The following is a 286,824-nucleotide window of genomic DNA, read 5'->3' on the forward strand; positions in this document are numbered from 1 at the left end:
GGGAAATCTCCTCACAGCTCTGCTGATGTTACCCACACCATGGACATGCATGTACCTGTGTATGGAGCCCTGCAGAAGGACTGTCTTTGCTCTGCTCACCCTCCTACCTTATGCAGAAGCCTCATCAGGTTCCTCCTTTTGGCAAGCGTGCCCCCCAGCATCGTCCTCACCACCTTATAACAACACCTGCTCTGACACAGCCACCTAACCCTGCGCCAGGGACACCTCTGCAGACGAAGTGCCCCTAACAGTGCTGTGCTCCTACTGAGATCTGCCACCACAAGACACAGACACAAGTCTTCATCAAAGGCCAAGGGCAGCCAGGACCAGGAGGAGAAGGGACCTGCACCTTTTGGGACCAGTTTTCTATCCCACCACCCTGCTGACAGCCAGGATGTGCCAACCACCCCTTCACTCCAGAGAGCTGGAAAGGAGAACAGCTCCCGAGGTTGATGTCCCAGAGCCAAACGTGCTGGGGAGGCTGCTGGGGACCAGTGCACCTCGCTGGGGCAGTGGGAGGGACTGGGGGCTGCGGGGTGATGCCTGATTCATCACGGGGTCTCTCGCCTGCAAACGGAGCAAACGGCTCCATCAGGGGACCTCCATGAACCACACATCATGTACACCTTGGCTGCCCCCTGGGAAAGGTAAGTACTGCCCAAAACACGCTGTCCTCCCTGGGAGAGGGGGCTGGGATGGGGGGACCACCCCGTGTGCTCCACCACAGCCAAAGGAATTGTGGCTGGGGCACCACCACGGCTCCCCCAGGCTCACCTCGAGCCGGGCGGTGGAGGTGCAGCTCACCCTGACCACGCTCAGCACTGGTCCAGCTGCAGGTGATGTGATGGATGGCACCGTCCCCCTCCTCCCCAAATCCCGACTGGCAGCCTGAGACCCCAGCGTACCTCTTACAAGAAGACAGCAGCACCACAACCCGTGTGACGTGAAACCAGCGCACAGCACCAGCGCAGACGGTGTCCAAGCCCCACGCAGAACTCAGCGGCCCCAAGCCCACGTTACCCAGGGATAACGTGGTGCTCACATCACCTTCAGCAAGGCGAGAACCATAAGCTAACACCTGGGAAAGCCTCTCTGCTTTGGGATTCTCCTTGGAAAAAAAATAATCTGGGAGCCAGGATGGGTCCGGTACATCTGGTTTGTATCTCCCAGCCCTGGATTAGGGAGAAGCACTGCTCCCATCTCTTCTGGACCCCGCTGGCCACACCAGACTGCTCAGATCAGCCTGGCCTCTGCTGTCCGGAGCTGGATGAGCCCTGCCCAGCCTGGCCCTGGAGGGGGGATCCTGCAGCACAGCTGATGGTTTGGCTTTGCAGAGGGCTGCGGTATAAGCAATAAACCCCCATCCTGACCAGCAGAAGCACAAGCTGGCTCCCAGTGTGGCGTAAGGAAAGCCTTGCTAATCCTACACATTTACTGTGCCAGTTCTGCCGGGCTGCTGGCAGCGGAGCAACAAATCTACAGACGTGTAATGCAGCAGGGCAGACAAAGCACAGCACAACCCCTCCGCTGCATCACCAAACGCCAGGGGAGGTGGCACAGCCCCTTCCTGGCACAGGGACCTACGGAGATGGCCCCGACACCGAGCCCAGCTGTAAGGCACCCGTGAGCTCCCTTCAAAGGACACGGGGGATTTACCCCACGGCCCTCGGTGACACCTGACCAGTGCCTAAGGACCAGGACCACAGCTACATCCAGAGGGACCAAGGGCATATTTCAGGCCATGACATTCATCCACCATCATCAAGAGACACAAATAAATGTGTAAATAAATAAACACATAAATGCATCCATAAACCAGCATCTCTTTCTCTCTCTCTCTCTCTCCCCGACTTTTCATCACGCAAAGCCTGGCACCACATATTGTTTGATCTCTCACCTGGAGCACCAAAAAATTCAAGGTTTCAAAAATAAAGGGAGGAAGGGGTCCCATTAACCCCATAACCAGGGTCAGGTCCGTCCCACTCCTCCCAGGCTTTCTCTACCATAGCCAGCTCTCCCTGCCCAAGAGCCAACAGACACAGCTCCCTCCAGCCTCTCCTCCCCTCGGACAGGCACAAACACACATCTGCTGGCAATGACAAACCTGCCCACGAGATTTTCTGCAAGGCAAGGCCACCACCAGGGCTCCAGCATGCTCCCGTGGGGCTGGGCTGGCTGGCACTGCCCTTACCCTTCCGTGCCATCATGCCCTGGGATGCAGAAAGCTGCCTGCACCCATCCGTCCTGTCCCGACACAAAAATCAAATGCCCCTCACGGGGTAACACATGCTAACAGGACGCCTCTGCACACCCTGCCAAAATCACATCCTTCGGGGATAAATCCCACGTAAGGTGGGGACCCCTCAGTTCCCACCAGAGCGGGGAGCAAATAGGGCAGAGGCGCAGCCCACACCCTCTACTCACCAAACTCTTACCTGTGGTGGCATCACGCCTGGGTTTGCCAGCGAGGTCAGGGTGCTGTCCCTCTGATGCTCTCCACGCCGGGGCCACCCGTCATGGCAATGTCTTGGTGCTCCCTCCCTCCCTCCATCCCTCCCCGTGCCCGACGGCCGCGGGGGCAAAGAGCACCACAAGCAGACGGAGCGGCCACATGGAACAATCGTTTTAATGGATAGAGGCAGAGAGAGCCCCCTCGCCGCCCGCCCGCCCGCGCCCGGGCCCCGCCGCGCGCCCCCGGAGAAGGAAAGGAAACCAAAGGAGGAAAAGAAAGCGCAGGAGAGACCCCCGCGAAAAATAAAGCGAGTCGAGTTGTCCCGCGTCTCGGAGCTTGGCCGATGGCTCGGCGGCGGGTGCCAATCGCTTCGCCTTCTTTTTTTTATATATATATATATATATATATATACACACACACACGCACGCACACACACACATATACATATATATATATAAATATAAAACTGAGCTATATAGATCTATATCTATGTCCATCCCTCGGTTCGCTTTATTCCGCCGCCAAGGTCCGGGGCCGCGTGGCGAAAGGCGCCGGAGAGGGGCCCGGACCCTGCGTGGGCGCCCGCGTCCCCTCGTCCCCGGCACCCGAGGGCAGAAAGGCGACGGGACCTGGGCACGCGTGGCCCGAGAACCTCTTCTCGTCTTGTGGAGGACCAATACACACCTAACTCCATATACAGCATGCAGTAATGGCAGCGGAAGGACCCTGCTGGGAACCGTGGCTAGAACGCTAATCAAAAAAAAAAAAAAATTATATATATATATATGTATATTTATATATACTGTATATATATATCCCATAAAAAGGTTCGGCGTCTCCCTCCGCCGTGATGTGCGGTGAGCATCGCCCATTCCCTTGGCGTTTTTGGCAACGCTGCCAGAGGAACTGTTCGGTCGGCCGCGGTTCTCAGGCGTTTCGAGCTCCTCGCCTGCGGACGAGCCGGCACAAACCTCCTCGGTGAACAAACTTCTCCCCTCCGCTTGCTCCCCAGCTCCTGGTTTTCTTTCTTTCTTTTTTCTTTTTTTTTTTGCATTTTTGTTTTTTAGGAACTAAGAGTTCTAGGCTCATATCAGAAAATATAATTAATAAAATTAACCGTGACTCAGAATCCCTTATCATTCACGATGTCCGCGTGGGGTACGATGAACGCGTGGCTCGGCACCGGTCTCCTTCCTCCTTTTCCTTTCGTGGCGGCGTGGTAGCTGTTGAAGATCTATATATCTATACATATATATATATGTATATGTGGATATATATATATATATTTCTGAACACAAATGGCGGCACGGTCCATGAGAAGACGGGGAAATCGCGGCAAAGAAGAAAACCTGCGCATCCGCACGGAGGGGCCCCGGGCGAGCGGGGACGGCGAAGGGGACCGGGGGGGACAGCGCTGCACCCGACCCATCCTCCGCGCTGGCCCGTGGCAGAGAACGACGAAACAGGGGAGAAAAAGTGGTGGGCGAAAAAATAAACAAAGAGGAAAGAAAAAGACTCAGTCGCGTTGCATCTTCAGCAGGAAGCCTTGGATAATTTTTTTTTTTTTTTCCTCCTTTTCAAATTCACTTTGCATTTTTTGCGTGTTTTTCCTCTCTCCCCCTCCCCCAGAAGGCCTGGCCGGACACTCTCTCAATTCTTATGATTATTTTCGGAAACAGTGAATACATCTTCTTCCTCTCCTCTCTGCTGTCGCTCGCTGGCCGTGGTCGTCGCCGCTCTGTGGGGCCGGCTCGGGGATCAAAACAGGCGGGCGAGCTGGGCGAGCGGCAAGGCGAGCAGCCAGGCGCAGCCACCTCGCCGCCACGCGCCGTTGTTGCCGTCGTGCACTGCACCGGGGCCTGCAGGAGGGCGAAAAACACCCGTGGTGTTAGCCACCGAGCAGGGAAGGCAAAGGAAGACAAAAAAATGCTGGCTGGGACCCTGGTGTTGTTGCAAATAGCGGGGTGGCCGCTAAAAGGTCCCCGCCTGCAGCCAGCCCTTGGGTTTGGGACGTGGAGCCCATCATGGTCCTGGTTCCCCAGCCCATAGTGGATGTGGCACTGCGAAGAGACCTCTGCAAAGGGCCTCCTCCGAATTTTCTCTGAGTTTATCACCTCCAAGTTTGGCTGAAGCGTTCCCCCCGCACCCCCAAACCACCCAGCAGCAGTAGTGCACCCAGTGCCCAGTGGCACACACCCTAACCAGAGCCACCCTGTGTCCCACCAGTGCCACCTCTGTGCCCCCTGCCCCGCACCATCAGGGCAGGATGAGATGGGTGAGGAGGACGGTGGGAGAAGCAAAGAGAAGAGCTGCGTGAGGAGCTCAGTGCGCCATGGAGAAGGGTACCTGACCCGGTGGCTCTTTGCAGAAACACCCCAAATTGTCCTGCCCGAGTGGGACCGCCCAGGAGGTCAAGTCAACCCTTACTTTCAAGACCCTGGGACGTGTCCTCTCTCTCTGCAACCCTACTGAACCCCTAACCATTAGGAATCCCCTTTGCAGCACACTTCCCACACCCACAGACACCTCACACATCTGCCCCAGAGCCCCAAACCCTCCCGGCACCAAGCTGCCAGGCTCAGGGGCAGATCTGGGGACAAGAGCAGCCTCCGCGCCGCGCTATCTCCAATCCCTCCCGACATCTAGAGGTCACCCCGATGGCTGCCCGCTAAGTGTGTTACGAACAAAGCCACGTGGCTACCGAGCCCCAGATGGAGATGACAGCGGTCCTGAGGACCCGGCTGAGCGATCGATCGATCGATAAGATGGGGCGGGAGGCGGCGGGAGCACCCACTGCCCCGGGCTGCTGATGTAGGGAAGAGCAGCACGTTGCCCACCCTGCCACATCCCAGAAAGAAAGGCACTAAAGCAGCACTAAAAGCATCCCAGAGGAAGAAGGACCGGCTGCAACACGGTGACACAGGGCAACAGGACCACGAAGCCATCCCTGCCTGCGCCCTGGGCAAGAGGGAGGAGAGAGGAGGGGACGCGGCATGCGGAGGTGGCCTGAGGTGGCCACGTTAGTCTAGCAGGAGGGACAGAGACAGGAGGGCTGCTAAACCCAGAGTGGCTACTCTAAAGCAGCAACAGGGAAGCTGTGAGGAGCCTCAAAATCATCGCCATAGGAGCTGCAGCAGTGGGGTTTCGGGGGGAGGCACTCGCTGGATGGGGGGCGGGAGCCGCAGGGACCCGCGGGGAAATGGAGAAGGGGGAGAGCTGGCGTTGCGGGGGCACGGGTTACTGACCTTTCCAGGGTGTCAGAGCGGTTGTTGTCTCTTCTAAAAATCAAAGAACAAGTCAAGGTTAAGGCACAGGGGCAGTGGCAGGCTCGAGATGCTTCGCCCAGTCTGCCCTCGACCTGGGGAAGACGAGCGGGCGGGGGCAGCACGTGCGATGCTGCCACCCAAATCCAGCCCTGCTCATTTGGGGACACCGAGGGGGCTTCCCGGGGAGGTTTTAGCCCAAAAGCAGCCTCTGGGAATCTACACGGATTGCACGAAAGGGGAGCAGGAGTGGGCTTTTTTTTTTTTTCCCCGACTCAAGAAAATTATTTGATTTCAGAGCACTTCATCACATTAAAGACAGCATCAAATGAGCCACTGAATTAGGTGGAAGGCCTATAATAAGAATTGCTACATGTTAGATAAAGCACCGGTTGACCTCCCTGAAAAAAAAATAGATTAAAAAAAGGATTACAAGATGTATTCCATGCCAGCCTCAGCCACAAGGCACTGGAAAGCCTCACGTCACTGCACCGACATGGATTAAAGCTGTATTTGGGGGAGGAAACTCCCAAAGGTTTGTTCAGCCTCAGGGAAGAGGGGATGTGCACAAAATTGTCCCCAAAACCACGTGGATGAGACATTTCTCCTGCAACCGGTAGGGCACCCATTGCCCCTGACTTGCATTTCTGCTTGTGCTGTGAAAAATAAGGACACACAATAGGAAATGCAGCTATGAGCAGGAATTATAGGGGGATTTTGCCCCCAGCACGAGGTGATGGGGACGTCCTGCCCATCAGGGTCCCTCTGGGTCCCCTGCTCCAGGCCACAGCAGATTAGGGCAGCCTGGGGAGCCATCAGCCCCAGGGGGGACTCGGTTAACGGGAGGGAAAGGATCATTGAGCCAACTTCATGGAAATTACACATGGTCAGAGGGCTCCAAATTCCCTCCCTGGTGGGATGACCGCTCAGACCGAGGCAGCTCAGGGGGGGCTTGTGCCATGCTGAGGGTCCTGTGCGACACCTCCCCACATCCCACGTCCCTTACGGCACACACCAAACACCTTTAGCAGATGGGAACCCAAATAACAGGCAGCTCTCACGAAGCCATCAGCAGAGAAAAGTCCCCAAATTAAAGAATTTGGGGAGGTGGGAGTATGAGCCCTTGTACGAGGTCCTGGGATACCTGAGATTTTAATCCTGTACCCCAATAAGGAGACCACAGCCTCGAAGCTAACAGAGGTGCCCCTGGCTACATGGGGAATTTGGGGAGGGATGGTGGCAGCAGAAGCATGTGGCCCCGGAGGTGTCCTGTCCCTCTCCTGAAAAATGGGGTCATTGGACAACAATTACCAGAAAGCCCGGTGGGGAAGAAGCTGAGATAGTTTCTAAGCAACCCTAATGATGGCTTTAACAGCCAGGTAACAATGCTAATGTCTGTCACTTACAGCACCGATTTTTTTTTTTTTTTCCTGCAAAAAAACGATCGCTGTGCTCATTAACACCCAAGGTCAGAGCTACACGGGGGCTGCGGGTGCAGACCTGAGCATCAGCAACGGGAACTCGCTCTCATTTTGGGGAGCACAACCCAACAGCCGGCACCGACACGAGATGAGGATGATCCCCTACAAATTTTGGGACCCTGGGCACCTTGTGCCATTGTGTGCAGCCTGCCAGCCCTGAGCAGCCAGTGCAGCAGCCACCTTTGGGGTTAACACTGCTTTGGGGGGAGAACACAGCTTTTGGGGGTTACACCACACATGCTGCCATTGCAAAAAGATGACGAATGGCACCAAAATGCTCAGTGAACCCACAGGGCCGGGCACTGCACAAACTCGCACTGCCCCAGAACAGCTTCCCACGCGCATACACGAAGCCAGAAGAAGACACATGATGGGCAGAGAAATGCAGGGGGGCAGCAGCAAAACGACCACGTTTCCAGACACCCTTCCTGCTGCCCCACCGACACAAGGTGTTAATTGTTATTCTGTTTTCCTTTTATTTATTTATTTTAATCGCAGCACGCCTACAAGTCAGCTGTGTCTGCCCCTTTGGGCACAGCGGGGTCCTGCTGCAGCCCTCTGTGTCCTACAGAAGAGGGGTTTCTGTTAGCCTCTGGGCTTCATTCAATAATTCACACATGCTAGGAAAGGGCTTGCAGTGCCAGGAGGGCTCAAGGCCATAGCAGGTTGGTGCCTCCTATCAAACCCTCTTAGACTAATTCCAACCTCCGCACCACTCTGGGATTTGTTTAACGTGGGCTGGGATTAATGTCACCTGTGGTCACTGCTACCACGGGACAGGACTGCCACGTGGGTGCTCTCCTGGGGTTTCTCCTTGGTGTCCCCAGCAGGACATGATGTGGAAGGGGTGACAGTGACACACTATGCACACACCGGGCAGCTCGTGGCAAACCTAAAGTGAGCCCGGGACAGGTTGGGGAAGGAGATGGGTGGTAAGGACGAGGACAACAGCGGGGCTGAAGCTGGGAGAGGACAGAGGTCCCCAAGCCCTGCTTCTCAATGGGATTCAGCAGTGAGGATCGCCTGTCTCGTATATCTTGCAGGGAATTAGCCCTGTGGCCATGGCACAGCACGGCGGGATGGCTGGCAGAGGAAGGATGATGCCTGGGCACCTTGCTGCGTGCCGTCTCTCCTCCCAAAGCGAAAACCAGGGGATGCTTTCAAGAAAAGCCTCTTCTGGGCATTCATCAGAGCAAGACAATGGAAAACCATCAGCCAAGTCTTATCTTCGCCTTGACGGCGGATGCCAAAAAGGTGCCCACCGCCTCTAGGCAGCGGCACACACAAAACCCAAGTCAGGAGCTTCCAACACTGGGCTAGAAAGGACGAGCAGGAAGCACACATCTCCCCAAATCCCTGCCTTCCCACTGCAGGTCTCACACGTTGGCGGTGGCTCCGTGAAGCCGTGCCCTTCCCTGCCCCTTTCCCTCGGCCCCGCTCACCGTAGAGGATCATGCTGGCGTTGGTGTTCCCTAGCTGGTTGGAGGCTACGCAGGTGTAGTTGCCGTAGTCCTGCTCGGAGACGTTGAAGAAGGTCAGCCGGGAGAAGAAGGCTTTGTTTTCCACTTTCAGCCCTTTCTGGCCTTCAGCCAGCCTGGGAGGAGAGCAGAAGGGAAGAAGGTGATGGGGATGGTGTCAGGAAAGAAGCACGTGCTGTTTTCCACGTTGCCCTGTCCTCCAGCCTGGCCTGAGAGCAGGGACATGAGGTTTGGGGGCAAGACAAGCAGAGCAGGCAGGAGGAGAGAATAGGGAAGGTACAGGGGAAGTATGGAGATGGGCACTGCTCTGCTGGGCACCATCCCCTTGGTGCCAGCCCTGTGATGTGTGGAGGTGTCCCCAGAGATGCTGAGCCACAGTGGGCTCAAACCTCCCAGTGGGACACAAGCCCTGTGCCACCACCTTTCTCCTGCCCTTCCAAGAGCCGGGGGCTGACGCTGCCCCTCTGCCCGACACCACGCATTGTAAAGATGTTCCCATCCTCTCCTCACTGCTCGGCTTCGTGCCGCTGGCATCGCTTTCTGCTGTCACGCTTCCCCAGGCAGGGATTTACCGTGAGACCCAAATCCGGAGGCGTGGGCAGCAGCGATGCACGCCCTGCCCGCACAGATGGAGACCAAAACCTGCCTGAGGATGCTCCTGCTCCCCGCTGCACGCCGCCACCAGCCCCTTCAGCCCCCAGCATTTTCCAAAAGCTGAAGCGGACGCTGCTGGGGGTCCGTGTGCCCCCTCCCCAGCCCCCTTGGTCCCCCAGGCTCTTACCTCTTGTCGTCTTTGTACCACTGGAAGTCGGCAGAGGGGACGGCGGAGGCCTCGCACAGCAGGATGCCCTTCTGCCCCACCGGCACCCCGGTGCTCTTCGCGTCCGAGATGTACGGCGGGTCTGCGGGGAAAACGGGAGCCGGGGGTTGGTGCCTCCCACCCCTCTCCTCTCACTCCTTTTTTTTCCCCATGTTCCAAGAGGAAAAATCATCTCCGAGCCCATGCCCAGCTCCTCTTACTTTCACACTTCTTTTCCCAGGGGTTTTGGCAGGGGGACCCAAAGCACATCCTAGCTCCACTGGAGCTCCCTGGCTCTCTGGCACCAGATGCATCCCTGTGCCAATGCCCAGCAGCTCAAGGGGTGGCCAGAGAGGAGTTTGGGAGGGTGTTCAGCTCTGCCTCTGAGCATCAGCAGTGCTGCTTTCTTCCTTGCTCTTTTTTTTTTTTTTTTAGAAACAAAAAAAATGCCTATTTACTGCTCACTTCTCTCCTCTCCCCGGAGGTTATCAGCACAGCATCTCACCATGGGCGGAAAACCCAGGTTGAAGGAGACAGCTGAGGAGGAGGTGGAAAAAAAAAAAAGCTTGAAAAAAGGGGAAGAAAAGGCCAAAACGCCACCTGCTCAGAAACCTGCCACTGCCAGCCTCGGCAGCGGGGCCAAAGGCAGGGTTTGCCCAGCGTGAATGTCCCCAGCCTCTCAGGGTGGGACAAGGTGGCCCCATCCCATGGTCGGTCCCCAGTAAGCCCTAAGGGTACTCACAGTTGACGGTGACTTTGACTCGCTGGACAACAGGCGCTGCCACGTCGTTGGAGGCGCTGCACTCATACTCGCCCGACTGCTCCCGCGTGATGCCCGTGATCTCCAGGTACTCGTCCTCGCTGATGAAGCCCACAGCTGCGGGGCAGAGGGGTCGGGATGTGAGTGAGGGGACGCACGGAGACCCTGTGCCCAGCCGTGACCGTGTCACACAGCCCCAGGACCCGCTGGGAGAGTCCTACCCCAAATCTCCCTGCCAGAAAGGTGCCTGTGAGCTCTGGAGCCCTGCACTGGCCCCAGCCCTGCTGAGAGCATCACTTGGTGGAGACGTTGTCCCCAGTGTGTGTAGGATGGGCAGGGTGGTCCTTGCCAAACCTGCACCGGCTCATCCCATCCCACCTTCCTGCCTGGAGGCGCTGTCAGGCTCTCCATGCTCTCCATACAAACCTCTCCTTAATTTTTCAGCTTCAATTAACTCATGGCCATCTATCTCCATCAGTTGTGGTACCAACACCACCCTCCACCTGAAAAGTTTTGTCCCTCTCCCCGTGCCACTCCAGGCTCAAAACCATCCGGCTTTCTCCAGCACCCACCATGCGCCCACCCTGTCTTTTCCCCCGTGCCGCACCCCAGCTCCTGCTTTACTCCAACCCGGCCAGATGCAAGGAGCAGCTTTTCCTTTCCCTTTTGTCCTGCACATCACATCCCCTGCGCCGTGCCGGAGCCTGCTTCTCTTTGAAGCAGCAGCCCAGCCAGCCAGGCACAGGTGCTGGGCTGCGATAGTCGCTGGGCTGATGGAGATCGCAGCCTTACAGCAGGCACCGAGTTAAAAAAAGGAAGCGCAGCAATTAGGACGTGGCTGCTAAACATCCTGCAGAAGCACAGCTCACCCGCGAGCCGACAGCACGAGCGGGTTTTAAACAGCCCCAAATGGGGAGGCGGCATCTTCTTCCTTTCCTCGACACCTCCCCATCGCCTTTATCAGATCTCCTGCAGCTGAGACGCGATAATTACGGCGTGAAGCATCTCCGAGACCGGTGTCACACTTAATATTCCTATAAATTTTAAACGGTAGTCCTTGGTACATATGTGTGGCAATTGGTGTCATATTTTAATTAGGCTTGCCCTACACCATCTGAAATTAATAATAGCTTGAATTACCAGTGTAATTTATAAATTAACATTGCTGCAGCATTAGGAAATAAATTAGCTCTGGACAGCTGTTTCTGGGAGTGAGTGCCAATGGCAGCGAGGCCGGGCGCAGGTCCCTGCTCCCAGGGGACACATCGAGCTTGGCCAGCGGGGCTGGGCAATCCCATCCTGGCCCTCATTTCCACCCGAGGATCACGGTGTGTGCTGCGGTGGCTCCATGTGCTTGGCTGGTCAACCGGGTGCATCTTTCTCCCAAGACGTGCATGCAAAATGCACGCACGGGAGGATCCCAGCGGGGCTCATGCTGCCCGTGTCCCACCAGCTCGTACGTTTATAGCTCCTCTTCCCATGGTACTGAAATAGTGAGCGCAGTCACACACCACCACCGGTGGAGGCAGCTGCCTTAAACACACACCTAAATGGGGGTTGCATGTAGGGCCTGAGCCAGCATCGGTGCGTTTTAATGCCACTGTATGGCTACACCGGGCCAGCTCCTGCAGCGAGCACCTTGCTGGCATCCTGATGCCCAAATCCCACCTGTCACTCCTGCCAGCTCACACCGGGGTCGTTCACAGCCTGCACCAGCAGCAGCTGCCTTGGCATCGGGTGGCCCCGGGGTGCTGCACATCCTCTGCTCCCTCCCCAGCCCACCCTGCCTTCTCCATGCAGCCTGACCGAAGCCCCCTCGTGCTCAGGCAGCACACTGTCTCGTACTGACCCAGCCTGGAAGGCATCCCCACGTCCCATCCCCATCCCATGAACTTCAGAGAGGGGTGACACGAGTTTTTCCATGCAGCCCGCCGTGATGAATTGCTGCCGTCCACCTGCATCCTCAGCCCCGCGCTGAAATCCCACCGGAGCGGCGGGCTGTTAAACCCGCTGAGCTCATCACTACTTAGCACCACTGAAGGGCAAGATATGAAGGCGTTACCCCAAAATCAATATCCTTTGGAGACACAAAAATTACAGTTTTATATCCACTGGGCCTGCAGCAATGTGGGCTGCAAAAAAAAAAAAAAGAAGAAAAGGAGAGAGAGGGAAGGAAAAAAAAAAAAGATCCCTTTTATGGCTGACCTAGAATCGGCTTCTCAGTAGCACAGCGCTGCCTGCTGATAAAATAACGGCACAGCCGGTGGCCTTCAGATGCTCTGCGTGCAAATCTGACTCGGGTTTATGCAAAGGCCCAGATAATTCTCTGCTTCAGAGCCCTTCCCCGAGCGCGTGGGAGCTGGCTCGCACACGGCAAGAATTATCGCTCGCCGTAGCCGAACCGCGGTGCTCGTCTGCGGTTTGATCCGGGAGCAAGGCAGCCCGAGCGCGTTTCATTACCCAGCAGAAGACTTTGTTAAAGTAACGGTGAGGGTCAGCCTGGCACCTGCAAAAGCTCGGGAAATTGAGAGATGAAGGCTCTCGGCTTTCCCTCTGTGTCTGCGGAGTGCAGGAGTCTGAAATAAGTGCCCGGTAATTGGCCTGCGGAGACGCAGAGCGTTCGGGGTTTTAGGGTCTGAGACACTTTGCATTGGCATCCGTGGGGTTTCGGCTTTATGGAATCGACCCTGACACAGAGAGCCCTCAAAGTTACCAAAACACAGTGCTTTGCATGGGATCTCAATGATGATATCATTATGAAGACCATCCCTGTGCCGGACACAGCCTCATTAGTGCCAGGTACCCCGGGGCAAGGTAAAGAGGAAAGGAGGAATTCCTGCCCCAGGGCACTGGCAAAACGGGCAGTGCTGGGTGGGTGCTGGCCGGTGTTCTCCTTTACCTGCCTGATTTTAAGCGTATGTACACACAGGCCAGCCGAGATGGTTATGTACACAGGCACAGAAGCCGTGCAGCCGCGAGATGCCCATATATTTATTGCTCCTGCAGTCGTGCAGCGCGCGGTGCCGGAGCTGATTTGTGCCTGGTTCGGAGCTGGCCGGGCAGACGCTAAGCGTGGAAGTCTCATCTCATCTCCTTTCAGCGCCTGCCTGCCAGAGGGCTTAATGAACAGGATACCCAACACTTCTTGGGTTTTATATCGAGAGCTTCTTCTGATGGGGAAGTGGCAGTAAATAAAGAGAGAAGCCATGCAGCTTGTTATGCGCTGCTCCAGCTGAGAGCACTGGAAATGAATGGGCTCAAAAATCAACGCGGTATGCGAGGAAACAGCAGCTCTGGCTCACGTCCTCCCAGCCCCTCCTGCAAAACGGGCTTTGCTGGGAAAAAAAACAGCTCCATAAAGTTGCTTTGCTGCAGCCGGCACTGCTGGATCGTGCCAGTGCCCACGTCGGTCGAGGGGTGAAGGCACAGACCGGGAGCAATTGCTGCTCCACTCCGCTCTGTGGCCTCTCTGTTTTTTTTTTCTTGCTTCCAATGGGGAGGTCGTGTTGATATCCGGACAAACCTCATTCATTAGTGATGGCTAGAGAAGGAAAAACAAATAGACGGGACCTGGGGAGCAGGGTCAGGGTGAAGCAAACACAGTCTGTAAGCGCAGACCTCGCTTTATTGAAAGCAATAGGGTGCACTTGTCACTGTGCCCTCCGGGGTCCCCTGGGGCCGGTGGGGTATGGCAGGGACATTTATCCACACGCTGAGTTGCACAGGAACACAGACACTGCTTTGGGGTAAGCTCAGCTCCCAAAGCTTCGGGGCAAGGCACAACCCTGCCATCCCAGTGCGGATTTTGGGTGGGGATAGTTTCTCCGACCGGTCTCGCATTTATGACACCCTTTGGGATTGTGATGCAGGGCACACACGGCTGGAGCTAGGGCAATGCACAGGCACTGGGGTTCTGGATCAGTGCCCAGGCCACTGCTCCCCCTGCCTCTGTCACCGCCCGGAGCTCGGGCAACTCCACCTGAACCAATTTCGGGAACTTCTCAAGGCTGTCTCTGCCTGAGCACAATTAGCGGCTGAAATATTGCAGGAGTTAATGGCAGAGCTCTCTCATCTCCTCAGGAGCTACAAAACCAGCACAGCTAGCACCCATTATTGTTATTATTAATAATAATAATACAACACAGGGCAGAAATGGAACAGCCACTGACGGCTCCAAAGAACAAAGCTCACTCATCCGCTGAGGATGAGGGACTAACCCGCTGCAAAGTGGGGACACAGGGAGCGGACAGGGACAAGGGGCCAAAAACATGGCGTGGGGAGAAACACAGGGAAAGGGGAGGTGGAAAACCAGAGCCTGCATCCCCCTGCATGGCATGCACACAGACCATCACATCACCTACTAGTTAGGGCTTCCTCTGGCAGCCCTACGACTCTGCAGCTGTCCATAAAAGCCAGGGCTCAGGGTAGGGGAAGCAAAACCACAAAGGCTGGAGGGGAAAAACTCAGCCCAGAGCTGCAAAACAGCCTGGACAGACTCGTAACGAGTGGCCCGCATCATTAGCAGAGCTGGGAAGCTCGGCAGCATTTGGCGTGGCATTCAGGAGCCTCCAGCACGGCCTCGCCAGAGACGGCCACGAGCAGCCCAAAGCACAGCGGCATAAATAACCGAGTGACGGCTCTCGCGTGGTGCGGAGGAGATCAGCTGCTGCTGGTACGTTTGAGTGATTGCCTTCCACAAGGCAGCAGTTGGGGCCACGTTTTGCAAAGCCCTCCGAGGAGAGGAGCGTGGTCACTGCAGTGCTGGGGGAGCTGGGACGGGGAGGATCCAGCCAGACCAAGGTGAGATCTTGCTCTGGCACAGAGAAACAAGCCAGCCTCAAAAATGGCTGAGCAGTGCTTGGGGTCCTGCACGGAGCAGATGTGATGTGGTGTGGGGAGATCGGGAGCCTCGGGCATCCATATTCCTCCTTCCTTGCCTTTCTCCTTCCCTTGCTGCTCCTCTTTTTCCCGGCCCGACTCGTCTCCCCTCTGCCTCCTCCCACCCGTTTGTTTCCATTGAGCCTCTGACAAGATAATAACTCACCAGAAAGCGAACACATGTTCCCAAATTAATTACGTGCCACCGTCCCCCGGCTCGCTGTTGTGCCCGTGTTCAAGTCCCTGGGACATGTTGCTTCCAGCATCCCTGGCTGGATGTTGCCGCGATGCCGTTAGCAAAACCTCCCCGGCACGGCAGCGAGGCAGCTTGCTGCAGCATCCCGAGGAGCTTGCTAACACCTCCCCACAACACAAGGCTCCCAGAAGAGCTGCTGCTGTTATTGCTGGGCCTCACATTAGCTCCTTGCCCCTTCTCCAAGCCCCGTGGCACTAAGCAGGGCTGCGCTAGGGCTTTGGTCTCCCCATGGGCTCTGGATGCCCAAATTCCCAGTGCCGGTCCCAAGGCACCGCCACGCCGCTGCGCTTGCCATGCACCAACCGGGCTGGCCGGAGAATGAGAATATTTTATGGAGATAATTTTATTAAAATGTTTACAACAATGCAGATATTGACATCTAGCTTCAAATCAATAGCACAATTTATTGTCCTTCAAGGTGAACATTAAGCCAAGCTGCCTATTAGTCAATATTTACCTCCAAGGTCTATAAATCTTTATACTGGCTTCAGCAGATGTTGACAGGGGTTGATTCCAGATAAGTAAAAGTAAGAGTGTGAAACATTGCTCCTTTTGGAGGTGAAATAGTAACTAGTTAATTACAGCCCCTACAGCAATTCTGAACTATCAATTTATGGCTACTTCTGGCAATAAAAATTAACATCGCGCAGACTCCCGGCTCAAAGTGACGCTCTTAAAACCAAAAGCCATTTATTTCCCACGTCATGCCAGTGCAGTGGTGATGGCCTTCTTACAACAGTTTATAGTAAATAAATACAATATACAAAGGTAATAAGAGAGAATTGTCAGTGTCCGAGACCTGATTCCCCCTTTTCCCTCTGCAGCAGAGGGTGGGAAAGTGCAGCGCGGGTGATTTAGTAGCAAAGCAGGGGCAGCTCAGCTCCTGATGAGCAGCAGGGAAGGAGGAGGAGGAAGGAAACCACCCTGAAACACCAAAATGCCCCAAACCCGAGTGCTCGATGCAGGAGTGACACAGCCCTGTGAACGTGGGGAAAGAGCAAAAGCTGCCTCCATCACTTGCCCTGGCCATGGGTGGGGGAAGCACCCCCTTCACCTCTTACTGACCAGCATTACCTGCTCCTGATTGCTCATTTAACACAAAAGGAGCTGAGTTCGGGCATTTCAAAACTTCTCTTGTTCTGCTGATTAGGGCACTGACCCCGCTCCAGCAGCCTCACCTCCACGTCCCCCCTCTTTCCAACTCCCTGGTGCTGGCTTAACGCCGCCACGCTCCGATGGAGAAAGATTTGGGGTAATTAACCTGCTGGAAATCATCCAAAGCAATCAGTAAAAAAATGATTTCTTGAAGATTACCCTATCGACCCAGGCAAGCATGGTGCGCGCCTTCCTTCCTCTCAAGAATACTGCAGCCCCGTGCCACGGGCTCCATCCACGAGCCTGCAGCAGGGTGACCCCTTTGGGAAGCACATTTCCAGCACCAGCTCCTGGGGGGACACCGAGCACCCGCTCTTCACTTCTCACCAGCCTTTAGAAGAAGGATGGTGAGCCCAGAATTCAGCCCACAGCCACCAGAGATCATAGGCATGCTTACATAGGGCCAAGTCTCTTTTTTTTGAGGTTTCCTGATAGCAAGGAAAGAAATCTCTCACCTTATATATATATATATATATTTTTTTTTTTTTTTTTAAATTAATTCACATGTTTCTAGGGTTTATGTTATGTGAAGTCACAGGGCATGGTGCTCCCACTGCCTGGCTTTGGCACGGTGCTCATGAGTGCAGGAGCTTTGCAGAAGCCACCTCCACCACTGCAGGGCAGGTGACTGTCACCGACTGCGCCCGGTGTCACCAAGACGAGGGGAAACACTTGTGTTTTCCTTGCTTGCACCCTTCATTGAATTGGCTTCGGCAGAACTTTCACATCCAATTTTGCTTCGTGTCCTCGTGCACGGCTCTGTGGGCTGCAAAAGAGCGAGGCAGCCGGTGACACCGCTGTGCTGGGGGCTCCGGGTGCCCCCAGGCAGGTGCACACTGAGCGATAGATCCACACTCGCCGTGAAGTCCTTCTGCGATGGGATCGATGTCCCCTCCTCCTCGGGGCCACAGCAGCCTGTCCTCATGCACAGCCATGCGGCACGGCAGAGGCACTGGGTTTTTCTGCTCCTTTCAGCTATTTTGGGTGTAACTGGGAGCCGATGATGCCTTCTGTTTCTTCTTGAGATGCGATGGAGGAGCCTCCTGCAGACTCCTGGGCGTGATTTTGGGCTGATGCACACAGAGGTGAGCGTTTCAGAACAACATGAGCATGCGGACAGGATGTGGGGATTTCCACAGGTGTCCTCCAAACACAACCAGGAACAAATCCCACAGGCTGCAGCTCTGCAGCCCCCTGCCAAAACCCCTCTCTTTGCATTGGGGATGACATCTATCCGGGCTCTCTGACTTTCTGTGCTCTCAGAGCTGGATCTACCACAGGCCCCACCTTTGTGCTTGTGCCTGCTCTGCGATCTACCACCAGCCCCAAGACCATGCCTGGCTCTCTGATGCCCCATGACAACCCATATAACCATTAAGGGGTGTGTGCAACACATCTCACTGCCCACTGGGCCATGCAGCTTGCAGACACCCTCCTGATGCCATCACATCGCCTACCCCCAGCTGGTCAGCCGATACGCACAGCCTGCAGCCCAACCTATATCCACCATGGATGGCCAACACAAGGCACAAGGAGCTAAAAATGAGGAGGTGGCCCATTGCTGACAGCAGTGAGCAGGTTCCCTGGTACAACCACCTCACCCCTGTGCCATGCAGCAGCCAGACCTCCTGCACGAAGCCACACCACGCCGGGAATGCCTGCCTGGTCCGCTTGCCTTGCCGGTGCCGTGAGCCGCAGCCGAGCTGCCCATTATAGCACCATTGTGCAGAGTTTTTAGCTTAAAAGTCCTTGAAAGTTTCCCACTGTGACTAGTCAAACAAGATCTTTTTCACTTTCCCTCTCTTCTCCGCTAACAATATTTATACTCATTTCTTTTATTGAAATCTATCTGCCGCCTGTTCTATTAAAGCCGCCTGAGTGGCAGCTCCTATTCTCCGTGAGCCCGCAGCCCATCTATTCTCCACACAATGAGGTACAAGCAGTCTATCTTCTATTGTGCTGCCCGGCCTTCGGCTCTCAAATCTTCCATCTCAAAAAGGCACGTCAGAGGTGCCAAGATGGAAAAAAATCAGGATCCCGGGCTGCACGGGGGCTTCCCAGTGCAGCTGAGCCCCTGCCCTCCCTCTTGGGGAGAGATATGGCCCTTCCCTCTTGGGATGATGTGACCGTGAGACCTGTGATCCCCTGGGGATTTTCCTCTCGTCCTTCCCATCCCACACACTGTGACTTCAGCGCTGTTTGCTGCTGCTCGTGCACGCGGCTGGCAGCTGCCGGGATGTTTGCGAGCTTCATGCGACTTATTTGTTACCGGGAATAAAAAAGGAGCATTAAACCCTTTGTTTGCGAGAAGTAGTTCCTTGGGAAATAAAAGGATTATGGAAATTAATATTTAAAGAAACAAGACACAACAACTTGGGGACCAGCCACCCTTGAATGAGGCTGTAACTCAGGCGCAAACGAGCTGCGTAAAGAACGAGCCCTTTCATTTCCATGCGTGGCAGAGCTGGGCTGGCTCCGAAGCCTCTTGGGGCTCAGCCATGTGGCAGTGAGCACCCTGGATGGGCAGATGGGTGCTCCCCAGCCCCTGCCTCCTCCCCAGGTGCTGCTCACAAAGCCCAGAGGCAGCAGAGGGGCCGGGCTGGCCACCACGTGCCACCCTCTGCAAGGAAATTAGCTGCGGCTGCAGGTCACCAAGCAGTAGTAAAGATGGGTTTAGGGCTTGTTTGGGGGCTCTTTTCTTCAAGATACCAGCATATTATCACAAGCATGGAGCCAGCCAGCTTCCTCCTCAGTGTCTACCTGCTTGGAGGGTGAGGTGGTGGCATCTGTGGTGGCACCGAGGGTCCTAGAGGAGAGGTTTGGCAGTGCAGACATTGCCACCAGCACCGAGTCTCTTCCCAGACAGTTTTTCTGCTTCAGTGGAGGCGCACATGCAAAAGGCCCAATGCAAACCACAAATGCTCACATGGAGCCCCATGGGAATGGAGGGAAGCTTTCTTCTGATGGTTACTGATGAGCCAGCATCTCACGGCCGCCCTGCGCTCCCGCTCGAGCCGCGATGCCGCTCTCAAGGCATCCAAGCCTCTCCATCCCTGCCTGCAGCCCAAGCAGTCCCCTCGCCTTTCCTCCTTTCTCTTCCTCCCCACCATTTTTCCCCGTTGCTGCTCGCAAGGTGAGAGAGGACAGTGTCGCCAGAATGAAGGATTCTCCTGCATGCCCTCTCCCAGCAGCGGCCCTAATTCATTTTTCATGGCCCCTCGCAGTGACAAAAGCCGCTGCTTCTCTCTTGTAAGCGTGCGCCGTGCAATAAGTCAAAGCTGATGTGCATTTTCCCCCTGGGTGCCGAAGCTGTGCTTTTGATTTAATTTGTCCTGTTGTTTGGCTCCCAGCCTTTGCCGGCGAGTTCCTTTGGAGAGGAGGCAAGGTAGGGCCCCATACGCGCGGAGGGGCTGGCTGACAGATGGGGTACAGTGGGTAGTGTTTAAATAATTTGCCGCAGTGATGCCGGGATGTTTGAGAGTGACAGATGCTCCTGGAGAAAATCACTCAGACAAACACACACATCCTGTTTGCGGGAGCTCTGCTCCTCAATTAAATCCTGTTGCAACTTGGCTTTCCTGGAGCCCGTCCCGTTGCTGGCAGCTTTCTCCAGGAGAAGCCGCGGTGCGCAAGGCTTAGCCCCGGCTAACACCAAGAACTGAGCTGCTCCTGCCTGCTGTTCGCAGAAGTCGTGCAAAGCACCCCAAAAAAATGCCATGGAGGGTCACTATCGCAGGTATCATGATGGGGATAACGGTGGCAAGATCCACCCCTCGCCCTCCAGTCTGTAAGAGCATCCCCGGTGCCAACGCAACTCGTGGTGCCCCACTTTCCTTCGGATTTGTCTGCAAAACATCTGCTGGTGGCCAGGACCGTGGGGTCCCTCTGGCTGCAAATTTAAACCCAAAGGCTTTCTCCGCAGGACAAGCTCTTAAGACGCAATTTCAATCCAAAGCGTTAAATGGCTGTAACCTCAGCTAAGCTGCATTTCAGCCGCATTAAGAAAATATCCCTAGGAAGGGAAGCAAGTGGCATAATGGCATTAGAGTGAAAAAATAAGCGTCAAGTGCTGACTAAATCCATCCAGGGTGCTGGCATGAAGTCCCAGCAATCTGGGAAACTTTCCCTGCACACAGTTCATGGCAAGCCTGGCCGACAGCTTTCGGGGAATGGGGGATATTTTCCTTTCCCCTTCTTCCCCTTGGACGGCGACCACCCAGCCCAGCACGGAGCCAGCTCGTCACGCGGGGAATTTGGTACACGGCGCCTGTCAGACCGAAACGGGGGCAGCGAGCCTGGGGAGCCGACAGGCGAGGCGAGGGCTGATCGGAGATAAATTTCCAATTTTTCATAAGACAGGGAACAACCGTTACACTGAAGCGAGGCGGGGAAGCCCTGATAACAAGGCTGATGTGGTGACCCGAGGGTGCCCGGGGGACCAGCGCATGGCTCACACCGCTCCGCAGCAGCCCTTGGTGGCTCTCAGCCAGACCCCAAAGCCCATCTTTTACCCACCAGAGCCGTCCAAACTGGGACTGGCTGTCGCCTCTCCATCATCTTTAGCCCGTCTTTATTTTTTCAGACACGCTATTTTCCAGCCCAGTGGCCTTGCTCTGTCCCTCATGTTTTATGGCACTGATGTCTCCATTTCTGGAGGACCATTCGCAATATTGCGGCTTATCAGGAGAAGCTGGGGGAAAGTGCAGGCAGTGAGATGGGTGGGGGATGACTGGGGAATGGGATCTGAGGGCAGGGAGCTGGGGATGCCAGAACCAGTGGGGATGTGTGATACTGGCCCCAGGGAACTGGGAGGGACTGGAGAGCGGTTTGAGCCCCACAGCATCCTGGCAGGTGGGGTGGTGAGGGGAGCAGAGACACCCCTCTGCGAGGGAAAAACCATTTTAAATAACAGCAGTGTATCACAGGAAGGGGAAAAACCCCTGGGCTATGGCATTGCTGCAGCTTTAAATTATACTGTAGGAGGATAAAAATAAAAGAGAGGAAGACAGAGAGAGAGGCCGGGAGGAAAAAGAATTGCCATTGTTTTACCAAGCAGATGGGAAAGTTCAGGGGATCAGAAAAAGACTATTATTATCTTGACTCGACCGAGAGGAGATGGGAAAGGAAGAGGCATTTTTTTTCTCCACGGTAAGGAATGCCATGGCAGAAGTCATTTCAGCAGGAAACGGTGGTGTCAGCTGCGGGCAGCACCCGAGCTATCTCCACGGCCAGGGCACACCACTGGGATTTGTTTTTTTGTCCCCTTCCTGATGGCAGTGACAGTGCTGGATGTGGCATCGTGCAGTGCTACTTCAGGGATGGGTGGTGGGCATCTGCCACCACCTCCAGCTGCAGGAACCTGCCCACCATGGGGCCAGATGTGCCACCAGCTGTGCCCACTGCCATGCAGGCATGTGCACACACGTACCCAGACACACACAGCTCCTTCTTCTTGTACAAGCAAGCCTGAAGACACACAGGCACCCATATTTAAGTGCTGGCACCCTACAAGTACCCACGCTCCTGCTGCCCTGCCCCATGGAGGACGCTCTGCTTTGCTAAAGCCATGCAAGGGCACACAAAATATGCAACAAGTCTCCCCGCTTTCTTCTGCTGGCCATGTAACCACCAGCAGAACACTTTTCTTCCCCAATTCATGTGACAAGCTCTATTTTCTGCCTCTGCACGCTTCCACGCACATGCTCTGCCACTCCAGGGCTATTTGTTGCTGCTCAGCAGGCACAGGACGGGGCAGCAGTCAGCTCCTTGCCCAGCCACGCACACTGGAGACAAGAAAACCCTTTCCACACGTGCTCAGGCTAGGGAAAGGGCCCAGCCCCAAAGCCTGTGGTGCTGGCCCAAGCAGGGAGAGCAGACAGATTTACAAACGGGCACACACTGGTGTGACTTTTTCCCTGCAAAATGTCACGGCTGTGGGATAGGGAGGTGAGGCGGAGGAGCTCAGCTCAGCTCCGTCAGGTCCTGGACATCTTTTGCCCATCACATCCCTCCTTGTAGCCCATCTCTTTACTATTCCCCAACTTTCTTTTCTTTCTAGTATGTTGTGTGTTTTCTTTCCTCTCTCCACCACATGTTCTTCCCCTCAGTCCCTAGACCTTTCTGTGCCACCTTTCCCTCTCTGCTCCTCCACGATGCCCTGACACCTTCCTGCAGCCGCCTCCTCTGCATCTTCCATGCCACGAGCATCGCTTGCACCCGCACCCCTGGGATGCAGAGAGGGGGCTGGCAATCTGCCCTGCCTAATCCCGCAGCTACTGACTCCTCGTGCACTTAATATTCACGACAGAGAGAAACATTTCACGGCGAATTGGACGCACATTCAACTGGAAATGGAAATTTTATGACTCTTCTCACTCTGAGCTGCAGATTACACCAGCTGAGAAAACATGGAAGCAAATGAACAACCTGTGAACTGTAAAGTATATTAATAATGAAATCACAGCCCGGGAAATGAAGGCTTTATTCTGTTTATATTCTGCTCCATTAATAGAGAGCACTCTCGCTAGCTCCACCCCATTAGCCAGCAATCTGCACAGAGGAAGAGCACAAGGCAGGCAGGGGAACGGTGGGCATGGGGAGAGGAGTTAGGGGCTGTCCTTCCCACCAGGACAAACATCAGAGGTGCAGGACTTTGGATCTGAGCGTTTCCCTGTGCTGCTTCCACCTACAGCCACTGAGGGCAGGTGAGGTATGGGATGCCCTGAAACTCCGTGCCCCGTGCACCAAGGAGGTGTTACAAGGGAAGGAAAGGAGCAGAGGAAGAAGAAGAAGGGAGCAAAGGAAGAAGAAGAAGGGAGGATGCACCAAACTCATCACAACCTCCTGTCCCTCCAGGGATGGAGGCATCCCAGATGCATGTCTGCACCCCCAAAGCCATGTCAATGGAAAAAATTCCCTGGGGCTCGACAGACCTGGACCACATGTTACGCAGTCTGGCCAGGCTCCATCCTCCCCAAAACAACTGCCACGGCTTATGCAAAGCACATCACGGGAGCTAAAATGAGCCGGAGCTGAGTTTTCTATAGCTGAAGCGACCCGGTGTTGACAGAATGGGGACGCGTTTCCACAGCTCAGATTTTTATAATAATACCTCGGGGGAGTCTCTGGCAAAGTTTGGCCCAAATATAATTAGTTTGCACAGCTATTAGGGCCTGATAAAAGGTTTTAATTTGTGTGGAGATCTTTCACATCTCAGACACTCCCGTCCCTTGCTCTTCCTCCGCTTCCTAATGCCAGCTGAATGAAAGGCGAGTCCCAGGCAGGGAGCGAGCCGGCGACACAAAGCCTCCCATTTACCCGGGAAGGAGGGAGCCGCTCTGATCACTAAAGAAGAGACAGAAAATCCGGCAAGCCGACGCTGTCGGCGTGTTGTTTTTTTGTCCGCTTCGTCCTACCCTGCACAATAAGTAAATAAATGAAACCCTTCCTTCTGCAGCGGCTGGGTGAAAAGATACAGGGATGGGTTGAAAGTCGCTGTCTCCACACAAAGCCGAAACGAGGGATGCTCAGAGAGGGCGTCACGCCGGGCACCGGAGTGAATGGAAACTTCCCCGCTCCTCTCGCCCAGTCCTGCTGCTGCTGTGCATATGCAGGGCTTACGAGATTGTCATGCAAATAGGTCGGCTTGGGAGCAAGAAAAATAAATCTCCAATATTCTTATTAATATGGCTTTGCACAGGGCCCCGGCTCCCTTCTGCAGGGCACGCTGCGAATGCAGATCGGGGCCTTTTGCAATAGCGTGGTGCCTCGGAAAGGCAGCGAGCCAGCGATGGGATGAGTCTGTGGATAAAACCTTGGTGCAGGCAGAGCTGCCTGCTTTCTGCCTGGGAAAAATTTCCTGACACGGGCGGCTGTACCTCCACACGAGCAGCCGGCCCGCACGCATCCCCGGATGACAGCGAGGAACTGCGCACGCCTTGCCTCTGGCAAGGAGGGAAAGCGTGACATTGCAAAGCTGTGTTTAGGGAGCACGCTGAAGCAGAGAGTTATTTTTTTCTTTTTTCCCCTTTCCATAACAGAAAGGCATTGCCTCATTTGTAGCTGGTAGGGGTCTAGTTATTTTTGTACTAAAATGCATATTTTAAAGGCGGCTGTGCCAAATATGCAAACAAATCAGCTGAGAGGGCTCATTTCCACCATGCAGGGAATCAAAAATATTACTTTTATATATACACGCATATAAGTACATAATCTCCTATTGCTTCGAAATAGCAGGTAGAAACAGGGCACATCAGTGGAGGGGAAATGCTACAAAGAGCTAACCACAGCCAACCACTCCGTGCACGAGGTGTGTGACGCATTAACCAGGTTTAAGTCACTCCTGCTTGATCCTCCTCACACAGAAAGCTGCTGGCACTCCAGGGGCGAAATATTCACCCTACTCCTGGCAGGATCCCCTTGTAGGATGCAGCACAAGTGCAAGAACTTTGCAAGCAAGCCCTGGCAATGCCAGCCACCAGCACTGCCTTCACCTTCACCATGAGCATGCACAAAGCGTGCCCTTGGTGCTGGCACCCCACGTGGTGCCAACAGAGTTGGGTCACCCACGACCCTTTTCCCAGTGGATCCATCCAGAGGGCTCTGATTAAGTGTGCATCAAAATGGGTGGCAGATTTACAGGTTAACAATGATTTAGTGGAGTGCACTGCAGCCAAATTAATGCCGGCTATAATGTAGTTTACCTCATTAAACAATGCACACCAAGATCCTGTCTGTTGTAAAACAATTGGTCTCTGAAGCCTAGTGTTCATCTTCCAGGGTTGCTGGGAGATAATAAATGGGTAATATTCCGGCGATAATGGTAATGGAGTCACGGCTCAGAGCTAATATTATGGCAAAGCAGTAATTATTTCAACAGTAAACAAGGGGACGGTTGAGCTGCCGACAGGATTGGAGCCTGTTGAAATGCTTCAGTTAATTTAGCCGGAGCCCAGGCCTGCAATGCCTCCTGGAAGGAGGATGACGATCTCGGCTGAGTCTCTGCAAGATGCTTATTCCTGGTGGTGCCTTAGCATTGGCTTCTGTAGGTGGTTAAGAGCCACAGTGCTGGAGAAAGGCCACTGTGAGACCAGGGGGATGCATGCAACGAGGTGAATTGGGATGCTACATACAGCTCAAAGCACAGCCCAATACAGCTCAACCCAACCCAACCCAGCCCAACACAACAATCCAACTCAACCCAACCCAACCAAACCCAACACAACACAACCTAGCCCAACACAACACAACACAACACAACACAACACAACACAACCCAACCCAACCCAACCCAACCCAACCCAACACAACACAACACAACCCAACCCAACACAACACAACCCAACACAACACAACCCAACACAATACAACCCAACCAGACCCAACCCAACCCAACCCAACTCAGCTCAACCCAACCCAGCTCAGTGCCAGCTCTCTGCTCCAGCCACATGAGAAGGACTCAACTGCCTTCCTTTAGACACTGCATGTCTACAGGCCCATACAACATCTCCACAAGTCCTTCTTCCCAAAGAGGGGTTCATACTTCTGCTTTCCCCAACACCACCATCTCTGGACGGCTCTGGTGTTTGTTCAGATTAAATACTGAGAAGAGAAGCAAGGCAGATGTATTGCCTCCTCCAAAACCTCCTGAACCCACAACAAAAGACAGTGCAGAAACATGAGACTCTGAAGGAACACAGAAGCAGCCTTGCACAAACCCTCTGCTCTCTTTGAGAGCTGCTGCCCTGTTAAAATGACCAGCAGAGAGTACAGCTCGCTGTTACTAAGTTAATTAGGTGACTTGATTCAGGGTTACAGGGAGCTTTCCCTAGGGGATGCTGAGCTGATCACTGCCAGGGCGATGACAGCGCAGAGGCAGGCAGAGATTTGCCACCCAAGCGGATTCCCCTGGCTTCTCCCAGTGCCTCCTGGCCAGGCTCCAGACCTTTCGTCCCACCTACAAACATCCCACGCTGCGCTCGCCAGGCAAAGCCGCCCCTGCCTGCAGTTCAGAAAGGATCTGGAAGGATTTGGGACAGAAACTGATGTGCTTAATGGACAAGCCTCTGAAGGGAGGAGATGTGTCCCCTTCCCAGGGAAATGCAGCTCCTCAAGCTGCATTTTTTTTGCAGCAGCTTGTCTTCTTGTTTTAAGCCCCGCCAAGAGCCAGAGAGAATCAATATATCCAAATATACCAGACTTCTCCCAGAGTCCCTCCGCTGCTTTGCTGCTGATGTATAGACAGATGATCTCAAGAGACCTCTGCCACATTAGGCCACCAAGTCTCATCTATCTTAAGTGCATATACGAGCTGTGATTACTCCTGCGCCCAAGCACCTCACGTCCTGAATGCATTTATCCTCCCATCAGTCCTGCCGGATGAGGGACTGCTATTATGCCTCTTCCAGGGAGGAAGCGGAGGGCTGCCGAGGTTAACTCAGCTGATCACAGAGGACACCTGGGTCGGGGCACGACGGGGGCCTTCTGAGCAGCTCGCCCCCCTCGTGATGCTGCCTGGCCAAGCAGCGAGGCAGCACCGGCCCCGTGCGTCCCAGCTCAGACGTGGCGCGGGGCTCTGGCTCCGCACGGGCTCCAGCTTTCACAGCCGAGCCTAATCCTAAGATTAATGAGGGATTCCTGCTATAAAGACCTCTTGATCAGCCCTCTTACGAGTAAATACACCATCAAGCCAAACCATAATGTTTTCCTACTCTGGCAGCCACTGTCTTAAGCCTTACACCAGAATCCATCATACTACAGCGATAATCAAACAGCAATTAGACAAAACCATGGCAGCAAAGTCCATCAAGGGTCGTTAAGGATGACAAGTTGGATGCAGCCCCTGGCTGTAGGATAGCCGTGTGTGGCAGATGGGTGCTGGCCAGGCAGATATGCCAGTGGTGTATCTGCACACCCGGCCAGTTTGTGCACCCTTTCCCCGTGCCCCTGGCCCTGTACGATGCACCAAGCGTCACCCGGTGCCCAGCAGCTCGGGACACTGCACTTTTCCCTAAGCCGAGAAATTCCAGCTTTTGTCCACCGAGAGACTGACAACATGGCAATCACCATGACAACGTCAGAGTTACCCAAAAAATAAATAAAGAGCCCAGTAACTATGGAAACACCTGAGTGACCATAACCACACTATTAACTGGAAGATCTCGCCAGTTTGCGGCTGGCATCAACACCGTGATGCTAGGGGCCAGAAAAAATCTTAATCCTTCGAAACAGAGATGCTGGGTGCAAGTACAGTGCACACACAGTAACACAAACACAGTAATGCACGCACAATAACGCACACACAATACTGCTTTTCGGACCCCCTGCACAACCCACACACCTTCTGAATAGGCACTGCTGCCTTCGCTCTGGGTTTATAGCTTGGCCACGGCTATCTAGGTCCTTCTCCCTTTGCCCTGCTGGGGATGCCCCTCTTGACTGCCATCCTGTTGGGCTTGGCACCTCGTGGATGCCAAGAGCAGACAGCCCGGAGGGGATGGAGACAGCCCATCAGATGCTGGTGCCTAGCTTACTGGTATAGTTTGCTGCCAGTCCCACTGCCAGCTGGAGCACCTGAGTCCATGGCCACGGTTGTGGTTTCTCAGCACAGCCCCGAGATGAAGGAAGACGTGCCTGCATCTCTCCCCCCAGCCCCTTCTTCCACTTCAACCCGTTGGGCTGCACTGCCAGGAGCTGGTGGCTGGAAAAGGGTCTGGAGAGGGATGAGCCACGGGGGAGCTGAGCTGCTTCGGGTGTAAATCCTCTGCGGGATCAGGCTGCACGCTCCTCCAGTGAGCAAACACTCTTCTCTGCTCCATTTCTCACCAAGAACCACAAAACAGACTTACAGCTGCCAAGAAAATAATAGAGCCTGTGAAGTGCCTTTGCGCAGAGGAGCGCTTGCCGGGGTAGGCGCGGGGAGCAGCTCCTTCAGCTCCCAGCCCACACGCGCCTGGCACAGACGGAGCTATCAAAGCCTCTCCCCAGTGGCAGCGGTGAGAGCCGCTTACCCATCCGCTATGTAAACCCTTCAATTATGCACCAGCTTTCCCTTAACCAATTCTCCCCCCTCCCTCTTCTCCACCACTCCAAGCGAGATGGAGAAAGACAGTGCGAAGGAACAGGAGGAGGCTTGCTCAGGATTTCCCCAGGGATGCGCTTCGAGGCAGAGCCAGGTCTGGCCAAGAGAGAGGCCAGCAGCCAGCTTTGGGTCCCCAGTCACTGGTGAGGCTCCCGGATCTCCAAATCATACCCTGTCCTGCTAGGGAAATGGCTACAGCCTTGGCCTCTTCTATAGCACCTCTGGGCACCTGCCCTGGCTCTTCTTTCCATCCCCATGCAGCACATCCTCGCCTCTCCTATGTGTGCTGAATTAAAAATGGAGAAGCAGAGGCCCCGCATGGTGGCTGCAGCAGACCCAGAGAAAGAAAGAGAGGAGCTGAGCTGGGAACAGAGATGGGCAGGCACCAGAGATGTCCTGGGCCACCTCCGGGCTCAGCACCCTCCACCGGCAGGAGGCCAGATTCAGGTAAATCTTTGTGATCGTTTGTTCTCTTTGAGTTTTGAAAGCAGAATGCCTAATCATGGCCAAAATCGGGTAAGAGCTGCTGTTGCAAATTACACAGCACCACAGGTAATTTCTGATTAGCTCACTCTTCCTCTTGTGGTGCATCCTCAGTTTCCATAGCAGCTAAGTCCTAAGTAAAATGGAAACATCTGGTTCAAGCGCAGGTAAAGATTCCCTGGGGAAAGAAACCTGCTGGATGGCAGCAAACACCGAAAATAGCCCTTGTGAAAGAAGACAGAGGCGTCGTAAGCTGGGAGCCTGGTTAGGAGAGGATGGATGGCTGCAGGAGAAGGTGGTGAGGGGTGCGGGATGGGGAGAGGAAGGTCCTGGGGAGCAGGAGGGGATGCGGGAAGGAGAGCAGGGCCTGCAGAAAAAAACAAGTATGTGCAAAAAACAGGCAGTGAGGAGCCTGAGCGAGACAAAAAGATGCAGTCAGGGCGGAGAAGGGGAAGAGGACAAAGGAAAAAAAAAGTCTTAAAGGTCACAGCACGTGGACTGGCTCAGCCATCAGTGCTGCCCGATGGTGACAGATAGAGTGACAGCCACTTGATGCCGTGGGTAGGTGCCGCAGTCAGGGCTGAGAGCAGCTCACATCTGCTCCCTGCATTCCAGCATGGTCCATGCCCACACGCCGACCGAAGGCCACCCTCTGACACGGCCACCTACAGCGACTAAGCCAACTCTTGCACCAGGGAATGGCTTTTTTCAGAGGCTCCTGTCAACAAAGCAGGCTGAGTTGCCACTGACTCAGCTCGCTTTCTGCCTGGGCCACGGAGAGTGATGGATCTGGCCCAGCAGCTTGCTACAGTACAGACAAATAGCAAAAATCAATGGAGCTGCACTGAGACACCGCAGCCATCGCCAGGCAGCTGAATGGAGGGAGCAGACACGGCGCCATCCATCACTGCTGCTGCTGCGTCGTCTCCTTTGGCTGCCGGACAGCCTGGCTGGGATATCCCCGAGGAGAGCTTGAGGAGTGGTTTGGGATAACAGCCCACATTGGTAAGACCCGGGGTTAAAAATGACCGAGGTTGAATGCAAGCACTTAGATGGGCGATTTGGGAGGCAGAGGATCCCTTGGCCAGATGGCTCATCCCACCCAAAACGACCTCCTCCCAGCTCATCAGTGAGATCCTCACAAAGCTGGGAGAGCCGGGGCAGCAAAATGCAAAAGGAGTGCCGAAAACAGCTGGGAAAGGACTCTGAACCCGTGCCGTCCCAAACGGGCGTGCATGGGAATTCGCTCCCCGGCAGTCACACCCCCGCAGTTCTGCTCAGGTTTTTGCTTGCCAATTAACAAGGTTACCAATTAATGCTTTGTGTGTTTTCTTGTTGATTCGTACTATTTCCAGTCCCTCTTTGATGCCATGTGTGCTGTTCCCCGAAAAGGTCTCAGCAGGTGCCGAAAGCAGCTGCCAGCAGCGTGCTGCACGCAACCACCCACGGCGGCAGCTCCAGCGACCTGGGGCAGCCCCGGGCTCCCGAGGGACAAGCACAACAGCCCCAGGCTGGTAACTGCCTAAAAAAACCCTACAATTTCGTCTCCCAGACCACCAGGATGGATGTTTCTCTTCCAAAACCATCTGCTCCTGCAGCACATCACAGCTTTTTAGCGCTCACCACTTTTTCTTTGCAGCTGCAGGGCTGGTTCACCTGAACCAGCCCCTGACACCTCCCCAGCCGCTCCCAGCCCTCCCCGTGCCCTTCCTGGAATATTTTGGGCAACGTTTGGCTCTTACCTTTGGGTGAGATGTGTCTCCAGGTGATTGTTGGATCTGGCCTGCCCGTGGCTATGCAGGTGAGGCTGACGTTGCCACCTTCATTGATGGAGATGTCAGAAGAGATCTCGGTAATTTTCGGCGACACTGCAGAGACACAAAGAGGGAAATGAAAATGCAACCAGTTCTGTCTGTCTTAAATCTGAAAATGAGGGTGAAGGAGGCAGAATTCCCATCCTTCTACCGTGACAAACAGAGCAGGAGCCCATCAGTCTCGTTTGCCTCGACAGGAAAACGGAGGGGAAACAGGGGGGGTGGAGGAGACAGAGTTGACGTGGGAAGGACTTGTAGTCATCGGGGATTCAGTTATTTTTGGGAGGCTGCAGACAGATCCTACCAGCACCAGTGCGATGTGCCAGACGGTGCTTCTCCCCCCACACACTGCTGGTACCGACCCTGTCCTCCCAGCCACGAGCAGCCCTTCCCAGCAGAGCTGCATCCTCCCAGGACAACACCAGCCCTGCAAAAGGCACTCCTGGTGCAACGAGAGCACCCAAAATGCTCACGTGGCTTGCAGCTCATGGGCTCCGTGATGTCCTCGCAAGCAGCAGAGCACTGAGGAGCTCTCGTGAAGACACCGAGCCTACCAAGGAGCCTCTAAGATTGTGCAAAGGAAGGGAAATTCAACAGGGATGAAAGCCCTCCTGCTGCTTTGACACTGCCAACATGAATTCAAGAGAATTGGGCAGACAAAAGGGGCCCAGAGCCCAGGAGTGGGGCTGATGAGAGGGAAGGGACAAGGAGCACACGGGGAGCGCTCAGCCCCCGCAGTGGTGTGACCTGGGGCTTCCACGAGCTCAGGCACGCCATGCGAGAAAAACGATCAGCTGCTGTTATCAGCCTGCACCTGCAGAACATAATAAAGACCATCACCTTCCTCGATTTATTATTATTTTTTTTTTTTTCCCAGGCCATTCTCCAGAGCCTAGCAGAGGATTGGCACCCTGCTGCGCTGCTTTGCAGGAGAGTCACAAATCACCCGCAGAGCATCCTGCTCCTTCCACCCTCCCCAGCCGAGCCCCGTCCATCCAGCAGCCCACGCGCAGCCCCAGACAGTGCCGTGCTGCCATCCCAAACCCATAACCCACCCCCGGGCACCCCATCCCTGCTCGTCCCCAGCAGGGCAGGCACAGGGACTGGCTGGTGCACGCACAGCGAGCCAGAATGACTGCAATGGCCTTGCACGCATTGCCTCTGCCGCGCAGGTAAGTAATTTATTGATCCGTAAAGCACTCCAAGACGCTCTGGAAGGGATTATGTCATGCCAGTGCCGTGCAATAAAATAAAAAATGATGGATTTTTTGTGAACATGAGGGTGATTTAGGGTTTGTAGTTGGAAGTGTAGTTAAAGTACATTTTAAGTGGAAATCAAGGTGGGTAATGAATTATTCCCTGTTTTGAAGGGCTTCTGGGAGTTCATTTTTTTTTTTTTTGCTGCTCTGGGCACAACGGCTAATCTGCTAATCATGCACTGGAGGACAACTATGGATCAGATGGTCCTGGAACAGTGGGGTCTGGAGTACACCTGGGGACACAGGACAGAGGCTGTGAAGATGACATCGAAGGAAATATTAATATTCATCAGTGTCATTAAGCCTGGCATAAGGGCGTGTGGCTCTTGGGACGAACAGCCGGGAGATGCTCTGCCAAAAGCCAATGTAGTCCACCGAGGAGCTGCTATTAATGACAAAGGTGCTACAATTGCCCCACCGTGCACCTGGAGAGGCTGGGATCGCTATCCAGGAAACCAATGTGCTTCAGAAAGTTTTATTTCCAGAGCAGAGCTTTCAGTATCAGCAGCTAAAATAGGCCACGGAGGTATTACTGGTGGTGTTTCGAGGTGGAAAGCGATGAGCAGCAGTGGAGCGAATTGCCCACGATTGCCCAGGAAGAAGCCCTGGCTGGCTCCAGCTGTCGGTCCCAGCAAAGCTAGAACATTATCTGTCGTCTTCCATGCAGTGCCTGCTAAATCAAAAGGAGCCTTTGCGATGTTTTTAATTAACAAATCCGCATCACTCAAATTTAGCTTGTTTTGCCGAGCTCACCGAGACTCGCAGGCAGTAAATTCAGCCTTTGCATTGTGACTCTGTTACAGCACACAAGGATTTGCACCCACACGGGCGACAGACAAAAATTTGTAATCAAATTAACTGACCAGATTCTAAAACATAATTAAAACAAATTAAACTTTGATTTCCGCTTCTCCTGAAATGCATCCTGAAGAGCATTACAACCTCCTCCTCAGCAGTATAGCAGCACCAGCATTCCTGCAGAGATTTTAATTTTGCTAAGACCGGGCAGGGGAGGAGAAATTACTGGGATGCTTCCTTGCCTGGGCAATGGGAGACTTTGCAATTGCAAATTTGCAAGTGAAAATGCAACTTTTGGGAAAAGTCCCCGTGCCCTGGTGGGTTCAGGATGCCCTCCAGCAATTTCTGCAGCCCACCCATGGTGAGGTGAGGCAGGCATGGCCGGGAAGCAGACAGGAGCGACAACGTCAGTGAAGTCTTTAGCCTACCCTTAAATTAAATGCACAGTGGTAGGATTTAACACGACAGTTATTGTATGCTAATTAAACGTTTGAATAATTAACCACACGAACTATTTAAAATGGCTTTCTTGAGACTTAACAGGTACGTCGTAAGGCTTTTACTATACTAGGGAGGGAAACTTTAATAAATAAGTGATCGCAAGTATATCTTTAATATTATTTAATGGTCACCAGTGCTGCCATTCCCCTTGCATTAAAAGGCTTTATCCATCAGTTGGCATTTCCGTGGAGATGGGGCAGAGGAGAAATTTCTTATGCTGAACGTGGGATGCAGATGGAGCTGCGCCCCAATGGGAATGAATAAATAAATAAAGCTAAATAAATGCTGGCTTCCCAGGTGGGAACCCTCTCCTTGCGGGCAGTCCTTTTGTGTTCAGCATCTCTCCTGCTCAGAAGTGATTAAACATGGCAGTGTTGGCCAAGCTGCTCCGGTGACACAGTGCAGATTTCCCCAGAGACAGGCTGGTGTTTTATCGATCTGACTTCTGCTTTTTCCCCCTCCCTTGCCTCGCCATGCTGATGGGAAAGGTCCCTGTGCTGCTCTGAACTGCCACAGCCTCTGCGAGCGCTCAGGGCTCACCCGGAGTTTGTCCGGACTTGGCGCTCGCTCACACACACCGAGTCCCTGGGACAGAAAACAGTGTGCTTAAATATTTAACCAAGCCATATGGTGCCTTACACGTCTGAGGGTGTTCAGTCAGGTGATAGATGTCTTTGCAGATCCAAGCATATGCACTTGCCTACACAGATGTATTCCCTGCCTTGCACCGTGTGCGCACGCATCCTCCTGCCGCCGGCGCCGACTAAATCCCTGCTACACCTCCAAACACCCGTCCCAGAGCCAGCGTGGGTGCAAACACCCCTACACGTACCCTGCAGCACCTGAATGCATCGTTACCTACCCATCCACCTTCCCTGCATGCAAGGGCTGTGCTGCCCGTGCCAGTCTTGTCCCCGACGATGTGTCCCCAACAATATGTCCCCAAAAATGTGTCCCCAACAATGTGTCCCCACTGCCATCTCCAGACGCAGCTCTTGGTGCAGCCAGGAGCAAGCTCAGCTGGGACCCCCCGCACCCTAAATTTCAGCTGTGCGTCAGTGACACACAAGGAGACCTCTTGGTATTAGGGGAGTGAGGATCTGGAGCAACCTCAACACCAGATAGAGGGGAAGGAGAGCATGGGTGAGCCTCACCAGGTTGAGTGCTTGCAAGGAGAAACTGCATTTTTTGGCTTAACCCCCTAAATTCTGCCCAGTTTGGGAGATGGGGCCACAGCATCTCTTTGTCTCCTGCCTGTGCATGGGGATATTGCTGGGACTGTGGTGCCGTGAGGGAAAGCACACCCCAGGTGTGCTCAGGGACTCACCCAAGAGCCAAGCAAGCACTGCAGAAACACACACACACATTTCTAACCCCACAAATCACTTCTGGTGCTGGAACCAGGCAGAACGGGTCTCGTGCCAGCCTTCCCCAGCTGCATGGTGGCCAGGTGAAGGATCCAGCATCACCCACGCCCCACCAGGGCTGGAAAGCCCCCAGATGTGCCCTGCACACAGCCCACGCCAGCAGCCTGCCAGCAGCCAGGCTCTCCCGGTAAGACTCGCTTCCCCCTCATAAAACATGCAAACCTCCATCTTCCCGCACGAGCAACATCTGCTCCAGATCAAAGGGAACAACAAAGAACAACTATAAAAGCAACTTGAAGCAAGGAAAAGAGGGAGACTCAGCCTTGCGTTCTGCGGGCGATCTGTGATGTGCACTGGCAGCTTCCTGAGCATCAGGCTGCCGGAGCTCCTGCTTTTAATAACACTTTCTTACCGCTGTCACCCACGGACTTCGCCGTGTTTTGCAGAGCGCTGCTACCACGGGCACAGCTTCTGCGGAGCCCCAGCCCTGCTCCTGGTGATGCTACAAGTCCAGCTGAGCTCCTGCACCCCAAAAGAAGGCCCCCAAAAGCTGGCAGGGGTGGGATGGGGTGCAGGAACCCTGATACCAGGCTGTCCCCTCGGGATGTGGCCACCCCAGCAGGCACCCAGCACCAGGAGGGCTGGAGATGCGCAGAGCTCCCGCGCTCCCTGCTGCAGTACAGGCACCTCCACTGTGTCTTCTCCCTCTTTGATTTCTGATTTTTCTCCCTCCCTGTTTGAGTTCTGTCTGCTTTGCAGAGAGCAAGTTGGGAGACCTACGCCTTCAATTATAGGTGTATTGTAATGGGCTTTTAAATCAGTTAGCGCTCCTCTAACACGACCATAATTAAGAGAAAAGCAGCGAGGGCATCATCCTTCCATCATATCAACACGGCTCAGGAGCCACATGGAAGAAGTCCAGGGGGTACGAGGAAGGGGAAACACATCCTCGGAACCCGCTTCCAGCTTCTTTGCTGGCCTGTAAACAAAAACCTTCCAATTTTGGGTGGGGATCCTACCCTGGGTTCGCACAATCACGCCGAGCTTGGCTCAGCTTCACCGAGGGACCCAGCCCCCTCTGCGCAAACCTGGCAGCAGCCGAAGGCACTAAGGAAGGAGCCTGGAAATTAAGAGGACATACATAATGACCTTAATAAGCAATTAATAAATAACTAATGGCAATTGCTCGTTCTAAAGCAAGGCGTAATGAGATGTGTCATACAGCACTGAGATGTAGCTAAATGATTTCCCAAGTAGATAACGGCTCCTACTGCAGCAAAGCTCTCTGAGCTTGGAGGACACCAAATTTTTTACACCTGTCTCTGCAGCAGGTTATATGGCAAGGCATTGAAATAATTCAGAGGAGGAGGGGGAAAAAAAAGACGTTTCCAATCATTCATTAGTAAAGTATTTGTGAACGCAGATATAACTCACTGCATAAGCTGCAGGCTTTCTGCAGACAGACTTTATAGCTAAGTGCCAAAAGGGAGCCCAATCTGATTCCACTTACGACAGCATAAATCAGCAGCACTCCTACCACAGTCAACAAGGGCTGTGCCAGAATAAACACGGCACAAGAGGAGCGTCAGGTCTCAAGCACGAGGACTTTCTTCTGACTTTGGGATGGGTCCAGGTCACTTGCCACTGTGCCAAGCAGCCAGGGTGCTGCCTGCTCAGCTTTGGGTCGCCTGCTTTCAAGGCTCCAAAAGGATCCGCACCTTCACCCTACCATCTCCCCCATAAAACGGAGAAACACCTGAAACCACGCCCCACATCTCCAGGGAATAAAGTAAGAGTTTGCTTAGTATGACTGGTAATAAATAGCTACAAAGCACAGCCAGAATCCAGGTCTGGGAGACTTGATTTCTGCTTCCACATTATGACGCCCATAGGAAGCCACGGCACTGCTCTGGATATCGTTTCCTTCCCTACAATGAGTCTAATGATGCAGATCTCCTTTATAAACTACTTCATACTTCTCCTTCAAACAGAACTGAAAAAGGAACAAAGAAAGATGTAAGAGTGAGGTTTCTGTATTGTCAACCATGAAGAAATGCAGCTGAACAAGGACTGTTCGACAGATCAGCTCCCTGTCTAGACAGATCTCATTTTCAGCTCCACGCACGCGGCACAGAGCTAGGATCTAGTTTTCAGTTTTTGCCCCCAAGTCACCTGGGATTCCCCCTGCAAGACAAGCGTTGCCTCATAAAAAGCAGAAAATTGAAGGATCTTGAAGCCTTAAGACACTGGCATCATCTCCCCAGCATCACTGACACCTCTCATCAAAGCACGACAGCATTTCCCACAGCTACCTCCAAGGTGACCACGCTGGCCGTCAAATTGATGGAGACTCTGTCTCGCCCCGCTCGGGGGCACAACAGGTCCCTAGATCTGTCCCTGGTCTCACCAGGCGCTGGTGGAGGCTCTATAGGGCCCCTGGGAGATGTCCCCATGAGGGTAGGAGCCGCCGAGCGCCGAGTGTGCCCGACAAAGTTTGAACACGACTTCTTGCTAATACAAAGCTTGTCAAACCCATCACCTAGAAATGCTGAACGTCTTTATTAGATTCCTTTTTCTCCCCCCGAGATCGGAGGGACACGACGAGATGATTCTCAGCGGAGATGTCATCATCCAGAAACTAATTAAAGGCTGCGCGGGAAGTCGGGCCACGCGCACTCTGGAGAACAAAACGCATTAGCAACCGGAGTCGAGAAAAATATTACAAGTGAACTTCAGATCAGAAAGGGCGAGCTAGGGATTTGACAATAACTCTCCTCTTCCTGCCTTTCCTCCCGCTCGCCCTCGATATCTGTCCCCCAGCATCAGAGAGCCGCTTGGGATCTCGGGGCTTTTTGGGACCAGCCCTGGCACCGCCGCCTCGGGATGGATGCACAAGAACACCAGAGCTCTCCTCTGCTGGGTCATGCCCCGGGAGAAAACCATGATTTGCATTCATGGAATTCCCTTCTTTTGGTTGGAAAAGCCCACTTGCCGCGTGTCAGTAAGCTGCAGAGGATGCTTTGATGTCTGCACTGTTAGACTGCTCCCTGCTCAGCCACGGAGTAGTCCTGCGCAAGGCACTGCATCTTTTTTGGGTCTCATCTGCGCAATGGCAAGTATTTCCCATCCTTACAGGTAGGAAGACAATGAAGAGAAAGGTGTAACAGATGATAAGATACCCAGAGGAGAAGAAGATAATAAGGGATGACAAGATACCAGAGCCTGTGGTCATGGGAACCGTAGGTGGAGAGATTTCCACGTGGGGACGGCCCTGCTAGCCACATCCTACAACTGACTGTGGCTCACGTGAGCTGGGATGCACGGATCTAGGTTAGGGCATTCATCCTGAGTGGACGTGCCTGCAAACAGCAATTCCCAGCCAAACCACAGCCCCCTGTACCGACAAGCAGCGAGCTTACCTGCCATTCCTCTTCTGGTCCATTGGCACACATTGTCCTGCTAAAATCAGTGTGAAACCTCAGCTCCTCTCCCCCGGACCAGCCAGCAGGCGAGGGCATGTGTCTCTCACTGAGGGTGCTGGTCCTGCCCCCAGACTCTCAAGAAAGCCCCCCCAGGCTCTTCCCACGTGGGGACAGGCCACACGTGGAGACCTGAGCCCACCGAACCAGCCCACGCCACTTCCTTGTAAAGAGGGACGTGCAGGAACAAAGGAGCTCAAACATCCTTTCCAAAGATAAATCAGATGCTCTAATGCAGCCTGCATCTCCAATGAATATAGGGCAGGTGTCTCTGAAGTGAAGTATTAGTTAAAATGATGCTCTTTAAATTACATTTCGGCTATTTCAGGCAGACAGGTTGTGTGTGGGTTGTTTTTTTTTTTTCATTTTTTTTTTTTTTATGATCTATCTAGAGGCTTAAAAAGACACAGAGAGAAATAAATCTCCCTTCCATTAAAAACACACTATGCTCTTGCATTTTTGTTCTTATCTTTGCGCTCTCTTGCTCGTGCTCCCTCTCCCCTGACTCAAGCACGAAGTAAGTGTTTCTGATTGCTCTTTCCACACCGACACTGAGCTGATTCCAGGCTCTGCGCACAATGCTCCTAGGCACAGCCTCACAGGAGGGTGAGCAGAGCATCCCGAAATGCTGCCGCGGTCACCCGATGGTTCCACCTCCACACCCTCCGTGATTCACGGCTTTGATGGGGAACTGAGCCCAAGCCTGAAGTTCGGGCTGAATTGCCACTGCAGTCTATTTATATCTTCCTTGTCTATCTGTCTCCTATGTCTGTGTCCCTTTTGCCTCTTTTATCTACTTACCTCCCTCCTTCCCCCTCAATCTCCTTTACCACATCTTTCGTGTGCTCAGACCCTGCTGTGCCAGGGCTGTACCAACGCAACACAAAAATACAGCGTGCATCCATGGGGTCAGGTAAAAGCAATCCCAAACCACACACAGCCCATAAACCTCACGAGGTGCTGGAGATGCTCACGATGCCTCACACACCGCGTCTTCAAATCCCTCATTTGCCTACAGAGCCTTGAGTAACCCCAGCCCAAAGAGCCCCGTTCCTCCCCACCGCTCGCAGAGGCTCTGCTTGTGGGTGTTCCTCTTCCCTGTGCCTCGGCATCCCCAAAGATGTGCTCAGATGGAGCCTGCATGCGTCCTCCCTGAGCTCCATCCATTTCAGGAGCCTCCTCACCCCCAGCCAGAGCCTTTCCTTTTGCTCAGGTTTCTTCTCGTGACTGCTTTCGACTCTGGTGAGAAATAAATGGCTTGGGCAGGGAGCGCGGCCCTATTATCCTCTGATTAGGAGGTCTCGAGGCCAACGCTGCTACTGATGCCCAGACCCTTTGTTCGTGTGCTCATAAACCAGAAGGTCGGCAGTGCCCGGCAGTTCAGGATGAACTGTGGGTGAGGTGATTTATGCCTCCAGATGCTGTCCTCGAGGAACACATCTCAGCACGAGACTCGCCGAGCCATCCGTCACCTCTGCTGAGGCAGATCCACCTTCCCAAAGCCCCCCCGGCCGGCTCCTGTCCCCCTTTGCCATTTCCTTACATGAGCCAGACCCCGCACCAGGAGCCTTGCTCCTCTCATGGAGCATCTCTGGTCCCAGCCACTTCTGTTCAGCCAGTTTTTAAGGGTCACCTGGCCAGCCCATGACCGAAAACTCAGCCTGTCCCAAATCTGAGGAATCAACCCGGCGCTTGGCCAAAACCACCAGAAACAGGAGAGCAAATGCCCATGAGCCAGCAAAACAGCAGAGCTCTGGTGAGAGGACCCAACCCATCCTTCCCACACCTTATAGCATCCTTAAAAGAGGGTCCAGAAGGGTCAGATCTCCAAATTCAGTGATGGCAGAGGAAGGTTGGTCCCTGCTGCCTCAGTTTGCCTCCCCAGCTCACCTGCACCAAGCACAACATGGACCCACACGCTCCCAGCTTCTCCCGGTACCCGTGCACATCCTGATGCTCGTTTCTGGAGGCTCTATCAACAATTCTGGCATTAATAACCCTACTGCCAAGACACCCCTGCAAGGCAAGCGAGTGTTATTATCACTTCACAGCTGGGGAAACGAGGCCTGAAGAGCAAATGGCCCAAAAGCACCCGTTTGGAAGGATGCTCAGCCAGCACCTGCTTCTCACGCCCCGTGGTGTTGGTGAAGCCACCGGAAAGCCCAACCCGTGCTGACCCGGGCCAGGACCGCTGCCAGGACAGGTACTGCCACGGGGCTGTGCGAGACGAGCCTGCTGCCAGGACAAATGAGCCACCAGGCTGCAGCGAGCACAGCAGGATATCCGTGCGCACGGAGGGGCAATTAAAATTTCATCACGAAACCGCAGCCCAAATATGCAAAGTTTGGCGGAGTTAAAAGGAAAGGAAGAGGAGGCAGCGACGGTACCGAAAGGCAGGGATATCAGCGTGCTCCGAGCACGAGGGGGCTGTTCTCGTTTTGCATTAGGAATGCTCCTTCATTTCCCGTTCCTCCTAAATGAAACCCTCGAGCCTTCTTCTTGGCCACCCTCGCGCCTCTGAGAAAGCCAAAAAGCCACAGGGAGTTGTCTTCCCCCAGAGCATCCTTTAATTTTCCTATTTGTCTTTCTAATGCCCAGCCTCATCAACAGCGCTGTCTATTCCCCATGCGCTCGTGCTTTCCACGGAAGGAAGGAATATTTTTTCCCCTTCCTTCCTATTCCCCCTTCCCCTCCATTTCATCCTTTCGGAGGCTTTTTATCTGGAGTTTCCTTTCCTTTCTTTCCTCTTTCCCTTTCATTTCTAAAACCTACAGATCTCTGATTCAAAATCATTACTGTTTTTAACTTGGCTCGAGTCACTTTAATTAAGTTACTTTCCATTATTTTTTATCTAGTCCATTTGTCTACATCCCCCTCACCCTCCCTCATTCTTCCTTTCCTCCCCAAGGCAGGCTGGGTATGAAATCTTACATTTCCATTTGGCTAACAATCACTTTGAATTTTTAAATGCTATTAAATTGGATCACACCGGTCACTGGACTGGAGTTGTCGAGCTGTGATATTTACTTGCGCCAGTCAAAGGGAAATGAAATTGCAGCGGAGCGGCGGCGGCGTGGGGGGAGGCGAGGGGGGAGCGCAGATTTATTCTGCCTGTGGTACTTGCAAACAGGCACAATCCCTTTGGATTTTAGAGCGAGTTCAAAGGAAACTCTTACTCTCAACCATGAATGTATTGTAATGTCTTTAATAAATCAATTACTTGTTGGCAGGGAAGTGTCACTGCATCTCCAATCCTTGTAATCACCTCAGCCTTGCTGTGTTTTAAGTGCTGAAAAACCAGTGAGGTAGAAGGGGAGCCAGGAGAAGCACCGGGGTAGGGAAAAAAAAAAAAAAAAAAAAAAAGAGAGAAAAAACTTCTGCTTCATCTTGCCAAAAAAATAAAAAATAAATATTTTTTTAAAAAGACTGAAAGATGCAGAAAGACATTTGCATAATGCAAAAACACACCCAGTGACCTCGGGCACCGGCACGAGGAGCGCTGGGCCCCTGCCATGGGAAAGGCGACGTGGGGCACGTGTCTGCCCCAGGTATTAAGCACGTGGTGATGCCGAGCATCACTCTTGCAGGTAATCTGTAAAGTGGTGCTTTCCTGCCACCCCCAGGAGCGAGACTTCCTTTTGCTGCACGTTAATTAGTGGCAGCACGGTGCTCCCACCTTCGGGAGGGTGCCGGTATTCCAATTTTGCTAAAAGAGGTCTTTTACACCGGAAAATTTGCTAAAAGCAAAGGGAGCAGGATTTGATTACAAAGCAGTCCTGGCCAAATCCAGCCCCTCCTCCTCTCTCTCCGCTGACAATATCCTCCCCTCCACAACAACAATAATCTGAGCACAAACAGACATGAAGCTTTTCAGAAAGTAATGAACTCCGGCTGGAGCCAAGGCAGGAAGGGTTTAATGTTCAGCTCGGAAAGCTTGGCGAGGCCATCAATTATATAGCCCTGCTGCTGAAGGAGCAAAAAATAATATTTCAGACAGACATGGCCAAAAAGAAAAGATAGGGAAGGAAAACACTGCGAGAAAGAATTAATTCTGGGAGTGAAAAGAAGGGTTTGTAAAAGAGGAGGAGGAGGAGAGCTGGAGCTCTCGGGCTGGCTGCAAGGTGGAGGCATTACAGCGAGGGCAAGCCGTGAAGAAGACTTCCCTACTGACCCCGGACAGGAAAAGGGGGGCAAAATGGGGAGCCCCTTGGCTGTGAGGGCTCGGTGGTGAGCAGCAAGGGTTGGTGGGCTGGGAGCAAGGGGTGGGTTGGGACCCGGTCATCTCCTCTCACCTAGGGCAGCAGGAGAGGCTGGGGGCTGTCACCTTCACCACCTCGTCCCAGTTTTACACCAAAAGCTACTGAGGGGAGGAGAGGAGATCAGAGCTGAAGGCTTCTGGTTGATGCGACCACCACCCAGAACTGAAAACAGTGCACAGGGGTCCACCGAGGGCAACGAGACGTCCCCATTCTCTTGCCCATGCCAGGAGGGGCCATGACCAGGTCTCATCCAGGGACTAGTCCCTGTACCAAAATAATTTCCACGGGGATGGGGAGGAGGGAACACTGCTACCCACACCTCCAGCTTCCCAGACGAACCAGCAGCCACACCAGGAAACACCCACCAGAAATATTTCAAGCCCTACAGTTCCACGTCTACTTCTGAAGGACCTTATTTCCATGCTTTTTTTCAAGGTCTTTGCCTTTTTGTTCTCCACTTGCCTTTTTTTTTTTTTTTTCTTCCAGTCGCCTTTGCTAAGTCTTTCTCCCCTACTGCACCACCAGAACAGAAAGGAAAAAAAGAGGTAAACGACAGCACAAGCCTCTTTGCACATGTCCCCCCCATCCTTGCAACTCCCCTTTTCCATTTTTTAACCTCTCCAAAGCAAATAAAGTGCAGAAAATGCCCCATTTTCCCACCCCTTCATTCTCCCCTAGGCTCGGCGACCCCTCCAGCCCATCCTTCAGCTCGCGGATATTTATCAAGGTTTTCTAGCACCCGCCGCGGGAGGCGGCAGGGCCGGGCCAGCTCTTCGGCAGCTGTTCCCTTGGCCTCTCCTTTATCTCCAGCATTGTGTTCACATCTGCTTCCCACTCTGCCTCCTTTTTCCTACCGCCGGGAGCTGGGTTTTAAATCACTGCTCAGCGCACCGGCTGCCAGGCGCGGATTTCATGCTGCCCAGCATGTCCCGTTTGGATAGGTATCCAAAGGCCGTTTGCAAGCCTCCCCTGCCTTTTTTTATTATTATTTTTTTTTCCTCCTCCTCAACCTGCCAGCGCTGCCACACTACTTTCCCCTCCTCCCTTTTGGCCACGGAGCAATCTTGGCTCTGGAAGCATGTTCAGACACCTGGTTGCTGGCAGCGCGGGGCTTTGGCACGGGCGCGCTGCGTGCAGCTCTCCGATAGTGAAGGGGAGGCGAGCGCAGCCCGGCCGGCGCGGGTCACCGTGACCCTCCTGGGCTATCGGGGACACGCCAGTGGCCGTCCTCGCTTGAGGCTGGCAGCTCTCCCACCACCCGCATCTCCCCTGGCTTTGGCTGGGGTTTTGGCCGAGCCCGATTCGTGCTTTTGCTGGGGATTTGTGTGTTAGCAAAGCGCAGCTTTGTACAGCGCAGGAGCTGCATTTTAAGAGACGTGTTTAGGACGAGACATCGCCATCTGCAGCTCCCTTCCCCGGCGCAGAGCGCTGCTCCTGAGCGTGGCGATTTTGGCAGGGCAAGGCAGCAAAAGCCCCAGGGAGCGAACAGACGGGGGCAGGTGATGCAGAAGGATGCCCAGGCACCGGCTCCAGACAAAACTCCTCTGTCAGACCGCAACCTCTCCATGCTATCAAAGCAAGAGAGGGCACCGTGCTTCCCTCAGGCAGCACTCGGTGCTGTACAGACTGACTGCCCTGAAAAGCTTGGTTAGGGAATCCCCAGACTCGTTTCATCCCTGATCTGAGCAGGATTGCAAGCCACGATGCCCTGGACCTTCAAGGAGCATGGAAGGGGTGCCTGCGGGTGCTGCCCTGGGCAATGTGATGGCAAAGGCTGCCCCAAACAGACCAAACCTCTCAGGCTGAGCCCTCTGCTCCTGCTCTCGGACTCCCCAGGCCTCTGCAACAGGCTTTTGCTTCTGGACTCGGCTCTGGGGGGACTGGCCAGAAAATCAGTGCTAAAGGCCAAAAAGAAGAGCCAGATTAAAGTATCAACTCAGAATTTATGCTTGGGACTTAAGGTTTAATAATGCAACAGAAAATCAATATTTAATAAAGCAAATGATGGAGAAAAACACTGAATGGGAGATGAGCTGCTGCTCCTGTTTTCAAACATGTAACTCCCAGAGGAGCCAGTTTGGCAGGAGAGATGCGACACCAGATTGCCACGAAGAGCTGGCACGCAGGACACTCGAGGTCCCACTGATTCCAACTCCCGTGTCAAGGGGGCTCGCAGGTCTTTTATTAAAGGACAAACAAGGAATTACAGTGGTGGTCAGAGTCCAAATACCCATGAAGAGAGATCAAATGCTGATGCACACGGGGAGCCAAGCAGCTGCCTCGCTGAGCGGGCCCAGATTTGTGCTCAGGCTGGAGAAACGCGGGCAGACGGGCAGCGCCGTGCCCAAACCCAGGCTTCAAACACACCGAGCACGGCTGGCTGGGGACCGAGATCTGCTGACAAGCAAGGAGAGAGCAGCAGGGCTCAGAGCGGAGGATAAATGCTTGCCTGCCAAGTCAGGAGGCTCTCCTGATGTGCAGGAGAGGAGATGGTGTTGGTAATTCTGGGGTAGCAGGGAGCAAGCTGGGCATCAAACCCTGCTGCCAGGCACGGTGACAAAGCAAGTGCAGAGCGAGCATCATCGCTCGGCGTGCTGAGGAGGGATGCGACAGGGATGAGACCGGGATGCTGGGGACAGATCAGCAGCTCTGACTCCCTCCCCTGGAGCCTGGAGAAAACTGCACTCGGCGTGAATGGCACCAGGACGCTGTCCTGACCCAGCCTGTGGCAGCGTGCGGCACCGAGATGTCACCTGCGCCCTCTGCTCCATGCTGCCAGTCGACAGCTACCCCAGCACAATGCAGCCACGCTCTATAAATGCATCCAAGATGTGCTCGTGGCTCAAAGCACTCCATTAGATTTGGGGTTCACATTCAGGAAACTGGACTCTCCTTGCTTCAGCTGCACTCGATCCCATAGCTCTCATGCTTGGGGGTGCACAAAACACTGGTGCCCCCCAAATGAACAGCATCATGTTACCAAGTGCCCTGCAGTGCTTCCCCCTCCCTCCCTGTCCTCGTGCATCGAGCCCACCCATCCCCACCCCAGAAGCAGCCTGTGCAGCCAGCTGGGAAGGGGCTGAGCTTTCCCCATGCCCAGCCAGGTGATGGTGGGTGCTGTCTGGGGTGCACAGGACTCACCCACGGGTGCAGGAGGCAAGAAGGTGCAGCCTGGTGGCTGCAACACCGGTGTGGCACGGGATGCACAAAGACTCCCTGCCTGGAGCAGAGCATAACCGTGCCAGACTCAAGCCCCAAATCCCATCCATCGCACTCTGTCACCTTGGGCAAGCTCAGTCTCACAAAGCCTGGGGACTCTGGATAAGTCCTCCAAAGGCAGGGGATGCTCACTCGTGTCTCTCCAGGGGAGCAAAGCTCGCTCAGGTGCCCTTGGACGAAGCCCCCTCCTTCGCCCGCAGCATGCGCCGGGTTGCCTGCCTGGCCCTGCAGCACGGCAGTAATTTGTAGCTTGTGCTGGGATCCTTCACGATGAAAGATGACATATAAATATAAAACGTTATCGCTCCATAACAGCCACATGCTATAAAACGCCGGGCAGAAGGATCTGGAACTAGATGGAGGCAGCGCTTTAAATCCTTCCCTGCAGAGTTACTGCCGCTAAAACAACAGACCCGCTCCACAGAGCCCGGCCGTGGAGGGAGGAGAAGAAAAGCGCCGACAAAACCACCGCCACCGAGGAATTAGGCGAACGAGGAGCCTTTATACCGGCACGACCTTGGCGTGCTGCCTCCCCTGGGGTAGCGGTGGCACTGGTGCACCAGCGCCATCTCCTCCCATTCATCCCCTGCCGCGACTTCCCGCGGATGCCCCCGCGCTGCCATGGCAACACTAAAGCCGGTCCCGATGCTCTACTACAACGAGTTGACTCCGCTCCCGCGATCACGATAACAATGCTGTTACTGTAGTAACATTACATTGTTGAGGTCTCACTGTTCTCCCCTTAATTTTATTGGCGGAAGATTAAATTGCAATAATGTTATTGAGCCACCATTAGCGTTTCCCGGGTAACAATAACATTAAGGTAGTGCTATCGCCTTACAGTGGTCCTGCCGTTCCACCGCAAATATTTTAATGTAGTAAAACAAAAGAGATTACTGCAGTAACATTAAACTGCAGCGACCTCATTAACCCGCCGCCGGCTTTCGCCGCGCTGAACGGCACTTTGGGACCCGCGCGCGGCGGCGGGGAGGTGTCCGTCTCCTTTGGGAGACATCCCTGGGGAAGGATAGCACCCCCGTGAGATGTGCCGACAACCAAGGTCTTCCTCCAGCCCTGCTTGGAGAGCTAAGAGGTACAAGGGTGCAGCGTGCCACTGGCCTCCCAGTTCTTCCCATGCCACAGAAGTGGAATCTTTGCCAAATTGCTCCCGGTGGGGCAGGTGACCTCTCCGTGAAAGCCTTTGGAGAGGGTGGGAGAGCGGAGCTGCCAGGGCCCCCGTGTGCTCAGAAAAAGGCTCGAAGAGGAGCAGGCTCTTGCTTTGCAGAAGTGGAGCACTCAGAGGGTCACCTGCACGGCTCTGCGTGTCTCCAAGGGAGTAGCAAAGAGGCACACCGAGCTCGCCTCGCCGCCGCCGAGGCACGCACAGCTGCGGCTGGGAGGGATGGAAATAGCAGAGCCACAGGGGTGTGGGCAGGTGGAAATGGCCCCAGTGAGCATCGCTGCACCTCCCCGCACGGCTGCATCCCGTGGCAGGGATGTAACAGCAGCAGGGCATGGGGGCAGGGGACCATAAAGGGTTCGTGTTGGTTCCGCTTAGGGGAGCCTGCAACACTCTGGATTACAGCCTCAGCGGATCTCCAGGGGAGGAAAACAGAGAAACCATCCACAGGCTTGATGTACGCAAAAAAAGAAAAGCACGAAGGAAATGAAAACGGTCTGTGTCCTATGAATCACTGCTGCTTCCTTCCCCTCGCTCCAGTCTCCTGCCAATTATCGCTGTTTGGGAACAGGAGATGTCCTCCCCTGGGCACTCGCTTGCTTTCGGCCCTACCCCTCTCTCCTTCCCAGCACAGCCCTTCTGCAGGTCTGGCACCCGGCCCGCCAGCATCACCGCAGGGCAAGCAAGCACAGAGGCTTCCTTCTCTTCATCACTGCTCTCTTACCAACTCGCTCCCTTTGTAACAAGGACACCGGTTAACACACTTGAGCCCTGGTCACCTCCCCATCCCTTCCACTCTTTATTCCCCATGCCGGTGGGGTTTGTCCATGCTCCCCTGGAAGGAGGATGCGCTGTGGCACAAGTGGGACGTGTCCCTGCAGACGTGGTCCCTCCAGCAGCAGAGAGGGCACCTAATGGGGGCAGCCCAGAACCGCAGCGAGGGCAGGGACGAGAGCTTCGTTCCAGCTCTGGAGTCTGTTTTCCCCCCTCCTGCCCCACGATATAATTGCTAATTAATAATAACGTTTAGCTCTCAGATAGCGCATTCCATCTTCAAAGACCTCTGTCGACATTAGCGAATTAATCCTCATCAACCCCCCTGTGAAGTAGGTGACAATTATTATCTCTGCCTCGCAGATGTTAAATTGATTTGCAAAGAGGTCAAGTGACTTGGGGAAGGCTGGGGACTGCTCGGGTGGGGAGCACGGACGAGCATGTCTGCGGGTTAAACCCCACAAAATCCCATCTTTCACCCCAAGGGATGTGGCCAGACCCAGTGCCCAGCCCTCATCCTCCTCCCGTGCTCCTTGCCCCTCGGGAGCTGCCCCAAGCGATGTTCACTGTGAACCCATTAAACCAACACAACGTGCACACTGGGGACTTCCCCTGAAATTTGCTCTCTCCTCCCTGGACCGAACATGGTGCAAAGCCAGCAGGGGAGGCTTTGAGGGCTGGACAAATTAGCAATAAAAATGCACAGGAAGGAATGAATCAGACAAAGACACCAGGAGCTCAGGTGAAGCGAGGGATGAGGGCGATTTCATGTTGCCAGATCCCCACAAACTTTTTTGTGATGAACTCTAAGGCATTACCTAAACTTGCTTTTGCTTCTGGCAAGGACAGCTTGTCTGGCAAGGAAAGGTGCGTTCGCACCAGGGAAACCCATGCCAGAAACAGCTCCTGCCCACAAACAACATCTGTATGCCTTTACCATCACCAAGTTACCAAATGGGGGCGTATCCTTCATCCCTGTGGGACATCTTGAGCTCTTGGGATGTGCCTTTTTACCAACCCCACACACAGCACCTACCACACCACGTTCCTGCTTCCTGGCAGCTCAGGTGGGGCTGCACGACCTCGGGCAGTTTCCAGCCTCGCAGTACCGACGCTGCTCATGCATGGTCCCATTCTCAGCCACAAGCTGCCTGTGCAGGGACCAAGCAAGCACAAGCTGCTGCCAGGCACTGGTGTGCAGCTGGACACTATTGGGGTGAGTGGGGACAGCAGCACGGAAAGCTGTGCAGGCGAAGCCACCTGGAAGAGGGAGCATCGCCCAGGAACAGTCGCTTCTCCAGGCTCACAGTGATCAGAAACACAGAGGAAATGTGTAAGAATACGGGGAGTGGTAGTGCTCCCCGGCCCCTTCCCACCTGCAGCATCAGTAGCTTTAGGGGCACCAAGGAGAGGCTCAGCCCCAAATGAGGGACACCGTCTCTGGCAGCGGTGCCAAGACTGCCAGGCAGACGGTGCTCATAAAGGGTCTGAGATGCTCAGGCATAAGCCACGCATTCACATCCACCTCGTTTTCCCTACAAGCCACCTTGAGGCCTTTGGACAAGAGCAACAACAACCGCAGGGCCTGATCCTTCCCCCTACACCTACACCACCACCACGTGAAACCTGCCCCTTGGCTCCATCCCCATCCGCCTCGGCGCGAGGCGCAGGCAGAGCGGCGGCCTCCAAAAAACTTATTCCCATTCTCCCGCGAGCGCACAGGGGCTTACGGCATCAAAGGAAAATTAATCGGGCAGAGTTCAGGGCTTGAAACAAAGCCGGCTCGGGGAGGTGCCGCGAGCCTCCCCCCTGGCTGCTTTATCTCTCCGTGCACACCTTGGCAGTGGTGCCGCGGCACGGGGCGAGGTGCCACCCGCACGCCGCCTGCGCCCCGACGCCAGCTCCCACCCCAGGGCGGCCCCGTGCCACCTGCGCCCGCTGCCCCCCGACTCCGGCAAGCAGGTAATTAACTCCCAAACAAAGGCAGGGATTTGCAGATTAAGCCAGGCCCGGGAAAGAGTGGGAAAACTCATTTACACCAAACAAAAGGGGAGGGGTGATTAGTTGCTCCAGTGACAACAGAAAAAGCCAGATAGGGCCAGGGAAACTGATAAAGCAAGGAGAAAGTGCTAATATCCCCCAGTTGCCTCCCCTTTTCATTTTTTTTTCCCCTTTTCTTTCTAAGCACTAAAATTCCACCATTTTCTATCATGCAAATTTGTGTGTCTAAGTGAGATTAAACTCCGGCAGGCACCGTGCCTCCTTCCCCAAGTCCATTTCCAGCGCCGAGATAAGGCCAACTTTCCTTAATGCATCTTACAAGGCGGTGGGAGTGTTGTGCAGGCGCGCGGTGGAGACGGCTTATTATCAATACAAATAAGAGCTTTCCAGACACCGTCGTCCTCCTCCTCCTACCTCCCCTCTCGCTTTTAAACCCTGAGCCCCGGAGAAAGGCTGCGCTCGAGAGGCTTAAAGAGCTGAAGTGTCCTGGGGGAGGGAAGGGGGGAAGAGGATCAGAGCACCCAGAGCAACTTCTGCCTTCGGTGAACCTGAGGGGGGAAGGAGGAGAGGAGGGGAAGGGGAAGCATCGCTCCTCAGAGGTCAGCAGGGTCAGTCCCAAGTCCTCCTCTTTAGGATTTCAGCCTCCCTCCAAGTGCAGAGCTTGCCCGTTGGCAGTGGGGCTTTCCTGGGTGTTGTTTCTTTGGGGTAAAAGCCTTTTGTGCCACTTCCCTGTGCTCCGCCTGGTCCTGCGGCAGCCCCTCCGAGGAACAAATTGGTGATGAACAAACCAGAGGGGTGTGCAGGGGTCACCTCCCAGGCGCTGCGGATGACAAGGACGCTGCCTGAAGGGCTCCTTTCAGGTCCCACAATAAACAGGCAGGAGGTGCAAACCTCCTTGTGCCTTTTGCAGCTACGTTGCTGGCTAGCACCAACTTTGCATCCCCAACACCGAGCCTGGCCCCATTTGAAGCAGTCCCCGGCGTAGCAGGTCTGAACTTTGATGCATTCAGCACCACGGGGCTGTTGTCTCGTTCCCGGGCTCATTTGTCCCACATTAGTGCAGCAGCGGGGAGGAGAGATGCGCCAGCCTGCTATTCCTGGATCACCAGCGCTCACCTTTTGCCTTTCAGGGGAAGGATTTCAAGACTGACAAGTGTTTCTGAAAGCCTGACCGACAAGGAAAGGTGGGAGAAAGAGGGCTTGCATCCTTTCAGAAAGAAGGTGGCTAAGGGGCAACACGATAACAACCTTCCCAAAAGCAAAAGGTTGTTACAAAGAGGACATTGATCAATTGTTCCCCATGTCCGCTGGGGATAGGATGAGAAAAACTCCACTTCATTTGCAACAAAGAAGGTTTAAGTTAGATATTAGCCATACGTTTCCTAATTATAAAGGTAGCAAGGCAGTAGAATAGAGCGTCTAGGGAGATGGAAGAACCCGCTTTGTTAAAGATTTTCAAGAATAGCTTTCACAAATGTTTGCCAGTGATGTTTCTGCCTCATTGCAGGGGGACAGGCTAAATTAGCTGTTGAGGTGCCTTCTACCCACCTATTTTGGGATCGCAGCCATCAATGGAGCCAACCTAGAAATAAATGTGCAGCGTTTCCCTTGTTGCACTCTTGTTTTCAACGTGGTCTTCAGCTGATTCTTCCCTGCTGCCCTGGGGGACCATTCCCAACCCTTATATCATAAAGAAAACTCTCACCTCTCTGCCCCCCTCCTGTTTTTTATTCTTTCCCCCCACAACACTGCTTCCTCCAGCAGCCCTTGGCACATACTGGGGATGCACCAGCTCCTCCTTCCTTCCCTCCATCCCCTAAAGCTTCGGACAGATGCACAGGATGGGTTGGGGGCTCTCGGCTGGGCTGATGAGCACCCATTACACCTGCCTGGGGGAGCCGCAGGCTGCTGATGTCCTGGGTGGATGGGGAAGAGCTCCTTGTCCCCCAGGCTGGTCCCTCTGGGGCTTGCAGCCTGCCCTGGGGCACGATTTAATTGCATCCTGCCAGGCTGGTGTGCTCATGCCTCCAGAGCTGTGCCCCCAGGGCCCTTCTGTGTGTACCCGGAGGAAATCAGGAGCTGTTTGGAGAGCTGTTTTGTTTCTTTCTGCCCTGGACTGTGTGTTGTGGCAAGCCGCACGCCTCCCTCTTTCTCCTTGTCACCTGGACTCACCCAGCCAAACTTTAATTGGGGTCATTCCAGCAAGCCTCCCTTTATTGGGCACGATGTGCACTTTCACACCCCATCCCAGCGTGTTGCTGCAGATCACGCTATTGCCACCTTCCACCCCAGAAAAGGCTGCTTGAGCCAAGCAATAACTCTTGAAATTAGGGGCTGTGCTCCCGAGAGCCAGCATTTCCATCAGCAGCAGCAGGGATATTCAGCAGGTTATAGGGCTGAGCCCATCACCGAATCCTCCAGTACTTAACTGTACCACAGCAGGGAATTAAGATCTGACCTTTTACTCCTGTATCCAAACATCTCTGCCTAATGCTACAGCAAGACACAGGACGGATGAGCCTGGATGTCTGGTGATATGGGAAATTTAGGTCAGGAAACGGGAATCAGAAGGGAGGCAATATAAATTGCCCTGCATCGCCCCGGCGCCTGATAGCAACTTCAGAACTTGCGGGTGATCGACTTCGGCTTAAGGGACGCAGGCAGGTAATAACAGATGGCAAGATAAACAGCAAGGACCCGGGATGGCAACGCATCCTGCTCTTCGTGGTTAATGGAGATGGAGAAAGTCCGGCTCTGTTTAGTTTGCTTGATTGCTCAAAGAGGGAAGAGAAAACGGAAGGGGAAGGAGGGGGGAAAAGGCTTGGTTTGGGTTTTCCCCCCCCTTCTATTCATTAGGCTGTCAATAATGCTCAGGCCTGGCATATCGACGGCGGATTAGCTCAGCCCGGCTCTGTGTACAAGACCAATGCCTTTTTAACCCAGCTTGTTTCCAAATCAATACACCCATCAGCATTCGAAAATTAGCCCGAGATGAGATTCCAATAGTCAAGCTGGTGTGTCATGCTAAGAGGGCTTCTGGCCAAATCACAGAAGAAGGGGGAGGAAAAAAGGGATGCTAGCAAGGGATTAGAAATCCTCCATTAATCCTCCTTTGGGCTCCTCTGTACGGGCAGGACGGGTCCCATACATCCCACCACGTGGTGCCCAGCGAACATCCCCACCAAATCCCATGGCACAGACACCAGGAGGTGCCTCGTATGAACATCCATCTGCTCGGCCATCGTGCGTGGCCACGCTCGGATGTCCCCTCCTGAGAGCCCACCTGTGCTTGGCCACCACGTGCGCTCCAGCCCCCCGTGCCGTCCCTCCTCCTCCTCGCGGGAGAGCACAGTTTGAGCACACAAACACATATTGTTGCTAGGCATACACACACCCCCGCAAAGTACACAAATCTGCCAGCTCTCTCTTTTCCCCCAACACAAATTTTACTTCAAGCATTGCCTCCAGCATAGGAAAAAAAAAAATACAACAACAAAAAAAAAAAAAAAGCAACGTGGGTTTAGCAGTGATTATTTTGGGAGGCAGAGCTGCCTGTATCAGAGCCCCATGACTACTCCAGGAAAGTTGGCTAAATTTGACTGCAAACACTTGGGCATTGCCCAGCTTCAGTTGGACTCTCCAAGCATGAAGACACCCTTAATGTTTGCACCGAGTTGTCCTACACGTAGTAGGGTCAATGTAGGAGCAATGGCAGAAGACATCGGGGTCAAAGGGATGAGCAGAAGTCAAGGCACCGTGCCCAACCCCTCTTTGGTCATTGTAGGAGCAATGGCAGGAGACACCAGGCTCAAATTGAGGACCAGAAGTCAAAGCACCACACCCAACCCCTCTTCGACATCCCTTCCTCTTACCTTGCACGATGAGGTGGACGCGCGATGTCTTGGGGTGATTGTCTGTCTGCACGGAGCAGGTGTAGGGGCCCTCATCGTACACGTCCACGTCGTGGATCTGGATGCTGTACTGGGTTTTGGTGTTGGCCAGGAGCACCACCCGAGGGTCCAAGCACCACTTGTCATTGCCGGCATAGAGGATGCTGCTGCGGTTCAGCCAGGCCACGCGGGTGACGCGGTTGTCCACGGAGCACCTGGGCAGAGGCAGAGGTGACCTGTTAGCGTGCTGCCATCCCCGCCTTCCCCAGCTCCTGCTCCTCCTCTCGGCACTATTTTTAGTTTTGCTGCCAGCAGCAGTTTCGGAGACCGAGTGTGGCGGCTCTCCAAAGAGGACAATGTCAGCACTTCGCCTGCTGTGCTCAGGGCACCGATATCCATCTAAACCCGCGGCTCAAGAGATTTACCCAAGAATTTCGCAGTTATTGCAGATCAGAGCCATCCTCCACCACTCACCGAAGGACCTTTTGCCCCTCTGTTCCCATTTGCTCCTTTGCTAACACAGAGACAACCACAGCCAAGCCAAAAGCATCCATTCTGAGTCCCAACCACACCTTTTGGGGAGACCTAGGTCGCTCCCTCCTGCCCAAAGCCATCGCTTGGTCTCTTCACAGAGCATCAGATCCCTGCAGCCAGGCGAAGAAATGCAGAGCAGAGCAGGGAGAGCAGTTCACTCTGCTTCACAAAGGAGTGAGGAAAATTTATCTCAGGAGCAAGCCAGCTTTGACACACCTCTAAAGAGAAACCTTGAGCTTCCTGCCATTTGTCCCCCCTGTCACTTCTTCCTTCCCTTCCCATCATCCGCACCACTGCTTCTCCTCTGCTTAGTGCATCTCTCCCCAGCTAAACATCTCACCCATCCGGTGATGTTTCAGAGGCAGAAATCTCCTAATTCCAGCCCCGTTAACAACAGGCACCACCCAGAAGACAGCACGGCACAAACCCAGAAGGAGCTTAGCTCCCGAATGGGAACGTTGTTCTGTCCTGAGCAGCGGGGACCAGCCTGGCTCCCCGAAAAGGACAACACAAGCCCTGAAACCCTCCCTCTCCACACCCCAAATCAAGCTTTGCATCCTCCACTCTAACAAACCATCTCAGCCTGCTCCCCAACCCTTTTCCCATGCAGCAGGGCCATGCAGATCCCAGCCCAAACGCCACTTCTCTCCGAGCAAGTTGGAGACCGCAGAGCTGTTAAAACTTAGCCGAGCTTTGCTGGATGCCAGCGACGGCGGATAATGTTCCTACATAAAACCACTCAGCCTAAGCTCCGTTGTTTATATTCTCCCCACTCTACTTCATTACTTGTGCAGTGGCTGGGATGCAAATTAACTTTGGAGGCACTGAAAGAGAGCAGCCTCGGTGAGGTCGCTCAGGGTAGCCTCGCCAAGGGCAAGGGGAGGCAGCGCCCCGTCTAAAGGGACTGACCCTGCTTTGTGGCGAATATGGGTGAAGGAAACTTTGGGCAGGGAACCAACTGCAAGATGTGAACTCCCCTGGGTGCCAGCTACTTGGCAGTGAGTCTTATATAGCCTGAATTTTGTCTTGGTGGGGCAGAGTCCAGCCTCAAGGGACTCCTTCTCCTTCTCACGGTGCCGCCACCACCTCTCTGCCTACGCTTCTGCCTTCCTCCTCCTCCTCAAGGGCTAGCTTATCTCACGTGGACTCAGAAAGATTGTTTATACGAACAGCCACACAGCCCCCAGCTCGTTTTTACATCCCGATTCTCCCCAGGAGGTGGGCGATGCCATTATTCCCAGTCTATAGCCGTGGGAGGGAGATGCAGAGGAACGAGCGATCCTAAGTGCTCGCTCGGCTCTGCCAGCAGAGAACACACCTCAGAGGGACAAGCTGCCTCCTCTCCCCTTGCCTCTTTTTGGAGGTATCTTTTCGGCCTCTCTGATTGCAGAAGGAGCCTGGACAACTACCTCAAGACCCAGCATGGGGACGGTGGGTGCCCATCGAGGTGACAGCCCCAAGGCGAGCGGGGCAGCCTGGCTCAGGAGTCCCCTGAGGATTTGTTAGGCAAGGACCCAAGCTGTTGGCCCATCCTCCCTCTCTGGTGTGAAAACATCTGATAAATTAAACAATTTCATTGCCGTTCCATAATGATATTACGATAATAATAAATTAAATGCGAGCAGATTTTTATTATCTTCATAAAAAAAGCAATAGATTCAGCCTGGGCTGAACACCAAGAACTCAGTTCTTGCTTGCTCTCAGCGGCTTTACAACTTGAGTCAAACCTTGGAGTTAAGTTGCTCGAGTTGAATAAAACTTTGAGATTTCACCCCAAAGGACGGTTTTATTATATTGTGCTCTGGACCTCAACAGCACTGGCAGCTCAGACCTATGGGGCTTTAATAAAACGCAGGTGGATATTTGGTCCTTGGCTCTGGCTTGCCCATCACAATGCAATGAAATGGGCTCCTGCAAGCACCGTGAGCAGCGTTTCAGCCCAAAAAGGGGGTGCCCACCCTCTCTGCTAAAGCCATATTGCAAAGAAATGCTGGCTGATGAGAATCCAGACGTGGCTTGAATTTCTCGCACTGGGCCCTCCTGTGGAAATTATCGCTGAGGACCTGTAAGCAGGCAGAACTAAAAATATATATATTTTCTCTCTCCTCCTCCACACTACTTTTTTGTGAAATGCATCGGCTTGGAGATCCCTGGATAATAATGGAGGCAGACAGTGTGTAATCCAAGCATTCCCTCTATCATATGGGCATTTAAGTGCTTTTGAAAAGCAACGGGGCTCAGGTAACGCATGAGGCAACAGTGAAATAAGTGCTTTCGCCCTTCACAGCACCTGGTCGCAATCTCTTCTTATCACCTAGACACGCTTCTCTGTCCCTGGGATCGGCAAGCTTAAACTTGTTATTTTATTTTCTTTCCTCCCTCTTAAAGCTCCTGAGCCAATATATGCAATAAACAGCAGAAACGGCTCTGGGAAGAGGCTCTGTGACCTTCGGGTAGCGGCGTGCTATTTTCGGGACGGCAGCCTGCTGCCACGGGGAGGGCTTCGATCCCCTCCCCGGTGCAGGTAACGGCAGGACAAGCCCCCAGCAGGAGCTGGCGAGCCCCTTCCTCCTCGCACAGCCATCAGCCAGGGTCCCCGTGGCTCGTTCCCTCCTCGCAGCGCCCCGATGCTCTTCCAGCCCCTCCATCTGCTCCATTTCCCTCCCCAGCAGCTCCCTCATTGGAAAGCCTTTGGCAGGGGCGGGCGGCTGAGCAGAAAGCCTTTGGTGGGGCTGGAAGCCAGGCTCCAGGCACAGGTGGGCAGCGGAGGCACCGCCGAGCTTGGAGGCTTCTCCTCTTCCTCCCTGCTCGGGGCAGGAGCAGAGCCCAGAGATGCTCCCCCGCCACTCCGGAGCATCCCTGGCTTCCTCCCACCCCGTGGTGTGCCAGGGAACGAGGGGGGAGAAAGGTCCCCAGGGTGCTGGAAAACAGCACTCGCCTCCGAAAAAGAAGATGTAAAAATAATTAAGCACAGATGAGGTAATTTTCTCTCTTAAGATCCTTAATCCCGGCTACGTTCCTGCTCAGAAAGCAAGGCCTTCTCCTCCGAGAAGATGAAGAGCTGCTGTCTCTCAGCATGAAGTGATGATCCTTCTCCCTCCCTCTCTGCCTCTCCTCTGGGAGACGGAGACGCTGCTAACACACCACTGTCACACCGCCCTGGGGGAGGCAGCGAGGCTTTGCAGACACCTGGCTCCTCGCTGCCCCTGGCCCTCTGCTCCCCCTGCCACCTGGACACACCAAAATGACCACAAGCAGCAGATTTGGGGCTTTTTAAGGTAACTGTGTGCACCAACAGAAGGACAGAGCTACGAGCATCCCCCCCTGCCCATCCTCTTGTGCCCCAAAGGGGAGCGAGACCCATCTGGTCCTGCCCTTCCCCACCCCTTTAGCATCTCCCAAAGCTTTTTGCCTTTGCTAGCTGCCCTCTGCAAGCAAGCTGGCCCATGAAGACTCCAAACCAGCCAGCCCTCACGTCCTAAAAATAAATAAGCACCGGGGCACCCAAGCTGTGAGCCCTGTCTGTGTCTCAGCCTGCCCCCGGCACCTCCCCGCGGTTTCGGCACAGACCCAGGTTGCACAAGCCAGCAGCACCGTGCCCTCTTCAGTTTCTCTCTTTGCTTTCTCCAGTTTGCACACAGCAAATGTCAGGAGAGGAGGTGGCCCGACAGCGGGGGGAAGGAGGTTTTTAATTACTGACGTGCAGTAATTGGTGCACAACACTTTCTGTTGCCTCTTGTGCAGATCGCTGGTGTTTCAGAGGGCTGGGCTGGAGAGCACAGATTGTCTCAACCCAGCAGGACACACAAGAAATGAATAATGTTAATTAGAACTGAAAAGAGCTCAGCAAAATTAGCAACCTGACTGCTGCTTTCTTTGCAATTACCAGGGTACAAGCTCCATCCTGGGATGCAGGGACAGGGCTGGGCTTTCAGTGCCCACCCTGGAGAAATCCCCTTCCCACATCCAGGCCACTTGATGGAGTCTCACACGTGTTGCACCATGGCACCAAGCCATCATCAAGCATCCCTAGAGGCCTTTTTTTTTTTTTTTTTTTTTTTTCCACCCAGGCTAATTCAGCAATTTCTAGGCACCTCTGGATTTGGAAGCAATCCCTTCCAAACTCTCAGCATTTTGTCTCTGCTACGGGTTAGCCCAATCTGGAAATCAATTTAGAGGAACTAGCCTGGGATCTACTTTAAACCTGGCTGCAAAAGCATCCCGTGGAGACCTGGCAAGGAGAAGAGCTGCTCCAGCCCTGCCGGAGGGGGACTGCCCCCCAGCCCCGTGCAGCATTTCGTGTCCCAGACAGCATCTCCTGTTTGTGCATCCTCCATCGCGCTATAAATGATCAACTAAACTAGACCGCCGCCGCAGGCAGGAGCTTCACGTCTTGGATTTATTTCTGTGATTATCACATTTTATTGTTATTTATTAGGATTAATTAAAGGCCGGGCTGTGAACAACTCAATCCCATTCAAACACAGTCTCACTGCTCCTGTAGGCTTCCCTATGATGTTTTTGCTCGGGTGGCAACCAAGGTTTGGTATCAATTCCTGAGCAAATGAAAAGCCTGGGTCCAGGTGGGCACCCTGGGGACCCCAAACTCCTCGCTTACCCAAGGCATGGATGTGGTGAGAGCACGGGGAAGAAAGCATGTAGGTAACATGCTCAGTCCTTCTTGCCTACCCGCCATGGGAGGGCTGGCATTGATTTCTCTGGTCCTGCAGGGATGCAGGCTTGGTGGGAAGAAAACAGAGCTAAACGGACTAATAATGGAGTGGCATTCAACACACACTGGAGGTAATTAGACGTTCAGAGAAGTCAGCTAATGGGAAAAGACCATTTCTGGTACCCCAGCAGAGGGTTTGAGGCATGCCTGCCCTGACCAGCCCTGCTCTCAGCCCAGCCTGCAGCTTTCCTCCTGGCTCTTCCCTGGGTAAAAAGCCAAAGCTGGAAGCAAACAGCACCTGGTGTGCTGCCACCTCATGCCAAGGGGCCTGGGGATGTGATCTTTGGGACAGGTGCTGCTCATGACCCCGGAGGTTGGGATGCACCGTGGTGACCATGCTGCACTGGAGGAGAAGGTCTGGAGGCTTTTGCCTGATAAATATTAAACCAGCATCCTCACCACCAACAACCAACCCGCCTCCCCCCTCCTTATTCCTTGTTGTGGTGGGTGAAGCCATGCACGAGCACCTTTTAGCAGTCCGGCCCTTCTTCGGGAGCCTTTGGAGCATCTGCTTGCTTTTGGTGCACACACACAGACCGTGCACCCTCTCTGTGTGCTCACCCGCTCGCTGCAGCACCGTATGCTCAGGCACGCACCCACACTTGGTTACAGCCGGACCAGTTTTGGCTCATGGCATCATTCAAAACGCGATGCACACAGCTGTGTGCTTGTGAAAAGTGACTTAAAAGGCCAAGCCCTGCTGCGTGGCGTGAAGCCCTTTCCTCGAAACATCTTCAGACCCAAGACATCCCACCCTTTGACCCCTCCACGTGCTGCAAGAGGCGCAGTAACTCAGATGCCCAGCTCAGCCCCCCGAGCTTGGACGACGAAGCAGGACATGTGCAAACCCACGCTGCTTGCAGGACCCATGCGGGGACATTCACAGCAGAGGCACAGAGCAGCCCGTAGGCTTGCTCCTGCCTGCTGAAAGCCCCAGCTGCTCCCCAGGCTGCTCCAGGCTCCCCGCTGCTGGGGCTGCATGCCTGGGGGGTGTACACAGTGGGAAGATGCTCAGAGCATCCCCCAGGAGCACCACGGGCATCCTCATCCAGGACTGCACGATCAGCTGGAGGGAATCTCACGCGCTCACCGTGGTGTAAATCACCAAAAAGGCACATCCCCAGCACAGGGCAGCCCCCTCCCTGCAGGGGGGAGCCCACCCCACAGGACACGACCCGGTGATTAACCCAGAAGCAGGCTCCGGCAGAAAAGGGGGGTCCCTGCTGGGGCTGGTGCCTACCTCCAGCCCCCCCGCGGCAGCCGGAGCATCTCCAAAGCCTGCGGGGTGAGCAGGTGCCCTCAGATCAGCTTCCACCCCGGTGCCTCTTCAAAATCACACTGAGCTGGTCAAAAGCAGCACTCAGAAGTGGAAAAGAAAACCTTTTGTGCTTTCCCTTCTCTTCCTCGCCCAGGCAGAAGTTTCAGCTTGGTGAGGGCAGAGGGAGCCGGGGCTCGGGGGCGGGAGGTCCTGCCTTCCCCACCGGCTCGCACAGCAGAGCCTTGCAGCTCCCTGCCCTTCATTTCTGCCCTCTGCAAGGCTTTTAACGTAGCTGGCACCTCCTTTCCAGGGAGGGTGAGTTAATGCATGTTTGTAAAGTACCTGATCTCCTCAATTGAAAGTTTATACATGCAAATGATTCGCACTAATTACATTAATAATAATATACCGGGCTTCAAGATCTGCCTTGGTTCATTGCCCGGGATTCACGGAGCTGCAAACAACTCCCAGTATGCTGCCTTAGACGAGTTTGTTGGCAAATGCCAAAGAAGCAGGAGGAAACCAGAGCGGGGAGGGAGCGAGGAAGGCAGAACTGCAAAAAGAGCCGGAGCCCCCACTTTGCAGCACGCTGGCGGAGCACAAAGCGGGGTGCGGAGGAGCCCCGAGCCCCGTGGCACCCCCAGGCCCTGGGGGACCTCGAGGCCAGCACGGCACGGCCTGGTGCAGAGCAGGCAGGTCGCGATGCAGCAGGCAGGGACGGTTTGTCTGGAAAAGTCTTTCTGTCTCTGCAATGCAGCAGTGCACCAGCACCTTTCCAAGTCCCCTGCTCCCGTGCTCGGCTCATCCAGCCTTTCTATTTATCCTCCTATTGTCTCTGCTAACAACGGGGCTCTGCACATCTACAGCATCTTCCATCTCTGAGCGGGCGACAAAGCAGTGATGAGGGCAGGCACCACAGGCAAGGGACACAGGACATGTGTCCCCAACCCTGGCTCCTGTCCCCGGGGCTGCCCACGCGTGGGGCTCGCTCCGGACCCCGCTCCTGGCCCATCTGCTTGGGCGCCCTCCAAAAGTGCTGATGCTGCCAGGGGGGTGACGGCAGCACCAACCCGCATGGAGGCAGCTGTGCGGGGACACGGCCGGTTTACTAATGAAGTGCTGACACCACCAGGGAGCTCCAGGCCTTAGGGGAGCCGTGGGCATTTTGTTCCTGCAGATTTTATTTTTATTTTTTATCCATTCCTTTTCTTGGGGGCTCCTGGATGCCAGTGGGCAAACGCGCCCAGGTGAAAGCCACCCCTTCCCCAGAGGGCTTTCAGGGGTACCTATAAAAAACTTCTCCCTGCTACAGGGACAGCACCACCCCAGGTCCAGCTGCCTGAGTGCCATGTCTGCAAGCTGCCGCCTTGAGAGCCTTCAAAAGGAGCCAAGGGAAATGACACAAGAAGAAAACAACTCCCTCGTGATCTCATCGCCTCCCCGCAAGCATCACAGAGCTGTAAGATCAGGACTCCTCGCACAACGAGGTGTGGAGAAGCCTCCTCCCTCTGCCTCCAAAAGCCTGGTGAGACCTCCCCGTGCTGTGAATCCTTCTCTGGAGAAATGTTCAAGAGCCGTTCAGTGTCTTCCTTTAACCTCCAACAACCCCCTCAGGAGCGCACTGGGATGGACCACGGGGCCCAGGCAACCCAGACAGCTTCATACAGCTCCATCCCTGGGTGCTCGCACCTTCTGCATCACCCTGCAGAGCACACAGAGCCAAAGCTGGGGACAAGGGGGCTCAGCACAGCAGAAAGGGGCCCTCAGACCCCAAGAAGAGCCGGGAAGAGCACCCCAGCACCCCATCCCTCCCCGCTGACAGCTCTGCAGTGCTTCGGCCCCGCCGGCGGCTCGCTTTTCCCCTCCTGCAGCCCGGCGGGGAAGTTCCTCCACGCTGCACTCCCAGCAGTTAGCGCTGCTCCCCAGCGCTGAACTCGCTCAATTATGAGCTGTGCCCCCTGAATAAATCCTGCTTCTGCTTTGCGCAATTGACACTAATGGCCCAGGAATAAAGTGAAGCCATCTACCCCAACGGTCTGCAAAGGAGCGCATTTAACTAAGCACACAGGCAAGGGACTGCTGAGCTTAACTGCACTGAAAATGTATTCGAAAGGAAGCGATGCACTTAACTTATTACAAGTGGAAAATTATCGCTAAAGTGGCTTTTCCATATAAGTTGAGGCACAAAACAGGAACGGCGAGGGGTAAGCGCTCTCTGCGGAGCAGCGCGCAGGAGCCGGCCGCGAAAGGATGCTGAGGGTCAGGGGGCTGAGGGCTGGGAGGAGCAGGGGTGAGAGGGAGCGAGGAGAGCTGCAAACAGAGGGGACAACACGGGGAAACACAGCCAGAGAGGAGCATGAGATCTGGGATCGGGGTTTTGAGGCATTGGTGGAGACCAGGGCTCTGTAACACGAGGCTGTGATGGGGAGAGGAGGGGACCCTGCACATTCCCCCCATCCTGGCTGTGTCTGACCAGGAGGGTCCACCTGTAGCAAATATACGCAGCTGCATGCTCCTTAGGTATCTGTAGCTTTAGAATACGCTCACGTTGCTCTTCTGGCAGAAGGCAGAGATGGCCAGGAGGAGAACAAACCCATAAGGTTAAGAGAGAGAGAGATTGTCCAGACAACAGAAGACACCACGGGAGGCTTAGGGCACCCAAAACCTTTAGGGATGAATCCCCCAGCCTTGCAGCACTGCTCCGGGCCCAGCAGGAACCCAGGCAGCTCCTTAGGGACACTCACAACCCACCACATAGCCAGGTCTTCCCTGGGAATTTAGGGATGGGAGAGATGCCCAGGAAGGGAACACGTCGTGGTGAAAAGCCATGGGGCCTTCCCAGCCATGCTGCTCTGCCCATTCGTAAATTAGCACCAGTGAGGGCTAAAACAAGGGAGGGAGGGAGGGAACGGACCCTCCCCAGAACAGATCCCCCCTTCCTCCCCTCTCCCCTTGAGGACATCATCCTTAAAATATATTTCATTTCACAGCTGCATTATGGTACCACAAAATCCTGCGAATCCAATTTAAGAACAGATTACCTCCTCACTTACTTCATTTGAAGCAATTACATGTTAATTTTCATTGAGACCAGCCTAATGCATACCAATCTGATGCTGCAATCTCATTTGAATACTTGAGGGAACGCTAGTTGGGCTCTGGGCTCTGGAGGCTCGTTTTTAAAGGGCCACTTCACATTTCCTCTCCCTTTTCCCCCTGGTTATTTACGTTTTTGTCGCACTCGTGGCACTCCCTCCTTCCCTTTCCAGCACTCCCAGTGGCTGCTGCCACTCGTCAGACCCACCAGAGAGGCCAGTGAAGTTTTGCAGCAAATCTGGGAACTGCTGCCTGGGCAGGATGGGGACTAGAGCCAGGACCGGGGCTTGGGCTCATCCAGGGGACTGGAGATGTTGCTTTCTCCTATAAAATACATACAGGGCTTTGCTCACCCAAACAACAAGTGCTCCAGGAGATCATTTTTCCACAAGGGTGGGCTTGGCACCGTGTCCTTCCCAGAGGCTGCACAAGTTGGAGTTGCACAAGGGATGCAAGGGAGACGCTGCACCCATCGCCAGCCCTCGCTGTCCCCCTGGGAAGCACCATCCCAAGGCCAAGACTGGAGCTAGCCCGCTCATTTCTGCATAAAATAAAAAACCTTCCAGCGTCAAAGTGGCTGATAAACACACACTGCTCCTGCACGTGTCTCTGCGAGGCAGCTCCTCCTCCTCCCAGGCCGAGTGGCGGGTAAGGATGGCCTCAGCCACTTCTCGCTGATGGTTATCATCCATTCCCTCATGCTCACTTAAAGCTTCCCATCCAGCCAGGCCCACGGTATCGATTGGTGTCTCGGACACCAAGCTTTGAGTAATTAATAATGCCACGAGAGTGTGGATTCAGCTCCTGGTTGAGACGTGAAGGCACGCCGTGTCTGTCTCGCTGTACACATTTCGGTGATAAGCATTCATGTTGGAGGCTGCACCTTAATTAGATTTTTAAGATTGCAAAAGGCCCTGAGACACTGGTGCAGACACCACATAAACGTATACTGCATTGTACTGTAATTAATCCAAGGTGATGCAGAGGCAGATGGAGAGGGAGCAAGGCGCTGAGCACGGCGAGGAAACCAGCCCAGGACCTCCGTGCGTCCCTGAGCTTCAGCCCGTGCCATGACCCAAGCTGCTCCATCAGCTCCAGCAGGGAAACCAAGGCAGCTCCACGCCGTGGCACCCAGCAAAATAAAGATTTAGGCCCCAAAAGAAAGATTTAGGACAGCAGATGTTTGGATGAGTGTCTTGGAAGGAAGAGCGAGCCCACTAGGCAGCCTGCACAGCACCCTGCGCACCTCACCTCTTGCACAACCAGCTCAAGACGACAACAAAATGCAAACAAGACAAGCAGGGATTAATTGCACCCAAACCAAATCATCCATTGTACCCAGAAAGCATCAGGCAGCTGCTGGGAGCATTCCTGAAAGTGCCCGGACATCACGGCCACGGGATGGAGCACAGTCTCTATGCATTTGTGTCACTCCTGAGCATGCACGGACACGGTTTGGGGAGGCTGCTGAGCGGTCTCATTGGAGAAAATCCCACAAAAGGGCTTTGTGGGTTTTTGGGAATTGGTGTTTGGGAGTTCCCTTTGTTTCCATCACCGAAGCACAACTACTGCTGCTCCGATCCATGGGCACACCAAGCCCCGCGGCAGCTCACTCGATGGTCCCAGAGGTGAGATCTCCGTCACCCCCTGGGTCAGGTGTAGCAGCATCAACCACGTCCAGGCACCGACCCATAGGGTGAAAAAGCCTTTTGGGGAGCCAAGTGCCTTTTTGGGGGATCCAGACACCTTTTTTGGGAGCACACGCTGCCTGGTGCCTCATGCTGTGGGGAAGACAACGGGGGTGGCCAGGGCTTGGAGGTCCCACTGAGGACACTCCAGCAGCTCCGTGGCATCAGGAGGCTGAAGGCAGGGGGATTTCCCCAGCACACACCCAGACGGGGTAGCCAGAGTCGGGACACAGAGGGGCTGTCACCGCAGGGCTCTGCTGCTCCTTCATCTCTCCCTAAGGGACTCACCACAGATTTTTCCTGCCCTGTCTCCCATTGCGCTTTCCAAAAGCTCCTCTGCAGCAGGGCAGGAGACGTCTCCATGCCAGCAAGCACGGACGCAGAAGCCAAGGTGACACAAGGACACAGCGGGTGCTGGCGAGCAGAGGTGGCCCCCAGGACCCCCAGCACTGCCACCCCTTCCACTGCACCACCCTCCTGCCACCAGCCACCCACCCCGACCCCCTGCATCCCCCAAGGCAGCTCCACGTGTTTGTTTGGCGGGGGAGAAGCCCACACACTTCAGCTAAAACGACAGGATTTTGGTGGCTTGGGGACACGCTTTCAAAGAGCCAGGAGAGACTTTGGTTGCCCGTTTCCCACTGAACCAACTCAGTCCCCGTACGAGCCTTTGAAAATGTGTCCTTTATAGTTTCCCATTTTGATGTCACATCTGTAAGAATATATGGTGGTGGTTTTTTTTCTTCTTCTCACCCTCTTCTTCTCTTTAAGAGAAGTCACGCTTTGAACTCTAATTTTTATTTATTTTATTTTTCTAGAAAAGGGCTTTCTGACTCCCCATAGAGTGCAGAAGGAGAAAAAAAAAAAAGGTGGAGGGAAAAGCCTTCAAAAAGTTCCCAGATTTAATTTTTTATCAGAGGAACAGAAAGAGAAATTTGTTGATGATCAAACAGATTCAAGTACCTTAAAAGCAAGGGACCGTCAGTAAATGGAAACTAGTTAAGGAATTAGATGAAAGACACGGAGGCACTTGAGGAACAGAAAAGATGCTGTAACCAAGCGGAAAGCCAAACCCATCAGTACCAAACCAGTGGAGCAGTGACAATCAGCAGATGAAGTATTTGCTCTGAACCAGCAGGAGATGATGGGATAGCCAGTGGCTTACAAAGGTGCTGATCCCAGCACTCAGCACCTCCGAAGGAGCAGCCCCACAAGGTTTCCTGCCTGCTGCCTGCCCCACACGGCTGAAACAAGTGAAGGCAGCCAAATAAAAGGCTGCACCGCTTGGAGAAATGGCACCCTGGGGGGCTCTGTGTTTTCCCTTTCCTCCTTGGCACTTTCCAGTTTGACTGTGCTCAGTTTATAAATCTGAAGACGGAGTAGGTTTTGTTTTGTTTTTTTTTTTTTTATTGCTGTTTGGTTTGGTTTGCACCCACTAGAAGCACTTTGCAATTCTGGAAAGTGAGCAGTGACCTTGTCTGTCCATGGACCAGGACATGGGGCAGAGAGATTTAGGATGGGGACGGGCAAGAATGAGAGGGAGAGGAGGAGAAGGACAGCCCACGGCAGCGCTGAGATGGCACAGGCAGAGTCAGAGGTACAAAGGACTTGAGAGAGGGAGCCCAACCCATCCTCAACCCCAACCCACCTCCCCAAGCCCCTTCTCGCCAAAGCCTTTAAGAGGGCAGATCCTCTTGCTTCCTGAACTGTGACCCGCCTGGCTTATCTCTGAGATCTTTTAAATAGGAAAACAGAGCCGCCGTTTGTTTTCATGCAGAGTCAGTGGCGAGCAAAGCCCAAGGGTTGCATTAGATTAGCAGCCGGCTCCTCCGAAGGCCCGGCAACTTTGATCATTTAATATGTATGCGCCGTGTCGGAGCGAGGAGGTCTCCAAACCCCAGTAAATGTTTTATTAGGGCAGCTCTGGCGTTCGTGCCCGAGCCTTGCTCCTTTGGACTCCGGGGATCTTGTTGCGATCGCGCAGCCACCGCTCGTAGCGTGCCGCTCGTCCCAAGAAGGGGCGCGCTTTGAGCACGCGTAGCTTCCCTTCCCCATCGCCAATTCAGCACGAATATAACCCCGCTTGGAGCCGGGCTGCCAGCTCCCGGAGAGCTGCACTTCAGATTAAGGAACAGTGCGTGAAGAAAAAACGGGGCCAGATATCATCTCGGCACACAAGGACGCCTATTCAAAGGACACCGGGCCGGTATCAGAAATCCGAGTGCGCACAGCTACTTCCCCACTTACATCTGTGCCTCAAGAAGCCTTACAAGAGCTGTTCTGGGGGAGAAATTACATCGCACGTGTCCTATTAAAGCTGCTCCCATTTTTTTTTTTTAAGTATTCTAAAAAATATTTACAGCCAAAATAGACAAAAAAGCCTAGTGCCAGGAAAATAGGAGATTTTTATAGATCTTGTTTCTGCAAGAAATTACCAAGACAACAAGTCAGTAAGTTCCCAGAAAGGATTTGACATTTTCCTGAATAAAAATAGCACCTGAAGCAGCATTGCTTAGGATAACACCTTATGGGCAAGTGCTACCAAAGCAACTGGAGAACGAAAACCTTTCTATGGCACGGCGAAACTCGCCCGTGGGATTCCACCAGAGACGTCTCATTGTCTACCCTTTTCTATAGATTTCACACTAATTTCCAAAGAAGCCTACTGGTCTTGTCCCTATTAAGTCTGACTGGATTTTTTTCCATAAAGGAAATTACAAAGGCTAGCAATTGTCTTGCTTCAAGGCATACAGACACCACCAGCTCCGAGCAGAATGACAATTACCGGTGTGGGGCCGCACGGTGCGGCTCGGTGTGCTATGGCATTTTCTGTGTTAGCCACGTTACAGGCAGCAGGACAGACTTTTTTTCTGCCAGTTGTGGATCAAATCCCAGGTGTAGCCTCTTGAGGCACGACTTGCTCTCTGCCCGTTAAGAGATACCCCATTAATGATCCCAACCATGGCTGCCCGCAGCTTTTTGGGCTCCTGCAGCTGCATACGGGATGGAGAGGTGGGATAGGGAGGGCAGACACCTACTCCCACTAAAAGATGAATTTCCTGGTGCTATCCCAGCCCCGTTCTGCTGCTCCTTTGGCAAGGCCAAGCTGCCAATGGAGAGCTTGACCCTGTTTAGCCAGATGGCCTGAACCTCCCAAGCACCAAGGTCCCGCGGTTTGCCAGGAGAACGCCCAGCAGTCTCATCACATCCAACCCCTTCCTCCTTCCACCAGCCCTGCAAATCCCCTCCTTCCTCCCCAGCCCGAAAGGCAGAGGAACAGAGGGGAAGCAGAGACCGGCAGGGAGAGGTGGGGATTTCATCTATCAAGAGGTTTGCTTGCTTTCCTTGCGCCCCCACCTCCCCTTTTATTTTTTAAACTGGAATATAAATGTGTTTATTTATAATTCGAAATTCAAACTAATTATTAGCTGGAGGCTTTCAAGTAAAAATGTAGGTCATGCAATATTATGTGGGATAATAGCAATTGTTTCAGCTTCAGGAAGCGCATAAGTAATGGGGACTCGCTCGCTGTCCAGCCTGGTCAGGCAGCAGATGACAGAACTGGGAACCCTCTTTGTTTCTGTCCCCTGCTAGATGCAGCAGGCTGGAGCATACCTCAGAAAAGGCCTGAAATAACCCCAAAGGATGAGCTGCGCTTCCACTGACCTGACCTTTATAATAAATAGGAAATAATAATAACAATTCCAAACAACAACAATCCAAGCAAGCAAGAACCGTGGGGACGTCAGAGAGAGGAGCCTGCAATGCACAGTTCAAGCTACTCCTTAAAGCCTTGTGAGACTTCCCTCCTGCTGCCTCCCAGCCATCAGAACTGACCCAGCTCATCGCACACACAACCCCTCTTTGTGCCCGTTTCATTTTCAAGAGGAACCTTTTTAATCTCGGGACGCGAAGACCTGAGAATCATCAACAGCTTTGCACCAGTGCCAGTGCTGGTGGGCAGCAGATACCGAAGCCAAAGTCAGGGAAAATGAAACGTGGAGTTTACACATATAAGAAAATGCTTTGCAGCACAAAATCTTTGTGCCTGCACCCATTGAAAAGGAGCAGAATCGGCAGGTAGCTCCTCAGCCCAGCCCGAGTGCCTGAGACAGCACGCATAGCAAATGTAACCTACTTGCAGCCAACTGCGATCAAGGCTAAACAGAGAGGTTGCCAATTAAAAACACCGAATGATTTCAAAGAACAAAGAAATCTGTGGACATTGTTTGATTGTGCACATTCTGCAAAGCAAAAAATATGTTTAAAAAAAAAAAAAAAAAAAAGCAAGACTAAAAATAGGCAGGGTGCTGGGAGCCAGATTCTCAGCCCAGCAAAGGCACCGGCATCAGGGAGTTACACGGCTTTACCCAGGCAGCCGTCATTGTTGCTAAGTTCTGATCTCTATTTAAACTTGCAAAAGGTTTTCTTTCCCTGCGAAAATACAAGAATCTCTCCCCATCTTGGAGCTCATCTCTCCTAAAGCAGCTCACATGATGATCATCAAAAATAAGCCCTCCAAGCCTAAGCTCACTAACATTCATTTCTCTCCTGTTAATGCTGGACTTCTTACTGTTAATCCTTAAATATATCCCTAAATAAGAATGACAGTACCTGAAGCGCCTAACAACCCCGTATCATTAACAGAGGCAGCCTCTGCATTCCTAATTTACACTGCCAGGAGAGCTGACACTAATCCCACATCCTGAGTCCCAAATATCTCCAGCGTAAATGCCATCACCTTGCTCACCTTGACGGTACAGAGCATTCGCAACTTTCCTTGCTCTGACAACTTCCCTAAGGGCTTTTTTCCCCCAATTTGAGCAGATGCTGACCCCCAGCAGACCCGACCTCAGAGCCTGGGGTGCTTTGTGCAGCAGGGACACCAGCCTAGGGCGTTCCTGGTGCTAGAAGGGTGCTGGAGAAATCTCCCCGTATCAGACATCTCGCACACAGCCTCAGCCCAAATCTCCAACCAACCCCATTGCGCAGAGGAGCAGTGGGTAAACGGCACAGGAGAGGCCACCAAGAGAAAAAAAAAAACAAAAAAAAAACACACTGACTCACCTCGGGCACCACATCAGAAATTGCCAGTTTTTGCAATCTGCAATTTGCAGATAACTGCTTCCAGACCTAAGAGTCCAGCTTTCAAAGGGCTCCAGACCGGCACAGAGCAAACAGTGAGAAATGGGCATCCAACCCGATCGGCGTATCTCCGCCTAACTGCAAGTAAATGGATGTGATCCAAAATACCAGGAACCTGGGTAAGTATGTGCACTTAGGACACAGGAAAAGAGCATTTGACATTTCACAGGCACTCCAGAAAAAAAGGCAAGTGAGGCTTTACAAAGAAGAGCGCGCCCATCATGCCTCGGCGGATGTTAGCATTTATCTCCAAAAAGGCAATCTGAAAACAAAACAAAGCTGCGAGGACACGCAGCAGCCTTCTGCCAGCCAGGCACCAAACCCAGCGACTAAACGCAGCCTTTAACATGAGGGGCACAGGGGAGGGAAGGGTTTCAGCCTTGCTCCCACAGGCAGCTCTCAGTGCAGCTTTAACTCCAGGCCAATTTTGGGGGCCCGCAGGAGAGCTGGGCTGGAGGTTAGCACGCTGCAGCTGCAAAGCCAGCCACGAGCCAGAGAGAAGAAATACCCCGGAGCCGCGAGAAGCAGCAGCAAATGCCAACAATAAGCCATGCACAGGCCTGAAACTTTATTACGAGCCCCCCTGGACCCAGCCAGCATGCCAGGGGCCAGCTCCAAGCTGGTGACGGGTGGGTGCCAAGGCACATCATCGTGACAAACCATCAGCTGGCAGGGCTGCTGCGGCACGCCGGGGCGGGCGGCCCCGTGCTGTGCCACCAGGAGCATCCCCCTGTAAAGCATCTGCCACAGGGTGGGCGCAGAAGGGATAATGAGTGGGAAGCAAGAGCTGGCATCGGCGCTTTGCTACGGTCTTCTGCAAATTTGCATTGCACACGCTGCGGGCTCCCCGGAGCTGAGCGGGGCACGAGGTCTTTGCAGTCCAAGTTGGCTGTGCAGTGCTTTGCAGGCAGCTGCCTGCAGTACATCGTGAGCACCCCTAATTCCTGGAGGGGCTGCACGTCCACCAGGTGTGCAGAGTGCTCCAGGGAAATGCTTCAAAAGGGCACGGAGTGCAGGGGGGCATCACAAACCAGGGCAGCTCGCATAGACCAAGGAGGCTGCGCGCACATGGAGCATCCTGAGCATGCCACATGAAGCCACCACTCACTTCTCATCAGTCCCCATCAGTTTCCATGGGGCTGCTTGTGTAACACAGGTTTGTGAGAGAATGGCTTGGGTGGCAAAGCACAGCTTGGTGGTGCTTTGCCTGAAGGCCAGGGACTGGTTTTCTTTCCTTTGATTTTCATCCCATGGCAAAAAGGAAGGTGTAGGGGTCCCGGGAAGGATTTTGGTTACAGTGTTTGCTGAGAAGCTTTAAGCATTAGTCTTGCAATGCAGCAGCACTCGTGGATTGTGCACACAGACGAGTGCACCCGAGGCTTACATCCCTGCAGGACAGGGCAATGTCTCTGCAGAGGCCCTGTGCTGCTATAGAGGAGAGATTCAGGTTATCAGATTTGATTCTTATCATGGCTGAGACGAGCAGCACCTGCAGTCTGGGAGCAGGTTCAGGCCGCAGGCTTTTGTTCAAAGCTGGGATTTTGCCTAGGGCCCAGCCTTAGCCAACAGTGAAGTGGAACAAAATCTCTAGAAGAAAGCATTTGGCTGCTCCGTTTCCCCGGACAAGGTCTGGTTCCCCTCGCTCACGCTCCAGCGCCTTACGAAAACACAATCGCGCTCCTCCCGTGTATCAGATCGCACGCACAGCTGGCAAACATCTCCACCAGTCACTGACTAGTTCTGCTCGAGCAAGGAGACTCAGACCTACGCACACCGGCGGTATATACAATCTACATCCCACTTAAAGCCTCAGAGGAGGGAAAGCAAGGGCTGCGCTGTGTTTGCCTCCTGATGGACCCGCTTTCATCCTCGGATGGAGCTCACGAAGCTTTGTTCCATGCAAGAGCACGTAAGGATATTTCTCGGTGCTGCCAAACCTTACAATATGACCAAGTATTTCATAATATTATTTTCTTCTTAAGCCCCAGCTCAGCAGTTATATAAAAAACCTCAGCTTTCATTAAAGAGAAAGACAACCCCCCCTCCAAAAAAAAAAAAAAAAAAAAGCAGAACTCCAAATCAAACAAAAAAGAGCCAGCAGAGCAACAATGAAACGCTTCAGAAACCACCTCCACTTTTCAGACACACGGTTTTAAAAGCGAGACTTCAGGTTCTGAATCCACCAGCTCTGCTGTGCTTACTCCGTACCTTGCAGGAGCCCGTAAGAACAACGCTCAGACTCCTTCCTGTCTTTAATCTGTCTCAGTGGGCACGATAAACAACTACAAATGGAATAACAATATCAAAAAGGGGACCAGGAGGAGGGGAGAGAAGATGCTGTAATGCAGAGAAGGCCTGAGATACCGACAAAGGCTTTTAAGAGCCATACATGCTAATTACGGTGTTAAAAATCTGTCAGTCAAAGGGCTGGATATTAAATGGAATTGGCTTGAGATGACAGGGCTGAACTGGATTTTAAAAAATTATTTATTAAAATGCTCTGGATACAAATTAATGTTCTTAGTTCAAAATGTATTATTGTCTCTCCGGCTTTGATCTGCAGAGCACTTTGAGCGATGAATGGGAAAGGTTGTCAAATTTCCCTCTGCATGCGCTCTAAGTGGCTCCGCATCCCCTGCCGAAATGCCACTTGGCGATTGCCTTCAGCAACACGTCTCATTATGCCTTGCACCGAGCCCCGGGGAGCACTGGGGATGGGGATGGGACCATGCTGCTCCCCTGCCTGCTGCGGGGTGTATAGGGTCGGTGCTGGGGTGAATGGGGTGGGGGAAAAAGCAAGAGGAGCCATGGCCAGGTGCAGCCTGCTGGGATGGGTGTAAAGCTGCAGATGATGCTGTTTGACCCAGGTTTTTAAATAAGCTTTGGATCAAGCAGCCAGGACGTGGTGCTGAGATTCCAGAGGGGTGTTGCAAGCCCCCTTTGGTGGAAATGCTTTCTGGGCACCATGCTCTACGCCCCTCCTTGCACCCAGCCTGGGTCCCGGGCAGCCCGGCTCGTCCTTCCCACCCAAACCACCCTGCCCACGCCAGCCACGTGCCTCAGCTCTTTGCAGGGTTCCCTCCGCTTGGCTCTCAGGTCACCTCCTTCCTTCCACTTTATCTCCTCTTCTTTATTTTTTTTTTATGATTTTTTTTTTTCCCCAACAATGTCTGTACAATTTCACTTTCGATAACACGCGAGTTAATTAAGCCGTGATCTCCTGGAGACAGGTTGCTACAAGGAGATAAGCAGCAGCTTCTGTTCGCCATAAACAGCTGTGCTCCGGACCAGCTTCTGGGGATTTGCTGCTTTTGTACAAAAGACAAAACAATCACTGCCAATTAAACCTGGACATAATATTTCCCCCACAATCGGCGAGCCTCTTGGCGTCACCTTCCCCACCAGCCCTGCAGAGCAGTGCCGCGGCGCGCCGTGCACCTTGTGGGAAGGCACAACCCGAGGGTGCAGCACGCTGTGCCACATCACAGCATTAATTCCCTGGTGGTGCAGCATAAAAAACAAAAGCTAATTGGTGATGTCCCCTTGCTCCGAGTCACCAAGTGCCACCCAGACCCCGACGCACGATGGCAGGGCTGTTTCTCTGCTGCTGAATCGACCAGAAATTACATCGATGCTGGTGCCCAATCGTTCAGTTCCATCGCTCCTGACCACTGGGGCTACCACCATGTGCAAGCATCGTGCCTTTCCTTTTATCTGAGACATCATTTATTTAAAAAATACACATTGCATTTCCAGTAGAGTTGTGTCAATAAAGCGATTTTGGTGGCTCAACAAACGGAATGAAAAAAAAAAAAAAAGGGGGGGAAAAAAAATCACGCAGGGTCAAATAAAATGTTTCATTTGACCCAAACAAAACTTCTCGTTTTTGCATTTATATTCTGACACCATTTCAGCCTTGAGCTAAGGCAGCTCTCGGCAGCACGCTGTCAGAGCAGGACACATCAAGCTGGGCTCTGCCGGGGCCCCATCTTCACGAACTACCAGAGCAGATGCACGTTTTACATCCGCTGGGTGACACCAAGCTGGTGGGCTCGCAAGGGCTTTGGAGGACAGAAATGGAATTCAAAATATCTCAAAACACTGGAGAAACAGCCTGACGTGAAAAAGAGGAAATTCAACCATTAAAAGTGTGAAGCAGGGTGCTGAAGAAAGGGAAAATCAAAGCAAATTCAAGCAGGAGTTAACAATTTTGCTCTGCCCTGTGTGGGAGACCTTTTCTCAACTTCACACCTGCCACTACGAGTAGTGAACTGCCTGTAGAACCACTTATTTTCATCAATTCTCACCTTTTTCACCTATAGGACAACACCAAAGCACTGGAACCGTCCATGAAATGGGAATAATGGCTTTGACCTCACTCTGCACCCAAGGATAGCCAAAACCAAGGCTGGAAGATGCCCAGAGCCAGCCAAAATGAGGGACCTGGGGGCGTGCATAGTCAGGCTCACTGCAGCTCCCAGACATGCAGGGCTGGGTGCTGGACCAGCAAAATCACCAAAATGGCAGGACCTGAGACTTTCCACTTCTGGATGCTCAGTGACCTCCTCTCGGGCTGCTCTGCTGCCGACACAATTACCAGAATATCGTAAGTGATGTGCCAGGAGCTGCTCATTAAACACAGTTACTCTGTCCTGGGGGGCAGAAGAGAAGAGGAAAGGTGGGGGGGGGGGGTTCCTTTTTTTATTCCCCTGAATGCAGCTTTAATGATTTCAAATCCCTTCAACCCAATTACAGCTCTGTGTCCTGATTAGGGACTCTGAGCTATTGTGCACCGGAGCCATTATCTGGCGGCCCATAGAAAAATTAGTACCTGGAGAGGCTGCACTGGGAAATAAATCTTTCCCTGACATTTTGGGACCAATTCTTGGCCAATTAGAGCTCACTTTGCTGTGCAGGTAATGTGTATCCAAACTGCTCTCCCTGCTGAAAAGGCCAAGCAGAGAACAAGTGTAATCCATGCAAAAGAGAAGGAAAAATTACCCGCTGCAGACTGGTAACTCACCAGTGCTCCCTGACAAGTTATGCACCCCACTGCAAAGAGCTGGCGTGCCCAGCACTGTCTGACCCCAAAAACGATGTGGCACGGAGCTGGAAAAGCTCTGATCGCCCTGCCTGCTCCTCCTGCATGGATGATGCTATCTCAGAGCCCTGTGCTTGCCAAGGATGTCGTTTTTGCATCCCCCAAAGGGGAAAGAAAAGAGCCCAGGTAGACCTGAGGAAGTGCAGATCCGATGTGGGGAGGGAAGGACCAGGAATCTGCTCCACGAACCCCAGAAATGGAGAAGCAGGGACCCGAAATGAGCCTCCACAGCACGCAGAGAGCACACAGGCAAGCACACAGGACATGGTGGATGGACATAGAGGACATCAGAGGTGGCCAGAGGGACACAAGGAGCACCTCAGCCCTGTGTATGGCACAGATGGGACCAGTCCAGCTCTCCTTCCTCTCACCTCTTCCCCCTGCAGCGTTTCCAGGCCAGTGGGGAAAACAGGCTTAAACCACGCACCAAATGAGGAGCAGCAAGCAGGTGCCAGCACTAAAACCTCCCTCCCTCCCCGGGCGCAAAACCCGAGCTCGGCAAAGCCCCGCAAACCCTCCGAAACTCCCACCTGCTGCCAACTTCCAAACAGAAAGCCGAGCTAAAACCGGCAAGGGCACGTTTATCGCCTCTTTGTGCTTGGTTCAGCAGCGGGATGAGGGCGAGCAGCCCTGCCTGCCACGAGCGCAGCAGTCCAGCTGTGCAGGCACTAATGGCACAGCTGGTGCTGCAGTGACGGCAGAGCCGGTGGCTTGGCAAATTAAAGCGGTGCCCTGCTCTGCCTCTTAACACCTCCCTGGCTCAGCTGGGAGGCAGCAGGAGGAGGCACGGAGGCTCTTCGGGTTCAGCACGCAGTCAAAGCGACACGGGGGAGGGCTGGGGAGGGGAGGGGAGCGGCGCATCTCCGCCACGGGGTCGGGTTAATGTTGCATGGGCACCTCGGCGCAACTTTTTTGGCTGTAATAACACTAACAGCGAGCGCTTCGATTCATCCCCGGCGAGAAGATGATCATAGCTAATGGAATTAATGCAAGGTTTTAATTTGCCTCTCGCTGCTCGGTCCTGGTAACTCCCCAGCCTCCGGCAGAAGCACCAGAAATATGGTGTTTGATCTCCCCTCCCCTGATACCCGCGTGCTTTTCATAGTGTTCGCCATCTGGAGGTGAGAAAACCCATCGGGCTGCCCGGCTCTCCTGCAGCATCACGAAGCAGGCAATCTGCTGCTGCAGCCCCAGCCCGCCCTCGCCTCCGGGGGCGCAGCACAAGACCTCGGCGCGTGGTCCAGCAGCTGCTGGGAGAGGGATTTTGGGGGTGCCGTGCACGCCGTGGGCGGTTTGGATGGCAGAGGAAACGTGGAAAAGCAAGTGAAGAACTGGCTGGGGGTAATCTGATCCAAATAGACTGGGACAGCAGAGAGGGGGAGAGGTAAAATAGTATTAAAAAAAACAGCAATGTGTTGCTGAAATGAGATTAGAACAGTAACAGGTTCACTCCAGTGCCAGCTAAATCCCCATTAAATCAGATTAATGCAGATGGTCTTTATGTAACTGACCAAGAAGATCAATATTGTTGTTTCAGTTGGGGAAGGAAAAAAACTTGTCTTGTTTGACAGAAACGTATCATTGATTACACACAGCAACCTCCAGCAGGGCTACCTTGCTCGGGATTGCCTAAATTAGGGCTGGCTGGCTGGAAACCATCAGGGGTGGCCCAGTTTCACACCTCGATGTCTCTGCATGGGCTGAGGGGGCCTGGGATGTCAGAGCTTCCCCCTCACCAGGGGGCTCTGAGACCCCAAGACAAGGCTCCCCCAGAACCACACAGCAGCCAGAAAGTGTTTCCAGTCCAGCCCCAAGCTTTTTTGTGCCCGGGCCAGTGATACCCAAAGCGATACCATCCCATCCCCTCAGCCACATCCTCAATGTTTTCTATTATTTCCCACTCTTACAAAGCCCACTCCCACTTTCTGCAGCAGACACAATGTCCCATCCCTGCACACAGCACTGGGCTTCACCCCTCCTCAGCCCTCCCAGCCCTCCAGGACCAAGAGTCTGGAGAACAAAAAGAAGGAAAAGGCAGGAGAGGGAGGGCAGACAGAGCAGGAGGGGACGGGGATTATTTTCTCCACAAGCCATTATCCAATGGCCTATGGCAAAATAAGTACCTGGAGAGGCTGTGCTGCAACATAAATCTTCCCGTGGCATTTCACGGGAAGATTTACACGGGCAGAGCAGAGCCCAAGTGGCTCTGCATGACAAAAGCCAACCCCAGAGGATGCAAAAACCCATTGGGAGGTGAGAGGGCTGAGATGGGATTTCGGGTGGAGGCAGCAAGTCCTGCTCACGGGCTCGAGCCAGGCATCCTGGCTCACCAGGAGCTCCAGAAACCCAGATCTGTCCCACCAGCACGGGGACGTGGTGCTCTGCTGCATCCTCCTGCGCCCCAGCAGGGCACCGTGCAGCAGGGAAGTGCATCCTCCTGCCAGCTCACCCGACTGTCCAACAGCTCTGGCCCCGGCCCAAGCTTTTCCCACAGTTTGGAAAAGCACCCAGGAGCTCTGGCTCCCTCTCCCCTGATCTCATCATTAGGGATGGATGAGATGCTCTGCAGAGAGTGCTATTTTTGCTATTCAATTACAGGCTCGCAAATGGAGAAGCACCAACGTATTTCCACGAGCACACCAATTCGCCCGCATTTTTGTTCGGATTTTTAATTCCAAATTCTTGCATTTAAACCAATCTTTCTCAGCAACCTTTCCTTTACATTTGCTTTATATCAGCCATAAATCTGAAAGCTTAAAAGCAAACAGAAGACTACTTAGATTTTCTTGCGGCAAAAGAGTGAAATCCAGTCCGAATATTTTTCCGGATTTTAAATCCAGTGACATTTTGAAACATTTTGTTTGCAAGCTGAACCCGAATGATTTTTTGGATAGGGCCATCAACGCAAGCACCGCTGCCAGCCTCACCTTCTCATTTTTCTACACCATTTGCTCTGCCCTCTGGAAGAACCACATTGCCTCCATCCCCGTCCCACCCACGAGAGCACTCCGCTTGCATCAGCGCCTCTCAATGCTTCCTCTCCTGCGCACAGGTTGCACGGGGCAGCGCCGCTGTCTGCAATCACACCGCAATTCCTCACGGGTCACAGCTGCTTAGTAAGAGGTGGGCGAGCTGCAAGGATTCTTAACTCATGCTCCAAAACTCTTCTATTTTCCTAGTGCCATCACTTTCTTGCAGAACTGCCCGCAGGACAGGGTTGCTGCCTACCCCGAAGCTCCTCGGATTGGAAATCCCATACAGGTTGTGCCCGGTGGGGACAAGGTGGGCTGCGAGGGGTTAATGCAGTCAGGATGCGTCTCTTCCTGCGGAATCCCCCTCGGTGCTCACAAAGCTAAAAATAATCAGAAATTGCTTCCCCAGGTATCATTTGCCTGTCCCTCAGGGGAATCAATCAGAGCATCAAAAGGAAGGGATCTCCAAAGGGCTCCTTCGGATGCAGCAATACGCACGCTCGGATGGAGGCGCCGGGTGAATAACTGCAGCAAGTAATTTAGTCAGCAGAACCCCCCTTTCTTAAAAAGGAAAAAAAAAAAAAAAAGAAAAAAGGAAAAAAAAAAGAAGTTTCTCCAGCTTTGCTTAGAAATGAGTGGCAGAAATCTCAAATTTAATTTAATTAGCAACTCCTCACTGCCTGGAAATGGCTTTTCTTCAGCCCTGACAGTTTCATCCTTTGCTGGCTTCCTTTGGCTAACATTGACTACTTCCCTCTGTGTTTCTAATGGACCTGAAAGACTCTTGTTACATACTTTATTTGTGCTCCAACACCAGCAAAGATAGACTAAAGGCTGCTGGGGAAATAGACTCAGATGGCGAACGGATGCAGCATGCCCAGCAAGGGGGGAGACGCAGCACAGGCATTGCTTTTTCTTTCTCTCCATCCTAGGGAGATGCTGATTCACTTCATTTCTTAATTGTATTTATTCCCCAGCAATCGGCGGTGGATGGGGAAGCGACAGTGACAATAGATGGAAGGCAGCTAATAAGGAACAGCATCTCAGCAACTCGCGTGTGCAGAGCACTGCAAATCAGCATCTATGCAGGACAGGAGCCTCCTTTGCCATCGTCCCATCACAAAGCTCTCTGCGTACAGCGTTGATGGAGCAGGGAAGGCATTTAAAGTGCAAAGATTGCCTTCTCTCAAGCCTGTGTGTGTGTTCAGGGGAGAGGTAAAGCTCCCCAGCCATGCTTGGAGCTGTTGCATATCCACTTGAACATAAGAGGCAACGAGCACGCAACAAAAATCCTGCCTGCTCAGGTGCCCCTTGCCTCCAAAACGGCACCCATGCAAGCCTCCCCTTCACACAAACCTTAAAGCAGTCTTAAACCCATCCCAGCCACAAAGACAGGAATTCGTTATTCTAAATATACACTAATTACACGCTGTGCACCAGGAGAGCAGGGTGACACGGTGCCGCCGCGTGCACGGCCGAGTGAATGCGCCTTGATTGGCGCCGACGGCTCCGCTGTGCTGTACCACAACAAGGCACGGCGTGTGTGTGAGGGGAAGGTGGCTCGCTCAGGGGGGCTGCACGGGGCCACGCAGGCTCGGCATGAAAGTGCATTAAGGGCTCCCTCTGAAATCAGTGCGGACTGTCCCTGCAATCAGGGGCACCGAGGTTACCGGCATGATTTGCCTGGAAAAACGCGTACATAGCAGGTGCATGGGTAGGCTGCCCGCCTGGCTGCTCTTCGGTGAAGTTATGGAAAGAATTGTTGTCAAAGAAATATTTGATTTCTCGCTGAGGAATGGACCTCTCAGGTGCTTTTGCCTCAGTTTAGACGAGGTTTGGGGAACTCTGCATTGTGCTGGCCAGGAGGAATTGCAGGTGCCTGATGAAAACCCCGCATTTCTATGGGGAAAAACAATATGAATATTTACAATTGCTTGCTTTCAGAGACATTTTCTTAAGAGAAAGGGAAAAGAAAAGCAAATCCCACTTGACTGTGCCCTTGGCTCCCACAGGCTGACAATTAACCCATTTACCACCACCTTACAGTGGGATCAGTGGGATCACCCAGGCAGGAGACTAAACCCCCCCACGCACAGCACAGCACGAAGGGAACTCCATCCCCTTCCAGCATTCCCTGCATTACCAGCCATGTATGATAACCCTCACACTCCATCCAGCCCCGGTGCTGCTTTGCCCATATTTTGTCCTTCCCCTCTCTCCCCATACATTTATCACCTTCGGGGACTCTCCTTCTTGATGCCATCATCACACAGAAGGGGGACAGCTGATGGAAACCAACATCCAGAAAGCGTGGACTCCCAGACACGGCCAGCAGGAGCAGAGCAGACACAACCATGTCCTTTCCTCGAGCAGCTTGGAAAAGCAACACCCTCACGAGCTGCCTTCTTCCCCTGCTCTCCAACACATGCAGAGCCTCGCTGAGCCCTTGCCCTGCTCTCCTGGTGATGATGCTCCCATCACCTGGTGTTTAAACGCACGGACACACATTCAGCATCTCACTTTCTAAATATAATTCACTACCTAGCAATTACTGAGCACAGAGAGGAGGACTGGAGCTGTATTGACTTACAAAGCCCACACAGTCGGAATGCAGCCCAAACAAATCAATGGCATATTTAGTCAAATAAACTGCTTTGCAAGATGATGACTCCAAGGTCTCCTCACATTCATCGGCCTGCCTGCGTGTTTTGCTGGAATACCCCGTGGTTTGCTGGAACACCCTGTGGTTTGCAGGTAGAGCAGTTTTTAAAAGCAAGAAGCGAGCTGACTCTGCTGCTACGGATCTAACTTCCAAGTCAGCAGGGGGTTAAAGCAGATGATGTCTAAAAAGTCTATTCCAACTTCAATTATTCCATGACTCTGCCCACTTACGCTCAACAAGAATGTGGCCCCAGGTGCTGGCAACAACCTTCAGTTATTCCCTCTTCCCCATTAAAATCTGATAGCGAGAAAGGATTAGTGATGCTGTGCTGAGGCTCACGGCTCTTGCAGAAAAGCATACGGGAAACCAAGACCATCAGGGAAGAGGAGATACCACGGAAGAGCAGCGTTGGAGGGGCAGAGAGCAAACACAGGCAGGTGTTTGCAAGCTCTTGCAGAAAAGCCAGCTCCTTCCACAACAGCAAACCCACGGCCACCAGCCCCTAAAGTAACCCACAGCTCCCAATTTCCATTTTCAGCTTCAGAGCAGTCGTTGGACCGTTTGCCCCGGAGATTATCTCCCCACAACAGAGGGCAGCCCTTACACCCCTTCACCATCAAAGCCTCGGTGGCAGCGTGTTGTCCCTGCCGAGGACACAGCCAGGCTCTGACGGTCACCGTCCAAGCACCGAGCAGACCAGGGCTGTTTTTTGCATAAGTCCATGTCTGGGAACAAAAGTGATTCCCCCACACAAACAAGTCAAATAAACTAAGCACTTCAGGCCATCTTCCCCAAACCCTTTAAAATATATATATTGTTAAGCAGGCAAATGTCAGCAGGAAACATAATTCGGGAAAGAAAGACCTGAAATGTTTGTTTTGCAAAGTGGCTTTGAAGATGGACTTTTTCCAGGCTTTTTAATTTTTTCCTTTTCTTTCTTTGTTTCTTGGCTGAAACTCTTCACCAGATTTGGCAGGGCTTCGCAGATGGTGCTGGCTGACCCACAACTGAATTTTCAGAGAATAAGCTATTTGTCCAAAAGAAGAAAACATGCCCAGATTTGCTAGGCTCCAACCCTCTCCCACGCTGCTCTCCGTGCCGCTGCAGCCGTCAGCTCTCCCACCCCACGGCAGAAACTCCAGCAAGAGGCTGCACGGAGGAGAGCTCGCCCGGAGTGGGCGAGAAGCTGTTCCTTCAGCAGATGGGTGCAGGCGGGCAAAGAGCATCCCTTGCAAAGAGCATCTTCTTCCGCGAGGAAGATGCAACAGCTCCTAACGCCTTGCTGCACTTTGCCTCGCCATTTGGCTAATGAGGATGGAGAATTGCACCCAGCCAGGGCTGCGTGCTGGCTGAGAGGGTTCCCTTGGTCCCATAAATGTGATGCAAAGCTTGGCATTTGGGTGCACGGAGAGGAACCCTTGTGATGTGGGAGCAAGCAGCCATGCTGGTTCAGATTTCCCCTGTTGCTGGGCAAATCCTCTTTGATTTGGAGCCTCTGGAAGCAGAGCCAGGCAGGGAGAGTGATCCTGAGCACCTCCATCCGCAGTGGGGGCTGATGCTCGAGGAGTGCAGGGGCTCAGCACCCACCAGGATGCAGCCCATGAGCTTGCCTCGCCCTGTGAGCTCCCCCAGGAGGGGCAGGAGATGGGCTTTTGTGGTGGATGTCAGTGCCACTTGGGGACACAGCCCGTCCCAAATGTGACCCAGCTCCCTGCCGTGCTGCAGCCCCCCCAAACCATCCTGCCACGACCTCGCTGCTGCAGCTGCGCAAAGGACATTGGGGATGGCTGGAGCAGGGGGACTGTGACTCGTCCTCCACCCCTGCTCAGCACCCTGACAGACCTCACACTGACCTCCTGATGCTAATGATACCCAGCAAGGAAAATGAGGAGTGCTATCTGTGTCCGGATCCTACAGATGTCCGTGGAAATCCCTGCTTAGATTTCCCCCAAGCTCCCCTGTGGTTTGGGGGGAAAGACGGCAAAAGGAGAATCAGCACAGGTATTTAAGGAGATCTGAAGAAGCAGGCACCCAGTGGGTTTTCCAAAAGGAGACCCAATCACACAACAGTCTGGGGACATGGGAACTTCCAAATACTTTTACAGACGTATCCACGGCTCCGTCAGAGCCATGCAGACACAGCCCTGGCTCCACCTGTGACAGCACCATAAGGACCGCCACGTTAATAGCACGAAGACAAGAGACAATTTGATAGAGCTGGGTGGAAGTCACCACATGGCTGTGTCATTTGCAGCAGCTGAGAAGCTAGCTGTTAGTGTTTGCTCACAAACAATATGCTCGTCAGGATTTGGCCTCGTCTCTCAACTTGAAGATTTCCTTATGGGAGGTTCTCTGCGGGGAGCGATGCCACAGAACAGGCACGACGGGACCAGCCTGGCATCCGAACCTCCCGAAGAAAAGGCCTGGTCACGTCCTCTCCCTCAGCTTCACCTCTCTGTCAACTCAATATTGCTTCCAGCCATTTAATACCTTTCCCTCCTTGCCCATCATGCCCTGATGTTGCCATTGCCCTCCTGATACTGAGCTAGCAAAGGCCAAAACGGAGTTCTTTGATAATTTTTTTTACACTTGCACCGGAGAAAAAAAAAAAAATCAACTAAAAATCTATTTCTAGTTATTTCTGTTTTTGCTTCCTGGCGGGTTCGCACCTTTGTTGTCCCTTCAGAGGATGCATCAAACGCTTGCGATGTGCCAAGTGACCTGGAAGCGGCCCCAGTTTGTGCTGTAAAGCGATACCCAGCGCATGAGCGCAGCCGCAGCCCCCTCTCCTCTCCTATCCTCTTCTCTCCCTTCCCAGGAGCGCACACCGTTGCCTGCAGGTACCATGTGGAAGCTGAAAACAAAGTCTATTATTCTTATTAATATTATTATTTTTATTTAAAGAACCACCACGCAGTGTGAGCACCACCAGGGGTGCACGAAGGAAAGCACCCCTGCTTGGCACCGAGCCCCCCGGGGACCCTGCTTCTGCCACAGCCAGAGCTCCAAACCTGAAAAAAACAATTTACTGCTTGGGTTTACTTCAGAAACTCAAGGCTGGGGAGAAAATTCCCCGTCCACGTACACATGCAGGGAGGAGGAGGGCCGTAAATCTGCTGATGCTGCCCCACTGGCAGGAATGGAGCTACGCTGCCGAGGGAGTGCACTGGGATGCTCGTGGATGTGCACGGTTGCGTGAGTGTCTGCTCAACTGTGGAGAGAGTGCACAGTTTGGGAGAAAATTAGCTCTTCCAACTCATTCCGGCAATTGCCAGCTCTTGCTCTCAGCCCCCTGCCTGCACTCCTTGGAAGAAGCGGCTGTGCGCAGGAAAGCGGCGGAGCAGTTATTGTAATGCCCAACTGTCCCCAAACGCTGCTATTTCTGACTATAAATTTAAAACTAAGGCAAAAAACGGGTCCCATGGCACTGTAAAATTCACCCCTTGGGCTGCCCATAAAGGCACCCAGGCCTAAATTAATCTGAACTTCTGCAAGGGCTCCCAAATATCCCGCAGCCTTGGAGCCAGCCAGTGGCTCGTTTGGCTTCGTGGTCACAGGGGTGATCCCCTCAACCAGCATCACTCCTGCCTGGAGCAAAAATCTCCCGTGCAATTTGGGCTGACCTCCAGGCTGCAAAGGTTTGGGCTGGGAAGCCAAAGGGATCAGGGCAACCCAGCACACATCAGGCCCAAGGCTGTGTGCTGTTTTCCCCCTTCAGCTTCTGTTGCGTGGCATCCCATAATGTCATGTCCATTTGCAGATTGCACTTTATTGGTTTTTATTTGGCAGCCTCGCTTGACTCTGCCCTTTAATTTATCCATTATACATTCTGATTAATTGGCCGATAAAGCTCTGTCCAGTTTTTAAAACAAATTCCCAGTCCATTTGCTTTTAGTGGAACTGCGAACAAGCAGTTTAACTCATTACATTATAGCACTCGTGCTTAAGGTTCACTCTGGAAGAGGATATTTCAGGATCATACATATGGAAACCAGCTCGGATCCGCGTTAATCACCCCTCGGGGGGTTTGGGCACAGTGGTAGTTGGGAGAGATCCCAACTCTCTGTGGCTCTCCGTGAGCTGCAGGGGAAGCCCCTTGCTCCCGCTGACCCTTTCCTTTGTAGATTGGGAACTTTCCTATCCATGTGTTTCCACCAAGCTATGATTAGTCTCAGTAACACCATTTCTGCACCTCTCTCTTTCTGGGCTCCATTGCCCAGCCACCCTCTTTTGCAAAAAACCATCTCCAGGCCCCCTTTCCTCCCAGCTCTTGCTGGGAAAACCTCCGCCAAGCACCCCAAAGCCTCCGCCTGCGCCTCTCCCAAGCCAATTTCCCTTTTGACACCTCCAAAGCCCTCGGCAGAGGCTCAGCCACCGGGTTTCTGGCTGCAAGCACGGCGTGGCCGTGATGGTGATCCATCCTGTCCAGACATCCAAGGCACAGACACCTGGGTTGATCCTCAAGAGCCTGCTCCCATCATAGCCTCTGGGAGGCTGATGCCACCCGTGGCAGAGGTGTCCCCGTGCCACATCCCCTGCTCGAGCACCCACACTGTTGCTTGCTGTGTCGGCACAGCCCCTCTTTGCTCTGCCCCAGGTGTAGTTCACCTGACAAGCACAAATGAGGAGCAGCCGAGGAGATGGGAGCGAGGGGAGAAGGGAATTAATTCTGGGACTGGCTCTTAAAAGCATGGAAGAAAGAAAGAAAACTAACCAGAGAGCAAACGCCATTTCCCTTGAATATGAAACTAAAAGTGAATAAGTGATGGACTTCCACGGGGCACCTTAATTCCCGTCCATCAGCCTCGATGCCTTCTCTCCCCTCAAAATGTTATTATCTATCACTCTCCTGGCGTGAACAGGACTGGGTGCATCTCTCCGTCTCACTAGCTCAGCTGATAAGCTTGACAGACCTGGGCACTGGTGACAGCGTTCACATTTCCAGTGGATAAAGTGCCATTTACATGAGGCAAGCGCTGGTGATTTTCCATCAGCCGGGACAGAATGAGGATGGGAACAGCTTGTACGCTTCCCCTCTGGAGCAGTGCTTTTTCTTCCTTTTTTTTTTTTCTTTTTTTTTTTTTTTTTTCCTGGTTTACTTTTTTTTTTTTTTTAAGGGTAAAATCTGGACCTTCTCCTCCATTCGGATTTAGAAACAGCACCAAGAACAAGGCCCTGGCCCTGATTAAAATTCCCAGCATGCCAGAGTTTGCAAAAATCTCCGGACCAAAGCAAAACAAGCTCAGGGGAAAGTCTGGCAAGGCATTATATCTGCCTGTTGTCGAGGGGATTAGAGGGGAATTTGGCATGCTCCCTTTTCCCTTCCTTCGGACTGATGCCTTATATTTTTCAAGGATCCTTCTTTGGACCACATCGCTTTCTTCTGGAGGAGCTGGTTGGTTTTTAATGTTCCCTTTTGTTCTCCCGACACTGCCGCTTTCTTTGCCTTTTACTTCCCAAATTGTTGCCTTCTCTCGGCAGGAACAACCAGTGACCGGTTCCCACAGGGGACACCGGGGGGGCTGGGGGAAGCAACTTGTGCAGACAAATTCCTTCCCAGTCAGTCTCCTTCCACCTTTTGCCTTCACATTCTTCATCCTTCTGCCCCAGACCAGGACACATCAATGTTGCCAACTCGCTGCCCTGCTCCCTGAGCCGTGCTCGTCCCTGTCCCCCTGCTGGGTCACATCGCCTGGGGACGTGCCACCGACACGTGTAAAAGCCTCATCCCAGGCAAGCACGAGGGAAGCAATAAAGATCTCCGACAGCACTGATAACTGCCAAGGTCACCAGCTTAAGGGCACGCTCCTCTCTGACAACCAAGGCTTTATTGACTTTAAAAATATATAGAAATGTCAAGTTTGGGTGTTATTTTTGCACAAACTCCTTTGCAGACCTATTTAAAACCAGGGGAGGGCGAAGCCAGAAAGGTTCACCCCCATCCTGCAGCCTCTTTACCTACCCACTGCCGTGCCTGGAGGTCCCCATCAGCCCTACAAGGGACTTGGCCATGTGGGGGACACAAAAATGATGGAGCTCAACCTCTGCAGCCTCGGAGCTTTGTGCACGGCAGTGCTGGAGCCAAGGGCAACACAAGACCAACAAACCTTGTTTTGGATCAGAACAAAGAGGCCACTTGCTCTTTGTTTTGACAGCACAACTTGGATGGGAAAACATTTTCCTCCCCAGTCTTTCTTTAAGCTTTGCTTGCAGGAAGACCATACCCCTAAGGATAAACCTACCTGTGTCGTCTTTATCTTTCTTTTTAGTTGGGAAAGTACCTAGATGAGGGGAAAATCCCACACTTTTGCCTTCAGTACTGTTCTTCCTCACTCTCCATGAACAGAAATGAAACCTTTACACCAAGGACTACGGGACATGAACATGCCATAGGCACAGGGAACACAGAAACGCCAGGCAATGTCAGGAACAGGAAGGGGAATAATGGAAAAGAAGAGTGAGGAGAGATTTCACGTGGGTTGCTTCTGCCCTGCTCCATCGAGGTAGCAGCCCATTGCTGCTGTCAAGTCATCTGCTCGGCCACCTGCTTGGTGCACAGAGGCACGAGGCCATTTCCCACGGCGCTCACTGTGAGCTCCTTCGCCCAGAGGGCATCCACATCGCTGCTCTGATCTCACACCAAAGTCCTTGCTGGAAAGGGCAACATCTGAGAGTCTGCTCTCCGAAGGGGTGTCAGCCCCACGGCATGCAGCTGGACTGCGAGGCTGTTAGCCAGGGATGGGGATCCAAGGAAGGCTCCTCTCCCCGGGGTGGACACAGCACGGCTGGGAGGCTGCTGACCGCAGGAGCTCAGCAGCAGCTGTGGTGCTTCTTTGCCTCAGCCTCTCATCATCAGGAAAGAAAAAAGGTTCACAGGTACCCCAGTCATGGAGGAGGGAGATGCCCCCTTTGGTTCTTCTCCTACTTCTGTGTACAGCATCCTTGGAAGCACTTGAAGCCAGAAGTCCCACCTCCTCCCTCTGCCAGGGAGGTCGGGCACAGGGAGAGCTGGAGAGCCAGGATTCGGGAGCCACGACCATCAGGCTTCTGCTAAATTCACCCAAAATCTGCACAGAGCCCGTGCCTGTGCCTGGGAGAGGGAGAGCCCGGGGAAAGAACCGCTAATTTGCCACAATTTATATTACTTCACGCACTTTGCACCTCAAATCCTAACCGAGGGAAAGGAATTCACAGACCTTCAGGGATACAGAGCACGGCAGCCGTGAAAAGCGTGGCAGATAGGTAAGAAACCAGACTCTCAGCCTCCTCAAAGAAGGATCCAGAGCCCAAGCAAGCTCCAAAGCTCCAGCTCGGCTTGGTTCATCCTAAGAAAAATAAAACCCCGGAGTCTGGACTTGTGGCCATGCCCCCAACCATCTCTCCAGCCATCCCCCCTGCAAAGTCTTTCTTCTTGTCCTGGTGCTGGAATGGTTATTACTCCTTCCTCCCAGCATGCGACAGAAATGTTTGCGCAGAGCAAAAAAATCCCCCAAGTCAGTACATTAATGTCCTGCAATGAAAAATAGATCTGTCTAAATATGCTCAAGGTAATTCAGAATACATTTGAGGTGATTTCAAGCTCTAAAGTCTGCCTGTAACAGCATTTCAGGCTGTGTTTATCAGTGCTTTCGCCCTGCACTTGCATTTTTTTCCTCCCTAGTTATTTTTAAAACATTTGCACAACAACAGAACAAAATGATCACGGCAAAGGGTAGAAATCAGCCTCACAGCAGCCTCTCCCAGCGTCTTTGGAACTTTTACCTTCCCATTTTCTGAACCCAAAGTCTTGCCTCCTGCAGGCTGGGGTTCAGCCTAGGTCAAGGCGAGGAGGCTGGGCTCCCTCCTACAGCAGCAATTCTGCAGCGGATTCAATGAGTTCAGTGAAATCAAAGCCAAATTCCCACCTTAGCAGTTCAGAGCGATACCAAAGGGCAGCTGCTGCTGCAGACGCAGGGCCTCCATCTGCACGTGCACCTCCAGCTTCGAGCAGCCCAGCTCCTCGTCCTGTTTCTACCAAAGCAACCCCACCAGAGCCACGCAACCTCCCTCCTGCTGCTGGACCGACCTGTCCAAGCAGGGCTATTTTGACCTCTCCTTGCCACTGGGAGCACCCCGTGTGCTCCTTGGAGGCTCAGAGAAGCACCCTTGGGTGCCCTAGGGCAGCCACAGCTGCTGCAAGGGGATGGGAGCTGGGAGCAGCAAGCCCACCAGGGTTTTGGGTTTCCCCCACCAAGCTGCAGAATCGCAGTGCTGTTCATGGCGAGGAGGGCGAGGAACCCCAAGCAGACCCTGGCATCTGCAGGGCTGTTTTCCACAGGGCTCGGAGAGCCTCTGCAGCCCGCAGCCATCTCGGATGCGTTCTCAGTGGCAAAACAAACCCGTGCAGATGGAGGCAGCCCGTGCCCCGGCAGCACGCTGCGGCAGGGAAAGGCGCGCATGTCGCGCACAACTTGTGCTCCGTTCTGAAGTACGAGCTTGGAAAAGAAACAAAGAGATGCGGCGTAAGGCTCAAGGGGACCCATCTGTTTTTGAGGAGTATTTATTTATTTATCAATTAATGTATCTATTTTACCTTGTGCTTTTGCACCATCTTGAAAACAAGGAGTCATAATATCCCTCAAGCAATTCTGCCCCTTATCCATCTGGTAAACAGCCATTCCGCTTTATTTTCTTGGTAGCTTTTTTTAAGCTCTGTGGTTTCTAACACAGCTGAAATCCACCAATTTCATGACAAGGACATCACCATTAATGATGATAGCAGTAATAATGACATTGCACTCGCACAGCGTGCTTCCACTGGCAGATTTCAACCCATTTCACAGTCACCTGCAAGCACCCATCTCGGGGAGGCAAACATTACGCTAATTTTAGAAGAAGTGAAAACTTGCAGAGGGAAGGCGAGCTGAGCTCTTCCTCCGGTCCCAGCACAGGCTTTTAACAAGGTTATAAATAGGAGCCAGGATTGCCAGCACCTATTCTCCTGGTAAATACAGGATGTCACGTGTGTGTACACTCAGTGACATTTTCCCAAGCACTCATGCAATTAAACCCCTCTCTAGCTTTACTCCGGCTCAGTGTAATTACCAAAGCTTTTCAGGGGCCAGAGCCTGGCATTTGCCAGCAGAGGGAACCTTCCCATTGCCGTTTTGGAGGCAGACGAGCAGAGGGGCCGGGCAGAGCCTCTCTGCAGCAGGCAGCATTGCTTCTCCTGGGCTGTGGCATGTGCGGCGATGGCTTGGGACCCGCCTGGGCACCCCGATGGCTTTGGAGTTGGTGCAAGGAGCCTGCGTGCTGCAAAAACTCCACTTGCTGGGATGTGCACGAGCAAACACACCCCCAACCCCGCACGTGCCCCGCACACAAATTTCGCCGCCGCCAGCACTGCAAAAAGCCATTTGCATCGCCCCCGGACACATCCCCACTAAGAGCACGCTACGGGGCCATGGCTTGCCATGGCAGCTGATCCCCAGTGCTCCCGGAATAAAGAGCAGCCTCTGCCCAAAGTCCTGGGGCCAGGGCAAGCAGTGCCAGGGGGTCTGTGCCTCCGGCGGGTGAGAGGGAGCCGCCGCCAGCCCCGAGCGCAGCGTGCTCAGCCCAAATTTATGTGTCGCAGAAGCGCGCGCCTGCATCCATTATTCACGCGGCTCACCCCGGGCTATAAAATGTTCCTTCTTAAAAGTTTTTAAGTAAAACAGAGTCTCTAAACGAATGACACGGGGTTAAACTACATCTATTTCCCAGCAAAAACATTAAATTATAACATATATATTCCCCCTTGAATGACAGAGCTGGTGCTGCAGCTGGAGGCAGGGCTGGGGAAGGAGAGAGGCAGGATTTATAGCCTGAATCCCTCTAACAGTTGTTCACAGCATTAGCTCTCTGCACATTATAAACACTTACATTTCCATCTCCTGCGCTGATTGTACTTTGCCGTTATGAAGTTGTTTCCACTTTCTCCTCCCCACCCCCTCTTTCTCTACTATAATATTTAGTCTGCAGCTCTGCTTATTTACATACTTAATTTCAGTTCTGTTTGCAAACACAAATTAGTTTTGTGCAATTACTTTGTGCATGGACATGGAGTTTATCCGCTTCAGTGGTTTAACAGCGCTGAAAGTGACTGCACAGGACCATATGGCTCTCTATATATAATCACAATATTACCTGCACATATTAGTTACATAAGAGCTACGTTATAATTAGAGCAGTTCAAAGAGGTTCAAAGAGAAAATGGAAGGAAAAAGGGAAAGAAAAAAAAAATGAAAAAAAAAGAAAAAAGAAAAAAGAGGAAGGAAAATTAGAAAAGGAAAAAAAAAAAGAAAAAAGAAAAAAGGGGGAAAAGGCAAAAAAAAAAAAAAAAAAAAGAAAAGGAAGTAAATAGAAAAAGGAAAAAAAAAAAGGAATAAAAGAAAAGGAGAAAAGGATTCCCTAACCCATCACACAAGGCAGCGTGGGAGAACAGAGCTATGCAAGAAATTGATTTTATGACAGAACTGAAAAATCAGGTGAAAAATGGTGTGGGTCAAATTAAACATTTTGTTCAACCAGAAAATAAAGGTTTTGTTTCATTGTCAGGCTCCCTCTTTGTAGTTAGTTTGTTTGTTCAACCTTAATAACAAGCAGTTTGCTATATTTTTTAAACAAAAAGAAGGTAATTGAAACAAAAGAATCCCAACGTTTTTCTGGAAAATGAAACAAGTTTCTCCAGATTGCTTTTGCCTCTCCCCAACCCCAAATTGCTGGCCTGTGCTTAGTTCCCCGATACTTCCAGTGGACCCAGAGCTCCCTTTTCCAGGGAAATCATCCTGAAAGCTGCAGTGGGATGCACAGCCTGGAAGTTTTCAGCCCCACCGTGAGCAGCTCCTGCACGTGCTGTGACATTTTGTTGGGGTTGGACACAATTCACCCACTTGTTCAGGGTTTCCAGTGGGTTTCCTTTAAACCCAAACTCCGACTAGGTGCATTTTTCTGCTGGAACTTATTTTAACCACATGTGGACATAGGGGTACCTAACGTCTCCCAAAAGCCTCCTGGTGCTGCTGACCCTGAAGGGGGCGGCTGGGCTTTCCTACTGATGATGCCACCCGGCCAATTTGTCCCCAGAAGAGCGGAGATGTGGCCGGGACACTGCCCCTGACTTCCCAGAGAATCCCAAAGCGGCGAGGAGCACTGCTCGTTGATACCACCCCACCCTGGTCCTCTGTGGTGTCCCTGATGCCCCCTCCCATATGGCCGGGCAGGTCGGGGCTGCCAGTGCCACCCCCTACCAGCGGGGCAGCGGTGACAGCGGTGCCAGCACCTCCAGCACCGCTCCGTCTCCACGGCCCATTTACTCCCCCGGCTTTCCGTACAAGCAGCCAAAGCCCCCGCGAGTGCATCGTATTTTCTGGTCTGCTAGGAAGCGGTGTTAGAACACAAATTCATTTCACGTGCTGTGAGCAGCCTCCAGATTGAAAACCCCGGCGGCCGGCAGCCACGGGAGCCCCTGCCCTGCACACAGCAGCCCCCATTGGGACCCCCCCAGATTCCTAAAGGACCACAGCCCCTGCAGGTGTGGGGACTTGGGGTGACTCCGTGGCTTCTCCTATTCCCAGCAGCGCTGCAGAAGCCTTTTTTTTTTTTTTTTTTTTTCCCTCTCCCCCTGCTGCTCACAAGACGGTCTTTATTTATATAATACATTTCACATCCAAGACATTGCTGAGAGCTCTACACAAATATTAATTACCAAGCCCTAGGTGGTAAATTATAAATATCCGTTCTCTCAAGATTAAAAATCCTACGTTTAATAATAATAATAATAAAAAAAGACTGCAGTGTGGCATCTAAAGTGCTACATGAAGGAGTATTCCTTTGCTCCGGGGACGCAATAAAATGGGCTAGACCCCAGAAAACTTAAAACACAGACGCACCGAGGGTCAGTGTTTAATGGCCAGGCCACAAAGACGGCGAACGGCAGCTCTGTCATCTGCTTGCTGCCTCTGAATCCTACAGCTGAACAAATACTTGCGGGGCTGAGCCGGCAGTGAATGCATTTCGAGGGAGATCTAATTAGCTGACCGAGTCAGAGGATCAATTACAGAACCATTTGCTGACAAACACTGAACTCTGCCCGCTCGCGATGCGGTTTGCTCCCGGGCTTGGGCGCTTCTCCTGCTCCAGCCGGCCCCCGTGCCACCTCCTCCTCCAAAACCGGGCTGAGGGGAGGCGAGGAGGGAAGGACCGAGGGGTGTTACTGCAGGATCAATGGCTCTGCCTCCGAAAATAAGCAGCTCTGCTCTGCTCAGCCTTTATCTAGCAGCTGGAAATCGTTACCCGGCGATAGTGTCCTGGTCCCCGCTGATGGTATCTCTTAGGCAGAGCAGGGCAGCATCCCTCTGCTTGTCTAACACTGATTGTACCCGGCAGGATTGCTGCGCTCCGCGGCGTGTCAGAGTCACGACAGCATGATGATGGACTCGCCGGGTACAAGGCCAGGTGTAATAAGGAAGCAGCTGCTTTCCGATTCTGCTCTGGGATCTCTCGTCCTTGCAGAGCGCGTTGCTGGGCTCTGCCTGACACTCGTTCCCCGAGCAAAAACTGCCAGGGCTGACAGTGAGGAATGAGCAGAGCGCCCGGCGGAGATAAAGCCCTGTGGTGATAAGAGCCCGGGGCTGGTGCTGCACAGCACCATGCACCCAGCTCCCCGTCCTCCTCGGAGTCCTGGCGTGGGGCAACCGAGTCCGTCCCTTAGCTGCCTGGCCAGGGGATGCAGCTCCACATGGCCAGGAGGAGGAGGAGGCGAAGCTTCCTCCTCTCAGGCTTATCTGCCACCACCATGATGCACATCAGGCCACGCGGAGCTTCTGCTGCCAAACCCAGCCCCAGCTCTCACCAGTCCCAAAGCCTTTGCAAGACTAGCTGGTTTTCTGCTAGCCCCAAACCGAGCTCACAAAGCACAATTCACCCCCAACATCCCTCTCTCTTTCTCTCCTCGCACTCAGGGAGCCCAGAACAGGAGCATTTTGCTGCAATCCTCAGCCTCTTGCCACTGCCTGCTCAGCTTCAGCTCAAGCACCTGAGAGCATCGCTTCCAAGCTGTGGACGGTACAAACAGGGTGAATCTTTTAGGGCTGGGAATCTTTTTTTTTTTAAATATATTTATTATTATTATTATTTTTAATTTTCATTTTCTTCGTTGCTGCCTGCTGGGCTCCCCTTTCTGCAAAGATCAGAGCAATCAATGAAGAGGACAAAACCCCAGCTTCCCAAAGAGAGAGAGGCAGCAATCAGAGCTAGTGGAAAGGACACGCCGGGAAGTCAATGAAGATTGGAAATAACATTTACAAAACTGGGGCTCAGCAGGCCCAGGGTACTTTGCCTGGCTGTTTGAACAGTGTGCGCTCCTCTTTCCCTTTGAGTGCAGCAAACAGCTGCTCTATAAGTAAGGGTACCTGAGGATAATAACGCCGGGGATGATCACTGCGGTAGCCTCCCTGTGTCTTGGCCGTAATTTCTGTTTGCATGGCTAGCAAAGGCTTTGTCCAGTGGGGCACTTCCAGACTTGCCTCTGTTTCCGACCACCAGCTACCTCCACACCCCAGACATCAAAGCTGCTTTGTTCGAAGGACCTGGAGCAGCTCGGTCCCGAAACGTGGCTTGCAGCACGGATAACAGCTCTGCAAGGGCAGCGGGGATGCTGGATGCAGCACCCTCACCACTCTCTCCTCCCTCTGCCCTCATTTCGTACACAATCTTCACCACTCAGAGATGCGCAGCGGCTCAGTTTGCCACCTCATTTCAAGGCTGGTGCCCCCAGCTGCCCCAACAAGCCACCCTCGTGGAAGAAGGGGACTTAATTTGGCATTTCTTTAGCAAGAAAAGCATGGGGCCTAAAAAAAGAGGAAAAAAAACAAACAACCCACACAATCACAACCAGCATTTTGTAACTATTTTACTGCTCACCCGCAGCACAATGCCCACTGGATTGCGACTGCAGTGTTATTAAACATCTCTCCGGCACACGCATCCCATCCCCAAGGGATAACCACAGCAAAAATACAGCTTCAGAGGGAGGAAAGGGAGGGACAGAGGGAAGGACAGGGGGGAAATGTCTCCACCCGAAAGACTACTGGATTCAGAAAGAAATCTCTCCTGTGTTTACACAAAGAGCATTGCTTCTCAGACAGATTGGAGGTGAGGCATGGAGAAAAACCAAACCGTCTCGTCCCTCTTTTTCTGCCTTAGCACGATGCCTGGATGCCTGTGTGCCAGGAAAGCTCGCCCCAGCCCTGTATTTGTTTCGGAGGAGACAGAGCACCCTGGACTTCCACGGGGCCACCTCCCTAGATGATCCCCCGTAATCCAGGCCCCGGTTAGCTGCACGTCTCCCGGGGAGCAGAGACAAGTACAACCTCCCATGGACCTTGGCAAATCAAGACCCGGAGAGCAGCAATAATACCTGAGGCCATAGCAGCTTCCCCCCAGCCCTGACTGCCTCCTCCCGTGGCCGCACACCCCATTACTCCTTCTCCAGCCCCAGCTGTGGTCGATGGTCCAATTTCACAGCTGCTCAGTTCCAAATTGGACTTGTGCTTCCCAGCTGTACTTGGACTCCTGCGTTTGTTTGCCATCAGCTTTAATTAGGAGAGGTTTCATCGTCTCCTCCTGCTCCTCCAAGGCCACCTTCCTCACTCACTCCATGCTCGGCGGCTTGAAAGCTTGCAGCCTTGGACCCATCTCGTCCTTGGTGCCCTGCCAGCCCCGAGATGGTGGAGCACAAAGGCGTGCACAGCCCCTGCCCCGCAGCAGCACCTCCAGGCTCACCCTGCCCGCTCCTGCTGGGCTGCGATGCAGAACTGAGCTGGAGAAATCAAAGCTGATTCCAATCTTATTATCCAACACGGCCCTATCAGCTGAGACAGCGACATTTATCACATTAATAGGAATGATAGAAGAAAACTGGGATCCTGTCCAACAAGAGCACTTTATCACATGTTGCACTGTCTTACAAATCCAATTATCACCAGCCGAAGGTCTTAACGGCCCTCCAAGAGTGGCTTTGGAAATCTTAAAAGACTATAAAAGCACTTGTCCGGAGCCGGCTGCAGCACCTTTGCCAAGGCCTGGGAGCATCACTGTGTGCCTTTCAGGAGGCTGGAGCAGCCTTGTCCCTGCACAGAGAAGCCCAGAGAAAGGGGACAGCTGCCACTGGGATGCTTCCCACCATGAAAGGGGCAGGGATGCAAGCAGGGCTCTCCCTGCGAGGCCACATCCCATGCTGTACACACCTCCAATGCCTCAGGGTGCCACCCCAAAACTCGGTCATTTGTCCCTGCAAAGCACGAGATGCCACCTGAATGCAAAGCATCAGGAGTTTGCTCCTTGCCCTGGTTCTCCAGACCGAGAGCAATGCCACTGCAGGACTCTGCTGCTCCCTTGGCCTCCTGGCCTGTCCCACTACGAAAACATTCAAGCAAAGCTTTCCTCGGGTCTCACCGAACGAGTAACGTTCAACCCCGCGTGAATTCCCTTATTTTCCTTCAGCTGTCAGTTATTGCAGTTTCATTCCACCTTGATCCAAAATGATTTTTCCCATTTCCAATACTGCAAGTGAAGCAAAAAGCAAAAAAAAAAAAAAATAAAATAAAATTTGCTTTATCCCCCTGTTGTTCTAATGATTGTGCCTTAAATAATTTATCCGCTCCTCTTCTACACTTCTGCCCTTCACTCACCATTTCCTAAGCATGTTTTAGCATCTCTCCTTCTGCCCCAGTTCAGCTGGTGCTCGTGGTCTGAAGCAATGACCAGGGGAATTCATCACAGCGGGACAGGCTTTTCATTTCCTTCTGCTCCGCTGAGCATCTAGAAACAACAGCTCCTTATTTTCACCGTCTCCCACCCCGTGCAGTCATTGTGTTATTCTCCCAGCCACGCGTGGCATGGAGACACCACCAAAAGTCACGGCGAGTTAGGCACCTGGGCACTGTTTGGGTCTCGTTTTCTGAACTTGGCTGGGATGCTGAGGCTTTACAAGGGGTGCAGGGAAGAATCTTGTCCCACCCTGTGGAAATGGCAGCACCACCACCCCAGCTAAGAAGAAATGGGACGTGTGCCCCCCCAGCTGCTCTACCCTACACAGGGTCCTAAGGGTGCTGCTGACGGCTGCCCCTCACCTCCATCCCCTTCCCATCGATACGGGTGGATCTAAGGGATAAAGCTGGGAAGCAGGGCCCAATTCTGCCAGAGCAGAGGTAAAAGTGATGCAGGTTGAACTGCAAAGAGCTAAAGCATCACTTGATGGTCCTGCCATACAGAGATGGTCCTTCCAGGGCAGGGACTACAGCAAGGGACATATTCCAGCCTGACATAGCACAGCCCCTAACCAGATAAGTTCATGAGCACAGAGGCTTTCCTGCACCACAGTTCCCCGTCTTGCACAAGCACAGCAGGTCCCTATAATCTGGATTATTTTTGCCCACAGGAAACCCGCTCTCCAGGCATAAAGCTGCCATAAGGCAAGCTTTGCTCGGCTCAAGCCTGCAAAAGAAGAGCAGCTGCTGCCTCACCTAATCCCCGGCGGCACTGCGATGAACCCAGAGAGCCGACACGGGAATAACCTGTCCCGGTTCGTGCCCAGGTTTCCAGGCAAAGCAGCTAAATAAAGCAACGAGCAGACAAGGCTCACTGCTCCTCCGCAGGGTCTCCCCTTTGTGACCGTGGCACAGGACAGAACAACGTGCTCTGCCGCACCTGGATGGCATTACCATTGCCGGGAAGCAAGGGGTCTCCATCGTGCTGCTCTTCGATATTTAAAGTGATTTAATGGTTGTCATTCATTATTAATCACGGTTATTAGAAGGATGCCTGTGAACACATGGAGGACGGGATCTTGCGTGGCTAGACACTGCACAAACACCGAGCAGACAAAAAGGTCCCTGCTAGGAAAAGCCCTGCTCCTGCCCAGCTCTGAGCAAACAACAGCACTTGCGGGAAATATTTTGATTTTGGGGGCAGGGTAAGGAGAGAGACAGAAACACACTCTTCGTAAAAGCTTTTCCATCTTTTAATCCTGGCTTATTTCATGGCTGCACAGCCCCAGCAGGAACTGCTGCTTACTTACACCGAGGTGACCCGGGAGCCCCTACGAGGGACACGGGCTCCACTGCACAGAGCGAGATGAAAAAGATGCTCCCTGCCTCCGAGCATCACCCTTGGAAAGACTCTTGGCAGGTATAAATCTAGTGAATTCACAAGGCAGTCAAGGAAAACACAAGTTTGTGGAGTGCCATGGATGTTCAGGGCAATAAAGGGAGTTTTTAATAAGCGCCGTAACAGAAATTTATGTCAAGGCACACAAAATATTACAGATGGTAGCTTATGCAGCCCTTGTATTAAAAACAAAGTAAATTATATTATCCTAAAACAATAAACGGAATTGGAAAGCATAAAAAGAAATGCAATGTGCCCGTTTCCAGCCCCAGCTGCACAGGCACGAGTCCGGCCAGCAGCGGGGCGAGCACCAGCTCCTGCACACGGGGGTCAAACCCGGCTCTGCATGCTGGGGTCTGCACCCCATGAGCCTCCCAACCAGTTCAGGTGCATGGGTCAAGAGATGGGAAAACAGGTAAAACAGCAAGAAATGGGTCTGCTGGGCATGCTGCCTTGGCGGTGAGCAGGTCCTGGCACAAAGCCCTATCAGACACCCCTGCCCTGGTTTCCCACCGCTGGATTTGCCCTCTCCCGAAACACTTTGTCGTCTTCACTCACTCTTAATTTAAAAGGGAAGATGTTCCCGAGGCTCTGACAACAGACAGGATCCTCTCTGCGTGCTCACAGCAAAGATTAAAAGCAAGGAGCGCTGGAAGTGCAGGGGGATGAAGAGATGAGATGGGAAGAAAAAACAGAGAGAAGAAAAGAAATGAACAAAACCTGGGGAATTCAGAAAACACGGCTTCCATCTTGTCAGGAACAAGGGGGATTTGGCAAAGTGGAGCTGTGTGCCAGCTCATAACACACGAGCCTCAGCCCGTGCTCCCACCCGGCACAGCAGTGGTCCCCGTGGAGCAAGCACAAGGCTCTGCTGGCGATGTCGGTGCTGCTGCACTGGGATGGGAAGAACTTACAAGAAGAGCTGACGGCAAGTCGGTGAGCGAGCCGGTCCCATAGGTGAGGGTGGGGATGAGCAGAAGCAGCCCCGCTCCCTGGGGGATGGCTCTGCCCCAGGAAGGCTGCTGGACTGGGGCCACGGTGAGAAATGAGGCCGGGCGGGCGCTATCACGCTTCCCCACTTCTCACCGCTTCCCCAGGAGACTACCCAATTTTCTCACGGTAAAATATCTCCCCTGCCCTTCATTTGTCACAACTGGGGCGGGAGGGGGAAGAAAAGGAGGAAAAAGAGGAGAAAAATCCCAAAGCTCAGCCCCGGTACGTTTTTCAGCCTCTGGAGGTTTCGCTTGGTTCCAGGGGGTGGCAGAAGGTGCTCTGTCTGATTGTTCGATGCAGTTTGTTTTCTGCCCATAAAAGCACTTACAACGTGGATTTTCTTCCATTCCCACAGAGCCCCGCACAGTGATGCTGAAAGCTCTGGTAAGAGGAGCTGTCAGGGCACATTATCCAAAGGGGCTGATGCCTCTGGAGAAAGGCAAGTTGAAACTAGGAGCGAGAAAACGAGGAGAGGTGGGGAAAGACGGCCAAAAAACGAGATGTGCATTAAAGAGTGGATGACACGATCAAGAATTTCAAAGTCTATTTTGAGGGCTGCCATTGCTTGCTTTGTGATGGACGGACTGACAACACGACAACCTGGCTTTTTACTTATCCAGGAACCACTGGCTGGTTGCATTTCTTTCTAAAAGGGGGAATTTGTCTTGCCAAGCAAGATTTCTAGCAGCATGTTGTTTATGTCAGCAGGAGCAGTCTAAGGTCCTCCCTTAGCACTAGCCCTACGAATTCCCTTGAACGTCTGACGTGGGTTGGAGATGCTCTCTGCTGATGCCTGAAGGGCTCAGGGCACTTCTCTACACCCCAGCAACCCCCACTGAAAGCTCCACGTTGTGGTGAAATGCATCCCGCAGTCAGTCCGTTGGCAATGAAACACCTTCCTGAATTCACAGCACCTCGTTCCTTGTCTCCATCTCCAGGAAGAAGCTTCTGCCTTGTAAAAACCTTAACCTCTTAGACCAGAGACCAAAATCCAATGCATCAAAACAGAACTGGAAGATACGTAAGTGACCACCACCCAAAGCAGGGTGATCCTCCAAAGCCCCATCACTTGTGTGGCTTGAAGGAGGTTCCACAGCCCTTTTCCCTATACATTTGACGACCCTAATGAACTGTGGTATCCTCATCCTCATGCAAATGCCTTAACCCCCAGACTGAGTCACGGTGCAGGACAGCAGCAGCCAGGAAGGAGCACAGCAGCCTGTCAGGTGAAAACCAGCTGGCAGCAGCACATCACCGGGGAGGAGGAGGACAGCAGAGGTGTCGCCAGGATTCGACTCAATGCTGCAAGTCACCGCGGCTTCCCCCTGAGGCCCCTGTCATCCCTCAGCTCATTTTAGACCGGTGTGAGGATCAGCAGCAATTGCAAGTCTGTTGTTTTTTTTAATGCCCGCAGCCTTAGCTTTCTCCTGGCAGGATTCAGAGGAGCTCTGAAAACCCTCCTCGAAAGGTCTCTAATTGGCGCAGTGCAGCACCAGAAGAGAGGCCTGGAGTAGGTCTAAGAAGGCTTCTTTGGGTACCAGAAGTTAAGAGCATAGGGATGCTAAACCCTGCCCTAGCTAATTAGCCCTCTGCAATCAGTAGGGTGTGTTGTTTGGTGAGGACACCCGGATAAACCATCCATGCAGTTTCCCTGTGTCCCTGCTAATGGGGATGAGAGGTGTGGAGATGGCTACGGGATGCCCTAGCGTGCTGCCCCTTCCTCCCTGGGTGAGGTGAGGAACCCAAAAGCTCCCCACATGTCCACAGCTGCCTCATGACCCCACAGAGGTGATGCAGCTTGCTGCTGGGCACCGCTTTTCGTAATAAAACATCACTGAGATGAGCACCCCGGAGCGATGCTGTGCTCCTGAGGCAAAGGAAAGGCTTCAAAACTGCAAAGAGGGCACAAACTCCAAGGCTGTGCAGTGAGCACAGTGCTCCTGGCAAACCCTGCCCAGAGGAGCCATTTACCCACAGTTACCTAATCTGTGCCGCAGGACTCCACGAGAGGCAAAAGGAACTGGAAAAGCTCCTTGGCAAGAAGGAACATGGCATTACTGGCATTACCGAGTGGCAGGCAGGCTGATCGGGATGACTGGCCCATCAAAGCTGTTGTTATAATCCTTTTAGTTTCCCGTTTCTGGAGCCCTTGGTATCTCCGAGCCATCGGGTACATAGGATTGCTGCCCACCACCTCGGGCACAGGCACCACCGAAGGATGAATTCCTACACGAGCACCGCAACGAGGCGAAAATAAACAGCTCAGCCCTGAAGAGCCTGATTTGGGGAAGATCATAAATTAGAGCTCGCAGGCAGGCGGTATTGAAACATCAGGGTCTAAAGACTGTCAATGGTGATCGCCTAACAAAGGGGTATTCATCTCCTCAATGCAGCCTAACTGTAGTTGGCTGAGCATCCTTCATGGTAAAATACCGCAGACCTGAGGAGCGGGGACAGCCTGCGCTGGCAGTGTAAACACATTAAGAAAGCAAAGAGTTACAAGCTCGGATGCTGAGTGTCGCAATCACGTCCAACCTATTTAGCAAATAACGTGGAAAGAAGACATGATGGATAAAGACGAAATTAATGACTGAACTGGTGCTCAGTGATTATCAAGAAACTAGTGATGAGGACCTGATTACATTCACTACGGATAATAAAGGCTTGCCCCAATCAGTAATATATATACTCAGTGCTTCAAAAGGACTCATTTCCAACGCCGGGGAAAATTATGGGAGAAATTGGCTGGAAGGGAAAATGTCAACAGAGAAATGTGGGCTCGTAACAAAAAACTTATTAGACAGCCAGAGAGTCAGGACTCCACAATCCAAAAAAGACAATTTTGGCTAAAAGCCCTATTCTTATTGCTAAAGCAGCAATCAGGCATAACACAAAAATAAGAGGAGAAATAGACAGCAATCAATATACATTAGAAGTTATGAAGTGCATTGATAAGGAAAGCTAAAAACACCGTGGGGGAGGCAGCTGCTGGCTGGCAGGAGCGTGGAGGTGATTTTAACAGGGCTGCAGCCAGCCTAGCCCCGGCAAGCTGGGGCTCACCCCAGCCCAGCCCAAGGGCTGCCTCCAAATCCCCACCACGCCAAGGCCACACTCATCCCCAGGAGTTTGTATTTTGACCCAAAACTTGAGTCAGAACTCTTCCTCCACATGTTGCTTCGAGGCTTTTCCTTTGCAAGGAGTGAATTCATTCCCAACCAGCACCAAAGCGCAATTCGGTGCAAACTGGCACAAACACCACGGTGCTAACACCGGGAAAGAAGGGCTGCCCGGTGCATTTTATATCAGAAACCCCACATCCCAGCTAAGTTTCAGCTCAGGTAATTACAGTTGGTCTCCCAGATGCTCAGGCAGAAGCAGACACCTTCCTCCCAGCCGTCCCTGAGCGGGTGAGCTGGAAACGCTGCACATTGACAAACAGATGTGCCAGGCATTGATATCATTGTAACGTCTTCCAAACAATTTGTATCCCCGGAACAGTGGTAAAGAGATATTGTATGGCAAATAAATTAAAGCATTTGGCCATAAAGCCAATAACAGAGAGAGGGAGAAAGAAGAACAGACATTGGAGGAGAAAGAGGTTTTTAAATGAGATTAGAGAAAGATGGAAAGTCAATGGGAAAAAAAAAAAAAAAAGGAATAAAAAAAATTTAAAGCAGCAGCAGCAGCAAGGATGCTCTTTCTGGGATTCATGGCTATGGCTCAAACAAAAGGGCAGCTGACGTGGGCCAGCCTCATGAAAAGCACTCGGAGGGGAGAGGTTAAACCCGGATAAACACCTGGAGAAACAATAAGGGTGGAAAAGAGAAAACAGAGGTGGGCAGGAGGGAGGGGAGCTGCTCCCCGGGCTCCTCTGCTCGGCCACGCTGACCCGCCGGCTGCTCAGCACCTCTGCGGAGGGCAGCGGGCACAGGTAGGGGAATCACTCCTGTGGTGCTGTGATTTGCTCCCAAGTCCCTGGGATGGCTTAAAAAACATTTTTATTAAGCCAGATGGAGAGAGGGGGAAGGGAAGAGGGGGGGGGGGGGAGGAGGGAGGGGGAGAGATCCGTCTACGTGCCAGGTGCCAACAAGGGGGAAGGACGAGAAAAGAGAAATCAAGCGTGGAAAATAAAAGAAAATGTAGTCAGAGATATAAAGCCTGTCAAATTGGCTGCAAACAGTAACAAAAGCAAAGGAGAGATAGTTTTCTCTTTAACAAATGCTTTGATCAGCTGTAGTTGATATAATTACTATATAAAGCTACAGCAAGACAGAAATAAGATACATTCATCTTTGCAGAGCAAAGGGAACCTTTCTGATCACTTCCTTTCTCCCCCCTCTTCCCCTTTCCCAAGCCATGACAAACACTCTCCAGGCTGGAAGGTCACCCGGGTGATGTCCTGCTGGCTCCCTGCGACCCCAGCCTGGCTCCTGGGCTCTGCCCACGCAGCCCCTGCAGGTGCTGGGGCTCCTGGAGCCCACAGAGGGCAATGGGAGACTCCCAAAATTGCTGAGCATTTCCCTGCCCCAGACAGCAGAGGCAGACGGGATCCTCCCCATGCATCCTTGGTTTAAGTCGCGCCACAGCAAGAGGTCTGGTGCTGCAGCTTCCAAACGTTGCACAGGAATTTCAACCACACATTTATTTTAGTCTAGTTAGGTAACATTAAAAAAAAAAAAAAAAGCCACAACAAGCTTTTGCCATGAAATATTTCCCTTTTGACAAACTGACATTGCTCAATGGAAATATAATTGAGCCAGAGAAGGCAGCCAAAGCCCAGCAGCCCTCGTTACAAACACTGCCACGCTGCTGGCCCTGCCTTGGGGACAGCCAGTCCTGCGTGGGGACAGCCCTGCAACACCAGGGGGTTCAGCTGGGACCCTGAGGACACGAGTGACCCCCAGGGACTCGGGGATGCTGGAAGCCTCTGCATGCATTTGGTGGGAGCAGGGACGAGGTGAGTGTGCACGCACACGATGTGAGCAGAGTGATGCAGCAGAAACCAAGCCCGGGGAGAAGAAGGGAGCGTGCAGGCAGCTACGTGTGGTGCCCAGCAGGAAGATGTGCACAATGCACCACGGCCTGCAGCTGAGGTGTCTGCACGGATGGCAGCTCAGCGGGGACAGCAGGATGGGCACGAAGGACAAATGCACACAGGGAGCACACGCGTGTCCCTGCATGCACGCAGCCCGGCGTGCGGGGGGGAACTGGGCTCTTCTCTCATGCTACATGCAAAGCCCTGATTTATTTAGACTGGAACAATTTGTCGGTGGCTGTAATTTTAACTACCTCCGTGCTGAGGAGCCAATCAGGGGCTGTGCTCATCGAGGCTTTTATGAGTTCCCATAAAAGCAGCAAAATGAAAACTCAGGGGCCCTTAAAATATACTCCACGGGTTTGTGCAGTGCAATTGGAGGCTTTTATGACTCCTGTCAGGGCTTTTATGACCCCGTAAAACTGTGCAGCAGCCTAGCCTGCGATGAAAAGTGGCCTCAGATGTCTTAAAAGCCTAAATGGTCTTGCACGTTTACAAGACCTGTTGGTATGATGCGGGGAAGCCCCGGGGACCCAGGCTCAGCTCAGCCCCTGGGTGCTGGGTGCTGCTCCAGGATGCCACCTCCAGCTGTGTCACCTCTTTGTGGGGTAAGGAGCTGGCGAGGTGGGAGGATGCTGTAAGGTTTATATACTGCAGGCAGGGAGATGACCTTCTGCCTGGGGAAGGCCGGTTTTATCAGTCGCTAAATAAAAACAAAGCGAGCCCCTGGCAGCTGCTTTACAGATCCTCACCCACTGAAGAGGCACCTCCAAAACACTTGGGGAGGAATCTGAAGGAAGGAGAGGGAGCAGCAGGGCCACCAGAGGCACAGAGAGGACAAACGCTGGGTTTCCTACACCTCCGGCACGTGCCCGATGGGCGCTGAGCTCCCTGTCTCCACAAAATGAGATTTTCCAGCAGCCAGGCTGCAAAACCCAGACGAGCTCCAGAATAAGTGAGTTTGATGGCATCACTCTCATTTCCCAACACAAACAGCACTTGATTTAGCAGAAGCAGCAGGGTTATTTTTCTTCCCCCTTTAAATGAAGCCAAGACTGTGAGATCAAGGATGCTGCAGGAAAGCAGAAAGAAATCAGGTAGGCATTAATAAAGCCTACAAGGTACAAAACACAATGCAGAAATGGGGGAAAGGAATGACGAGCAGAAAGGATGAGACGAGATCCAGGGACACAGCCACAGGTTTGGGAACTGTTCGATCTTTAAGGCCCCTTCCAACCCAAACTATTCTATGATTCTACTCCAGAAGCACACTGGGTCACTAAACCACAGAATTACAGCAAACGGTGCAAATAAAACTGGTAGCACACCACAGAGGATGTTAACAAATGGGATCACATGCCTAATCCCATCAAGAAATAAGCCATCTCCCTATGCTCTCCTGAGCAAGAAAATACACCACAGCCTCCTAAAATAAGAAGAGTTGCTTCATGCATGGGAAAAATGCTAGTGTATGAGCAGAGGGAAAGTTGCCGTCTCTTATATGCTATGTCTAAATATGTGCTTCATAACTCTGAGAAGACAAGAGGGGAAACCGAGCTGCAGCTGGGTCAGACATTCAGCAAAGCACGGCCCGGGCTGGTACCCAGGTTGTGGCTTTGCAGCATTTCTCAGCGAACTGCAAAGCAAAAACCGACCAGCTAGCGAGGCCAGCTGAATACGCAATGTAGCTGGGAAAGGTAGGAGCAGCGTGCAAACAACCTGCTGAAAATCACCCAGCTGCAACTCGGGGGGCTTTGTAATCCCGGGGGAATTTCTCAGTGGGCTCCAGCGATGTTATTTGCATCGGCTTCCCCCCTCGGTGACGGTGCGCAAACTCACCGGCTCTCTCCCGAAACTTTCCTTTTCCAATCAATAGTTTTTAATCAAAGCTCGGATGGCAGAAATCATTTCCTGCCTAATATTACCAACAAAGAAGGAAAACAACTTTTGATGGATATTGCGGAGCACGCTGTTTCTGCCTTCCTCCGCCCTTTCAGCAGTCTTGCAGCTTCAGCACGGTGCAGAAAGATGCAGCGAGACATCAATGCCGCTTAAAAAGGGCTCTAAATGAAAATGCCAACAAATCAGCCACGTGTCAGACTTGTCAAAATGCTGCAGCCCTCCTGAAAAATATTCCTAAGCAACTTTGCACACCCAACAAAAACAAATCCCATGGCAAGGCCTGCACTTAGCATGCACGTTCTTGGCTAACATTCAGAGCAAGCACATTCATAATCAGGGTAAAGTGAAAAAAAAGAGAAACTGTCTTTATTTTCCCTTCCTTCTCCCCTCACCCCCTCCCCCCCCCCCTTTTTTTTTTTTTTGGAACAGAGCATGGATGTGGAAAATAGCCTATTGAGCCCACTTCCCCGCCTCAGAGGAGCTGCAAATGTGATCCTTTGCTAGCTCAGACAAAATCTGCCATGCTACATTAGGCTTGATAGCAAATTTGCTACTTGCAAGCTTTTATCAAAACTGTATATCTAAAATCTTAATAATACAGAGATTTTGTTTGGCCTTCCCTCCGCACCCTCCTCCCCTCCCTGCCGGCTCCCTGCTCGGAACCAATTCCCAATTTGGAGCTCAGCACTTTTAGCTGAGCAAGAAAGCAGAAGCGTGCCAGGGGAAGAAATCAGCCAGATCTCAACGGCTGCAATTTATTCTGGTGCAGAGACGACCGAACAAGACCCATACGCTTCTTCCATCCCACTCATGACCTATTTTGAGGACTTACAAGTTCATTTCTGAATGAACAAGCCATCCACAGTCAGTGGAACAAATGTAACACAGCCTTCAAGGGCTCTCCAACCAGGTTCCCTGGTGCTGTTAAGGTGCAAGGGCTGGTCAAAGATTTTTTCTGAAATTGCTCTTACAGAAAGTCTTTCTCCTCGGATACCGTTTGATGTTTAACAAAGGCTCTGCATATGCTGGAGCCCCAGTCTCATGGGGCTGCTGTAATAGCTGGTCCCTTCTACCCAGCCACCTATTTTAATGAAATTTATAGAAATTTAATATCTCTGAGACCTCTTTCCTTCTGTCAAATTGGGTAGAAATTGGCCAAAGGGCTCAAAAAGTACAGAGGGAAAGAAGTGGGGAAGGCAGACAGACAGAGACTGCATGATTGCATAGTCTCCTCTCTGTAAGGATCCAAACTAAAAATCAATATCTCTTCCTTTTGTCTCTACTGTTTTGTGTTTCCTTTTTTTTTTTTTTTTTGATTTTTTTTTTTCAGAGCAAAATTTGCCCTTAAAAAACTATCACGACGTTCTCATGGAAAGTTTTCCGTGCCAGAGACGTGATGGGAATCGCTCAGCGTCACAGGACAGGCACTGGAAGGTGGATGCTGTCCCCTCCCTGGCTCAGCACTTAACACTCAACTTCCCCAAGCCCCACGATGCCCACAGCATCCAAAGCTCCCACGTACCAACAGGGGATGGAAAAGCAGAGGAGGTCTCACACTTAAAGCCCAGAGAGCCCTGTCATGTTGGGCCAGTTGGAGGACCGACTCCATGAGCTGGAAAAGACATTTCGTCTCCCCCGGATCCTCATTCTCCTCCTCCACGGGTGTTTGCAAAACACCAGCATCCTCAGTGAAAAAGCTCATTCAACCTCAGCCAGCCTTGAAATCGAGAGAAAATGAGAAAAGCTTTGGTGGAGCGGTTTAAATTGTCGTTCCAGACTCATCTCCAACAGTGGGTGCTGCGCATCGAGCCAGATTGACCAGGTTCGTGTTTCTGGAGCGAATTCTATCACCCAGCAACTGCCGGAGCCATCTGGGAGCTGAGGGGTTTCCTTGAATTATATTAGAGGGATAATCTCCGTGCCCTGGCTCAGGAAGCAGGGGGGGTCTTAACTCCATTACAGAAGTCGATAGAGCAGATGGAAGCAAATCTTTCTAGGAAAATGGATGCTCTGCAGATGTCCACGAGCTAGGCACGGCAAACAAGAAGGAAGCCATCAGAGACTGCTGCAAGGGACTGCTGAAATGCAGAGGACTCCACTTAAGTCCTAATGGAAGTTTGTTCAAGCTTCGGCAAAGGACAAAGCCTTCCCCCCTCTGCAAGGAGCGCCGTGCTCCTGCCAAGTACAACAATATCTGGATTCTGTAGCTTGCCCAGTTCCAGCAGGCCAAATCCCCAAATAATACTTAAAGATATTCTCCAAGCCTGTTAAGGCTCCGAGCACGGAAATCCGCCGTCGGCGCTTGCTAACACTTCCCTTCCGAGGGGCAAGCGGCGCTTTGGCAGGCTTGGATGAAATGAAGCTTTCAAACAGCAGCTAATGAGATTCCTTCCTCTCCTCTCAGCCCCTTCAGAAACATCTGATTTAGGGTGAGACCTTGTGGACCGCAGCATTTTCTTGGTTCTTCTTACAACTATAAAGAGCGAGAGGTCCTGAGGATCTCTGTTCTGACACAGGGCTTTTGGGGGATCCAAATCCCCAAATCTGCTTGCCCTGATGCTCTCCTCACTGCAGAAGAGGCAAAGCTGCCAGTAGCTCCTTCTCCTGTCTATAACGAGGTGTGACACCGCCTCACCTCTCACAGACGGGTCACCGAGGTGTGCATTTTTGTACATTAAAATGAGGGATCCTCTGTGTTTCCATTAGGAAGAGAAAGCGATGACAGAAGCGTGTTATTTCTTCAGCTTCATCTTGCTTTTTGCCACCTCTGTTTTAAAGCAGACAAAGAACCAACCTGCAAGCCCCCTGCACCTGGCTCAGGAAGGGGAAATTACGCATCTGCAGGGGGCATTTCCCAATCCCTATGGGGAAAGTGGCTCATCCCCAAGCCCTTCTCCTCGCCACATCTCTCAGCCACTTCAGCAACGCCTCTGGTTGCCTCCTCCCTTGCTCCGTGCCCTCCTTCCCAGCCACGCCGAGCACACTGCATCCGCAATGAGGCTTTGGTCACAGCCACGCTCTTCCACCAGCACCGATTCCCTCAAGCGCAGCGAGCAGATAAGGCCGTTATCACCCGCTCCTATTCCGCAACGGGGAGGACACGGGGTGAAATTCAAAGAGGCTGAGTCGGCCTTCGTCAAAAGGGCTGATTACACACCCCAAGTGCCTCCGTTTTCCCCATGCAGGCTTGGGGAAGGGATGCTCACACAGGCAAAGTGCACCCCTGGTTTTTGCACCCCTTTTCCCAGGCTACATTAAACCAAGCAGAGCTTTCCCAAACATGAGGCTCCCTCCAACACCCAATTTCGGAACCAAAACCCCCGCAGGGAAAGGAAATGGTTGGGGTTTTGAGACCTGGGCTGCCCGGCGAGCATCTCCCCAGCGAGCCATTTCCTCGCCCTGGCGCACCGCTGCGCATTTGTCAGGGAGAGCGAAGGACGCGGCACGGCACGGAGCCGCGTGTCACGTCCCAGCGTCGCTTCAAAAATGAATGGTTCCTTCTCTTTCCCCCGAGGAGAAAGGAGCACACACCCGGCACAGACACACACACAGGCGCACAATCAATAAGTCGCTGGGGCTCGGGGAACAGCTCTTTTAATTACACCTCTCCCCCGGGCTGGATGCGGGGCAGGGCTGCAGGAGGCAGAGGGAGGGAAGGGATCCGTGCCCTGCATCGCGCTCCCCGTCCCACCTGGGCACCGACCCCGCTCATCCTCCTCTGCTGCAAAGTGTCCAAGCCGTGATAGCAAATCCCTGCCCTTCCTAACCCTGGCGTGCACTTCAAAACAGACAGGAACGTGCCTGCTATTTATCATAAAGGGACTTAATCCAGAGAACCTTCTGCTGCTGGCTTTATCCATCGCCTTTATCTGCTGATCTCTCCCTCCACCATCTCATCTCGCATTCAGCGCGCCCGCCCCTGAGCTGCAGCTGGTTCGTGAGCAGCGGGCGTAAATCCTGATTTACTACCTGGGAAGGGGAAGGGCAGCACCCTTTTTTGGGGTGCCGCGACCGGGGTGACACCGGTCCCATTGAGCTCCGGCAGTCAGAGGGAGCCCTTTGCTCCCCAAAAACGTTCCCAGCAGAAAAGCAAGACCCGATTCTTTAATCAGGACCCGAAGTCCTGATTAAAGCAGCCCCCCGATCCCTCCTGTGCAGCTCGCTCCTCCTTCAGCTACCAAGTGCTGAGTTACTACCAAGGAAGGTTTAATAGGGTCCTGGATTTTAAAGCCACTGGCAATACAGTCTGGGCCTTTTATGGTTAGTAATGAATAAAAGAACCCAAAGCACTTTTTTTTTTTTTTTTCCTCCTCCTCTCTTTTAACAGTCTCTGCCTACAAATTAAAGTCATTGTACTTCTCAGCCTGTCTCTCTCCTTTTGTCTTCCTGTAATGCCATCGCAGCCCATGCGGCACCAGTTCAAGAAATGCTGCACCTTGCTTCTCTGGCCTTTTTTTTCCCTCCAGTATCTCTCCCTTACCGTTCTTCTCTACTCTCCCTGTCATCCCACATTTTCTCCTCCCTATCCCTGCCCTTTCCTCTCCTCTTTTACTCCAAATCTTGCCATGGAGATAGCCATGTCCTGGAGTCACAGTGCAAGATGAAGCCCTTGACTCCTTTCCATAGGGCTGGCTAACAGCCCTTCACGGTAGAAAAAAGCCCAAAGTGCTACTATCTTGTCACCAATTCTCACTATTTTTAGCACTCTTTCACTTAAAGTGCCAGCTCCCTGAATCATGTGCTTCCACAAGAACCTTATTTTCCATCTAAAAAAGTTTCATGCCCTCACAGCTGCCGAGCAGTGCTGGGAAATATGAGTCAGCCTTCCAAAAACACGCAGAAAGACAGAAAGACGGAGCTTAAGTGCGTCTTGCTAAAACCATAACTCAGGGGGCACCTCACCCTGCTTATTAAATATTTCTAATTTTTAATTCAGCGCTGGAGAGAATTAGCTATCCAAACACCATCAGGTGGCTTCAAAAGTCTCCCTGTTACCTCACTTAATTAAGACAGCACAAAAGATCTCCATATCCTTTGGGTGAAGCACTGGCTCGCGTGGACATTTTTTCATTAGCTCCGCCATAAATAAGATTTCAAGACTTGGCATTTACCGCAGAAGCAGAATGAAGAAATCAACGTGACACGCACTCTTTTGGTAACCGCGGGCCGGTGGCGAGGCAAAGCCAACTCTCTTATCTCCACATTTATCTTTATCCCACTGATAAAGTGCTATCGATGCCCGGCAGCGCTCAGATCGCACGCTAGCAGCTCTATCTGTACGGCACGATGTGATACCCCTGCTCTCCCCCTCACTAACAGATTTGCAATGACAGCAGCATTACAGGACCTTTTTATCCCCACTTTCACCTGCCCTGGATTCATTCTGCAAGCAGAAATGACCTGCATGGACCAACCTGCGCCCCAGGCAGCCCCAACACCACGGAGACCTAAAAAGCACCCAAATCTGGCTTAAATGGGAAATTAAACTGCTGGGAAGAGAAAGGACAAAAAGGGGAAACAGCTGAGCCACCTGATCTCCATCTCATCTCCCTACCTCATATTTACCCTTCTCACACGTGCTTACGATTTCTCCTCTGCAGAGCACGGGGCGATGCACTGAATGGCACCGAATATCTCAGCACACGTTTTACTGTACTACCGTTATTTATTATTAATAGTAGTAATGTTAACTCTGCCCTTGCAGGCACCTCTCTGAGGGAAATAGTGTTTGCAAATGTCGATAAACGCTTTCCCAAAAGGCATGGGCACCAGAAGCAGCCGGGCTCCCTCCCTGTGCCATTAAATGAGGGCACACGTTCCCGTCCCCTCTGCTCCTCGTGTCCTTCCTCTGGCTCTTTCTGCATGGAGGATAAAGCTGGGGTAGATGCTTCCCTCACTCCCTGAGAAGAAAAACAAATCCCTTTGGCCTAGCTCCAAAACATTATTTTCTCCCTTGGTGACTGAGCTGAAACCTCCTTCACTTAACGCTCCTTCTGAAATAACTCCGAGTTAAGCAGTTCAATTTAAAACTACAAGAACGGTGTGCTTTTCCCCTTCCCTCCTTTCAAATGAAACACTCAAAAATAAAAAGCTGTTTTTATCTTCATCTTTCTCCATGCTTTCCCTTTCCCCAGAAATAATTTGAGAGTGCTAGGATGAATGGGAAAATGATTTCAGATGACCTAAAAAGGCATTATTACTTCTGCAGAAAAAAATGGGGTTTGCATATGGAATCTGATCCAGCTGTCACCAGCAGAGACATCCCACAGCAGGCTGGCTACAAAGGCCGCTGCATGTAGGACACAAACACTTTGCAGAAATCACAGCAGCCCGAGGAGCTCCTCTGAAGCCCAGCCTGGCTCGTGGGCACCTTGCCATGGTAGCCAGGGCCACCGTGGCAGCTCTCAATGCAGTGTTCCTCTCTTCTGGGACCAAAACCTTTTAACTCCGAGTCCCCAGGGTTTTGACGTGAGATCTGGGCTCCACAAAGCCTCACCTTCCAGCACAAGGATCTGCTGAAGCCCTGCTGCCTGCCAGAATTTGGTTGTACTAAGGGACAGCTGATGCCTGACATTTATCTTCATGACTGAAGACTGTAGACCACAGAACATGAGAGGCAGAGTTAGTTATCTCCTCTTTTCCCGTGATTGACAGTAAATGTCAGGAAAGATTAGTTATTCCGTATCATATACATGCCACGCATGTTTTTAATTCTCCTGCTGCTCCAGGACTGTTCTCAGTCACAGTTGTAATAAATCAGCTGCACTTGCTCCGTGCAAAGAAGAGAATCAGCAGTTGGAGAAGACCTGGTGGGCACCCCCTCTGCCTCCTCCGTGTCCTCAGCCCAGCCAGAGAGCTGCCTGTGGCGTGCTATTCCACTTTCATTTCTATTAAAGCTGCAATTAAAACCACCCTCTACTTGTGCATTACCTTCCCTGAGGTCACAGCCACCTCTGGGCTGAAAGGCCCAGGATTTAACAGCCCGACGCCACCTGCGTGGCCATTTGGGACAGCCACCAGCACCATGTGAAGGGATAATTCAGCAAAGAACAACGGTGAGATGTAGAAGACCCTAAAAGTAATAGCGAGTTCAAAAATAAATAATTAAAGTGCTAGCTGGGATGTGGTAACCTGTCCAAAACTTTGGTTTCACTCGGCTGATCAACAGCACTGCCCCAGCCGTGCTCACGAGCAGCAGCAAACCCAACGTGCTGCAGGCAGACCAGGCATTAACGAGCAGTTTTCAATCACTGCCGCCAGCTTTGTGATTGAGCTAATTACAGCTCCGGCGTGAGATACAGCGAGCTCTGCCACGGCAGCCACGCTCTCCTGCGGCCAGGCTGGGAGGCAGCTGGCCCCAAATTCCTCTGGGTGTACGAGGTGGCATCACCTTGTGCTCAGATCACCCCTAAACTGTGCCACCAAGATGAGCAGGGAGGGAATTCATTGCTCCTAGCCCTGGGTGCCATTTGCCTGTGCCCAAGCAAGCAGTCGACTTTTCCTCTGCTGTCCTAGGAGGGCACCTCTAAGCCGCTGCAGATATCTTACAACAGATGAGCTGCTTGCTCCTCTACAATCACTGCAGAGGCTGATTACATGACTAAGTTTTATAGGGCTGGAGTAGGTGACATTAACCTCACCATAAACCAGCAAGATCTCTCTCTGATCAGAAATTCCTCTCTGTGCATAAAACAGCTTCCTAAAAACCCTTCTGTCGAGAAAAACCCTTCCTTCGAGAAAAAAAAAAAAAAGGAAAAAAAAAAAAAAAAAAAGAAAAAAAAAAAGCAGCCATCTCCCCAGCTAGCTGTAATCACCGTAAAATGCAAAATGGTGACAAGTATCAGAGGTGGAGCTGTGCCACAGACAACAAAACCCTTTCTGTTAGCAGCACCTGCCCAGGAGGGGCTCGCTTTGAATCGTGTTTCCCAGCACGAGTGGCCAGGAGACTGGAGGGGAAGGCACGCCAGGCGAGGCTGCGGACCCTTCTGATCATCGCTAGGAGCTGTAGGAGGAGAAACAACTTCCATGAGACCTGGAGAAACACCAGGAGAGGCTAACGTTGTCCTGACCTGCTGCCTGTCTTGTTAAAACGGATTTCAAGGTGTAAGACAGAGTACGAGCCATTTCGAGCACGTCAAGCCCCGCGTCTGCCTTTACAAAGCTGACATATCCAATCCCTCGCTCTGCATGAGGGTTGCAATTCCTCCGCAGTTTAACAGGCATCACGTAAATTCAGGCTCTTAGCAGGATGACGAGCCGGTGAAACACAAGAAATGCGTGCAGCTGAGACGCTCTCCTTCTGGTGCATGTGTGTACATCACCCAGGGCCGAGCCTCCTCCGAGGAGAGGCTGCGAGGAAGTCTTCACATCACAGCCCTAAAGGCATCGCAGGAACCAAGCCCTGCCTCTGGTCAAGAAGCCACGAACACAAGGCACAGCACGTCCTCATCCTGCCCACAACCAGCTGGAGCTGCACACCCTTGTGCATCACCTCCCCTTCTGGGATCAATCTGCCTTGCACAAATTTTGCTATTCTATTTTTTTCTTCTTATTATTTTTTTTAGGGTCCACACCAAGTGACAACCAGCCCCTCAGTGCACCCGGGTGACTGACTGCAAAAAAAAAACAACACCCTTGGGGCCATTTGCAAGCCTTCAGTCCAAAGCAGTCATTGTCTTTGCTTTGTCGTGCCATGCTCCTTCCCTCCACCGATGCTGGGTTCTGCAGTTAGCCCCACGAGCTGTTTAGGGGAAGCATGGAGAAGGCTGCGATGTCTCTGGGGGTGCCAAGTCCCTTCCTAATGGCTTTCATGTCTTCCTGTGTCTTTAAATAATTGAAATCTCTTTGTTGCTAAGTACATCCAAAGCAAGAGGGCACTAAAAGTTTTAAACCTCTCTGGGGAGACCCGGGCCGGGAAATCTCCATAACTCACGACATGTCCTGCCACCGCAGCACCTCATCTCCTGCAACGAGACCGACGGCTCCGCTCCTCCGAGCCGCCTGCCTCGGCGGCTGCTCCCTTAGGGTGCTTGTCGCCAGCAGGTGAAAGGTGTCCTCCGTTATTCCTAACGCTGTTCTCAAATCTAGTTGGAAAATTATTTCGGAGTACGATGCCTGCAAAGCTGTCCGCCAGGGAGAAGGGTAACCTGAGGTTCTTGTACTGCACGGCATGCAGCTACGACATGGCTAGCCCTTGTCTGGATGAGTTATCCTCCTTAAATTAAGGCACAGCAACAGGGATCACACCTTTCCACCCCAAGAATTGAGATCAGGGCTTTGCAACCAAGAGGTGGCCACCAGTACTGGTCAACTCTGAGCCCAGCACGCTCAAAGCCCACCCCGAGCATCTCAGCCAGCAGAACCGCCCGCCTGCCAGCAGCGCATTGCTCCAGGAGGAAATCGGATCTAACAGCTTGCCCTTAAAGTCCGTGTCTCTTCAGATACGTGCCTAATTAAACAATATTTTGCATTTTATTTGCAGATAGCGGAGAGCACTTACAGATCCTAACAGTTTGCTCATGTTCCCAAGATAGTGAGCACGTATTCCCCTGTTTTAGCGAGGAAGAAGCTGAGACGTGCACAGCATTTGCCTGGGCAGGCAAACGCCGCGGAGGAACGACCCCAGGCAGCTGTCCTGTGCTGGAGCCACCAGCCCACACCTCCAAAAATCCCCCTGCATCACTCCGGATGTAAATAACCATCCATTTATAACTCATTGTAATTACCTGCCTATTTCTGCGGCCCGCCTTCGCGAGGTAGTCTCTCTGCAATTACAGTTAATTGCCTTGATTGCTACAGCATATTTCAAGAAAGTTTGGAAAAAAAGACAGGAGACAGGAGGGCCCAACTGGGAGCACACAGGGACCAGCACGGGAGGCATTAACAACCAGTGAGTTTGATGCAGTTTTCATTCCTGGCACCCGAGCAGCCCTAGGCATTTACAGCCCTGCCAGAAGGGCGCACACAGATCTCTACCTGAGAGGACCGTTTCTGTAGCAGCCCATGAAACTTTCTTTGAACTAGAAAAGTTGCAAGAAGCAGCAGAAATAGCCCCTGCCAGCTCTCTACAGACATTCATAGGCTCACGGTAGTAGGTTTCCATTCCAAAGATGACTACTTTACTCCCCTTAAAATATATCCCATTGCACTCCACCTGTGCTAATTGCAGATATATCAACCCGTCCTTGAGCAGGCTCTAAATTTCCCAGTGCAGCGAGCTCCGGGCACCATTCATTAATAAAGCAAGACAGCCCCGTCAGCCACCCCACAGCCCCGAGCCATCACCAGCAACACCAGAACCCACTCTGCAAGGGGACGTGATGAAAATTCAACACAAGACCCAGTGGCACCCAGGCTCTGAATACCACCACGAGCCACTGGTATTTGGTGTATCCTCAGCTCCCCTTTGTCCATCCTCTGTTATTTCTCCCGTGTGTGCCTGCAGCTGGCCAGAGCCCCGTGCCCAGCTCCTGGAGCTGCTCCGACCGTGTCACAAGGCCCAGCCGGTCCCCAATGGGAATATCGACCGAAGCGAGGGCTCCCATCGAACCACAAAACCTCAGCTCGGCTTCCCGCTGAAGGGACATCAATTACTCGGAGCTGTCAGGATGATAAGGCAGCCCAGCCTCCACAATAAGGAGGATATTCAGGCTAATAACTTCCCATTAAGCTCCTCGGAGCTGGACGTTTTCCATGGTTTTCTTCAGGGCTGCTGCCAGGGCTTGTTTGCTCCCCATACCAGCTAAGTCTTGAAGGGAAACGGCTTGAGGCACTGTTGTAAAAAAACCCTGCCTACCATCAGCCCTGCCTGGAAGTCCTTGGCAGAGCTGGACGCAGAAACCGCAGTCTCTGGGCCTCGGCTCTGCTGCTGCCAGGTTAGCCTTCCTCCTCTAAAGGAGGACGACAGCGCTCAACACAGAAGATTTAAACAGCAAGGGGAAAAAAAAAAAAAAAAAAAAAAAAAAGGAAGAATGAAACCTCTTATCCATCACTTCTGATCAAGTTATTGCCTGTGAGCGCATTGCCAGCATGCTGAAGGGAGAGCCAGATAAGGATGGCTGGGATGCTGCTTCACTCTTTCTCCCCCTGATATTCTCTAACCTTTAAATGGCTTTCCAGCACGGATTGAGACAGGAATCACAAATGTCCTCAGGCCCAGGGCTAGCTTACAAAGTGGAGCCCAGCAGCCACCTTTGCAGTCCTCAACACACCCCGAGCCTTCCCCCCATGCAGAACCGAGCACAGCAGGCACCAGGGCTGGAGACGAGCCCTTTCTGCAAGGAAAGGCTCCAGGGACTATCCCACTGCACTCCGTGTCCTACGAGTGCTAAACCGGGCTGGATGGGGTGAGGGGTTACATCTGCCTCGTACAATCTGCTTGAGAAAATTCTCCCATCCATTAATGCTTCATAAAAATTTCACAAGGTTCTGCTCAAGGAAGAAAAACAAACAGAGATGGTGTCGGCACCCAGGCCTTCTTTAAATCAAGCATTCTTCCTCTAATGCATTTTGCGTTTTTAATATACATAGTACCAAGCAGGAAGGCAATCAAGCACAAAGCCCACAGCTCCCAGTGCCTCCAGCTCCTGCTCTGGGTTTTTCCCTGCTCAGGATTTGCTCTCGCAGCCAGTACCAGCACGCCAGCACCCTGCTACAGGACATGGCACCAGCTCGCTGGAGAGGCTGCAAGGTGAGCATGGAAAATCCTCACCCAGAGACCCCAACAAGGGCCCTGATCTACAGGAGAGATGCTCTAATCAGTTTAATCAACTTCCTCACACCAGTGCCCGGAACGGGAGCAGGATTGATGTACGGGGACCTTGAACATCTTCCGAGAGCACGGGGATCAGAGAGGGAGTGGTGAAGCTCCTGCTTTCCTAAACAGAGACAGGAGCCTCTGTACATGCCAGCATTAACAATTCCTTCATTAAAAACCAGATCCAGCCTGCTTTTCCAGGGAATTGTGTGGCGAGGCTGGGCCAGCAACAAGCGGTTTGCAATCAAATCAGCAGCAAAGGTCTGGTCTAGGCAGAGACATTTGGAAACTGGGCAGCAGGGTAAGCTCAGGACCCATCTAATAAGTTGGGGAAAATGTCAAAGGTATTTCTGCAGCACTCATTGTCCAAAAGGTCCAGCAATCCTTTTATCCTCTCCTTGTTTGTTTGTTCTCGTGTGTTCTGTTGTTTTTTTTTTTTCCTGAGACCTTCCCCTTCACTGCAGAAATGTTCTGCTGCACCGTTCCCAAAAATCAGGCTTCTTCATAAACAGTATATTAAAAACCAACCCCCCAAAGAAAACTCGGCAACTGAATACAAAACTCAGTTATTGCAGAGCTGCACAGTGACAGCTAGCAACGGGAAACAAGAACACTGAAAAGTAAGGGGAGAAAGAGTAAATAAACACAACACGGAGCAAAATATTGTGCTGAGAATTCATCAGACAATATCTAACGTCAAACGTGCATTTATATGTCATCTGTATAAGCTTAATCTATACCATATGTTAGGTATCTATTATTTCTTTTGCTTCCACCCACCCTCAAGCCTCTTTCTTAGGCAAACACGGGAGGAAGAAAGAAATCCTTCTGCCCAAGTGACTGCAGCTGCCTTTCAGTGGAGCAGCACCCAGCGCCCACCAAGGCACCCGAGGGCCCCCTCTGCAATCCCAACACGAGCCCAGCACCTGCAGACGGGCAGGAAAAACGTCAGAGCTGCCAGACAAAGCCAGGAGGGATGGCTTCTCCCAGCTATCCTCGGCCACGGCTGTTTTGACAAGCTGCCCGTGGACGTCTAGGCTGGTTAAATAAATATTGGGCCTCCCAAAGCATGGATACATACCGGGGATGAGTCAGATGAGGGGAGCTTCAGTCCCACCTCATGTTTCTCCTGCTCCTCTCTCAAACCCCTCTACGCCTCCCAGACTGAGGCCCGAGCTGCTGAGCGTTAGCAAAGAGCAGCAGGAGAGAAATGCAGAAGCCAAAGAGAGAAAACCAGCAGTGAAGCCTCACCTGCCTCCATGCCTTGCTCTGGAGAGGCTGTGAGGCTGCTTAATGGACGTCAGCTCTGTTTCCACTGAAAAAAAAACAAAAATCAGTGGAAGCCTCTCAGGCAGGCAGGGCACAGCGACCCCCTCCTGCTGACTTTTCCGCTGTGCCCCTCGACGTTGGTGGGCTCAGCCAGAGGGGATGCTTGCACCCGGGGCTCCTCGGGCACGCCAGCACAGAGGAACTGGGAGCCCTCTGGGTTCCTACGGGAGCAGGAGAGGGCAGAGCACCCGTACCATAGCCCCGGTGCCTCCTCTGTGTCTGCAGATGTTGGGAGCCACACAGTCTTCTGCACGAGCTCACCTCCAGCAGCTGCGTTGGCAGAGCCCCCGCTGCAGATGCATCTATAAAGGCTGCGGATGCGTTCGTAAAGATAAAACTTTCTCCCCACCAGCTTTTTCTTTTTGCTCCTGGGGGTCATTTTTGCCTCGCTGACACAAACGGCGCTTTGCTGGCAGAGCAGGTCTGCTCCGGGTGGTCTGAACCGGAGGCTGGTTTTCCCTTACTGCTAAAGCATTTCAGCCTCTCATGCAGAAAAGATGCAGCTTGGACATTTCGTTAGCGCTAGAAGAATGCTAATGAACTCGCAGGTTGCTGTGCGAGGTGCCTAATGACAAGCCACGTCCAGAATTGCTTAGCTGAGTCTTCTGGAAGTTAGAGGGATGAGATGAAAATGGACTCAGGATCCAAAATAAAATAAAAGAAATCAAAACCCCCAAACCAACTCAAAACAAAATAAGAGAAAAGCACCAAAACGCATCTGTTCTTGCCCCATTTCTGCTTGAGGAAGTACCTGGTGCATCCCTGCAGCTTGCCAGCCAAACACTTGCACCTGGCTCCAATGCCACCCTCTGATCAGTGTTAGGTATTTCCTTTTTTGATCCTACAGCTTCTTCTAAATGCTTGGGTTGGGATTTATCACATCGACATGCGAGCTAGCCATTTGGACCCCATTTTATAGCAAATGGAGAGAAAAAGGCACTGCTAGGACACAATCTGTCTGACCTATTTTAGACATCTGCCTTAGACTGGGATGAATTGCACCCTAAAAAGGCCCATTGCTCTCCAGCGATTGCAAAGGGGGACTAGACAACACGCTCAGATGCAGACATCCATCATCCCAGACACCTGCAGTTACATGAGCAAGTATCCCAGATTGCTCGTGCTTTTCTGTGCTCCTACAGAAATGCTAATTGATTGAGAGCCACCCAGCCTTTGAGGGGGCTTTTTGCCAGTTCCTTTGCTTTTTGTCTCCTGGAACAGATACATTTCATCTCACCTCAGCCTGTGCTGGTCACCTACATCAAAGACAAGAGAAAGGCACCTCCAGAATGAGTCTCCCTGTCTGAAGACGGGCACCTTATGCACTCTCCAAGGGGTGCCCCATTCCCCTCTCTCTTCCCAAGGCTTGCTGAGATCAGGCATGGAAAAGCAGGGCTCTCATCCCACCCAAGGCAAAGCCCATCTCCACAAAGAAGCTTCCTACAGCACCAAAAAAAACAACCAGACCCAAGTCAAAACCACAGAGCATCCCCCGCATGGGGAAGGGTTGGTTGTGGTTCCCATCTCCCCAGCTGTCTCGGCTCTGAATAATACACCCCGATGTATTTTTAGCCCAGACTCCTGCTGGAATGAGCTTATGCATTCGTTCTCTTTGCCTGCGAGCCTCTGTCTAGCAATATTCCCCAATAATTTGTGAAGTCTTCGGCCAATTTTAACTAAATTTGACAGAAGAACAGATGGCTCAAAGACATTAAGTACCTGCAAGTCTCGTACAGACAGGCAGCCAGGTACAGGAGAGGGACGCTGCAAGTGCCCCAAGGAGGGAAAGGCCACATGAAATGAGATTCAGCCTCATCCCAACCTCAGAGTCCACCCAGCACAAAGCCCTTCCAGGCGTCCCAGCCACAGGCTGCAAGTAATTTACTCCTCCTTGGACCAAAATGAAGCGAACTTGTAAGAAAGCTGGCTTCCGTGCCAGTCAGATGACGGATTTTGCATACGAAAGCAGAGCCTGTGTGACAGCTCGGAGGAAGGAGCAAAACCAGCAAGGAACAGAAGTCAGATTTCCGTGTGAGCAAAGCAGCCACGTCTCTGCCTCTGCTCCAGACCTTGCTGTGCACCCAGCAGCTGGCACCAAGAAACTGCTGGAAATCTCGCACCTAGAGGACATCTCACAGCTCCTGCAGCTGAGAAAGCACCCAGCGGGAGCGCATTATTTTCGGGCACCAGCTAACAGGAGCTGCCCACCTATTCCCCGTTGATGCATCTTTTTAATGAAGGAAGATAGGTTTTTAATAAGTAAAGCCTTGCACCTTTCATAGCTGCGTGGTCATCTTATAATTTTGGGGGTGGGGTGCAAACTTCAAGAGGATCAAAGTTGAAATTCAGAACGGGGGTAGTGGCGGGGAGGTTGGTGCAGAAATAAAGCAGCCAGCCCCAAAGCTTTTGCAGAAAAAAAAAAAAAAAAGAAAGAAGAAGAAAGAAAAGAAAAAAAAGGAAGAAAAAAAAAAAAGGAAAAAAAAGAGGAACCAATTGCTTCTGTGCACACCTGCAAATGCTTCACCCTCCCATGACCACATTAACGTCAAAAGCATTTTGCAAGCTAATTAATACTCACAAATTCCCAAAGCTTAGGCAAGTACTACTGCTCCTATTGCAACATGGTGGGGGGGGGAAAGAGGCAAAAAGCAGCAAAATGCCTTCACCTGAAAGGGGCAGAAGCAGGACAGAGCAAGCTGCAGCCCCCCGTGCCCTGCTTGAGACAAAATCGGGGAGCAGAGGGGCTCGGAGCACGGGCCCACAGACCCGGGAGGGGAGGTGGGCTCCGTTTCCCCTCTCCTCCAAGCGAAGCAGCTTTGTCCACGGAGCCAGCTCCGGGTGGCGCAGCCTCTCCCGGCAGGTACAGATGGGCTCGCTGAGCGAGAGGAATCATTTGGCACGTTAGGACGACCTGGACGCAGCCGCACAACGGGCTCCTGCTCTGCTACTCCTCCGCTGCCAGGGGGTGGGCGGCGAGCTCCGGAGGACCCACACATCTGGTCCCTGCACATCTGTGCCCCCCCAGCCCACCTCGTCCCCCCCTCGCCATCCCAGCCTGGCTTGTTCGCCTCACCAAAGCCCCCCCTCGCTCTCAGACAAGGTTAATAGGGTAGAGAGAGAGCATCTGTTTATGAGAAGGTTATCAAGTGAAAGGCAGTAACGCAGTCTCCAAACCAGCTTTTCATAGCCTCTTACTTATTATTTAATTTGGCTCCGGTACGTGAAATTAGGCTAACGGCTGTTAAGTGGTTAAGGCATGCACATTGTCCATCTGCCGAGAAGGCTCCGGGCCGTTGTTCTGTTTCAAAGGCTAAGAAGGAAAAATAATATGAGAGTTGCATGCTGTTAGCTTGAGAGCTCATAAATGCATTTTCTCCCTCTTTCCCTCGCTTTTTTATTTCTTTTATCTCCAATGCTTTGCCTGTTGCAGCATTAGGAACTTCTGGAAAGCGAGCTACGGGCTTTTTTAATTTTTTTTTTCCTCTCTCGTCATTGCTGATGTGCTTTTTTTTTCCTCACCGAAGCGAGGGGTGAGCCAGCCGGCTTCAGCAGTGCCCCAGCCACCAGCTGCTGCAGCCTGCAGATTCAGCCTAGCAAAGCGCAGCCTCCCCCAGTTGGTATCGGCAGCCCTAAGAATGAAACCTTGAGCTTTTCTGGTTCCTCCTGGCACCAGGACAGGCAGCCCGTCTCCACCACCATCACATTTTCTTCACCATTTGCCTCACACCACAGCCTGCAGGGATCAGCCCTCCTGCCTGGTGTCCCTGCTGCGCTTAATGAGCAGCTCCATGCACACCACAACGACGAACCCATGGTGTCCTGCACATCTGGGTGTTTTACGTGTCCCCAGTTCGGACTGAAGCTCCCTAACCCCCGAGTCCTGCATCAATCCAACACTGGTGTGGATTCTCAGGTGTCTCGTGCAAGAGTTGAGCTCATTTCTTCACTATTTCCAACAGCTACTGGGGTCTGTCAACACCTACCCAGCCTGCCTGCTCTCATGGAAGCAGCAGAAACAACACCCAGCCCTTTGCAAAACCTGAATGAAATCAGCTGCTGGATTCACAAAAATCAACAGAAACAGTGAAGGGGAAAGGGGACACGCAGGGGAAGAGCGATCGTCTACACCCTGCTTCCATAAAATCACAAGAAAGGTCTGAGTGACTTCCAGGGTGGTGGCTAAACTCTACAGGATATCTGCCCAAAAATCCTTGAAGGACAATCACACAGCTACCAGGAAACATCTCTGCAATGACACTTTTTGTTCCTTGGTTCCCAAATGCAATTAGCAGGCTCTGCTTCACTGCTGGATAGAGCCATTGCATGGCTGGACCTGGTTTTATGAAGACTGGGTGTTGGCTGGACACTGAAGGATCCTTAAAGGACATTGTGGGTGTTTTAAGCAATTTTTGGCTCTCTCACCTGGAAGTCCATCCTCCATGGACCGACCCTTAGCACTTGAGACCTTTGTGGCATCAGCAGCTGGCTGGAAAGCCGGAGAGGGCACCAGTGCCCCAGAGCCGTGGCTGATGGGGAGCAGTGCTCCCCACCATGAGGGATCCCCAAAACCAGCCTGGGAGCTCAGGGCGCATAGAAGGAGAGAGAGCAATTTCCCAGGGAGCAGCCCCAAGGGACGCCAGGTGCTGACAAGGTGCACTGCCCTCAGGAAAGAGGCCCTTGAGCAGCAGCAAAAGAAAATAAAAATAAAAATAAAATAAAAAAATAAGCCAGCAAAAATGGGCTCTCCAAGTAAGAGGCGAGCCGTCTCTGAGCGAGAAGGGTTATTTATGGGGACGCGAGGAAGGAGAAGGCAGCTGAAGAGCATTTCTCATTTCCCTCCATTACTGCAACAACCCCACTTGAAATCCAACTTTATTTCTTCCTTCCCAAGCCAGGAACGAAAATAAAATAAATGCCACAAACAAAGCCAGCCTTCCCTCTCCTCTTAGCCTCCTGATTTTCCAGAGGTTAGCGGGGCCGGTTCAGAGCCACAGCAGGAGCAACAAGCAGCACTTGGCAGCACCGGGCGAAAAGATTAGAGCATTTACTGCTGGCCTGTCCCCCCACCTGCCCCAGGTGCCCCCGGCTCCGTTTTGGCAAAGCATCGCTTTCCTGCGGGCACCCGCGCTCTCCGCGCTCGCCATCTGCACCGGCCCCTGCTGCTTTTATCTCCGTGCCCTGCATCTCCCGGCAGGTATCCGCAGGAATTACTCTCCCCCTGCTCTGTATCCATCTCAGTTCATTAGCTGTGCACGAGGTGCATGTATATATCTAGATATATATCTAGATAGAGAGAGAGATAGCTGGTTTCCGTGCGCGCCGATGGTCGGCGTGTGCAGAATGCAAGAGGAGCCTGCTTGGGGATGGTGAGCTCTGACACTCAAAAACCCCAAATCGCCACCCAGCTCTGCAATTCAGCGCTCGTCTCCCCTCCAGCTTGCTGCTGAACCTCACCCAAAAAGCACCAGGGCATTAGGGAAGGGATGAGGCAAAAAGGAAATTAAGCCGGGGAGGAGGAAGGCGCGTTTATCACGCCGTGCGGCGCGAGGATAAAGCGGCTCCGCGTTGGAACAACCACCAAAGCAAGATGCTCAGCGTATGTCCTGCAGCTCTGCACCTGCTTGCGCTGACATGATCACCGAGACAAATCAACGCGCGGCGTGCAAAGCTGCCGGGGATTATGGAGAGGAGAGCGGGATTCGCGGAAACTTGCCTGGCTTCGGCCAAGCAGCGCGTAAAAACTTCGCTGGTACGGCAATCTCCATCAGGAGAGCGAGCTTCTGCAATGGTTTTATGCTGGCAAAACCTCCGCTTTGACACATTTATGCCTGCGCATCTGTGCTTTCGCCAGCACTGCTTATTCCCCTCGCAGGCTGGTATGAGATATTAAGCTATGCTAGCAGAAGTGTGACACCAGGAGAGTTTTGTATGAATAGCATATCCTGGCAAATCTGCAGGATAGAGAATATCTAAAATCAGGTTAAGGGATAAATACTGACAAGTCCTGGGAGGAGAAAAGAGACCATTCATTCAGGCGTCTAGCTCTGCACAGTCTGGGGAACTGCTGCAGTTCTCCACCCAAAACAATGACGAAGCAAATCTGCAGAGCCTGGGGTGGGCAAAGAGCAGGACACGGAGATCCCTGAGCCTCCTGCAAACCTCCCCAGGGGGTTACAGACCCTTCCCCCCTGGGTGCGGGGGACCTGATGCTGAGCACAGGGATGGTTGGCACGGCCAGGCTTGCAGGAAGCCTCCTTCGAGGAGTCCTCAGCTCTGACAGGCTGGCAGGGAGCATATGCAGGGGATGAAAGCATTGCAGCGCCGTGCTTCTGATCATCAGTGTTTTGAAGGGTTTTCTTGGCCTAGTCACCAGCAAATTTGGCAAGGTGTTTCCCAAGCACTGAGCTGGCAGTTGCAGGAAAGGGGGTGCTTTATTCCAAGACAGCGACATAAAAATCCAGGGAGCTAGCTTTGAACTAAAGCTGATGGGAGGAACATGAAAGGCAACGCTCTCCTAGGCGCGGCGGCTGCCTCTGAGACACGAGTGCAGGGGAAATTTGTGGAGACGAGGGTGATCCTGGAGGAGGGTTTCTCACAGGCTTCAGAATTTGTGCAGCCTGCAAGAGGAACTAAGGACCACAGGCTGCTTCTGTTGCCTCTATTCCCTTCGGAAAAGGAAGCTTCTACCCTCTCCTCTCCTCCCAGGGGAACAGCAAAGAGGCACTGGGTGCTTTTGGCCCTGGTGGGACTGGAAATGGCCTTGCCCTGCTGGGATGAGCAGCCTGGGTCACTACGGGGTGATGGATGGAGACAAGGGAGAGGAGGAGGGAGCTGCTTCTGCAGGCTCTGCAGAAGCAAATAGCCTCGGCGATTAAAACCGAGTGGGCAGTTGTGCATCACTCTGGATTTTCTGCCTGTTTCATCACTAGCAGTGACTCAGGAATATTCTTCATCGCCCTCAAGCGAGGATATGATCATTTTCTGCCACTTGAGATGAAGCTAATTTTACAGCAGCTTAGAGAGAGAGATGTCATGTGCCGGCTCCTGTACTGCCTGCATCACACATCAATGCAGCACGGCGAGGCTGGAGGTGCTGACTGCAGAGAGCTCAGACACCCTACACCAGGAGACAGCCTCCTGATAGCGCCGTGGGTCAGGGGAGGGCGGTTTGGAGGTGCAAGGGCCCCTGAAAAATGAGAGGAGATGGGATCGAGACTTCCCGTCCAGGAAAAAGACAACAGCATCCTCTCTCCAGTCAGGCTTGTTAGGAGGAGAGGCATCCAGACTGCCCGAAGCTTTGGAATATGCTCCTAGTAGGACAAGCAAGACCAACAGGCTCCAAGGACAGATCTCCGCACTCCAATCCAACCCAGTCCCGGAGAGACCGAATTTACCGAAACCGAGGCCTAATGTGCACAGAGCCTGGGTGCCAAGGTGAAAAGCATTTGTGGTGCTGCTGCCAAATTGCTCCCTGGGTGCCCCAAAGCCGGGGTCTGGCTGGGCGCACCCTACCTGCGGTCCCCACAGGGCAGGGATGTGGTGGCAGAGGGACAAGCGCCACCCCCGGCACTGCAGCTGGACCGCCTGGGATCACCGAGATGGGTTTTCTCGCTCGCTGATCAGGCCATTTATTTCTTTCTGAGATGCAAAAGCTGCCTTCGCACCAGGCCCTGGCAATGCCTCGCTGGGCTCCCTGCGCAAAGCCACAGCCTCTCAGCCGCCGGCCGGCATGCGGCTCCTTGACAGCCCTGGCTCCAGGAGCTAACTGGCAGTGGTAGCTGCATTTGCAGGGGAAACGGAGCGGCACTGCCAGCTTCTAGTGACAAAAGGAGTGTTTATAACAGGCGCGGTGACAGCTGTCCGAATGCCACATTTATTTACAAAACGTTAGTTAAATTACTGACAGTTGGCGCCGCAAAGGGAAGCTGCGAGGAAGAGCTGACATCTCCCCATCTCCCGGCCCCGCGAGGTCCCAGCCTCACCTCGCTGCCTCCAGAAGCCCTCTGTCCCCAGGACACCTCCCCTCAGCGATGTCCTCTCCTCCCCAGGTCACCACAGGGGGCACGGCACAGCTCCCAGTGACCAACCAAGGTCATAAAAATCGGAGAGTGGGTTGGGTTGGCAGGGCCCTTAAAACCCATCTAATTCCAACCCCATGCCATGGGCAGGGACACCTCCCACCAGCCCACATTGCTCAAATCCCCATCCAGCCCGGCCTTGGTCCTAGCAGGGTGGCTGGAGCTCCTACGTGATGCCCACCCATTGAGATTTTGGCACTCCTAGATGGACCAGGAGGACATTTATCGCCCCACGACCATGGCCTGCTGTTGGGACTCCCTAGGGCAGCGCCACTGGAACAGGCAGAGGGCACCGAGCTGATCCAGGTGGGCCTCTCGCACCCAACGTGTCACACATGCTGCTTCCAGACACATTAACGTGCCTGGGCTGGAAGCCCCACGTCTTGCTAAACAACATCAACAGCCTGCACGCTGCTGGCTTCGAACCAGGTTGCAGCTGCCGTCCTCCACCAGCCAAGGACAAGCAGAGAAATTTAGGAGATGCAGCTGATGTGCACGGGTGAAGGCATCTCCCCCAGACATCCATCTCCGTGACAAAGCAGTCACGACCCACGAGGGGATTTTGGCCTTATAACCAGGTCCTGCCATGGCACAGAGCATAAATATCTAGAGAGGGGATTCTGGTCTTCTTTCAATCTCCCAGGCACACACACGTCAAGGGTATCGGACACATTTTGCTCCTCATGGTTGCAGAGAGCTAAATCACGTCCCACGTACACCACCAAGGTGCTTTGGAGCACCGCACCCAAACTGCTCCCTCCCCACACAACACAACATTTTGCCAACTTGTACGCTGCACGAGTTTGCTGAGCAAACAGGGTCAAAACATGCATTGGACAGCCTGAAATTCAGCCTCGGAGAGCTGATACTCAACAGAAACCGTGTTCGAGCCGAGCAGAACAGCTCCCACAACTAGAAGGAAGCAATAGGAAGGACATAGTAAGAGAGAAAAAATTGATTTCAAAACATAAAGCTGCAGAGGTGGGCAGGAAAAGATGTTTTGCAGCTCAAGGGAAACTGATTCCAGGAATTTTTCCCTTCTGAGACTGAATGAAGTCAAAATTACACTATTTCCCATAAGACGCTCTAAATCCCTAAATCTTGCTTCAGCTGAATCAAAATGTTTCTTGTAAAATTTGACAAGATACTTCAATGAACTCAAACCCTGACTAAAAGAAAAACATTCTTCCTTCAACCAAATCCAAATCTGCCCTTTTCCCAACAAGAAAATTCTAAAATAAACATTTTCCAGTCAAGGTGCGCAAGAAAGAAATAGATCTGTCTTCCTACCAGAAAAAAAATATATATATATGTTTCTTTCTTGTAAAAAGATCTTTTTCAGAATATGTATATATATATTTATATATATATATTTTTTTTCTTACATAACAAACTCTAACTTCAGTGTGAGATTTTCACATAACAGTACAGGAGGCAGGTGCTAGCTCACACCGAACGCCAATGCGAGATGAGCTTCAGACCTTCAGAGACCTGGAAAACACTTGCTCAAGTTTTCACCTAGGTTGCTCCTCCTTTGAAGTCAAGACCTTGATATTGGATTGTAGCAGAAGAACAGAAATGTAATAAAGATTATCCTGGAATAAAGCCCCTCACCTATAATATACTGAATTTGGGTGACTTAAGGGTAAGAACCCAAATGTGACCTCAAATGTCAGTGCTGTGCCTACCTGTAGGTCCAAACCACCTACAGATTTGGGAGCGACTCTAAACCTGGAGCTGCCCTGCTCTTCCTCCATACCTTTGAGGATTTGTTTTGGCCAACAGCTCTCCACTGTGCTCGAACTTAAGTACCCTGGTTTTGCTGAAGAGCAAATGTGATGCTGGGAAAATAATGGTCACACCATGAGAAAAAAAAATAATAAAAAAAAAAATCAGACTCAAAAATCGGATGTTTGGATCATGTCTGGGGCTCTGCATGTGTCTGATAAAACAGATGCAGGTGTCACAGCCATTTCTGGTTGCAGAGCCGGTCAAAATCTCCCATCTCTGGGAGAAAAAAAAAAAAGCCAACAAAAAACCTGTGATATTTCACCAGCTGCTCGTGTTGGAAGGTGGTTTTATTCCTTATTTACTCTGTCCTCATTGACATGCAGAGCTGGACTCACACGTCTCCCGTTTGACCCTCGGTGTCCTTTCCAACGCGGCACCCTCCCTGGGGTGTCCCCACCTCACCCCCCCGCACCCCGTCCCCACCCCACTGACCCCCTTTTCTCCTCCCGGGGGGAATCCAGCTGCAGAGACCCCTTTGCCTTTGGGCTTCCCGTAGCCACCCGCCTGCTCTCCCATCTCCTCTCTTTGCATATAAACTATCGACTGCCTTCCAGCATGCCTGCTGCTTGGGCAGAGCCAACACCGCTAATTGCCGGCTGAAGAATCCTTACTTAAGGCGAGATTTTTAATATACTAATGATTAAGGCGCGCTTGGCATTTCAGCAGACGCTGCTGCGCCCAGACAGCTAAGCCCGCTTCTCAGACTTTGGCGGCTCCTTCGCAGCCTTGCACCTCCGAAAAGCAAACCCAAGGGGAGCAGAAGGTATTTCACATTCGCCTTGCAAAGGTGCCGCATGCAACAAAGAGCAAACTGTTTCTGCTGGGAGAGGGCTCTCCGCATTGCTATTCCGCACACGGCGCCCTAACAGTTTGCATATTGTAGCAAGACTCAAACGCTGTCTTCCGACCCGATCCACACTCCATTACAGTTAGGATAAAGACTCGTGGTGACATTAATGAGCACTGGATCGGCCCCTTTGTCGGCATAAATCTCCCGACTGCATTGGTGGGATCGCGTTTTCCCATTTGCTCGTTTGTTTGGCACTGTGTTCTCATTACAATTTCTATTAGCCCATTCTCCCACTGATGTGGCCGTAGATTAATTCCTTCCTATTTTCCCCCCTTTTCTCCTAGAGGAAAATAAGGGCCTCTGAGCTCGAATACCATAAACAGGAACGGGCAGGGTGTGGAAGGAGCGAAGGACAGCCCTGCTAGACCAAAAAGCTTTTTCCAGCAGGATAACTTGGAGCAACTGCTCTGAAGCCAGCAGAAGAAGCAGTGCCTTAGGCAAGCACCCACATCCCCAACCCCTACCCCAACCTAAAGACTATCCACCCACTGGAAAGCCCTACAACACCACAGCCACACACCACAAACCCCACACCAACAATTCCCCAGTGCCTACGACTGAAAAACATTCGCAGCAGCCCCTTCAAGCTCCCAGCAGGAGCAGGACACCGCTGCCCATCTGTGGTGCCCTCCAGGAGGACACATTTTCCTTCCAGAGGGACGCATCCTGCCACAAAAAGACTGCAGAGCAAGCAGATGACTCATGGAGCCGGGGAGAGGAAACGTTGCAATTGCCGCACGCAAATATAGGCATTTATAGGACCTAGGAGGGCACCTAACACCACGTGAGGTGGTGATGGCAAGGCTAAGAACTGAACCTCCATTTCATAACCCTGCCTTAGCGACTAGAAGTGCCACCCCAGCAATTTTCCACTGGCCAGCCCTGTAGCTGCTGGGCTGCTCAGTCCCCTCGGTCCCACCAGCCCTTCCCATCTCCGAGGGGTGCAGGGTGCAAGCCTGGTGGATTTGCATCTTTCCAGAGCTGGTAGGCTGGAGGCACTCAGCTCCACGGTGGAGATGACAGCTCCAGAAACGCAGGAGGTGACCCCAGCCCAGCAAGTGCCACCAAACTACAGGCAGCAGTTCCACCAGGAGAGCTATAAAGGGAAACCCTCCTCTGGCACAGCAATCAGGAGCTTGTCTCATCTCAGATGGAAATTGCACTCGGGGAAAAAAAAAAAATCCATGCATATGACATTTTTTTTTTTTCCACTTTAAGCTGATTCCATCTCGGAGATGGGGGAGAGGTGGCTAAGATTTGCTGACAGGTCACTTTAGCAATAAACTCCTCTTTCAGAAACGTGCCAGCGCAAGCAAAGCCATCGACTCGCCAGGCGCAAACACCGCGTGTGGGTGCGCAGGGGGTGCTGCAGCCCCGTGCTGGAGGCTCGCAGAGAGGAAACCCTCACCACGAAGGAGCATCCAGCAGCTCCAGGAGGAGAGGGGCAGGGTGAAGTGGCACTGGGCTGCACAGCGAGCAGCTGCTCAAATCCTAACCCTCTGCACTGCTTGTGTTTGTGCCGAGTTCCCGAGCGTGGATGCAGAACGCGCACACATCTATTTTAACATGGGAGGGGTGACCACAGCCCCGAATTTATTCCCTAACCCTCAGGAACCAAAGCAGAGAGGTTTGCAGGAGAAGATGATCTTACCAGACACCAAAGAAGACAGGGGAAAAAGCTGTGTTGTTAACATAGTGGTCAGTGGCTTAGCTCCTTCCTTACCCCATGCGCTGGGGGCTGGTCCCAGCCCAGCCCACGCTCTCCCAAGTCCCTCACTGCTCAGAAACCAGCAAATAATCACACCTCAGCCTCTGCAATCAGAGCCCAGGCCATGGCCCTGCCTCACCTGGGCTTTGGGAGCAGGCAGGGAAGCTCCTGGGCTTCAGTCTTTATAGGCCCTCATTAAATAGCAGCAGGAGAACAAAAGATGCAGCAGGTATCGAAACTGGAGAACATCAGAACAAGGCGGGGTTGGAGCTGGATGATCCTTAAGGTCCCTTCCAACCCACTCCATGCCCATTCAAGCCACTCTATGGGGTGAATATTTCATGGGAGCAGCGTGCCATAGGGCTGAGCCCTGGAGAGGAACACGAACCAGCAAGGAGGGGGCTGTACAAGTGCATGGGAGCACCACAAGGAATGGGGAACGGCTCGGGGTGCCCTTGGGATGCTACGTATGGGACAGGGCTGGACAAGCATCGTCCCTTTGCCGGGGTTATGGCAGCCCCCATCACCATCAAATGGCACAGGGAGCCTTGAGGAAAACAGGCAGAGAGCCACAAGCTACCAAATAAGTTTTATAATGAGCACCAGACCATTTTATACAGCTCCTGCTCTGCATTTGGCCCTGTCTTGCTTTCCTTACCTGCACCAGAAGCCCAGCCCCACCCTGCTCCCAGGCAGCACACACCGCTAACTCATGGATGCACAACCTGAAGCCCAGTCCCCCAGCTCTGGCAGGCTCTTCCCTGCTCATCGACTGCAAAACCACGACTGCAGCTGACCAAAACCTCAGCCGGGGGCTGCCACGGCTCCAGCAGGGAGCCAGCAGGGGCAGCCCCATCCCGGGGGGCTGCAGGTAGTTGGGAGGGGGCCGGGTTCGGACCCCACAAACCAGCCCTGTTGGTCACATTGCACAAAAACACAAATTCCCATGGGTAAAAGGAGTAAGATGGAGCAGCACAGAGCCGCAGAAAGCAGACCCATTTCTGAGTAAGATCCCTTTCTGCTTCGCAAACAGGCAGTTTCTGTTTGTATCCATGAAAGTCAAACAAACACGCTTGATTTTGTTTTGTTTCACGGCCAAGTTATCATTTCTCGAAAATTACTTCAAGAGCACAACAGGGGCAAAATACATTTGCAAAGCAGGCTTGGGTAAAACACTGCAGAGATTAGTGGCAGAGCGCACGGCATTTTTCAAAGCCTGAGTGGAAACCACAGGAAACATCGGGGTTAAAAAAAAAAAAAGCTTCGTTTCACATTAAACTCAGATTTGACTTTTCCCATTCAAATCAAAGAGGGAGCAAATAAAGCCAAGAAAGCCAGGGGCGATGTGGAGAGGAGCCGAGGAAATAAGTGGTCCTCGCCCTCCGGTGGGATCTGCACGGCACCCGCTCGGGGCACCGGTGAATTTGGGGGGATGCCGTGCCAGGGCATGCTGATGGCATCGTCAGAGCCTCGCAGTGGAAAGCGCTGACTGCTGCCAATTAAAGCGAAATCGTAATCAAGGCATTTGTTTTGGTGCTAAGAGAACTCCTCCAAGGGTCTCAGAAACGCCTGGATTCGGTTCCAGTGTTGGATGGGGCTGCAAACAGTGCAGTCCCATCCTGGAGAGGGCAGGCACCGGCCGGGAGCTGTGGGGTTGCAGGGAGAGGAGATGGACCCCGTCCTCAGGTGGGAGGAACACAGACAGCTCTGACCTATCCCAGCCTCTGCTCGAGTCCTAAGCGTAACCCCAAAAGCAGGAGGAGCCTCAGCTCAGAGAGCAATGCACCACCAGTAAAAAAAACCTCAGCTGTGGGACCCAGCATCCCCCAACCCTTTTCCTATCCCTGCAGGTTTTGCTGCTTCCAGGAGCGAATCCAGCGCCTCCAGCCCCAGACTCCAGCTCCATCCCTAGCTGTAACCAGGGGTTTCAATTTAATAATGACCTACACTGCTGGTACCAAAGCACGGCACAGCAGACATCCTAAAACAGAAGGAAACACCTGAACACCTCCAGTCCTGCACCAACTCCCAGTTGTAGCACCTGCTGTGATCCATCCCTGGAGCTAAACGAGCACAGGGCAGCGCGTCTGCCTGGGGACCCTTCTTCTACATCCCCAGAGCCTGTGGGATCTGGCAGCAAGAGGGTTCCCAAACCTCACTGCCCCCAAACTGCCCCAGCCCCAACCACAGCGCCTGCAGCCACACGCCCCAGCGGCTGCGCAACACGGCGATGTGAAACCCGGTTACACAACAGCCACGGAGCAGTGCCCGTGCCCTTTAGAACAGACGTTAGGGCTGGGCAGGGGAGCACAAAGCAATTAACCAGCACCAGTCCTTGGGGTGCAGCCCTCAGCACACGCCTCAGCTCGCACAGCGCTTCGCTCTGCCCTGGCACCTCGAACCGAGGGCGTTGTGGGGTCCCTGGCACCCCGCCACCACCGACGGAGTAACCTACTTGCAGCTCGCCCAAAGAGGGACTTGTAGAGAAGCCGCTACGTTTTTTCAGCTTGCTTTTCCTTTTGTCAGCTGGGGAAAAGAAAAAAAAAAAAAAAAGCACAAGAAGGGACCTCCAGAGACATATGCTTCCTTCCAAGTCCTTGGCTGTACCTCGCCATCTTCCCACCCTGCATGGAAACGAGTGGGAAGAGAGGAGGGATGTTTATCCCCGCCTCGTGCACGCTTCCAGCTTCTCCCCCTGCCTGCCACCCTGCTGGGGTCGCTGGTGGGTGCTGTGGGCAGCAGCCGGAGCCTCTCGGAGCAGCATTGCTATTCCGACCAAGTGAACTCCCCACCAGCACATCGATCACTACGCCGGGAGCTGGGCTGGGAGGGGAGCAGGGAGGAAGATTCACGCTCCCTTGATTTCCTCGGCTGGAAGCGTGCTTTTTTCACGTGCTCGGCTCCTCACGGAGCCTGCAGGGACTGGGACCTACGTGGGCACGCAGCACGCTGGACCCACAGCTCCTGGTCATCCCCACCTTAGACCAGAAGGAAAAATAAAACAGCCCCTGCTACTGCAAAATGCGATCCTCCACCTCACCAGCTCCCCAACTGAAGCAAGGAGCTGGCAGCAGCAGCACGCCGTAATTTCCAAGAGCAACACCTGCTCCAAGGGGCAGGGCGCTGGGAATGTCACCGGCACTGTTTGCAAACCCCAAAGCCCACGTGCAGGACTCCCAAGTGTGACAACACTCGTGCCCAGGTGCCTGCACAGGGACACGGACATCCCTCGCCACCAGCCAGGTCCCCAGCCGAGCTCGGACACACGCTGCAGCCCCAGGGCGATGCCGAGCTGCTGCCCTCCCTCCCCAGGGCTGCCTCCCGAAGCAGGTGCAGGATTTGTCACCCGTTTGTCACCCAAAAGGCCTCGCCGAGGACGAGGGAAGCATCCCTGCTGCTGACTCACCCCGGCCTCCCTTTGTTCTCTGCGGACACCAGGCGAGTGCCCGGTGCGTCAGCACGCACGCTGCACGTGGGGAGAGGGCTGAGTGGGGCCGTGGTGGCACAGTCAGAGCCACAAACCCCAAAGCACTTCTCCTCCTCCTCCTCCCAGGGAGTTTTCAGGGAGCCCATTCTCGTGCTACCCTGCTACTGCCACCCTCCTGCAGATTTTGCTGCCCAGACCTCCCCTAACACAAAATCGTCCCTCTTTGACGCCCCCATTGCAAGACCTATAGGGTTTTTAATGCTTAGGAGAGCCCAAATAATTTGGGGAGGAAAAGGGGTGTTTTATTTTAGCCAAAAATCATAGGGTGCACTCTGATTTAAGACACCCTGTCCTCCTCCCTCATGCACCAGTTTCCCAGCCTCTTGGTCCAGCTGTGCCAGGACACAAGACAAAACCAGAGACAGCCACCTGGCCGCTCCATCCCTTCCTCCCAGGAAGGTGCAGGGGCTGCAGGGATGAGAGGCTGGGCTGCAAGCAGCAGGATTCACTTTTTGGGGGCCAAACTGAACCCCTGGGTTAAATCCTTCCACCCTGCCAGAAGGGCACTGGCTTAGAAACCTCCCCGGGGTTTTTAAGGCAGGGTTTTTGCCCTGGCTTGGCCCTGCTCCACTCGCTGGCGTAGGGCAGGAGCGCAGCTCCCATGCACACACCCAGATGTGAGCGTGTCACCTACACACGGCACTGCCACCAAAGTCCCTCCCGAGCAAACTCGAGTTGTAAGCACTGCAAAATTTAAAAACAGCTTTTTATTTATAACGCTGCTACCAAACAGCCTGGCCAGCACCTCCTGGAGGACTGCACCCACCTGCTGCTGGGACAGGTACCTGGGCGCAGCACATCCCGGGGGCTAAACTGGTCAAAATCAGCACCTGCACCCCTCAGGCTGTGGCTGCAGGCAGGACCTCGGCACAGGGCGCAAACCCCAGCCCCACATCTCCCCCCACCCCAAAGAGGGCATGCCAGCAGGTAGCAGCACCCCCCTGCCTTTGGAGCAGGGGGATTTTTAAGGCAGGCGGCATCCACCCCTCATCACAGCGGATCCAGACACGAGGAAAGAGGCACAAAACCCCTCCGGGATTTCCACAACTCCAGCGGTGATGCATACCAGCGCCGCACCCCTGCGCAGCCCCCCTTGCCGGCACACCCCACACCAGGACCCCGCAGCCACAGCAGGGGGACCACAAAGAAACCAAGCTCCAACCCCGCAGTAACTTTCCCAGTGAGGACTGGGGGGTGCTGAGCCAACGCCAGCTGTGCCCCCCTCCCTCAAACCCAGCACCCAAATCTCCGTTCCGTCTCGCTGCCCGTCCTGCACCGCCAGCCGACGGGATGCGTCCCCCGCGGGGAAACTGAGGCACGTCCCCGAAGGCACCGACCGCGCCCCGCGCTGCACGACCCCCCCAGATCCCCCCTTCCCCCAAAAGGCAGAAAGGCAGCAGCTCCTACCTGAGCGTGGCACTCTCCCCTTGCCGCACAGTCACGTTGTCCATAGCTTTGGGGAAGGTGGCATCTCCGCTGCGCACGGGCACTCCTGCGGGCACAAGGAAGAGCAGCCTGAGACAGAGGACGACTAGGCACCTCCAGGGCAGGGCTAAGCACCCACCGACCCCCATCCTGGGCAGCAGGGACTTTTCCACCAGGCAAAAAACACACCCGACAAGGCCACCAGGAGCGAAAAGGGGGGAGAGGAGGGAGGGGGTGCGTGTGTGTGGGGACGGGGGGGAGCAAAACCACCGGGGCAGGCGCGGAGGCGAGCGATGCGGAGCTCCACGGAGATCAGGAGAGCCCCTGGAAAGGCAGCCTGCGAGCACTGAGCCTGCCGAGCGGCATCCGGAGGGAGTCCCCAGTATCCTTGGGTGAGGGAGGAGGACGGGAGGGCCGGGGGGAGGAGGAAGAGGAGGAGGAGAAGTGGCAAAGGTGCTGGACGCTGGGCGAGCCGGCTCTTCCCGGGAAGCAGTCCGAGGCTCACTTGGGCAAGGAGGTGCCGGGAGCCGCCCGGCTGCGCCACGCTCCCGCCCCGCACACGCACACTTGTCCCGAGTTCACGGCTCCCCGAGCGGGGGCAGTCCAAAAAAAAACAACAACAACAAAAAAACAATAACAAAAACCAAACACCAAAAAGAAAAATCCACAAAAAAATAAAATATTTTTAAAAAGCCAGAAAAAAACACCACCCCTGGAGCGAGCTAACAAACAGGTCCAGATGCAAAAAAAAAAAATAAAAGGCACAGCGGGCAAAGGGCTCCGAGGTGCCCAGCAGTTCCTCCTCTCCTCCAGCCCCACCGCCGGCTCCCAAAAGCAGGCTGCTCCGGGTGGGATGCAGGGTGTGGGGACGATGCTGGGATGATGCTGGGAGCTGCGGGATGATGCCGGGAGCTCCGGGACGATGATGTCTCAGCGCAGAAGCGGGGTGGCCGGCGGGGCGCGGGCGAGCGGCAGCATCCCAGCCCCGTTGGCGCGGCTGGCCGCGAGCATCCCTGCGCGGCAGGCAGGCTCAGGCTGACTGCCCGGGGTTGTCATGGCAGCGGCTCCATCGCTGACCGCCACTTTGGCTCCCGCACACCCGCACGCACCCCGCACCGCACCGCACGCAGGCAGCGGCAGCAGCGCGCCTGGCAGGCGAAGGACGCCCGCTTTAACCCCCAACGCACCGCGCGCCTCTCCCCTCGCCTCCCCGCCGTGCTTACCTGCGGCCGGCACCGAGCCACCTCTGACATTTTGCCCTCCTCGACCTCCTCGCCTGCCCCTCCCCAGGCTGCAAAGCCCCTCTGCAGGAGGGGAAACTGAGGCACGGGACAATTCTCCCCGTTATCGGGGGGGGCAGCGAGTGCCCTCCCGGTCCCCGCACCTCACAGACACGCAGCGTGAGTGTAGGTGGTGAATTCCTCCCCAGCTGCACGCACGGTCCCCGAGTACTTTTTATCAGCTCATAATTTAACAAATAGCACGTTTGCTTATGCCTGGCAATTCCTCCTTCCCCCCGCTAGCAGCTAACACGTTCATGTTTCCAGGCACAGTTTCGTGCTGGTGCAAGGTGCCGGGGAGCCAGCCTCGGAGCACAAAGTCCTGGAGCCTCTGAGCAAGTGCAGAGCCAGCAGCCGAGACACGGCTTCGCCTTCAGCTAAAATCCTCCGCTGCTGGACCCCTGCCCCGGGCTGCTCCTGCCTTTTGGGATGGTCGAGAAGAAATTTGGGGTGCTGCACCCCAGTGCTGCCAGGCCTCCCCCACCCGCTGTCCCCAAGGGTTTCTCCACATGGGACCTTATCCCAAAGTCCTGCCTCCCCCCGTGCCTCACCACAGCATCACACAGCACCAATAATTTATTTTTTTTTTTTTTCCTTCAAATCGCTGCCAACCTGAGCAGGATTCAAATGGGTGACCTAGATGTGAAAGGATCCGTAGCCCGTTACTAATCCCCGGAGCCTCCGAATCCCCTGTAAACTACCACTTAATTCACTAACTGTGCTATTTAATCTCGACAACATTATGAGCTGTGCCGGGCAGAGGAAACACTCCATCAAACGGAGCTTTATTATTATGGTGCGTGCCGATAGGTCATACGAGAAGGGGATCGCTTCGCGAGTCCCTCTTGACTTCTCCCTCTCCCGAAGGCTCTGCTCTTCGAATTTGGCACAGGTGGGATGTGCTGCCTCCAGCCTTCCCCTCTCCGCTCCCCGGCTCTTGGCAGGGGGAGCTGAGCCCTGCAGCTGCCTCTGCCCGTGGCAGGGAGGGACAAACGCCTGCTTTGGGTTCAGGAGGGGTTTAGTGTGTGAGCCGCAGACCCCCTGGGGCCACAAGCTCCATGCCAGAGCTCTCCGAGACCGCAAGGTCATCCATCATCGGATGAAACCCCTTGTGCAGGATCGCGTTTCCCTTAGACCAGGCAATTTTCAGGGATGCACGAAGTGGTGAGGAACAGAAGGAGCTGCTTTTGCCAATTGCTGCAGCACCCCGGCAGGATGGGGACCCCCCTGTGAGCTGCTGGGGAACGCCCTCGAGCACAGGACCCCACAAAACCATCACTCATCACTCCAGAGCTTGCTCCCCATGCAAAGCTGGGCTTCTTATCAAAAGCAGAGGGCTCCCAAAAACCCCTCCAGTTAACCTCCTAACACCATAGCCGGGCCCAGATCACCAGGAACATCTTAAATAGGGAGGGAAGGACCTGGCTGGGCTTGGTGCAGTGGGTTTGGGGCGACTTCCAGACATCCCAGCCCCGATTAACCCCCCGCTACGAAGGGAGGCAGCTCCTGCCGAGGAGCTCCAGCCCATGCAAGGGCTGGATTTGGCTCAGTGTGAGGAAATCACGGGCGTTATTTGAACATCCCAAGGAATTTAAACCCAGCATCGCTGGCTCCTGCTCCCTAAAGCCCAGCAGAATCCTTGGGCTGTCTCCTCGGCTCCGTTCTCCCTCTCTTGCATACATCCAATGTACATATAAATCAGCCTGTCACAGTTCGTCTCTTTTCTGACAGCTGTAATTGCTTCAGACTTTAAAAATATCTATAGACAATAAACACAACACACGAAAACGGCAAAGAGAAAACGAAATCAAGATTCCTTTCAATAATTCAGTTGCTCCAGCAGCAGAGGAGCCAGCAACTGAGTCCAGCTGTGAAGGTTCAGTAGCAAGAGAAAGGGAGCTTTGTAGCCTCCTCTAGGGATGAGAGAGCCTTTTTTCCTTCGCTGGTTTTTGACCACAGACAGCAGCAGAGCCTGCCATACACGGGCTAAGATGCTTGCAAAGCAGCACCTAGCCGAGCACGAAACGCGGCCCCTTGCTTTCAGCTCCCTCACTTTCTTCCCGCTCAGATAAAAGTCTTTTTTTTTTTTTTTTTTTTTTTTCCTCCCCTTCGTGAGCAACAGGCGGGAGACAAGCGGAACGAGCACAGCACACGCATGGCCTCTCTGCGCAGATTTCTCGCCGCGTCTCCTCCTTCCCAGCAAGGCTAAAGGCCCCCCTCTCCTGGCAGAGACCATAAACAGGGCAGCGGAGGAAGGAAAGCATCGCCTGGGGACCACGCTCGGAGGGCAGTGGGGGCACGGAGCCAGGCAGAACCGTTTTCAGCAGATATTTACACAATTTTCGAGGAGATTGGACGGGGAGATGCTCAGCAGGGCCAATTCGCAGCGACTCCTGGAAATGTCTCTCTGCCCTTTGCTGCTGCAGCTGGGGCCCTCGCACGAGGCTGATTTCAGGTAAAATAGGGCCCAAAATGCCCCCAGGGGAAAAATTGCCCCTCCTGGGCCAGTGTCTGCTGCAAGGAGCCAGCTTCCTTGGCACGGCCCAGGAGCCTTCAAGCAAACGCTGCCCAAACTCCCATCTTTTGAGCAAAACCAGAGAACCAAACCCAGGAGCCTCATCTGCAGATCCGAGCAGTCCCAGAGGCCAACATCCAGATGCAAAGCTGCAGCCAACATTCCCTCATCAATTGAAATAACCCAATTGTCACGTTTTCTCCAGCCTCCTCAGAAACGCCTAGCACCGCTCCAGCATCTATTTTACGTGTAGCTGCTTGCAGGGAAGGATGATTGATCCCCACACACCACCCCTGCCTGTATACCTGCCAACGAGCCTAAATCCATACAATCCCACACCTCCCAGCACCGAAACATTTCATTCCTCGAAGAAAAAAAAAGAAAAAACGACTTCCAATAAGTAGGTCATAGCAAGGCAATTTGTACAGCCAGATTTTGCTTTTAATTCCTTTTTTCCTTTTCACGAAGCTGATAGATGGCAATCTATAACCCCAAAGCAGAAATTTATTTTTAATCTGAAATTGCCAAATATGATCAGAAACATAATTTATGCTCCGGCCGCTCTCGTTCCTTCGAAATGAAAACACCATTTCCAACCCCCCACCCGTGCTATCGCGCACATTATTCCTCAATAAGCCCAGAGTTGCAAAAAGTGCTGTAATTCTCTTGGCATTAGTCAGGTGAATGACACATGGCTCTGGGGGAGCTTTTCCTGAATAACCCCCAGCCCTCAGTGCCTGCGACCATTCACCAAAGCACAAAGGCTGTGGGCCCTGCTCTGCTTCCACCCTGACTCATTTATCCCCTTGTTAACACTGTCCCCAATTAAGGAAGGATGATTGAGAGCCTTACTTGGCTGGAGCCATTTTGAGCCCTTCTCACCCCAAAGGCATTTCTGAGCCAAGCAGTGAAATCGCCCATTTGGGGACATTTCTGGGCCATTTTTCTGAACGTGAGGAGTGTCCCCGCGGGCACTCAGACCACAGCAGGCACAGGCTGGGTTGCAGATGGCTAAAAGCTGTCCCCAGCACCTGCTCCTTGCTCTTTCTTTTGCCCAGACATCTCCAACCTGTTGCAGCACCATCAGAAGCCAGCAGTGACCACAGTAACCGGGTTTAAAACAGCCCAGGTTGCTGTAACGTCCCCGCTAACAATGCTGTTAATATTTCACTGGCATTTAATTGACCTCGCAGTAACCGTACCTAGCAAAGGATTCGCCTCCCTGCAGCACAGCAAGAGGCAACCCAGAACGTATGTACCACCTGAGGAAGAGGAAGGTGGCTGGGGCAGGAGGAAGACCTCAGCACGAGCTGCCACAACACCCTGCAGCATCACTGTCACGCCTTGGGATAAACCACAGCAACCTTGAGGATGCTCTGGTTTGCATTGCAGATGGGCCAGGCAGCACTGCGGCTTGGGAGGGGACGCACAGCGGTCCCCACGGCCTGTTTTTTTCCTTCAGGATTGCTCTTTTCTCGTAATTCTCAGCATCCGAGCCTCTGACGACAGCCCACCCAACACAACATATGTATTTACCAAGTGACACCTCCATCCGTGCAGCCTTAACGTCTATACAGAGACTTACAAAAATTATCAGAGATACCGAGCCACGTTGGCACAGGGGAAGTCATTAACCGGGATTGATCCCGGCCGTCCTTGGTACAGATCAATATTGGTTTTATATAAATCTGCTCCTCGTAGGGAAGTTACGTGGCTGCATTAATGCTTAGGAAGGCATCCTCCCTGCTCACGCTCCATCCACGGCAGCATTTGATCAGAATGAATCAGGTGCCAGAGACAGCTGATGACATCGGATAAAATCATGCCATTAGCCATCTAATAGCATTTTATAAGCGTATGACATTAACCCAGTGCTCTACAACTCAATCCACTCTGCATTTTAACAGGAGTAAGCGTGCATGGGAAGAGCGAGAGGGGGAGAGAGCTTAATAGGCTGGAAAGCAAAGCAAGCCATGCCTCGGTTCCCACCGAGGATATTTGGGAGCTGCAGCGTGGACACGTCCAACGCAGAGACATGAGCTTTCCTCCCTGAATTTCTCGGTTTGCCTCCTGCCATGCACCGATAAGGCGTGTTGTGTGGGCTAACAGCTGTTTTCTCATTAAACACGAGAGTATCTCAGCTGAAAGAGGCTGTGGGGAGCCAGGCATTTTGCAGCCCTCCACCTTCCTCCTCCTCTCGCCTCCCCGTGAGCCTCTCCTCCAGCCCAGACCCATCCATGAGCTTGGGGCTATGGGGACCAGAGCCCAGGCACCCTCAGCAGGGTCAGCTGGGAGAGGTGGCAGCAGGGACAACCAAGAAGCAGGGAGCTGAGCACCCCCAGCCCCGCTGGGTGCCACCAAATCCCTGGGGAGAGCAGGAGGGGAAATCTTAACCCACCTCCCCTCCTCGTTTCCCCAGCCAAGCCAACTCCCACCAGCCCTTTCCTACCAGGAAACTGCTCGGTGTGCACAAACCAGGGCAAGCAGGCACCAGGAGCTGAGCAGATTTCTTGATTTAGGCCAAGGCTTTTCCAAAAAACAGACACTAACAGCAGAGCCCCTCCAGTCCCTCTTGGCAAAGCACTGAGCACCCAGCAGCCCTCATTGCAAGCCCAGCCTCCTGCCAGGCTTTGGGCATCTCTGAAAATCAAACTCTCCCAGTTCCTGCCAACCCCAAGTGACAAAGTCTCGTTTCACAAGCGCCGAGATTGCCAAATTGCTCGCTCCTCGGGAACAAAAGCCGGGCACGGTGCTGCCTGCGTGCATCAATTTTAGTTGTGCCACTGGTCCTCTGACCCTCGCGGCGCTGCGCATCCAAGAATAATATTAATAATAGTCATGCCATTAAGCAAGACGCTTGGTTTGAATCTGAAGATTTTGAGAAATGATCTCATAAATTTAATTCCCGGGGTACCATCTTTGAGCGTTAACAGGCACAGTCGCCTCTGAATTCTGGGAAATGAGCATAATTACATGGAGATCGACAAGGCACAAATGCCAAGAATTCTGTTAACCTTTAATACTGCAAAAAAACTCTCCCCTTGTAATTATCTCTTTCCTTTGTCTTAAATGTTACTGATGAATATTTAGTGGGATAAGCAAATAAAAGGAGGCTGAGGGGTGCAAGGAAGTGCAGCCCTGTGTAGAGTAACTCCACAAACCTCATGGCTGGGAGCTGGCACCACGGCATCGCTGCGTGCTTGGGTGGCTGGCACCCCAGGTCACCAAAACCACCGTGCAGGGGATAGTGACCCCCCCGTGTTCACGTGTAGCCACTGCTGTCTCATGGGGAGCTCTGGGAGGGCAATTTGCCTCACACCAAATCCCAATTACTTCCCAGCACTGCTACCAATTCACTTTCGTTTGGGTCCCCGGCACGGGCACGGAGCAGTCCTGCGGCCCCACGCGTGATGCTTCCAGGTGGCCTTTCTGCAACCCGAGCTCCGTCTTGGAATAAAACTTCCCGGGTAAAAAACGCATCACCTTTCAAACACATCCTCCCTAGGGTTGCAAATGGCACTGCCCTCTTGCTGCACATGGAGTCTGATGGAAAGAAGATTTTCTCCCGGAGCGAACTGCATTAATATCTGTCACCGCTCTGGCATTTCTGCCTATAATGATGAAAAATATGTGCAGACAATGCGGGGTGCTCTCAGCACCACCTCCCTCCCCACGAAGAAAAATTAGAAGCAGCTGCTGCTGCTGTTGCCGTCCCCTTTGCGGCCATCCAGCATTACCTCTGGAAGCCCATTATTTGGGAGCTGGCGCGGGGCTCACGGAGGATCACGACCCATCCATATTCAACGCCTGCCTTGCTGCAGGCAGGGGCTCAGCTCTCCCCTCCTCTGGAGGCCGGTGGAAAGGTCACTCTCTGCTTTTAATGTCGCAGCAGCTCGCCCGCTGTGTGAACATGGAAGGGATGAAGACACCAAGGCACGGCTGCCCCGGCGGGTGGAGCGCACCCGGCTCCCTTGCAGCATGCGCCCTGCACTGACCCCAAAAGCTCAGGGCAGCGGGGCAATGACAGGAGGTGCAAGCCCAGCCTCCAGGGGGTCCCACGCTGGCTGCCCAGGTCCCTCCTGGTCCTCGCTGCTATCTCACATCCCCAGAGCTCTGCAAACACACCCCAAATACATCCACATTGCTGCAGCCCTTGCTGCCTTGTAGAAATAGGGTCTGGGCTCGAACCCCACTGGAGAGCTTACATGCAGTTTGCAGAGTTGCTCCAGCCCCAAACCTTTACCGAGCCGCTCCTCCCTCGTTCCAGGAGGAACAAAGGCAAAGCAGGATTTATTCACAGTGGTCTGGGGAGGGCAATGAAATAAAGGGGTTAGCTCATTACGTGTGACACCTCCCCTCCCTACAGAGGTCTGAGACGCTGGCTCTGCAGCTGCCGAGAAGAGGAACACACAGCAAAGCCCAGAGACAGGGCTGCAAACAGCAGTGAAGGCTCCAGAGCTGCCCAGAGCCTGTCAGTGCTGCAGCCGGCTTGGAGCTGAGCCCATCCTGAGCAGCATCCCCCCGCCGGTCACTCCTGACCCCAGGACGCTGCAGATCTTTGCCCTCCTCCCTTCCCGCTCCGTCTGTTTTAAATTGGTGTGAGCTTTCCAGTCTCCGAGCTGCTTTTATGTCCCTTTAAAAGGTTATAAAAGCTGTCTTTATATTCCAATAAAGGCATATAAAAACAACCTTTTTTTGCAGTTAAATAAATGTGGTTAACTTCTCCCCCCCGTTAATACTTTTTGCCGTGGTGCTGTGTGTGTGTGCACGGGCTGCTGCCAGCCGCAGAGGTGCCAGCGAGGCTTTGGGCATCGAACCTCAAAGCTCCGTGTCCTGAGCACCCGGACACCTTCCTCCAAAAGAAAAAGCATCCTGAAAGCTGCCTTTGGCTAAAGGAAGGGCGATGCTGTGATGTGAGGCAGCTCCTGATGGACCAAGCAATGGACTACACACACTATGCAGCGCCCTGCAGGGTTTTGCATCTCCTGAATGAAACAGGTGCTGATGCAGCCAGCACAGGCGTGATAGCTGGCGTGCCACAGCACCCAGACCGTGCCACCTTTCCCCCTGGGTGACAAGGGGCAGTCACTTCACCACTCCCTGCCAACCCCCTGCTCCTCGCAGCATCCCCTTAGACCCCAGGGACTGTGGGTCAGCGTTTGTCCCTATCAGAGCATCAGCACCACGCGGAGGGTGACAGGACCCTGCTCCCACTGCAGACACGGCTCAAATGATTATTTACAGTCTGTGCAGCCGTCCTGCAGCCCATAATCAGTCTTTCTCCAAAGCACTCTTTCCTTGGAACCACAACGAAGAGGATCTACGCCGGTCCCTCTGCCCATCCGACGGCCTCTCCGGGCATTACACCGAGCAGGTTTATTATTTCTGTGACAGCCCCTTCTGCAAGGTGAGCACAGCTCGTATGAATCAAACACCTCGGATCTCATCCATCACCCCCCCAGCAGAGCACGGAGCAGAGTTATTGGGATCGGGGGGCTGCGGGGAGCTGGGACGCTGGGTGCTGGCACGGAGCTGCAGACGGCAGAGGAGTGGTGGAGGTCTGGGTCCATAAATAAAGTGTGAGCAGCCATCGGGAGCAGAGGTTGAAGCCTCCCAGCCTCTGCCCCCTTTTAATTCACCCCCAGCCCCTCCAGGCCACATGTGTAGGACGGGGGCTGAGTGCTGGCGAGGAGCAGAGCAGATCTTGCAGGCTTTGCCCCCATCCACACCACCCGTCCCAGACCAACTGAGCCACCTGCAGAGAGCAGGCAGCCTCAGAAAGGAGCTGGCTAATTAATCCAGCTAATTGCCATTACTGGGCTCCCTCTGTGGACGCAGAACGACGAGGGCACAGGGAGAGGGTGAGCATCCGGGGCTCCCCGGGGAGCTGGAGAAGTGTTTACAGTCCCTGGCACGAGAAAATCCATACTCATCTTGGCTCCGGGAGGCAGGGCTGCCCTCCCACGCTCCTATTAGCAATTTCCAATCATCTTTTATTAGGCCTGCATTGATTTGCTGCTCATTTCGCTGGGAAGGGAGGCCTAAGAGCCTCGGCTCAGTCTTAGCTGAGGCACGCAGGCACGGAGGCAGAGCCGGGCTGGGGGCTGACACGGGGGCACTTTTCCTCCCCCGGGAGGAGCAGGCGCCCAGCACCACGCTTCTGCTTCGGCGTCAACATTTCCACAGAGCAGGCGAGGCACAAACTGTTAGGAGCCATCTGAAGACTTTGTTCCGATATCGTACACATTAGCACGTACAGCACCCGAGAAGGAGTACTGGAATATCAAAACAAAGCGAATTTACAGTTTTTTTTCCCTTTTTTTTTTTTTTCCCTCCTGGCAAAGCCTTCCCCACAAGTTATCGGCTCCTGAGGGTTTGTGCTGTAGCACATCCCTGTTCTCTCCCACCCCGCTGCTCCTCGTGCCCCTGTCCTCAGCTCACCCCCGAGGTGCCAGCGTGGGTGCAAAGGGACCGGTGACAGCAGCAGGGTGACAGCTCCACGGGGGATGAAACCCCGTGGCCCCAACACGTCCCCCTGTACCTGCACCCCACCACCTCACTCCATCACCCACAACGTTGTTGCATTTCGACTGAATTATAAATATACCTCCCCCCAAAAAATAGCCCTGAGCGAGCTCTAAAGCACCGCAGGGAATATTAAAATGGGAGAGCAGCTTTAGAGGAGAAGGGTTCACAGATGCCTACGGGGAGGAGGATGAAAGCCAAGGGCTGCAGTCCTGGATGTGCCTCGCTTCAGACAGCCCTTAAATCCTGCCCCAGATCTGCCAGCGCACAAACTTTTCCTCCACTTCCAGCACGTCAGCGGTGTTATCTCCCCAGTAAGCTGCCATCTCCGGGCACTTGAACCCAAAATCGCCCTGCATGGGGATGCTGTGGTACACAGGCATTCGTCACGGTGCTGGTGGGGGGCACTGTGAGGTCCTGAGGGCACCCAGGCTACAAACCAAGTAATTGGGCCATGAGAAACAAGACAAGGTGTTTTGGGGAGCCCCGTGATGTCGGCGGGTAACTTTGGCACAGGGCAACAAGGCTTGGCTTCTCAGCGCACATCCCCAGTGCCAATTACAGCCACAGAGTGTGTGAATTGGGTCAAATCCAGAGGGCCCGATCAGATCACAGAAGCTTTGAATCAGCCCTCATGGCATTTAAGGATCCACTGCCCGTTTTCCCCCTCCACTGCCCATTTTTCCCCTCGCTCATGGGTTTTCTCCCTCCACGCCTCCAGGCAGCCAGGGGAGAGGGCAGGGAGGCAAAGCCCAGCAGATTGCGAGACGGGGGATGCCCAACAAGGACCACACTGCTCTTCCCACCCAGTTGGTGCCTGCTGGTGCCCTAAGACCAGACGAGACTCGGGGCCCCCCCATCCCACACCGAGCAGGGCCGTCAGACCCCTCTCCGGCACCCGCTGTGCCTTCCAGCTGGCAGCAGCAGGCAGCTCGCAACCGGAGCAGGCCAAATCCTTCCCTGGTGGAGCCTCGTTAAAGCCAATGATGGTGCACCAGGGAGGACCCTGGCCCACTGTCCTGGAGCGGAGATGGTGCCGAGGCCAGCTGGCAGTGCTGGCGGTGGCAGGATGGATGCCTGGCACCCGCACGGTGTCGGGGGCCGCATCCTGCCCCCGCCGGGGGGAGACAGGCTCCAGGAGCGCAGCACCGAGCAGAGCACGGCCGGAATAAATAACCAGCAGCGCTCCAAATGCTGCGGAGAACCGGCCCAAATTGTCCTCCCAGCTCCCGTGAGCAGTAGGTACATTTCATTAGCCCTATTATGCTGACAGGGAAAGAGGCACTGGGAGCTTAATAATAATAAAAATGCATTATGTTACAGCGCTCGTCATCTGTATGTCTCAACCAGCTCCAAAAGGCAGGAAAACAGCTTTGCGTGTTGTAACGGGGCACAGGGAGAGCGAGGTGTGTGATAGGGCTGGCAATTAGCTTCAGGTTGCTCGTCAAGCACGGGTTTGGTGTGTGGGACCCCTCTCACCAGGGGAGGGACAGCGGGGTTGTCACCCATGGAAAAGCACCCAAGGGAAAAGAGGTGGCTTTGCTCGGGGGCACCGTGAATTCACCAGGTGTGGGTTTGGGAAAAAAATGGAAAAATCCCACCGATGAGAGCAAAAGACAGGTCCTTGTCTTCCATCAATAGGAGAAGCTCCTGCAGCTCTCTCCCTCCACGTCTTCTCCCACCGATGCCAAGGGACCCACGCAAAGTTGCACCCAGACTCGAGCTGGGTAAGGCACTAGCAGCACGACGGGTGCAATTACGGGATGATTACACAGCAGCTGCAGTTTCCACACCTGTAATTTCCACCACACACGTATAACTCGGAGGCCAGCTCCACGGCTGCACGTTAATTAGAGTGTAAGTGCGATATCAGTGGTGCCACTGAATGCTAAAACCACACGGACGTGGTGGCCGGCGAGCCAAAGACACAATTGTGGAGAAGTCGGCAACCTTAACGCCGAAATGGAGAGAAATTCCAGCTGTAAGGACTGGCGGGTGGTGATGAAGTTATTCAAAAGCATTACCACGGGGTAATTACACTCCATTTGTAAGGTAATTACATCCCCACTATTATACACTACAACCCTCCATTTTGTGCCTAATCCTATAAGCTAGATTCAGAGGGATAAAAGGCAGCAGGAAAGGCATCCGAGCGCCGACAGGAGGAAGGACAGACCCGGACTGACGGGGGCAGCAAGAGGAGAGGAGCTGGGAGTGGGAATGCTGCAGGTAGAGGAGTCCAGGCTGCAGGTCCAGACCCTTACGGCTCGTGCTGGGACCAACCAAGGGGATGCCAACCCTCCACGGAGCCAGACCCGGCAAGGGAAGAGCTGGGCTTGGCTGCCTGGGACCCAGCGAGGAGGCACAAGCGTTCATCAAAAGCCAATCTGCTTCTGCAGAGCAGAAAGAGAGGTTACTTTGGATTAATTTTTCACTTCAGAAGCTTTATAGGCAAGTTGTGAGATTGTCAGATCGAGACACCTCGATATTTTCTGAGTGAAAAACTCGAGTGCCGGCTCAAGATGCCTCTCTGGATTGTCAGGTAATTTGTACCCAAATGTTTAAATTAGAAATTCCTGTTATCTCATCCAGGTCTTTTTGCGGGGGAGGAGGATTTGGAGCTTTTGTGCCTTTCTCACTCCCTAAAATCAGAGCTCACTGAGGTCCCTGAGACATTTTTCTGGCCGTACGGCTCCCTGGGATGATGCGATGGGTGGGCTGGGAGCTGTGAGGCTGGGTAAATATTCAGATCATTAATTCCCACCAGCTCTCAGGTCACGTCTGGACCTCCAGTGCCGCACGAGCTCATTTAAAACCACCCCGGCTCACATCCTCAGCGCAGCCCCAGCTGGGCAGACGCACCTGATGCGGCTCCCAGCTCCCCTGCTGGTATCGCCATCTGATCTCCCTCACCTGCTGCTATTTGTATTTGTATTCCTGCTTGCTCCCCGGGCAGTGCTGGGAAGATTTGGGCACAGGAGGGGATGTGGGGTGCAGCCTCCATGGAGTAATTCAGTGAGGTCTCCGAATGACCCGAGCCCATTCTGCATTTATCCAACAGCATTTACGCAGAGCAGGTATGTGGGCATGGAAATACAGTCAGATGGGACACAAATGAGGCTTTCTGGGGGTTTCCTTCTTTCTCGTTGCTTCTACAGAAAGAATAAAACTTGGCCAAATTATTACCTGCAGAAGTCATGCAGCCCCAGCAAAGCAGAGCACCAGGTCCCAGTTGCCCCAAGGGCTTTGGGAGCTGGGCTGGGATGCAGCAATGCCCCAAACCCTCTGCTTGGGGCTGCAGGAGGGCAAATCCTGCAGGCTGGGAGACCAGAAACCAAGGGAACAGCTCCTGAATTTTACCCCATGGGCCCAAAGCCCCTGCACGGGCATCAGTCTCTCTGGAAACAATTTCACCCAGTGCTCCTTTGCCGGGTGTGAGCACGCCTGCCGTGGGAAATATGGGCTGAGCTCCTGCAGGAATGGTTCCCCCACCTCCATTAGGGGCTCAGCTAAGCCATGAAGCCTGAAAGTTGATTATATCTTTCATTAGAAATGACTGGATGATGTTTTTAAACTGGAAAATGAACTCGCGGCTAAGAGGAAACACTTTCTTGGTGAGGCCATAGAATATGTTCCCCGTGGAATAGATGCAGTTGTGAGAGTCAAAATTAAATTGATATTAGAAAATTTCCTGAGGGGAAAAAAAGTCATACACTGCTGCAGAAACGGCATCACACAGAGAGCTGACTAGAAAATGGAAATCCACTGAAACTCAAATATATATATCTGTGTGTGTGTGCTTTTAATGAAAAAAAAATTCCCCTAACTTCCCCGTCTCAGTATGAAATTCCCAAAAAGCCAAATTTCCACAGAATAGATTCCCTCCCCCTTGGAAGTGCCATTACATCTGAACCTAGAAGGGCATTTCAGCTGGCTCCTGGCTCCTGGAGAAGTCCCCTGGGTTTCCCAAACTCCCTTTAGGTGGGACACGAGGCCACAAGCTGCAGGGGTTCCTGCCCTGCAGGTCTCCCCTGCTGCACCCTCCTGCCATCAGCCTGCCATCAGATTTTCCCAAGGGAAAAGCAATTGCTCTGGAAAAACTGAAATGGTCCCAGGAAACGGCATGTTTTTTGCAGTGAAGGCTCTTTTTGACGGGAAACTTGCTTAGATGGAAAATTCCTAGCCAGGGGTGGAGAGATGGCTTTCTCCACGCTGACTCGGCACGCAGCGATGCAATTTCAGGAGCTGGCAAAGGACAAAATGAAAGGATGCACGGGGAACCACCACGTGGGCATTCCTCCACTGCCCAGGTGGAAATATGGATGTTGGGTGGGGAAACCTCGTGGGCTCTGGCCTCTTATTTGGACCTCAAACCCCCCCAAAGCACCGGGCGCTTGCCCGTCGCAATTTGCCTCTGCAGACAGAGGAAGGGAGCGCTCCAGATGCGATCGCAAGGGGACCCTTCAGATCACATTAACAAAAAGCAGCCGACAGCGACAGCTCCTGCGCTGTGCAGTAGCCTGCTAACAACTCCCTGTAACAGCCTCTGAAAAGCAACACGGATTCCTGGGGCATTTCCACGCTGCTCACAGGAGGCTCCCCAGGGCTGGCTCAGCAGGATGCGGCCAGCACCCACTCACCCCCAGTGTGGGGACACAGCCATCCGACCTCAGCACTGCTTCAAATGCCATCCTTCCCTTGCCTGCTGCTCATTTCCTTAAATCAAAGCATCCCACCTGGCTTAGTTCCCTCCAGGGATGAGCACTCAGAGCTCCCCAGCTCATTCCCAGCACCACAGCTCAGCACTGCCCCTTGGCCACCGCAGCCCTGCACCCCTCACAGCTCCACCACCCCACGTCAGACCCCCCCAGACCTTCATTTTGACATCTTAAATAAAAAAGGTTGTGATAAAGACGGGCTGGTTTTATTAACCTACACGTTCCAGCAGTGTCTCTGTGCTTCTTTTTTTTTTTTTTCCCTGCAACTGTGACATGTCAAAACTGCTCCTAAATGGGAGCCAAGATTCCTGCGCAATCACACGACTCCAGGAGCATTACGGAAAAACATCGGCACTGATGAGACCTGCGAGACCCGCAGTAATAAAAAGGGGGGGCTGCTGGCACATCTGCTGCCAGCAGCATGCTCTGCACCTTTAGGAGGGGACTCGAGCTCCCTGCCAGAGGGGCTGCGGGGCTGCAAAGCACTGAGGATGTGCTCCTGAAGGCAGCTTCTGCAGATCTGCACATGGCCGGGGCCGGAGCGAGGTCAGGAGGCGAATCGGTGCTAAAGAGGAGCCAGGACCTCCAGGGTCCGGACTCTGAGAGGGAAGCTAATAAAAAAGGCAGCGTCGCCACGCAGGCGGGGAATTGTTGCTTAAGCCCACGGATCACAGCCAGCATCCTCGTCTGGAGGGGGGCAGCCAAGTGAAGAGACTTCCTAGCCATTAAGTTGCGCTATCAAGTGCCCGCAGTGAAGTAGCCTAAGTGGAATTTATCAAGGCACCGGGCGGACCGTGGGGCCGGGAGAGAGCCGGCTTGGGTCAGCAGGTTGACCTCGTGCATTTTCTAAAGATCTCTCCCTTCGTCTCCCCCATCAATGCCTCGTCCTCCGCGCTGCTGTCGGCGCCGGGGCTCCCTCCCCGGGGAGTCTCCTGCTGCCCAATGCTCGGCTGCAGGGAACTTTCTTAATGGCCAGGCAGAAAATCTCTCCCTTCCTCAGCCCCCGGCCATCTCTCCTTGTCCTACCACCTTCCGAGACCATGAATAATTCCCTTTCTTCATTTCCAACCTCTCCTGGAAGGTATTTATAGGCTGCGCTCACTTCCCACCTCCTCAGGAGGCCTCTCCTTTGCTAGACTTTAATTTAGAGTCAGACCCAGGCAGCCGGCATCGCAGTGCCCATCAAGTCACCTCACCGGCTCCTCTCTAAACTGTCAGGAAGGGAGTTTTACCCTGCCAATGATTTTTTTTTCTTTTGCTCAGATCTGTGCAGGAGTCATCCCGCTCCTCCTGGGCAGCAGCACGGTTCTGGTGCGCGCTCCTCATCGACTGCTCGTGGTCGGCACAAAAATAGCACACGCGGGAGGGAAGGGAAGGGCAGGGTGATGGTTTTACAGCTGGGGCTGGTAAAAAATCCTCCAAAATGCTGAGATCTGAGACCGTGGGCCCTCAGCTGCTCTAGGGCATGATTTTATTTAGGGCTGACCAGCAGCACCCAGGCCCTCCAGCCTGAAGTCATCCCGGCAGGGCAGGGGGTGCTCTCTCGGCGGCAGCTCTTCGGAGCCGTTCTCACCCCTGCCATTTCCATCTCCTAGCAGAGCAAGGCAGGAGCAGAAGCAGACAGCTGAATCACCACGGGGAAGACAATTCCCAGGATGATTCCTGCCTCCTACCAGAGGAGACGAAATGCGCAGACGAAAACTCTGCAAATGCTTTTCAAGGGAACAAAAACCCGTGTGGAGGTGGCTGATTTCCCAGTGCAAACATTTCATCCAGCCCTGCGAGTTGTCTGCGGTCCAAAAAGGCTGTCATAACGTCATGAACGAGGCTTACATTTTCTGGCCATCATCAAAAGAAGGCATCAGGGTTCAAGTGGGACAGCCCCGTCCTCATTTGTAGCCCTGACATGAAGCACCCAACAGTGCTGCGCCCGAACGTGATGAGCCTGATGCTGCAGCACCCAAAAACACGGAGCCAGCACCCGCTGCGTGCAGCACAGTGCTCCTGTTAACATGGGGATGGGGAAACCACTGAGCTGGGATGATGCAGTGTGTGGCCAGGCTGCTTTTTCCTCCCTCCCTGGCTGCTTTCCACCCTTTCCTCCTCCTTGAGGAACCTACCAACGTGCTCATGGGACCCCCAACTCTTCCCCAGGCCCCTGACCTTAACTCCAACCCCATCCCATCACCTCCCGCTCGCTCACGCTGTGGCTGGGAACCTTGCATCTCGAGGAGAGAGAAAATCTACCCTCTGGACTGTGCTCAGGAGGAAAATGGGTTGTAAAAGCCAGCTGGGAGGGAGGGAGGGAGGGAGGGAGCTGCTGCTGTTTGACAGAGCCAGAATGTGGCTACGGCGCTGATGAGCTCCCCTCTGCACGCAGGCGCTGAGAGCAGGATCAGTACCTCGGGTGCAGCAGGCTGCGGGCTGATAGGATGCATCAGCTAATTTACTCTAATGGTCCCAGAAAGGGTAGGGATTGCTCTCCAGAGGAGAATGCACTTGAGCTGGGGAAGCAATAACCTAAATAGACACCAGTTTCCAAGCAAAAAGTCCTTTAGGAGAGAAGAGAGGACCTAGAGTTGAATTTCTCTTCCCACCTGCGCTGGAACTTGGCTGGGGATGCTGGAAGGGAGCTGCCTGGGCAGGGAAAAACATCAGCTCTGCAATCCAGAGAGCAGCTTTTGGAAGAAGCCAGACCACGTCTGGCCATCCAGGTCTGCTTTCGGAGCCCGCTTGGAAGGACTGACGGCAGCCCTGGGCACAGCCCAGCCTGGCTCCATCCGCAGCCCACAGCAGAAAGTCAGCCCCATCTGTGCTGCGACAGGTTGATATAGAGGGCGAAATGCCTAAGTAAAATTCCACAACAGGGCATTAAAAAGATGTAATAAAATATACACGAGTTATTAAATATTGTCATCAAGATGAACCATAAATCAGAGATTTTATGGTTTCTGATTATAAATTCCATTTATTCTGTAAGCGTTTAAAGAAAGAAAAATGGAGACTCGGTAAAGATTTAAGCCTCGCCATGATGCTGATGATATTTCACTGTTGCTTGCGGATGTCACATCCGTGGGAGCCCGGCGTTGGGTGCACAGAGTTGCCTGCAAGGAGCCTCTCACCAGGCAGCCCACGAAGGCTGCAAAGCTCCTGGCATCCCTACGGACACCGCCACGGATGCTCCTGCCTGCGCACACCCAGCGATCAGCTCCTTGTGCTGCCTTCCCCACGTGCCCTGCACGTCTGCACCCTCGCAGGCTCCGCTCCTCGCTCCCACCTCCCTCCAGGCGCGGTTTACGGCTTGCAAGGCGAGGCTGACTCTCGCAGAGCAAGAAATCTAAATCACTTCGGGGCAGGGACGGAAACGGCGAGCGTATGTGGGAAATACTACCTCTTTTTCCCCTTCAAATGCCACAAGAAAATGTCAAAGAAACTGCTTGCTTGAAAAGACTCGCGGGTTCCAAATAAATTGCTGGGTGTCAGCAGGCAGCTCCCATCTCCCTCGCCACCCCACAGCACGGTGGTGCCTCCCTCGGAGCTGGAATTTTCCCTTCCCTTCCCTTCCTGGCCCTGCCGAGCACAGGGAAGCACGGAGACATCCTGCTGCCCCTCCTGCTGCCACTAAGAAATGTCAGGAGAAGCAAACCTGGGAAATTCCCAGCAGGAAAGCAAGCAAATGGACAGCCCGTGCCCATACCCCTCCTGGGGCCGAGGAGCTCAGGACAGCTACCAAAAAAAAAATTCTGTTCCCTGGTGTTTGATGGGCAGGAGCACCCAGGAACATCAGGAGCCTGGAGGTGCTCACTCCAAGCTGGGCAATTCCCAAGGTCACTGCCCCTTCCCACGCCTTACAGTCACAAAATGTCATTAGGTGGCTTCCTTTTGAAACCCCAAAATGGTTTATTGTGTCCCCATTTCCCCGCTGAGACTCGTCAGACAGACACACACGATGCGTGGCGTGGCACGGGCTGTTCCCAACCATCCCTCTGTCACCACCACACCACCAAACCCCGACCCTATTACAGCCCATTCACTCCGAAGCCCCCGAGTGCAGACCCACAACCCCAGCACCTCGCCGTTCAGTCCCACCCCTCGGATGGGCTGGGTGGAAAGCAGACCACAGGGCAGATCCCGGTTAATTAGAGCTCGTAAAAACCAGCTCAGCGCTGCACCAGAGAGCGGGGCTGATTTGCAGCTGCCTTTAAAACCGAGCAGGGTTACTGCTTCAGCAGTTTTCCCAGCCGGTTTTATGGATGCGACAATAAAAGCCCCGAAGCCGGCGTGCGGTGCGTTTTACGGCCGCAGCATCTGATAACGCCACGCCGCCTTATCGCGGCAGGAGCGCGCGGCGGTGCCGAGCCCCAGAAGCTCGGATCTCAATGGGGAGATCCGAGGCGCTTCGAACGAGCTTCGCCGTATTTCCAAATAGCCTGCGCCGAGGTTTACGGCCTTCCAGATGAATGCAATGATGGGCTGACAGGTCCCCGTTTATCTGGGCAGCGGCACGCGGCGGCCCCCGCGCCGAGGCTGTCCGTGCTGATGGGGTGCAGCGTGGCTCTGTAGGGCTGGGGACCCCACCGTGCCAGAGCTGCGCCTCGCCTGCAGTGGGGAATTTTTGTAATTGTTGGGTAGAAATGTTGCCTCCCCATCCCAAAGTCCTACTGAGGCTGCCGAGCATCGCAGGCTGCGCCTGAACCGCCACGCTGAATGCACACAGGGTCCCCATGGTGCAGGGGGGCTCCTTGGAGAGGGGGAAAACACGGAGGAGCCAGGCTGGGGGACACAGTGCTGAGCCCCCGGTGTGCAGCCTGAGCTCTGCAGGGTGGAGTTGGCCATCAGAGTCCCCGTGGCAGCCCCAGGCATGGGCAACATGATGCCTGGGGACGTTCTTGGGAACGGTGCACGGGCAGATCAAGGGCATTAGGAGAGAAAAAAGATAGGGAAAAAGTAGCACATGAGGTTTATGGGGTGGAAAAATAATCAGGGGGTTAAAAACCTCACTCAATGCCTTTGCTCAGCCAGGAGAAATCAGCGCTTCCCTCCCTGCTTTGCAGCCAAGTGTGTGCACTGTGGCTTTGGGTAAAAATCTGATGAAGTAAGCTTTATGCATGAGAAAGGCCAATCTGTGGCAGACCAGCCTTTCGGAAAAAAAAAAAAAAAAAAAAAAAAAAGGCAGGGCAAGTGTAAGGAAAAAGAAGAACAGAGCGAGACTGATGGGGTCAGGGCACTGTTAAGGATGTCAATACCCATCACTCACCAATAACCTTTCTGTAACTCCTGACCTAGCAGTGGCTGTCGCAAAACCGCAGCAAAATTAAAACAGAAACGAAGCAGCAGCAGGTCCTGGGGAGAGGAGGCAGCAGCTGACAGGGGGAGGCAAGGGCCGGGTTCGGAGACAGGAGGGGGCACGGCGCTGGACCGGGCAGCCTGCTGCAGGTGCCCCCCGTGATGAGCACAGGGGATGCAGGACACGGCGGGGATGAAGGCTCGGCAGAAAGGGGATGGGTGAGGAGGAGGAGGAGGAGGAGGGGGTCAACATCATCCTGCTGACGGCAGCGGGGTGCTGGAGGTGAGCATCCCCCAGGGAGGGAGGGAGGAAGGACGAGGGTGGTAGACAGGTGGAGGGATGGCAGCTCGCAACAGTTGGAGGGGTTACGGCATGCTTGCTCTATGTTTTGGGGCATTTCTGCTAAAAAAGAGCTATTTCCTTGGGTGCCAAGGACATGCGTGTGGTCCTGTGTCCCCTAGAAGCATCAGGGAAAGCAGCGAACTGTCTTCTCCCGGGGCTGGAGCTGCTGCAGCAGTGCCCTCCCCTCTCTTCCTGCCCCCTGCTCTCTGTGCAAATTTAAAGCATGTTCCAGATACGGGCTGACCTTTACAGCACACATGAGAAAGCAGAAGGGGAGCTGGAAAATGCACAAAGGGAAAATCTGCCTTGCAATGGAAAACCGGCCGTGCACACCACAGCCAGCAGGAGAGGAGATGGGATGTGCCGCATGGAGGAAGGGTCTCTGGCAACGCATCAGCCCCCACCAAAACCAAATCTTCATTTCAACGCCTTCCTGATCCCCGCCAGGGGTACGTCCTGAGTGGCTTTAGCCCAAAAGCACGTGGGTGCTGCTTCTCTGCGGGGCAGACCTGCTGCCACAGCCCACCCCAGCCCTGAAATGAGCTTAGTGGGGGCAAAGCAAGAAGCCCCAGCATGGGGAGTTGGCCTTGCTGGGCTCACCTGAGGCTCAATCAGCACTTTGCTCAGTCACGGGTGGAGATGCCGAGGCTGCCACGTGCACCCCCTGTGCCCACAGCTCTTTGCCACACCAGGCCCAGCCCTGGCCAAGAAGAAGACGCGTGGAGGGAGGGCAACCAGGCAAACTGCTCACGAACAGCAGCAAAAATACTGGGAACCCACGTACGCAACCACGGCAAGGAATCACAGGCTCCTGGGGCTCACTCTGCCCCACCACAGCCCTTTGGGGTTTAACTTCGGCCAGCACCAGGGCTGGTGGGTGAGACCGTGCATGCAGCAGCGTGCGGGATCGACTCCGGCTTCCTCTCTGCAAGACGCCCGCAGCTCAGAGCTGATCCATCTTCCCTGCTGAAAGAGCGTAAACAACTCAGCTGCAGGCTTGGAGTGCAAGAGAGGACACGCAGTTGGAAATTTTAAGGGCCAATTTACTAGGTAATTTACTAACCACGCTAATAATTGACATTGCAAGCACCGCGCTGCTGTCCCCAGCTCCTGCCTAATCCCCGGAGCAGGAGGGAGGGAGCAGCTCTCCCCGTCCTGCCCGTGCCGCAGCCCCTGCTCTGCCAGGCGCTGCCCTGTGTGCCATCTGGGCAGCCGTGTGCCGCTCAGCCCAGCCCCAACAACAGCAATCCTGGCAAAAAAACGCTCTCCTGATTAGCATGCATGCTTCCGAGCCCTGATTTCACCTGAGGATCTCTGCGAGAGAAGGGTGTGTTGTAATTACCACCTCTTCCCTAGATGTAATTAAAGACAAACTGAAGGGAGTTGCGCCCCGTCTCTCAGTTTTCCTGAAGCCTCTCCCCGTGCCAAAAAAATAAAAATAATAATAAAAAACAACCTCTCTGCAAGAAAACTCCCAGCAGCTTCTCGGGAAAAGGCAGCAGCTCAGGCTGGAGTGGCAACCTGCTTCAGATTAGAGGAGTCACACCAGGCTTCCCCTGCAGCCAAGAGGAGGGTGATGGTGCCCAGTACCCCATAAAACTCAGCCACCCGCTTCAGGAGGGGAATTGTGCCCCACGGGAGGAGCGCAGATGTCCAGGTTATGCCTGGCACCCACTGCTTAGGCAACTGAGGCTGGTGACATGAACCCCAGCTCCTATTTACCCGTGGTGGCATCTCTACAGCAGTGGAGGCAACGAATTCAGTCCCCAGAGATGCTCACCTAGAAGTTCCCAGGTCATTTAATTCCTGCACAAATGAGAGGGATGTGGACATTTGGTCCGAAACGCTGCCTTACTGAAGTCTACATTTTCCATGGCAATGTGTTGATTTTGACAAAAATGATGCTTAGGATTTTACCGGCAGTGATTCGCCTCATTCCCAGGCACCTTTTCTAGCTCCTCGTGTTTTACATCCCCAGCCAGCAAACCTCTGGGTTGGGCGATGCAAACAGGGCTAGCAAGCCACCCTTCCTCCCCTCAGCAAAGCTCCATTGCTGGGGGAAGAAATCAAATCCCAGACTCAAAACCAATTCCAAATTAACACAATATTTATATCAGCCCCAAATTAACTCCAGCCTGGGCACCACTGGTAGCACATTCTAACGCCACCATAGCCGGGTGCTCAGAGGGCTGGGGCGCATGTCTGCATGAATCCAGCCCTGCACCTGGCTGCATCTACACGTTAGCAAGGAGGATGAAAGCCTGGCCAGCAGCGAGCAACTCCGGGTGCTCAAAGGCACGGAGGGTTTGCAGAGCCCCCTAAACCACTCTCCAAAAGAAAACCCAAACCGAAGCAAAAATCGGCTCGTGCTCCTCCGAGGTATTTTGCGTTGAGCACCTTCAGCCTGAAAAATCCCTCAAAACTCCTCGTCACTTACAGAAACCCAGGTCGCAATTTGCAATTAATCATTCCCTTGATTAATTTCGCCTCCTTTTCTGCCGGCGTGCAGCCGGCGAATCCCCGCGGACACGGCATGCCACGGGCGTAATTACACCGGGGGTGGGCTGCCAGCAAGCAAAGCCAGCCTGGGAAGTTGTGGAGCAAGAAATCAGCATCGATGGCTCAACGGGAGCATTTCGGAGGTGAAACCAAGCCACCCACAGCAGCCTGCAATCAGGGACGGGCACGGACGCAAGGTCGAGGCTTTGAGCAAATGCTTGGGCAAGAGTTGGCTTTGACGAATTCCTCTGCTGGGTGTGGGTGACCTCGCCGAGCCCCAGCACCTCCCGTCCCCTCTACCAGGAGATGCTCGGCTCCACGGCACGCTCCCCAGTGGGACCAGCAAAGCCTTTTGTTTCAAGGGGTTTTTTGGCAGTGCTTTTCTTTCTCTTTCTTCCATTAGAAGACATGTTCATTAGCAAAATATCAGAAACCTCTGGGGCAGCTTGTGCTTCTAATTCATTTTCCAAATGTATAATGAGCCAGGAGTAAATTTTTTAGGGTGAATTTAATTGACCTTTGCAATGGCATTAGGCAGATTGGCTTAAAGTCTATTAGAGCATAATGTAACCTGGTGAGGTTTTAGGGAAGGTTATTGGAAAAACCGATCGAGTTGGACTGTCTCTCTTCTGTCCTCCCCCCTCCTTCCCTTACCTTTTTTTTTTTTTTTTCATGGAGAAAAAAGAAGGATGGCTCGAGAATAGAGAGGGATGAACAGAAGGGGAGAAGGATGAACAGACGGGGAGAGAATTGGAAGGGAGAAGTGAGGAAAAGAGTAGGAGGGGGAGAGAGGAGAGCAGCTCAAACCGGCCCTCGGCTGCAGATCCACGCAGCGGGCTTGGCTGCTGAGGGGTGGCCATCGCCATCCCCTGCCCGAGCAGCTGGCCCATTCGCTCGGTGACACGGTGCCAGCTTACACCAGCTGAGGATCCGGCCCTCCGGTGATGGAAGGCATCCCAGCTTTGTGGGAATGGCTCACGGGCTGTTAGCTCCTGCTGTCTGCTAGGGAAACACGGACCCGCAGCGGCCAGCGGGTGCCAAACTCGGTGCTGCCCTGCTCTCGGGGGGCCACGGCCGGTAACCACAGCTGCTTGCAGGCACCCTGTTGGGTCAAGAACAATGATCCCTGGGGAGGATGGGAGGCAGGCCAGTGAAACGACCTGGAACACATACAGGAGGTGTCAGACCTCCGGTGATGCTAACAAGGGCTCTACAGGGGCTGCTGAGAGGCAGAAAGTGCAGGCTGGAGGTGAAAGGCTGAATCCCAGTGCCACATCCCTTTGTGCAAAAAGGAAATGAGAAAAAAAGGAAAAAAAGGAAACTGGCACTGGAACAGGCTGCCTGGAGAAGCATGGATGCCCCATCCCTGGGTGTGTTTAAGGCTGGATGGGGCTATGAACAACCTGGGCTGGTGGGAGGTGTCCCTGCCCATAGCGGGGGGTTGGGGATTAGATGGGCTTTAAGGGCCCTGCCAACCCAACCCATGGGTTGGAAACCCTCATGATCCTATGATTCTATGAAACCAGCTGGGTGAAAGTTTCCCCTGGGGTCCTGGAGTGGCCATGCAGAGGACCAAGAAGCACTGACCCCTGCACTGTGCTCAGCACCCCCGCCGAGCAGAACCAGCCCCCAGCTTTGCAGGCACAAGCAGGTGCTCCCCAGGGAGGGGACCCGAGCACCAACTCACCGCTGCAGCTCGGCACCTTGCATTAAGAACATTACAGCAACCCGAGGCCCTGGGGGGAAGCTGGATCCCGTGCATGGCACAGACATCCTATCCTTCCACGTTTCACCACCCCAGGACACAAACCCAAAGCACACAAAATGCATTTGCAGTGAAAGAGTCCTGCCAGTCCTCCAGGCAGCACCCTACAGGATCAGGACCTGAACATAAAGCCCAGCAAGGGCTCTGGCTGCCAGCACCCCTCCTCTTTGCAGCGCTGTCACCTCCCGGATCAGGGCCCCTGGAGAAGGCTCATGAGCACCCAGCTCTGATCTGTTATTGCTAAAGAAGTGTTTTGTTGTTTTTTTGTGTTTTTTTTTTTTTTTTTTTTTTTTTCCTTTGGTGTTTTTGCACCAGCCCTGAAACGATCAGCCTGGGAAAATCTGCTTGGTGGTGTTTTGAAACCTCCCCACGTCACTTGTTTTCCCCGCCGAGCCCTGATAACCTTGGGCACTCCCTGTCCGTGCAGGGTGGGGTATGAGACACCGGGCTCGCTCCAGCCCACACCATTCCCACCCAGCAATCCTCCCCGACCTCATTTCCCCACCTGTGATAAGGGATCGGGGAGCAAACCCCGGAGATGGCTGAGCAACGCCGGGCAGGGCTGAACCTGGCTCCCCGGGCTTGGGCTGCGCTACGGCGGGATGCTCTGCTCTGAGCCTGCACAGAGCAACACATCTCACTTGTTTTCTTTCCTACTGTGACATAAATGAAATTTCAGGCGTCCTGATTTCCAGTTACAAACTCTCCACCATGTGCTGACGGGTGCTAAACGTGCCTGTTGTGCCAGCAGGGCTCCGCAGAAAGCCTCTGCTGCCCGCCCTGGGCCGGATCCTGCCGCCCCTGAGATCAGCAGGGGAGCGAGCTGCTGGGCACAAAAGGGTTACAGGGACCCGGTGGCTATTCCTCTCCTTCCCAAACTTCCCCCTTTTGCTGTTCCTCCCCTGAGAGGCTGTGGCAGGGGAGAAGAGCCTTTCAAAAGAGAGCCAGAAAATGAGGGAGAGCAAGAGAGAAAGCGGGAAGGTTTCAGCTGGATGCAGGGAAATGGAAGGCTTTGTGTTTTAGAAAATTAAGGGTGTAAGGGGTCTCTTTGTGCTAAATGCTCTAGATGGGATGAAAGTAAATAGAGCTCAGCTGGGCAGGGGAGTTAGGGCGACATTGAGAACAATTTTTAGCCCTGTTAGATATTAATTTCCCATACATCATCTGCCTGTCCTCTGCTTGTTTGAAGTGCTCAAGGTTTCAGGCTTCAAAGCACACCAGGACTGCCATTTGCACAAAGCTCATGGATCCGTGGGGAGCCACATCAGCAGGTTACAGCACCGGTCCCAGCGGGGTCCCCCCCTGCATGTCCCCCCCCCGGCAGCGAGGACAAGCTGGGGACGGGGCCGCAGGGGCTCGTGCCACCGCGTGGCGAGTGCCCGGGGTCCGTGCCGCGGGAGGGAGCTGGGGGCAAAGCGGAGCAGATGAAAGCACTGACCCACTTCGTGCTCCAAAGCGCTCGTTAAAACCCAACCGCAAGGATGTGGGAGCCTGGAAAAGGCTGGAAAAGCCGCCGGGGTGGCAGTCCCCATCCCGCGCATCCCTGCCACTGAACGAGCACCTACCCAAATCAATGGCGCTTTGTTAGGCTGCGTCAGCTAACGAGGATGAGGCCAGTTATTGTTTCAGCGCCACAAAGGAAGCCCTTTGCCTGACTCGGAGCGGGCACTGTACAAATATCTGGGGGCTTTCCAGGGTGAATTGGCTTTGACAAGAGGCTTCTGTGCTCTAACAAGATGCCCGAGCTCGTGGTGGCACCGGGGTCCCCCCTGCCCCTCACCTATTCCCGCTGGGAAAAGCAGCAGAGCTGCTTCGGATCTGCATCTAAGGCTTTGCAGCAATTAATAGCAGCAGCAGAGAGTTTTCCTGTGGAGAGGCTGGGTCAGGCCGGTGATGCTCCGAACGAGGCAGGCAGAAATATTCCCAATTTGTGAGCAAACTGGGCAAATCGAGGCATGGGGGCACGAGGCCGATCTGAGTATGAAGCAGAGCAAAGAAAGCCCTGCTGCCTGCCTAGTGCACAGCGAAACAAGCCCAGGTTGAAATAACAAGTGAGCAAATATATAGCAAAATAAATAATAGTCATAATTAATAATAAAAAAATAATTCCTTTTCCTTCCGCACTTTCTGGCCACAGTGCTCAGGGCACATCACACACCACAGTAACAACTAATTATAGGTACCAGTTACGATGATAATGCAATAATCTACCTTGGAAAGCGGACTCCCATTCATTTTCCCCTGCTGTAAATAAGGATGCACGCTCACACGGGTGCAGCGAGCGGAGAGCTCCCGCTCAGGATGTGCTCAGCCCACCCCGTGCACCTGTGGGGCCATCCCTACCCTGCTGCAGAAAAACCATGTGCCCTTTGGGGTAAAACAGAAGCAAAACGGCACTACCAGAATGGGATTTATCCCTTTTCCAATGACTAGAACCAAAGTGAAGCTTTTATTTCACAACACCATCGGCAGCAGGAAAGAAAAGAGGGGTGAAGCAAGACGCTTTGCCCATCGCACCAAGCCGCTGAGCCACAGCATTTTTCCCCTTCTAGGCGGTGACTCAGAGAGGCACGTGGGCTGGTTTGTAAGGCGGCGGTTAAGCAATACCCTGACTGATGAAGTACTCGGGTTTGCACTTCATTGCTCTCCTGAGTCAGAGGCTGCTTCTTGCTCCCGTACCGGCTCATTTGGCGTACGGCTGCGAATGTCACTCGGCTGACCCGCGCCTCCGTTAATCCACGGGTAAACCGGCGATAACGATGCGAACGCATCGCTCTTCTGTGGTGCCACCGAGACGCAATAAATACACGACGGGTTTCGGCTTCGGAGCCTGCTTTTGATTGCAGAGGAGCGCGGTCGATGCATTGCATCAGCTCGGGTGGCAATCAAGCACTCGGACTTTGCAGAGCCCACCCACTTGACACGCGGGATTTGGCCAGAAATGCAAAACGCGCGAGTCACAAAGGGGGAAAACTAAAAATTCCACATGCAAAAGAGGGTTCAAAATGCATTGGTGTCCCTCAGACAGTTTTTCTTTTCCCCCAGACAGGGTTTTTTCTGGCCCAAATTTTGCCTACATCATGGTGCTGAAGCACGTGCAGCGAGACATGCCAAAATCCACAGGGCTGGAGCTGGCACCAGGGGGTGAGCGAGGCCCGCAGGATTTTTTTCTTTTGTTTTCGACTGATGGCGTATTTGCTAGAAAATGTCATTTTCAGGAACCGAAACTATCTGTAGATTCAAGTCAGGTTTAGCGAACAGTTTTCACAGAAAATAAATAGAATGAAGAGAGGAGGGAGCTGAAAAGAAGTCAAAACATCTCACGGTGATGTTTCGTGTGTGTTACATTTCAATCTCTCACTTGAAATGCCATTGTCATTCCAAAAAATTGACATTTAAATAAAGGTTAAAAAAAAGGCTACATAAGTGAAGCATATGGACTTATTTTCAGGTTTGCATAAACTGTTTCATTATAAGTTGACAGAAACACTGGTTTCACGCCGGAAAAAAAATAAAAATAAAAACAAATCCCCTGACCTCTGGGATCAAACAGGCTGCTCCAAACCCAGCCTCGGCACCGACCAAGAGCTCCCATGACCCAAATTCCCCTGGCACGGCACTGCCCGGTTCCCCACGTCCCTTCCTGGGGCACTGAATTCCCAAATCCTATCTCACAAGTGGAGTTTTCCCTCTTGAAACCATCAACCCCTGGAAAGCAGCCGTGCTGTGCTGGCACCGGGCGCCAGCTGCCAGCGGGGAGCCACCACCAGCAGCCAGCATGGAGCAAACCAGCTCCTGTCCTCATTGCTCTAATGGAGGCTGCTAGACCCCACAAATGGGGAAAAAAAGGGGGAAAATGGAGCTGGAACACAAGGCGGCCGGCACCGTCAGGGAATACCAATTCATCTTGCCTGGCTCCCAGATGACTCCTGGAAGTGCAGCCACCAACCCCCACCAGGCTGTGATTTAATCCCATAATTATAATGCCATGCTTCCAAATTGTGTTGTTTTTTTTCCCAGACCCTGGAAATCTGAACAAACAAACCCCGCCTGAGGCAGAAAAGGCTCTTTCATGCAATCTCTGAAAGAACCGGTCAAAGTTCTGATTTTTTTCTGAATTCCACCCTCACCCCCACCCCCCCCAGCGCTGATGTCATGCAAAGAAAAATTACAAAGATGGCGGGGAATGATTGACTGGAAAATAGAGGGAAATTTCGCTGTGAAATGGCCAGTCAATGGGCCTTTTGTGATATATCAATTTGAAATTTCCAACAGGAGGACCACTGGAGAAGAAATACTCAGCAAACTTCAGGAACACGTTTGTCCCCCCCGGTGTTTCTCGGTGCACAGGCTGAGCTCATGGCTCCCGGCACCGAGGTGCCCAGCTCCTTCCCACTTTATTTCTGATCCCAATGTCAATGACATAGCAGCTTGTTTTCTTTCCTTTTTAATTCTTCAGTTGGTTGGGGTTTTCAATTTTTATTTACTTATTTTTCAAAGCTAAGCTTCGAGATCCTTAGGAAAGGGGCTGCATTTTCTCTTCTGTGCTCGGATGGTTCTCAGCCCCGTGACAGAGAATCCAGAGGTGCTAACAAAATGCAGCTGGATAATTAATTGCTGTAATTGCAGACTGGGTGGGGTTTTTATTCACTTCAATCTCCTCCGTGGTGTTTCTTCAAAAGAAAAGGGGGAGGGGAGCGAAGACTAGTAGAGAAGAGAAGAAAAGAAAACCAGTAAGCCTAAATGGGCTGCACAGATTTATGGAGAATTAGTTTAGTCCTAGGGACCTTGTGACATTCGAGTCCAACCAAACTCCATTCTTGGCTTTATGATGTTTTCAAGCCCCCTCAATGCAATTATTTCCTTGTCTCCCTACAGCCCATCCATTATCCTCTATAATAATATGTTTTCTGAAACTCCTTTCCATAAACAACCATAGCAGGCAGCAAGAAACCTCATTGTTATTGATATCATGTCACATCACCAGTAAAACGGCTCATGGAAAATGGGCTGTGAATGGAGATGGTTTCAATTTAAAACACTCCGACCTTTTACATTTTTTTTAAAAATAAATTGTGCCCGCGGTGACGTCACACGTAGAAATTCAGCCTCCATCGTGCCCCTGACTGGGGGGTCACTTTGGGGGAAGTCGAGGACAGTTTTACTGCAGATCCTAAATCTTCATATGCAGGTCCCTAAAAGGGTGCTACCTGGGAGCACCATCGAGCAGGGAGTGACAACCTTCTGCACTTTCTAGGTAGATCTAAGTGTATATTGGTCCTCCACAAGCTCCTCCATCTCTCTACAAGTTTTTAGCACAGGCTGCATTACCCTAAGCCTTCAAAATAAATCCTTAAATCAGGGCTCTGGAATCAGCCTACTCATAGGTTCATGAACAAAGGCTTTGCATTAAAAGGTCTAGGGAGAAAAATAATTATTTACTACTAGGAAGAATAAAAAATAATACAAAAGTGCTCAAACACACCTTAAGGCAGCCCAGTGGACAGAGTTAACTGGATGCAGAGTTACCCAGCACCCTTCCTAATCCCCCCATTTATTTTTTGCCTTTGTGCACCAGGGGCAGCGGGGCCGTGCACTTTCCGAGGGACCAGATTTTATCTTTCTAATCATGGTCCAGGACCAATACATGGAAGCATTTACTGGTCCAGAAAGCATTTGTACTGTTCCAGTAACTAAGCACCTTTGAAATACTCTTTTCCACTTGATTGTAGGAGCTGATAGCTCATGAGCCGCTAGCTAGAGATTGATGTTTCGTGTGTTTGAAAGCTGAAACTCCAAGAGGAGTATACAGCACTGGCTTCTAGCTCTAGTGGTTTTCATAACACCCGGCAGCAATATCATGTCAGAACAGCAGCTGCAAAATCTGGTCTTCAATTATTGCCAACTTCAAGTTCAAGGAGAGCTAAATCCAGGGGTTTGGTGCAACCTGTTGTAAAATGCTGCTCCTAACAGGGCTCTCTCTCTTCTTTTTTTTTTTTCCATCCATATTTCAGGAGCAGCCAGGTGTCTGCGCCAAATTAGAGACCACGGAGTTCAAGGTGGTGCATTGCTAGAGGCATCCCCTGCCACGTACAGCTGAAATAGATGGGATAAATATTATGGACAAGCAAATCCTTATCGCATTCAGCCTCCCTGGAAGACGACCTTCACCCTCAACACCCACCTTTAACAGCCCGCAAAGAGGGGGTCGAGCAGCAGAAAGTGGTATTCAGAGAGCTGCCTGCCTGCACTCAGCCCATGAAAAATGCAAAGGAGATTTATGCCTTCCTCAGAGAGGGCAACCTGCATCACGTTGAACTGCGTGTACAACATTAAAGGCTGTGAGCAAGCACTATGGAGAGACCGGCGCATGCTAACCCTGCTGCCCCCAGTGCTCACAGCATTCTGGCATGTCCCACCATTCCCCAAAAGCAGATTTTGGCAGCTAAAACTCACCAGGTTATGCCCATTTCCGCAGCACAGAATATTTAGACAGCAAAGAGGTTATTCAGGCTGCCGAGCATCCCCACTGCAACGACATGCAACACGTCCAGAGCAGTTCTGGGATGTGATAGCGCCACGCATGGGTTTGCAAAGCCCTGTTAACAAAGAGTTTCCTTTAATCTCACATGAGTGACCTCTCCAGAGTATTAAAGCAGATCAGGATATGCAAATGTTATCACTTTTGCAAACAAAATTAATGCGTTTCAAGCCCTGGAGCCACCAGATTCCTCTGCTCCTGCAGGGACTCGCATTGGGTGAACACTGAGTCCCCTCCAGGCACGTGGGAATTTCACACTCCAGCGATGTAACAGATGAGGTTTTAACACATAGGGAAGCTATGTAAGGACATAAGAGAAAGGCCATGATGACTTTCCATCAATCCCCAGCATCAATGGCCAGGAGAGACAATCAAATCTGACAGCCTGAAGATGCCACGCCATACAATTTCACCCTGTAAGCCCTGTAGCAAACAGAAGGATTATTCCCTTGCACTCAGGCAAACACTATCAAACCCAATAACTTCTTGCTGATGCAACATATAGGTTTTAGAGGGACAATCAGTCTTGCTTAAAAGACTTCAAGTGATGATGAATTTACCATTTTCCCACGTAATCAAAGGATAGCTTGGTTTGCATCTGGCTTCCATCTTACTGGAGTTCAAAAGATGTATTACACAAAGCAGGCTGGATTTAGGTCATGTATCACTGACATCTCCATCGAAGGCGTCGGGCTTTGCCAGCGTCTACAGACGAAACTCCTCTTCCCCCAAAGCACCCTTTCAGTGCCTGACACAGAAGCTGTCCTCGCCTAGGGGTGGTGAAGGGGACGCGTAGCCGTGCTCTGCCTTACACCAGTCCCAGACTGGGAGGCACTGGGGAACCCCCGGCTGCTTCTCGACACCTCCACGCCAGCAAGAGCTGAGGGAGAAAGACCCCAAACCAAGCTGCAATGGGCAGCTCGCACCCAAAGCATCCTCTGGGTTCCGCCTGGGGGGAGGAGGGATGGGAAAAATAAATAAATAACAAACCAATCTCCATTTGGAGGCACTAAATCCCCACTCCTTTCCAGATGGCTGGGAGATTTCTCCCAGGTGGTAAATATATTATTAAGAACTCATTTCACCGTGAAATTGACTATTCAAAACACAGACAGAAGTTAATATATTAGGACAACCTGTCTGAAAAACCCACGTTAAAGGGAATTTATTTTTGTTTAATATAAAATGTGGTACTATACACATGGCCTTCCTCAGGCTTTCTCCACTATAGGACCCTGGTGGGACCACAGGCTCCTGCTCTGGGGTCTGCTATGGTGAGATGAAGGTCACTGGGGGAAGCCACCACCAGCACCACAAGGACATCGCCACTGGGAAGCCCTGGTCACGTCCCATCTCAGGGCTTGTCTCCTGGAGCTCCTCAACACTCCCAAATTTACAGGGAGGAAACCAAAGCATGGTGATAACAAGGATCAAGTTCTCAAAGCTGCTCAGAGATTTCCTTCCACTGAAGGACAAAGAACCCACCCAGTAACACACCCAGCCACAAAGGACATCTTTCCCAGGGACATCATTCAGGCTGGAAGAGCCCTCTGGAAATATCTGATCTGGTCCCCCAAAGCAGAGGTAGGTTTCTGCCTGAAGCTGAGCCCAAACTTCCTCCTAATTTGTATTTAAACCTCACAGCTCATTTCATTCACATACCGAATCCACTCCAAGTCTTGGGAAGGCTGGAACCTACCATTACTAACTGCACAATTAATGCATTATTTCTTATTAACCACTTTCTAATAAGGAGATGTCTAAGTAATATGTTTGCTAAAGCATTTTCTAGTTGAGTCAATTGTTTTGATTTGGGTAATTATTTAAAAGTATTGCAATTTATTTATTTTTTTATAGCAGCATAATTTTGCAAATAGGTAATGAATTAGCCTCAAAGGAATGACAAATACTTTCTATTATTTAATTTGCTTCGCAGCCTTTCCATCGAGGAGCTCCAGCTTTCTTCTGGTGTAAGATCTGCCCAGGAAGGTCACAAGAGCAACCTTTTTCTTCTCACTTAAAGACAGAGGCTGAGGATCTGACTGCTGGAGGCACAGACTTCTGAGTGCATCCTTGTTATGAGCCATGCAACATCTCCCAAGCCCTAGCCCTTCTGAAGAAGCACGGATGGAAGAAGCCTCTGCAAGTCATGGATCTATTGGACTAGAACGTCTCCATTTTAATTCAGCTGCTAATTAACTCACTTTAAACTAAATGCCTATATCTAGGATAAAGTGAACTCTTTGCAGACCTCAGTGCCAGGACACACATGGCTTGGCAGCTTACCCCAGCAGAAATTCATGGTGGCTGCAGCAGCCGAGCTGGGACAAAAGCTCTTCAAATAATGTCCCAGCAACCTCGCAAAGAGCATGCTGTAATATGGGCTGGGCAAGATGTCCTTTGGTGGAAGATATCTGGGGAGCATGAAAACAAAGAGGTCCAAGAGATAAGATATGAAGGGAGTTATCCCATCCTGGAAAAAAAAATGGATGTTGAAAAAACAAATCAAATCAAAACAAAACACTACTATAGACATTCTGCTCAAACCTAGAGCAGAAAACCCACTTGAACCCTACAAAAGCCAGTTTATCTGCAGTAATAAAAATCAAGGCCTCTCTTGGCAGCTGAATACCTCAGCTATCATGCTACAGACTTGGCCTCTGGCCCTTTCTCTGTCTCCTCTCTGAGCCATTCTGCTGCCGATAAATAATTAAATAGGCATTGGAACAGGGACCTGCACACACGTCTCCTCCATCCCGGCTGAGTGCCCTACTGATGGGCTATAAAATCTCTGCTGGCCCAACAAATATTTATTCATGCAAAGTGGAGCAGCTTCAGTGAAACAAAGACAGAGACTTTTGCTCTTCAGAGAACTCACCCAGGAGCAAACATTGACAACGTGGCCGTGTGGTTTTGTTGGCCAAGCCCAAAACATTTGCAGCTCTTGGCTGAACACATCATCCTTTCAAACTCAAGTGTGCAAGTAAAAATAACTATAACAGGAATCACAAGAGCAATAATACTATTAATTAGAAAACAGTGCTTGGGATGAGAGCAATATCTCCGCTTTCTAAGGGGCCCTAATTCAGCTTTTTGGATTATTGAACGCTAGCTGCCACCGTGGCCTCCAATGATGGATAGGGCCACCCAAATAATTGCAAACTCCACCAGCAATAAGCACAGTCCTTGAGGATGCTGCATGATACCCAGTCCCCTAGGAAGCTCTCTTATTAAAGCAGTCCTCTCTTGATTTGCTAGTCCATGCCAGCAAATCAATTCCTCGACAGAATTTCTCTTTCTCAACCCTCCTGGTTTTGATTCTCTTCCATCTCCCTTCTCTGGTGGAGTAAGTGATCATTAATCCCGTCAAAGGAAATGAGACTTTCGCTCACATATAGGAACACATCTGAAGTTTCTGCAACAAGTAACACATTACCTTGATACCCTGACATCATGAAAAATGGTTCTGGGGAACGTGTCTTGCTTTTCTTCTTTTTATCAGTTATTCATCCCAAGCACCAAAACCAGCTGTTATAAGTGGCTGGCATTTGCTTTACGAAGGGAACAGGAAAAAAATAAATAAAACAAACAACACACAACAAATGACAAGAGCTTCATCTGTACATACAGACTTTCTATAAATCCGAGTGCTAATAGTGTTTGACATGTTGGTAATTTTTTTTTAAAAACATAATTCATTCAGTGTGGTTCTGCTTTATTATTGTACTTTTTACACAGCGATGCTCCAAATATGTTGTTGTTGATTTTTTTCCTTCCTTAAACAGTTTTATTCCTTCTGGAAATCACTCATTCATGCTAGCCACATTCTAGTCTGGAGAGAGAGAGGGAAGGAAGAAAAAAGCAGAAATCAAACAGAAAACGGTCTGTGAGAGAGGAGAAAGTAAATGAAAGGAAGGGGAGAGAAAAAAGACAACAGGAGGAGAAAATAAGCTGAGAAACTATGCAAATACAAGAAATCAAAGCCATGAGCTAGAAGGGCAGACAGAGAGGACGGACAGTTCTCTGTGTTTTGGGGGAGCGTATCCTACTGGTGCACGAGCACCGGAGCAATGGGGAATCTCACCGGTTAGGACTCATTTGTATTATTTTCAATACAGCTGAGCCACTCGTTAGCTCAATGACTGAATTTCTTTGCTGTGCCCAAAGTGTGTGCACGGTGTTAGACAGGATGTTCCTGGGGCCGTCTCTGCAGTCTCCTGCTCTACAATAAATTTTTGTCCTTTCCAAGGAAGGGCAGGAGGGGTGAGGAAGACCTAAAGATTTGCAAACCAAAGTTCTCAAATTATTTGAACTCAAATAAAAAATAGGGACAAATTCAAAGTGCCCTTTCAATTTCAACCATTTTTCCTTATTAAGTAAAAAGCAAAGATCCAGCTGTGCGCTTTTTTTTTTTTAGCCAGAAAATTTGCTTTTCATCCTTAAAAAAATATATAAATAAAATCAGCTATATTTTAAAACTTTAAAAATAATTTTATTTTCCCTTTATTTACCAACTCTGCCCAAGTGCTGCTTTGAAACTGGCCTGGAAAGACTGGTTTCCCTAAATCAGCACAACCCACCTCTACCAAAAGCACCTTTCTGACCAGATGTGGTCCCCTGTGGACTAAACAAGAGCCCACACCAGCGCCACCAACTTCAGCCCAGCCTCCAGCCCCCTGGTGCAAACTGTGGCAGGACTCACTGCCTGAGCATGGCTTGCTGCCTTGCTCGGAGGCTGATTTTCCCCTAAAGGCTCCAGGTGCTGCGCTAACACAACAGCTCAAAACGGAGGAGAAACGGGGATAAAAGCATGGACAAGAGACAGCCAGAGCCGACTTTGGTGGAGGATTGGCAACGGGAGACCGGGACAATCCGCCCAGCCTCTTGCAGTGGGAAGGAGCCACTTTGCTCCCAAGCCATCACTTATGTTATTACTCCTCTCAGAAGGCTTCAAGCTGCCTGCAATCCCCTGTTAGTTAATAAGGAAAGCGAGAGACTCAACAATTGTTTTTGCTCGGGCTGCCTTGTAGAGGCTTCGTCGCTCAGCAATGAAACAAAAGGCGAGTAATAACACCCTGTGCCGCAAAAGCAAGTGCCAAGGAAGAGACAGAAATCAATTATCTGGGTGAAATTCAAAGGGAGAGGAAGTGGCAAACACGTACACATCAGCAAACAGCACGCATAATCCCATTAACACAGACGCCGTCTCCCTTGCGGGAGCACCGAGCCAGGGAGAAAGATGATAATTAAAATAAACAAACAAAAACTAGCCGCAACTTCACGGGGAAGGGATGGCGGGGAGGCTGGCGGCCTCCCCTGACGAGGGATGAGCGCAGGACGTGTTGTCAGGATGCTCCCACGCCCAGGACCAGCACCCGGCATCCTCCCAGCCCCGCTCTGCAGGAGGGGAGATGCAGGAGGGGTCCCCGGGGAAACGCAGCGGCTGCGCACCCTGCGCACTGGCAGGGGTTAGGGACACCTCAAGTGCACCCAAGCATTTCATACCACGTGAAACCCTGGAGGAAGGAGAGAACAGGGGATGGGTCCAGAGCTCCTGCAAGCAAACATGCCTGAGAGATTCCCCCTGCAGACCCCACATCCACAGAAATCGCCGCTTCCCAAGGCTGCTGCTGCACGAGGTGCTTGCAGTGACTGTGCCAGCGCTCTCGCCCTGGAGACAGATTCAAGGAGCTGCACGGGGGAGTTGCAAGAAAATAACAAGCCAACAACAACACTTCTCTACTCCCTTGTCTTATTCTTAAAACTCAGGGCTACCTGGAGACAGAGATGACCTTTTGTTGTTTTTTTCCTGTGTAGTTCCTAGCATGGGCAGTCTTTCCTGTGACTGGTTCTCCCACCGGCGACCACATTTCAAATGCTGGTGACCTCCTGTTTCATCTCACGAACCCATCTGGACAGGGACTAGTTTGGCAGCAGTGTTTGCAAAGCCCCCATCACGGCTTCCCGGATAAAATTTATGACTCCAGCAGAACTCTCTGTTACTTTTTCCTGAGCATCTGCCACTGGCAGCTTTTGGAGATAGGACACCACCAATCTGGTATTGCAATCCCTATTCCTCTTCTGCAAAGGGATCTCTCCTCTGGAGCCCGTGAGAGCTAATGGAAAAAGGGATTCACACTATCTTCTGAGGACTTGGGTTCAGAAACAAAATGAGCTCTGGAAGCCAAAAAAAGTCTAAATCCCTTGTGCCTCCCCCCACCACAGCTGCTCCCTCTGACAGAGCCCCCTCAAATGGCTCAGAGATGTGGCTATAATTGATATGTTGTCTGCAAAGATGACAGAGCAGCTCATAAATTCAAAAAATTGTATTTTTTTTTTTTCAAGAAGAGTTTTAATATGAGGCTTTTAATGTAAGGAAAGAGCAATTCAAGGTAATTCCTGGAGACACTGTCCTTTACCTGCCCACCCCGCTCAGGCCATCTGTCCTAGGAGCAGGGAGAGAAAACGAACCTGCAGACCCAGGCAGAGTGCTGGGACCCACGACACATCCCCATGAAGAAGGCAAGATTAAAATACAGTCACTTAATCCCCTGCAAAGCCTCTTAAGCGTTTATATCAGGGTCAGCTCAGTTGGTGCTTAGTCAACCTGCCTTGGAAAAATATCCCAATTTAGACCCATCCGCTGACTGTCAAGTAGGCTGAAATGAGGGATGGGATCAAAGGCAACGGGGACCAAGGTAAAAGCAGCGTAATAACCCTCATTAGGGAGCAAGGACATCTCACAGCCTCCTTTTTCCCACCCTTCCCCTCCTCTGCCTGCTCCTCAGATCCCTTCTGAGCCAGTCTGAGCACTGAGGGACAGATTTTCTCTTCCCTTGCTTCTCAGCCCTCAAAGTTTCCGCAGGAGATAACCAGGCAGACTTATCGCCTGGGCAAGTCCATCAGCTTCAGTGGAGTCATTTGCAGCAGAGATAGGTGCTCCCTGGGCTGGGGGAGAACAGATAGGCTGGAAAGGTTCGAAGGAGAGTTAAATCCTGATAAAACCATCCTAAACAGAGCTTTCAGCCTCCTGGAGTCACGCACCCCCCTCCAGGCTTTCCAGCAGTGGTGCATGCACCTAGAAGCAAAGGGTTTGCTCCTAATGACCTTCCCTGGGCTCCTCACAAGCAGCTCACCCAACCTCAGTGACATTTTCCTCGAGAAATAAGTTGAAGATTGTGTTACAGAGCGCAACCGGGAATGTTAAGGGCTTGCAGCAGGCATAATGGAAACAAAACATCCTTTGACAGTTTATTTAGGCTAGGCTCTCTGCTCTGCCACATTCAGTTTGTATCACCTCAGCAGCCAAAATTTTCCTTTTTCTTGCTTTTTTTTTCTTTTTTTTTTTTTTTTTTTTTTTCCCCACCCTCCCCTTAAGTCAACCAAAATTAGAAGGGAGCCTCTGAGCTGCAGAGGAGCTGGGAAGCAGCCTCGTGCCGTGGCACACGCCAAGCCCTGGCTGCCACCTACCAGTCTGCTACTGGGACCAGCTCCTCCGAGCCCCGCTCCCACCACAAGCCCATCACAAGGCGCTTGGGCTCCTCGTTACGAAGCAGTATCTGGGTTCTCCAGGAGTCCCTCTCCTGCGGGACGCAGGAGCAGCACAAGCTATTTCTGCCTGGGCCAGGAGTCGATAATGCTGCACGGAGCTGTCTTCTTTGCAACGGCACGCTGTGCACGTAATTATAACCATGGGCACCAGTGTATGTGTGTGCTCAAATACACCCAGACATGCACTCCGTTTGCAAAGTCCAGATGATCCTACAGCTGTATTTTAATATTTCAATACCAGGGTCAGAGTGAATCTCACTGTCTCCCTCTTATCTTCCCTCCGCATACCAGTGCTGTCAATGCCATCGGCAATTTTACATGTAAATGAGCCCATCCATCACTCCCTGCTCTGCAGCGCCTCACTTCCAAGACTACCATGGAGTTACACCATTAAATCTCCTGGCTTTACAATATACATCATGACATATTTGACATCAATCAGCTGTGTCAGTCCGCTCACTGTAAACCATAAACTTGCTCTGCATTCCAGCTCCGTGCACAGTGATTAAAACCTTCTCAGCCTGGCTTCCTGATTATGGTGATAAATGAGGATGCCCTCCCTTCTGACTCGATGCTTGCCCAGCCTCCTGGTTATCCCTATTCGAGCCAGCACTCTTCCTGAGCTATCCATGGGCACTGCTCAGTCCTGTCTAGCTCCCAGGTTTTGCCCACCCGCTGGTTTGGGACGTCTTGCCCATGCATTCACCTCTCTGCCAGCTCGTGGGCTTCTCCTGCCACCCCAGCTGCCCCCACATCCTTCCCAGTAGCTGCTGGTGCAGCTCTGACCACCTCCACAGGTTGGGGAAAGCAATAGAAGGGATGTTCTTGGGAATGCCTGTGACCCCGATGGATGGAGGTGAGTCTCCAGAGCTGCCCACAGACAGACTTCGTGCGCACAGCCGTCCCCTGACGGACTCACCCGTGAAGTCATCTTTATGCACATTCAGTGTGTCAAGTGACTCCGGTGAGACAGACCATAATCCTGCTTCATGCAGCATTGTGCTGTGAGGCACCTAAAAACCCCTGGCTCAACTGTCAGAGCGACTGATCCTTCCCTAATCCCATTTACTTCCCGAAGAGCAAGTGACTGTTCGTGATTCCTCAGGACATTCAGTATCAGGCCTATCGAGCCACGGACTGGGCTTCAAAACATAAATGAAATAATACTGAAATTTAGAGAAAATGATTTGGGCAAGTCTAGACTTTACTGCCTCCGGTTCTGGAGACTTAGTTTGCTGTCAATCTCCCTGAAAGTCCAGAAATTCCTCACCCTATCTGGTATCACACTCACTCCTTTGTCATTGGAAAAACACTTCGCAGAGCATCCAATTTGCTGGTAACTCTGGTCTGAGATTGAAATCACTCTGGGAAATGGGATCACACCGCAAAAACTTGAGCTAAATCACATCACCAGCTCAGACAACGTTTCTAGATGGGTCCCTTCCAGGCTGGAAGTGGAGCCATTTGCGAAAAATAAAAAACCACAAGTGAACACAAGAAGTCGTGAACCAGGAGATCATTACGGTTACCAGCCAACTTATCTCACTCTAATTTCTTCCAGCATCTAATTAGTGCTGTTCCTTGAGCCGGGAAGCCACAGACGGCTGCCACTATGCCCTCCCTCTGCACATCCCCAGGAGAGTCGGGGATGGAAACCTCGTTAGGACTGGCGGTATCTGGAATAGACTCGGAGCCTGCAAGCATCACTCGGGACCTTTCCAGCTGGCCTTTCTGCCACCACATCACCTTCTGGGCACCTGGAGATGGAGGGGACACGAGAGGTAAGCTCCGAGATGGTGCTGTTCCCATCTAGTGACTTGAAAGCCGCCTCAGAGGTGAGGCAATTGGAAAATGGTGTGGAAATCCCGGGGGAAAACAGGTGGAGGAAAAAGAGGCAAGAGAGGGATAAAGTTAGCAGCTCACTTTCATTCTTGGGACATCCATGGAGAAATGATCCCTCCTTCGCTGAAAGATGAATGGGCAGCTGCACAGGTTATGAGGGAGGTTTTATTGCAGATCAATAAATCTGTGTCAGAGACCCCATCTGGAGGGAGTTTTAATTTAAAGAAAAGAGTGATGAACGCCGAAAGACAATAAATCAAAAAGTTGTGAGGCCCCAACGGCGTTAACCTTCCGTCAACGCAAACACAGGCTCGGGGGGATGTGTGGGGGTCCCCACACCTTGGTGCTGGGGCCTCGCGAGATGGGGAGCTCATCGGGGAGGAAGGAGGCAAAGGCAGCCCCGGGATCATCACCACGATGCCATCGGCCAGACTCCTGCAGTGGGATGGGGTCAGCCACAGCTCCGGCTGCAAGGACACATCCATCACCCAAACCAGCTGGCGAGGGAGAAAACCACCAAAAACCTCCAGAAAGAGGAGCTGGGTGAATTCTCACATCCACTGCTGGGGATTCCCAACTCCTCTACATTATCACGTCCCGCAGCAGGGCAGACCTGGATGCCTTGGGGTGCTCTTAAGATGATTTACAGGGACCTGATTTTTCCCCAAGTTGGTGCCTGCAGCACACCAGACACCTCCTCGACTGCTCCTGAAGTCCTGAGTTCTGTGGGCCTCTCCAAACATCTTAAACACCGGTTGCTTTTAAATTTTGGAAATGTGCTCTTTTTTTTTTTCTAAATTCTGGAGCCGTGTTATTAATCTTATCTTCCATTAGGAAAACGAAAGCTTTTTAAAAATCCAATTTACTTTTCACCATATACACTTCAGGTTAACTTTATTTTTCACGTTACTCAGCTTGAACTAAGCAATAATCATTTCCAGATTAATGATGATAATTTCAAACACTTTCGGAGCAGGGATCTTAATATCCTTTCTGACCAGTGGAGAATTTCCTGTTCTACAACAAGATTACATTCAGTAAGATTAAACGCCTTTCTGTTTTGCTGGCGGCGGTGGTGAGAGGGACTTAGCCACAGACAGAGCAGCAGCACTCCCCGTCCACATCTCCTCAGTGTTGGTAGTCCCATTTTATAGGGTGGGAAACGGAGGCACCGAAAAAGAGAGGTGCAGATTTACCCACATCGCTTAGGGCTAAGCGAGGACAGAGTGTAGAAAGAAAAAAGTTTCCTCCAGATATTGCTGCATCAGCCAGGAAAATCAGTGAGGAAAACTCCCAGGGCCAGAGGCATTCAGCAAAAGCCATGGAATGCGAAAGAACACTTCATTTTTTAATAGATTTTTCCCCTAAAAATAAACTCAAATAGTTTCAAAAGTTACATGCCTGTTAACAGGTCCTGGAAACAGCCTCTTGCCAGAAAAATGCCATCTTTTGCTACACCGGGCTCTGATTTTGGACTCAAATGCCGCTTTTTATCCCCAGTCCAATTAATAAAAAAAAAGGCTTCGTCCCACTATTGTTTGTGACAAGGAAAAAACTCGCCAGCTTCACATCTCAGGAGCACTGTACCAGGCTGGCTAAGTGTCGCCACCTCCACCCTGCAAAGGGGAAACTGAGGCTATTGCTTAATTGACACTTCAATTGAAAACACAAATTACAGCTCGGAGGACCCAGTCAAGCCCCAGTGAAGTGAAAGGGTGTCGTCCCAGGGGGCTGATGCTGGTGAGATGACAAAAATCCAAGCACTCTATTCAGTCCCACTTCTAATGAATGCAGCTTCCTTTAAAAAGACAAATACTATAATATGAGAGGATATTTCACACCGGCTCTCAAGAGCTTTTTATGGGCTTTGAGCCACCAAAGCAAGAGAGGAAGCACAGCAGGCACTTCAGCAGCAAAAGGCAAGCTGACGAGTTGATGGAAAACACGGACGGGTTCGGGTGCAGTCAGTGCTGCTGCGGCTCAGGGGCTGACAGGGGAAGGAAATGGAGGGGATAAATGGAAAAGCAGCAAAAATGTGATCCGAAAAAGACATGAAAGAGGCTCCCCGCGTTAAAATTACACTAAGCTGTTGCTGATCTTCCCCTGCACTCCCTCTGCGACCTGCCTGGAAATGAGAGCTGTTAAACCACAGCCGCGACCGAGGCGCTGCCGCTCTCATCCCCAGCCACGGGTCAGACCCAGCACCTAGCTCCGTGCTCCAACGTGATGGGCTTCAGGCACGGAGAAGGGAATCCAACCAGGAATCCACGGACCTTCGCTAATGACTTGCACATCACCTGTAATTTGTCGAGCCGAGAGTGCTGGGCGGCCCTGGGGTCAGAGCCCAAACGTTCAAGGCGGTGATTTTTCCCCGAGCAGCAGCTCCAAGCACCTGGAGCCACTTAGAACAGGTCTGCTCACAAAAAAAAAAAAAAAAAAAAAAAAAAAATCAGCTAAACTAAACTAAACTAGGCTGACCTAGCACATCTCCTGCTGGTCAGCCCAGAGTCACCAGTCTGAAGCCAACCAGGGCCAGAAATAGGCAGTGCAGAGAAGGGTAAAGATGTTGGTGACTGCCAGGCACATCCCCTGCATTCCCACAGGGCATTTTCACCCTTTTCCCACCCACCCAATCCATCACCTCAGTTTTTTGCATTTTCTTTCCCTCTCCATGATGAACACTTGCTCCCATCAGCATCCCCATCATCACCGGTGCCAACCTGTAATGATGAGCAAGGCTCCTTCGGGACCCTGATCTCTCCATCACCCACCAATTCCTCCCAAAGCAAGCGAGAAAAAACTTTTTTCCCCCCCAATACAACCCAAAGCTGCTGACAGAGAGGCAGAACAGAGCAGCCAGAGCGCATATTAGCACATCAGCTTTTTGGGTCACCATTAAAAGGATCATGTGAAAGGAGGTCAGATAAATATTTAACATGGTTATTAATATCTGCTCCTAATTTCATTCCTCCTCCTCCCCCTCCCCTCGCTCCTCCCGTTAGTCTTCATCTCTTCATTTTCCGCGGTTGATCCCTTTTAAGAAGGTCAGTTGGGATCACGGACAGCGCTGGCTGTCAGCGCCTCCGGGGCTGGGAATGGGGGAGGCAGAGAGCGCTGTGACCGTGCTGCTGGGATGCCCGGGTGGCATCGGGGCTGTACCCAGGGGTTTCTCCCCAAATTTCCCAATGCACACCTGTGTGTTACACCCCCCTGTGCATCACTTACTGTCCTACCCTGCCCTATCCATCATTTCTAAAATCCACCATCCTCCAGGCAGAAAGCAGGAGCCCCTCACCAGGTTTTGGCACACGGGGAGTGCTTTGGGGTCGTTGGATCGCCCCTGTGACCCCCCACCACCCTCCTGCAGCCCCTTCCCCCCACACAAAGGGATGCAGGCAGCTCCCAGCCCTCCCTGCAATGCCCATACACCGCTGCCTCTGTGAATTTATGGCCCCGCCGAGGAGGGCTGCATGACTTAGGGCCAGGGCTGGTTAAAGATAAAAGGATGCTAACTCAAGCAGATGGAAGCCAGCCCGTGCCCAGGGCGGCTGCGCTGGCTCACCCCGGCCGAGGGCGAGGACCATGCCGGCTTCCCCGCCGGATCAGGCTTTTAGCAGCAAATCAATAGCTCAATAAATAATTTTAAAAGCAGAGAAAAAAAATAAAAAGGAAGAAAAAAGAAACTCTCTTGTGCTCTGTTTTGCAGCCCTGCCTGCTGCAGGGAGAGGCGCAGAGGAAGAAGCGAGCGGCCCCCCGCCACCAGGGAATGCAGGACCCCCCCTCCATCCCCGGGCACTGCACGCCCAAAGTCACCTCCTGCTCGAGGAGATTTCTGCTCAGCTCTCTGCCCTGCGTTAGGGAAGGCAAAGGGCACGCAGACCGACCACCACCACGGTCAGGGAGTCAAGTGCCTGGAAGTTGGGGAGGCATAATTACGGCTGCCTGCTCCAGCCCTCTGTGCGCCCAGCACAGAGCCGGCTCCAGCAAGGCCCCTCGTTGCTCAGGACTGAACTGATTTTACTCTGTTCAAACCCCCTTAAAAGACAAAATTATCCATCTCCTCCTCAGCCTTTCTCTGGCACTTCCAAGGCAGTGTTGAATACTTCACAAACATCCCTGCAATCGCCTTCACAGCCCTCCCTCAAACGAGGGTTTCGCGATTTTCCCAGTTTTGCAGGCAGGAGCAGAGCCCGAGCTGTCGGGTCTCCCCGAGTAACCTTTGCTTGCAGGAGAGAAAAAGGGGGAGAAAAAGCACCAAGGCCAACTGCACATCTCAGGATGGATGGGGACAACCTTCAGGCACAAAGAAAGCAAACAGCTCCGACCCACAGCAACCGAAGTGCAGGGTGGGCTGTTTGCATTCGTGCACTCAGGTGCCTAAATCCAGCAGCCGCTCTCCTTTGAAAGCAGCAGAGCTGCCTCTCCGAAAGGGCACCCAAGGAGGTGCCTGTGCTGCAGGACCAGCACCCTGCACAGGGCTGTGGACAGGGGGTGCTGGGTGGGGATCACCCCCAGGGACCCCAAAACTCTGCTGTGGACCAGCTCCAGGAGCATCTCCTGCGCTGCCCCTCGCCTCGTGCAGCCCACTCTGGCTGTGGGGAAGCAGGGGGTCCACAGACAGCACCCAAAAGTCACTTGTCACTGGCCTGAATCCTGAAACCATCCTCAGGATCTTATTTGCATCCTTTTCTTCCTCCAAACCGTCCCTTTTCTTCCTCCAGACCTCCCTTTTTCTCTCCCTCCTGTAGCACACAAAAGGTCTGCCGCTAAGCAGGGGTTGCCATGATAACAAGACAAGCCCTTGGCTGCTTCGGGTGGGGAACGCGCCCACGTACAATGCCATCTGAAAATAAATAAAGAAACAGGCAGAGAAAGAGAGGGATGCTTAGTGTCACTCGAGAGGAGCGCCGAGCAGAAATTATGGCAATTTCCTGTAACTGGAAGCAAATGCCCAACTTCCCAGCTCGCAGCGGGTGCTGCCATTCACTCAAACACTTGTGCGTGAGCCGGGATCCCATCCAAGGGCCAATTTTGGGTCCATCTCCCTGATAAACACACAGCAGCTCAATCCTCAACTGGGGCTTGATAGATTTGATTAAGTCACAGGTGGGTTTTTTTTTTGCAGGTTGTGGTTTTGGTGAGAACTGCCGTGCGATGCGGCTGGAAACCCTCTTGTGGGGGCCGGGGAGGTGGCACGCACATTGCAGCACTTTGGGGGAACCGAGGAGCTTAGCTGCTGTAACAACAAAACGTTATTTACACACAAGGCATACGAAGTCCAGCTATCTCCTCCGGCAGGGGTTGGCACAGCTCTCTCCATCCTCTCTTGGTGAAAACAAAGCTTTCAGGAGCTCTGCAATCCGGGATCTGCTCCCTGCAGTTTGCTCGCTGGCATTTCCAGCCCGTGGATCAACTCCCGCACAGCACAGGTGGTTTGGGCTCTGCCAGATACACGGGACAAGGAGCAACACATCCAGGATGCGCAAAATCGTCCTGCAGGCAGAGACTGACCATCAACACAGTATTAGCCTTTGCTCTGGGATCTTTAGACTTGAGAGATGCAAGCACATGGGGAAGTCATCATCGCTTTTCCACCCTGTCCCAGCCCAAGTCAGCATCTGCCCCAAAATCAGGACTACAGCCGGCAGTGTGCATATTTAGGGACAGATGCTCCCCATCCCGGAGCTAGCTGTCACCACGCCATCCCTCCAGGAAGCGGCTGTAATCCCCCACGAGATGGGGAGCGGGATCAGGCTTCCCGCAGCAAGGGATGAATATTCATTTCAGCATTAAGTCCCGTATCAGGACTTCCAGGCAGGTGGTATTAAGACCGGATCTCCAGAGAGAGTTTTGTTTTATTCTCGGGAAGCAGAGCCCTGACTTTGAGACAAAAAACTCCCTTAAGGAAAGCTGATTCCCTCTCCCGGTGAGCTTAGAGCCCAGCAGAAGGGCGACACTGAAATGACAGCCTGGCACCACCCCGAGTGTCTTGCCCTGCCTGGGCTGCACATCCCCAGCTCTCCAGCTGCCTCCGCAAGAAGAGTGAAAAGCAAAAACCCTTTACGGAGCTGAAGGTGCTGTGGAAGCATTTAGAGATGTCACAGTCACTGCAAATCATGCCAATGGGGGTTTAGGGCTTCCCCAGAGAGCAGCGCCACCCCATAGAGGTAGCTCAGGAGGTCACCCAGGGGAAAGCTGGTTGGGTTTTGGGTGTGAATGGCCACAGGACACAACCTGGCCCCATATGGGAAGCCAAGTTTGCTCCGTGGAGATTCAGTAATACCAGCTAGGATGGAGGGTTTAATTTTTATCCCAGTATCACCAAGCAATTTGCAAATGATGTTACCTTAATCTGGGGAGGTGATGCCCCAGGGTCACCCGGGAGGCCACCAGCACAGCCATTGCCCCATCACTGTGTGCTCTCCACTCCATTAATTCCCCCTAACCTTTCCAAACCAAATGCCCACCCAACTCTTTTTAAGGAAAAACCAGAGGGGGACAAAGCCTTTAATGCAGATGGGACACACGAACAAGAACCCAAACCCCCATCAGGCACGTGCCAGCGTCCCAACAGGCTCCCAAGAGCCAGTGCCTAATGAAAACATTTGCAATTATGATGATAATATTATGATTTTAAAAGGAATTAGATTCTGCTGACCTAAATATTCGCTGCGCGACAACTCGCGGCTACGTGGAGATCTCAGCAGAAAATTGCACTGCTCCTTCCCGAGGAACTGGGGACACGTGGGAAGGAGATGGGGCAATGCCGCAGTGATCCATGCGCAGCCGCAGCCTGCCTCAGTTTCCCCATCTTCACAAAAGGGATAAAAAAAGGCTAAAATGGGAGTGAAGCACTGAGAGCACAATAGCAGCATGGAGCATTTTTCCTCTTTAAAAAGAAAAAAAAAAAAAAGTCATCACAAAGATGTTTCTCTCTCCTGAAATTGAATGGTATTAAACTCCTGAGCAGTTTTGACAGGTGCTATAACAGCAGCATTCATTATCAGTTTTGTTCTGTTTAATGCTCTTCACTCACGTGCTGCTCCCCTGAGCCTGCTTTCCTCCTGCTCGGGAGCCTCACGGAGCTTGAAACCTTTCCACCGAGTCCCCGGGATCGTGGCAGCCCCCAGGACGGGGCTCTTTGTGCACTGATCATCCAGCATATCCCTCGCTCTTGCCTTCCAGACACAGCCGAGCCACCTCTTGCTCCACAATCCACCTTCCTCCAGAGGTTTTGGGGTGCTCTACCCCATTTCTGTGCATCAGCGCTGGACCACGGGTCAGAGAGTCAGCAGGGATCAGCTTTGAGAGCGCTTCTGGGCACGGGGACATCCGTGCAGAACCCGAGCAGTCAGCCAGCTGTCCCCAAACACTCACCAAAAGCCCCCCAGCCTCGTAGGATGTCCCCTTTACCTGTGCTTCTCTTTCAACCACATCACTCCCCGAGTGATTGAGCAAGGCTCAACTGCTTTTCCTTTTTTATTTTTTAACAGAAAATGGCTGTTTCACCTCCATCCTAAAGGTTTTACTAAAATTACATACAAAACTCCTCGGGTCTGTGCAGAAGTGTCAGAAATGTTAAGCTCTGTCTCCAAGCACGTCGCCCTCCTTGCCGGTGGGCTCGCGCTCCCCATTTGCATGTACGAAGGCAGGCGTAAAGCAGCACCTCCTCCAGCCCCGGCGCGGATATAAACCAGCCCGAGGTCTGCCGACGCCTGCTGCATTCAAGTACCTGGCTGCCGAGGATCACGGCCTCTATTTATCAACAGCTTCGAAGCTTTTCCTTCCCAGGCTGGGCAACTCGCGGGTGATTGCCAAGCAGATCAGTCTGCATGGGGGAGGAGGTTAATTATAGCTACATAATCATACCACGGACACGCTGCAGCCGGGGTCTGATGAGAAAGCTCTTCCCTTCCCTTCAGACCGTAAAGACGAACATATTTAATCCCTCCCGTGCCATTCGCAGAGCCCTGCAAGATTCATGTTTGGTTTCTTGCAGCACTGCTCCTCCTGCTAACGATGCCCTTCCTGCTGATATACGCCGGGCGGGATCCGCATCAGTCAGAAGGGGCACCACGAAAAGGCAGAGGGAGCCTGCGGGCAATAAAACACCTGCACAAAGCCCCCCAAAAAGGCTCTGCCCTCAGTGCCCACCCACCCACTGCTGGCAGAAACTCCCGCAGTCGTTGGAATATCACAAGTTTTATGTCCCCTGAGATGTGAGGACATTTTGCTGCTCCAGGGCTAAGGGGCTGCTGCAAGAACCAGGTGATGGGGAGGGAAGCTCCAGCAGCTCTCTTCACCCTCCCTTCCCAAGCTCCCTGAGCAAAAAGCAAAGGGAGGAATGAACACACTATTTTCTAGCTGCTAAACAACACAAGGAAAGCAAGTGGAAAAAAAGACCAGAGGAATTCATGGAGGGTCGGGGCGAGCACAGCAAGCGAGGATGCTGAAGGTGCAGGGCCCTGATGCCGTGGGATGGAAAGCTTCACACCAAGAGGTTCCCTTCTCTGGCCAGACAGGAACAACTGAAACACGGCCAAAAAAAAAAAAATAAAAAGGACTCGGGAGCACCTTTTAAAAGGTGCCTGGTCTCCTTCAGATTTTGAAATGGCATCATATCAAAACACCCCATAAAAAATGAATCTGAGTGTGTTTTGTAAATTATAGATTAGCCAGAAGCGATCCTTCACTAAAAAAGATCGGTGCCAAGTTGCAATTCCAGCAGCGTTTCGGCGGAGCACGCTGGGCAGGAGGTCACAGCAGTCATAACAGTGTGTTCTCTCTGTATTATTATTATTCTGATGCAGAAATAATACCAGAGCTGCTTGCAAGGGGGAGGTGCACGGCACAAGGGAAAGAGAAGGTGAGGGGAGTGGGAAGGAGCAAGGCTGGGGCTAAAATTGCCTTTTTTTTCCATTTCTCCTGCCCTGACCAAAGGTGTATGTGGTACAGAGTGGGGCAGGAATCGCTCTTCTTCCCTTTTTGCTAGAATTTGTCTGCAAATAACTCAAAACACTCCTGCAAAACCGAGGTCTGTCGCAGAGCCACAGAGGGGGAGAGGAGCTGCTGCGCTGAACTCACGGCTCGGACACGAAGCTGTGCAAACAGCTGCATCGCTGGCTCACCAGCCAGCCCGTGGAAGGAGTAACGGAGTGCTCCTACGACAATATTTGTCAAAATAAAGACAGAGGCTCAGAAAGTAAACCGCGACAGGTCCCAGGCGCAGCGATCCACGGTGTAACATCTCCAAACACCAGCAGGCTGAGGGGTTCCGAGGGCTGCCTTTAAAGCCAGCCTCCAGTTGGGAAATCGTTCCAGCTCTTCTCAAAGCCATCCAGTTCTCCTTCGCCAGCAGGAACGTTTTGACAGAAGTCAAACAAGCCGGCGAGCTGGTCCTGCGCCGTGGGGTAATGATGGGGAACGAGGAAGCCGGGGGCTGGGAGGCCCCTTCCTGCCCCACTTCGTCTCCAGGGGGTCCAGCACTCCCCCAGCCACCCATGCAGAGCATCACCCCTGGGGTTTGGGGGTTTATTTCCCTGCTCCCTGCAGGTATCGGAGCAGGGCATGCCAAAGAGGTTAATGCTAAAGGCACCTCATGCCAAAAAGGGGCCCTGTAAAAGCTATGTATTTATATATATGTATATGTTTTCTGCAGATTTCACAGTAGCTTTTATTTTTCCTCCTTCCTTCCTTTGTTTGCCAATTCTTCTCGAACACCAGTCGCGAGATTGGCCAATTATCATAATTGGGTCACCCCTAAAGATTGTGATAGACACCCAGGGCAACCTACCAGAGAGAATCTGACTTGTGGCTCATTATTAGCTTCAGCTTGACAGGTTATTTCAGTAACAGGCAGAAAAGCCATCAGGGCAAAGGCACCGGGGAGAACCCAGGGGCCGTGCAGCTCGCTAGGCTCGAGAGCTTGCTCAGCCACTGCGAAACCTGCAATGTCACCCACGGGCAGCTGCTCCTTCGGCCGTGGGCTGTGTGACCCACAGAGGGGCACACGAGCTGGCAGATGCACACGTAGCCCTGCTGTGGATGGGCTGGATGCTGCACCACGCTTTGGTTTGGTTTGGAAAAGCAGGGATCCGAAGATCTGATTGATATCCCCAACGCCGTGGCACTCGGCTCCATCCCAAGCTGTGTTTTATTTCAGTTTTTGGAGCTCTTCTCACCAGAGGTCAGCTGCTGGCTTCGAATGCCCAGGATGGTTTGGGGAAAGTGCCCTGATTTTGGTCTCTGCCCATCTCTGGCCTTACTACTCTTGAAGCCAGAAGGCCAAGAATCAGCCCAGCAGGGACCAGCAGCTCACACCATCACCGTGTCCCCTCCCGTGTGGCTGGGTCCCCAGGCGAGGACTGTCCCTCTGACCAAGGGTTATCTGCAGGTGGCTTCATCACCCTCTCTGTCAGCCTTTTGGGCAAGTTGGGCAGCTGGTGCCTGTGCTCAAAGCGCTGGCCCCAAAGCTGTCCCTGCAAAGGACGCAGGTCAGTGGTTCAGCTACCCAAACTGGTGCCTGCTCCTGGTGCAGGTGACCCCAGGAGCTGTTGTGTAGTGCCACGAGCCACCCGTTCCTCTGGGAACAAGCAGGATGGCAAAGGCCTTCCCACTTCCACATCAGGTTTTTCAAAGAGGAAGGACTAAAATGCTGATTTCCTACCTGCCTCCTACGGGCTGTGAGCACCTCATGTCTCCTTCAAAACCCCTGTCCCAAATCCCCACCTTCCCCTGCCACACTGCAACATCTTACATCCCACCAGCAGCACTCCTGGACTGCAGGGATGAATTTTTTTCTCCTGAAGAGGAGCCCTGATCCCATATCCCTTCCTCCATCCCCGCTGTTAACGTCTCTCCCAGCCCACCGACGGGCATCTCCTCTCCCCAGCCAGCAGCAGGCAGTGGGATCAGGACGGAACAGATGTTTTAAGGAGTTTGTAAATCCACAAAGATAAAACCCACCCACCCAGCACGTACACAGAAACCCCGTGCTGACGGCCTGGCGTACCAGAAACGAATGCACCCACCCACGGAAACCTTCCAATACATCTCCTCCACGTTATGCTATATAGATATAGATATATGTTTGCATGTATATAGAGGAATATCCCTTTTTCTTTTTTTAAAAAGGCCAAACTTAGAGCAGAATAACTAAAAATTCCTCCTGCCTCTCTCCCATCTCCTCCTGGGTGTACTTCTCTCCACCAACCCACCCAGCTCCCCACCGCTCCAGTTTCTCTCCATCCCCTCCCTCCCGTGGCTGTTGTCACTCCCCTGCTCACCCCACCACCACCATCACCTCCCCCAGTAACTCCCCACCAAAATCCAATGAGCTTTTCTAATTACACCAATTAATTTTCTGCCCAAGTTAATAAGGCTGTCTGCAGTTCAGAAATAATTGGACCCCCCAAACACCAACACCCTCCCTTCCCCTCTCTCCCTGAGCGGCCATGGGGCTCCTCAATAACTCAAGCTCGGCGTCTGTTTTGGAGGCCGATGGCTTTGCACTGCAGCAATTTTTGTGTTTCCTCATTAATTCTGACACCAGCTCCCCCTGCCTGGGGTGAGGCCAGGAGGACAGTGCGGGGCACCCCGGCCCCAAGGCAGTAAATCCCTTTGGGCATCGGTGCACACCGCTCCTCCCACCCCACCAATACCAGCTCCTTGCTAAATTAATTTCCCCAAAACCTGTCTTTGCTTTTTATTATTATTATTATTATTTTTTTTTTTTTTTAACCTTTGTAGAGTATTCTGGAGTCAGGACTGATTCTGGTGCCTGTTGCTGCCAAAGGACGATTTGGTGGAAGGAAACCGTTCCGTTTGGGAGGGGGTCAGGGACCATTTGCCATGGGGAAGCACAACCAAAGCAGTTTCAGCCCATCTACGATCTGACGGGTGCCTGTGCCTCAGCAGAAGGACCCAAGGTGTGAAATGCCGAGTCCCAAGCCCTCCCCAGTGCAGGATACAGATGCCAGATAAGCCCAAGCTCTCCCAAACTCCTCCCCAGAAGCAGCCTCCCTCTTGTGCCAGCCACTAGAAAAACCGCAAGCCTGATTTTTCTCCAAATCTCTGCTCTTTGATAGAGACAGGACCTTGCAACCCACCCAGCTGCGGCCAGAATCTGCTTTTTGGTGCTCCAGAGCTGATGTGAAAAGGGCACAAATCCCTCCTGCTGCCCCCGGGGACGTGATGGGGATGCCCCAACGCACGGTGCCATCAGCTTCACCCTGGTGGTCTGAATCTCCATCCAACCTCCACGCCATCACCAACACGGTGCTAAACCTGGAAAAATGCATTCTTCTGATGGGAAAGGATTCAAGAGCACCAGGAGGAGCAGCCCAACCTGCTGCCCCTCTCTATCTGTAGGTTTTTCAGCTCAAACGGGGCCCAGACCATGTGCTTGCATCCCCCAGCATCAACCAACACGGTCTGAAGTCAGAGGTTGGGCAGAGCAAGCGCTTCAGATTTAGCAGCCGAAACAGAATACTAAAGCAGGTCGCCAAAAAAAAAAAGCAGAATTGTGACACCGAAGGAAAAAAATCGCCTGGTTTTAAAAGCATTAATGGAGCAGGCGTGCAACAACCTTCACCTGAAAGCATCCAAACACTCCGACTCTATGAAGGAAAATGGTTGAGTTACAGAGAAGTTCAGCGTTTCAATGGAAAGGGCCTGTCGGATGTGGAGCAGAGTGAGTCAGGCCTTCGAAAGGGGCACGTTCACAGCAGCTCTGACTCATCCCCGAAGCAGAAAAGAGCAAGAGCCCAACGTGGCAACACGGCCCCACATCCAGAGACCCCAAATCTCCGGGCTGGGAGGCGAGGGAGGGAGAGCTTCGTGTCCTGCCATCCACGGAGCATCTCCTCCAGGTGGAAATTTGGCTGGTGCTCCCCAGAAGGTCAGAGTAGATTAGAGCACCGAGTTCTCCTGGCCTTAATACCCTGAAACGGGCTCCCTGCCTCTCGCTTCCTCCTGCTAATCAAATAAAAGACAGAAGATAAAATGCCAACCACAAACGAGAGATTTGCAGCTGGGGGATCTAATTCCAGGAGGCTGCAGGCCATAAAGAGAAGGGATCCATTAGCATCCACTTACCTGCCATGATGAAGTGACCGCGATAAAGTGCACAGGATTAAATAAATTTAAGTGAATCCCCTGACGGCATTTTTATGGGATTGAAAGAGGTTTTATCCACTCGCAACCTCTATCCTCGGAGGAAACTGATTCAATAAAAACTAAACCCACTTCATCTAGCAGGAAGGAAAAAAAAAATACACAAAAACTCCGCGGCGTTTACAGAGTCACTAAAGCAGTCAGGAAAAAAATTAAATATAGGGCAAGTCCCTGAGTGGGAGAAGGCTGCAGAAGTCTGCTGCTGAAGCTGAGCCCCGTTAGCTTAACTCCAGACTTGCAGTGCTCCCCGACTCCCTGGTGCAGGAGCAGAATCGGTCCCTGCTGCCGGGCACCTCGGGGTCCTGCAGCGTTTGCAGCAGGGAAAATAGAGCCTGTCACTGCCTCTTCTCCATCCCTCAGGTTTGGGACCCTAACGTGTGCCTGCTGCCCTCCATAAAGCCAGCCTGGGTGTCCGTAACGCCTGCCAGCCTCCTCTCCCAGCAGCCAGGCCAGAAATAAGTCTCCTGTCCCCTCCGTCTGCTACTGGGATGGGCACGGGTCCCCTCCCGTCCTGCCAAGGAGGGAGCTGAAGCTCAGCAGAGCCCTCCCTGCCACGTGCATGCTTAAAAATCCCATGGACGTCCTCACCTCCATCTGCAACCTAGGAATTTTTATTATTTTTGGGAACAAGACCTGCTGCACCCCATTTATCTGCCTGTGCATTGGGGGTAGATGGATCGAGCCCAGGGGGGCTTTTGGAGGGGTTTGGCTCCTCCAAACCACAGCCACCTCCCGGCCACCCAGCACCCCATGAGCCACCCTCCCTTTTAGAAGTTTTCACCCAAAAAACTCTCAAATTGGCCACGGGGCTTGGAGCTACGGGGCTGGGGAAGGGAAAAAACCCCAATCTTTAGGAGACCCAGCAACAAACCCCAAAGGCCCACGATGGAAATTGCCACGTTGGCAACACGAGCGCACAGCGCTCTGACCCCCAAAGAGCAAATGCCATCGATTAGCATCAGAGGAGGAAAAATAAAAATTAGAAGTTCCACGAACAAAGCTATTTTCCTCTGATGTACGTTCATGGGGGAAAAAGCCATTTTAATTACTGATCAGAAATAAATGACTTGCCATTTGCTAGGACTTCTTGCTTTTATATATATATTTATATATATATTTGAAATTACTTTGTAGAATTACTTGAACTTATTAATATATTTATAAGGAAAGAAAACACCCATAAATGCTTGGAATACTGAGCCAACGAATTAATTAACATCAAATTACTGGTGGTTACTACAGCTTGATACTAAACATTACTACCCTATTATGTGGAGAATGGACAAAAATCTCTTGCAGCTGTTAATTATTTCAATTATTAATTTTACTTAATAATTCATATCCCTTTCCCGACCCCCTGGAGTATACTAAGGTATCTACATTTCTTCCTCTCCTTCTCCATTTCTCCCCAGCTCCACTTTCAGCAAGACAATCCATCACTCCACAAGGTTACGGGCTTCAGGAGAGAGGTGTTTTTTTTTTTTATTATTTTATTTTATTTTTTATAATCTACAGTCATTTCCTCGGAGAAATACCCCCAGTAAATACCTGCTCTAGAGAAACCATAATAAATCCTTAAAGGTGAACCTAAGTGCTTTTTCCCTCATGCGTTCCCTTTAAAAAAAAAATAATAATATGTCCAAAAAAAAAAAATCCACCTCTGAGAGCCCAAATCCTTAATAGTACATACATGAAAAGTGAATTACAAATAAATCCACTTTAAAGTGAAGTGGAAAGGATTTTTAAAGCATCTTTTAGGGCTCAGATTCAGAGCATCACCCATCCCCATGCCTGCTGGCATCACCCAGGGCTGCGCTCCCCGGCCAGCACGGGCACCAACAGGCAAGGGAAACTGAGGCACGGCCAGCAGGGATGGAGATCTGTGCACTGAAGTCTCCAAAATGTGCAGGGATTTAAAGAAAGACACTTTTTTTTTTTTTTTTATGCCTTTTGCCTCCTAGTTTTTAAGCCCTCAGGATCTGCATTTCTGAGCTTTTGTGCTCAGCCACGCTGAATAGAGGCTTACTTCAAAGCAAAACGGAAAGTTGGGATTACAGAGAGGCTCCCTTCCCCGCTGGCTCTTTGGGGAAAAAAAGGAAAAAAGTGGGTGCTTGCAAGCTCTGTGCACTGCAAACATTGCTCTGAGAAAGGTGTGCCGCTCCTCAACAAAAACCCTGCCACCCCAAAGAAGAAAAAGCTTGCACAGAATGGGGAAAAAACATCCTATAAATGCGTATAGATATAAATATATATATATATATGATCCCAGAGAACAGCTTAATGCCACAAACGCCTGTTGCTAGAGCAAACCAGCTCCAGCAGCAGCCCAGCAGCACCACGAGGTGCCCCCCGAGCCCACGCCTGCATCTGGATTCCTGGGTTTCTCTGGAAATTAATTTCCAGATCAAAAGGAAAGCGTTTAATGACAGAAAATAAATGGGCTTGGTGGAGGATGGAGGAAAGGACGAAAAACCCTGCGGCCCCGGGGCATTTCTTGCCGCCGAGGGGATTTAATATTTCTGATGGGTTTTTAGGGGGGGCAGAGTCCGGATGGGATTGCAAACAAAAAGCATTTCGGGAGCAGGGAGCTGCACCCGGGCACGCGCACAGCAACCCGCACAAGGCACGCTCTCCTCTGTTAATCTTCTCCCTTGATCTGGAGGGTAGAGCTAAAACGACGTTTGATGCTCTTTGCCGATCTCCGGAGGGCAAATCAAATAACAAATAAGGGGGAAAGCGGTCGGAAAAGAGACAGCACAGTTTGTATGGCGTAAAAATAGACGCACAGAAAAAGCACCAGGATTGCCGGTTTGGGGTTATTTCCTGGAGGGGGGGAAGGACCTATTTGCTTGCTTCCAAAGCAGAGCTTTTCTCCCTGTTTGATCTCTTAAATGTTGTGAGTAATGAGAGCTGATTATTCGATGGGTGGCCCAGCCGCCTTTTGGGTATTCTCAGTTTTGGTGGAGCCTGAAGGCGAGAGCTGAGGGGCGCAGAGCCCTGGAGCGCCCTCCTCGCAGGGCATTGCCTTCCTGGGGTGCCCATGCCCCAAAAAAGAAGAAACTGGGGAAACTGGGGCACGGAGAGGGGAAATAATTCACCAGTGCTGTCTCAATACTGGGGTTACAAAGGAAGCCAGGGCCACTTTTCCCTCCGTGAGCCACCTGAACAGCTGCCTCGCTTTTGCTGCAGTTTGCACAGGCCCCACGCTGCTCCTCTCTTCCCCTTGCTCCGAGCGTTTCCATCTGCACATCGGGGGTTTGGCCGCTCACAAAGGGCAGCTCGGATCTCTAGGGGCCCCCGGTTTGCCCTCAGACAGCGAGGGAGCCGCAGAGCACGAGACAAAAGCCCAGCAAAAGCCCTGCGTGTGCACGGCCACTACTGGCATTTGGCATCTCCAGCAGCCTGCAAGCTGTCCCACCCGGACACAAACCCCCACAAACCCCACGGTTTCCTCCGGTTGCTCTTTTTTTTTAGCCATGAGCTCCACCACCTGGCACATCCCCAAGGCAGAGGCCCCTGGCCGGTGCCCGTGGAGGCAGCGAACCGAGCCGTGCTGCCTTCTCCCTGCGTTAAATCCCGTGACTTTGCATTTTCCTGGCTGGCTGGCTGCCACCCCGTGACAAAAGCCACCCCGGAGCCTTCCCAGCCCCAAAACCTCTCCCCAGCTGGGCACAGCCACACGCACGGTACCCAACACACCGCAGCCCCCATCCCACAGCTGCCCTCTCCAACACCACACCACGCATGCCCGCCCCGTTCCCCCAGAGCCACTTTCCTTTAAGGGGTTTGGTGGTTTTATTTCTTTTTTTTTCTTTTTTTTTTTTTTTTTCTCCCTTTTTTTCGCTCTTAGGCCTGAACGGTTTAACGAGCGTCCTTTTGACCTAGGAAACTTAGTTTTAATTTTCATCGCTTTATCCAGAGAACAATGTGTCCTGGGGGCATCTTTGAGCACAATGTACACTTTCATCATCAAAACAAATGCTAGAAATACCCATCTGCCACGTTATCAGAGCGCATTGGCTCACTGAGCCGGACACCGCTTAGGGGACGAGGGAGGCTTTTACTCTTCTCAAAGTCATGAGTGCTCCCTCTAAGCTCTTTAGCATTAGAGACTCCTGCAGAGATGGGTATTAAAAGCTCCATTTCTCTTTTCCCCAGTCAGGAATGACGGGAGATGGAGCTTTCGTAGGAGATTTCTGCTCCAACCGGGGAGCAAGTAAGAGCAGATCCTGCTCCAGCTGCCCCTGGGCACCTCGTGGGGCCTCAGCTCCCAGCTCGGTGGCAGGGATGGAAAAGCGAGACAGACCCGAAGGCAAGGACTCACCTCTGAGCCAAAAGTTACCCAGGGCAAGAAGGAACCCAGAAAGGCTCAACTTCAGCTTTCTGCCCCAAAAAAGTGGCAACACCTCCAGCTGATCGGCTCCAACCACGGAGCATCCAGTTTTAACCATGCCTCTGCCCCCAGCAGGGCCTGGGTCTGTTCAGATCCCCAGCACCCAGACCCTGTCAGTCCCCCACTGGTGCTCAGACAAACAAGAGGCTCCTGGTCCCCTGCTTTATAGGATTTGCCTCCTTCAGGCCCCTTCCCCAACCCCACTTCCTTCCCACAACCCCAATCTCCACTCCGAGGAGGTTCGCGAGCTGCAGCCTCCGTTCTGTTTCAGACTGGAATAATTTGGAATAAGTTATAATAATAGTAAACATAGTAAAAACAACAACAAATCAAACATGCTTTGTTACTCCCTAGGCACATACATTTGTCTTCCAAGCGACAAAGTAATCACATTTTGGGTTTTAATTTATTACGTGCATTACAGCCGGTGCCTGGGGGCATTATCACAAGTCACAGCCCCAGTATGCGACAGGAGGAGTCGAGGCTCTTAAATCTTCACCTCCTTTAGCTTCTCCACCTGCCAACAGATCCAGAGACATCGTCTGCCCCATCTGGTTGAAAAGGGAGCCCAGGGACAGCATCCCAGCCCTATGGCAAGGGGTCACCCCTACAGCTTGCTCCCGGACACCGCTGTGAGCCGGTGGCTCGCTGACCGGCGCTGGCACGAGGGCAGTGTTCAGTGTCCTAAGGGTCTTGCCCAGAGCAGTGTATTTCTACCCGTTAGTTTTTATATTCTCCCTTCAAATGGCCTCAAAACATAATGCCTGTCGTTACAGTTTATGGGACATCAGTATGCACGTGTAATGCCGAGGAAATGCAGAGAAAAGCTGAGTGCCTCCACCACTGGCACAGCCCAGGCAGCAGCAGGGACATCAGGACATGAGGCTCGGGACCGGGCATGGAGAGGGATGAGCAGGGGCAGCAGGAGGCTCTCGGGGGGCTCAGCATCCTCCTGGATTCAGGAGGACTTGGGAGGACGGAGCTCTGCATCACCACAGCATCAGGCCAGGAAAAGCAGCGCCTCCCGGCTGGACCAGGGGCTAGGAAACGGGCTGGGGGCTGCGATTCCCTCCCCCAGGATAACCCCGAGAGAGTTCTGCGCTGCGAAGCAGACTAATCACATTTCCTGCCAGGGAGCACAAGCCTTTTGGCAGGTAGGGGATGGAGCTCAGGAGCTGACATGTCTCGCTGCTGTCTACAGCTGATGAAGTGTCAAATGAGATGGAACAGAAGAGAGAGACCCATCTGGGGAAGCTGGGCTGATTGAGAGGAGGAGGAGGAGGAGGAGAAGAAGGAAGAGGAGGAAGAGGAGCTGGCTGGAGCATCACAGGGACCTGGGCAGGGCACCAGGGACACCCTGGGGCTGGTCGGTCCCCGTGGTCACTCCTCGCCCTCTGCCACCGGCCAGCACGAAGCACAAGCAGCCTCTGCAATTGCCAGCAGCCAGCGGTGACAGCGCTCGCAATCCTCAACGCAAATAATGACGCTCATTAATTACTGTCCCTATTCATTAACGTGAGAAGGGGTCCCTGGACAGGCTCCTCTGGATCTGACAGGTAGCTGAGGCCCCTGGGTCCAGGATGGTGCCGGAGGGCTGCTTCAGGAGCCAGATCTGCGCTGCAAAACCTGGGGGAAAAAACCTGGGAAGCCCATGGCACGGCCCCCAGCCTCACCCACAGCATCTGCACCTCACGCTGGGATTCACAGAAGTAAGAAATTGCCTTCCTGGCCCCTCAGGTAGCACAGCTCCCTCCATCCACACAGCTCATCAGCCACCCCACAGGAGCAGAGGGCGATCCTCAAGACGTGGGGGGTGAGGTTTTCATCCCCAAAAGGAAACACGGTTTTCATTTCCAGTTAAAGAGCCCCAAAAAGCCCCCAGCGCATCAGGTGGATGCAAAAACCCCCTCTCAGGCGCCAAAGCCAAACACGCCTGGCCATGAGGGTCTGTGTTTCATGATGCGTTAATAGGATCAGCAAAACAAGGTCAGCATGTAAAATACAGCTGCTTTGGAGATCACGAAAAAAGACTTTAATCTGCGGTGGCTTTTCACCTCTAGGGGCCTGTGGACTGGTAGAGTGTAGCTGCTTATTTAGCTGATCCTGTTAAAAAGGTATCGGGATAAAGCGGAGGGGGCAAAAAAAAGCCCTTCATGGCGTGAACTGAGCCAGGGAAAAACTTCCCCTCTGGCAAGACTCTGGCAAAACTCCCAGCCCCGCTCCAGCAGCGCTTCGAAGCACGAGCAGGAGGCTGTGCAGCTCCCGAAGCACAGCTCCCCGCGGCAGGGACGATGCTGTGGCCGTGGGGACGTCCTGGAGGTGCTCCCGTGGAGCCAGGTCTGCCTTTAGGGGTGGCTGCTGAAGCCCTCAGCGTGGTTTTTGTGCTGACAGCAGGAGGATGGCTCCGGTCGGGGTGGTGCTGGGCAGGATGCGAGGCACGGGGCGCTGTGATAGAGACATCACGGGTGACTGTGCATGAGAGAGGGAAGAGCTGTCCTCAGCCGTGGCTAAAAGCAGGAGGGAGAGAAAGCTGCAGACAAAGGCAAGATAAAGGACCGGCTGTGACAAGGTGATCCAGGCAGGATGGAGGAGAAAACCCCAGAGCTGTACGGGGCTGATGCCCACCCGGGTTTGCCGCCTCTCCTGCCTTTGGGTCTGCTCTTTGGCCGCACATCTAGGATAAAGGCAGTGAATTTTTGAGCTGTGTGAGGCTGCAGAGGTACAGGGGACACAGCAAGGTCTCGGAGCCCTGCTGAGGGGCTGCCGGAGCCTCAGGCACCACACAAGGACCTGAGACCCCCCCCCCCAGACATGTAGGGGGCTTCTGTGAAACAGCAGCAAAGATGAAGGGACAGGAGTCCATCCTTGCACAACTCCCTGCTCCTGGAGATCTCCTGGAGGACGAGAGAGCCTCATCCCACCAGAAAACACCCAAGCAGTGACCCAAACCCCAGCTATGGCCACAATAAGGGCAGCACACCCAGGTCCCACCCTCACTTCCCACTGCAATGGTGGGGATGGAGTCCAGGACCCTCCACCCCAAAGCCCTTGCCCACAGGGGCCGGCCACAGCTCCTGCCACACGGTGGGGAAGCAGGGGCACCAACCCCAAACCCACCAGCAAACCGTTTTCCGTTCCTTTTAGCCCTTTACATCACTAAATCTCCCTTAAGGAGAGGATCAGCAGCCCAATTTCAGTGATCCAGAGAAGACAAGCGAGGCTTGGGGGCAGCAGCGTGCCCGGCATCATCCGAAATCCCCGCAGCGAGCTGGAACTGGCTCTTACATCCAGCTGCACTCCTCATCCCAGGGGACGGAGCTGCAAAACAGCCAGCCTGCAAAGAGCAGGGCCAAGGGGGCCATCCTGCACGGTGCTGCGGGACACGCACTCGGCCAGGCAGGCACAGCGGGGCCAATCCTGCCCAAATCGCCTCCGCTGGCTCGGGGAGAAAATTGAAAAGCTTGTGGCACGCGCACGCACGGCGCGCGGGGAGGCGCCGCTCGGTGCCTCCGGCCCTGACCTTTATTTTCCATTAATGGACCCGGGCGAGTGTCGGCTGTGTTTGAAACTGCATAAAATGAACCGAAAATAAGCGGGATAAACAGTAGCGGTTAAGGTGCCTCTATTTTTTTTTTTTATTATTTCTTTTTTTGGTTGTTTTTCCTAGAGGAATGCTGAAGCAATTGCAGCCAAGGCACCGACACGCAGCGAGCTGCTCGTGGGTGCTGACAAGTTGCTGCAACCAGCTCGCAGCCTGAAGCTCTGCAGCCTCAGGGGCACGTCTGCAAGCCCCCAGATGCCAAAAAAAAACCATCTGGTTCAACTGGCAGCAGGACAGAGCCATCCCGTCCCTCCTCAGGGGGAAAAAGGGGAAAATATCCGCGCATCTCCAAGCTACGCAAAGACAAGGTAGAAGAAGGCGATGCTGAGAGCTGCTTTAACTTTGTACCAACACACACGCCCTGAGCATCTGTAATCACCCCACAGACACTTTTTCTGCCCCAATTGGGGCATTTTGCCCCACCGCTCCTTCACATCACCGGGCATCACGCATTTGGTGGAGCCCGCAGCACAAAGGGGGCTCCAAATCGGGCTCCTACACGTACAAATTGCCAGCGGAGAGAAAGAAGCCAGCCTGAAACTTTTTAAAAACATTAACTGCTGGTATTTACACAGCAAACAGGGAGCTCGCTGAAATGACATGCCAATGTTTTGCTTTTCTTTGCTATTCCCCCGGCACCTGGCAGCTGCGCGGTGCCCCAGCCCCCCGAGGCCACGGGGATGGGCTCAGCCCCCAGCCCAGGGCTCTCCTCCAGCCCTGCACAGCCTCAGAGCTGCCGTGCCACTGGTTTATAACCCTACAGGAGCCTTAAAAAACCTACAGGGGCCTTCCTCCCCGTCTTTAAGGGGTTTTCCATGTGGCGAGGTGTGGGTTTGGGTTGAGAAAAGCAGGTTTCAGGTGCCAGCGCAGGCGGTGCGGGACCGCCACCAGCCTAATACTGGAAATCCGGGCTCATCTCCCGGCCAGACCTTTAATTTAAATTTAACTGGATAGCTGCTCCATGTTTAATAAATAACTATTGATTATTTAAAGAGCACCTGGGTCGAGGTTTTACCACCTAGGGCTGGGTACACGTGTAAAAACGCACAGTGCCTGGTGCTGCCTTGTGCTTAATAGCCACTTGCTATCCAACCAGCCAGGGAATTGGGGGTTTATTGCCATTTATTTGTACTTTTCCCACCGGGGACGTGACACAGCACCGAGGCATCCCCAAATCAAGGTGCCCCCAAGCCCTGATCACCCACACGAGCAGGCCCTGAGCCCCCAGCCCCAAAACCCAAGCCCTGCACCTCCACATCCTAAAGTCCCCCCATGGTTCCCAATGGGAACGCTCCCCAAATCCCCACAGGAGCAAATTAAGCCCCGTGGTTCGCAGCAGGCAGTGTCTGCGTCTCACCCTTCCCCCGGCCCTGGCATTACCATATTTCACGCCGAACGCGAGATATTTAAAGGTAAGTTTCCATCAGGATCCAGGAGGATTTATCTACGCGGGCTCCCATTAGCGGTAATAAGATGAAGGCGATCAGCCTCATACATTTCACTTTGGCCAGTATAAATGCCTTCACATTCATTAGACAGATGTCTGCTGGAGTCGCAGGCAGGGAAGACAGGGGGTGGAAGGAAAGAAAGGGAAGAAAAGGGAGAAAAAATAGTCAGAGGGCTACTTTTAGCTTAGTCTGTGCTGGGAAAATGCTTCAGCAAGCACCGGCGGGGAGGGTGCAAGGTGGCGTGAGGGACCCAGACCCTTCCCAATTTGCAGTGTCTGTCCCGGCAGACGCAGCCCTTGCCCTCACTGCTGGGTGGGTCGGGGATTTTTTGGTGTTTCTTTGCAGGATTTCTCCTTGCTCGTGTGCTCCGTCCCAGCGGAGGTTGCCATCTGCCAGTGCGTCACCCCGACAGGCGATTTTGTCAGCGCCACGGTCTGCGTCACTGTGAAGGTGACACTTTGCAGGGGTCTGGCTGCTTGTTGTGTTTTAGTATTTTTTTTTTTTTCTGTCTGCATTGATTTTATTTGCAGAACAACTTCCAAAATATATATATATTGAAACACGACCAGGAAAAACTTGGTAAAAACAGTCGTTAGGAGCTCCGAGCTCTCAGGTGTTGTTATTGTGCCGTGAGCCCCAGAGATAAGGGCTGAAATCAGGACCCTGCTGTGCACTTCACAAACATGCAAACCCAGCCCATCCCTCCAGAAAAAGTCAGCACTTGCTCCCTGTTATGGTACAGCCTGCGGAGGTTTGGTGCTAAGCACTGCAGATTTCTTATCACTCATTCACACCAAATGCTGTTAACTCTGAAGCATACCGATGGCAAGCCAAATGTTTGGGTTTCAGTGCCTTGTTCCTTTGTGTTTCAGTGCCTTGCTGAGCTCTTCTTCGGCTTGTTCTCAGACTTCTGCTTCCCCTCCAAGTGAAGGTAGCTTAGCACCCTCACGCCAACCCAAAAAGGCAGTCAGAGGGCATTAACTCTGAGCTAGCAGCCACGCAGAGCTGGGTAACACACCAAAATCCTTCACACCACCAGCTCCCCACAGCTCTGCCACCTGTCCAGGAGCCACAAAGCATCTCCGGTACCTCCCCAGGTGGACACGGGGTGCGGACAACCTTTGCAAAGCTGCACCACTGTCGAGAAAAGCCACCACTTTCCTGACGTGACATTTGTTATCCCTAATTACCAGCTTGGCTTCATTTTGAAGTCATTTGCACTGATTACTCCGACTGCTGCCTTGGGTAGTCAGTGACATAGATTAACGAATCAGCACACGGGAAAATATTTTAAATATATGTATATTCACCCAAATTCCTTTAGTGTCCTGCTTTGCAGAGTCTTGGCTTAAACTGATGCCCACTTGTTCCTCTAATCTGACACGAGCTCAAAGAGCCTCGTGGCATCAATCCGCTCAACTCCCTTCAGAAATGTGTAAGCCCACAACGAAGCCCCTTCTTAATCTCCTTTTTGCCAGTGATTACAGAGCTGGTGTGTCTCTAACTCTGCCTGGATAAGAGTCCCCGTGTCCCCATCGGGTTGCCTTTTGTTCGCTTGGCTGCTCTGCATCGCTCCTGCAGCATCCCCAGCCCCACGGGCAGACGCGGGCGGTCGGCGGCCCTGCTGTGTTATCTGATGGGTTTTAATGCACTTAGAAACTGCTGAGCCTCCGGGCGAACGTAGAGCCTTACCTTCCAGATTTTCCCTAAAACCGCCAGACAGGAAATTTCAATTAAAAAAAAAGGAAGAAAGTTAAAATTCTCAGCTCTACATTCCAGATTGTGGCAACTGGTCCAGAGCCGAACATAAACTCTCTCCGTGAGTGCACCCTAGAAGGAGAGGCTGTATTTGCTCTGCAGCACAATGCCATTCCCAACCCCAGCACCACGGCTCCTCTCCCATCCCATTTTCCTCCCAGACGTGCCCCAGGATCTCTTACTTCACCCATCCTCATTTCTCCCCCCCTCAAACAGCCGCCCCAGTTCTTGTTCTGGAGACGTCGGCTCTCCCGAGCTCCTCTCCAAAATGCCACGGGTGCCTCTGGCAGCATCCTCGCCCCTTCTTCCCTTGGTCCCTGGGCAGAGGGGAACGTTGGGGCTTTTTTGGCATTAGGAAGAGGCTGTGGAGAAGGACGGCTACGTGTGCAGACAGACAAACAGACGGCTGCTTCGCCCTCCCTGAGCCAACGCTTCTGCCTCCGCTCCCTGCTGGGCCGGCCTGCCGCGGTTTAGCATGCAACAAACTCCTTCCAGACTTGGCACCGGGAGGAAAAGCAGCTGCAAGAGCCCCAGCCAGCTCTCCATGGGAGGGAATCTGCCTCAGGCACAGGTCGTAAACACACGCCTGGTGAAGCTGCTGGAATGAGAAGTAATTTCAGCTCGGCGTAGCCCGACAGCGGGAAAGCAAACAAAAGGCTGGCAGTGGGAACCTGCTCTGCCCGCGGGGCGCAGGAGCCAGAGGGTGTGCGCCCAACACACCCCAAAATGACCCAAACGCTGCAGCTGGATGGGCAGAGAGGAGGAAGGAGGAGAGGTGACAGCTCCCAGCTGCTTCTACAGGGATGCTGGATGCACGTGCACGGGGCAGGGGGATGCAGCACTGGCAGGAGCAGGCAGGGCTCTGCTGCAGCCCACGGGTCTGGTGGCAGCGCCGAGCAGAGCAGGAGGACCAGGCTGCACCCTCAGGAGGGAGGATGCTGAAGGGCAGGGAAGCATCTCAGCTCCACGCCACAGCCACGCTCCTATTAGTCGTGTTTCCCCGATTTAGTGCTCTTAATTATTTTTTTTCCCCCAAATCTTCAGCGCAGATGCTGGGGTGAGAGCCAGGAGGGCTGCAGGGTGAGGGCCAGCGGGCTGCTCCACGGCTCGTTTTCGCCATCTAGTGCTCAGCTTTCCAACAAAAAGCCATTTATATATTTTTTTTCCACCGAGAAAAGGCCAAAAATAGGGGTGATTTCACACGTACAGTACAGGGATGGAAACCTGGCTTGCCAAGACAGACCCCAGAATCGCTCAGACCTGCCCCTGGGCTCCTGGAGCCCCACTGCTGGAGGTGGCCACAAACACTCATTGCATTTGAGCCATTTCCAAGGAGAATTTGTTGCTTGTAGATACAGAAAACAAACAGAAAAGGGCCCAGATGGGCCCGAGCTAGGCACAGGGGGGTTACAGGGAAGGCATGCTGTGCTCAGAGCCCTGCGCACGCTGCTCCTGCTTTCCGTGCCCACACAGCCACAGAAATCACTGCGAGTGCCTCGGTTTCCCCAGCCAAAAAAGGGTAGGAGGGAGGAAACACTTCTCTTTTTAAAAATGTGGAGGAAATTGTCTGTTTTTGTACCTCGGCAGTATGCTGGGAACCTGAAGGACTGAACGTTTGCCAATGCCCTCCTGGAGGCTGAAATGGGATGCTTTCTGTAGGGCCTGAGACGTGTGCTCCTCCTTGCAGACCGTGCGAGGAGATTTTGGGAGGACGATCTGATATCCAGCAGCATGCCCCACATCAGCCCGGACACTTGTTGACTTAAAAATCACAAAGCATTTTAATCAATATAGGAAAAAACAAAAACAAAACCAAAAACCTGCAACCACCTCTGGGAAGGAGCATGGCAGATGCTTAAAAAGCAAGCAGGGAAACCAGCCCCAGCCCCAAACCGAGCTGCAAATGGCATAAAGCTGAACCTGATGTATCAGAGCTCAGCCCTGCAGGATGCCCAGGGGTCTCCAGCAGCCCCCGCTGGTCCCCAAAATGCCACCGAGGCTGCTCTGCAGTGCTGCAGGAGGGGATTGCCATCTGCTGACAAGCCGCAGCCCTGCATGCTCCTGCGGCGAGCCCTGCCTGCACGCTGCGCTCCTGCTGGTCTGGGCTGCCCTGCAGAGCTCCCCAGGGCAAATTGGGGACATTGGTGGCATGGGAGCACCCCCATGGCCCCACAGTGGGGTGGGAGAGAGGGATCCCAGCGGGCTGGCACCAGCACCTGTAGGGATGGAGCTGCCTGGGGCAGCAGGGCCATGAGGATGCACCCTGGATGCACCCTGGATGCTCCTGCTGGGGAGAGGGGAGCAAGTGGAGCAGGAGGGAAGGTGTCTGCTCGAGGATGTGATGCTGGCACCCCACGGGAGGGCAGGGGCACCCTTCTGCCCCGTGGCTGGGTGCTTGGGGCCGTGAGAGGGGCCGAGGCCGGGCGGTGATGCTGGAGCTCCCCAAGGAAGAAGGCAGAGGCAGCTACCGGCCGCGGCTGCTCCTTACGAGTGAATAATCAGCTTATTACAGATTCGGATAGAAAATCATAATATTTGCTAATCACAATATTAATTTCTTGCTAATTGGCTGCCTGATGGCACAGGCAGAACAAGGGGGCACCAGCTGGCTGCCGGAGCAGTGCCTTGTGTGGCTGCCTCGTGGGCTTCCTCCGGCAAAGCCGGGTGCCAAAGCCCAGGTCCCGCGCCTCGGGGCGGTGCCGCCTGGCAGCATTTCCCTGCCAAACCCAAACCCTGGTGGGGGGGGACCCTCCCCAATTCCCCTAGGGGAAAAAGGAGGGGAAGGGGTTGGATACAAGGGCAGGGAACCGGTGGGACTCAATGGGAGCTAGGAAGGGAGCAAAGCAGGAGGCCTGGAAGTGCTGGGCAGCATCTGGGGACGTGGGGACTTTTTGGGGGTCGTGGGGCTGCCCCCAGCAGCAGGAGGACACGCACGGCTCCTGGTGGTGGGGGTGCCCCGCTCGCAGGTAACCCCCCCTCTGCGCCCAGCCCCTGCGACAAGCTGCAGGTTGGATGCCAGGCGAGGCTGATCACAGAGCCGTTGCTGTTGCTGCCGCTAATGAGGCCCTTAGGCTAATTAAAAAGACGAGTAAAACACAAAAACATAACGAGGAGCCAGTTTATCAGTCAATCAGAGGACATGAATATGCCAATAAAAGTTTGAACTGCCTTCCTGCTGCCAGCAGCCCCGATCCTGCCCAGATCGGGGCTGCAGGGGGGGGTTTCCAGGTGGTCCCAGGATGGTTTTGTGCCCCTCTGCTCGTGCAGGAGGACCAAGAGGAGGCGAGGGGCTGGGGAGAGGTGCACAGCCTCCACTCCAGCGCTCTCTGCCCCCCTGGCACACGTCTGCTGCCATTCAGCAGGCAGGGGATGGGGGGCATCTCGCGGAGAGGGCCAGCCCCAGCAGCTCCTGCGCCATCGTAACCAGAAGTGAAGGAGCTCTGACTGCTGGCACGGCCAGAAAATGTCCCCCCAGGGCTCCTCCTGGCCTTTTCTGATGGCTCCTCTAGGTAGCACCAACAGACACAGCTCCGGTGGCTGTGCCGTGCGTCCATGCACCTTGCCAGAGCTGTCTGGCTCCCTGCCTGGGCTCGCTTTGGGTTTTGTCCTGGTTTCAGTTGCATTGTGCATCACTTGTTTGTACATACTATTATTACTTTCGTATTATCACCATTGTATCATCATTATTATTATTGTTATTATTATTTTTGTTATTTTTTTTTCCTGTCTTATTAAACTGTCTTTATCTCAACTCACGGGCTTCACTTTCCATTTCTCTCCCCCGTCCCAGAGAGGGAGGGGGGAGGGTGAGCGAACGGCTGCGTGGTGTTTAGCTGCCGGTCGGGTTAAACCACGACAGGTTTGAAAAATACAGAGGTAGCAGGAGGGGGTCCTTCAGCGCTGCTGTCCCCTTCCCTGGGTGCCACATCAGCCCCTGGCCAGGGGGAATGAACGGGCAGGCGAGGCTGCAGCCCTGTCACCAGCCTAATATTTGTGCGTTATCATCTACGGCAGGTATGGGGAGCGACACTTGCAAGACGAGCATCCCATGCTAACAACGAGGCCAGGAGCACCCAGCCCTGCTCTGGAGACCCCCAAAAATGCAGAGGCAGGGTCCAGATCCTGCCGGGGGTCCCAGCACCCACAGTGCCTGCAGAGGACAAAGCCGGGCGCGTTTTGCTGACAAGCGCCTTTCACAGGTTTCCTCGCCGTGCGCTCGGGCCCCGCTTGCAGATGAGCGGGGAAGTCTCAGGGGTGTCTTTGGGATAAACAAATGTAAACACTTCAACCTAAACAGCAGCAGCTGGAGCTGCTGTGCCTGGGCGCCCCGGGGCACGCCGCCTGCTGTGGGGACACGAGGATGCTGGAAATGGGGAAAGAAGGGCACGGCTTTGGGGACGCAAAGGGGCGAAGCAGCATCGGAGCAAAGGCAGAGGAAAAGCAGGGTTTGGGGGTGCGAGCTGCCCCCCATCCCCATGTTAATTTGGTCACGGATGACCAAACCATCGGCTGGTTTCCCAGGCCAGCCCCTGATTACTGCTGTGCCACACGTTCCCTTGCAGGGGAGAAACTCCAGATCTATCACGGCCGTGTCGGAGGCGCCGCTCCTGGGCTGTGATTCATTGCGGGGAGGCAGGCACGCTGCGAGGGGAGGTGACACTGCCTCATCTGCAGTCCCCGTCCCCAGGGCCGAGGCTGGCCCGTCCCCAGACTGCTCCACGCACCCGGATCCCAAATTCACCCAGCCAAGGGGTACCTGGAGGCCCAGCAAATCCTCTACCTGCAGGAGATGCTCCCTGCGGTGCCAACTTCAATCTACATGCAAAAGGCTTCCCCAGATTACACTCACACTCAGCGCCCTCCTCCTGCCTCAGAAACACCTTTTTTTTTCCAAACTGATGCAATGCAGAGCGCTGATAAACCCCAAAAGCATGCGGTCTCTATCCCTTGGGGGGGTCCAGGGCTGCAGGACCCCGGTGGGAGCCCCCCCGTGCCCTCTGCAGCAGCCCCCGCTCCCCTCCCCTGCCCGCCGGGCTGGCTGTCAGGAAAGCCTCCGAAATGGGGCTGCTAATTAAATTACACTTCCAGCCGAAACTGCTTCGTCAAGTAAATAAATAAATAAAAATTAGAAGGTCATCAAAGTTGTGTTTGGAGACCATCGCATTAGCATACATCTGCATAGCAATGAAGGGAAAAAAAGGGCCATTTAAAGAGAGCTGGTAATTTACCCAGCCAAGTAAACTTCATTACCTTTAAGTAGCACTGCACGACAAGCACTAATTCACACCTTTAACGACCCTGGCGCAGATGGCAGAGAGGGGCTGGGGAAGGAGGCAGCAGCCAAGGTGCCCTGGGGCCCTGGGGGGGCTGCGGCAGGGGTGGGAGCTTTGGGGGTCCCAGCATCGCCCCCCAGCACCTCGGCATCTGCCTGGGGCAGGGATGAGGGTGCAGCGGGGAGGCCACAGCTTCAGGCTCTGGGGGTGTAGCTGCTGTGGGACGTGGTGTATGGGGGGGCTGAAAGGTCCCCCAGCACCCCCAGTGCCCCCAAAACCACTCCAAGCACAGCGCGAAGCGTCCGCGCCCAAGCAGTATCTCCCCTCTGGGGATGTGCCAGCCCCGAGCAGCAATTTGGGATGAAGATAGGGGACACTGGGGGGGCTCCCCTGCTGCCTGAGCACCCCCCAAAAGCTCTCTCAGCCTCTCAGGCCTCTCTCAGCTCTCAGCCTCACAACTCGGAGGCTTGCAGTACCCTGCAGAGCCGTGCGAGGCCACCACAGCCCCGCGCTCCCGTCCCCGCCTCGCCATTAAATGCAACATCTGATTTCTCCAGGCTGTTATGTGTATATTTATTTCCAATGAGGTCAGGAGTATCAAGGTTGTAAAATAACATATTTTCGCTTGTTTTCTTCCCAGATCTCATACGAGGCGCTTCCAAAGTCAATTATCTCCCGGGGGCTGTGCTCCCCGCTCGGCTCAGCCTTGCGGCACGCACCGGCCGCCTGCCAGCGCCGTGCCAGGGGGGCAGAAACCGGGGAGGGACAGCGAGAGAGAGACAAGGAAGGGGTGAAACACGGCGCCCTGGTGGGGATGACAAAACCTCTGCAATGGCAATCGCTTTCAGGAGGCAACCGGTAGCACACGGGCACCTTGATTCCCTCGACAAGAAGCAGCACCGGCCAGAAGGGCCCTGATGGGTCCTGACCCCCCAGAACAGCCGACCCACCACAGTAAATGTGCCACAACCCCTTGGGGTTCAGCACGTTGTGCTAGGATTAGGAACCCCCTTCCTCCAAGGGCTTTGTCCTCCACCTGCTGAAATAAAAGGTCAGTTTATTGGGCTCGATGGGCTTTGGAGAAGGTCTCGGAGAGGCAGGGACACTGCAGAAGAAACCAGCCCACCCGGAAGATTTGGACCCCTGCTGCAAAATTGATGTATTTTCAAGCCCCTCCCCAAAATCAGGCACAACTGAAACCTCAACATTTCCTGATGTAACAGCCTGGCCAGCCCCAGCAAGGTAGGAGCAGGGGACCCCACACCACGCTGCTGGGGGGCTCTGCTGTCCTCCTCTGGCTTCCCTTCCACTCCCACCTGCTTGGCTGCATTTTTTCAGGCCGGCTCTTTGAAACATCTCATTTCATTCCTCATCAGCCGCTTTCACAGAGCGTAAGCCCGGTTTGTCAGCCAGCCCTTGCAGAAAGGAGTAAATCCTGTTTGATCCATTCCTGTGCACTTTGAAAATGCAGACGAGCACCTGAGGCAGAAACACAATAACCCGGTGCGTGGGGGGCTTCCCGGGCTGCTTAATTATCCAGGCACAGGAGTCCTGCAGCTCTGGGACGTGCTTTAGTGCGGCTATTTCTGAGCATATTTCCAGCTTGTTTCTCCCTTCCCTTAACTCAAGTGCCAGCACAACTAGCTAACAATTGATGGAAAACAATAATAAAATTTTAAGATGATGAGATCTGGGTTATTTCCTTTCTCTCTCCCCTTCTTGAGACAATAGCGATGATGATGGTGATGATTGCTGGGAGTGTAACATAATTTAATGCTGTGATTGAGAGCTCACTGCGGCTCAGCAAAGCGAGTCGGGGAAGAGCCGGAATCGCTCATTAATCCTTCTTCACCCTTGCCTTAGGCCTCTCCAGGGCAAGGAGGTGCCAGGGCAGGGCAGAAGCGGTGTCAGGCAGGGCCAGCCCCTCTCCCAGCTGCCGGGGAACAAGCATCCTCCCTCAAATGATGGCTCAGCACCAGGGGCTGCGTCGAAATGGGGTCAGCATCCTCACGCCATTCCCCACCCCTCCCCTCTTATGTTCTATGCAAGCAGGGGAAAGACCCAACCATTTATGCAAGTGCTGTCACTGCAAGTTTAGCCATAAAATACCTTGGAAAAAATAAAAATTAAAAAAAACAGGTTGGGATTTCAGAGGAGATGTAAGGGCTTGGACACAGAGGCTGCAGGCAAGCTGCCCCGAGCAGGCGGAGTGGCAGTAACAGGCTGCTCTTAACCTTTTGCAATATGAAGTCAACTGCGTTTGCTTGCACCTCTGGGGGAAGACGTGCGTGCAAATGCACTTATTTTGGTGTTTGCTGCAGGCTACACGTGGGGGCACGGCCAGAGAAATGGGGCTGCACGGAGACTGTGAACTGGCCACGGGCAAACCACTGCTGGGACCCCATTGCAGGCAGGACTGGGCTCCTGGGAATATCTGGAGGGGTTTCACCTCTCCTTCCCCCATGTCCCGACCCCACAGCCCCATCACTGGGGTACGGGCACCTCACTTGCTGCAGCCCTGTAGGGCTGGGACCCTGCGTGCCTTTTGGCAGAGGGATGGGCACATTTCCTAGAAATGCCCTACACTGGCACAGCCGACTCGCCCAGACAGAGAAACAGCCTTTCAGCAGCACGGCTACACGCAGGCTGTAAGATTCATACTGCTTTAACTCGACAGATCTCAGAGCAATGCAGCTGGAGTGGCGTGGCTGTGTTTGGAGGCAGGCTCTTGCAGCAGCACAGATGTCGTTATGAAGTATTTGCATTGCCACAGCACCGAGCTGGCCCCATCACGGCACCTTCTGAGCACCTCCTAATTACAGATGCTGCCTCCCCACAACCCCCTGGAAAGGCAGCGCAGCGCTGTTACTTCCCATTAGCAGTGATCTCCGATCCGGGGAGGCAAAGAGAAAGGTTTGCAGAACAACACTTACATCAGCCTAGAAATGCTCTCAGCAGGATTTGCAAAAGCGCCCGTGTCAGTACCTGACTTGTTCTGCTCCGTGGATAAAGCCCACCCGGAGCACCAGAACCAAACCCAGGGGCTTCGAGACATCTGTGGGGAAGCAACGGGGAGAAGCTGGGTCCCACAGGAGCCTCGCACCCTCCCCAGCATCAGGGTTCACGAGGTGTCACTGCCGAACTGGAAGCCGGTGCACACGCTGGTGGTGAAGTTTCCCTTCCATCCCTCTCCTCCTCCCCACCCGCGCCAGACCCCACAAAGCGTTTTCCCGAGCTGCTTGCTAGGGAAGGCGCTGCGCAAAATAAAGTTGTGTTGCAAAGTAATTGCACCTGGAAGGCAGAGACGAAGCGGCGACCAACCTCCACGCGCTGCCTCTTTGAAATTTGCAAGCAGCCGCCTGAATACATCGGTAATAAAAACAACAAAGAAGGAAATTGGGACGAGCGGCGCTAATACGGTGGAGGTGGGAGCAGCCAGAAGCTGCAGAGTGGGGGTGGGAAGATTTTCCCTATCCCCTAATGAGATATACAGATTAAGGTGGCCCTGTTTCCTTCCCTCCCTGCTCAAATCCAGCCTGCTGTCAGCTGCTGCTCTGGCATTACATACGGGGCGAGCCAAGGCATGGCTGTGGCTTGCTGGGCTGCACCTGCCCCAGATTTTAGCCATCTCCTGCAGGAAGCAGGAACAGCCGAGCTATGGGCGCCCGCCTCAGCAGCCAAACCTCTGCAAGCCCCCATTTGCACGGTGAAGAATCTGGCTATCACCCCAGCTGGTTTTTTAACCCCCCCTTAGGATGCACGTCTTTTAATCTGCATTTTTTCATGCCCACGGGTTTGCACAGCACGGGGGAACCCTCCAGGCTGGCGAGCACCTGCAGGCACCACCGCGAGGTGGGCAATTAATGCAAGCAGGGAGGAACGCTCCTGGAAAGCCGGGTGTCCCCTGGAAATCACCCTGCTGCTCCCTCCTGCGTCACCTCGCGAAGGTGATCGCGTTTGGAGCCCAGCACATTATTACTACTGCCTTTTATAATCCTTTTTTTCTCCTCCTAAAGCACCTCGCTCCAGCAATAACTTGGAGAGACGTCTTGGGATGCCAAATAACAAAATGCATTTCCGCAGCGGCTTCATAATTAATGTTTGCATCGTTTATCTTTCATGGAAAGATTATTCTGACTAACGAGGTTCTGGGCCACTAATTCATTACAGTGCCTTGTCACTTCCTGCTCCTTCTTATTACCCAGAAATAGACTCATTAGTCAGAGTTCAATGACAGGGAGAAATTGTATTCGTTAATTTAATTCCTCTTCTCTCCCTTCTGGGTCGGGGTTTGTCCAGGACCGGGGGACTGAACGAGGGAAGGGAGCAGACACGACCTGTTGCATCGGGAAGCTGCCGCTGGCTTGGCTGGGGCTGGAGCAAAGCTGTCCTCCTCCAGCCCTGCCAGCAGTGCCCCAACACCAACACCTACAGCCCATCGTTCACAGGAGGGCAGAAATGGATCCTGCATGAGAAATGCACCCAGTGCCAACGGGGGCTGGTGGGAAGTGAGGGGACAGCAGGATCCATGCCCAGCACCAGGACACTGAGGTCTCATCACTGCCAAGCTGCAGCCATCCAAACCGTGGGTGCTTGGGGGGACCAGTGCATGGGGAGCAGGCATTAAAAGCTCCAGCACCGTTTGTTTGCTCCTTGGCTCCTGATTAAGGCCTCTCCCCAACCTCTGTGGGCGTTTCTCTTGCATTTATACAGCTCCGAGCACCTGGCCAAGGTGCTTCCAGTGTCGGCTTCACAGAGGGAATTAGGGGACAAGAAGGAACAAAAGCTGTTTTATTTCCCACGCACGTGCACTAAAACCTGAGCCTGAGAAATGTGAGTTCAACACCTGCAACGCTTTGTTGTTGTTTTGCTTGTTTTTAACACATTTAAGAGGGCAAAGCCAGGAGCAGCGGGGCAGGGCAACGGGGAGCGTGTTCAGCGGAGGCACCTGCTGCCTGGGCTCGCCAGCACCGAAAGGGTTAACAAGGCTTTGATTCACGCAGCCTTGGCAGGATTTTGCTGGGTTTTCGACAAGTAATTACAGTAATTGTGGGGTGTAAACATTTTACTTTCACAAGAGAGATCAAAAAGGGGCATGTGAACAGGAGAGGCAGGAGGACAAGCGAGATCAAAGGAAAAAAAAAATATTTAAATCTCTATCCTGCTGCTTCCCAGCTCCTGTGAAGTCTGATAACGGGGCTCGAGGTGCTGGTGAAAGGCCTCCACGCTGCGGTGATTTCCCAGCCTGTACACACACCTGGCCTCATTAAACTCACTTGTTAAAATATCCAAGGAAACCTTGGTCCAGCAGCTCCCCAACCCCATCCCTTGCAGCCCCTGTCCGAGCCCTGCGAGCCACGCGGGTTATCTTCCCGATGCTGGAGCACGGCGAGCTCATACTTTTGGGGAAGAAAAAGCTCAGTCTGTTGCTCTTCCAAGCAACGGGTCCGAGCAGAAACTCGGGAGCTGGGACTTGGTGTGGCCTTCACAGCGTGCCCGGTGGCAACGCAATCCCTGCGCCGCGGAGCCCGAGCATCCCTCTCTAATCTGCGCACGGCAGGAGGATCTGCTGTTCCCTGCGGGATCGGCTATTAGCAGTTGACGCTTCGTTTAAACAAAGCCTTGAGATTGTCCAAATATTTGCCTCAAACACACGCTGTGTTTTGCCTCTCGGCTCGGCTCCCCTCCGGGGTGTTTCGCTCCAACTTTCCCATCCGTCTCGGGTCCCCCCCGGCCACCGCGGCACCGCTGCCACCGGCGATGCACGGGGCTTGTGGGGATACGGCGAGACCTCGAGCCTGCTCGTCAGCTCCCTCCCCTTCCCGAAACAACACCCAAAGGAAAGGGAAAACTGTCATCTGGGAGCAAAGGGTTTCTGCCATTTATTTCCTGATTTCCCTTCTATTCTGCAAAGCTGGGGAAAAAACAAAACAAAACAACTAAAGTTCATAATGGGTGCTGAAACACTTTTTTTTTTTTTTTTTCCCCAAACCTTTCATTTCTTATCAAGAAAAAGGTTCAATTTGGACTTTTAATACAAATTCATTAACTGTTCTAAGGAAAATGCTTCTCCCCCACACACGCACACCTTGTCTCCGAGGTTTCCCCACGCCTCCATCCCTGCTCCTCCTATCACCCCCATGCCAGAGCAACAAAATTCTGCATGCTTGGAGAGGGCTTTTCTCTGCAGAAATGGCTCTTTTGGTAAATTAGCCGTTGAGAAACAAGGGTATGTCTTGAAGTGACCCCCCCAAACCATGCTGTGAATGAACACCAGGTATCTCAGAGGGTTCCAGGATGCTGAGCATCTAGGCATGGCTGTGACTCGGGGTGGGCATTTTATGGACAGCAAAACCCCATCCTGTATAGACCTGAGGTCTCCATGGTCCGTGTTTATTCTCTACCTGCCTCTTTCCCAGCCCTGTCTTTAATTTCCAGTCAAACCCACAGATTTCCCTGCATTTCCCACCAGGTCTACCCACTCAGAGCATTATCTGGGGCATGAGCAGAGAGGGGTCTGTGCCTTGGTGGTCAGTTCAGCTGGTGAGGAGCAGAAAAGGGGGTGGAAAATAATTAAAGAGCTGACAACAAGGGTCACAACACGCTGCTCCACGCTCATCTGGGCACGATGGGGAGGCCAGCAGAGAAAGGATGCACCACTGCTTGTTTAGGTGTTTTTTTTCCTGTTGTTTATAGCTAATTTTTCACCCTGCTTTCCCTCTTCCTGGATTTCCAGATAAGCCCCGCAGCCATACCCTGACTTGGCAGTCCCCCGCCCTGCGCACATACATCTGGTTATGAAGATATCTCACTGCAGAGCAAAACAGGGCAAGGAAACAATAACTCCTTCCCGCCCCTTCCTGGACACTGCCCAGAGCATTTGCTGTTGTAATTTAGGCCCGTGGTGCCAGGCCCAATTTTCGGATGGAGTCAGCGCACTGGTGGAAGGTTCGCCTGGAAAGGCCCCCGAGAAATGACCTCATTCCCACCGCAGTGCCAGCAAAACCAGCTCCTCAAACCCCTCCTGCACAGATATTCCTGCACATCCACTTCCAGTGATGCCCAAATACCTGGGGAGCAGCCCAGGAGTGCAGGAGCCAGGCTTTCCCCAGCAGCCCTGCAAGATTTGGGAGATGACAAGGGCACAACACAGGGCAGGAGCAGATTTCTAGCACTACTTACTCCAGGAGCCATGGTAATATTTCCGTGTGCTTACAGGACTCACTTCTGCATCTATCTTAGTTTTGCCATGCGCCAGAACACTAAAAGCACCGCGACACCCCACGCTGGTAATAAAAATGATGACCAAGCAGGCTGCAAAGATGCTTGGAAGCCACTGTGCCCACACACCCGACCACCAGTGCCTCCATCCCACACGCCAACCCCAAAACAGCGCTGCCCAGAAGCAGGGAAGGAACAACCCACACGTTTATATCCCCAGGCACCGCTCGTTTCCCCCAAAAACAGCACCAGGACCGAGAGGACACAACATCACCACAGCCCAACAGCTTCCAGCAGGGGCCCCTCGCGCTGCTCCCACCCACCAGCATCTCCTTCTGCTGCCAGAAACCCCAGGAATTTCTCAGATTTGGGTGCAAGGCAGGGATCTGAGCTGGCCACACGTGTCCCCAGGGCTGGTGGCCGTCCCCCCAGGCAGCCACCTACCTGTGCTGCTTCTGGTCCCTCGCTCCCGGTGCCACCGGCCGCGGCGCCTGCCCACCTCTCGCTGCGCGTCCCAGTCCCCCGCTTTTAACAAAGCCACTCCAACTTTGCCTTAAGGACGTGTGGAATGAAATGTCACTTACCTATTAAAGGAAAAAAAAAAAGAGAGAGAGAGAAAAGAAATCCTTTGAAATCAGGTCAGCTTAAAGCTTTGAAATGGCAAAAATTGAAGGATATTTTCCTCCCACTTCCCTTTCTTTTTTTTCTTTTTTTTTTTTTCCCTCCCCTGTTTTAAAGGACTCTGCACTTTCCAAGTGTTTCCTTGTGTCCAGCTCTCCTTGTTGTGTGCTGCATCAATGTCCACCTCCTCCCAGCACACACAAGCACACCCGTGGGCACACACACACACACACACACACGTGCACATCCGTGTGCGCACACATGCAAGGATGCTGCCCTTCTACAAGGGCAAAGGAAGGAAATGGAGAAATTGCAGAAGAACTCAAGAGAAGACTAAGAGGGAGCCTGCAATAAAGCAAAATAACAACTAACGGGGGAGAAACGGTGCTGAGGAGGCAGCGTGCAGCCTAAAAGGCCATAGTCCTTGGGAAAGTTTAGTACTAAAAGAGATTTTTATTATTAAAGAGCCGTTTTATCATATCCATCCATCTACCTGCCCACCTTTACAACCTGCTCATTGCTACTATACGAGCTGTGTAGCCAAAGCCCTTCCACGTGCAGAAAAGCCACGTCCAACCTCGGTTGCTGCAGCGAGGAGGGACGAGAAACGTGGTCCCATCCCTTGGCAGAGCATCTGCCTGCGAGCAGCCCTGCTCCAGCCCTGCCACCTGCCCGCTCCTGGGCACAGCTCATGGCTGCAGCAGCCATCCTCCAGGAGCGGCACGCATCAAAAAAAAAAAAAAAAAAGAGAAATTCCTCTGATTGAGGCTGGCTCAATTCGTCGCGCTCATGAGCTTGTGATCGTCGGTGGGTTTTTATTGCAAAGCACCAGACTGAGACGGGCCGGCGCTGCCCATTTGTAACGGGAGGCTGGAGCGCTGAGCGCTCCGTCACCTCCGTCCCCTGCGGTCGCAAACGCCACGGTCGGCTGCCAGCGCTCTGTCCTCTCCGTCCTCCTCCTCCCCTCGCCTGGCCCAGCTGCCTTTGTCTGCTGCAAACCCCTGGGGTCGATATTTCCTCGGGGGGTGCCCTCCTTGTGTGCAGCCCCAGCTGGGAGCGAGGCAAGACACGGGGCTGCAAGGAGCGAGCGGGGCTGCTCTTATAACACCCCTGCCTGCTCCCCATGGGTTTCAGCTCAGCAGGTCCCACTCACTTTTGCTCCAGCAGAGCTGCAATGGGTTTAACTCCTCTCCCCAGGGTTGGCTGCTGTGGGGCGGGCAGGGCGCAGAGCTGCTTGTTCCCATTGCGTGGGAGCAATCAAACCCCAGGAGCGGGTCTGGCACACGAGAAGGCGTGAGAAGGCAGCGCTGTGCAAACAGCAACCTCTGCACATGACAGCACGGAGCTGCTCTGCGCTGGCTCAGGCTGCAGCATCGCTAGATGGGGACAGAGTCCCACCAAGCCGGGGAAGGAGCCCAGCAGCGCTGCAGCTGGGCACGGATCCTGCACCCTGGGACACCCCAAGAGAGGGCAGCTCGGGGCCAAGCAGGACCACGGCCCCTTCTCACCAAGCAGCTCCACTCGCCACTGCAAAGCTGCTGTGGGAAGGGGAGAAAATCCCTTTTGGAAAACCCAGGGTGGGAAATGAAGCCTCACCCAGGAACACCTCTCTCCGTGAACCCGCAGCATCCCTAGGCTGACGCCGCTCTACTTGCCCAGCAAAGCACTTCCCTGTAGTATCGCTTTTCTGAGGTCTCAGATGCTCGTCCCTTTGAGAGCAGCTCTTGCTCTCCCTCCTCCCTGCTTTGTAGCAAGTTTTTCTGTGCATTGTATTTTTTCTGCAGCAAGCATATTTATCGATTTTTCACGCTGGGCGAAGCAACGCGTTCTGCACCTGTGGGGAGCTTCATTTGCAGGAGCCACGGGGCTGCCTGCAATCCCTCATGAAACAGGAGGGAGGATTAGGGGACAGAAAAATGCACGGCAGCTTTAAACTGTTGCTCCTGTCACCCAGCAGGACACGGGCCCATGCAAACACGTACACACACACAATAAAAATAAAATAAAAATTAAAATGTCCAAAACCATTCCTTTTACTTGTTTCTTGTTGAATAAATGATGCATTTGCCCAACTGGCATGATTTCCCTGTTCAAAATCCTGACGGACAGCATGTCCACAAGAAAATCACTACAAATCACCCCGGGATGCTGCGGTGGGTGCACTCAGACAGGCACCAAGCACGGAACCGTATTTTGACTGATGATCTCCCTATGAACAACTGAAGTTCATGCTGGGTGTATATTTTTTGCTAACTCTCTGCTTAAAATGTCCATTCCAGCCCCAAATTAAACTGGCTACAGCAAAGCAAAAGGATCCTCCCAAAGCAGCAACACGGAGGGTTGCGAATTCCCTTGCGGAGTATTATTGCCAGGTTTCAAGCACCAGCCCTCCTTCCAAAATCCATAAATAAATCCCAGCCCTACCTCTGGGGCTGTGGGGTCTCCTTCACTTCCACCCACACGTGCTACATGAGCAAAGGAGATGCTTTGGGCCATGGCCCCTTCTAGACTTGGACATCTCCCCCAGTCCCACCTCCATGCTTGCAGTTATCTCCCCAGAGCAGAGGGAAAGAAATATTATATATATGTGTCTGTATTAATATGATACATATTGGGATCATGAAAAGGAAGCAAAATGGAAGTGAGACCAGAAAAAGGAAGAAAGGAGGATGGATGTGCAGAGGTGCTGCCAATGTCAGCACCAGGGGACCTCGGCTCCCCTCTCCGCAGCTTCTTCAAGGCTGAGCATGATAAATAACCGTGGGATAAGAAAGCTGAGCTCAGGCACCAAAGGGACAGGGGTGCCCACATACAGGGAGCTGGGGCACAAAGGGCACGAGCGGAGGATGCGGAACGAGCCACAGTCCTGGGGAAACTCATCATTTCTGCCCCCCGCTGACACTTTTAATAACCAATTAATATTTAGTCAACAAGCAGCCCTGCTAAATGCAAGGAGCTGGATTTCACAGGAGGGCTGTTTCACGTTAAATGAGCACTGACTCATCAGCAGCATTTACCAAGGATTACGGATTAGCTGTGTGCACGGTATCCATCACCACAAATCCGGTGGGGAGGCATCTGCCAGCAGCACCGGCCACTTCCCTGGCTGCTCCGAGGGGCACGAGGGCAGAGTGGCCCACGAAAACCTTCCAGGGACATTTCCCGAATAGGAGCTGAGGGGTTTTTCCCCCCAGCAATGTTCCTGTGGTGCTAAGCCACGATGCTCAAAGGTACCCAGGGGATAGCGCAACCCGGCCCTGGGCTGGGGCAAAGCTGCCACAAATGGGGTGTGATGGAGGAAGGGAGAGCAACCAAACCAATCCCCTGGAAAAAAATAATATTTGTGTGTTCCTATACTTCTATCATGAGCACAAACTCACTTCCCATGGGCTGGGATGCAGTGCCCAGGCAGCAGCCCTGCCCTGTGTGAAGCAGTGCAGGCGGCGAGGTGCCGCGGCTCGGCGCATCGGCACTGCATCCGCTGGAGGAGGTGATTAACTCCCTGACCCGCCGAGCTTTAACGCGACCTCCGAGAATAGATAGAATCTTGTTATCTTGTAATGAGTTTTATGGCTTATTTCAGTACATTTTGGCCATGTTTCTCCAGTGATTAGGGCAATTATCAGCCTGTGCGTTTCAGGATTATGAATTATGGAGCCTCTGAATGACTACAGAGATTTAATATCTCCCAGCGTCCCTCTGCCTCACTTCCAGCCCTTCACTCCGAGCTGGCGTCGCCTCTCTGCTCTTTATGTTTGGAGCGTGGGGAACGATAGAAGCACAGCAAAGTAATTAAACATCGGTGCTTACGCCTGTGATCCAGCGGTTACAATTAATAACACGGAACATCCGACACCTCCGACCTGGGGGCGCGTGGTTCATCCATCCCCAGGTACCAGCAGCAGGGATTTGGGTGATGAGAGCAGGGCCTGGGGGTCCTGCCCAGGGCTGCAGCACCAGCCCGTGATGCTTTTTGCAGGGATTTGGGCACCACCACCCTGATCCAATCCTCCCCAGCCCACCCACGGTCTTTGCTCTGCGAGGGGCTCGGTGGCACCTTCTCGCAGCGCTTTCGCCACGCACCAGCAGAGCCTCACGGGTGCTCAGAGCATTACCAGCACCCGCACCACTGCCTGAGCACGGGAAGACTCACGAGGCATGGAATATTTCTCTGGAAAGCAGACTGTCAAAATCAAAATGCTACCTGGGGCTCCTATCTCCATGCTAGGACACTGCCCCTAAGGACTGCCAGTATTTTGCTCCTTTCCTAGGACTGAGTCCCAGCTCCCAGGCTTTTTTTTTTTTTTTTTTTTTTTTTTTAATTTTCATTTATATATATATTTTTTATTTTTTTTTCACCCAATTGCTTGAACCAGAGGCCTTAGCTCCCAGCAGGGAGGCGAGGTGCAGGCTGCGACCCCTGAAAGCCCCAGCTTCGCTCCGTCCCTGCAGCTCTGGCAAATTGCTCCTGACAGGCGCCCGTTTGATGTCCTTATCTGCCAGAGCCAAGGGACGGCTGGGACGGCTGCAGGGTCCCCAGTGCTGCCAAAACCCCTCCTGGGCTGAAGGTGCTGTGGCCAGGAGGTCAGCACGTAATCCTGCACGCAGGACAGGCTGCTCCTCGCTTGCCATCAAGAGCAGCTGGGCCCTGAGGTGGGTTTAATTTGGGGAGAAAAACAGGGTTTTACATCAAAAGGTTCCTTCAAGATGAAGGTGTAGGGCGGTGGGCACCCAGCCCATCCATCCAAACTACTTTGGGGCTCTCTGGGTCACCTGGCTGAGGGCACCCAGCTCTATTTGTGGCCCTGTCCCAAGGGTGCCCCGTCCCATCTGGAGCCTATTTAGGAACCTAATGCTGCTGAGCAGCTTAGGGCTGAACCCCGTGAGCAGCATTAGCAGCAGGGGAAGGCACAGATCCCCTCCGGGAATTACACTTGCTCCGGGCTGCTCCCTGAGCTATCGGGGTGAACGGCCTGGAGCCACGGGTGGGGACACGGAGGAGGTGCCTTGCCCTTCTGATGCCCCCCAGATGCTCCAAAGCACTTCCAAAAAGAGGCCAGCAGGGGAAACTGAGGCACGACGCATGGCTAAAGCATGACCAAGCCTCCACGCCCTGCCCAGAGAGCTTTATAGTGAGGTCTCCAGGTGGAGAGCAAAGAAACGAGGACACGTCGTGCTCCTGAAGAACCAGCAACCCTCCGCGGGGTGACAGCCCCTGCCCAGCACCGCGTGGGCACAAAAACCCTGCCCCAAACCAGCCCTGCAACGCAGACACAGAGCCTGGAAGCACTGAACGGGGCTCAGTGTCCCCTTCTTGTGGGGTTTTATGTAAAAAAAGGCACAAAAGACACTTGGAGGCTCTTGGAGCCCGCAGCTTTTCCCTAAATGTGAAGGGGGAGGCTGCAATAGCGGGGCTGCCTGCGCCCTGGCTGCGATGAGCACAGCACAGTCCAGAAAACGCCAACTTCTGCTGACACGACCCATCCTTAATTCAGTCCAGATGGAGCCTTTTAATGATCTTGATTCATGCTTGGTTTTATTTTTTCCTCCCTGCAAACGCTCGCTGGAAATTGCCTGCTGCCTGGGAAAACACAGACGGCAGCACCAACGCCTCGGGACCGGCAGCAGCGCCGGCCCCGCTTCCTCCTCGCCCGCTTCCCTGGGCTCCTCCTGAGCGGCACACGTAAAATATTAATTTTGTGTAGAAATAAAATTAAGGCCCTGGAAATGGGCTCCCAGAAATAAAGCCGTCGCTTGAGTTAATTAAGAACTGATTATGGGAAAAGCCTGCAACGAAGGCTGCGGGATGCGGGACGGAGCGAGGCGCTGCCGTAGCCCGGGGTGGGGAAGGAGGTGGGTGATGGGGACGGAGCAGGACCCGGGCTGTCCCCAGCCCTGTCCCCTTCCATCCCGCACCACTGCTCTCCCAGTGCTTCCCCAGCACCGTGCTGGGCTAGTCTGAGCGATTCCACCCAGCACTGGCTGCAAAAAATATGCGAAACCAGGCTTCCCCCAAGGGGTGCAAGTGCCTCTGCCCTCCACGAGATGACAGATAAAATCCCCTGTTACTGGAGGAAGGTAATTTGACATAACAGCTGTTCTGACATTCTCTCCCTATGGATATTGCCAGCAATAAGAATGCAAATCAGCGCTCTTTGCACTTCTCCCGGAGAGCAACTTTCACCTGAAGAATCGAGAGCGCTTCCAAAACGTGAACTCATTAAAGCCCCTTCCCGACGGCGAGGCCGAGCCCCCAGCACCCAGACGGACGTGCTCCGACCCCAGCATCCCTGCCTGATGCTTCCCTCCCTCCAGAATATCAGGACATGAGGCGGGTGGAAGGAAATTGGAGGGAATTGAACCCTGCTGTTGTCCACTGACCGCTTGGGGTGGCTATTTCCAGGTGCTTTCCCTCGCTGGGCACCCTTTCCCTGATCCATCCACCTGCAGCCCCTTCCCCACATCCTCCCTCAGCAGCCTGGGACCCTCTGGTGAGGAAGAGGAGACGCCGCCGCCCTTCCTCCCTGCCATGAGGGGTGGGGATGCTCCAACGCTCGAGCAAAAGTGCTAATTATCCCTCAAAATTTACAGGCTCCCGGGACGCACGCAGATGGGTATTGAAGTTGGTGACAGCCTCGGATCGTGTGCCACCAGCGCCGTGGCGATACCTGGCTTCGTTGGGATAAAATCCACTGCTTATGGGGTGGGGTGAGGACCTCCACGGGTGGCACCTTCCCTCTCCAGCACCCACCACAGCTGTAGGATGTGCAGCCCAGCTCTGCGAGGCCCTGGAGAGGTGAAAAAGCCTCCTCTGCCCAGGAGGTGAAGCATCAGGCCCCTGCCCTGGCTCAGCTCCTCCAGCAGCAGGGCCTGGATGCTGTGGCCATCTCCCATTAGATGCCCCAGCCGCCCCTCATATAGCATTCAGGGGGGCTCTCCGCCTCCCGTCGATGGTATTTTACTTTGTATAATTAAAGCTTAATGAGAATAGGGACCGGAGCTTCCCTAGCGAGCAGCCTAACCTCTGAACGAGGGAGCCACTCGGATTCCTAATTAATAAATACCTATTGGTACACAAAGCAGAAAGCTCCAGCAGGAGGACAGCCGAGCACCTCCCATCCCTGAGCGTCCTTCAGCAGCTCCCAGGGAGCTGTGGACCCCAATTCCCCGGGCATGAAGCAGGATTGATTCCCAGGCGACTGCTCTAAGCCCTGAACCACTGGATTAAAACACAGTTATCACCACTCCATTTCTTCCGTCAATCTAGACCCTATTTTTTTTCCCCTCCTGCAGTTGAGCAGGATTTGATTAATTCAAATCACATCAGCCCCAGACAGGCAACACGGCGAATTTACTATCCACTGCAAAACATTTGTTCAGTTGGACTGAGGCTCCTGGGCTCCCAAAGACCCAGGTCTGAGCCGCTCCGGCATCCGGGAAAACCGCATTAACCTTGGAAATTCTCCGCCCGAGCCGTGGAGAAGCCTTGGAGGAACCAGCAAAGCTGGAGCAGCACCAGCACACGTCCAAATGCCACCCCAGCCCATCTCTTTGAACAACTCCCTGCAAGACAAATGTCAAATGAAAAAGCGTGTATGAGTGTGGAGTGAGCAGGGGATGCCCCCACACGGCCCGAAGCACGGCACGTGATGGACGCGGCAGGGATGCCGGCAGCACGCCGCAGTGCCCACCCTGTGCTCGGCTGGCTTTTAGACCTCACCTTCCAAAAACGTGCATTTTTGCTAACCTGTGGGTTAAAGCTTCGCCCTTCTTTTAACTTGAGTTAGGTAAGAAGCATCTGTTCCGGGAGGATAGACAACCCAGCTCTCGGCAAGGAAACCCCGAGGACTTTCAGTGCCCCCGCGCTCCTCCAAAACAAGCAAGCTTCATAATCCCCCATTCCCACGTGGGAAACTGAGGCCCAGAGATGGGGACTTGCCAACGTCTGTGGCAGAACAAGAAAGAAAACTCAGGTCTCCAAAGCGCCACACAAGCTCCCCACGACCGGGCCATCTCCGTTCTCCAAACCAATGAAAACCCCGAAAATGGACACACTTAAACAGGCTTAACCCGCCAGTAAATCAGTTCAGTCTCACTCCGTAATTTACTGTTGCAAGCAAAATCAATTTAAGCAAAGGTTAAACTAGTTCTGTCTGTATTAGGAGTTTGCACCATTTTAAATAAATTGATTTAAAATCAATTTACTTGATTTTGTGCAACTTTTCTAATACAAGCCGAGGCATTGCGAAGCTCAGTTGGAGTTTCGGTCCGCTGCCCGCTTTATTTCAGCGCTGGCACTTGCCCAAAAGATGTCAAATGCCAAATTCGGATGATAACTTGAAGTAATGATGATAACAGAACTCATGAAGAGCCCCGCAGTTAGCCCAGCTTCAGACAGCTATTATTCCCTCTACAACGTATGGTACTCCTCCAAAAGGAGCTAGCGTTGCCCAAAGTTTTCTCGGCGGCACAGCAGACTCCAACCTGCTTTTCCCGAGCAGCCAAGGTGAGTCAATGCACAAAGAAAGGGAAAGTCGATGCACAAAAATCTTTTTGTTCCCCATCCCTGGGTACTGGCCTGCCCTCTCTGCTTTGGTGGTCCGGCTTAGATCTCAAACAAGTTCCAGGTGTGGCTTCAAAGCGTCCTTAGCACGACGAGTACTTAATAATAACCCATCTCTTCAACCCGTGCAAAGCCCTCTCTGAAACGAGGCCATGAAAGCACCCTATTGACTGCCTCATCCCATCATGAGGGTGGAGAAGGGGATAAAAATAGCTCGAGCACAGCGCACAGCGCTGCACGAAAAAATAAAAAAATAAAAAAATGAAAGCCTCTTTTCTTTGTCAAGCAAAATTGACCTCTCGTCCCACGAAGAATAACCCCCCAGCAGACTGCCACGAGCTTGCAAAGAGCAGGCTATCATTTGATTCTCACCTCTGTGGTCTGCATAAAACGGCGAGGCAGGACCTTTTGTGTGCTTCTCCTTCTGCCAGACCAGAAAATTGCTGGAGCGTGGGGAGCCCAGCAGCGGAAGGGGGCGGAGGGAAATGCCGAGCAAAGGGGGCGCGTTGCAGTCCTGTGGGGCAGGGTATGCACGGCTGGCACGAGGATGGTTTGGGGCATCGAGGTGCGGGGCTGCAGAGGTCTACTCAGTGTAGGACATCCCAAAAGGTGACATAAACCACTACGACACGAATTACCCATTGCTGTTCCTTGAGAAATGAAGGAACCGTGATTTTTCCCCAAAAATAGAGTGTGGGGCATACACTCTCTGGTGTAGGGCTTATGCACCGAGGCACGATTTATCTTTTCTGCATCACCAAACGGTACCTGAAGGCCAAACTCAGGAATGTGTGCTGAGCCTGTACAAGCAAATAGGTCCCAGCTACCTCCAAACCATGGCTCAAAAGCTTCTCCCCACCCAAGCCCTCTCTGCAGGGAGGATGCTGTTCTCCAGAGCACTCCATCCTCCCTGCTAAACCTTCAGAATAACTTGTGGCAGGAGGTCTCGCAGGGCAATTGTGTCCCCACTAAAATTTTATTAGGGATATAAAATCCCCTTGTATCAGGCTTAATTTCTGACAATTTTAATTCCACGGGACATCCCTTGGACCTTGAATTACGGGAGCCGAGCAGGAGCTGCAGTTGACCTTCTCTCTGCCATCAACCATCCCATGAACGCGGCGAGATGCTGAAATATGTGGGGGAAAACAAAAAAAAAAGGAAGAAAAAAAAAAAAAAAGGGGCTCTGATCTCTCCACCACCTTGGTGAGCAAGAAGAGGAGCGATTAATTTGCAAGCCTCACCAATGGCCACCAGCACATCCACACTTGACCACAAAACAAAACAAAACAGAAACCATTTCATGCTCTCAGCCGCCACAGATTTGCACCCACCCATGCAAGAGCCTGCAGCAGCCTTCCCCTCCCTGGCCATGCCCCATTTCTTCCCGTTTATTCCTGCCCCTCTCCCTGCAGCAGGGAGCTGCAGCCGTGCACTGCTCTCCTGCCTCTTAGCACCCCCGTCCCCGCGTTCCGACAGTGCCTATTAGCAAGTTGGATATTTTGCAGCTGGCGATGCAGGGAGGGACGTGCCGAGACTGGATTTTATTTCCCAGCTCTCCGAAGAAAAGATGGGGGGAAGCGGAGGGGATTTGCGGTTTTGGAGGAGGGAGCTGAGGAGAAGACAAGGTTGGAAATTTCCTCCTGGCAGCCCTTTTCAAGAAGAGTTATTAGAATTTATTTTCAATTATACACAAGAATAAGCCGTCTGCAGTATAGTTAACTTTCAATTTCAACCAATTTTCGACGCATTCAATCATAGATGCCTCAGTGATTAAGAATCTATGTTGCAAAACAATTCCCACTTTGCAACAATGCAATCAAACAGATCTACAACTCATAACCCATTATCCAATAGTTTCGCAGCTCATTGGTGAAGTGAAATAGGATTTACCAAGCATCCCCTTTTTACCCGGCGAGCCCCCGAGCTCATTTGCAAACAGATCTGTGACTCCAAACAGCCCGCCGGGGGATTTGGGTTTGTTTTGTGTTGCTTTTTCCTTGCTCTCTCTCCGCAGATGCAGGAACACGGAGGTGGGACACAGCTGGGCTTCGGGAGCTCGCAGCAGCCTCCTCACAACAGGGACGTGCTGGAGGGCAAGGGGGCAGCTGCCCAATTCCCACTCGGCCGCTTTCCCCTGCACTTTCTGCATCCCAGCAGGAGCAAGGTGCTCCGAGCAGCAGCGATATGCAACAGGTCACAATGCCAGCATCACCCTGAAGCTCGCCGTGCCCCAGGGCAGGGGATGCCTCCTGCCCCGCAGCCCCGAGGAGCACCCTGCAAACCTCCGTGGTCCCACCACGAGGGCAGCACACCCAAAGCCCAGATCCTTCCCCTCCCCAGCGTGCACTGGCACATCATTTTAAGTGGATAAACACGACTCAGAGCAGCGCAGAGCCCTGCACGGCCCTTGCTCAGCACAGCAGCCAATTATTCCTGCTCCTGGAGATGCCGAAGGGCCCAGCTGCTGCTCAGCACTCAGAGCACGAGCGCCCGGCCCCGCGCGCCCGGCCGTCTGCGGGAGGACAGCAGGTCCCCCTGGGAAGGGACAGGTCACAATTTTCTGTGCAGACGTCGGGACAGAAGTGCTCAGGCTGACGGGAGAAAAGCAGGACAGAGCCTGGAGGACAGGCAATAAAGCTCCTGAAAACCTGACGTAAATGGCTTTCCTGGGCAAAGCGCTCTTTGGTTAAGACCGAACTCCCCGGGAATGAGTTGATTTTAAGTAAAAACCCTCAGGACAAAAATAATAATAAATTGGTAATGAAGGAAAAGCATCGGGGAGCAAATGTTTGAATTACGTGTTTTGGCAAGTGCCACAAAACAGCTGCACAGCCCCCAGAGCAGCTCCAAAAAATCGCACCCTATGGAAAAGGCTGCAGGGAGCGGTGAAGATCCCAAATCCTTCTTTTTTTCCCCAGTTTGGGACAGCGAGCACTGACCACAGAAGGAGCCAGATGTCCCCGCTATAGGACAGGCTCCCCTTCCCCAGGGGCCGTGCAAGCAGCCCCTGCTCTCTGCCTTTGATGCCAACAAATAACAATTTCAGACTGGGGAAGACACCTGGGAGAGCCGAGGCACTTGTGCTACAAGATAATTAGAGATTATTATAATCGAAATTTCATTGCCACATCAAACTGTGTCTTTTAGCATTAATTAATCTCCTCTCCCAGCCTCTGAGCACTCTCGGCTCGCTCGCTGTAGGACAGCAGCTTGTCAAACACACCAAAGCCTTGCATCTCATTACCTTATCGCAGGGGGCGAGCGGGGAGCCGAGGAGCAGCGAGCACATTCGGTAGACGCACGCCCGCTCCCCGGCTCGCAAACTTGTTGAACGAGGAGCACGGGGGACATTTCCCCCCCCAGCTGCCTCTCGCCCCCTCCCTGATTCAAGCAGGCTTGGCCAGGATGCTCGGCTCGCTCCGCTGTGCGACCCTCAATGAATTTCATCGACATCCTTGCGGGGAACAAGGGGTGCCCTGCTTGCACAAGTGGTTTGGGCTCCAAAAATTCAATGCAGCTCTGTTACGGGGTAAAAGCTCACCTTTAGCACCCCTGGAACAGCCCCCCGAGACCAACTCCAAAAGCAGCTCTGAAAATAAGCATCTGCAACGTGATAAAGCTCAGCTTTAGGCAGAGGAGCCCGGTGTGGTGAGCCAGGCACCGCTGCATCGCTTCTGATGGTGGCTGAAGGAGCCGGGCACCCTCAGCACCCCCAGGATCCGGCCAGGGCTGGCGGCGAGGGCCGTGTACCCACGGGGGACACGCATGAGATGCTCTATGTCCCAGTCATCGATTCTCCACCGCTTTCATATCTCAACTGGAAATAAATATCCTCTCCCCCTTGTTTCCACCTCTCCACTCCCCCTTCCCCCGTTATTGGCTTTGTGACGGAAGGCTTTAATTTATTCCCCCTGCCATAGCGCCGTGCCGCTGTTTTCCTGCAATTTACACCATATATTACCCACCGCCTTGTGTCATTTAACTCCAGCAAGTGGTTGGGGATACAGTTTGCTTGAAGGATGCGGGAGCCATTAATCCTGCCTCCAACACCCTGCCACATGGGGCCGTGACAGGGGGACAGCCCTGGCACATTGGTGGCACTGCCATGGGTGGCCCTTGCTGTCACCTGCACTGGTTCGCACGTCGCAGCATGGGGAGAACCAGTGAGGAGAGGATGAAGAGGATGAAGGCTGGGAAAGGCACTTGGCTGAGGCTTGCCAAGCTGCTCAGTGCCAGCATCTGTTGGTCCACGGGGACCAAGGGACACTTTCCTCCCCAGCCTTTTGGCCTGGTGGAGGCTCCTGGATAAAAATGGAACCGGGCCAGGCAAGCAAAGGGGCTCACAGCAGCAACAAACACTCCAGGGAGGAAAACAACCCCTCATCTTCAGCCCCAAAAATGGGACAGGGAGGAGATAAGAAATGCATCAGCTGCGGCAGAGCCTCACCTCCGAGAGCCACGCTGCCTGGAAATTGCTCACCAGAGGGAGAGCTTTGATGAAAAATAGAAGGAAAAAGAAAATAAAGGGAGGGAAAAAATTAACGAAATGAAAAATGTATTTTATTTTATTTATTTATCAGAATATTTCCATGTGGGGAGAGCAGGACGGGCGTGATTATTCATTGTATTCTACAAGGCAGGCTCCGCGGGGAAACACCGCCATGGCGCCTGCCTCCCCGCACTGCCTGACACCTCGTTAGGACGTATTTAATTGCGCTCGCTCTCGAGAGATGAGAGAGTCCCTGCCTCCCAGAGCTCCGAGTACAACACCACACCTTCCCTGCCTTCAGTGAGTGGGTACAGAGGGGTCTGAGAGGTGGGGAACAAGGCGCTTAACCCATGGGCCAGCCCCAAGGCGCAAGCAGCCATCCCGTGCCAGAGCACCTCGGGCTCCTGCCTATTTCTCGGCTCTCCTGATTTACCACCCTGGTTTCAGCATCACAGCCACAGCAGCAAGCTACAGCCCCCCTGTGGCATTTTCCACATGCTGATTTTGCTGGGAAGGATGTTTCCTTCTTCGTAGTTTTGCTGATGGGGAAACTGAGGCAGCAAAGCGCCCTCCCCTGACCCACGCGGCTCTGCCTCGGCTCCTGCCTGCCCAAGCAGCCCTGGAGCTGCTGCACTTCAGTAACTCCTCGTTTCTGCTGCACCACGTTCATTGCTTTGAGCCAAGGCACAGAAATATTTTTGTGCTGAAAGCCTGGGTCTGGCCGAGCCCTGACAAAGGGATGCCACATCTACCTGCCTCTGCAGCTGCACGACAGCAGCTCGCCCCTGAGCAGTCCCTTCCCTGCTTTCCAACTTTTTTAAGCAGGGGAGCAGCAAAGAGCAGCAAACCCGCAGCTCCTGCATGCAGCAGGTCAGAGCCACTGAGGGAAATTTGCAAAAGTCCTGGGATTTGCAAACACCTGTGTGAAATCCCAGCGGCCAGTCTGGGAGCAAGAAACAAGGCCATGAACAAGGGGGACCTGCAACTACCACTTGCATCGAAGACAATGTTCCCAGGTCACTTGTCTGGAGGAGGCAGGGGTGGGATCTGTTTTGTGATCCCCCCGCCAGGACAAAAGCAGTTGCTGAGGAGCAACAAGCCCTTTCTAACCATCACTGAAGCCCAAACGATGGCCTGCACATCCCCTGCGCACAGCTCCGGTTCCTTTGGCATTTCTCAGTTTGAGGGGGAAGGAGAGAGGAAAGCTGAAAACGATTTTTTTTTCCCTTTTTTTTTTTTAATGAAAAAAAAAATAAAAAAACACCCTATAATTTAAAGGCCAAAGCACTAACAAGTGCACGAGGGCACGACAAACGCCTGGGTGAAAAACACAAAATTACCATTTTAATGGCTGAGCGGTGACTCCCGGCTCTCCCCGGGGAGGTCTGTTTGATTTCAGCCCCTTGTTAGCACAGGATTTGACACAAGCAATTAATGCTGCGTTCATTAAGGGGGGGCTTTTCCTTCCCTCCTGCCCAGAGCCCCAGGGTGGGCAGCATCCGCAGGCACCGTGGCTGCTCCCCAAGTGGGCAAAGCATCGGCGCTGGTGGTGGTAGCACGATCCCAGCCCTGCAGCGGGGTGAGGTGAGGCTGGGAAGTGCTGGCCTGGCCCTCGGCCACGTGGAGCACCAGCAGCCACCAGCAGGAGCAGAGCCACCGCCTGCAAGGCCACATCTGCCTCTCGGCAGAGGATGTACCCCTGCCATCCCGTCCCCAGCTGCGAGCATCTGTCCAGAAAAGAAATCCCGGGAGGCAGAGCGGTGCCAGGAGCCAGCCAGGCTCAGGGAACGGCTCCTGTTTGGGCTGTTTTGAGGAATGAATGCAGCCCCACAGGGACGCCACGGGGTGACACCGTGCCCTGCTCCCCCAGCACAGCACCTCCCTGCCCGGGATGGGTCCCTGCTGCCATCCACGCCGCAGCCCTTTGCAAGGGGAGCACCTAAAAGTGCAGCCCCGTGCTCCCACAGCGGGTGAGGCAAGGCAGAGAGAAGTGATAGCAACTAAAAAAGCTTCTTTTATTTTTCATTTAAAAAGGAAAACGCCCTGTATCTTTTTTCCTTTGGCTCCTTCCCCCTCCACCTCCTCTGGCCCTGTTGCTACATACCATTCCCCAAACAGGGGGCTGCTTCCTTACCCCATCACTTGGGGCTGAGAGCCCTGAAGATGCTCCTACACCAACTCCAGCCGCCCCCATCATTACCCTGTCACCAGCTCCTCGCAGATTCTCTCCCCAGTGCCTTCCTCACGTGCCAGTAGATCCTGCTGAGTCCTTGGAGGGAGCTGGAGGGAGCTCTCCTTCCAGCCTCAGCCCTGCAGAAAGCACGTGCACGAGGCTCTCCTCCACACAAAGCTCAACGGGAGCTCGGTTTGGTGCAAACTCAGAGGTCAGCAGCCAGTGGCAAATTTGGGGCTGGCACGGTGGGATCCCCGACAGCCAGGAAAGCCCCAATGACAAATTGCAAGGCGTCAGCGCCGCGGTGACAATTAGCTGCTCGGCGAGGTTAAAACAATGCAAGTCCCGTCCCTGCCAGACAGAAGATGCCAAGGGAACGTGCACTGAAAGGTCTGGCCTCCTTAGCATCTCTCCGAAGTAATTCCACTTGTAACTCATAAAGCTTCCCCAGCCGACTGCGCCGCGCTTGCCAGCTTCTGGATGAGACAGACATTTGTATGAGATATACAAAGCCATTTAGCTGTTCAAAAGCTATCAGCACTTACATGCAAGGTTGAAGCAGGACAGATTCTGCTGTATTCAGGGCATCAAAGGGGATTATCCGGGAAATGATAACAGATTTTAATTTAGATCATCCGAGATGGGTACCGGGGCTGGGGAGGGAGAGCTGGAGAAAGAGGCTAGCTTAGCTCCAGACTGCGGGAGGGGGGGGAAATAAATAAAAATACAAACAGGCAAAGAGATAGCTGATCTCAGAAGTTGTACCCAGCCATTTGCCATGCTGACCACGGAGCCTTGTGCACAGCAGCCCGGCTGCCCCCACCGCCCTGTCCTCCGCCACTGCCCCTGCCTGGGGGAGCAGCACCCCCAGCACTGAGCAGTGACATTTCATCCTGGGCACAGCCTCGTGTTGTGCTCCGAGGTATTTTTCTAGGCTGGAGAGGAAGAAGCTGCCCATCTGGCTGCGGCTGCTGGGTATCAGGCAGTCCATCAACGGCTTCTGGGTACATTAAGTTCTCCTCCGCAGCGCGATCTCGCTAGTCCTCTGCTCCCAGCCTGATTTTCCACGCGGATTTAAAGAGCTCTGCACAATGAACAGTGCCACATCTCAGGCACACAGGCAGGAACGCTCACTTTCTGGTACCTCTGGGTGTCTAATTTGAGAGGCAGGGTCCTAGGCTTCCCACACAAGGGATGGACGGACGGATGGATGGATGGATGGATGGATGGATGGACAGATGGATTTGCAGAGATGATCAACATCAACGCCTTGCACGCTGCTTTTTGGAGCTGCTCTTGGTCCTACTAAGTTTTGGACATGGAACGCTCCCTTAAAATGAAAGCATTTCACTTAAAAAACACAAAAAGGGGTCCTGGCTTTTAATCTGTTTTAACTGAAAATATGCAGCAATTCCTTTTAGATTGATAAACATTTTAAATCAATCCCAACCCTTGTTTTCTTTTTAGAAGCAGCTCTTTGCCTCATGTCCTCTCCTGCCACGTCTTCTTTGCAGGTTTTGCCTTTCTATTTCTGACAGTCCCAGATGGGATCTATGAATAAAACTAAAGAGGAGCTGGAGATAGGCTCCGAGTCATTAATGCGGCAAATATAGACTCTGCTCAAGATCAAGACATGAGCAGAGGGAATGAAAAGCTTCCACCTCTTCTTGGGGACAGATCCAGGCTGATGCGAAGCGACACAACCTCACCGACATCAACAGGGCACAGGGTCCAGCTCTTCCCCTTTAGCCCCCAGGTAAATTCGGTGCAGATGGGCGATAAAAGCTGTGTTCCCAGGGGGTTAGAGGCTTCTGGCCATGCATGGTGCAACGTTTCTGCCCAAAGTGCCCACCTACCAGCAAGAAGGGCCCGTCCGCTTACACACCTCCGAGGCTGAGCCGATGACCAGCAAGATAACACCAAAATCCAACAAGCACCCCAAAAAAACCCCCTTGCATCTGTCTCGGCACTTCCCCCAGTGGCCAACTTGGCAGAAAGCCACCCAGGCATGGCGAAAACCCCGCTGTGCCCCTTGTGAATTAAAGGGATAAATAAAGCAAAGGAATCTCATTTCATTTTTAATGTAAGAAAACACCAAAATGGAGAAAGCACGGCACTGCTGAGAGGCAAGGGGCCATAATTACCTCCCCCCCCCCTTTTTTTTTTAATGTTTTTCTGCAGGTCTGACTACAGCGCTCGCCAAGGCTTTTTCTACACAAAAGCGTGCGGAGGCCCACCCACCCCATCCCACCTCCCGCCACTAAACGGAATGAAATGGATTTTTCAAATGTCATGCTAGTATCCACTTAATAATACATTTTCCTATAGACAGGACAATAATATATATTTTAATCACTTTTCTACAGGCAAATAAACGGCATGGAAGCCTAGCCTTCGCTGGCGCTTGGAAATTATGAATTTTTCAATAACCTTTTCTATTATTCATCCTGTGTTATTCCGTAACATTTCTATGTGAGGAATGTGCTTGCCAGACACTTTATGAATCTCTTCTTTTATTTATTAAACAGCAAGGTGTCTCCCTGAAACCCCTCCTCCCTCCTCTGGAAAAGATGTCGGTGCAGGCTGCGCGAGGCTTAAGACACATATAATTACACGTCGGGTTATTAATAATTTCCCCTCCGTAAGAGCGGCCACGTGAGCAGCTCCTGTGATGCAGCTGCCTCAGCCTCAGGTGGTTTTCAGGGCAGATGCAGGGAACAAAGCACAAAGTTTTGGGATGGGAAAGAGGGTAATGGGGTGGCCCCAAGGAAGACGCCCTATAAAAGCACCGATGTCCCCTGCTGCACCGGGATGCATCATAAATATGGAAGAGGATGGCAGCACGGAGAGGCACGGCAGAGCAGGAGGGGATTCGCTGCCAGAGATGGGGATGAACCAGGGCTGGGGCTGTGGTCGTGCGTTTTGGAGGTGTAAACCAGTTCTACATCCCCGGCTGCCATGGGCAGCCTTGCGAATGACAGCTCCCCCTGGGCCCCCACTGCAGCCAGCAAAGCTCATTTAAAACCCATCTCCCTCCCCAAGACCCCTGCAAGCATTCTCATTCCACACGGACAGCATGGAGCCCAGGGAGGGCATTCCTCTTAAAAACCTTCGGTGTCAACGTGAACCATCCAGAGCCACTCGGGGAAAATCCACCTTGGATAATGAAAAAGGGGATGAAACACAGGGTCAGGAATCGTTCAAGCGGGGTTGGTTAGAGAAGGTAACCTGCTCCAGGTTTTTTTCCTGCTCCAGGAAAAAAATTGTAAAGAGGAACAATGCCCTTCTGCATGTCCTGGGGAGCACCGCTGCCCCTTCTCCCCTTCCTCGCCAAGGGGACGTGGGGCTCGGTGGGTGTTTGTGGCTCTGTGCAGCGCGGCGAGGGATCAAACAGGAGAGCAGCGCTTCCCTACACCTAATGCCGGCTTAATTATCTGATGATATCTGTTACTTACTTACTCTCACAATGCAGCGACCTCGGCAGCTGAAGGCAAAGAGATCCTTTGATGCGAACCAATTAGGAATACAGATTCGACATTCAAGAGAGCTGAATGGTTTGTGTGTGTGTGTGTGTTAGAGAAAGAAAAGGAGGCAACGACGAGGAAGACCTGGAATTAATCTAAGTGCGGTGCTCATGTATACCCACAAGCTAACTGGTTAAAAAAGATTTATAATTTAGAGGGAATGACCTCTTGGGGGAAGAGTGGGGGTGCTCTTTTTACAACAACTGGGACCTTATTATTTTGCAAATGACATCTCCATCGCAAGGCAGAGCTTCTTCCACTAAAATACGTATGAATAAATGATACGTGGAGGAGCTGCTTTATGCAGATTCGTGGCGGAGACAGGAAAAAAAATAAGAGAGAGAAAATTGAGGCACAAATCTCCTGTGAGGTTCCTGCTCCCCTCCCCAGGGTTCATATACCAGCACCGCTTGAGAATTAAAAATAAGTAAACTCAAAGAATTGAAAAAAAATAAACAGCAAACAAACAAAAACCAGTGTCCAAAGACCTGCACTTCTAGGAACAAGGAGAAGGGATTTAAAAGCACAATGATGGGTGCAAGAGCAGCTTTGCCAGCACAGCTCAAAGTGGGATGAAGAGGCAAGACTGTCCCTACATGTGGCCCACGTTCTGCACTCAGGGACACGACATCCCCTTAAGTCACACGTGGAGAAACGGAGTCACAGAATGAGCCACCAAGTGCTGGCCAAACTCCTCTCTGAACCCCAATTCCCCCATCTGTGCTCAGTCTCTGTAACGAGATGATCTCTCCTGTTTGTTGCAAGGACGTGGGGAAGGACGCTGCCCCAGCCGTAGCCAGGAGCCTGTTTAATACCTGCTCAAACGCTGATAACCCATTGTGCCGCCTCGCCCGCCCGAGGTGGCTGCAGGCTGACACTTGGCAAAGTGTTCCTCTGATAACTGCTTGTAATCGCTTTGGAAAAACAGCCCCACTGAACCCAGGGAAAAAAAAAAAAAAAAAAGTAAAAAAAATTTTAAAAAACAGCTGAGAAAAGGACAGTGACAGGGACAGTAATGGATTTTCAGGGGTGGGAAATGCTTTTGCACAACTTTTTGTTGTTGCAACACAGGGATGGAATAGGAGGAATTGATTGCAGGTCAAGGAAGCAGCTCAATACACAGAGGCCAGGGAGTCGGCCAGGAGAGCACATCCCCCACCAACGTCCTCTCCAGGCAGTCTCCCAAAAAATCGTTCCCCCCCCATCGCTATTGATATTGTGGTAACGAGCTGAATCTGCAACACAGAGCCAGGGTCCTACCGCGCAAGGTACTGCACAGACAACCAAATGCAATAAGCAAAAGCTGCAGGAAAATAATCTCTTTCAGAGCACTGAAGATGATGAGGAGATGAGCAAAGGAACCCCAGGTAGATGCCACCACCAGGACCGCAGAGGCTGCTGCTGAAGCAGAAACCTTGCACATTTTATGCCAGGTGTGAACTGGAGTTACCTCAGGTGCAGCGTGGCACAGGCTCCCTGATGCCCTCATTAGGCAGAATTCATATTTCATGCCCAGCGCTGGTTATTTTTAAACTTGCTAATTGAAGGCGAGCCAAAGAGCTGAGGAGATGAGGGGGGATGGGACAGGCAGCAAGCAAGGCCTGCAGGGTCTGACCACCACTGGCAATGGGGGAGAGACAACAGGGAAATGGGGTGCAAAGACGGCTCCAGTGGGACAGGAGTGTTGTAAATAAGGACAGATGCAATCACTGAGGGATAACCCAGCTCCCCCAACCCCACAGGCTTTTCTGGAGCCCTAAAAGTAGGTGCTCCTGGGCATCTGCACTCTGCAGTCACCACCACAACTCTGCCAGGAGCACCGAGGGCCACCCAAAATTGAGGGTGGCCCAAACCCCAACCCACTGCTTTCACCCTCCATCATCTTCCTCACCCAAATGTGTTCTGGCAGCAAGGTTTGATCTCAGCTCACGGATTGAAGGTTCGCTGATGAAGCCCAGGGCAGCCCCACAGAGCAGGCCTCAGGGCCTGCGATGGCCAACGTCTTCAGAAGGCTCTGGTGGGCCCGGCTCCGTGCAGTTACCAAAATGCCTACATTTTCCAACATGCTCAAGAAACTGGTTGTCGAATTCCTCAGAAAAGTCAAGAATTTGTCCAACCACCCAAGCTTAGAGCTTTGGAAAACCCAGACCTGCAGGAGAAGGACTTGGAAAAGAGCTCCCAAAGCTCTACCCATAAATGACAGCACCAGCACCTCCAGCTCTGTAATGGCACCCGAGGCATTTTCAGCCTGATTCCTGAGGAAATAAGGAACACAAAGGCAGTGCCTGTGCGCCTGCATCCTGCCCCCATCTCCAGTGACTTCTATACCTTACAACCCATTTCAATAAAATCTGATAGAAGGAGACATTTATCTCCAAGATGTAAGTTTGGGGAACACAGGAAGCTGATCAGATGAAAGATACTATTAATACTCTTACCGAGAGAAAGGCAGGACTGTGATTTCAACTTCTCTAAGGCATCAGAAAATCTAGCATGAGCTTACTCTTGAGACACAGACACAGAGGGATCCGGGCATAATTATTTCTGCTGCTCACGGAAGTAGCTGTGTGTTTTTTATATATATGAAATCAACACTAGAATATTTGCCTGGATAAACTAATCGAAATTGCTTGTTGGATGAGTTCACCGGCTATAAAACCCTGCAGTTACAAGGTATAATTACAGCAGCTTTTATTTTCCTCAACAAAAAAAAAGTCTTCATTAAAACAGAGTTAAGGTTGTAAACAGATCATTAATTTATAACAACATTATCAGATGGGTTACAGTTATTAAAAGAGCACACACCGAAGAGCCAGGAAACCGAGGACGGAAGGTTAAGACAAGCTGGAAGTTGGAAAGCCGGGTTTCATAAATATCACAGGCGCCGCCTGATCAGCAGCAAGGCTGACACAGCAAGGATGCCAGAGAGAGGCAATACAGTTCACCCCACACAGAGGCGAGCATTGTGCCCTAATGGGGTCTGCCCCACTAAACTGGCACCCTGTGGGACCCCGGAGGTGGCCACGCAGCCGCAGAGCAGTGACAAGGTGCTGCACTGCAAGGCTGCTCTGCTCTTCTGGAGGAAATAATAGTGCTCGGGTTGCCCACGGAGAACAAAGACTGACGCCACCGCTCAATCACATCAGAAAAGGGCCATGATGAGGTTTCAGCCCGTGAATGAAAGGCCTGGCGTGTCCCTGTGCTGCTCACTTCAAGCAAAGGTCTCTCCTTGAGGGGCAGCAGACACAAGAGCTAACAGAAAACGAGGGCGAGCACACACAGAGGGGGGAAAAATCACAGGAATCCAGAGAAAATACAGTTTCCTCAGCATCATGCTTTCCCGTGAAGACCTTTGCTTTCCTTTTATCCCTTACAACTACCACTCGTTTGCCACCTCCCAGCCGCTGCGGGTGTGATGGAGCTGGGAGGAAGGGATGAGCATCGCAGGTGGCCCCAGCCCCAGGCAGAGCTGGGATCTGGTGCCTCGCCACAGAGCAGGGCACGGGCACAGCCGAATCCCTCCCTTTTCCCTTGAAACTCACTTCAGGTCTGATTTCAGTGCATTGAGTGGAAAGAGAGAGAGGGAGAAATACAACCCTGGAAAACCTTTTAAAGCCTGCCCAGTTCCCCCGTGATGGCGCATTGTTAAAAGGGATGTTATTCCGAGGGGACACTGTGAATCTATACAGTCAATGCTCCAGCACTTTAGTGGCAAAACAACTCAATAGCCTCAATTGACTGCATGAAATTCTATCATTTTACCACTACAAAGAAAGAAGGCAGGAAAAAAAATAAATAAGGGGCTACATTGCATTTGTCTTTCATTAGCTCCCTCTGCAAGAGCATCTCAATCCCTGTCTTTAGCACATTGTGAGCCAACTCCTAACTGGCTACAAAAAAGCCAAATGCATCCAAAAACACATCCCTCCATCCCCCAGAGCTGCTTCTTGCCTGCCCCACAGCAGAAGAGCCTTGCTGGCACAGAAAGCCAGCACTGTCCCCAGGCAGCAGCCTTGATTGCCACCTTCCCTCTCATGGAGACGAGGCGGGAAGTGATTAAAGAAGCTCTGAAAAGACACTGAAGTAATCGATGTGAACTTTTTGTGCAAGCTCCTCTGCCTCCTTCCCCAGCTAGGTCACTAGGTGTTCCTCCTCAGCGGCTGATTTCTTATTCCAAATTTGTCCGGACCCTGCTCTTCTTCATCAGCAGAAGAGCTCTGAGACCGCGAGCGCCTCGATTGTTCCTCTCCTGCTGATTGGGCTTTGTGGCTCGCGGAGAGCTTCTGCTTGATGGCAGGAGCTTGTCTGCACCCTTGATCATCTAGCATCTAAGAGGGCTCAAAGGGACCACGGAAGGTTCAGAGCATTGCAAAGAACCAGAAAGTATTATTTTCTTAAAGCAAAACCCCTACCTAGCTTCTTTTCATCCTTTTTTTTTTTTTCCTGCCAGCTACGGCGTGCCGTACATTCAGGAATTCAGCTGCTTTCGCCACAGCAGCTAGGAAGCACGCCAGGAGCTGCGCTGTCCTCTATGCATCTCCAGGAGGTAGCGGAGAGATGCTTTTACCTCGAGCAGCTTAATCCAGCAGACAGGTCACGGGGCAGAGAGAGCAGCCAGGCGCCTGGCTCCCTCCCCGTGTGCTGCAGCATGACTCTGGGCAAGTCCCCGCGCTGCTCCGGTTCCTCCCTCATTTTTTCCTTTTGCCCTTCTCCGCTGCCTAACGCACGGGCTGTTTCCTTGTCCCGTGTCCAAGCCCCAGCTGCTGCACTGCTCCCTGCACGCACAAGAGCTGACAAGCGATGCCACCGAAACCCAGGCTGAACATCTGTGCTTGCACTAAAACCTCAGGATTTTGGGGCTTCAGGGATGGGAACAGCAAGGCAGGAGGCACGGGCATTTTGCATCAGTGCCCATCGTCCTCTACCCATCCCGCCAGCCTCTCCCCAGCCCCAGTGTCCATCTCCATCCCTTATTGCACCTGTGCAGAGCACAGGACTGAGCAGCAACCAGTGCTGCGATGCCAGGAGGGACCGTGAAGCCTCTCCTGTTCAAGGCAGTACCTGCCAGCATCTCTCATCGCAGGCAATTGATATTCTACCGAGCATCTTTGGAAAATCATCTGCAAACAAGATGCTGCAGGCTATAAAATCACTCCCTCTCCTTTGCTTCAGATCGCAGCTTAATAAAAGCACAACACAAGCTAGCCGAGGAAACCGCCGCACTTTGCCCAGCCACCTCATCCCTTTGTGTATTATTAATCGGTTTCAAGTTGTACCACGGTTTCCTGGGGCGGGAAGGAGAAGGGGTCTCGGGTTGTGGAGGAGACTGTCTTTTCCTTTCAGGATTCAGCAGAGAAAAAGTCTCATTTCACAGAGCGCTGGAGAAAAGAGCAGCAAGTTAAAGCTCTCCAGTTCCTCGCACCGCTCACGCTGAGGATCGATACCAAAGTCGTTTGGGACATCCAGGCTGACCCAGCCCCCAGGGCAGGGGTCCGGCAGGGCAGCACCAGGAGTGCTGGGGCACTGCTGAGGAGGGGGCTCAGCCCACACCTTGGCTGCAGTGCCTCTGCGAAGGGGAAATGACCAAAGGGGGACCTGGAGCAGCCAGACCCGTACCCATAGGGGCCCAGGGCCACCTCCTGGATGTGCCCACACCACCCAGGTGCATCAGACCCCTCCACCTCAAAGGGAACATGAAGGAGACTCGGAGCAGGTGTAAATAGCATCCTTCCCCGCTGGGGAAATGAGGTCTGGTGCCTGGCAGCACGACACAGAGCTGCCCGTGCAGCCTGCTAACGCTGCTCAGCCCCTAATCCATGCCCACCAGCCCCATGGGCAGACCAAGGGCTTTGCGCTCCAAGTCCCCAGGACACAGCCATCCTCGCAGGGCAGCAGAGCTGAGGTCCCAGGGGTCCACCAGCCAGCACCACAAGCATCCCCCATCCTCCAGCTTCTCCAGAGCCAGGCTGCCCACCCACAGCCTGTTGGACAAGCCCAGCCAGCACTGCAATCTGATTTTTAAGAGCTGAACGGGGCCCTAGGCAGGTCTCTGGCACGTTACAGCACCTAGGAGCTGAAGTCTTTCCCCCACAATCTCTCACTCAAGGCTCTCCCCACCTCTCCCTTGCTTTTTTGCAGGGGCTGTGCTCATTTTGCAAGCGGCTGGGAGCAGAGAGCACCAGTCGGGCAGGGGGAGGCTGCCCTGCAGAGTTGGGGACATGGCTGCTGCGATGCCACCTCCACGGGCACCAGCGCCAGCCCCCGGCACTGCAAAGAGCTCACAGCGGGCGGCACGGGGAGGAAACCGAACCGCTGCTGCAGAGGCTCCAAGTATTTTCGTTGCTCCTACTGAAAAAGTACAATATATTGTCTATTTGGGAGCAGTTTAAGTTGGTTCATTTCACACAGTAAATTAACCTGATTTCTTTAATAGGGGATTTTTATTTGGTGTCAAGCCCCAACTATTACACCAAATACCGTACCCTGGGACTCCAGCTATTAAACTTCCCCTCTTTGCTATGTGCATACCAAGCAGAGAGCGCTGCCAGACACACTGCCGGGGCAGCAGCCTTGGTGGCACTTGGAAATAATGGCTCAATCATTCCTAAACGCCCAGCTATTTATTGCTGCCACCAGACTCGGGAGATGTCTCCAAGCAAAACCGCTTTTAGTTTTCCCAGAAAACAAGGCACTGGGAACTGAAGTCGGGCCGCTTGCAGTTGTGCAAATAACGGCACGGATCCGGTGACCTGCTACGCTTGCTTCATGTCCTGCTGCAGGTAGCGGGGCTGCGGCCAGAGCAGCATGAGGCCCGAGGTCACCAGCCCCTGCTGTGCAGGCAGAAAGGTGCAATTAAACCAAATCAAGCTGATATTTACAGAAAATCCTGAGGGGCAAAAAAAAGCAGCTCTTGGAGAAGAGGGGCACGGTGATTTTTTCATTCCTCCCCCCGAAACAAGCTCAGAGCTCTGCTTTGTAGCACCCACAGGGAGCTAAAGTGTGCAGCAAGAAAGCATGCTGCAAGGCTGCAAGGTGCAGAGCCCAGCCCTGATGCCAAAATGCTGCACTTTGGTGGCTCAGGTCCCCCCTTCCTGCCTTTCCCCATCCCAGCACCTCAAAGCCACCACCGCTCGCAGCCCCTTCATCTGCAGGAGGCGCGGGCACCCGGCCGCTTCCCGCTCTGCTCTGGTCCACGCCTGGTTTAGCACCTGACAAATGCCACCAGTTAATTTTCCTTCTCTACCCCTACCGGGGGTGCTGCTGACATTTTGATATTTCCCTGTGAGATTAGCCGGCGCGTAATGAATTTTCCCCGGCCCCTCCTTTTTTTGTGGGCCTTTTGGCTTTGCTGGCACACGCTCGCTCTCAACTCCGCCAGCTCCGGGAGCGTGCCCGACACAAGATGAATCGTCCAGAGACTCCTGGAGCATCCTTCTTTACACTTCATGTCTTCCCACCACGGATGAGAAATAGGCTTTTTCCTCATCCATCATAAGTCAGCGTGACAAGGCTGTCGCTCTCCGGCACTGCATCGCTGTATCATGCGCCTCTCGGTCCTGCTTGGCTGAGCAGCCTGCCTCCCTGCGAGCATCTGGGACCTTTCTGAAGTGCTTTCGATTGTATCAGGGATTTGGGCACCGAGCAAAAGTTATTTCTGAGCTGCTCCTTCCTCCAGGTTGCTCCCTCCCTCCTGGGCTGTGCCCCAGTAACATCCTGCACGACTTGTTAATGTCAAGGAAAAGTCACGTTAAAAAGGGGAAACTGAGGCGCAGAGCACACACATTGCTCCCGAGAGCAGACAGGAGCAGAAGGGGGAATGAACATCTGCAGATCCTGGCTTTTTCCCCTGCATTCAGCCAGCACTGCTTCAATGAGCATCCCACAGCACGGCTCAGAGGAAGCCTTCCACATCTGCCAGACAAGAACGCTCTCAAAACACCATCACTGCCTCCCAACTCTGATATGCAACACCAAGGTAGACACACACGAGCACAGAAAACGCTGATGCCATTAAATACGAGTGTTTCCCCAAACCTGAGTGATGGCATAGCAAAAACATAGAATTATCAATTCTCATCTCTTCAATAAACTCCAAGCATTTCATTTTCCTCCTGCTACACGAGTCGAGCAGAGCATTGCTGCCTCAGATGCTTTTTGATACGGATGCTTCCATGGGATGTTTATTCATTTATTTTTAAAAAAATACCTCCACTTCAGAAATTTCCCCTGGGCCTGAGGACAGAAGGAATCTGGGCTTTCACCCCCAAAACAGCATCCTGCAACAAAAGCAGAGGAGAGCTCCCAGCCAAAAGCCCCCACCAAGGCCAGGACAAGCGTCTTGGCCAGGAGTGGAAGATTTAGCTGTTTGCTTCAAAACCCCCAAATGAGTTCCTCTGTCTGCTGAGAGACTGATCTCCTAAGCCGGTCGTAAATCGCCTGAAATTTCCCTCGGTGCCTTTAGGAGGGAGGGGAAGGCGCAGAGGGAAGGACGGGTGGGGAACTACAGATCTCTGGTCGGGTTTGCGCCCTGCGAGGACATCATCTCCAGAGCTTTGGTTTGTTAGCCTGCTTTCTTTTACCTGCAGGAGAAGAAATGCCAATCCTGGTTCCCAAGATGAGAATCCTGGTTCCCAAAATGGCAATCCCTGGTCCAAAATGACAATCCCGGTTCCCAGAATGAGAATCCTGGTTCCCAAAATGAGAGTCCCGGTTCCCAGGATGAGAATTCTTGTTCCCAAAATGACAATCTCTGTTCCCAAAAAGCCTGCAGACCTCTTTCAACTTGCTAACCACACCCAGCCCCAAAACCCCCCTACAACTCCCCTCAGCCACCAGTCCCAGGGAGCTGCCCCGCTGCCATCAGCTCTGGCTTCGCATGCTGCCGCAGCTGGAGAGCTCCTGGCACTGAGGCTGGAGGATGGAGAAAACCAGGAGTAAGCAGTGGACATCAAATGTCATGCCAAATAGAGTGTGTTTGCAGGCTACCCAAAACCCAAAGCATCCAACTGCCAGGACTTCAATGTTACAGAGGTGATATTATATATATATAAATCTATTTTTAAGCTCTTAGGCTCATTAGTCAAATTCAAGCTGTGTTGCTCTATTAGAAAGGCTCTGATGATGCCATTTTTATTCCCCATTGGTACTTTATCCTTTCTATAACTTTTTTCAGTTAAAGTTTTCAAACAGACACGCTCAAAACTCACTTTCTGTAAATCCGCATTAATGGCAATTAATTCCATTCAGACCTGGGGAAGCCGCTCACGGCCGTGTTGATCCCAAACCTTCCACAGCAATCCAGTCCTCAAAATCACGGGATTTAAAAAACACTGGGGGCATCTTTTCTCTCTGCTGACACCTTTCTGAACCTTAAAAACCAGTTCTGAACCTTAAAAACTGCTTTAGGTCCATGCTTTTGAGCCATTCCTCACCTCGGTGGAAGAGGGCATCTCTCCACGGCATTACCAAAATCCCACAGGCGATTGCAAAGCGCCGACGGCACGGGCTGTGTGCATGAAGGCACGGGGAGAGGAATCAGAGCGTCTGAATTTTGCTGTGATAAAAACATTCAATACCTGCTGAATGCAAACTGCAAAGTAATTGGGGATTTCAGATGCTCACGGCTATTTGAAATAGTAGGACAGAAGGATAACTTTATTTTGGGGGGTTAACAAACACCAAAACAAATCATTCCTGAGCATATGCTCAGGCAAATTAGAAGGAAAACCAGGAATGAATGCACAGGGCGGCCACTGAGATGTGCTGGAAGGGAGAGAAACATCCCAAAAAAACAGGTGCTGCTGTGCCCAGGAGAGACTGGTGGAGAAGGTGGCAAGCCGAGGGAGAAAACAGCCATATACCAGTGAGGGGCTGCAACTGGGACCAGTGCGCACCCCCAGCCCCTCTCCAGCCACCAGTGGTAAATCCCTTAGGTTTCAAAGAGAAATGTCCCTACAGACCTTATAAATCAGGCACTCGGGGGGTGCAGGCACCATTTGCCCCATCTGCCCCCGCGTCCCTCCATGCCTGCGTCCTCTTGCAGCTCCACCGCCCCCACCGTGCCTCCCCAAAAACCTGCGTGGGGACGGCAGCACCCAGCTGGGGCGGGCAAGCAGCCGGAGACAGAGGCGGGGAGGGAAAGTCTCTGGGAAGAAAGCGAGAGAAGCTGTCGTGTGTCACCGAGCCGCAGCCACCAAGGCTAATTGAGCCTTCAGGCCCCGCTCCTCCCGCTGACGGGAACGGGAGAGATTAATGAACAGAACCAACAAGGGGTTTGGGTTTTTTTCCTTTTTATGATTTTTTTTTTTCTCTGAGTGATATTTGAGCACAACTTCGGGGAAATGTAGATCATAACCAGCTGTAAAGGAGCCATCTGGGACCCGGGTGCCCTGCTCAGCCGCCGATCCCGATCCTGCCCAGCTGGCATTGATTTTGGCACAGTCCCACTGAACCCTTCAAAGCACCCACATCACTGGAGAGAGGTCAAGGTCTAGCAGCGCTCCAGGGAATGAATTTGTCCCTTGATCCCCATCAGGAGAGGATCAAGGACCTTGGCTTCATGGGGCAGCTGACCCCAGCATGTGGAAGGGCCCTGAGCCATCCATCACTGCTGGGAACACGACCAAGCTCTGCCACATCGCAGCCAGCACAGCACCCAACGCTCAGCAGGACACAAAGGCACTGCAGGAGCTAAGGCTTGCAGAGGAGCAGTTGCCATCACTGCTGGGACACCTTGGGTTTGGAGCAGCCTTGAGCTCCCAGACCAGGGACACTGATGGCTCGGACCTGCAGCCACCTAGGGCAGCACCATCTCCGACCAGTGCCAACACCACACACACACCAGCCACAAAAACACCCAGTTCCCAACCTGCACAATCTCCTTGTCCTTATCCTGACCCGTTTGGGCTTCTTTAGAGCAATCCTGTCTGGGTGGGAGGGCAGCAGAGCCCCACTGCAGAAGCAGCCAGGTGGCTGTATTTACTTGCTGCAGAAAAGAGCTGCACCACGCTCACAGATCTGGGCTTCTCCATCACGCAGCATCCAAGCTGAGCATCCGAGCGGGCTGAGGATGGGCTCGACCTGAAGCACAGGTTATTATGCGAGTCAGGCAGCGTTCACCACAATTAGGCATCTCTGCGAGGCGGAGCAGTGCAGGTGCCTGGCTGCCTGCACCTGGGGCTGCACGCAGCGAGCGCCAGGACGGCTTCTGCAAGCAATGTGCTGCCACGAGGGGAAGTGCTGGGGGCTGCTGTGGACCCCTCTGGACAGCTTTTGGGGTATTGCTGCTTTTGCCTTCACTTTTCCACCTGCCTCAGAGGTAGTACAAGGACTGCAAATCACTTGGAGATGGTGCACCAGCAAAATGAGCTGTTGCTGCTCTTCTCCATGAACCCCACGTGGTGCAAAAAGCCCCACGCAGGAAGCCACCCAAGTCGGGCCAAGCGCCAGCCCCACGGAAAGGATCTGACTTGCTTCAGCTCCCAGCCTCTAAAGGCATCCCACGTCCTGGCTAATGACCTCTCCCTTCGCACTAATCAGCATCAAGAGCTGATTTCAGATGGCTTCTGGAGGCAGGCGGGCTCCCTGGCAGGAGCGTGGACGTGGACTCCTCCAGCCCTCTCTCTTCATCAGAGTTACTGTTTTGGGTAATGATGAAGCAGGGGAATTGATTTGAAGCCTAATGAATAATCAGCCACCATCAATAATTGTAATCACTAATCTGGTGCAATTAGAGGCAATTATAATAAATGCAATTTCCTCCCGAGCTGCTAACGAACTGCAAAAATATGAATTGACTCGAACTGGCTGCCTGTGATTTATGCAGTCGCAAGATCAAGGATCCTATTACGCCAACAAAGGCTCTTAAAGGTACAGGGAATTTGGTCTGCGGCCCTTCTGCATCCTAGCAGACCCACAAAACTTTACAGGGAGTCCTAAAACAGCTTCATCAAAAAAGCACGAAACCCTTTTGCTGCTGCTCTTTCCCTCCACACGAGGCCAAGCAGGTAAATGTACACGCAATTCCCACCTCAGCTCCTGCTCCCATCGCATCATGCCTGGCAAACCAGGGATGACATGTGCAAGGAGAGGTGACACATGCCACATCTGTGTGCGAGCAGAGATTGCCACCTATTGGCATATCGGCACATGCGAGGAGGAGATAGCATCATCTCCAGATACAGATCAGCAGTTCAAGCAGCGGGTTCTTGTAATTTTGGAGATGAAGCAGTCGATTTCAAGTTGCCTATTATCCTTAGGATGCAGTTAAAGGCAGTATTTCAAAGTACCTTTTAATTTCAAGTGCCCAGGATGACATGCACTGCCTCCATTTGAAAAGGTGATAAGCACAAGAGTGGGATCTTACAAGAGTTTTTCAGATGAAAAGCAAGCAGACAAGCACTTTTTCCTCCCAAACGCTGCATGAAGTGAAACATCTTGAAAAAAAATAAAATAAAATAAAATAAAAAGCACAAACCACTTCCTGAAACAGAAGAGCTGCATTCAACAGAAGGGTTGAATCGAAAACGCCAAAACGAAGCATTCAGGGGATTTCAGAAGGCCATGACTTCACGAATTTGGGGACTCGGCAAAACTGGGTTTTGCCAAGAGCAGGTTCCATTTCTTGAGGGATCAAGGCTGCTGGGCATTTGTCAGCCCACCGAGGGGCAGCCCCACAGAGCTTCAGAAAGCCTGAGCCTGCACGTCGTGCCCGAATTGCAGAGCTCTCCTGCAATCAGAGGACAATGACGGGCAGTTTGCAGGAGCCTAAATTGCTCTTCCACGTCCTCAAGGTAGATATCTATTAGATTTCCAGCTTCAAAATGCATTTGATGGCACGCCAGGAGGAAATAGGAGCTGTCACCAGACAGGCACACACCAAGTGGCTGTGTTTCTGTACTCTGTCAATCCCGAGGCTGCAGAGACATGAAAGCAGCCCGATCGGGCACGCCAATAATCGGGCTGCCATGAGCAACCCCATACGCAACACAAGCTATAATTCTCCTCGGAGTCGATAGCTTCCACCCTGACGTCGGTAAATCTTGATGCTCACCTCCAGAGAAATCAATATCTGCCTATTATCGGTTGGTAATTGTTACAAAAATTTAATCAAGAGTCAATAAGGGAAAGGAACAAGTCCATTGCAGGAGCACGAGGATTTCCAACACAAAGTATGTCACTGACCAATTATCCAGCATTCTTGACTTTTGCTAATGATATTTATTATTTGGGCAACTGCAATACCCAGAAGAGCCAACCTCAGCTTCGCAAGCAAACACCCCGTACAAAGAACAAAACCACCACCGTTACCCAAATTGTTCGCAACGCAAAACACCAAATATATGGTCTAGAAACGGCGATGTACTGGGCTGGAAATAATCGCTGCAATATGTCCGGGCCCAAACCTAGCCAGTGAGTGAGCCCTGCGAAACGAGATGACAAATGGGATTCTTGCTCCCATATGAAATAAAAGTTGGTGGCAGCTGGTGAAAGCCTGGGTATATTCTCTAAACACAAGCTGGCTTTCTGTGCAAAATTAATACTTCTGTGGGGATTATTTGGATCAAATTTTCCTTTAAAAAAGGAAAAAATACAAGAGAAAAGGATTAAAAATCCTTTGTCATTTCTACCATAAGCTGTTTCGGGGTGTCGGTTTGCTCTCTGTTCTCCATTCATCTTGGAGAGGAGAAGAAGAAAAAGAGAGGAAGATAGCAGGGAAATGAAAGCAAGTCTCAGTGTCTGGAAAAAGACAGAAATTCCCACAGGAAGGGCAGAGTGGGGAGCGCAACCAAACACAGCCCTGTGCACCACACGGTGAGGCCAAGACAGCTCCAACCAGGCAATTTCTGCAAAACCCTTCAGGACCCACCAGTCCCCACCATCCCCAGGAGACAGGACCCGGCTTCGTCCCCATCCTGGGGATGGGTAAGGGCGAGCATCGCGCCGAGACCCAGTGGCACGGCCACAGCCAGGACGCCTCGAAGGGGAGGTGGGCGAGTGTTCACTTGAAAAATCAGATTTTCACTTTTTATGCGCCTTTGGGGATCTCTCCTGCCTCATTCTCCACTTGCCTTTTGGTCTTTATGGCTACAGTTTTCAAACTTCCCATAAATCCACCGCCTTTCTTTCACGCGCAGGGATGGAAGCAGCGAGCGTGCCACACTGCTGCTGCTCAGAAGCTAACAGACCTGCAAGTGTTTAGTTATATTTATGGGATCCTCCGGGAATTTCGCTACCAAAGTCTGGGTGCTCTTCTGCTTCTCTCCTCCCTAACACCTCTTCTGTCGGCGTCTGCTTACCACCCACCCTTCACATGCAAGGAATTAAAAATTACCAAACTGTTCTATTCCCAGGGGTGCAGCCCCCCAGAACAAAGCAGAGGCTGCATTTGTGCTTCGGGACTTCTCTTTTATGTCCAAGCCAGGATCTAAATAAAGCCATCACAGAAAACCAGGAGAACACGAAACCACCCAAAAAAAGAAAAAGAAAAAAAAAACCACCGTAATAGATTCTACTTAATTACCCAGCAACAAACGGCACCGCCACCCTAAAGACGCAGGAGCAAAGCAGGCATCACGAAATCAGAAAAAACCCTCACATCCTCCACTTAAATTTCCAATCGCAAAGCATCCTTCCCCCCCTGCGGCACAAAACAAGTAATAAATATGGAAATCCGTAAAGCCGGCGAAAATAGCGACTCCGCTGTCTCTCGCCAGCCAAGTACAGCACGGCTCCGTGAGGAAATGAGCAGGTTTATTCCTCGGCTGCACCTTCCCCAGTTCCTCGCCTTATTGCTGGCCCCTCACGGTGCCAGGTGGCTTTCTGACAGCGGTGCCCGCGGTTCACAGCCCACGGGGCAGCCGCTCTCCCGGCGCCTGCTCCCCACCAGCAAAGCAGCAAGGTGCCTCCGTGCCAAAGCTGCTAAAAACCCGCTCGGTTTCACCCCATAGCAAAGGTTCTGCGTGGGGCAAGGCAGGGGAGAGGAGGGGGATTGCAGTGGGGTGCTGCAGCACCCGGTTTTGGGGGGATGCAGCAAAGCATCCCCCCCTGCCCCAGCTCCCCCGTCATTAGCCTGCAGATTGGGAGCTTTGTGCGCTCTCCCATTACGGTTTCCATCTCCTACAGCCCAGTTAAGCCCTGGTTAAAAAGATATTTCCTTTGATCACCCCTCTATTTATGGCTTTGCAATTTCCCCAGGAATTCGGTCGTTCCTTACTGCCGGGGTGGCGGCAGGCAAAACCCCCAGAAAGCTTTTCCTGAGCTGTTCCTTAATGCTTGTATGACCACAAAGCCTCACCCCATCCGACGGCAGGGTGAGCGCCTTCATTTGCTCCAAGTTTGTGACAATTTGGCAGGGTTTCAAATCAGAACCTCGGCGGTTTGAAGTTTGCTCTTAACGTTTTGCTGCTGGGCAACTGAAGCATTTCATTTGGGCAAAACAATTTGTGTTTGCTTCAATTTTCGCTTCTACTTTCAAATTCGATATTGTAAGATGCAATCAGATGAGTGAAAATAAAGCAATTAAAGGGATCTCAGGGGATTCACAGATGGCCATTGATACCAATCAGCTTCAAGAGGGTCTTGGCACCCAACCTGCACAATATTTGATTTCTAGAGTGCTTTTTTTTCCTTCAAGTGTGGAGTTGGAGCCCCGATCCATCCGAATTTGCACACGAGGAACGACAATGATGCTCTGTAAGCACCCAAAGCAGCGAGCAGTTGCAGCACGGAGCTGTGGCACTACATGAAAACGCAACCTGAACTTACTCCCAGGAGCTCAAGGATCAGCTTTGGTCCCCACAGCCTCCTGCCCTTTCCTTGCTCATCTCTACCTTCATCTCCTCCTTCCAGAGCTCCCATTTCCACCGGGTGAGCATTCCCCAAACCACCTCCCTCCTCCTCTCCATTTATTTAAGCAACCGCCCCGGTAATCTCAAAGCAGCTTATTTTTAATTGTGCTGAAACCAAATTGTTATTTAAACTTCAGATCGCGTTTTTCTCCCCCAAGACCCCTTTAATTCCTCCCAGATGTTAATTATAACGAAACACGAAGCTGGAAAATCTCAAACTGGCTGGAGAAAGCCCCTCCGGCCGGATCCTGAGCTGATGGGAAATCAGTGCAGCTGCTGGAGCTGTGCTGGTTTACACCAGCAGAGAAACCAAGCAGATCCCTCCCAGCACCCAGTTTTGGGCACGGGAACCATGTGTTACCTACAGCATCACAAGGACACCCTTTTCCCAATGTAAAGGGGGTTTTAAGGGCCTAATTCCCATTTTCTGGGAAATTTCAGTGGTTTTGAGCTTAATCCCTGCTTGCTTCTGCTGAAAGGCTGCGGTCTGCCAAACCTCATCCAAAATTTGGAGCGAAGCCTCTCTGTCATTAGGCGGTTTCGCCCTTGGTGTCTACACCTTTGGCCTTACATTTGTTCCCCCATTCATATTCCCTTGCAGACTCCTCATCGTCTGCAAAGATTTATCTGGGCAGATTTGGCAGCATTTTCATATTTATTTGGACCTGTACAATATAAATTGAATTGTAGGCTCCTTCAATCAGGCCCCGTTAGCGGCTCACACAAGGATAATGCTTTTCTATTACATTTGTACACGGGAGGTAGCGCTTGCACCTCGCTTCATCATTTTAGATGTGTTTTGGAGGCTCTGCTACCAAATGACTTGGTGTTTTTTCTTTCTTTTTTAAATACCCGTCACGGTAGGCTGTGGTATTTTGGTGGCTGACTTGATAACCCTTAGGATATCAAAGGGAATGCGAAAAGCAGAGAGAAAACGCCGGTCTTCCTCTCCTCCCCACTGCAGTGCAGCGGCAGATATAACCCTTAACAAATCGATTTGTCAGAAGGAGAGAGAACACACACTGTATTAAGAAATTATGAATTATTAGGGACCTTAAAATGTGGAGAAATTGATACCTGTAAACTACACAGAAAACAAGTTGCTGGCTGAACCCTTTGGGATTCGCATTGCCCTCGTACAGCGCAGGTCCTGCGATGCCGCGTCCTGGCGCTGCCTGCACTGAAAACCCCGACAAGAACAGGGCCGGTCTCGGATCCTAAGCCCTATTTCACTATTAATCATGAACAGCAATGCCCCAGCTCACATTTCCCTTCTGCTCATCACTGCTCTTTATAAATCCAAAGCATCTCCCGTTTATCCATCTCCTCTCCAAACTCCGCGCTCCTCTCGTCTGCTCAGCCTCACAAAAGCTCATTAAATCATTTATTTCTGGAATATAATAAGAAGTTGGAGGTGTAGGGGCCAGATCCGGCACACAGGTGTGGCTGAGCATCCCCGGGGCACGTGGGACAGGCAGAAAATGCACATCTGGAATTGGCCTTCTCCTGCCTGGGAGGCACAGAGCGTCCTTGGGCAGGCAAGTTTGCTCACTCTGCTGTCTCCTTCTGGGAAGGAGTGGGCTGCTTGGGAGAAAAAAAAAAGGCACAAGGAAAGGAAAAGAGCAGAACGAAGCCCAGGGGAGGCGGGGGACTGCAGACAGATAAAGGCCTGACCTCCTCTGCATGAGAGCCAAAGCAAAGTGCAGAACAGCTGCAGGAGGGCATTGCAGCTCGCTGCATGCAGCCAGGATGCTCCAGGGCTGCCTCCTGCGTTTCCCTGCTTGCTTTCAGCCATGGGGAGCACGCAGTCCCCAATACCCCTTGCCTTGGAGCCCTTTATATCCACAGAGAGCCATCCCAGGGGGATCAGCCCACCAGGAGCACCCCTCTGATGGCACACGGCCCCTCCTGGCACCCAGCACCGCCTCTCCCAGCCCTGCCCAAAGCCCCAGGATTTTAACCCGCTTCCTCTGCGCCACACTGACCCCACCTCTGCAATCTGAGGGAGAAACAGGGGTTTTGCCTAATATGTATTTAAACATTGACTGCGTGTGTATCTATCTCCAAATATCTGCCACCCAGACACGCAGCTAATCCACTTCCAGACATTTCACCAATTATCCCGGGGTCTTCTGCACAGCCCATTACCCCGTAGATGTTACTAAGTGCTGCATAAACAACCCTCTCCGCTGCGCAGCTGACACTTAAGCGGACAAGTGTAAGTGTGTTGCAGCAGGACAGCAAATGGAGCCGTAACAGGCACAGCAGCCAGCTCCCCACACTGCCAACACCATTATCGCCGGCACATCTGCGCCGTTTGCCCACGCAGAACACGGCTGCAAGGGGCGAGTCAGCAGAAAATCCCCCCCCCCTAAAAGCTGCTGCCTCCACACGACCTGTGGGGTCCATCAGAGATGGGATTTGTGCTGCAGCACCCCAAATCTGGGGTTTGTGGGAGCTCGCTGAGCTCGCCCAGGGGATGCTGCAGGTCCAGCAAGCGGGAAGCGAGCAGGCAAAACCTCAATCTCCTTGGCTGCCCATGCAGAAAGCACTTCCCTGTATCCCACAGTCAACTGTGTGCCGTGCACGCGTGTGCACGCTCCTGTGCTTGGGTGCGGGTGAGCAGAGCTGCAGCAAGGTCAGGAGCAAGAGGGAAGTCTTGCAGCTGAAGGGCATCCAAGGGGGTGACGTGGCCCCGTTCCTACTAAAGCCTGAAGTCGTGCAGGAGGGCTCAGCAACTCCCCGTTTCCTCCCAGCAGCTCCACAATGTGGGTTTGGGGCCCTTTTTTTTGCACGGAGGAGGCAGAGGATGGGGGACCAGCCTGCACCGAGGCAGCACAACACATCCCAGCTCGAGGAAACAGCAGCACCGATAACCCTAATCCTCGCAGCCTGCTAAACACAGCCGCTCTGCCGAAATCCCCAGAGCCCAAACCTTCACCTGTTCTGCTCGGAGTCACTGGGAAGCAACTCGCATCTTAAACTGGGACCAGTCTGAGGTAACCAGCTGGCAACTGGGCAGCAGCACAGCGGTTTCACACCCCAGCAGGCACAGCCAGACGCTGGCCTTGAGCTCACCCCACAGCCTGTCCATCACCCGGCCCACCCCGCCAGCTCTAAATGTCACCACGTGCTTTTCCCCTCTCCCCGGCCTCCTCCCTATTGTTTTTAAGGCAGACAGGCTGTTAATTAAAAAGGCAGAAATCAATTGCCCTCATCTCCCCATCAGAAGCTCCTCTGCATGCAAGGATTAAAGCCTGCTTCTACTTTAAGTCAATTAGAGATAAGGGGAAGCTGACATTTCTACAACCCGCCTTATCAAACCGCTTGAAAACTGCTCAGATTAAAATGTAAAAAGATTATTTCTTCAGCTCTCTGCCTTCCTCTCCTTTTTTTCCCCCTTTTAATTATTCACAAGGAACCCGACAATCAGTTGCCGATAGTCTGAGATAGCCCCGCTCTGCCATGGGGTTATTGGAAAATCCCAGATCCACCTGGGGCAGGGGTTGGGAGAGCATCCCACAGGGATGCTGCCATCCCAGCACCCCAAAAATAGGGCACAGAACCTCACAGCTGCAAAACTCAAGGCTGAGACCTCACCGGGTCCCTCCCTGCATCTGGGTTTGGGCAGAGCCTGTGGTCACAGCCCCTTGCATGGTGATGTCCCCTCTGCAGCCCGAGCAGGGACCCCATGGGCCACATCCTGACTCAGCAGAGCCCCCTTGGCAAGGGTCAGCCCCTTGGTCTAGAGCGGATCCCAATTAGGCTGACCCTAATTAGCTGCAGGCAGGGGGGAGCTGGGATGCCAGCCTCCAAATGTCCTGTGTCAGCTGCAGGCTGGGAACCGAAAATGAACCCAGAACAGGAGCTGAATGATGGATGCAGCTGGGGATGGGACGGGGACACTGCTGGGACAGCACACACTTTGCTTTGATCCTCTACCTCAAGCCAGAGCCCTAAATCTGGACAGTGCGAACGTGCTCAGGCATTTACATCCCTGCAGCACCCAGTTCATAACCCCAAAGTACTCACAGAATCACATAATTGTAGGGGTTGGAAGGGACCTTGAGAGATCATCGGGTCCAACCCCCGAATTTCCCAAGAATGGGAAGGAAACAGGGCTGGAAATGCTAAAATAACTCAGCCCTGAGTTACCTCTTCTGAGGGGAAGGCGCTATCTGGTGAGATGAGAACTGTTGCGTTTCCCCCATCCATCCCCTTTTGTCAATCTGTATTCTCCTCAAAACGTGTGATCTTGCAGGTGGAGGAAAGAAGAGAAGAATATAAAAGTTTCATATCAAAAATGATCGGGGATTTTTCAGAAATGCTCATAATGTTCGCAACAAACTGCAACAGCAACAGAGGGATTCCATCGGCGTTTTCACAGAGGAAAGGGAAGAAAAAAAAAAAAAAAAAAAAAAAAAAAAAGCTCATTTCAGCACCAGCTGCAGGAAGCAGAAAGCTCTTTCTTCCCCAAAACAGCAGTGCGAACCCCAATGTCACCAAGCCTCTGCTCCGTGTCACATCCCCACTGCTCTCCCTGTGTCCCCTCCAGCCCCTGCATGGGAGGGGGCGGCTTCTGCTGCACCAGGGGGCTGGAGGCAGTTGCTTGCTGCAGCCCTGGCAGCTCGGAAAGGCCATGGGAGCATCCAAAAGAAGCAGGAGATGGGATCAGGTGGATCAATGGCTCCTTGCAGACATTCATTAAAATAAATAGATGAAAAAAAAAAGGGGGGGACAATGGGAGAAAGAAAAGGGGCATAGGATGGGGCCCTGTGGGCTGGCACCCAGCACAGGGATGCTGTGTGTGCTCCTTACCTCCTGGATTGCAAGACGTGCAAAAAGCCCCCAGGCAAAACCAAGCTAAAGGCTACAAAATTGGGCTACAAAATACACCCCACAACCTGTCTCATCTTCTGGGGGAAAGCTGTGAAGTGGATGCATGGGCTCCTGCAAACCCAGGACCCCTTTCTGGCTCTGTGCTCCTCAGCGAGCGCTGCAGACCCACACCCACAGCCCTGCCTCAGTTTCCTCATCTGCAGAGGAGGCAGAGTCCTTACACTGGCAGAAGGGCTTCATTAGTTTAAACACTTAAAGATTTATAAAGCACTTGTGAAAGCTCCTGCATAGGAAATATTCGAATGTCACTGAAAACGTCAACTCTAACATATTAAATCTCTCTCTCTTAAAAAAATAATAATATGAGATTATGTCCCAGGAGGAAGTTTTCCCACCAGACTTCTCTATTCTTATAAAAACGATCTAGCATCACTTAACGGCTCATAAATTCCATCTCACATTAAGTGGATATTAAACATGTATTTATAAAGGTTTAAACAGATCTGTTCGCTTAATTTTCAGTTCTGCTGTAGGCAAAAAAATAACACATTGCAATCGCGACAGAGCCCTGCTGTGGCTAACCGAGGAGGATCTGCATCGGAGGGACAGATGGGGACGTATCCTGAGGACACACAAGGAGCTGGCACAGCACCATTTTATGGCCCTCCAGGACAGTGCTGGAGGAAAAGTCCATCAGGAAGGAATATGCAATTACGCACAAGCACATGGCATGTCAGGGGGACTTCGAGTTAAGCATAGGATGGAACTCTCTTTACTTTCAAAGGGGTGTAAAATCAGGTTAATTGCCCATTCTGCTGTACAGACCACATCTTCCACAGCAGCAAGTTTGTGTTGGTCCACCCAGGCACTGTCAGTGGATTCAGCTATCCAAGCCCTACACCCAGTCACTCAAAGACAAGAGGGCTGTGGGTTCCTCCTGCCCGTACTGAGCTGCACATAAAGCTATTTCCTGATGGACCTTCAACGTTTTGTCCCCAATTACCACAACACAAAGCTCACCAGCTTTGGCTGTTTACCTCTTTTGTGTTTTTTTTAAAGGTCTTTGGCCAACCTGCCCTACCAGCCCATTCCAGCTTCCAGTGGCAAAGCTCTGCAGTGCTGGCTCCTGGAGAAACTCTTTCCAAGGAGCAACCCCTGAGTGCATGAAACACAAGAGCACTGTAGCTGAAACTCCTCCTTGTCAAAATAATCCTGGCCTTTCACAAGACCTAGAAACATCTCTTGAACGTGTTTACCTAACACAACCTAAAAACACATGGGTTTGAGCCAGACCCGCTGGGGCAGACGCTGCTGTCTGGGCCCGTCTCGGGAAGATGTTTAGAAGACAAATATAGACACAAACTTGTGTAGGTCTGCTGGAGAAGTTCTTCTGTTTGTCTTCAGCAACAGAAAGGCTGGATTTGCTGAGAAAATGAAGGCCTTAAAGCTCAGTAAATAGCAGAGCAGCACACCGTGACCCAGGAAAAGCGGCATCTTGGGGTGCAAAAGGGGGGCACGGGACCAGCTTCGCCGCAGCCTCCAGGAGCTCTGCAGGCAAAGTTGGCTGTGAGCAACCCGGGGGCCAGAGCCTCAGCCAGCCCTGAATATCAACAGCAGGAAGATTTCCAGTAAAACCAGGGGGAGCTGGTCTTCTGGGGAGCAATTAGTGCGGAAGGACGTGGAGGAGAAATGAAAAAAGCGCCTTGGTTTCCATCTTCGCCACAGCGGGCATGGGGGAGAAGGCTGCCCCGGACTTTATCATGAGCAGGATCAGAGTGGGGAGAGACGAATTAAATGACAAGCCCTGGGACAGGCAGAGACATCGGGAAGGTGACCTCCAGCCGCAGGTTGTGCGCGAGCATCAGCTGCTTTACTCCAGCAAAAACTTCCCCTCAAAACCAGCCGCTAGACCAAATGTTGAGCCCGACAGCGAGTGCCGCATTCATCTGAAGAAAGCGTGGTACCAGGCTGACAGAGCAAGCAGGTGTCCTTGCAGAACCTAGCAATTTGGCTGAGACATCACAAGTAACCCTCACACACAGTGGTTTTCTATACTTAATCCTCCGACTGTTTCCAAGACATCCACAAAAGGCTTTTAACAAAAAACAACTCTATTATTATAGTATAAAGCAATCTGTGCACATAATATTTCTCAAATGCTCTGTGCCTTCACTCAAAAATTCCTGAGATTGACAAATCATAAAAGATTGAATATTGCTATCTAGATGAGCATGATACAATAGGACTAAAAGCAGCATCTTTATTCTCTGGAAAAAAAAAATAATAAAAAGTCAAAACATGGAAATTCTCTTCTATAGGAAGTTCTGAGACTTTGAAATCTGGGTTGAACTTCACCTGGGGCAAAGCTCTGAAACAGTGAATTTTCTCCACATCACAGAATATTCCCAGGAATAGTCTTTTAACTTCACCTAAAGCTTTCATTTTGATTGCAAGGTTCTTTTATTATATGAAGTAAGACAAAAAGATAAGGTTGGGACCTAACATTCCAGCCTCCGGAAATGAGACCAACTGGCAGCGCTCTGCAAAAGCTGTGGTGGAAGCGACCTTCCTGCATGTTTTGATTTCTCTGCTGGTAGCTGCTGATGGAGAAACCTGCTACCACAAACCTGCTGTCCAGCTAGCACTTCTCATCTTCTCCTCCTCAAAGAGAAGCGGAGGAGCCTCTCCACAAAATTCAACCAGCAACGCCACGGAAAGGTTTGAGACGAGATGCCTCTTTCTGCAAGGCGCAATTAACCTCCCGCTCACCAGGCATCATTAAAAAGATGAGCATAAAAGGGAACCGAAGGGATGGAGGCTGTACGTGAGCAACAAGAACTTGCACGGCTCCGTTGTGGAATAAAGCAAGCCCTCGTGCTCCGGGGCACTCGGAGCCTCAGGCTGGAGAGAAACTTCTTGGACCTTCCCCAGATCTTTAGAAAGAGGGCAGAGAACGAGCTGGCGCACTGATCCTGCACCCCGTGCCACTCCAAAAGCTGGGAGAGCTGAACACTAAACCGACAAAAACCCAGTGCTCCCGTGACAGGGTCACGGGAAGCGTGGCACCGACTTGTCCCTTTTAATGAGTGTTAATGCTCTCCTTTCATGTCGACGGCCATGGGATGCCAACGCATTTATCTGCTTTATGAGCCTCAGTTCAATTTCAAGAGACATTTCTTTGGACATCGAACATTGTAATTTGCACTGGCTCCCCATGGCGAATGGCTGAAGTTTGAAAAATCACCGAGCGAGTGATCAAACACGTTATAAAAATAGGCAGGCAAATGCACCACTACCCGCTCCTCGCGAGCCATTTATAGGGGCCAATCCAAAAGCCATTGAAGTCAATGGAAAGGCTCCTGCAGAATTCAATGGGGTTTTGATCGAGTCCTTATTGTGCTATCCATAAGAAATAGGTCAGATATTTATATATAGCCCTGAAATGTTTTGTGCCACCACGCTGGCAGCTTGCCTTTTGAGTCGCAGCGTAACTTTTGGCTGTGCTTGCTCCAACACCACGTAGTTTGCAGGTACATCCTGCTAAGGGTCCACGCTTCGGTGCTGCTGCCGTGCCAGCTTTCACTCGGCGCTCTGTTTCTGCTGCACAAGCCCATGCCAGCACTCCTCTCCCCTCACCTGGTAATGGTTTAATGTCTGCTTTGTGCTCCCTCTGCAAAGTGCAACTCAAACCCGCAGCACAGAACTGCTCCTGGTGCCCACCTGGAGGGACTAACAGAGGGCGGGTGGCTAAGCAGGAGCCAGCGCCTTTTCATATAAGTCAATTATTAATCCAAAACACCTAAATGGGGGGCGAACACCTTCAGGAGCATGAACCCATTGTGGTTTAAGAAGGGCTTGTTTCAGCTTAAACTTAAATATGTTCGCAATCAACCTGAGTCGCAGCAGAGCTATTCACCCTTGCACGTTTCCCAGCTTAAATATATCAGGTTAAATTCATATTAAGCTGTACAGGAAGACAAGCCTTGTTTTGTCAGCAAGACCTTCGTTACACACACCTTGAGAGCAAGGCTGCAAATTAACAGCCTCATTTTGCATTCAGCGTGTGCCGTTCGGCGATAACTTTGAGTGGGGGGGCTTAGAGTGGGTTCAGTGAACATTATTTCAATTTAGCACATTGGCTTCCAGAGCAGTAATTGTTACTTGCTAACAAGTTAGTTCCTTCCCTTCCAGCTCTAGCACAGATGAGACTTTGGAGTATATATTTTCTGGGACAACAAACCTCACCTTTATTCATGCCTTATGACACACCTACCGTTTTCGGAGCGCTGCGAAATAAATAAAAGCAAGCCTCAGCCCTTTAAACTATTATTCATAAGCTTGAATTTATATAAGTGAATCATTCCAGTGAAAGTGGTAATACACCTCATACACTCCAAGTGAAATACGTGTCTGTTTACCAATTAGTAGGATTGCAGTAGGTTTATTCAGTGCAGTTCTGTGTTAATTATTTATAACGCTTTGCAGTACACCCGTAAATGTACAGTAGCATCTCCTGTAAAAGTAATGAGACCTTAGTCCTGCACAAGCTCCCTGCAGCATCTGTTATTAAAACTTCCTTGAAGTGAGAGAAGAAATGGATGGTTTTGCATGTGCACTGTGAGGAATGCAGAGCAGCAAACTTCTCCCGACTTGAATTTAGTCCTTTGTACTTTCGGTCCTTCCAGTAAAAATCAATGGAGAGAAATAGCGACACATACATTTTCACTAGACCTTTTATAAGCAAGACGCTTTGGGAACGCGTGTCACTTTAATGACTACTCATTTTAGGTAAGCGAGGACCAGGGGAGCTGGGTGAGCAGCTCCCAGGTACTCTAATGGAGCTTAAGGTAGGTGTTCTTGTAGGATCAGGCTGGCTGCAGATACATCTTGCTTCTTGGCACGGATTTGATGAACGCTGGGCATGGCTCAAAGATGAGATAATCTGCTCAATTTATTCTTATTATTTATTTGCTATCCTTGTGACAAAATGAATTATGATTCTGCAATGAGCCAGAAGCAGGGATAAAGTTACCATTGGGGAAGAATATGTCATTGTAATAGTAGGCTTTTTTCCCCTGAATGAAATCAGCACACTGAAAAATGCTTCGCACATAACCTGGAGGAATCATTTCCAGACAGCAGAGGGGTAAACCGAGCCTTTTTGCTTCACTGTACAAACACAATTACTACAACATCGGCTTAACACAATTGTTTATACAGATGCCTAGTGTTCTCAGCAGCAAAAAAAAAATCCCCGTCTTCCTAGGAAGCGACGCAGGGCTCGGCGGCACAGCGCTGGACCCGGGGCTGAGCTGCTGGCCCCATGGCTTTGGGAAGCCAATGGGGTGGGTGCCGGCGCTGGTGCCCATCCCAAAAGCAAAGCCTGTTTCACCCAAGGTTGGTGGTGATGAAGACATTGGGGACAAGCCCAGGTCATACATAGGACCTGGAGCAGCCCAGGAACAAGCCAGCTCCATAGGGAAGGCAGAAATGAGCACCAAGCAACCCTAACAATAAGCTTCAGCTCCTAACACACCAGCAGCAAAAACGAGGTTTCCTTTACCGCCCATGAAACAGCACACTGCTTGAGACCCAGCTTCTTCTGCAAGCCCCAAGCAGGTCTGCAGCCTCCTCAGCACCACGGTTCCCCCATCGTGGGACAACCCATACGGCCACACGCCTCTGCCACCAGCAGACAGAACCGCAGTCATCATCCGCGTTGGAAAAGACCTTCAAGATCTTTTACTACAACCATCAGCTGGACCCACCAAGTGCAACCATCAGCCAGACCCACCAAACGCCATCACTTATCCATGTCCCCAGGGGTTTTCCAACCCCTGGAGCATGAAGCAGGATGGTCACCTCGCGGGTATCTAACCAGCACCTCTGGGTGCTGGCACGATAGCTGGGGTCTCGGGGCAGACTTTCATTTATTCCCTCCTTGCCATAATTAATGCTTGGGTTTAGGTCAACCACAGTGCTTCCATTGCCCACGCTCCTAAGAGGGTGAATATTTCCCCGTGATACAGCCTGATGGTGTATAAAACCAGCACTAGCAATAGGCTGATGTTCTACATAGCACAGCCCATTAATTTACTATCAAAGGGGTGTTACGAGGATAACCGCATTAATGATCGAGTCTTTGAACGTCTGATTGCTGGGTAGCAGAGGATACGTCAGGAGCGTGATAGACAGGTACTTACAATTGCTACCTACACACTGCACCAGGCGTTAACCCTTCATCGATACTTTCTGGTTATTTTCCCCCATTTACAGAAAAGGCACGAGGGTTTTGAAGAGCTGAGCTGCAAGAAGAACGCGCAAGGTTAAAAACATGAAAAGTCGCGATCAAGGAGACGAGTGGATTATAGGCAAAGCTGCAGAGAATTTCTCCCTTTCTCCTAGACAGGGATCTAAACACAGAGAAATAGGTTTTGGGGGGAATTCCGCATAATTCCACCAAATCCTTTTTGTCATTTCTTCGCCATCCTTTAAACATCTGACAAGGCAAATCGACCATGCAAGGCGCAGAGGGAATCTCAGAGCCAGGGCTATAACTCTAAGTTCATTAAGTGTGAATTATTATTTGAGCCAGCCTCAATTTTCGCGAGCAGAATTATACATTCCTAAAATAATGTCCCTGACACATGCAGAAAATCGGCTTTACGGCTCTCACCTTGAACTCCACCAGAACTCCTACCTCATCTGTTACCCTTCCACGGGCAGGAGGCTCAGCGCAGCGCTGCGGTTTCACCTCTAATTATGCCAGGTATTTAAGGGCTAATGTTCATAGAAGAGGAGTATACGAGGCAATAAATGGCTTTTGCGGGTGATTAAATGCCCAAGCAGAGCAGAGGCACTTGATAAGCGCAAAGGCCATTTGCTCGATTATGTTTCCAATGCCATGAACTTTATTCCTGCTTCCCGACGATGGGGGAGAATATTCAACAAGCTGCAGACACGGAAAGAAAAACATGAACGTATTGAGGTTTGGGGGATTTTATTTTTTTTTCCCCTCTTCATCACTCACAGAAGTTTGCCCTGCCCATGTGCGACAATTCCAGCACTTGAAACGACAGGTGAAATGTCACAAATCACCCAGATCAAGTGGGATGGCGGCCCAAATGCTCGCTGCAGGGAACATAAATCTCCTCTTGTTCGCTCCCTACAGCTCCTTTCCACGCAGCCAACCCACGGAGCAAGGTGGGAATTTCAAGCAGCGACACCGTCTGCCCATGCCAGCACCGGGCTCGCGCACACTTGGGGCAGGGTGAACACCCCCAGGGGTCTGCAGAGGCTCTGCTGGCTTCATGGAACAGCCACGGGGAGAAAAAGTCACCCTTCCGCCAACAGCATCATTCTGTGTCCTACAAAGTGCCAAAATTCAGTTTGGGGTTCTTTTTACAATATTGCATTTCATAAAACTACATCTTATTTTTTTTTATTATTGTATTTTTTTATTTCTGTGGAAGTGGTGGAGGACCTCCATGAAGCACTTCGTATCCGCGCTGCCTTCCACTTACAGCTGCACCCGCAGGCTGAAAAACCAGCGCTAAATCCCACGCTAGGCATATGCCCAGCAGCACCAGCAACCTATAGATGCATTTCACACCGGATCGCTTCCACACAACATGACTAAGGAGACCAGCACCACGTGCTCGCAGATATTTGCTGGTTCCTGCCAGGGACTACGTGCACAGGCAGGATCCTGCTCCTCTGCCTTTTCCTCTCCTCACATTTCTGCTGAGCCCGCAGAGTGCTGCAGCCCCGGGGACGTGGGGCTCACCCTAAATCCCACTGCTCTGCTCTCGCCTGTGCGCACAGACAGAGCCGTGCCATCCCAGGGCTTCTCTCCCCGCAACGAGTTCTCCTACATATGAAGCAGATTTGCCCTGGCTTTTTTTTTCTCCTCTCCCTTTATCTAATAATGATATTTACCCCTCTGGAAGGACACGGCCTCTGCCGCGAGGACTGCAATCTCATTTATCCAGCTCCTTTTCATAACTCCCCAAACTCCGCCATTAGGGCAACTTTATATTTCTCCTGCAGTCAAAGGCCACAGCCTCGGTCACCCCTTGCTTCAGACCATTAAGAAATAAGTTAAACAACATTAGACCCCAGAGGAAATTTGAGGCTCTCTACTGTTAAGCTTTGGCTGCAATGAAAATTGATCTGTTCCTCCCGTTCTCCATCTCCCATCACAGATTCGGGCGTTAGCTCCTAACAGCGTTTAGCCCTGTCCCGAGCATCAGAGAGAAAACTCCTGCTCCTGGATCTCCCCCTTGGTTGTGCGTAAGAGAACTGGAGGAGGTTAGCGAATGGAACAGCTAAAAACAGTCACTGGAGTATTATTTAATTTTTTTAATTTCTTTGGGTGCTGCCCAAAGACTCGGTGATATGGAAAAGAGGCGAATTCCCTCGGGTCGTTATTTCTGCTTTACTGGGAGAGAAACCAAAAAATGCAGACTGCATGTGGGCCATGGAAAGCTCTGTCCTGGCCCAACCTCTGGGTGGGATTCACACCCCGAAAGCACACAGAGTAGGACCTACCAAAACACAGGCAGACACTCTTTAAGTCTCATGACAACCTCAGACAGCTCAGCCCCAAATTCCACCTGAGCACCCCACCCAGCGCAGAACATCACCGAGGTGCGCATGGGGCATGCTATATCCCAAAATCCCAACCCCAGCCCCCCGGGGACCTTGCACAAGCACCCTACAGACAAAGCTACTGAGGTGACAGCTCGGCACAGTGTGAAGCCCCCAGCACGGCCTCTCCTCCGTGCCATTACCGCAGCAGGTGCCGGGTTGTTTATGCCGAGCTGCCTGCACGGCTCAGGTGCTGATTTATTTATTTATTTATTTATTTTCTCTTGGTTTAATTCCATGCCTCGGGGAAGGGTGTTGTTTTGCTGATGAGGATCAGGAAACTGAGAGCATGATTTCCTAGAAAGGCTCATTCTGAAGTTAAAAAAATAAATAAATAAATGGGATGCAATAGGATGGGCTAAATTTGTCCAAGCGATGCGTCCCCGCTGACTTTGCTGGGGAGGAGGAAGCAGCCAAGAAGCGGGCTTGAGTTCTCCCCTTCAGCTCTTGATTCCTTCCCTTAGCACCTCATCCCAATGGAAACCCTGGCCATGCCCTGAGGGCTCGAGCTGGGGCTGGATCCCAGTTAAATTTCACCTTTTGTGGCCGTGCTCCAGGAGAGGACTTCCAGCCCCAGCAAAACACGTAAAGCCTCGGTCCAAGCCCAGCTCCAGCGCTTTGGGCACCTGCGTGCTGGTGAGATGCAGCCACCAAGCTGAGCGGGGAAGAAAAACTTGGGATTTTCAGCGTTTGGGAGAACTCGGAGCAGCTGGAGCTAAAACACTGCCTCGGTGCAAGGGTTGCTGGCCCCAGCAGCCTGTCTGCCCCCCCGCCTGGCACAGATGTGCAGCAGGCAGGGCTGAACAGCACGGGAAGCAGATCCTGAAGCACAGCAGATGGTACCAATTGTGCATTAACTCTCTGCTGCAAATGGTGGCGGCTCAGGAGCTGTCCCCGCGTTGTTCACGTGTCCTCGCTGCAGAGGTGCCTGCGATGCCCCAGCCAGGGACGTCCCTCTCCATCTCTCCATCTCCTCTGGTACCCAGGCAAGAGCTGGCTTGTCGTTCTTTCCCCAGACGCACCAGTTAGCCCTAAGAGGAGATATTCTCTCATCACATATCTCGCCTCAATAAAATGTGACATTTTCCTGCCTTCACCTATTTATTGCACAACACAATCTCATTCTCCAGCGTCGATTTACATGCGGAACTCTCTCCTCGTTTTCTTTTTTTTTTTTTTATTCTAATTGGGGAAGAAACTCTGCTACTTTTGCTGCATTCCTAAAATGGCGATTTGAAAAATCTGGAGCGAGCTGTTTACAGATAGGCAAATTTGTGTTTAACGCTCTCGAGATCTGTTTTCAAACCTCAGACTTCCTTTATAACCTCGGATAAATCAAGAGGGATTTTTTTTTTCTTTTCTGTGAGCTTTTATTAACTTGGACTACGCGTCTCCCCTCGGCTCAGCTGTCTGTAAAATGGGGCTAAGGATAGGTGTTTTGTTATCAGCGGGGCAGCTCTGGCCCTGGCAATCTGCTTGTGCAGCACCCAGCACGAGGATGCCCCATGTCAGGCTGGGACTGCAGAAACACGAAAACGACCCGGAATTGCCAGAAAGGTGGACAGGAGCTTGTTAGCTATCAGGCACAGGTGATAATAGAAGAGATAAGACAGACATGCCTGTACTGCTGGAGGAGAAGAGGGCTCGGTCCAGTCTGCTGTGCCAATTTGCAGCTGAGCACAACGAAACCCCAGTGGATGTCCCAAGAAATAGGCGCTACTCGGAGAGCAGCATGGGGAGCAGCTTATTTACTGGTGTTCAAAAGTGTGGAAGCAGCTGCAAGGACCCATCAGCCTGTGATTGCCCTGGAAAATAATCCCATCTTCCTGGCTTACCGCGATCAGGGCCGGAGAAAAATCAATCCGGAGCTGAGATTGGATCGAGTGATACAATATTTATGGTGCTGGCACTTGAGGCAGAGGAGGGGATGGAGTGCGGGGGCACGCGGGTCCTGTGGGTCCCCGAGCAGCACTCGGATCGAGTGGGGTTTGTTTGTACCCACAGGCACAGCCCGCTCTGCTGCCCCCATGCCCACGCTAGCTGAGGCTGTGAAAGCATCACCCAAACCTGCAGCGAGCCCTGAAACTGCACGAACGTTTCCAGATGCATGAGAGCGAGCCCAGGACCCCAGACTCATCAGTTCCCCTGCACAGCCACAGACACAGGGGACTCGTCCAGGGACCAGCCATGGGGGGAGGAATAAATGTGTCCTGCCAGCCCCCCAAAAGGGCTTTTGGGGTTGTTCCTTCCTTCAAGGCCACCGGGCACCCAAGCCTTTCGCTAAGAGCAATCACGGGGATGCTCGGTCCTGGCACACATGTGCAAGGATGGCATGGAGAGAGCAAGGAGAGCAAAACCCTACAAGCCTTGCAGAGCCAGCCAAGCCCCTCTCCCCATCATCCCAACCACCAGCAGGTACCACCAGGAGATGCCACCCGATGGAGCCACAGCAGTGCCCCGAGAGCAGGGAAAAAACATCAACGGAGGGTGGCAGAGCCACCAGCAGGGCCCCTCCCCAAGCCACCGTCCCCCTCCATCTCCGGGAGGATTTACGGGGCCGTCCCGGTGACACACCATCTCAGTAACCGCAGAATGGCAGTTGTAAAAAATCCCATTTGCTGGCGTATTAGAATCCTATTAGCGCTCCCGGCGGAGAAATAACGCGGGCCCTCCTGGCGGGATTAAAGGGACTAGGACTCAGCCTCTGCAGTTTTATGGCCCTCTCCCCCATTTGCTGATCAAACTGACAGATATAAAGCTGCAGGCGAGAAGTGTCCTTGGCCCACAAGCCCCATGACAAAAAAAAAAAACCTTTGAAGGCAACGCCACTCCTAGCAAGCTGCCAGGGGAGCAAAAGACCATTCCTGCCTTCTCGCAGCCTCCCCTCCTGCCCAAATTTTTGGGGGGAAGACCCACAGGTGGAGCAGCGCCACGGGGACATGGCAGGAGGGACAACGGGACCAGCCCCAGTGCTGCCTGCCCTGCACACGGATGCCCCCGACGCCTTGCTGCTTTAGAGACTGGTTTTCACCAACCGCTGGCAGCTGCATAATTATTGTAATGATCACTCATAAATATCTATATCGATTGTCTGGAAATGCTGCAGGAAGAAGGAAAAAAAAGCTGTTTACTAAAAGTAAGCAAACAGAGCGGCACCAGCTTGCAAGACACCCAAAGGAGGGGATGAACACCGAATCTTCAGCCCCTTGAGGACAGGTCTTGACTTCAGAGCCAAAGAAGTAAGCGTCACCTGAAGACATTGCATGTTTTCATCATGTGCCTGAGCAAGAAGGAGCCCATGGAGAGGGCAAGCGACAAGCATTTGTCACCTTGGCTCACCAAGCACTCTCCTGAGCAGGAAGCCCATGCACCCAATTTACAGAAAGGGAAGCTGAGGCCAGAGAGGGGAAACAACCCAAAATTCACAGCCTTGGAGCCCATGTGCCTGCCCAGCAGTGCTTGTGCGTGCCCTCACACCCTCCCCTTGCACATCTCACATACCTCTAACAAACCACCCCTGACCCCTGGCCATATGAAATCCTCTCCACCTCTCCAACGTGACTTTCCTCCTTTTGGGGCCTGGGGCACAAGGACTCGGCAGGCACGGCACGAGGATATTTTAATTCCTAAGACCCAAACAGGAGCCAACAACACATGCAGGCGCTCCTAGGGCATGTTGAGCTGCATTTCGAGGTTCTGGGGGACATCCCACGGGAGCCCCGAGCTCTCACCATGCAGAGGAGATGGTGTGGGGCCGGGCACGAGCAGCCCCAGCCTCTCCCTGGGCTCACAAGCACGGCCTGGCTGGGGAGAATAAATAAATAATTGTGGACTGCTTGCTCAGCATGGCTGTAAATAGTTCATGAGTTCCAGGAGATTTATTTATTCCCCTCCTCTCGCCTTAACGAGCCCACAGCAGCCCTGGAGAGATGGGAAGATTTGCACTGCACAGCCACCGGCCGGTGGTTTTGGGGAGGGACGGGGAGCACGGCAGAGGCAAACAGGACAGGCCCCCAGCATCAGCTCCTCCAGCAGCTCCTGCCCACCTCCGGCAGGAATCAGCCTCCTCCGAGGAGCAGAAAATCTACAGAATAGGAATTATGGATCCACTGTCCAACGAGCAAATGCTTTTCCTAACCCTTGAGGATTTGCTAAGAGATCCTTAACGACGTTCTCATTTGCTGCCTGCCTTCACCTTGCCATGGTTTATCTACCAGACCCTTCTCAGGGGGTTTATGGTGGGGTCTCACACAAAGGCAGGAGACCCAGCACCTCCCTAGCAGGCTCTCAGCCCTTTTACAAGGACATGGTCCTGTCCGCATGAGATTAGCGATGCAACGAGGGAGCAGGAGGCATTAGGAGCTTTCCCCGTGCTCTGTGCCTGCCACCCCAGGGACGAACACTTGCAGCTGAGGACTGCAGCAGAAGTCAACTATTCATCCAAGCATTCATTTTGAAGCTCGTTCTTTATTTCCAAAGCAAACTTGGCGAGGCAGGGTTGTTCCAGGAGAATTTCTCCCAAGCCGCCTCTCCCTTAAAGCCATCGAACAAAATGGCCAGCAAAGCGTGTGAGCTCCACCAGGCATCCACCCCTGCTCGCGGCAGAGCCAGCGCTGTAAAGGCTTTATCAATCCCTGGAGCCATCCAGCCTCCCCTGCTAGGTCTCTTTATTATGTGCCTTGACATTTCAAAGGGTTATATTTCCGCCTGTGAGAACCATCAGTCCAGCAGCACACAGTAATATATGGAGTAATAGAGTCTCAGCACAGCAGGTTTAATCTCATATTGCTGAAGCCCCTGGTGTCCTAGCTGAAGTAAGTTTGTCATTAGGAATTCCTTTCTCCCGACTGCAAGCTTGTTTTGTTTGGGGTTATTATTTTTCCCCTAAAGAGAAGAGAAACACTCGAGATTGATTTATGACTTACCCGTTTCCTCCTGCGCCACGCGAGCTGGCAAGCTCCAGGCAGGAGGAGAGACGCAGCGAGCCCGGCGCTCGCCCTCCCCGCCAGCCACCAGCCACCAGCAGCTGGTGACACCCCGGGGACCCTCTCCAGAGCCAGCTCCTCTCGAGCCCCGAGCGAGGTCAGAGCCCTCCGAGGAGAGGAGATTTACCAGCAGCGCTCAAGAGCTGCCGAAGATTAATGATCAGCCATGGTGCATCCACTAATTCAACGAGCAGGCTGGCTCCGAAGGGGCAAGGAGGGGAAAGGAATATAATCAGGGTATTTTTCACAGTGCCAGCTTGGATTTGGGTGGACAAGGCAGCAAACAGGGCGACAGAGACTGGAAATCAGAGGTTCCTCTGTGCCTTTTGGGGTTGCCCAAGGGGAACAGGCTCCCGTGCTGATGGGATGTGTTCCTCCAGACTGGGGAGCACCAAATCTCTCTCCCAACCCAACTGCAGTGCTGGAGAGATGTGAGCATGCACTCGCCTCATTTTCTCAGGGTATATCCCCATCACCTGGGATGGGTGAGCTTCGGAGATCAGCCTGACTAAGCACGGCACACGAGCAGGGGCAGATTGTCCTGCTGGAGGTGGCTTCTTGTCCGCACACCTCCACCCATCCCAGGGCTCCTGCTCTGGGGCACAGCACAAGCAGCTTCTGCCCCACCACACGCTGATGCCCAACACATGACCCCAACCTGCTGCTCACTGCTGTTTCCTTCCACACTTTACAGCTTCTGGCAGCTCAGCTCCTTCAAGAGCCCCCCAGGCAGCTCCGCACCACGGCTCAGCACAGCTCAGCTGACAGCAGTGACCCTCCCAGCCACCCCACGGTACATCAGCGTGCTCCCCAAAGCCCTGGGGCACGTCAGTTGCTGATGGCACAGGCTCGAGCGACGCAGCAAGTCCTCTCCCAGTGCCCGAGCAGCCAGGCACACCTCTGTGGCTGTGATGGCCACGGGCAAATTTCAGAGCAAGGCTTGAACGCGCATCTCGAGATCCCCAGTGTGATGTGCCCTGATGGCCACAAGGATTTTCAGACTGTAACACAAAGGCCAGGATTAAATCAATGATGGCAACAGGGTTGGCAGCCTCCTGGAGCTATCTTAGGGTGTGAAAGCCTACGAAGCTTGTGCTCAGCTCTCACACGGCTCTAGAAAGGGTGATGAGGTGAAGAAAGCTGGGACAGATGCACGCAGCAAATGCTGGCTATCAGCTGGAAATCCCCTCCTAGAGATCCTGCAGCACCTCTAGCTGGAAAGCAGAAACCCCATCACAGTGCCCAGCCCCTCAGAGCCCTTCCCAGACTCCCAGGACACAGGAGCAGTTGTTGAAGCCCCATCTCAGACCCTCAAAGCACGAGAAAATCAGAGAAAGAGAAAATGAAATGGCTAAATGAAGGGCTGAGGAAGCCTGCCCACATCTGGCAGTGGGCTTTGCTCTGTGCTAGGAGCTCTTCTCCTTGCTGCATTTGATTGCTTCTTTTGCCTGGAGCATGGTCATTCCAGGGACCATAGCTTCATGGAGGAGCGAGATAAAAATGTGCCAGGACTGATGCCAGAACTCCTGGGCTTAATCCACTGAAGGCTCGCTGACATTTCCCAGTTGAGACCTCCAGCTCTATCCAGCGGGCGATGCTCTGGCAGGTGCCAGGCAGAAAATCAGGGGACACGGACCCAGCGAGATGCTTCACTCAGATGTCCTGGCCATGACAAGCCAGGAGCTCAGCTGGCCTCTTTGAGATCTTTAGCTTCCCATTTGGGAAACTAATTGCAGAAGCTCGGGGAGCCCTGTGGGGTCACCCGGGTGCATCTGGGCAAGGAGGAGCCACGCGGGCATGCAGATTTCCTCTGGGGCAACAAACACTCCTGGAAAAAACTGATAAGAGTTTTGGAGGAAACCTACTGCATCTCCCCGGTGGTGCTCAGAGCTCCTGGTAACCAGCAGGGGAGAGCTGGGGGGAGCCAGGCTGACCCAGGCAAGGCTCCTGTCCAAGCTCCTGCTGGTGGACAAGCTCAGGAATATGCAGAGGTGGGGCAGGAAGGCAGCCAGCCAGAATTAACACCTTTAGTGAAATAATAACACAGGCAAGATGCTTGTTTTTTTCCCGACCATTGCTTGATGGCTGGGCAAGGATGGAAAAAGCAGCAGCAGGGTGCTGGGAACAGCCCCTAGCAAGCAGGGAGCAACAGGGTGAGCACAAAGCATAAGGGGCAGGGAACAGCACAGCGGCCCCCTCCTGGGAAAACCAGAGAAATAAGCCCTGTGGGGAGCTTGCTGGATGCCAGGCATCCATCCCACCACCCAGGCATCAATCCCTAACCCTCAGGTCTTCTGCATTTTCTTTAGGGACATGGTTTCACACCTGCACCAAACCCACGGGGTTGGAAGCAGAGAGATCATGGGGCCCATAAGGATGTAATTTAAAGGGCACCGTATCCCCTAAATGACAAGGGCCAGACCCAGCCATGCTGGGCAGCTGGGGAACCCCAAAACAGCATGGCCAAGATGCCCAGCCAAGGCCACGCATTCCTCAGAGATCAGGGCAGCCCGTCCCTGCGGCAGCAGGAAGGGATTCTCTCCCACAGGCAACCCATCACCGTCCTATTGATTACACTTCAATTAGCGAGAACCCTGCCTGCACGGTGGGCTGGGAGGGCTGGCAGCACTGCTGAGCCTGCCTAGCAGCCAAAAATGCATTTTAGCTGAGAGGCAGCCTGCGTGCCCCGTGCTGCAGCCGGGATCCCAGCACCAACCTGCCAGAGGTAAGTGCAGGGGATCCCCTCTGCTAGGAATCCCAGCCAGCTCCTTGTGTGCTTTGCTGCTTTTCCAGCTCCTTGCTCCCTTCCCAAATAACTCCTCCTGTTTGGCACCAGGACAGGAATCCTTCCTGGGAGTTCTCAGACCCAGGGCTCGATCCGACAGCCTCAAATAAAGCAAGGGAGCTTCTTCCTGCAGAAACCATCCCTGTCCTTCCCCCCTGACCCCAGCAGCACGGCAGCGTGAATCCCACTTGGGGCTCTGTGCCAGCAGCCCTTCCATTCCTCCAGCTCCATCATCAAATCTTCCCATGGGGCCGTGATTACAGCATCAGGGACTTTTCTCGTGCAGTACACCCCGGCACAGCCTGCAATGATGCTGCAGCACCACAGCAGAGCATTTCCCTGCGCTCACAACTGAGGGCAGCAGGTGAGGAGCCGCCGAGCCCAGCCTCGCTCGCTGCCGAGTTCAGAGGCCACCGTGCCGTGGGAGGAGGCTGAATTTTCTCCTTCTCTTTTGTCAGGTCAAATTTACTGCAACAGGAGAACATTTCAGGAGAGATTTGTCATTGTTTGTGGCGGTTTGGAAAGCTCCTAAATATGCTCTGTGCAATCGTGAATGTAAATTGAATAGAAGGAAAAGCAATTTGCGAGGCATTAAAATCCCTCTGCAGGTTCCTTTGAAATGATCGATGCCTTAAACCGCGATGTTATCTAGACGTAACCGAGTTGGGCAACGCAATCCAATCCCCCAAGCCATTGCCTTCACAGGTAACTTATCAGCCCGTGGGCCACGTTGCTCCTGACCTCGGCACAGGCATCGCTGCGCCTGCAAAGTGCTCGGCTCCGCGTCTCCTTCGGCTCCTGCATCGCACCAAGAGACAGGGGGATGAGTATGGCTGAGCTTTGGGATGCTCGTGGCTGGCTGAGCTCCCGCCGACCAGGAGCACTGTGCTCACACACACTGTTTTTGCCCAGTGCTCTCAAACCAGGCACCATCACTTGGTGTGAAGTTATTTACCCTTCAGACGTGGCCCCGCAGCTGCTCGGCTCCCAGCCCGAAGCTCAGCAAAATGGAAGCAACCACCACGACCCCATCCCCAGGTGGGATTTTTTGGAGATGCAACGCACCAAGCACGTGCCAGGTCTCGGTGTGCTGTGATGCAAGCCCCAAGGCAAGACGCGAGAGCTAGATCTGAGATCACACAGCTCTGCAGGCAGAACCACAGGCATGCCTAAATGCGAGCGAGCAGCAACTGTATCCATCAAACTCCACCACGAGCAGGTCTGTGTCCACTGCAGTAAGGATTACGGATGTGTAAGAGTCTTCACAAGTTTTCACAGAGCAGGACTTTGCATAAAAAGCCCTGTACAGCTCTTGCAGTTGTGCAAAGCTGCTGCTGAACTGACCGCTCTGCAGGATGCCCTCGATGTCCGTAACCCCGCTTCCTGCACCCCCCAGCCCAGCAGGGCTGCAAGGCAGCACCCTGTACACCTAAAACCATCTGCAAGTCATGGGGAAGAGCAAGGGCACCGTAGGAAGGAGCCGTGGTGATGAGGATGATACGAGGACCAGGACAGAGCAGGCAAAGCTGCTCCGAGCAGTCTCCCCTCTCCCACTGCTCCTGCAGCATGGTTCTGCTACAGACAGATAGGTGACAATTTCTCTACAAGAAAAGTTTCCTCCTAATCACATTAGCTAGAGCTGGGCCCGTGCCCTGAAGCAAGCAGGTCTGTATCTATCTGAAAGCCCTCGCTTATTAAAATAAATTCACTGGTGGAGCTGCGGACAGCCTCGTGCATGTAAAAGCAGGAGTCCTTTGGGGAGCGGGGTTTTGAGTCAGAGAGCAAGGCTGGCAAGGGAGAAAGGAGTGAGGCAGCCAGATGGGATGAGGGGAGGAGGGAGAAAGGGTTAAGGCTGGCTGCTTCCCTCCCAGCCCCATGAGCGAGCATCTCTCAATCAGTGTGTGATTGCAATCAACGGGAAGGTGCCGTTTGCATTAAACAGAGCAGACAGGAGAAAAAGGCAGACTGTGCAATCTGCAAAATTTATGTAAAAAATCACAAACAACAATAAAAGAACAGCTAGGGTTTTTTTGGTTTTTTTTTTTCTGCTCTTCCCCTTGTTATTTTCTTCCCCCCAAGGGCAGGGGACCAGGACTGAGCGCGGAGCCAGCAATTCCTGGTCCCAGGCCTATGTCAGCTGGGCTGCCCTACCTAAAGCTTCCCTACGTCAAGCCTTGCAATCAGTCTCCTTTACAGCTAATTTTCCCTCATGTTTTTTAATTAAATTCTCCGCTTCCTTCAAATACCAGTCAACGAACCATCCACATTTCCTCCAAATACCCTTGAAAACGTGGAACCGGGCAATTCCCTGCAGCATGGCGCAACCACGCCATGAGAAAGGGTGCTGGAGAGGCAGCACCCAGGGCCTGCAGGAGGCAGGGAGGAGATTTGGGACCAAACACCGACAATTTGGGCCAAAGCGGATTTTCAGCGTGTTTGAATCCAGCACGGCGGCTGCCTCCTGCGCGCTGCGGGAGCAGCACCCAACCTGCTCCTCGTTACAACTTCAAGGTAACGACAGTCCTGAAGATGGCACTCATGGGCCACCCTTCCCCGAGCGAAGCTGCCTCCCTGACCCTCCTTAATTAGAGGCTGCCCGCTGCCCGGAGCGGGATGATTCAGAGCTCCTCCAAACCCGCCAAGGTCATTGCCGTGGGTGGCCGGGTTGGCCACGAAATGTCCTCGCCTCCCTCCGGCTGCTGGACTCAAAGGTGTCTCATGACAAGGGACTCGAGGCCCAAGACCGAGAAGAAAGGCTGAGAAACTCCAGCAGTAAGAGCACATCGTGTAAGAAGGCAGGGGAAAAAAGGGAGAAGAAAGGTTTGCTTTCATCGCTTTGACACCTGGAGCTTCCCCGCTGCGCTCAGCAGCTCCTCCTGCCCGTGTGCCCTCACGCAAGGGGCCCAGCAGCTCCCGTGATCCACCCGGATCCCCTGTGCCAACCTGAGGCTGATTTATGGCTCAGCATCAGGACTCGATGGGGACTGGATAAAATGCGATGGTTTTGCTCGGAGTTCTGCTTCGAGTGCCGTGGCTCCTTTGAACCAGCCTCTCAAAGGGACTTTGAAGCCCCCTGCGGACTGGGACTGCATGAAAAGCCCCCGTGAGCCCTTGCAAGCTCGAGAACACCCTCGCAGCGAGCCCAGGACTGAGCCCACAGAAGCCCAACCCTGATCTAATTCCCCGCAGGGTTGCAGGAGCCTCTGACAGCCCCGTGCCCCCCGCAGCTCAGCACTGAGCTCCCTGCCGAGCAGCCGAGACTGAATTTTCCCCAGGTTGCTGGGAAGCCACCGCCGAGCCCACCCAAGTCATCTGCAGAGGGGATCGGCAGCTGGACCTGGCAATGGAGAAGACTTCTGAGAGCAGTCGGAAGCAATTTGGTAAACGAGGCTTTTTTTTTTTCCCCTGGGCTGATATAGAGCCAGACTGAATCCAAGGTGTGCTTTTGTTCATCAAAAAGCCTTGTGGCTGTCGAGCTAACTTTAGCCTCCTCATCCACCTGGCATTCAAACATTGAGGCCCAGCACAGCCACGCACAGGTGCAGGTTTTGCATCGAGATGGACAAAATCCCAAAGACGCAGGCAGCAGGCTAGCCAGGAACGTTTTGCCCCCCGTGCTCCCATCACCTTCAGCACGGTGGCTTTGTGAAGCATTAAACCCCAGGACCTGAACAGGATGAGGACACCAAGCAGGGTGCTGCGAGGGCTGTGAGGGAGGATCAGGCAGGACTGGTGACGGCTGGCAGCTTTGCGAGGCTTCTTTATTTCTGTCCAGGAGTGATAGGTGCTGGCCCAACATCAGTGAAGAAGTCCCCGTGTTGGGGACAGCAAACAGTGTGATCTGTTACGGAGGGATGTGCTGTTTGTAACAGAGGGCTGCCGGGGCTGCTCCCGTGCCTTATGCATTATTTATAGCCCTGCCTAGCGCCACGGTCCCCTTTATCTGCCTTCCAAGGGGCTCTGTTGGAAAACGAATCTTTGACTCAGCAATTTTTATCCCAGCTAAATGAAAAAGAAATACACGCACACATATATATAAACTGAATCCACTCCAGGGAGGTGACAGGGAGCTAATCCAGCCCCCCGAGAGGCTGCAGGTATTGGCTCTCGGCGGCTCAGAGGGAAGAGATTTAGCTCGCACGTAAATTGACTTCGGCTCTTCCCCTTCTGCTGACCTCTACCGCCGCGCCTGCCTGTCCTCAGGCCACGTGCTGCTGAAACAAACCCCAAACGCAGCCTTTGGGAGAGCTTCGCAAGTGCCTGGCACACTCCAGGCACTGCCATCAATTAAATAAATCTGCACAATGCATCAAACAAACAAATAAATAAGTGGAGACAGCTGAAAAGCTCCACGGTTTTTCCTATATGCACATATACTCACATGTACTTAAAGCCAATTTTTCAAACAATAAAACACTGTTGAATTTTTCTGCATGAAAAATTCATCCTGTCTCACAACCATCTGAGGAAGCAAATATGCAAACAAACAAATAAACTCTTCTTGGTGGAAAACATCACCCAAGCCATCTCTGATGTGTCCCCCTCGGCGCACAGAGGCGATTTCCAACCAAGCCTCGCCGCTGCCATCGCACCCACCGCTGGGAGCAAACCGAGGACAGGGCGATGAAAGTAAAAGTGATAATAAAATAATAACGTTAATCAGCACGGCCTCTTGGAGAGAAGCACAGGAGAGTGGAGCTGATCCTTCTCCCCACCCCGGTCCTGTTTGCACTGGCAGCCTGTATTTGTGGGTCCCGCTCCGAGCCCCAGCTCCGCGCGCAGCCGATGCCACCAGCTAATTATCACCTCTTCCTCTCCCGCATCCAGGTTCTTTATAAATAGTTCCTTTAATCAGGGCCTCTTTCCCCACTGGGAGAAGATGCGCGACGCTGACACCGGTTGCAAATGGGTGCCCCAGATCTATTTCGGGCCACCAGCAGCCGTGCGAGCTGGCTCGGGGCAGGAGAGGGTGCCCGAGCTGCTGCTCCCACAGGGAGCATCCAAGGGGAACGACTTTCCTTCTCCCTGGATGGGAGCTGTGATGCTAAATGCATTTATGGTTTACTTGGAAATCCGCTGTAGCAGGCCCTGCAGATGGGGAAATGACTTCTCCTGTCTCCCCTCTGCAGCTTCTCTTGGTAAATCCCTGCCCAGCAGCTCCTGTCTGCGATAACGTGGGGCTGTGCGAACCTCAGGAGGCTCAACAAGGCCAAGTGCAAGGGCCTGCACCTGGGCTGGGGCAATCCCAAGCACAAATCCAGGCTGGGCAGGTTGGACCCGATGATCTTGGAGGTCTTTTCCAACCTTAATGATTGTATGATTCAATTCTCTGAATGCCCCCGGGACTCCCCCTCCTCTGACAGCCACCAAGGAGAGGGCGCAGTGAGAAAAACGGCCCCCACTTCCAGCTCCAGACAATAAATGGGCACTGTCATTATGGAGCAACATAAAAAATGAAGTGGTTGCTTGCTCCCTCGCCCTTGTCTGGGGAAGGATGCAGGAAACCCTTGGTGCATCGCCTCTGCTCACCAAGCCAGGCACAGCCCCGCTGCCGGTGCTGCCGATCCCCAAACACAGCACAGTGATTTGCCCTAGCTGTCTGCTATCTGTGCTTTGCAAAAATAAACAAGAAATAAAAAATTCCACGGTGCAAACCACATCTGCCAACTGTTAACGTCATCCCCAATTACATCCGAAGTGTTCAAGGCCAGGTTGGACGGGGCTTTGAGCAACTGGGTCTAGTGGGAAGTGTCCCTGCCCACAGCTGGGGGTTGGAACTGGATGGGCTTTAAGGGCCCTTCCAACCCAAACCAGTCAATGATTGCATGAATTAAACAGGAGCTGCACCCTTTTAAGGGTGTATCTGTCCATAAATGTCAGCAAACAGCAGCATTGGCTGCAACCACACCATGCAGCTCAGCCTCAGTGCATTGCTACAGCAAGTCATCGGCACGGGGCGCGTGTCCCCTCTTCCCCAGGCACCATCCTCACTGACACCCGAGCTCTGGGGGACAGGAGCAACCAGGCACGGGGAAGCTGCAGAAAGAGCTGTGCTTCCAAAAGCTGGCATCAGGGTGCAGCATACGGACACGTGCCCCTCGGGTGATGTCCATGGGATCACCCTGTGTGTGCGCACCCAGGACCCGACATCGTGCCACGTTTCCCTTCAGAAAGGCAGATGACAAAACGCCACCCTGAAAAGCACCAAACCAACCCCAAAACCTTTTCCTGAGATTTTTTTTTTTTCTCCTCGGGTCCCAGCACAGCCCTGCCTTTGGCTCTGAGACAGCTCTGCTCTACCAGCTGGTGGGGAGAGAGGTCCACCAAGTGACAGCCAAACTCCTTCCAGCACAGGCGTTTGGAGGCCGACATCCATCGCGAGACAGGTGGAGCAGCTGGGCAGCTTTTGAGAAATTTCCTGCCCATTGAAGTCCCTCCTAGCACAGAAAACACATCCTTTGCCACCGAGGTGCAGAGGTGGGCACGCAGTCCCAGCCTAGGAGATGCATCCGTTATCAAAGACAGAAAGGCATTAAAATAATTGAAAAGGTAAATAAAAGAGAGGCGGCAAAGGCGAATGCGGCTGGCAGTGCCTTCTGCTCATTAGGAAAGGGGGCACTTAACACTACACAGACAGCAAATTAGCCTTTAATCATCGCCTTCGTTCACTGGGTTTTATCTGCAAGCGTGTTTAAGCCCTGGCACCTCCCTCGTGCAGGCAGCCCTGGGGACTCCAGCTTGCCTCCTGTTTATTCCCCAGCTGCTTTGTTGTCTCAGATCAGCAGAATTAGGGAGCCGTGTCGGCAGAGATACTTCTGTGCAGCCAGCGAGAAGTTCACACAGAAAATTGATATTCGCCGCAAATTATTTTGGATGATTTACTGGAATGAATTAACTTGCAGCGACGCGGAGAAAATTCCAACGCCGCCGCTGCCTGCCTCCCACCAGCAGCACCCACTGCGCTCCTGCAAACGCCGGCTGGCCGGAGCAGTCTGCCCTCTCTGCTGGGCTCCCCTGCCTTGTCCCGAGGGCTAATGTGGGTTTGCATGGCTCGAGGTGCTGCAGGTGGATGCTACAGCACCAGGAGACCGAGGGCAGCACTGATAACACAGCTTGATTTTTTGCTTTTAATCAGTTTTGTAAGGATGAGGGTGGCAGCTGCTGTGGTGCAGAGCAGAGAGGAGCAGTACGAGGCTTGGTGCTGCTGTCTGTACAATGGGCACGCTACAGCTCTGCTCATTAAACCAGCTCATCAAATTCAGGGAAGGGAGGTCGCCAGCACCGCATGGAGCAACGTGCCGACCTGCCGGTGCCATCCCTGGGTGATGAGGAGGAGCTGGTGCCTCACCTCGCTCTGTTCCCCTCCAGCCCCCAGATTTATTCACGAATTAAATAACTGCCCCACGGTTTTCCAAAGGGATCTGGGAGGGAGAGACACCCTGCAGAGGGCACCGTACAAACCGCAGCTTGCACAGGGCAGTTCTGGCAGAGGTGGGTGCACCCAGGGAACCGGAGTGCTGCCTCCACTTCTGCCACCTCGGCTTCTCCATTTGCAAAGCCAACGGAGATAATTCCACCGACTGATCTTTTCCAGCCTTTTTGAAATCTCCGGATGAAAGGCTCAGGGCTTAACACAGGGAAAAAGGGCCGCATCCTGCTGGGCCAGCCCTCCCCTTTATCAGCACATCCTCGTGGCGATGACTTGTGCAGCCCCGCTTCGCCTCCAAGCCAGGGCACCCACGTGGCACCGGGTCCCCTGCCCGCAGTGCCATTTGCCGACGCATCCTGGCGACTCTGAGCCCACGCAGGGATGCTGTGTGACGCCAGCCAGCTCAGCAGAGGGTTACACCAAGTCAATAGCATTTAGGGATTTCTAATTAGCGCTCTCTTAGTCCACAAACGCACCCAGCCAGTGCTGCTCTTGCTGCAACTCCACTGACTTTGACGGGCTTACTGCAGGGATGAACTCAATCCGTCAATCCTGGGTTTCTCTCCCACCACCTTAGTCCTAAACGTGATCAGTAGGGTTCATTGGTTCATCTCTCCTGCACCTGAGGCTTCCTCAAAAATCCACAAAACTCTGACAGCAGGATCCCACCGCTCCTTTTCTCACCCAGAGGAGCAGAGGAGGCGGCTGGCTGCAAGCTACTTTGGGATCTCCTGCGTCCTGGGATTGCTCACAACCCTGCCTAATCCCCCGAGTAGCTTAAAGCATCCCCAGGGATTCGCTGCCTTACACGCCGAGCCCTGCAAAGCCAAGAACAGCAAAGGACGCTTGTTGCAAGTGCATCCCTGGGGGATGGAGCTCGATGTCCCATAAGCGGGGACACCCAGAGCCTCCCCAAGTCCCCTCCCCGCGGCGCCCAGCCCTTCCTGGCTCTGCTTCCCCGCGGTCAGCTCAGGCGTAGCCTGTACACCGCTACCTAAACGCTGCAAACTCTTTGAAATAAGCATGGAAATTGGTTTCCAGGCTCCAGCAGTTTCTAAATAATGGATGTTTAAGATAATAAAAAAAAAAAAAGGAAAGAAAAAAGAAAGTGGCACACAAAGTGGATTCTAGAGGAATAATAAAAAAAAAAAAAGGCAAAAAAGCAGAGTGCATTTTCAACGCAAACCTCCAAGAAAACCCAAAACAGCAACAGGGCAAAGAAGGCAGAGATGTTTGGGAAGAGCAGGAGCAGCACGGGGAGGGGGACGCGCGGGGACCACGAAGCACCAGCTGCAGCTGCCAATTTAACCCTGCGCTCTTGCGGCGTAGCAAACCTCATTTCTCCGCGCTCCCCGAAGCTCCTCTTCACTTTATATTCCGCCTCGATGCAGATGTAATATATTCTGTCAGTGCAAAATTTGGGCTGAAAAATGCGCCGGCCTTCGGGAGATGTCTGGATTGAATTGGAGGGGAAGGGAGGGCGAGGGGAGGAGGCTGCGTGCCTAACGAGAGCATCAAGAGACGGAAGGAAACAGAAAATCTGGAAGGCATCAACTTTTGGCTCTCTCCATTACCAGCAGGCACCCTTGGCTGATACTCAAAGCAAAGGACCAGGGAAGCAAAACTGAACGCTCATTCCTGTACGGCAACATCATCCGTGCAACTCTGTGCCGTGCCTCAATTTCAGCCACAAGAGGAATCCAGCATGCACCTAAACGCACAAAACTTCCTCACTGCCGAGCCCGTAGCTGGGTGCATGAGGTGTGCACATCACAGGAGCTCGCTAGGAGGCAGGAGGGCTCTGTGCCCACCGGTACGAGGAATTTGGGGAGTGGGGAACCAGCTGGGCAGCACAGGAAGGATGCACACCGATGCTACAAGGAAAAGCCGCAGCAGGGGTTATCCATGGGGTTATCCACGTGTCCCTCCTTGGGCATGGGGATGAGCGCTGTGGTTGGACCCAGAGCCACCAGCAAATCTCCCACCCCCTGCCATCCTCCAGGGTGCAGAGAACATCCCGAGACGTGGAGCTGTCACAGCAGAAGAAAAGCAAAGAGCCCAGCAGACGCCCAGTGCTGGGCACCTGCTGCTCCTTCATTCCCAGATGCTCGCTACGACCCTTAGTGCCTTGCTGAAAGGCACCACAGTGTGCCAGCAGGGAGTTCAGTGGGTGCACAGAGAACGTTTTTTGGGCCACCCATCACCAAGACAGACTGCAAGGGGGCAGAGTTGGTGCGGACAAGGAGCTGGGTTTGAGCCCCATGCTGCAAGAAGGGGAGGGAATTGGCTTCTCTCCCTAACAGGCATAAAAAGCTCAGCCGCTGGTGACTCCCCATCAGGAGAAGGAAAATTTGGGGTGAGCTGAATGCTCTTGGATGCCTTCAACACCAAGGAGCCCAACCAAAGCCCTTGGGGGGCAGCGACACCGCGGGGAGGGAGCGCACCATACCTGCCCCGAGCGTGTCACCTCGACGCGTCGCCCAAATTGCCTACACGCGGCGTAATTCACTCCACGGGGCTTTTTCGCCCGAGTCAGCAAAATGAAGAGATTCAATTACAGCCTTTGACTGGGCCTGCTTATTGTTATTTATAATACAATACATCCTGGCTGCTAGGGAGAGAGATGTACAGGTGCTGAAATGCCGGCTGTCTCGCCGGTTAATTGAAATGCCGGCGCCTTGCTAGGGTAATTCTGCCGCTCTCCCCGGCGCTGGGTGCTGCGGCGTACCTGCGGCACCCTCACGGCGAGGCACTGTCCCCAAGCGACACCTGTGGCAGGAATGAGACCTCCTCAGAGCAGCCAGCTCCTGCGCTCCAACCCGAAGAGCCACGGGGGTACAATGTGGGGTTTCAAATGAAACCCAGACGAGTGCTTGCCGGAGAACGGCTCCATTTCTGAAGAATGGCACGGGGGGGATCCCCAGCCATCTCCTCGGAATGGTTCCAGACCCAGCTGCAGTTTATAAGCAAGGAGAAGAATTTATTTTTTAATTTTTTTTCCCCCTCTGGCTGCCCCGTCTCCATCTGCGCCGAAGTCACGCTACCTGAGTCCGTCCTGCCCCTGCCTTGCTGTTAGGGAAAGGATGCTGAGGCTGGAAGCGAACTCGTTAGCCACTGCTGGTGCAGAAAGAGGGAGGAGAAGTGGCTTTGCCCTCCTGGAGCTGGGCGGGCAGTGCTGGGCTCGCAGGAGGAGCCGGGCTGGGTGCCAGGTCGAGGCATTTCCCCAGCATGGGCAGCAAACGGCCCCTCACCTGCAGCACCTCCGTGGGGAAAGCACCAAGCCAAAGAGCTCAGCCCTGCCCCAAGTGCTCGTCCCCATCCTTGACTTCTTCTGCTGGCTCCAGGTACCCCAAAACCAGGGATAAAAACTAATACAGGGAGCCGATACGGCGCGAGGGGCTTCCTCCTTCTCCATCCACACAGACAAATCTGGCCCTGACCTCTGAAAAAGTGCAGACCCGCCTCGACTGAGTCCTTCTCGCCCCTTCACAAACCAGAAATAAATGCAGGAGATAATCAGGAGCAGGAAAGTACCTCGGGCAGGCTGGCAGCCCCCTGCGCTGCTCCTGGCTGGCAGAGGAGGGACCCTCCGTGCAGACGGCACGGCACGGGCAGAGGGAAAGGCTCCGTGCAGATCTCTCCCCCCTTCCTTGGCAACTTCATCGCTTGATCATTTCTGACAGCCCAAGTTTTGTCAGCCAGACACATTTAAAAAAGGGAAAGAGAAAAAAAAAAAAAAAAAAGAAAAGAAAAACAGAGCAAGCCAAAGCAAGTTGGAGATGTGTCTGGGGGAGGGGATGGGGAATAAGAAGTAGGAGGAAAGGAAGGGTCCCTGGAGATAGCAGCGAATATGTAAACTTTCTCGATTTCCTCTGCCTACTCATACCTCTGTGTGTTAACAACTAGACAGACATCTTGTATATATTTGATAAATAAGCCTCTCCATTTATTCAGGGGAGTGAATTTGTAGCTATTATGATTCAAATGGCATGACAGGTTCTGGATTGTTGTATTTTTTTGCTATTGAGTTTGCAAAAAAGAAAAAAAAAAAAAACATGAAAATTGCAAAATTCAAAGCAATTTTCTTTGGCTATGGATTCTCACAATGCGCAGACAGATAGATCCAGTTATATATGTATGTACCAGAAATACAAAAGCCAGTCCGAGTGCCTTGTCCCTTGAGACAGGAGGATGAGGGGCGCAATAAATAATTTAGAAATTGCTACCATCACTTGATTCAGAGTGATGGATCTGGCATGTGTTACAACAAGGCACATGCTGTATTCATTACCCATCCAGCTACATTTTAATTTCTCCCTCATTAACCTTATCTGCGACTGGGGTTGTGCATCAAGTCAAATCCTTCGGATGTCAATCAATTCATTAGACGGTTGTTTAGTTTGTCATATGTGCTGTTATCGCTTATTAGGCTGCCACGCCGATCAATCAATCAAAAGGGAACGGAGCCGGCCGGCAGCGACGCGGTGCTGCTCCGGCTCAGCCAGGCTGCCAGGATCCAGCCTCTGCAGCTTTTTTTTTGGGGGGGAAATAAGCCCCAAACCTGCGGATATTTCCCATTAAGCCTCATGCACAATCCCAGCTTTGTTTCCGGTCGCTGAAGCGTGCTAGAGGCATGTAAAAATAATAACGTTGGCTAAGCGTTTGCTATCAGGCTGGACACTTAGCACAAAGGATGTCACATCCAGCACAGAAAGCGCCCCCCCAGCAGCCCTGACTCGTTTTCCACCCGATGTTTGCCTCCTGTGGAGTTCTTCGGGCATCCATCACGTTCTTCAGGCACGCATCAAGTTCTTCAAGCAGCCGTCGATGTTTCCCCTCAGTGGGTGCGCCAGGGGAAGGCTCTGGGCCGGATCCCCATGCCCACCGACCTCAGCACCAGATCTGAGCATCCTCACGGCACGGGGACGAAGCCAGAGGCTCACTGCCCCACTGGGAGCGGGGCCAGACTTCCCTTGGCTCACAGCAAGTCCTCGTGCAGACACCTCCAACACCAGCTCCAAACCCCACCATGGGACATCCAGAGCTGCGTAAGAGCTTGGCAAGGGGCTGAACTGCAACACCCCCAGCAGTAAAACTCATTTCTCCTTCCTCTCGCCCCTTTGTGCCCAGCCAGGCTGTGCATTCGAGTCATGCACGCAGGCAGCATCTCCAAAAGGGGACTGGGAACCCTTGCTCCTGTTGGAAATGCTGCTGCTGGGGGTGGCAGAGGGAGCAGTGCAGGACACAAGGTGCTCCTGCGGGTGCCAGAGAGCTGTCCCCAACTTCTGCAAACACAAAATAAAATAAAAATCAGGGTGTACTAACTTGTGTCTTGCTCAGTGGAGAGGCAGGATATGGCAGGATATGACACCCCTGCAGCAGAGGTGCTCTGCTGGCTGCCCGCTCCCCACGTGGAAAGCCAACTCCCTGCTCGCTCAGATAACCAAGCACCAAGCGGGGACATCCCCGTGCCACCTCGTCCCGTGCCAAAACCAGTGGCAATGCAGAGCTGGCATCCAGCAGTGGTGGCCACAACCAAAAGGGGACAACTGCAGCCATCCCCTGCAAGGCATCGGTGTCCATGAATCGGGGTCCTGTGCTACTTGCCAGGACTCCCACAAGCGCTGAGCATCACCAGCTGATGCCACCTGCCCAGCCAACCCTCGGGTGACACCAAGGGACGGGGAGCACCTCATCACCCTCTTCCTCACCAGCAACCCCATGACAGTGAAGCAAACCAGGGCTGAGATTTATTTTCCAGGAGCAGAGGTTCCTGTGCCTCACCCGTGTCCTTGGCCAGCAGAAAGCACAGCCCCGGAGCCACAAAGCAATGGGTAAAAGAGCAACCAGAGGCCAGCTCAGGTCAAACCTCAATGTGTGAACCCTGGGGGATGCTCATCCAACATCTCAAGGGCTTCCCGACCTTCCCTGTCACGTGGGGGACAACGTGGGTCACTCCAGATGCCACCGCAGAGCCGTGTTTGTCCTGGGACTTCCCGAGGAAAGCTTTCTTTTCCCACCCGCAGAAATGTTTGCAGATGAGCGAAAGCTTCCAGAAGGCTGGGCGAAACATCCACATTTTTTAGGGGCTCATCTGAACCCATTAGCACATCTTAATTGCTACGGGCGCGGAGGAACGACAGACTTTCACACGTCTGCCGAGTCTGTCTGCCTGCTCGGGAAGAAGGGAAAACCACCGGCGCGCAGCCCCGAATCCCGCAGGCTGCAAGTTCGGTCTCTGCCGTGCACAATCTGTCCCCGGGGCTCCTCAGCTGTTTGCAGGAGGAGGTGGGGAGAGGGAAAGGAGCCAGCGCTCATCTCCCAGCCCGATCTTGGCTAAGGCTGGGAATGGCGACGGGGCTTGCCAAAAAACGCACGGCGAGCCAGGCACCGGAGGCGCCGCACACCATCGCGTGCCTACGGCACCGTCGCACAAGCACACTTTTGGGGACGCACCGGGGCTGGGGTGAGGATGACGAGGGCAGAAAGGTGTCCCCAAAGGAGGGAAGGAGGTGGGAGGTGGCCACCAAAGGACGGTGGCTCCCGGGCAGACCGAGTCAGGCGCGGCTGGAAGTTGGGGCTGCTGCAGCGCAGCGGTTAATTCGTCATCATGGAAACGGCCAGCCCGGGTCAGCCGCTGTCGGCGGAGGAGCGGGGGAGTGCTGCCGGTTGTGATCTGTTCATTTTTTTTCATTTCTTTTAAGGGGATTTCATTTAAAAAAGCTGCCTTGATAAGGAATTTACCAGGGCAAAATGAGATTACACCGCAGCTCCGAGTAGCTAAAAGCAGCGGCATTACCGGGGACTCAGAGGCTGCTGCTTGTACTATCTCTCTATCATCACATACATCCCTCTATCTAATCTATCTAGCACCATATAGACCCTTTAGCTCCCCAGCTCTCACAATCTGTGCCCTCTATCCATCATCCACCTATTCATCAACACACATCCAGCTCTATCTACCCAGCCATCACTATAAATATCCCATCCATCCATCTCTCCCAATCTCTCTCTCATCAGCGAGACCCTTTCCCTACCCACCTTCAGATATATATATATACGTACCCACACACACGTGCACACACACACACCCCCGTCTGTCCATCTGTCATCAGCAGCGCTCACCTTTTTGCCCCTTCAGCCCTCCATCCCTCACCACACGTATCCTTCTATCCGTCGGCTCATCCATCATAACCGGGGCGCTTCTCTGCTGGATTTACTACGCGAGGGCACGCGACATTTGCCATCTATCACCGGATCCGTGCCCTAGCAAGCAGCAGGTCCCACCCCTCCCATGCTATGGTAGGGCAGGAGAGGGGATGCCATGGGTTGAGCTGCTGGACACGGTGCTTGGAGCCAGCCAGAGGGACTTGGTGATGGGGTGGATGAGGAGCAGCCGTGGTGCTGAGCCCGCTGGGCTGAGTGGGATGCGCACGGCCGTGCCACGTGCATGCACAGGCAGCAGGAAGGGACAAGCTCCAGCTCTGAGCAGGAACAAGCCACTGCAGAGCCTAAAACATGGGCAGCAGCTTAGAACTTCACCCCGTGCTATGTCCTCAACCAGATTCAGGAAGGTGCTGAGCAGCCTCTGCCAGCATCTCAGTATCACCAGCAGCGAAGATTTAAAGCAAAACCCCAGTCCACAGGCTAGCAGGGAGCACCACAGTCCCTGATCCCCCCTGAATCCTTCCAAGGTCCTCTGCAGTGCTCTGCAACAGCAGCGCGCATAGGCGGGAGGGCATTTTGCCGGCGCACCAAGCAGATGGGCATGCCACCGTGGCAGAGCAGAGCCCAGGTCTCCGAAATCCCCCATTCCCTCTCCACATCTGCTGCAGAGCCCCTTCGCCACGCTGCTCCCTTCCCCTTCCCACCTGGCTGGGCTCAGCACCTCCCCGCAGGGGCGGAAAGGCGGCGATGGGATGGAGGGGGCACGGCGCAGCGCCGCACGCCTCGCCAGGGAGGAGAAACACACGAGCGGTGCTTAAAAACTGAAAGCTGTTACTTTAATTACGGCCTTTCTGCTTTATCACCAATAGCGTTTCTCACACATTCATCAGCAAACCTGGTAATAAATCAATCGCGGGTAGCCAGGAGCTGCAGTCTGGCTCCTTCCCCTTCTCTTCCCTGCTCCCTCCGAGCTCTCGCGCCATTAGTATGCAGTCCGGCACCGCCGCTCTCTGCATTTCTCATCGGCTTTGGGCTGGAAGCTGGTATCAAGCGGCTGCCCCCAGCACGGATTGCACACAGCCAGCTTTGGCTGCGGGGTTGGCAGACGTGCCTACCCCTCGTGGGGCATGCGGAGGGACCCACGGGGTCTTGGGGGTGCTGGGATGGGGCAGGGAGATGGGTCCCCACGCCTGGGTGCAGGCACGGGCTGCTGTGCACGCTCCTGCTCCGTCTGCTCCTTGATTTGTGCCCCAAACTCGTGGCTGTAGGGCTGGAGGGCTGTGGGCACACTGGCTGGGCAGAGGGGCGGCCTCCACCTCGGTATAGAATACTTCCCATGCACCTTATCCACCCCCTGTTGAAGCCAGATGGAAAACTGGAGGCCAAGAGAGAACCAGGTAAAGGTATTTTCTCTCTCTTTGCTGTATCCTTGTATTTGGGGCAGCCGCAGAAGGCAGGCTCCCTCAAAAGGCTCTGCTCCCTGTGCCATACCACAGCAACCCAAACTCGCAGGAGAGGACCAAACACCCAGCCGTGCCGCGCTGGAGCTGCCAGGCTCATCCCACACCGATCACTTCTGGGGACATTGCATCCCCCTGGGTGCATCACAGCCCACGAGAAGACCAGGTGCCCTGTCCACAGGGCTGGCCAGGCTGCAGCAGGAT

The 286,824-nt window shown here is 52.8% G+C and overlaps 1 protein-coding gene across 1 annotated transcript; it reads right to left on the reverse strand.

The window, feature by feature from the left end:
• Positions 1-4,210: 4,210 nt before the first annotated feature.
• LOC309886892 (protein CEPU-1) lies at positions 4,211-136,502 on the reverse strand (the record flags this gene model as incomplete). The annotated part of the gene is made up of 8 exons (XM_082778196.1): positions 4,211-4,311; positions 5,698-5,730; positions 8,639-8,790; positions 9,456-9,576; positions 10,216-10,350; positions 30,827-30,952; positions 53,608-53,840; positions 136,336-136,502. 8 exons carry the CDS (start codon positions 136,500-136,502, stop codon positions 4,211-4,213), a joined length of 1,068 nt encoding a protein of 355 aa, XP_082634322.1.
• Between the last annotated feature and the right edge of the window lie 150,322 nt (positions 136,503-286,824).

Source organism: Aythya marila, assembly GCF_965140915.1.
Source record: "Aythya marila genome assembly, chromosome: 23".
NCBI classification, from domain to species: domain Eukaryota; kingdom Metazoa; phylum Chordata; class Aves; order Anseriformes; family Anatidae; genus Aythya; species Aythya marila.